Raw genomic sequence first — 250033 nt, forward strand, 5'->3', positions numbered from 1 at the left:
ATTGGGTTCAAAGAAGTTAATGAATACTTTGTTATATAAGAAATAATGAAATTTTGTCTTGATAATTAAATAGACAAATGGTTTCGGATTGAATTGAATTTTTGCAAAGATGATCTATGAATCGAGACTTACAAAACAGACGGTTTGGATCGTTAAAATTCGATGTAGAGTAAGCCCCACACCTAATCTCCATTTTTTGAAAAAAATGAGAATTCCTTTGCATAAAGGGCCTATATAATCCGTTGTCAATTCAATCCGGCGAAAAATTATGTTATCAACACTTACGTAATATTCCAATCATCTACAACCACATCATTTGGTTTCAAATTTTGTTTAAAAATTTGATCCTCATAACATTATCCTAAGCCATTTTCATTTGCTTTTTTGAGCATATATGAATGAGATATAAGAGAAATTTTTTTGAAATATCATATGAACTTGTTCATATTTTTCAATTTGTCATATAAACTAAAATTTTAAGCAATTTGTCATACCAATTTTACAAAATCTTTAATTTGTCATCTCACTCCAACTCCGTTAAGTTTTCCATTCAATATAAGTTATGTGCCTCGCACATGACTTGTGTTCAGGGTTTTTAGGTCATTTTAACATCTTTTCACAAGTTTTTTTTTACTTTTATATAGTACAAACCCTTGATATTTTTTACATTTTTTTAGCACATATGCATCTACAACTTCATTTATGGCACAAAACGTCAATTTGTTTCTCATTTATAGAGCCTGTATGAAATAATTCTTCGACATGCTAAAATGCAAAAACTCTCACTTGTGTATCATTACAGATTTGGAATAACTAGAAGAGAGTGCATTGCATAATCATTTAATTGCTGTCATATAGAAAATATTGTTCCATTGCATGAGAAGCCCACAGTTTTTTGTCGAATACAACTTAGTAAAAGGGAAGTAAGGTATTAAAATGATCGAAATAACCCTAAACACAAGTCATGTGCGAAGCATATGACTTATATTGGATGGAAAACTTAACGGGGTTAGGAAGAGATGACAAATTAATGATTTCAAAAGTTGGTATTACAAATTGCTTAAAATTTTAGTTTATATGACAAACTGAAAAATACTAACCAGTTCATATGACATTTCAAAAAATTTCCCAAGTTATAATATTAGACCATCTCCAACTCCTGTGGATAAACCTTAAAATTTTAAGCTATAACCCAAAAATTGCTTTTCTCCACCAACTGGCTTAAAATTTTAGTTCGAGATTATTAAATAATGATTTTTACCTAATTATTTTTCTCGGTAACTTTTTTGAGAATAAAATTTATGTAGATTATCCTAATTCATTTTTATGAACATTTTAATCTAAAAATATTTAAATTTTGATAAGTAATTAAAAATCATACAAATACATAGGTATTTATAAAGATTTAAGTGAAATTTGATTTAAATAATTTTTTTTTTAAATTATTTTAGACGTTAGATGTAATTTTGGGCCATCAAATCTTTTTTTTATCATTAGATTTGATCTCATTTGATCACAGCCGTTAGATTATAAGTAAAAAACAAAAATAGGTTTGAAATATGATAGTTTGGTAGGTCCAAAATAATTTAAGCCATGGTTAAATCCTTGAGGAAATCTAGCACAAAGATATATTTTTTCCTCAGGCTTATTTTAGCCCAATGGTTGGAGATGGTTTTTGGGGGGGGGGGGGGGTGTAAAAGCTTATATTTTAAGTTTTATCCCATGGGTTAGAGATGACCTTAGGGAGATCAAAATTTTAAACCATGAATGAGACATGATACATTCCACAGTAACAATTCAATCATAAAAAACCACGTCATTTGATTTGCAAATGTAATTCAAAATTTTGATCTCTCTATGATTATCGATGAATGAGACATTATACATCTAACAGTTATTGCTTGGGGCAAAGCAAAGGGACATACAAATTGGACGTAACATAATAATATTGAGTCATTGACATTCAAGGAAAGAGAAAATGCTAGCTAGTGTGTTTTCAAGACTCTTATTTTAGCTTCATGCTGATCTTCTCCCGGTCATTTTCGCTGATTTCCCAATAAATACAAACTTTTAGATTATATTCTCCTTAAACTCATCAATTTATATTTGTCTTAAGTAAATATTTGAGATTTTCTCTTTAGGTTTTGAGCAACACACTCGTTTGTTTTGTTCTCTTCCCTATAAATAAAATTTCACCTACTCTAAGATTTGGGCGACACATCAGCAACACCATTACATTCCAAATAGGAGTGCGATATCCACACACCTCTTTTTACTTCTCACGGACCCTTTTAATTTTCGGTCGTCGGATCGGATAAATTAAAGAAGATCAACGAACAAAAATTAACAAAGGGTGTGTGAGAAGTAAAAAACAATGTGTGGATAGTACACTCCTTCCAAATATTTTTGATTGGCTGAGTCTTGAGCTACACTAATTCAAAGATTCGATTAAAAACGACTTTTTCATATCTCCCAACACGTTGACTTTTGTAATTTTGTTTTAATTTTGGTCTTATTCTTCGACAGTTACTGCAATCTTCGTTCTTGCCCTTCCCAGTTAACCCACTTTAAAATGTTATTAAAAAACTATGTTATTAAAATTACTATTGAATTGGTCGTTGTCGACTCAATAAATTTTTTAAGTTAATTTGCATCCTTGTTTGGGACCCGATTCAAAACTCTCCTTCTCTCATTCTCTACTAATTACTTACCTAAGCCAAGGATAATTGTCTCTAGGTACAAAAAGGAATTTCTGGGATATCCAAATTTTGGTGTACATCTTCAAGCTAGTGTGGGACACATCTCATGTTTGCATCTCGACACTTCACTGCGACTATGAGTGGATCCTAGTGTTGGTTCACTTTTTATCCTCCACCAAATCTTATGAGCTTCTGTTCTCAATGATTTTAAGAAGCACCTGATCGCAGCGATCATACCTTCGAATGTGACGTACTTGGTCTTTTCATGCATGACTATTGTAATGATCCGTGAACTATATTAAAACGTAATCACTGTGATACTCGAACTAGGATCCGAGTTGTACCATTGGTTATTTTTGTCACCAATCTCTTTTCACTTCAGCATGTGTCTATAAAATTAGTGATACTTAGTTCCAACTAATTAAGTTGGTGTTGCGGATCAAGTCTAGGCCAGCGAAATTTTGTCTTCACTTTATATTAGAGGACGCGATGAATTCAAATCTTATAGAGAATAGTAGCTCAATAAAAGAGAAACGAGTGGATAGTGGCTGTAGAACAAGGACTTGAAAGTTGCAAGGAATGAACCTAGTAAGGAGATCTTCATGAGCTCCCTTATTTGGTTCATATGAGGAGACCTTATACTTTTACAGTGACAGGTTCGTTGTTCGAGTTCTGTTACAAATATAAAATGTATGCAATAGTATGTACACATCTGGTAGTCCGTCGACATAGGTCTATGGTCTTAGTTCGGTACAAAGGAATTAGGTCTACAGTTTGAAAGTAATTTACACATAATAATGCATTATTAAATCAAAACATCACCTGACGATGAATCTATTAGATGTAAGTCTCTTTTTATATTCTTGTTATAGAATTATAGAATATATTCGAATGAGATTAATGGTGCAATGTAACCAACTTAAGGCTCATCTTCTTTTTCTATCCCCTGGAAATTAAGGCTCCAAAGGTTGCTTAATTTCCTTTGGCCTTGAAGGCAGTGGCACTGACTTTTTTCACGGGAAAAACATAATTAATTAATACTTAATTAATTCAAAACATATTTATTTACCAAAGGCAAAAAACATTGCTTAGTTTACTTTTATTGGAGAACGATCTTTCTTGTAAAAGGGATGAGCAATGTTAGGTAGATCAACTTTTTAGACTAAATTTGTAAATCAAATAATATGTTACCAATAAAAAATAAGCATATTAATCAAAACTTAAGTAATAATCTAATCATCAACAATCATGTCTGATTTATAAAATTTGATCTAAAAAGTTAGTTTCTTTAGCATTACGGAAAAGTAAATTATGTTAAGAAATCAGTTAAAATTTACGAAATAAGCACATTAATTGTGAAACCATAACGAATTATAAAATTAAAGGGACTTGGTCATGGGTCTAAAAGGTGCACGTCAATTGTATAGCTTGTATTTGAAATTATGTTGTCAGTTTGCATTCATGTTCTTAAATTTTGTTTCTTTTTGGGTGAAATGTGGAACTTGTCATAATTTGCAGTTGTCATTTGCTTTTTGAAATATAAACTTTGACGTGCATATTCTAATTCTCCTCAAACTTATCAATTTTTTTAAATTTGTTTTTAAGTAAAATATTTGAGATTTGTTTTTAAGCTTTGATCATATCTTTCGTATACTACGTCAACACACTCGTTTGTTTGTTCTCTTCCCTAAAAACAAAATTTCACCTACTTTAAGATATGGGTGACAAATCAGCAACGGCATCAGATTCCAAGTATTTTTAGGTTAGCTGAGTCTTGAACTACAATAATTCACAGATTCGATCAAAACGACATTTTCATATCTTCGAACACATTGAATTTTGTAAATTTTGTTTTTTTTAGTCTCATTCTTCGACAGGTATTGCACTCTTTGTTCTTTTCATTCCGTTAACTCACTTAAAAATGTTATTAAAATTAGCATTTGAATTGGTCGTTGTTGCGACTGATCAATATATTTTCTTCGTTAATTTTCATGCTTGGTTGGGACCATTTCCAATTTAAATATAAAATTAGTTGATAATCGATGCTTAATTAATTTCAACTAACTAAATGAGTGTTGCAGATCAAGTTTAGGCCAGCGAAATTCACTCTCCACTTTATATTAGAGGACGTGATGAATTCAACTCATATAGAGGATATTAGTTGAATGAAAAAGAACCCGAGTGGATAGTGCCTGTAGAACAAGGACTTGAAAATTGCAAGGAATGAATCTAATGAGGAGATCTTCAACTCCCTTATGCGGTTCATATGAGGAGACCTTATAATTTTACAGTGACAGGTTCGTTGTTCGAGATTTTCAGTAGCACGTCTAAAATATATGCAATAATATGTCCACATCTGGTTTTCACTCAACTTAGGTTTTTGAAATATCTCACGTCGATCGTATCTTTAAGAAAAGAAGAGTTTTAACCTCACTGCAACTAATACCGATGTTTTTTGTGAAAAAACCTCATACCTGACGGATCGTGCAAGTGATAATTACTAAGTTAAGGACAATATCAGTGTTGTTGGTGGTGGATCTTCAATCCGTCTCTCCGATAATTCTACATGGTATTAGAGCAAGGGAGCGGGCCCGTACTGCCACGTGATGGGTGAGTCCCCTTGGCCTTTCACAATGATGGTGGGTCCCTTTACTCTACGTGGTTGTCGATGTGTGGATCTCCCACGTGTGTCCCACTAATTGGGTCTCAAGTGAGGGGGTGTGTTGAAATATCTCACATCTTTGTATCTCTAAAAAAAAAAAAAAATTTAAATATCCTAACCTCATTCCAACTAATACTGAGGCATTTTGTGATAAAATCTCACACCTGACGGATTGTACAGGTGGTAATTACCAAGTTGGGGACAATATCGGTGTTGTTGGTAGTGAGTCTTCGGCCCGTCTCTCTGATAATTCTACAGGTCTATAGTCTTTTTTCAGTACAGAGGAATGCATCATTAGATCATAACGTCAAGACGATGAATCTCTATTAGACGTAAGTCTCTCTCTACTAGTCTTGTTATAGAATTATAGAATATAGCTGAATGAGATTAATGGTGCAATATTATACACGTACCAGATGCTTAAGAAGAAAATGGTAACAAGATGGAGAAGTTTTCCTTTATGATTACCGTCAACAACCTCGCGTTGTATTATTAATCTAATTCGTTTATGATCCGTATATTTAAATTCATGAATTATTAATCTTATGGCTAATTCATACTATATATAACACATGCATTCCTACCTGGAGAGCTAACTTACTCTTTAGTGCATTGATGATATTTCATATCCGATCAACCCCATTGCCAATATTGGTAAACATTATTGCTTAATTATTAATGAAGTTTAACAATGGAGGCAACCGAGAGACTGGGACTCTCTTCTCGCTCGTTCAGCCGTTGATCAGTGAATCATGCATGCAAGTCAAACACAGCTACACACAATAACTACTATTATTGTTTGATTTATAGGTGCATATCTTTGACAAATTCTAATTAGCGTTTCATCATCGATAATTGACAAGCTTACTTACCTACGTAATCGTGAACTTGTCATAATAGTGAAGAACATTTTGTGGTTAACTGCATCGTCTTTGGGAAAATATTTCAAATAAGTGTTATTTTCTTACTTTAAGAAATTTTAAGAAATTTGCACAGCCGAAGAACTCACATGAGGAGGATTTCCTCAGTTGTAGCTGTTTGTTGTAAATACATGTAGACTTTACAAATATTAAACGATTAACAGTCGCACGTATAATTACATAATTTTTTTCCTACCCCACCCCTTTACCCTCCCTTTTCATCGAACCTAGGACCTATACTACCCCACCCCTTTACCCACACCCTCACCACTAGGCTAGCCCTAGTGGCTTGCACGTATACTTACATAGGTCAGCCATTTTTAACATTTGTCTTAACATTTTGGTGAGCAAGGAATCACTTTAGAAGCGTCCATTTGTGAGTCTTGTGAAGAATGACGACGTTAGAAGTAAACCCTAGTTTATCAAGTCAGTCATTAGTTTGGTTCTTGTTTGGAAGACCTGGAAACTGGAAAAACGGTTTTAACAATCAATCCCCACTCTTTCCGGGTTGCTTCCTGGAAAAATAGAGTTTTATTTGTTTTTATTTTAGTCTCATTCTTCGTCATTTTTTTCTTGTCATTCCGTTCACTCACTTAAAGATGTTATTAAAATATGTACTTCTGATTAGTATTTGAATTAGTCGTTGTTGCGACCCAGTAAATTTTGTGAGTTAATTTGCATGCTTGGTTGGAACCATGATCCAATTTAAAACTGTCTCATTCTCTCTCATTCTCTAATTACTTACCGTAATCAAGAATAATTAGGACCTACTTGGTCTTTTCATGTTTGAATGTAGTAATGATCCGTGAACTATATTAAAACTTAATCATTGTGATGCTCGAACTATAGAATCTGAGTTGCACCATTAGTTATTTTTGTCACCAATCACTTCAGCATGTGTCTATAAAATTAGTGAATAATTAATACTTACTTCCAACTAATTGGGTTTTGCGGATCAAATTTAGGCTAGCGAAATTCAGTTTCCACTTAATTATATTAGAGGACATGATGAATTCAAATCTTATAGAGGATAGTAGTTGAATAAAAGAGAAACGAGTGGATAGCTAGTGGTAGAACAAGGACATGGAAGTTGCAAGGAATGAATCTAACGAGGAGATCTTCATGAACTCCCTTATTTGGTTTATTTGAGAAGACACTATACTTGTATATAGTGACAGGTTCGTTATTCGAGATTTGCACATCTAAAATATATGCAATCTGCCTGCCTGCCTGGGAGTCAGTCCACGTAGGTCTATAGTCTTATTTCGGTACAAAGGAATTAGGTCTATAATTTGAAAAAAAACTTATACCTAATAATGCATCATTAGACCAAAACATTACATGACGGTAAACTCGTTAGATGTAAGTTTCTCTAATAGTCTTTTTATAGAATTATAGAATATAATTGAATGAGAGTAGTGGTGCAAATTAATACATGTGTCAGATGCTTAAGCAGAAAATGGTAACAAGAAGGAGAAGTTCTGTTATGATTATCGTCAATAACGTCACGTAATGTTATTAATCTAATTTGTGTCATAACACAGATACTTATATTTATTTAATTATATTTATCTAAATGTATGAAAAATCAATCTTATCGTTAATTCATACTATTACACATGCATTTGTACGTGGATAGCTAACTTGCTCTCCAATCCACGCTGATGATATCCTCTATCTTATCAACCCCATTGCCAGTTTTGGTAAACATTATTGTTTAATTATTAACGAAGTTTAATTAACAATGGTGGCAGCCCAGGGACTGGTTCTCTCTCATATATTCAGCCGTTGATCAGAGATCATGCGTGCAAGTCAAATATAGGTGCACATAATAATTATTATTTGATTTATGGGTGCATACCTTTGACAAATTCTAATTAGCCTCTCACCATCACCATCAATAATTGATAAGCTTACCTCTCTACGTAATGGAGAACTTGTCACAATAGCGAAGAACATTTTTTTGGTTAAGAAGACCGTCTTTGGGAATATATTTCAAATAAGTATTTTTTATTTTCTTATTTTAAGAATCCAATTCTATGGCAATTTAATATTACGATCTTGTAGTATTTCTTTTTATTTGTAATGAATAGGTTTTAGGTTCGATTCTCACCAAATGCGGGTTTGAACCATATTATTGCTAGCTTATTATGAGGCTAAACCCACCCCCTCCCCTTAGTATAGATAATATCGTTTATTAAAAAAAAAATTCACTTCTATGAGAGAGTGTTGGTTAACAGACTCTTAAACAAATGCGTGTGAAATTCACGTATATTAAGCAATTAACAGTCACACACGTGTGAAATTCACGTATATTAAACGATTAATAGTCACACCAATACCTACACAGATCATCCATTTTAACATTTATCTAAACATTTAGGTGAGCAAGGAATCTTTATAGAAGCGTCCATTTATGAGTCGTGTGAAGAATGATGGCATTAGAAGTAGACACTAGTTTATCAAGTCAGTCATTTGTTTGGTTCTTGTTTGGAAAACCTGGAAACTTGAAAAACGGTTTTAACTAATCAAACCCCGGTCTTTCCAGGTTGCTTCCCGGTTATTGTGGAACCAACCCTAGCTCTTTTGTCTTCCAAAAGGACCACAACTCCACGTTCATCTAAAATTAAAAATATTGATCAGTTGCATTTTGGAGCAAGCCAGTTACTAGTTCAAATTGCTTATCAGACGACCGCTCATATAAAATATCACTCAATCAACAATTCAAATTCACCGTTTGACGACTACTAAATCAGATTATTCGACGGAAAGCGAAATCTCTATATATTTGGATATAAACGAAGGGATTTAAATTTGACTAACTAGAAGAATGTAGCATCGCAATGCATGCATCTTGACCATATGATTCATTGAATATGATATATTTAAAAATAAAAATTAAAAATTAAAAATACGATGCAAAAATTGCTTGATTAATTATATTGAAAAATCAGATCCAGAGTCGGTCAAAGAGTAAGGTTCCAAGCAAATAAGCAAATCCACCTCCCTCAACTGGAAACCGAACGGCCCCACTCTATAAAACCCTTCCAGAACCAAAAACCACAACCATAAAATCAACTTCCTCTCTCTCTCTCTCTCTCTCTCTCTCTCTCTCTCTCTCTCTCTCCATTTTTAAGAGTTCGACGCCATTCCCGGCTCAATGATGCTCTCCGAGTACCTGAAGAGTGGTAATACTACATTCACACCAAGGAAAGGAAAGTCATGCCTCTTTTCCTTCTCGCATGTCAAAAACCATTCTTCTTCTTACACACCTTCAAGCACTTCCACCAGTCCAAAACCTTCCCCGACCTTGTCTCTTTCGATGATGGAAGAAAACATCGAAACAGCCGAATCCATCATCACGAAATGGGATCCAAACTCCTCCTCATACACCAAACTCACTTCCATCTTCCAGAGCAGCAGAAATGAGGCCAAACAGCTTCTCAAATCCGTAAAGGACTTGCGTAGTGCTATGCATGTTTTGGTTCATGAAAGCTCTCCATCCAGCAAGCTCGTGCTTGCTCAAAACCTAATGCAAACAGCTATGAAAAGGCTTGAAAGGGAGTTTTATGAGATATTGTCTGCAAACCGGCGTCACCTTGACCCCGAATCAGTTTCAAGTCGAACCTCAAGCAGATCATGGACATTTAATGGTGAAGACGAGGGTGGATCAGAAGAAGAGTTGGAAATTGTTGGTGAGTCGATCACTGAGGTGGAGAGGGTCTCGGCTCTCGCCATGGTGGATCTGAAGTCCATAGCTGATTGTATGATCAGTTCCGGCTATGGTCATGAGTGTGTGAAGATATACAAAGTTATCCGAAAGTCAATAGTAGATGAGGGATTGTATCGCCTTGGAATCCAACAGCTCAAGTCTTCTCAAATCCATAAAATGGATTCGGAAGGACTAGAAAACATAATCATGAATTGGATGGATGCTGCAAAGATTGCTGTGAAAGCACTATTTCATGGAGAAAAAGTTCTCTGTGATCATGTGTTTTCAGCATCTGAGACAATCGCAGACTCATGCTTCTATGAGATAACAAAAGAAGGAGCAACCACCCTATTCAGATTTCCGGAACTCATAGTGAAGAACAATAAGTGCCGGGAAAGAATTTTCTGGCAACTGGAACTCTACGAAGTATTCTCCGATCTTTGGCCAGAAATTGAATCATTATTTACCTCTGCATCAACCCAAGCAATAAAACTACAAGCTCTCGCATCATGGCTCAAACTTTCAGATTCTGTCCAGTCTAGTCTTTCTGTCTTTGAATCAACCATTCAAAAGGATTCATCAAAATTTCTAGCCTCTGGCGGCAGGATTCACCCGTTGACACAATCAGTGATGAATTTGGTATCTTCATTAGCAGACCACCATGGAGCTCTCTCTGATATCCTTGCTGACTATCCACCACCGAAGAATCAAGTATCTCACTTCAAGAGCCCAATGGCAGATGACGGTTCAACACCAGCAGTGACAGTCCACCTAGCTTGGCTCATTCTAGTCCTTATGTGCAAGCTCGACATGAAAGCTGAGATTTATAAAGATGCGTCTCTGTCATATCTCTTCCTTGCCAACAATCTTCAATTCATTGTTGAGAAGGTGCAGCAAACACCGAACCTGAAACTCCTCCTAGGTGAAGATTGGGTCGCTGAACACATGAAGAAGGTTAAACTATACGCTTCAAACTACGAATCCACAGCCTGGACAAAGGTGTTATCATCATTACCAGAGAAGTCATCAGAAACATCTCCGGAAATGGCAAAGGAATGCTTTAAAAGGTTCAACGCAGCGTTTGAAGAGGCATACAGGAAACAGACATCATGGATTGTAGAGGACAGGAAATTGAGGGATGACATAAAGGTGTCAATTGAGCAGAAACTAGTACCAAGATATCAAGAATTTTATGACACAAACTTGGTCATGCAGAGTGGGGAGAAAAATTTGGAGTTGTTGGTAAGATATTCACCAGATGACTTGGGGAATTACTTGTCGGATTTGTTCCACGGGGCATCCACCTCAGTTAGTTCCACAACTTCATCGTCACTGTTGGCTTCACAAAGATGCCTCAGCATCTAGATGCAATTCTATTACAAAACAAACTGTACCATTTTGATAACTAATACAGGTAACACAGAGAGAATAAGAACTGCCAGTTTTCTCAAGCTTCAAGTTATTTCTATAACCAAGATCTAGAGAACCATCTATTCAATTATGAAAGAAATGAATGACATCATTTGCATTTATATCCCTTCAGATTCATTATTTCCCACCACGCCCCTTCAGATCAATTTGGAAGTTTACGAAAATTTTAAATTCAAACCAAATGATCATATGTAAAGATGTATATGTTTGAATGCTTAACATTTCCAAATAGAAAATATAAAAATAAAACTGCTTAGGTCAAGTTAACACAAAGTCAAACAATTGCAAAATATAAAGGTGTTAAATCCCATATCAAATAAACTCAACTGCGTCTGAGCCGGCCGGCCAATCTAGTTGAATTCTTTTCTTTTCTCTATGCACATTTAACGTGAAATAATTATTCTGGAAATACATCTTTATATGAGAACAAGCATTGTAAACATGGCATGTGTCTTATGGAGTGCTTATCATAATTGATAGGTTCTGTCTGTAAACTCGTAAGTATTACAAGGGCAGATAGCAAATCTGATGGAGTTTATTAAAAAAAATAAAATTAAAGACTATTCTGTGATAGAACCTATAAAATCCTGTTACAGACGTAGTGATAAAATAAAATTATACAGTTACCGCCTGCTCCGCTGGCCGATGAATGGATTGCCAGCCAGTAAGAATTTGGAGAATGGCTTTAAGAGAATCTGAGGCTGCTTCCATAGTCCAATGTGGATAAAATTCACTTGGATGGAACAGGCATTCTTCACTGAACCCTGTCAATGTGCATGGTTGAGCTCCATTGAGGAATAGATCGCCCTCGGATATTATGAAGCCGGACTTTGCCATTTCTCTGTCTGCTGCCTATGGGAAGATTATATACATTTGAGAAAGAATGTCTTCACAGAAATGGGATGTAAATTGTACAAATAGCTTATATTCCTTTCAGTGTAAATAAATACCAGATGATAGGAAATTAAAAAGTTTCATACGACTTTTTTGTCACTGTACCCTGCCTCAGAATATAATGCTACTATGGATATAATGAAACTACGTTCTTCACGTTCACATCAAACTATCAAAAAATGAGCGAGAGATGGTCATGTACCTTTTCTGTATAATATTCGAAAGTCTTTTTCTTATTTCCTGCTTCATAAATGTTGCATTGAGAGTATATCTGATATAAACAACTTAATTAGATAATGCAGTTCAGAAAGATTCTAAAGATCAAGGAGATAGTTATAAGAAGTTTCATTAACCTGGGATTCTACGCTGGCGCAAACAGCATATATACCCCAGTTTCGAGTGTAATTGTTGTAAAGATGAACTTTCCCAAATCTAAGACGAGGTTGTCTTTGCCTTGTTCCATCAAAAAAACAATGATGGATTGTCACCCGAATGCATCTGTCACCAACATGCGAGGGGTCTGCTCCAATAAGCATCGTCTTGTCATGTTGTGCAAAGTAACATCTGGTTCCAAGGGAAGGAGAAACCATCAGATAGGTTATATCAGTATCCAAATTTATATCGTAATCTAGGGCATAAGTTTAAACCCACCTAGAGATAGTTATGTCTGTACTTTGTCTGGTGATATCTATGAGTCCATCATCATAATCACGAAGGCTGCATCGGTCTATCCATATGTGCCTAGAGTTCGGTTTAATCTGAATGCCATCAACATCATGTCCTCTACCACCTTCAAACTCGAGGTTGCATACAATTATATGCTCACATTCCTTCAGCCTAAGTCCCTTTCCTGTGAGCTTTATCCTCTGACCTCGTCCATCAATTGTCTTATAAGACGACACGCTCAAGTAAGATGAAAGGTGAATGGTGCCAGAAACCTCAAAGACAATCCAGAGTGGTTCTTGTTTTCGGCATCCTTCACGAAGTGAGCCTGGACCATCATCTAAACACCAAAACATACATTCCACTCATCGATGCAATATGGAAAACATTCCATGCAGTAAGGAAACAAAGCAAAAATGTCAAAAACTATCTTCTTTTTTTTCCACCATCAACCCGTTTCCTCAAAAATGTCATATTGATATTGTGCAATTCCACAGAGCCAATTCCAAATCTTATTTTTTCCATTAATCAAAATTCAAAATCCAAAATAAGCTGTTTATAAATGTACATTCCACTTTTTAGTTTTTGATAAGTATTCTGAAAGATTGAGGTATTTTTGAGACTGCTTTTTTAAGGGCTATAAGCATGTTCCAACAACCAAAAACACTTCCAACTGCATTTTACAAAAAATTGAAGTGTTTCTAGGTCATAGAAGCCCTTATGGAGAAGCGACTGTTAGATGTTTCTTCAAGAAGCACTTCCATAAAAATTCAAAATTTTAAAATAAAAATATACTTCTACAAAAGCGCTTATGAACATAATTGCTTCCTACATAAGCCGCCCCAAACGAAACCTAATAGTAAGAAGCAAAAAAACAGATGCATTACTTAGAAGTATGGAATCCAGCCTATCTGGTCCCTCATCCAGCCATATGCTACTTAATTACAGATCCTTGCACCAAATGGGCATCTAACTTGCAAAAATGGTTTCATTTTGTTCCATCTTCTTGAAGCAATAACAGCTAAAAAGTGCTAGTATTGCTCTCAAAATTTCAGTCCTTTCTTTTTCTTTTTTTTTTTTTTTTTTTTTTTTTTTTCCTTTTTATTACAAGAAAAATGAATATCCAAAACTAGTCCAATAGGCAAGGGCGATTCGAAATTCGTGCTCGGTGGGTGGACTGTCCTAACCAATTAGCCTAACTCATGTCTGCGGTCTGCAAATTCTCTCATTTCTTCTGACCCCGTATTCAATTTTGTTCAGAAACAAAACCCCACCATGATTCCCAAGCATCTAATTGACATAAATGATTAAAACAAAAATTGGGCAAAAATTAAAAACTGATAAGAATCATAAAAGAACCTGCCAACGTGGTGACGAAATAGACCGGCCCGTTGAGGCCTCCGATGGCGAACCGGCCAAAGCCCTCGGCCCGACCGGCCATTGATCTCAGGCTGAAATCCACGTCGGGGTACGGTAGCGAAGCCATATCCGTCTTTTCCTGTACCTGAAATTGGAATCTCTCGGCCGCCTGTATGTGACGACAAGTCGTTAAACAATGCCTCCAAACTTTGTTGCTTGTACCATTTTGCCCTTCAAACTTGAAATTTGAATTTTAGCCTCTAAAATTTTAATTTGTGCCAATATGACCCCATCTATATATCATGTCATAAGTTTCGTTTAATTCCATCACGTGCAATCAATGCCCACGAGCATTTTTTTTCTTTTTTCTTTTGAAAAAAATAGGGTAAAGTACAAAAAACTACCTTAACTATTGGGTTCACGACAGTTTCATACCTTATCTTTTAAAATTGACAATGTCATACCGCATCTTACGAATTTGTGACAATGTCATACCTCCGTCAATTTTTCTGTTAGTTTTTCTGTTAAATGCTAACGTGGCAAGAGACAGGGACCACTTTCTATTAAAAAATTAATAAAATATTATTAAAAACTAAAAAAAATATTTAATATTTTTTAAATATTAAAATAATAAATAAAAGTAAAATTAAAAAAAAGAGGTAAAGTACAAAAAACTACCTCAACTATTGAGGTCACGACAGTTTCATACCTCATCTTTTAAAATTGACAATGTCATACTGCATCTTACGAATTTGTGAAAATATCATACCTCCGTCATTTTTTCTGTTAAGTGCTAACGTGGCTTGATTCGGGATCTACTTTCTATTAAAAAATTATTAAAAACTAAAAAACAATTATTTAATATTTTTTAAATATTAAAATAATAATAAAAAGCAGAAGAAAAAAAACCCTCATTTCGTTCCTCCCCTCACCCCTCCTCCCTCCTCTCTCCTCTCCCCATCTTCATCTTCCTCCCCCACCTGCAAATCCCAACAAAAAAAAAAAAAAAAAAAAAAAATCCAATTTGTCTTCCCCCCCCCCCCCCACACCCACACTCTTCTCCCTCTTGCAACCCAGAAAAAAAAAAAAAACAAAAACAAAAAACAAAAACCCAGATCCCGTCGGCGAGAAGATGGGTGAGTAGAGAAGGTGGAGGATGGGTGCAGAAGAGGATGTGGAGAATGAATGAAAGTGGTGGATTTGGGATTTGATGGGTTTTCAAAAAAAACTTTTTTTTTTTCCTTCTTTTTTTCCTCTTCTTCTTCTTCTTCTTCCGCAGGGGAGTTGATGGTTTAAAAAAAAAAAAAAAAAAAAAATATTTCCTTCCTCCTCCTTCTCCTTCTCCTTCTTCCGCAGGGGGGTGTTGATGGGTTTTCAAATTTTTATTTTATTTTTTCTTCCTCTTCTTCTTCTTCCTCCTCCTTTTCTTCCTCTTCTTCTTCTTCCTCCTTCTCCTTCTCCCTTCTTCTTCTTCCGCGCCGACAGGGGGGAATTTTTTCTTTTTTTCCTTCCTCCTTTTTTTCCTCTTCTTCTTCTTCCTCCTCCTCCTCCTCCTCCTCCTTCTCCTTCTTGTTCTTCCGCAGGGGGTTGTTGGGTTTTCAAATTTTTTTTATTTTTTTAATGTTTTTGGGTTTGCAGGTGGGGGGGGGGAAGAAAATGAAGATGGGGAGAAAAGAGAGGGGGGAGGGGGAGGGGAGGGACGAACTGATGGTTTTTTTTTTTTCTCTACTTTTTATTATTATTTTAATATTTAAAAATATTAAATAATTATTTTTTAGTTTTTAATAATTTTTTAATAGAAAGTATGTCTCGAATCAAGCCACGTGAGCACTTAACAGAAAAACTAACAGAAAAATTGACGGAGGTATGACATTGTCACAAATTCGTAAGATGCGGTATGACATTGTCAATTTTAAAAGATGAGGTATGAAACTGTCGTGACCCCAATAGTTGAGGTAGTTTTTTGTACTTTACCCTTTTTTTTTTAATTTTACTTTTATTTATTATTTTAATATTTAAAAAATATTAAATATTGTTTTTAGTTTTTAATAATTTTTTATTAATTTTTTAATAGAAAGTGGTTCCTGTCTCTTGCCACGTCAGCATTTAACAGAAAAACTAACAGAAAAATTGACAGAGGTATGACATTGTCACAAATTTGTAAGATGCGGTATGACATTGTCAATTTTAAAAGATGAGGTATGAAATTTTCGTGACGCCAATAGTTGAGGTAGTTTTTTGTACTTTACCCAAAAAAATAATACACTCAATAAAGTGACCACAATCACAATCAGTTCTAATATAATCAAAATGGTAAGCCTTTTTCTCCATATGGGTTGAAGCCACAAAATAGGTCTATCATAACAATTTAGGGTTGAATTCGTCATAAGCGACAATTGAACTTAAAATCTCTCACTTATAAATAGGAAAAAAAAATCATTATAGCATAATACTAAGTGACAGGTTCACAGGAAAATGGATAATAGTTGAAATTACCATAATTAAGTTATGAGAAAAATGAAGAGGAGTTCAAACTCAAACATGGACTTTAAATTTTATGTTGTACACATATGTGGGTTAAGTTGTTTGGCTAGTTACAATTTAGTTTCTTTTGTGAAAAATGAACAAAAAAAACTTCTACGTTTGACAAAACAAAAGATCGAAAACATTGACACGAAGTAAAAGTTTAAGCAACTCAACATTTGAAAAATAAAAATAAAATAAAAAAACAAAAAAATAAAAACCAAAGGTCCAAAACAGAAGGGAAAATGCCTAAAAGGAGGCCAGCACTTTAGGGTAGGATGATATAAACGGAGGGGCTGGTCCATTGGTTCAGTGTGTGGTGTTTTCTTGGCTTACAGGCTTTTACTGCTACTACTACCACTGCGACTCATAAATTTCTTCCTTCACTCGTAATCATAGCCTGGATCTAATGGAGTCGTTAGTTTCCCAACTCTAGCTGAGAATTTCATAATTCAATTTAAGATCGAGTCAAGAAGAAATTACGGTTCTAGCTTTTAGCTCACAATAAAGCTATTCATCATAGGAAATTATTGCATGCAATACAATGTTGTTATAATATTTCTCTAACATGACATCATTTTACTGTATGAAAGTCACAATTAAAATCTTTCATATCCTTTATCATCTAAAAATATTTCCTAGATTTTATTTATTTATTTGTAGACCATTTACATTTAGTCATCCACATGTACCAAAGAAACTTATGGTTTACCATGATAATGTTATTTGTTATCATAAACATCAATATTTTCGACGCACCTAAACAGCTAATTGATCTCCAAGCTGAATGAATTTTTCTAAAAATGATCTTCAAAAAATGTTAAAGAAAATAAAACATAATGAAACGATTATAAACAAAACATGGTGAATGACGGATGTCGAATTTGATCACAATTAAGTTACAAAGCAATTATCATAATAATTGATCACGTAATCAACATGTAAAACTTGAACGAAACTATCATTAAAACCTTGTCTTAAAATGGCAACATATAAGAATTTATGTCATAACAAAAACAATTAGTTAACAGTTTTAGTATAAAATCTCCACAAAGCAGTGAGCATAAGTAGAACTACCAAACATTAGAAATCTCTCAAATTCTCTCTCTACGGCCTCCATGGAGCTTTTGTTAGCAATGTGTTTATTGCTTCTAGTCTGTGCTTTCATCTACCTCTGCGAGTTGGTTCTTCAATGGAGGCACCAACAATGCCACTTGTTGGCCTATGAGTGCTACAAGGCCACGGACGACCGGAAGCTGGACACCGAATCCTGCGTCAAGATTATCCGCCACAACACGAATCTGAGGCTAGAAGAATACAGGTTTCTCCTCAAAACCATCGTTAACTCAGGCCTCGGAGAGGAAACTTACGGTCCAACAAATGTCATCGCTGGCCGCGAGGACTGTCCTAGTTTGAAAGACTCACTGTGGGAGATGGACGACATAATGTTTGGCACGCTCGACAATCTATTCGACAAAGCAGGAATTTCAACTTCGAATATCGATATACTTGTTGTCAACGTGTCGTTGTTCTCTCCCGCGCCTTCTCTGACGGCTAGGATCATAAACCGTTACAAGATGAAGACGGACATCAAGGCGTTCAACCTCACGGGAATGGGGTGCAGTGGAAGCCTCGTGGCCATTGATCTTGTGCAGAACCTGTTCAAAACGTACAAGAATGTAAATGCCGTCGTTGTGAGCACAGAATCGCTTGCTCCAAATTGGTACCGAGGCAAAGTTCAGCCTATGATGCTTGCTAATTGCCTCTATCGCTCGGGAGGGTGTTCTATGATCCTCACAAACAAAAAGCATCTCGAGCATCGATCGCTTTTGAAATTGCAATGCATCGTGCGGACGCATCTTGGCTCGACGGATGAAGGATATGGCTGCTCGACGCAAGTAGAAGACAATAATGGTTTCCGCGGTTTTAATCTCAGCAAAAGCATAGCCAAAGTTGCAGCCAAAGCTCTTACCATGAACCTTCGAATCCTACTGCAAAAAGTGTTACCGCTTACAGAATTACTGCGCTATGTTATCGTGTCACGTCGTCAAAACAAAGTCGGAAATGCTGGCTTGAATCTCAAGGCAGGGCTTGATCACTTCTGCATACCCCCTACTGAAGCCGCAGTTGTCAATGGGGTTGGAAGGAGCTTAGGGCTCAACGACTATGATCTCGAGCCTGTGAGAATGGCGCTACACCGATTTGGAAACACATCTTCGGGAGGGCTTTGGTACGTTTTGGGGTACATGGAGGCTAAGAAGAGGCTTAAAAAGGGTGAGAAAATTCTTATGGTGAGCTTTGGAGCTGGCTATGAGTGCAACAATTGTGTGTGGGAGATTTGGAGGGACATGGAGAATGCCAATGAGTGGAAAGATTGCATAGAAAGTTACCCCCCAGAAACCCTAGTGAATCCTTTCATGGAGAAGTATAGCTGGATCAATGATGAACACTTGAGCTTTGTCAGATTCGAGGAGGTTGTGAATGCAATATGTGTGGATGGTCAACCCTCCAAAAACCCTGGTCAACGCTTTCGGGAGAGGTATAGTTAGATCAATGAGTACTTTTGAAAGTTTTATTTTTATTTTTATTTTTTATGTGTAATTTGTTGTTTTTTTAAGGAAAAATTAGAGCTCATTTGTGAATGTTTTTAAAATTACTAAAAACGTTTTTGATGAAAATGTTTTTAGAACTAATTTTTAGTAAAAACTCAAGTGAATCTTAGAAAAACACTTGAAGTACTTTGTGGAAGAACACATAACTGATGCTTCTTTCAAGAAGCATTTAAGTGCTTTCGGAACTCAAAAATGTTTTCACTAAAAGCATTTTTAGTAATTTTAAATGTATTTCCGAACAAACCATTTTATTGATGTATTTTATGAAATGAGAATTATACTGTATATTGTATTTGAGAACGTAAACGAGCATATAGTGTACAAGTATTCCAAAAAGGAGCTCATAGTGTATTTTTGGGAGATAACAACCAAGTCTGCAACTACCTGGAATTTTCTGGGGGGGCTAGAAGTTCTCTTGTGGCCAACTCCTCAAAGGTTTGTACCCTTTCACAAGTCATATTATGTTGCCCATTTAATTTTAGAACATAAATAAACCATACATAGTCTAGATATTTGGACCATATTTACTAATGTAACTAGTCAATATGCTCAATATTATTCATACATAAGTGGGTCTTGCATACATAGATGTGTCCACTTATATGGTGAGTTGCTCAATAATGTAATCAATAAATATGGTCCAACTTCATTATTTATGCATATATAGACAGCTTTAAAAGAAAGATTCTCAATTTTAGCAAAATATGGTAACTAGTTGTGAGTCTATTATGCATTTTTAGGTTGGAGTCCATAGATCATCTTTGAAAATTAATGATTTAGACATCTAATTGTGATTGAAGAAATCAAAAACAAAAATATGGATTTTTTTTATTTTTTTATTTTTTTGTAACAAAAAGTTTTGGGAGAGATTGGTACTCTTATCACCAGTGACAGGGCAAACCAATAATCTCAAAGCCGAAAGAACTTAAGCGTAGTATTTAACTGCCAGATGTCACTGGTATGAATTTATGTAGAAATTTACAGATCCCGCACCTACAAGAACTGTTGGCAGCAGGGATCGAACTTGGATTGGGAGTTCCACAAGCATGTCCTTACCAACTGAACAAACCCTCGTTGGCAAAAATACTGAAATTTAGTGATAAGAATAAAATAAGTTATAAATAGTATAATATTAAGGTGATTTGTTTTTTCAAAGTTAGGCTCAATTTGGTATTGCATTTTTTCACCAAAAGCTGCTTCACTTCAAACTTAAGTGCTAGATGTTACTGGTATGAATTTATATAGAAATTTACAGATCACGCACCGACAAGAACTGCTGGCAGCAGGAATCGAACTTGGATTGGGAGTTCCACAAGCACGTCCATACCAACTAAACCAACCCTCGTTGGCAAAAATACTAAAATTTAGTGATAAGAATAAAACAAGTTATAAATAGTATAATATTAAGGTGATTTTTTTTTTTTTCAAAGTTAGGCTCAATTTGGTATTGCATTTTTTCACCAAAAGCTGCTTCACTTTAAAGTTAAGTAATAAAAAATTGTTAAAAATAAATATACTACTTATTTTAAAAGCAATGATTTTCAGACAACAGCTTTTAAAAGCAGTCTGTAGCTTGCTTTTAAAAGCTACTTTAATAAAAAAACCGAGTGGAGTCTTTAATGAATATTTCAATTTTTGTAATACATTAACCTCTTACACCACCATTGCCATTACCACCACCATTGTTACCACGATGACACCACCATAACACCACAATCGCACAACCACCACCACAATCATACCCGCCACTACAACTGCCACTATCATCATTGCTGCACCACCGCAATCATCATAAACACAACTGCCACCACAACCACCACCAGCATTGTTGTCGCCTCCTCTACCACCATTGTTACATCTGCAGCCCAACCACCACACTTCTTTATTGGCACCATCACCACCACCATCACAACCACTGACCTCACCATCGGTGTTGTCGTCATCCTTCACACTATCATGTCCATTTTTTGTTATTATATACAATTAGATCACTTTTACATTAAAATTTATCACTCATTTACATTGTTTTTCAAACCCACAACACTTTTAAAATACAATTCATCAAACGCTCAATTGCTTTATTTTACAGCTAGTTATTCTTAAAGTACAGCAAAAACAGTTTTTACATAAAGCACAGCAATCCTTAAGGCCTTTAATTAGACATAAAAATAGATAATCAGGATGGCTATAAAACAATGTAGAGTGGGCCTCACGAATCAATCCCGGGTTAAAATCACACATTGCAAAAACCTATGAAAATTAGTACAAGCTGGGTGATTAAAATGTTCCCTTCCACATTTAGAATGGAGAGGACAAGAGGAAGATGGTTGGTTTGAAATTTACCTCTTCTAGGTCAACCCATGCTAAGTGGCTGCCACTTGAACCAATGCAACTAATATTTATTTTTATAATACATTATATTTACACTTAAGAAGCGAGGAGAATTAGTAAGTTACACAATAAGTCATTCATAATAATTTATTTTGAATTCATTTTCGACAAAAATCAATCTAACACTTCTTCTTTACAATTAAAGAAATTTATCATTAGATTATAATACTAAATGGCTGCTGAAAAATTATAATTAAAATAAATTTACATTTTTAAAACTTTTTAAAGTGAATTCTACCAGTCAAAAAGAGAAAAATAAATAAATTCACAAATTTACATATTTTCATTATAAAGTAATGGTATTACTCACTTTACGTCTCTGAAAAATATGTTTTTAGACAATTTCTAAAGAAGATGTCAAATTTTAAACCTGAAATTTAAATTTGACAGCTTATATGACACTTTGATATTGAAAAGCTACTCATATTTACTGCCTTTGCATTGGTCACGAAAGGTAATGAATTAAAAAGTATAAAAATATTTAAACATTGCATCAATCATAAAAAGAAATTAAAAGGCAATGCTTTAAACCATAAAAAGTTAATAAAAGTATTTAATAATTAATTAGAAAAATTGGAAGCTTGATAGCAAGGGAAAGAGATACCACTTCATGTCATGCCACATCAAATTTGGCTTCTTAGTTAATAAATATTGTTGTTGTCTTTTTTTATCATTTTGTTGATTTCGACATTTTGACATATCATTTAGAAATACTTTTAAGTCGAATTAAAATAGGATCATGAAAAGGAAATTAATCAAATTACTTTTCCACCACCGACAGTATCATTGTGTTTGTATATTTCTTCTTTCTCTTGTTCATTAATAACTTCAACCACTTGAAGGGTGCATTTATCATGATTCGTCAGAACACGTTATCTGCTTATAAATATTTTTTGCTCAACACCATTTAGTGTGACGTATTCTCACCATCATATTTATTATCATTAGATGAGTTTGAATTTCAAGATTCCTATAATGGATAAGCACAAATCTTAAAATTCAAACTCATATAATGGTAATAAATTAGATGATGAATATACAGCATACTAAATGATGATGAACAAAAATGCACTCAATAAATAACACAACTTGCCCTCTATCTCTTCTATTTCATAAGCCCAACTGAAAGTAGGTTAACCCATTAACGCAGATTGGAAGAGATAAAGTCTCCTAACCTAAATTTCATTAAGACAGAGAGAAAAATGATGGAAAGTTTCACACCAAATCCGAGCAAACTAAAATATAATATATAATGAATGATTTTACTACTAACTGTAAGAATGCCACAGAATCGATCAACATGATATGAAGGTTTCAATTAAAACGACTACACATCAAACATATCTCGACAAGCATCATGCAGTTAAAGAGCCTTACCTGTTGGCATGGCCATTCTGAATGTAAACTAAAGTAGACTTCTACTTCCAGTACCCTTGATAATCTCTACTAACGAAATAGGGTTGTAGTATTGGTGAGAATCGACTGGTATGGAAGCGGGGACTGCTATGTTTTAAGTTTTATAGCTAGGTTTCTATCCAATATGACCTATTATTGGAAAGGATATCAACCCACACTCTATTAAATCAATTAATTAGAGTCCCATCATGATTCTAAATCTTTGTATTTACTTGATAAGGGTCCTTATTGATTGCATATAATTAAGACTCCATAATTTTTGCTTTATTAGGGCACCAAGTATCCTTGAGAGTCCAATGACTTGTAAGCCGAGTCACTTAACCTTCCAAGTAATCTCGGTATACAACCGATTGTCTTTCATATTAGGATTTTCACTAACTGCATCGGGACATTTCATGTAAAACCCTACACATGTTGGCCTGTAAGGGCATCTCCAACCGAAGGGTCCAGATGGTCGAAAATAATCCTAAAACCGTCTCCAACCAAGGGCTAGGCCAGAGGGCTGTGGAATATGAGAGGGCCCCACAGAATCGAAGAGGGCTGGAGGGCTAAAGGGTACCAGCCAGCGGGGGGCTGCCCAGAAAAATCATTTTTTCTGTAGGTTATAACTGACATGAATACGTTTATATTATTTAATATAAATGTATTCTTGTCGGTTATAACCGATAGGAATACTTAAGAAAAAAAATTCAAATGCAACGGCTAGCTAACGTCAGCTAGCCGTTGCATTTGATTTTTTTTTTTTTTTTTACAAAATTTTTCCTATAACTTATATTTTTCATATTTTTTTTAATTCTATTTTTTTTCCTATAACTTTTATTTTACAAAATTTGTTTCATATATTTTTTTTAAATTCCAATTTTTCCTATAACTTCTATTTCACAAAATTTGTTTTATTTTATTTTAAATTCTATTTTTCTCCTATAACTTCTATTTCACAAAATTTGTTTCATATTTTTTTTTAAATTATATTTTTTTTCCTATAACTTTCTAAGCCATTATACAAAATTAAATTAAATTAAATTAAGTAAAATGAAACAACATTAAACAATATGAAACAAAATTAAATAACATTAACCAACGTACAAATTATACAACATAAAAAAAAAAAATTTAACAAAATGAAACTTAAACAACATTTTTAAAAACATTTAACAACATAAAACTTAAACGTCTACTCCATGCTTCTTTTGGCTCAAAGATGTGCAACAAGATCCTGTTGTACGTACTTGTTTGTGGCATGAAAACGTATCATTCTATAACACCTCATGTACTCATTTATAGAGATACTATCAGTTCTTGAATTGAAAGGTAAATTAGGTCCATCATATATTTTTGCACGAGCCTTTCTTGACCTATTTGGATCTTCTTGGTCATCATCGGACTCTTCATCAATATACCCATCTCATTCATCCTCCACTATCATATTGTTGTAGTTTTTAAATTCAAGTTAATGTTGTTTTTAAATTTTATTTGTAGTTTTTAAATTTAATTCGTCATTTTTAAATTTAAGTTGTAGTTTTTAAATTTAAATAATAAATTATGTTTGGCCATTTGGCACTCGGTTGGAGACGGTTTTTTGTGACAGGGCTAAAACGAGCCCCATGGCCCTTTGGCCATTGGTTTGAGACGGAGGCAAATACGACCATGTACTGTTCAATAAAATATTAATATCTTGGAGATGGCCTAAGTACCTCATGAAACTTAATGTCGTCTATCCAATTCATTGTTTTTTTTTTTTTTAATTTTATTTTTATGAGATCGTGAGTCATGACAGAAGACTGGAAACTTAACATTTTATATATTTCGGGAAAATGCGGCCTCAAGATTTGAGTGTGAACAACTCCAATTCCAAATCCCATATTATCTGCAGTTAATTTCTAACTAGCTCCATTTATCTTTCCCCATTATATTGTACAGTTTTTACTATATTACGGCCATCTCCAACTGAAAGGTTCAGAGGGCCGAAAATCATCTCCAACCGAGGGCTAGGCTAGAGGGCTCGTGGGCCCCATAAAATCTGAAAGGGCCAAAAGGCCAAAGGGCTAGCCACATGCAGCCAGCCCCGGGTTGGTTGGAAATTTTTGAAGTAGTGTCGGTTATAACCGACAAAAATAAGGGAAATGGTGTCGGTTATAACCGACACAAATAGCTAGAAAATTTTGAATATAAGGGCTAGCTGACGTCAGCTAGCCATTATTTTTGAATTTTTTTTTTTAAATTGTTTATTTATTTATTTTTAAATTCTATTTGTTTCCTATAACTTCCTAAGTCATTATACAACATTAAATTAAATTAAGTAACATGAAACAACATTAAATTTAAATAATAAATTATGTTTGGCCTTATGGCCCTTTGACCCTCAGTTGGAAACAGTTTTTTGTGACAGGGCTAAAACGAGCCCTATGGCCCTTTGGCCCTCAGTTGGAGATGGAAACAAATATGATCTTGTACTGTTCATTAAAATATTAATTTCTTGAAAGACCAGAGAACTAAAACGAATCTTCTGGCCCTCGGTTGAAGATGATCTCAGTTTCTGTTTTTATGCCTGGGAATGATTAAAGGACTCTTTGACGACTTCTGGGGAGTTGGGCCCCCACCAAAGAAAAAGGACTTTGTCGGCTGCCAAGTTACAAAACCAGGTACCAATTATAAAGAGATTACGATCACCTAGAATTTCAGATGCATTTTTAAATACATATATATGGATGAGAATAAATCCTACATTAATGAATGAGAGATATTATATTTGCTTATAAGGAGTTCCACTACTTTCCATATTGTCAATTGATTTTATGGTGGAATCTCAACTTTCTTTATGATATCAAAGTAGCTATACGAGACCTTGCATTTACGGTAGAACCTCAACTTTCTTCGGAATTAATCTATGTATAATTAGTAAAAGCCAGGTAGTAATTAATTAACCTCCCTTGCTTGTGGGTAGTTTGCATATATTATGTATGCATTACTTGAGCACTGAACATTATGTGCAAATTTCCAACCGATATATATATCTTCATTAATGGGTTCAAAAACACAGATTGCTTTGCTTTTGAACAATTAGGCGTGCGCCTAATTAACAACCGACGAGATGATGTGTGCATATACTGCACATGACTTGTGGTTTTAATCAAAGAATTTTGTATTGATCACACATAAGCCAACAAACTGTTGTGCACGTTTAAGCGGACTAAATCTGTGATTTCCTTTAAGATTCTATTCTTCAACAATCTGTTCCAGCACCATTTAGGTTCCAACACAGATTGCTAAGGCGCAATTTTAATTATGAAGTCTTATCTCATCAAAAGGTCCCGATACATTTTACAGTGTTGAACAACACAACTTACTCTTTATTTCATAAATAATTTGTTCTACCTTTCTAATTAAGGTGGGAAATTGAATTCATCCACTTCCATGGCTTGTATCGAGCCACAAAAACACCAATCATAACAAATACTTCAAAAACAAAAAATCAGAATAATGTTCTAGAAACTTACAAAGCAATATAATTGAAGACATAGTACCATAGATGGCCAGGTGTAGATATGAAGTATCATAACTCCCTCTAAAAAAAGTTGACTATTCTGGGAAACTTGGACCGTTCATGCAGCCTACTGACTATCTACATTTGTAGGTAAAAAGTAAATTCTTAACATTAATGTTCAAGAGTTTCAGTATTTCATCACCATCAATCTATACTAAAGGGATGGCTGCAAAGTTACGTGTATATTAAGAGAAATATTGTTCAAGTTCTGCATTCATTGAACAATTCACAATTCACAGTTCAAAACCCTAGGGCCATGGAGATCCTCATGACAATGTCTCTACTCGTTCTTTTCGGTTTCTTCTCCTTCTTGAAGTTGGTTTTCCGAAGGAGAGACCAGTGCTGTTTTCTGCTGGATTATGAGTGCTACAAGGCGAAAGAAGACATGAAGATCAACAGCGATTCCTGCGCGAAGATCGTCTTGCGGAACAAGAATCTAGGGTTGGAGGAGTTAAGGTTTCTCTTGAAAACCATTGTCAATTCCGGCATTGGAGAAGAAACTTCCTGCCCAAGAAACATAATTGAAGGCCGAGAAGAAAATCCAACCGGGGCAGACGAGCTTAATGAAATGGATGGCATCATTTTCGACACACTTGACAAGCTTTTCGCAAGGAATGCTGCAATTCCTCCTTCACAAATCGACATCCTTGTTGTCAATGTGTCGATGTTCTCCCCCGCACCCTCACTAACGTCGCGCATAATAAACCGGTACAAGATGAGGGAGGACATCAAAAGCTTCAACCTCTCGGGAATGGGCTGCAGCGCAAGCCTTGTTGCCATTGATGTTGTGCAGAACTTGTTCAAGTCGTATAAGAACGCAAATGCGGTCGTTGTCAGCACAGAATCCTTAGCTCCAAACTGGTATTGCGGCAAAGAAAAATCCATGATGCTTACGAACTGTCTGTTCCGCTCGGGAGGGTGTTCGATGCTGTTCACAAACAACAGAAACCTACAGCACCAAGCCAAGTTGAAGTTACAGCATTTGGTACGTACCCATATTGGCTCGAACACTGAAGCGTATGAATGCTGCATACAGCTAGAAGATGAGAGTGGATACCAAGGGTTTCGCCTCACCAAACACCTCACGAAAGCAGCAGCTATGGCTTTAACGATGAACCTCCAAGACCTAGTCCCAAAAGTGCTTCCACTGAGAGAATTATTTCTCTACCTGGTGGCCTCTAGGGTTCGGAATAGAACTGGTACTAAAAGCCAAAAGCTAGAAGCAGTTGGTATGGGGTTAAATCTCAAGGCAGGAATAGAGCATTTCTGCATTCACCCTGGTGGAAGAGCAATCATAGATGGGATTGGGAAGAGCTTAGGTCTAACTGATTATGATCTTGAGCCGTCTAGATTGACACTTCACCGGTTTGGCAACACGTCAACAGCCGGATTTTGGTACGCTTTGGGATACATGGAGGCAAAGAAGAGGCTTAAGAAGGGCAACAAAATTCTGATGAGTGGATTTGGAGCAGGTTTTAAGTGCAACAACACTGTGTGGGAAGTATTGAAGGACTTGGATGATGCCAATGTTTGGAAAGACTGCATAGAAAGTTACCCTCCTAATAATACTCTGGGCAATCCCTACATGGAGAAGTATAGTTGGCTCAATGACGAATATCTAAGCTTTGTTAGGCTCGATTTCTCCCAAATTTTCGCTTAAACTTGCTTTTTCCCAGTTAATTTTCGTCATTTTCTTTATTTGTATGCTGCATGGTGTGTGATTTTGGTTAATGTTTGTGAGCTGCTTGAAGGGTTTGTATAATTTCTTCAACATAATAGTACAATCATTGTGTTTGAAAACTTGTGCTATCTATATTGAAGCTTCAACATAATAGTACAAAGTGATTCGGGTAAGATTCATCTAATGAATGGTCAAGCTATATTCTGACCTCCATGTTTAATTCTATGAATCGTAGTCAGATCTTGGGTGATTTTGACTTGCCTAATAAATTCTGAAATTGAACTGCTAGTCTGCTACAAGTCTCTAAAGTAAAAGCCTGAAAAGCATGGGAAAATTTATCTGAATTTTTACTGTACACACGTCGCAAACAGAATTGTTAATGATTTTTAACATTGTTAAACATTTAAAGATTATTTTTTGCAAAAACATATCAAATCGTGTATGGTAAAAATTCGTTAATCGCAATCGAATAAACAATGAGGTATAAGTGCTGAAACGCTTAAACTGAGTATGGTTCTTAAACTTTTACATGTATGTGTGTGTATACCAAAAGAATGGCAAGAAAAAAGGTAACTTTTGAGGTGAAATTACATTTACTATATCTTTATTTAGGGGCACATTTCCATACCTTCTCAATGTCTCTTTTGTGTTACAGATCTGTGTAGCCTTGAAAGAATAGCTTCTGAGGTTCACATTCAATATCTATGCACCTCGTTTAGAAATGGAAATTGGCTGATATTTATGTGAAACATGTTACATTGCCATTACCTAAAAGAGAAAATTGAGGAAGTGGTCAAGAACTTGCAATTTAAATTTACAAATATCTTGCAGCACTTTTTCTGCATAACCATTGATCCAAGATAATTAAGGTTTTATTATAAAATTAATTAGTAATATTGAGAGTAGTTTAATTACTTATAAGAATGTGAGAAATCATTTTTCTTATTAATGTGTGATTTATTATCAACAAACTCTCTTACTTGTGGCGAATTTTTAAGCCTAACGCGTGAACAACACAAATTGGATGACGTTGAGCATGTATGACTGTTGAGCTTCACACATGAAACAACTTAATCTGATACCATGAAGTAAATTGAGATTCCATCATAAAACCAATGATTAGAAAATATTCCAACTACAAAGTCTATTTTCTTGTAAGCTAGAAATTCATTTTCAACGTAATAATAGAACTGACACATTTCAGAAACATAATAAATTTCTCCTGCCAATGGTGCTCTGCCATGCGTCGTCTAAGTCAAAAGTTGGTACTTTCCTTACCATCAAAGTAATAAATTGGAAAATAAAAGAGAGGCATGTTGTCTGTCCTTCATGTTCTTTCTATTTATTTTTATTTATGCGGTTATAGTTAAGTTACGTTAATATTTTATATTTTTATTATTTTTATTTTATTATTTTTATATAAAAAATAATATAAAATATTAACATAACTTAATCGTAATTGTATAAAATAAAAAGAAATGAAAAGAGCATCCAAACAGAAGATGGCAGACAATCTCCTTCCAAATAAGAGAGTCACAAAACCATAAATGCCAAGGCAGCATAGCCTGTGGCAGAACTCTGTGTTGCAGTAATGTCTACTTTTATCTTCATCAACCAAATTTTTAGAAAATAGTGATAAAATTAGGCGGTTAAACTTCCATTTTAACAGTTGAACTTTTGACCAAACAAACACTTAAAACTACTTCCACCGCATCTTCAATATAAGCATGGCAGAGACAATATCAAACTCTGGTTGCCAAATGCACATTGAACATCTTCCAAGCAAATGTCTCACCCAGGAAGCTTTAGAACTAGAAACAATGTGTAAAATCATTTGTAAAAGTCCACTTTTCAAAGAAAACTAATTGTATCTTCTTGGGTTCAAAATGAGAACTGATTTCATATTAGTTTTGAGATGACGATTTCGAATACGACACGTTACACGACTTGAAGCCTGTATGAATATAAAACTCGTTGTGTACACGATTAAAATTGTTAAAGTAATATTATATTTAGTAAAATGATGACTTTTCTCTCTTTTTATTTTTTTATGAATGTATTGACACAATCTTAGAGTTTTGGTCATTGGGTTGGGCTACAACATTTCCCATTATCTATTCTACAATTGAGAGTGAATTGACTGTAGCTTAGCTACCGTTACAGGTTTGACCCTTGATTTTGCTTTATTTACAGCACTACCGTCAAATTAAGGCCAGGTTGGGGTTTGGGCCGGTCACATTTTGTGTGGTGGGCTTAGTTCATTTCTTGATATAAGCCCAGCCCTTAGGGAGTGAAAATGATGAGGCTGCCCCATCAAGGATTAAAATCTGACGGTCAAGATGGTAAGTTGGTAAGGACAATTTTGTCCTATGGCTTTGGGACGGGTTGGGTGGTTGATGTGTTATTCGGGGGCGGCAGATTGTCTGCCCTCCTCCTGTTTGGGTATCTTTCTTATCCCTTTCTATTTTGTGCGGTCACGATTAAATCACGTCAACATTTTATATTAATTTTTTTTATAGAGATAATAAGATAAAATGTAATAGGAATATAAAATATTGACGCGACTTAACCGTGACCACACAAATGAGAGAGGATGGGAAGGGCGAACAGGAGGTAGACAATCTGGCTCCCATTCGGGGAGGGTTTGGGGGATGGGTGTTTGAAAGAGAGAGACCGAGAGAGGGAGGGAAATGGATGAGTGGGGGAGAGAGAGTTGATTGCGGGATTAACGGATTGAGGGATTTTTCTGCTTTTCGAAACTTTACAATTTGGGTAAAATACAAAAAACTACCTCAAGTGTCACGACACTTTCATACCTCATCTTTTAAAATTGATAGTGTCATACCTCATCTTACGAATTTGTGTCAATGTTATACCTTCCGTTAGCCTGCAGTTAATTTGTCAGTTAAATGCTGACGTGACTTGTTCCAGACCCCACTTTCTATTAAAAAATTAATTTTTTTTTAAAAAACTAAAAAAAAATCATTTAATATTTTTAAATATTAAAATAATAAAGAAAAGTTAAAAAACAAAACAAAAACAAAAATAAAAATCTTTCATCCCTTCTACCTCCGCCCTTCTCTCTCTCTCCTCATCTTCATCTTCTTCCCTACTTACTCTTCAACCAAAAAAAAAAAAAAAAAAAAAAAAAAAATTGAAAACCCATCAACCCCCCCCCCCCTCCCCCCCCGGGAAGAAGAAGAAGAAAAAAAAAAAACCCCAACCCAATTCGTCCCCCCTCCCCCCAAAACAAATCCAACCCCCTGCAACCCAGAAACAAAAAGAAGGAGTAAGAAGAAGAAGAAGAAAAAGAAGAAAAAAACCCAGATCCCGTTCGCCAAGCCGATTCCGCGAGGGGTGGGTGCGAGGTTGGGTGAGTGCAAGGGTGGGTGCAGAGGGTGGATGCGAGGGGAAGACGAATTGGGATTTTGTTTTTTTTTTTTTTTTGGGTTGCAGGTAGGGGCTCGGGTGGGGGGGGGAGAAGAGAGAAGGACGCGGGGGGGGGGGGAGGGGGAGGGCGGAAAGGATGAAGTTCTTCTTCTTCTTCTTCTTCTTTTGTTTTTTGGGTTGCAGCAAGTAGATGAGAGAGGGAGGGAGGGAGGCAGAAAGGGGGGAAAGGGACGGAAGGTTTGGTTTTGCTTTTTCTTTTTCCTTTTTTTTTTGTATTTTTGTATTTTTTACTTTTCTTTATCATTTTAATATTTAAAAAATATTAAATGATTTTTTTAATTTTTAATAATTTTTTAATAAAAAATGGGTACTGAATCAAACCACGTCAGCAGTTAATTGAGAAATTCACGCCAAGCTAACGGAAGGTAAAACATTGTCACAATTTTGTAAGATAAGGTATGACATTGTCAATTTTAAAAGATGAAGTATGAAAATGTCGTGACTCCAATAATTGCGATAATTTTTTACACTTTACCCTCACAATTTTTTATGTCAATCGATCCCGTCTTCTTCACTTTACCTTTTGGTTTTGTCCCTCACAAATCTCTGCTTCTGTCCGTCTTCATTCCGCTCTCTTCCTCTCAAATCATGTGTTCTTTTTTTCTTTTTTTTTTCCTAAAACAATAGTCACGAGCAAATCAGGTTTTGGTTTATTTAGAGATTCTGTTTCCAGTCTCCATTTGGTGCCTTGCTCAGATCGGCTCTGCACTCATCATCGACGCCTCCACCTTCACGAAGGACTCCGCAAATCCCAAGACCAATAAAGGTAAAGCACGTCCACCTCTCCCTTTCATTCGTTTTCATGGCCCAATGTCAAATGAAGCGACCCTGATTCATGCATGTGTGTATGGTGTATTTTGTAAAGGGGCTTCTCAATCTGTTATGTGTTTGAGTAATTAGTTGCCATTTGAAACTACTTTTCAGATGACTTTTAGCCTCCAAATTAAGTTTATACAATTGCGAGTGCGCAGCGCTTATTAAAGAAATTTACTAAATCCGGTATGAAACGTGAAAAGAGGTACATAGTCTCTGACTTCGTTTGTTGGTTTAAGTCGTTTACTGTGCATTCCATATTAGTTCCATTTAAATTATATCAATTACAGATCATATGGGCAGAGGTTTCCTAAGTTGGTAAATGGTTTTACCAAATCTCCTTACTTATAGGTAATAAGCCATTTATTATTGTTATTGGATTTGATTTCATTCCAATGAGTTGCACATGTACATTTTGGATTGGATTCCCTTGCTTTGTAGACATTATTAAGACCCATGAGGAATTTCATGGTCTTTTGGCTTTGCTGAAACTGCAACACTTCCTTCACAGTCATACATGTACAGTTTGGAATAGAGCACAATGCATCGCGCTCATCCCTGAGACCTTTCAACTTGGTATAGTAAGCACCAATATTCATATTGCCCTGAATGTTGTTGAATTGTAAGCCTATAGCTGATTAGGAAGTAAGTTGTGTATCAATTTATGTATTCACTTAAGTTTAAAGTACCAACTGTGCAACTCTAACGTCAGGTGTAATAATCCTAGCAACTAACTAGATGTAAGGCTGAGATTGTTTTGTGAAGAGAGAGAATCCACTTTGGATTCTAACGGTTATGTAAAGCACAGAGTGCGTGAGAATTGTATAGTGTGATGAAATGAATATGCTCTGCTAGATTTTGCAGAGAGTGAGAACCCTTCTGAAAATTCTTCCATTGTTATCCTTCTCATTTTTTGTTCTTCGATTGTTCATCCATAACCAGATTCTCTAGCAAATCACAGCAAATGCAACCATGAATCTCTTGTTCGATATGAAAGAGATGTACGATGTTCACATGTGAAAAGCATTCCTTCAAATCATTCCAAATCTCATGAGCAATGTCGTTGTAGGTCAAACTCGCCCTAATATCTTGGGAAGTCGAGTTAAGAAGCCATGATTTGACAAGATTGTTACAGCGAGTCCACCGTTGAAGTTCTGCGGCGGAAGTGCCCTTCGGCCTTTTGATGGTCCCGTCAATGAAACCTTTATTTTTAGCACTAAGAGCCATGGACATGGCACGACTCTAGGTAGAATAGTTTTCTTCATTTAGTTGTTGAGTAACCAGGATAGCTCCAAGCTGATCGGAGTGGTGAAGGTAGAGGGGATCATTGGGATCGTCATACTTGTTCATCTCAGGCTTGGCCGAGGATTTGGTTACGACGGAATCTTCGAGCGCCATGGATGTCGCCGAGAAGAGATGCAGTTGGTAGGGTTTATTGTTGTGTTGGAACGGCAAAAAGGTTTTGGTTATCAGAGGTCCAGTTGCTCTAGTACCATGTAAAGAATTCAATAATTGTGCATGAATTCATTGATCTCTAATAATTCAATACAGAGGTCTTCATACATATACAATGATCAATTAAGATCCTACAAAATATGCATATACAAGTTGTTCCTTATTTTACACGTCTATATGAAAGGATCAGTCTAGGTGATTGATATCAGATCAATATCATATCATGTTAAATAAGCCTTCATAGGCTTTACTTTCCTCAACGGAGACCATAAACCAGTACTCCGTATCATACCAGCAGCTTAACAAGCCAGATGTCATTTGATAGCTACATGCACCTCAAGCTGCTCTTGCAAATCTGTTTTGTACTTCAATCTGGTACTTGAGAGCCTCGGGCAATGGAAGTTTTTTGTTTTCAGCTGTATATTACCGTTAATTAGTATACAGGTGCTCGTATGAAGAGTAAGGTAGAATATTTATAAAACAAAGTCATTTTGTGAGAAAAGTGCAAAAATAAAAATAGGCCTAATGGTGAAACAATCCAGACTAAGAATGTGTGATCATTAACTAGCTTATGCATTTAACCACAATCTAGTGGCTCAATGGTAAAGAGCGGATTTCAAGGCTTCATTCAAACAAAAAACTGGAGGTCTTGGGTTCGAAATCCGTTGTTGGCGTGGAAGCCAAACTTGTGGTCAAGAGGAGGCTGAAATGCCTCTGTGAGTCTTTTCGACTCCCGGAATGGGTGGATAACTGTAGCTTGCCACCAATTGTCCATCTTTTAAAAGATAAAAAACTAGCTTGTGCATCTTTTGTGAAAGGTTGAACTTTAATCAAATAAAATGTAAAAGAACAAAGGACAATAGCAAGTAAAGTTTCAGGGTGATCTGAAAGACATGGATGGCAACAACAGTATCCAAAGCACCGCTAAAGGAGGGCTATATATACGAAATGCATAAACAGGAATGCAATTTTAATAGCAGTTAAGTACTGGTAAACCAAGCTGCAATTAAAGCAGCGCTGATAAGTACTGGTTTCACATGCCCTTGTTGTGGAAAAATTCTCACAACCAACAAGTGACTAATTTAGCGCTTGAACGTATCTTCGTGTACATACAGCATGGTCAATCCATGACTTCCACGTGTACAAAAATCAAAAGAGTTCATTTTCCATCTACTTCTTTCGGTTACCTGGCATTGTCCCCAATTAGTTAAAGCCCTGGAATGAGATAAGCTATCTGCCATCAGTCCAATGACTTCAGCTAATTAAACAACTCAGTTGTGAAAACGTTGCAAATACATATACCTCATAATGTTAAAATTAGTAATCTGAATCATACAACTACCCAAGGAAAACAAGAATCCATAGTATCCTGTACTTGAAATCTTTTTTATATAAAAAAAAAAAAAAAATGTGTAAAACAATTTTATGTAATTCTCTTTGATACGATAGATTTGGGTACATGTGAAAACTCAAATTCTCTTTGAATTAATCCACGTAAATATAAACAAGGCTTTAATCCAATCGATGTAGACAACCATTACAAGTCTCAATCCTAAACAACCTATGAGATAACAACACTAGGATAGGGACTCTTCTATAATAATTAAACACTTAGAACTAGTGCAATGTTAAATAAAAAATAAAAACACCTTATATACGAAACCATTAGTGTGAACACATAATGTGAATAGAGAAAAATGGTGTGCACTTATCCTTGATTATAAATAGGATAGCAGTTTTGAAGCTATGGAGCAAATAAAACACACGAGAAAGAGAGAAGAGGGAAGAGAGAAAAAAAGAAGAAGAGAGAAGTGACAGTGATCATACCATTTAACATGGCAGCACTACCAAACCAATCTAAGTTGACACCCAACAACAACAATAATGGCGGTAGCAGCAGCAACAACAACAACAACAGCAGCAGCAATGCGGCACAATAACAAGAACAACAAGAACATCAACATCGACAACAAATGGGTTGTCGATGGTTCGAAGGCAACCCTCTCCGAAGACAAGGCAAATCCTGACCCAAGAAGACAAGGCAAACCCTGGCCCTGAAGAAGACAAGGCAAACCTTGACCCTAAATAAGATAAGGCAAACCCTGATCCCGAACATGACAGGGCAAACCCTAACCTCGAAGAAGACAACGCAAAGTTGGACCCTGAAAAAAAAAAAGATCCTTCTACAACCACTGGGTAATGTCTCTGGAAACCCTCACGAGACTTCACTCATCCCATCAAGGTCACCTATGAGTTTAAAAGGCTTGTTGCATGTGCTCAATGCAATCGAGTTCCCTGCGAAAATGACATTAGTTTTCATCACTAGTTTTTCTTATTTTTAGTTTCTAAGTATTTCAATTTCACTGTATTGCGTGTGTGTTAAACCAATAAACACAATTCGTATCAACTCTGTGGTTATGTCCTTTATGTAGTAGCTAGTGTGTTCAATAAAAGTTGTGTTTCTTCAGAGTTCTTGCTTTTAATGACGTACGTATCACTTTAATTCCACATTTCAGTAGCTTTAAGTACTAATTAAACTAATTAAGAAACCAAGAATGACCTAGAAACTTGCTACTCTATTCTAAGTAAGTGAGAAGGGAAGATTGGTACCTTGCATCAACTTAGGATTAGTATTACAGTGCAATCTATTTTCATGCATCTTAAACTAAACAATATGACAGGCTTCAGAAAATTTTGTGAATATAAAAATATAAAACTTCCGGAAATGTGTTCCTAGTTTTCAATTTTCCATAAACTACGTTGTCCAAATTTTTTTTCTTTTCAAATCAAACTAAGGGGTCATAACTCATTAATAACTAACTTGATGAAAATCTTCCTAAGCCAATTTCAAGAACTACCAATAATTTTCAAACAACTTCTCTATTGGGAGATGTATGAGCATCAACAATGGAGAGATTAATTCTAATTTGAGATGCGAAAATCTTATTTACATCACAATATACATTTTTGGAAGATGTAAATATGAGTTGTATTTCGTATTTCCAATTAGAAATATGCAAGTTTGAGATCTCATTTAATTTTGGAAAAATTAGGTTCCCATCCCTATTTTTCCTACTCCATTGATTAAAATCTTATTCCTTTTCAATTTTTGATCAAGGTCCTTAGATTTTAATGAACATCACTAATTATTTCAATAAAAATATATTTTTTATTTCTAAATATATTCATTTAGGGTTAGAAGCATTACATTTGGTATATTTATATTTAGGGAAATTTTATTTGAACCCACCTAACCTCTTTTTACATCCAACTTAAATTTTAAATGTGAAGTTTCTTTTTTACCTTATTGCATAATTACCGTAAAGTACAAGTTAAAATTAACAATAAGACTAAAATTTATCAATAAACCCACACCCTATATTACTATCACATAATCTTTCCCCTACGCTCTATTTTGTCTAAAATCCTAGGATGCTTTCAGATAAATAAGCTATTTTCGATGATTTGTGCAAGTTTTTTTTTTCAATTAATTCTACATTAACTCCATTTGTAAGATTTGACTGTATAAACTCACTAGAGTCTAGACAAATAAAAGTGGAAGACTGGACGATCTTACGAACCCAAACCGCCCCCCCCGGCCCCCCGGTCGGGGTGGCCGTCCCCCTCTTCGTGTCTCTCTCAGCTAGCAAAGTTTATATGCTTTCTTTGGAGTTGTAATAATATTTTTCAGTTATGTCTTCATCCTTTTGAACAAAGCTGGGGATTATGTTGAGAGTGGGAATGTGATAGATTTAGTTTCCAAACCTTTTATATATTGTGATTTGGTCAGTTGTGTTGCTCTTCAATATCTGAACCTTTTATATATTGTGATTTGGTCAGTACTGGCTTCCTATTTTTGTTTGTTATTCTTCTCACTTCCAAAACTTGCCTGGCTGTTGTTTGAAATTTTGGCACGATTAATCCGCCATTCCAAAGGACTCATATAAATTGGATTGATAATGGCGTGTTGTTTCTCTTATATATCTAACTAGTCCAAATTCGGTTTTGGCTTCAAACGATTCAAAACCTAGTCCCCAAGATTGTTTATGCTTGTTATTGTCCACATGGACAGTTTGACGGCTTTAAATTTTGATAAATTTGTGTTTGATGCTAAGAGTGGTGTGTTCTTGCAAAGAGACGGAAGATTGAAGGAAAATATAACGGATATGTTGGAAGGTAAGAACTTCAGAGGAGAGAATGTATGCTTTGCGTTTGATTTTTTATTTTTTGAATGGGTATAAAGATAATTTTACATATTGATTGGGTTTGTGAGGGCAATTTAGGTAGTAAATTTAGGTTTAAAGAGATATTGAGAGTTTAATTAAAAATAATATGGGTGTAGAGAGTAAGTTGGGTGTAAAGAAAGGTTATGTGGGTTTAAATAAAATTTCTCTTATATTTATGGCTAAATTTTTTGTCATATGTTTTTATTTTTAGTTTCTACCCATTTTTAATTTGCAACCCCTTTTTTAGTTTGCAACATGGAAGGAGTACAACCAGACCATTTTGCGTGGAAATCTAACAACAACAACCGGTACGTGCTGTTACAAGATGAAAATATCAAAAAGCGAGAGGGGATTCTCGAATTCACCGCGAGAGGTTTCTGGCCTAATTTTCACATCGGAGAATAAAGACTCTGGATACGTGAATATCAAGCTCTCTGAAACCAACTTATACTTGACAGGGGCGCTGAAGGAAGGAGTGTGGTGGATCGTGGCCACCGCTCACACACCAAACGAAAACATGAATGATGAATATTGCACATTGTTCAAGCCAGAGAAGGTCGGACAAAGTACCTTCCGAATAAGCCATGCGTACACCCAAAGCTATTTAAGGCCATGCGATGTTGCAGGTTTGGAAGCAGTCCTCTGCGCAATCAACTCACGGGCGAACCCTCTAGTGGATCTCTTTACAATCACTAGGAGTTGATGATCATAACTAATAATGTTTGTGGGTAACGTCTCTAGAAAGCCTCACGAGACTTCACTTGTCCCATCAGGATCACCTATGGGTTTAAAAGGCTTGTTGCATGAGCTCAATGCAATGGAGTTCCGTGTGAAAGCAATATTAGTTTCATCACTAGTTTTTCTTAATTTTTTTGTTTATAAGTATTTTAGTTTACTGTATTGCATGTGCGTTAAACCAATAAACACATATCGTATCAGCTGTGTGGTTATGTCCTTTGTGTAGTAGTGTGTTCAATATAAGTTGTGTTTCTTGAGAATTAGTTCTTGTTTTTAATGACGTACATATGACTTTAATTTCATATTTCAGTAGCTTTATGTACTAAATTAACTAATTAAGAAACCAAGAAAGAACTAAAAACTTTTTACTCTATTCTGAATAAGTGAGAAGAGAAGATTGATATCTTACATCTCCTCCATTCGATTAGAATCCATATTAATTCACATCTCCTGGAGATGCAAAACGAGAATGTGCCTTTACGTCTCATATTTGCATCTTTCCACTAGAGATGTGGATATACTTTTACAATTCTACATTTCTTTCTTAATTTTCTCTAAAAGGCAAAGGCGAGAGGGGATTATTCAAACTCTTGGCACGGAGGAGGGGAATGCTCGAACTCTTGACTAAGTTCAAAACTCACTAAGCCAATTCCATGAATTCAAATAATTTTCAAGTGAATTTTTGGAAATTTTGATCGTTTCAGCAAATCTCTATTTTGTTTCTTTTCTTTAGAATGAGGGTCAAAATGGGAGGGGAATGTTCAAAACTCTTTACTCTAGTGTGGGATCAATGCTTAATACACTAAAACTAAACATTTCATTATCCGTTTTACCTAGTAGTGGAAAGATTTTCACAACCAATAAGTGACTAATTGAGTGCTTGAATGTGTCTTTGTGTATATACGACACTATTAATCCATGAATTCCATGTGTACAAAAATCAAAAGAGTTCGTTTTCCACATTGTTTCTTTCGATTACCTGCCATTGTCCCCACATTAGTCAAAGCCCTTCAATGAGATCATCTATTCAATCAAGGGATGTGCTATCCACACACCCCTTTTTACTTCTCACACACCCTTTGTTAATTTATGTCGGTTGATCTTCTTCAATTCATCCAATCCGACGGCCAAAAATTAGAAACGTGTGTGAGAAATAAAAAAGGATGTGTGGATATCACACCCCTTCAATCAAACCTGGCGTCAGTCCAATGACTTCAGCTAATTAATCAACTTAGTTGTTGAAAACATCGCAAATACATATACACCTAAAAAATATTTTATTTGTTATTTTGTGTAAGGAGAGAAAGATTAATTAAAGACAAAGAGAAGCTATTCTACTTGCATTGCATAGGATTTGTTTTCGCTATTTCAATTTTCATCCTACCAAGAAGTCTCACTTTTTAAACAATCTTCACTGTTTCATTTCTTAGAATCAATCTTCATTGTTCATTTTCCACACAAGTGGTCTTCTGAATGCGCCATGTGCAAAGGACCTACAATTTAAAGGCGATACTTTTTAGATGGTTTGGACGCAGTCCTCTGCACAATCAGCTCAGTCCCTGACAATCGTAGATTAGCGGATCTCCTTACATCCATTGGGCATCGAGGATCATAAGTTATGATTTTTGTAGGTAATGTCTTTGAAACCCTTACGAGACTTTATTCATTTTGTCAGATTCACTTATGAGTTTAAAAGGCTGATTGCATGCATTTAATGCAATCGAGTTCTCCACAAAAGTGACGTTTGTTTTGGTCACAAGCTTTTCTTATTTTTTTTTTTGTTTTAAAGTCTTTCAGTTTTACTGTATTGGATGTGTGTTAACCACATTTACAGTATTTTGTTTTTAAAACGCAAACTGCTTGTGTCAAAGATTGTAAGGTCTTCCACAGTGGGTCGGAGAATTGAGAGTTATACCCATAGTATAGGAATCAAACTTCTACAGTGGGCTGAAAATTTTGAATGCAATGAGTGTGTTTCTTATTTTTGAGTTCAACTCATGAGTGTAATACTAATACAATAAATGACGAGATAGAGAAAAGACGTGACCAATCATATAATAGGGAAAAAGAAAAAAAATAGATAGATCCCACATTTAATTACAGATAAAACTAACCTATATCAAACTTAAACAACTATGATAATAGTGTAATACGAATAAAATTCACGGTGTTTGATTCTTATATATACGTATTAAACTCACTTAAACCATTGTGGAAGGCCTAAGGGGTGGTTGAGTACTCATTAATAACCAACTCGGTGAAAAACTTTGTAAGCCAATTTCAAGAATTTCAAGTAGGGGTGTGATATCCACACACCACATTTTACTTCTCACACACTACTTATTAATTTCTGTCATTTGATATTCTTCAATTCATTCAATCCAACAGTCAAAAATTAAAAGGGTGTGTGCAAAGTAAAAGGAATTTGTGGATAGCACACCCCTTCAAGTAAAGTTTCTGTGTAAGGGAGGCCAAAATGGGAGAGGATTTATAATGTTCAAAATCATGGCTCAGCTGTGATAATTTTTTATAACCACTAAAATTGAACTTTTCATGATCCTTTCAGCCGTTTGAAGAAATACTTTCACAACCAACAAATGGATGTTTGAGTGCTTGAATGTGTGTCTTTGCATACATATTGCGTCATCAATCCATGCAGATGCATTCTACATGTACGAAAATCAAAAGGGAAAAAAATTCCTAGCATTGGCTAGCTGTAAGAACGATGACATCCAATTAGTCAAGGATAATGCACATTAGTTGATACATACAAATTAGTGTTAGTTAACCATTTCTTGAGAATGATTAGAGTACTGTCACAACTGAGAAGCTTTGTCAACTTGAAGCAGTTTGATCAGTCTTCATCAAGTGAAGTTCATCTCCTCAAGAATAGGAGGCAATAATAGAGTGCCCACGCAAAACGTCAATTATGTTAGAGAGTACTCCTGGGTTCTTCTCCTTCTTCCATAACCTGAGCTTGGAGAAGGAAGAGATAAGAGGGGGAAGTCCACAAATTGTAGTTAAATTATTCTTTCAAAGAGACCATAAATCAGTAATGCATATCATACCAGCTTAACAAGCCAAATGTCATTTGATAGCTACAACACCTGCTCCTTCTTTATGTGTACCAAACTTGCATTTGTTTAGATGAAATATAGATAGAGAAGTGAGTGAACTTAGGATATGGGATGTAAATAAATAAAACTCTGAATAATAAACGATGCATTTTGTCAAAGAAAAAAAATAAGTTAAATAAAAGTATACAAATAATTAAAGCCAGTTATTTTTTCGTTTTGCTAACATGTTAATATATTAGCATTTAGCAACTTCACTTGAGCTTCAATCCGTATCTGTAATTTCTTTGCAAATTATTTTAAAAAGTACCAACAATTATTAGAAGATGGGCCGTATGATTAATGTGGAGGCTTTATCCCAAGACCGGTTAGAAATAGGAAGTTGCCATCCTTAAAAGTCATTGCAAGGTTTCGATGTGGGACTTTGCCTTTCACATCCTCACAAAGTGAAAGAATATTATTTGGCCACTAAGTTCGAGTTTAGATACACGATAGCAAAGCAACACACCTCAAGCTGCTCTTGCAATCTGACACTTGAGACCCTCGGACGGTGGAAGTGTTTTGTTTTCAGTATATTACAGTTAATTAGTATCCAAGCGCTCGTATGAAGAGTAAGTAGAATAATCTTAAAACAAAGTCAATTTGTGAGAAAGGTGCAAAAATAAAAATAGGCCTAATGGTGAAACAATCCAAACAGAAAATGTGATCATTAACTTGCTTATTCATCTTTTGTGAATGGTTGAACTATAAACTGTAAAAGAACAGACAAGAGCAAGTAAATTTTTGGGGTGATCCGAAAGACATGGATGGCAACAACAGTATCCGAAGCACCACTAGAGGAGGGCTATATATACGAAATGCATAAACAGGAATGCAATTTTAATAGCAGTTAAGTACTGGTATACCAACTTGTAATCAAAGCCGTGCTGATATCGTTGTTGTGGAAGGATTCTCACAACCAACAAGTGATTGATTGAGCTCTTGAATGAGTCCATGTACACATATGGCACAATCAATCCTTGACTTCCACATTTACGAAAATCAAAAGAGTTCATTTTCCACATTGTTTCCTTCGGTTATCTAGAATTGTCCCTCCATTAGTTAAAGCCCTGCAGTGAGATCAAATATTCAATCAAATTTGGCGTCAGTCCTTTCGGTTACCTAGAATTGTCCCCACATTAGTTAAAGCCCAGCAGTGAGATCAAATATTCAATCAAATTTGGCGTCATTCCAATCACTTTAGCTAATTGAACAACTTGTTTGGATGTACTTTTAAAATAACTGAAAGCGTTTTTGGTGAAAATGTTTTTGGAACCAATCCTTAGTAAAAATGTTCCTTCTTGCAGAAAACACTTAAAGTGCTTTTGGAACCCAAAAACATTTTCTCTAAAGGTGATTTCAGCCATTTTAAAAGCACATTCAAATGAGTCAGCTGTTGAAAACATCGCAAATACATATATACCTCATAAAATATAAATTAGTAATCTGAATTATACAACTACGTACCCAACTAAAACATGAATCCGTAGTGTCCTATACTTCAAAGCTTTAAATAAGGGCTTTTTAGCCAAAATGGTTTTTGAGATTTGCATAACACATAACTTTGGTCCCTGAAATTGAAAATCAATAGAAATGGTCTCTGAGATTGTCCACCATCCATTATTTTGGTCATTTCGGTAAAAACTCCGTTAAGTGGTTCCGGAGCTCATACTGGAAACTGAGATTTTTGACCAAAAGTTTGAGCAATTTTCAAAGTTTCGTAACTCAATCGTTTCTTAACCAAATTCAACCCATAATATATCAAAATGAAGATAGGAAAGTGTTGAACAAGATTATTTGGAAGCCCAATGGTTTTCGGAGATGGCCGGAAAATAGTCTAAAAAGTGAATGGTCCGCGGGAAAACTGGAAAACTCGCTGAAAACTGGGTAAACTTTAAACGTTCATAACTTCTTCAATACTCAACGAAATCGAGTGATTCAAAAACAAAAATCATAGTTCTCGACGAGACAAAGAGAATGGTACCATTCTCGATGGATAAAACACCGTGGTTTGGCTAGAAAATGGCTCGAAAGTAGCCTCTTGGTCTCGTCGAGTTAGCCAATTTCGAGCTGTTTTTCAAACAAACCACGATGAGGTAGCCATCCAAAAAGATGTCATTCTCTTCGTCTCATCGAGGAGTATGATTTTATTTTTGAATCACTCGATTTTGTTGAGTATTGAAGAAGTTATGAACGTTTAAAGTTTACCTAATTTCCGGTGAGTTTTCCAGTTTTCCCATAGACCAGTCACCTTTCAGGCTATTTTTCGGTGGACTAGTCACCTTTCAGGCTATTTCCAGCTATCTTCGGCTATTTCCGGCTATCTCAAGGACCATTTCTATTGATTTTCAATCTCAGGGACCAACGTTATATGTTATGTAAATCTCATGGACCATTTTGACTCAAAAACCTTATATAAGAAATAAAGCAATTTTATGTAATATTTCTCTTTGAAACAATGGATTTTGGTACATGTGAAAACTCAATTTCTCTTTGAATTAATCAGACGTAATACAAGGCTTTAATCCAATCGATATTGACAACCAATACAAGTCTCAATCCTAAACAACATATGAGATAACAACACTAGGAGTAGGACTCTTCTATATTAATTAAAAGTGAAATATTAAATTAAAGGGTAAATTACATAAAACTACCTCACTATTGGATCAGTCATAGTTTCATACCCCATCTTTAAAAAATTTCAATGGAATACCTCATCTACAAACTTGTTACAATTTCATACATTCTGTCAGTTTGTCTGTTAATTCTTCCATTAAATAGTGACGTGGCTTGAGATGGACCCATTCTCTATTAAAAAGTTAATAAAATATTAAAACCTAAAAAAATAAAAATAAAATTTTTTATTTTTTATTTTTGCATGAGGGACCCACCCCTTATCCCCTCACCCTTTCTTCCCCATCCACCCGTACCCCCCCAACCTTCCTTCAACACCAAAATCAGAAACCCCTGCCCTTTCTTCCCACATCTCCACCTCCCTCCCATGGCGCTTCTCCCCTTCCCCCTCCTCCTACACACCCATCACCCTTACCAAATTAATCCATGTAACCAATTTCAAACAAAATACCCCAATTCCATCCAAACTCTAACCCTAAATTTCGAATTCGTAGAGGAAGAGGAAGAAAAAGGGTTTGTGGGTTTTGGCTCAGGGGACAGGAGGCAATGGTGCTTGGGTTCTAGGGTCGAATGAGAGTGGGTTCGATTGGGTTTTTCTAGATTTTGGTTTGGGTTTTTCAGAGAGATAAAGTAGAGGAAGAGAAAGAGTTCTGAAACTTGACGGAAAGAACGACGTGAATAAAAATATTGAAAAGGGTGATACGAAGTGAATAAAAATATTAAAAAGGTGATGGATGGAGGGGAGGCTGGAGAGAACCCGTGGGTTCTAGAGGGTTAGAGTGGCTTTTGTTGAATTTTGGCCAAATTTGTGGCCCTTGTTTTTTGGTTCCCTGTATTTGGCTAAAGGAAGAGAAAAGGCGAGAAGAGAAGAGTGGGGGAGTGGGATGAGTGGGCGGGGAGGGTGCGGGAAGGATCTAGGTTTGAGGGTTGGGGTGGTTCTGGTTTTCGGTTGGGGGAAGATAGGAGCGAGGAAGAAGAAGGGTGAGGGGGGATAAGGGGTGGGTCCCCATAAAATAATTTTATTTTTTTTAGTTTTTAATATTTAATTAACTTTTTAATAGAGAGTGGGCCCGTCTCAAGCCACGTCACTATTTAACGAAAGAATTAACAGACAAAGTGACAGAGGGTATGAAATTGTAATAAATTCGTAGATGAGGTATGACATTGAAATTTTTTAAAGATGGGGTATGAAACTATGACTGATCCAATAGTTGAGGTAATTTTATGTAATTTAAAATAAAAACACCTTATATATGAAACAATTAGTGTGAACACATAATGTGAATAGAGAAAAATTGTGTGGGCTTAAGAGCTGACAATTTCTTACACGACTTGTTAATACGATACGAAAATGACACGAAAATAACAGGTTTCGGGTCAACATCATAATCAATCAGGTCAATATCGGGTCACCCATCGTCAAGAACCCATTAATTAACGGGTTCTTAACAATACGCAGGTTACCCGTTCCAACCCATTAAGAAAAAAGTTATTTTGATAATTTTAAACTACTAAAAAATCCTTACTAGTTACTACAAACACTATTAAACTTAGGAGACGAAAAAGATTTGTCCCACAAAAACAATACTCGTCGCAAAATCTTTCACGCGACGAACGGCGTCTGGTATAAGTTGTCCGATGAATTTGCAACGAACCTCTGGAGGCTAAAAGTGAGTTGACCGTTGTTTGACCGACGATGACTTTTTGCTCAACGAAAGGATGGTCATCGTGTAAAACCTAATCTTAAATTTCAACAAATTTTGTAACTTACACAATGTCGTTAGCTAACGTTGTTTTCTACTCGTTTTTTTTATAAGTCAACATTGTACTTGACTAGACCACTTGGTAATTTTTAGTTGACAGAACATTCCGTTGGGTAATTTAAAATTACCTGACGAACGGTCTATTCGCCCCTTGAGACTCACTGAATTGCGTGCCAAATGTGTCGATGCAAATTTCCGCCGTCTTCAGTCTTGACGAAAATGCACTCGCAAAACAATCAACATCTTTGATCAAAGAACTAAGCCTCACTCGCCCATGAGGGTGGGGGAGGGGGTTAGGCCAATGGATCTCCGATGCCTAAGTTAGTTTCTCTGAGAGAGTAAAGTGTTTAAGGCTTTTTAGGGGTAGCTAAAGCTCTCTCAATTTTGTAGAATATGGGGTACTTATAGGGATAGGGCCGGCCACTATGTTAGGGTTTTACCCTACACGTGGCGGCGTCCTATTGGCCAAGTGTTTTATGGAAAAATATCTAAATATTCTCAAGATATTAAATAGGAAATAATATCTTGAGATAATTGTGTAATTATCCCTAATTTATTTGAATTGGGATTGCTCACTTGATTGGAGTCAATCTTCAATTGGGAATGTATTAAAGATAGGATTTAGGTAATTAATTCTTATCTTTAATTCCTCGCCAAGGGCAGGTGAGCTGTGGGCAGTCGTATTCAGCTGTTGAGACCTTTAGGGGTGTGAGCGCGTGGGAGTATCTGAGAAGCCTACCCATTTATTGAGGTCGATCTTGTCTTTCTTGAATAAAAGTTCGCGTGTCGCCTCTAGAATTTTTGGGATTATTTTAGGCTCCACAAAATGTTTTTTTTTTGGCGCCCAATTTTTGCCCAACAAATGTGATCACTTACCCTACAGCAGTATTATGTCTCATAAAGATTTTGAGTTAACCCGAAAATGCTGACTAAAGTCGCCTATGAACGTATTCTTTAGTTGGGTAAAGACGTCTTAGCCATTAGATTGTTTTTCGTCGGGCAAGAATTTTCTGGTAGTGAATGGCCATAGTACTTAATCTCTCATAAGTGAGATTAAAAAATTTCAAAGCATATTAAAAATACAAAGCAATTTACAAATACCAAGGCACATAAAAAATTCATAATAATTCATGTACAAGTGTGAAAAAATATGCAAACGCTCCTGATCACATCTTCTACGCTTTGGTGATGGGTACATTGTTGTTCGAACTTTTAGAACCCTACAAACCCTCATGAATAGTGCTTTTAAGGGTAATTCAAAATAAATAAAAAGTAATTAATGTACAAGTTGAAAAATGTGAAAGAATATATAAACGCTTGAGTGTAAAATTAAAAAAATTTCATAATAATTAATGTACAACTATAGAAAATGAAAAAAAAAAAAATGTAATCACTCATAGCAACAAGCTTTACAACTTTTGTAAATGACTCAGTTCCGAAATCCGCCACCATAATCTATAAACCCTAGATTTAATATTTAACTTCTCGATTGTCGTTTATGCTCTATTCTTCTTATCGGATTTTTTTTTTCTTTTCAAAAACATGATATTTTAGCAGCTAAAGAAAAACAAACGATTCGGATCGTTGATATCATGTTTCGAGAAATATATTCACTAACCGTAAAAATTTGAACATGATATCAACGATCCGAACCGTTCATCTTTATGCATCCGCTAAAAGATTATGATTTTAAAAAAAAAATTGAAACAACAAAATTCAGTGAGAAGAATGGAGTGTAAACGTAAATGACAATCAAAGGTTAAATTTAAATCTATGTTTTATGGAATTATAGTGGCAAATTTTGGAGTAAATCTCTTCACAAAAGTTGTAGAATTTATCATTACAAGCCGTTCTATATTTTCTTTTTATTTTTTTTCACACTTCTATATTAATTAAAAAATTATTTTGTAGTAATGTTCTTTTATCTGAACTCTTATTTTGTTCATTTTCAACATTGTTTCTTTCGGTTACCTGGCATTGTCCCCACATCAGTTAAAGCCCTGCAATGAGATCAGCCATCTGGCGTCAGTCCAATGACATCAGCTAATTAAACAACTCAGTCATTTAAACATCGCAAATACATACATATATACCTCATATTATATAAATTAAATAAATAATCTCCATCATACAACTACCCAAGGAAAACATGAATCCAAAAGTATCATTACTTGAAGTCTTTAAAAAAATGTAAGCAATTTTATGTAATTCTCTTTGATACGATGGATTTGGGTACATGTTAAAACTCAAATTCTCTTCGAATTAATCCGACATAATATATACAAGGCATTAATCCAATCGATGTTGACAACATTTACAAGTCTCATTCCTAAACAACATATGAGATAACAACACTAGGAGTAGGACTCTTCTATATTATTTAAACACTTTAGAACTAGTGAAATATTGAAATAAATAGAAAGGTAAAAGAATAAAAACACCTTAATTATATACGAAACTTTTTTTTTTTTTGTTGAAATTATATAGTCTGAACACATAATGTGAATAGAGAAAGATGATGTGGGCTTATCCTTGATTATAAATAGGGTAGCAATTTCAAAGCTAAGAAGCAAGTAAATCACATGACAAGAGAAAAGAGACAAGCGGGAAGAAAGATAAAAAAGAAGAGACAAGTGAGAGTGATCATCCAATTTAACATGGCAACAACACTATCAAGCCCTTTTAAGTGGAAATCTAACAACAACCGGTACTTGCGCTTACATGGTGGAGAAATCAGAAATCAAGACGGGATTCTCGAATTCACCCGAGAGGATGCTAGCCTAATTTTCACAAAGGAGGTTTCACAAAATTACACTGAATGCGTGAATCAAATAGAGTGGTTCCACAAGCACTCTGAAGCCAACTGTTATTTGAAAGTGGAGCAGAAGGAAGAAGGGTGGTTGATCGTGGCCACCGCTCACACACCAAACGACGACAAGGATGATGAAAATTGCACACTGTTCACGCCTGAGAAGCCTGATATTGTCAAACCAAATACCTTCCGAATACGCCATGCGCAAAACAATCTCTATTTAAGGCCACAAAAGCTTGAACAATATGGTTTGGACGCAGCCCTTTGCGCAGTCAGCTCAAAACCTGATGACACTGGAGAAGTGGATGTCTTTACAATCACTGGCAGTTGATGATCATAACTATCACATGATGCTTATGGGTAACATCTCTAGAAACCCTCCCGAGACTTCACTCATCCCATCAAGGTCACTTATGGGTTTAAAAGGCTTGTTGTATGTGCTCAATGCAATTGAGTTCCCTGCTTGCTAAACCCAAGTCCAGGTGTCGCGTAGCAGTTTAAACTCAAAGTCCGAGTTGTATTCCTCATAGAGCATTGAAAAAGAATGCAGAATTTGTCGAAACTGAAACAAAGAACAATATTGAATAAAATGTAATTTTTTAAAAGAAAATCCAATAATATAAGAGCACTAAGACGTAAGAGTTCCACCTTCAACATACATATGTAATTTCATTAATTTGATTCTTTTTGTAACTCAATCAAGATGCAACATACAGTGTACCCGATCGGAAGATATGGCAATATATAAAACACACACAAAAATATACAAACTCTAACTATGGTTATTCCCAATAACTCATTTGAATTTCTTATAGAATTCCAAGCATAACTTTACCTCTGGCACAAACTATCAAGAAATACTTCCATCGAAATTACTAGATATCTACTAATTTATCTCAATTCACAAAAGTATGAATGCTGAAACCGAATTATAGGAAAAACATGTTTGAACCTATGAATAGTAACGAACATTCACCAATCGACAAATAGAGAAAAAATAGCTATTAAGTTGAACAAACCAATAACAAGAGTTTATCGTTGATAACACAATTCAAATCAAACTAATAAGATCACATAGTAGTTGAAGGTTTTCCTCCTAGTCTTAGCTAGGGAGTTTAGTCCTCCATATAATAAAATAGAAAAATAAGAAACTCGAAAAATTATGAAAGAGCAAAAACTGATCAAAAACAAAAATGGGAGTGGTTATATTGAGCTGCTGCCGCCAACCTCCATATCCCTCTTGAATAATGATGATCAATGATAAGCCTTAATGCCACAATGAAATGGTAATGGCTGGCCGTTTCTTTTTCTTCTTCTTTGCCTTCTCTATTCTTCATTTCCTTTTTTTAACGGACATAGAGTTAATCACCAATTTATTGTCTTGTGCCTCATCCTTTAATTGCCTTGCATCAATCTCATAGTCTTGCACATTAAAATTAATATAATCTAAGTCAAAATTAAAACAAATTAGATATAAAACCTATTTGACCAGTTATACATGATAAAACACAAATTTGATAAATTATTAGAGAAAAACATGTAATGAGTATAATCAAAGCGCATTAGACATGCACTTTTGAGCAATTATCACAGCCCCGCCCCACCCCCAAAACTAGCTTATTGCTGGTCTCTAGAAATTCAAGCGACTAAAAAAATACTCTAGCACCAAACCAAAAACAAAAAGTCACATGGAAAAACCAGTTTCCCCCTTCAGAACCCTCAAAGCATTTTATTCAAGTGTACATAATAATCAAGAACCTTAATAAGCATAAAGCAAGTGAATCCACAATATTCTAGTATTAGTAATAACTTCTCAAATATCCTTGGAGTATAGTGTATGAAATAGCCATAACAATGTGATCCTAAGCTTCTTTAAATCGCAATATAAAAACAAGTGAGTCTCTCACAGGATTTACACTCATGCACACAATATTTATGCATTAATATGTCTCGCTCAAGTGATCTCATAAAAACATGCTACAATATATATGTTTGCTTGTCCACCTACTCGCTGTCAATATCATATGACTACTTGAATCAAAGGTCTTTATTAAGGTTGTAACGGGGCTTGTGGTTAAGGTTAGAAAGAAGAAAAAGGAATGGGAAAACAAAGAGCCAATGAAAATTACCAGAGCACATGATGAAAATAATTGACTGCAACGTCGCTTGAATCCTCTGTGGCTTCACCAATATCTTGAACATAAGACACTACTACGTTTAACATTTAGCGTGACGAACACAAATTGGTCGTGCAAAGCTTATTCCCGTTGCACAAACGTCAAAGCGACAAAAACTTTGTTGCGCAAAGATCATGAAGAAAGACTTTGTGCGACGAATAAACACATTGGTCGCAAAGAAGAAGGCGCGACGGTTCCTTCGTCACACCAAATTTTTAGGAACGAAGATCTTCGTCACACAAAATGCTAGGATACGAGTAGTAGTCGTCAGGATACATACATGGGATGACTAATCTACGTCTCTAAAAACTTTGTGCGATGACATGTTATTCTTTCACATTTACTAAAGAACACTGTGTGCTCGTCGCGTTAAGTGATATACGCCTATTTTTGAAGGGCGCACCTCTATTGGTGCACCTAAATCTCAGTATTTAAATTGTAAAAGTTCAGCTTGTATTTTCTTTAGCTGTTACCCTTTATGCCCTGGAACTAAACAGATATCTTGTCCTTGAAAATTTAGGGTAATCTCCACAGGTCATACAAGCCAAGTATCACTTGTTAAAGTGAAGGAAATACGAGGTGTGCTGCTGCTGAGGTTGGAATATGTAGTGTTTTCTTATTTTTATTACAAGTGATATTCTGGAGGAAAGAAACCGGTAGTCAATGGCTTGCTTTGCTGTGGAGCTGGGTGTATACCGCCACGTCAATGAACGCTGGCGGCATGCTTAACACATGCAAGTCGGACATGAAGTGGTGTTTCCAGTGGCGGTTTTCTCTAACTATGAGAGTAATGTACTACTTGTGGTAAATGTAGTACTAGCAAAGGGAATACAAATATATCAAAAAGAGAGTTTGCTAGCAAAGGAAATACTGATATAGATCATGGCCTCACATCTAGAAAATTAATGAACTCTTATTTTTATTAAAAAAAAAAACCTGGAACACCTGATCGATCAGGGTTTATTTATGAGATACATCCAGACTATAGGGCTTGAAAAACTTCATACAAACTTCAAACAACCACACTTTTCCACAAGGTAAAAGAAAAACGCAAACTTATTAAGTGCTGAAAAATCAAACAACTAACATAAATGCTATTCTTACCGCATTTTTCATACCAAATATTTTACCATTTTTCTAAAAGATATGAGATCCACATGAGTTGGTGGGTCCTACTTCGATTAGAGAAATGATACAAATGTAATATGAAAAATGTTGTAAGTGTAGCATTACTCAATAGCGAATTGGGACATGTCAAACCTAACAAAGCCTAGATAATCATCATTGATCCAGCCATACTTCTCCATGAACGGATTGACTTGGTTTAGATCCCTAGGGTAACTATCTATGCAGTCTTTCCACACATTGACATCATCCAAGTCCTTCATCACTTCCCACACAATATTGTTGCACTTAAAACCAGCTCCAAATCTACTCATCAGAATCCTGTTCCCCTTCTTAAGCCTCTTCTTTGCCTCCATGTATCCCAAAGCGTACCAAAATCCGGCCGCCGATGTGTTTCCGAACCGGTGAAGCGCCATTCTTGACGGCTCAACGTCATAATCACTTAGCCCTAAGCTCTTCCCAATCCCATCTATGATTGCTCTTCCACCAGGGTGAACACAGAAGTGCTCTATTCCTGTCTTGAGATTCAACCCTAGTCCCCCAGCTGCTTTTGGATTTTGGCTTGTAATACTAGTTCTAATATTGTTAAGCCTAGAGGCCACCAGATACCTAAGTATTTCTCTTAGTGGAAGCATTTTTGGTGCTAGAACTTGGAGGTTCTTTGTAAAACTCTGAGTTGCTGCTTTTACAAGGTATTTGGTAAGGCGGAAACCTCGATTTCCACTCTCATCTTCTACCTGTATGCAACAGTTATATGCTTCGTCATTCGAGCCGGTGTGCATTCGTACCAAATGGTTTAATTTCAGCTTGGCTTGGTGCTTTAGGCTTCGGTTGTTCGTGAGCAGCATCGCGCACCCTCCCGAGCGGAAGAGACAGTTTGTGAGCATCATGGATTTTTCTACGCCGCAATACCAATGAGGAGCCAACGATTCCGTGCTTACAACGATGGCATTCGCATTCTTGTGAGACTTGAACAAGTTTTGTACAACGTCAATGGCAATGAGGGTCGCACTGCAGCCCATTCCCGAGAGGTTGAAGCTCTTGATGTCGTCCCTCATCTTGTAACGACTCACTATACGTGACGATAGGGAGGGTGCAGGGGAGAACATCGACACATTGATGACAAGAATGTCGATTTGCGACGGAGAAATAGAGGTAGCCAGGGCGAAAAGCTTGTCTAGCGCGTCAAAGATGATGCCATCCATCTCCGCAAGTTCATCTTCTAGGGTTGCAGTTTCTTCTCGGCCTTGGATGATGTTTCTTGCGCAGTAAGTTTCCTCGCCAATGCCCGAATGGGTAATAGTTTTCAAGAGAAACCTGAATTCTTCCAGTCCCAGATTCCTGTTCCGCGAGACGATTTTCAAGCATGAATCAGCGCTGAGCTTCATGTCGTCTGGTGGCATGTGGCACTCGTAGGCCAGCAGATAGCATGCCTGGTCTCTCTTTCTGAGAAGTAACTTACAGAGGCAGGAGAAACCATAGAAAAGAGCCAGCAAACACGTTGCCATTAGGATCCCCATGTGAGAGAGACAGAGAGAGAGAGAGAGAGTTTAGAATTGGGAAGTGTCAAATGATCAGTTGGATGTATGCAGTTTCAACAATCTATTTCTCTTATAAATAGATGTTTAATAAAGAGCTAGAGTGTAATTTAGTAGGCCTCATTAAAGTGTATGGTTCGGTAGTAGTTACGCCAACCACTAATAATAATTAGTAGGGTAAGAAGGCTTTGACATTTAGCACCTTATATGCTTGGAGAAATTTTTTAATGTGCCAAAACACGACTTGGGACACTACATGTTATAATATAAGTGTTTAATTTTTTTTTTTCAAGTATCCAACCACTTATATTATAACACTTAATATACCGAACCATGTTCCGGCACTGAAAAATCTCTTATATACAAGTTGTCGTGTGTTAGCTTTCTCCACTCAAATATTGTGTGGACTAGTTTTTTTTTCATTGAATAAGGTATTTTTCTTATCATTTTTTTTAACAAATTAAGGGATTGAACAATGCATGGGAAATGTCTTCTTCACGAAAACTTGGCTCGGGACTTACAATTTTAACCGTGGAGCTATGTCGTTTGTTCTCTCGGGTTTGATTGGAGATCACTTATTAGACTCTATGTACGTTTTGCAAGAAATTTTAAAATTCTTGGGTTCAAAATGAGAACTGATTTCATGTTAGTTTGGGATGACAATTTCGGACATGCCACATTACACGACTTAAAACCTGCACGTATACGAAACTCGTTGTATACATAGTTAAAATTGTTAAAATAATTTATATTTAGTAAAATAACGACTTTTCCCATACTTCTCTTTCGCTTTTTACTAAAGAATACCGTGTGCTCATTGCTATAAGTGCCATAATTCTCTTTTTGTAGGGGCGCACTTTTGTGGGTGCCTCTATCAATTCAAGTAGCAAGATTTAATTTGTTTACATTTGTTATAAGATATCCAAAAGGGAATTGTTATTGGCACTTCAAATTTCTCATTCTACACTTCAAATTTTTTATATTTAGAAAGAAAAAAATACACTTGTGAGGAGTTACGAATGAGATTTTTGGAGTGCCAATAGCATTGCTCATCCGAAAATGGTATGATGAATTTGATGGTATTATTAGGTTGGATTGTGGTAAAAGAAATATATGAACGCTTGTACGAAAATTTGGTTATCAAAACTCAATAGGGAAATTGCCTTGACGGATAGGATATTCCTCAACTTACTAGCACTGCCATTAATGTTGAAACTCTCATGTAGCTTAGGATACTACAACAACAATAAAATCTTATCTCAATAAGTGAGATCGGCTATATAAATTCTAGGACGTCACTGTACTTGATTTTTTGCTAAGACTTCCATTAGCTTCAAGTATTCTATGTCTTTTCTTAAAATTTATTTCCAAGTACCAAGTGTAGCTTAGAATACTAATATAAAAAAACCAATATATGTGTATCTTTATTTGTTTTATAAACTAAATGCTCTTCTAATATTCTAGTCCACGTTCTATAATTGGTGACAATGAAATCCTTGATTCTTAATTTCTTTGAAAACAAATTGTTGTTATAATCAAGTGAACATGCCGCTTTTTGCTAAATACGAAAAAGGAAATGGAAATAGCTAAACGATGTTTCGTTTTCATCCGCTTATCATTTCTCTACTAAAACGAAATATCTTGGTCAGACCATAATATAAAATGACGTTACATTGCTATTTGTTTGCCATGTAAATTTGTATTGGCAAACATATCAAAACGACGTTGACAATTATGTAATTTTCGCGTTAATAATATAAATACTATGGAGGACATGTATGCTTGTAAATACTGACAACCAGCTTTTGAGATGATTTTATAGTAAATCTGCTCTTAGGTCCATAATTCTTGGAAGGTATGTAAGCTCATAGTGGGCCTTTTTCGTCCCACGACCATACGGCCTTGAGCCCAAAATTTGATGTGCATCATAAGCTACTAGTGACTGTTTTGCTATGATTTTTAACTTCAGGGTTCATGTTTCTTGCAGCAAATAATGACCGATGATGAAGATGAGTCATAGCTATATATTGCATCTTCTTCAGCAGGACAGCTCCCATGAAACTGATCTCCTTTATAGTCATTTTTACTCATAGGTTGGAAATCTAATTAGACATCGATCATCAAATCAAATACCAGTTTGAAACGAACATATGTATGCTGGGAAAAAAAAAAAAAAAAAACGAACACATATACTAGCTCTAGGAAATCTCCTTCCTTTGGAATCCAATCAATTGAAAAATTCAATTTTTGGATAACATATGTAGTGTCATAGTTCACATATATTGATAACTTATTTGGAAGTGCTTTTAAAATAACTAAAATGTTTTTAAATTACTAAAAACAGTTCAGACCATATTTGACAAAATAATTTGAAAGTGTTTTTGTGATAAAAAAAAGCACTTGCATTTCTATTAAATATTTCATACCATAAGTGCTTTATGAGGAAGCATCTTCAAATGGGCTATAAGTCTTCAACACAATTCTTGTCAACTAATTTCCACTTAGGTTCGCAATCAAGGCCTGATTTCATATAAGAATTGACGAAGGAACTTGCAAGCTCAGAGTTTTGGACTGGGGCTGATCTTTCAATGGGCAAAGAATTTTGGTGGGAATAGCTAAAAATAGACCAAAGGTTCTGTGGGATTTGAGCAAAAAAATTGGGAGTTAGCAAAGAAGTGGAAGCCGAACTATTTGTCCCACACCCGCCACAGGGGCAAAGAACTATCTACCTTCGCTCATATAAAATATTGTAGGCTGCGAAAGATTAACTTACGGAACCGTGCGTTGAGCACAAAGCAAACTATTCTTTCGTCTTTTACTAAAGAATACCGTTTTAAGTGGTATACGTCTATTTTTTAAGAAAGCACCACTGTCGGTGCACCTAAATCTCAGTATTTAAATTGTAAAAGTTCAGCTTGTATTTTCTTTAGCTTTTACCCTTTATGCCCTGGAACTAAACAGTTGTCTTGTCCTTGAAAATTTAGGGTAATCTCCACAGGTCATACAAGCCAAATATCACTTGTTAAAGTGAGGGAAATACGAGGTGTGCTGCTGCTAAGGTTGGTTTGCTGGAGTATAATGTAGTAGGCCTCATTAAGCTGTATAGTTAGGTAGTAGTTAGGCCAACCACTAATAATAATGAGTAGGATCAGAAGGCATTGACATTTAGCACCTTTTATGAACTTTTTCAGCGTGCCAGAACATGACTCGGGACACTAAATATTATAATATAAGTGTTTATTTTTATTTTTTTTTTCAAATATCCAACCACTTGTATTATAACTTAATATACCGAACCATGTTCCGGCACTGAAAAATCTCTTATATACAAGTTGTCGTGTGTTAGCTTTCTCCACTCAAATATTGTGTGGACTAGTCTTTTTTTTCATTGAATAAGGTATTTTTCTTATTATTTTTTTAATAAATTAAGGGATTGAACAATGCATGGGAAATGTCCTCTTCATGAAAACTTGGCTCGGGACTTACAATTTTAATCGTGGAGCTATGTCGTTTGTTCTCTCGGGTTTGATTGGAGATCACTCATTAGACTATGTACGTTTTGCAAGAAATTTTAAAATTCTTGGGTGCAAAATGAGAATTGATTTCATGTTAGTTTGGGGTGACAATTTCGGATACGTCACATTATACGACTTAAAACCTGCACATATATGAAACTCGTTGTATGCACAGTTAAAATTGTTAACATAATATTATATTTTGTAAAATGATGACTTTTCTCATACATTTTTTTTATGAATGTATTGACACAATCTAAGAGTTTTGGACATTGCGGGGGGCATAATTGCTGCATAAGTCCCACATCAACCAGAGGAGCCAGTATTAATCAAGGCAACATTTGACTAATTTAAGTACGGAGCTATGCGTTGAGCACAAAGTGAATTATTCTTTCGCTTTTTACTGAAGAATTGATAGGAGCATATTTATGCATCTTAGTTTAGCTTGTTTTTGTGCATTTTATAGTGTTTTTCCTTAGTAAAGTAGTCTTTTAAGCTAGTTCTATGTGTTTTCAGGTTTTAAGGGCAAAGTATGCAAAAGGATGCATTTTGGAGCCTTTTGGAGCAAATTAGAGCTTGGAATGGACATCATATGCTTGGAGCCAAGAGGATGGACGAAATTGAAGACTTGAAGATGATGATTCCTACTTGAGCAAGGTTTCCTAGTTGAAGTAGGAAAGTCCCTGATGGAAGATGGTTTCCTAGTTGAATTAGGATTCCTAGTTAAAATGGGTTTCCTAGTTGAATTAGGATTCCTAGAAGAATGAAGATTCCTACTCAAATAAGGTTTCCTACTTGATGAAGGAAAGTCAAAATCCAAATGGTCTCAAGTGAAGCAACAAAGAAGTTTTCCAAGTCCAAGAAGGAAAAGGAGTCCAAGATGAAGAAGGAATGACAAAGACAAGGTTTCCTAATCCTAATAGGCAAAGTTTCCATGTGCAATGAGGAGTCCTTATCCATTTAGGGCACTTTATCCATTTAGGAAACCTTATCCTTGTTCTAGAAACCTTATCCTTGTTCTAGAACCCCTATCCTATCTTTGCCGTGGGTTTTATCCAAATCCCCTTAGTTTTTAGGCTTTCTAGAAGCCCTAACATTATCCCTACAAAGGTGCCGCACCCTTATCCCTTTTTCCCTACAAATTTGGCCCTTAAAACATGTTTCTAGGAACCTTATCTTATCTCCTACAAAGGTGGCGCCCCAAATCCTTCTAGAAAGCTGATTTCCCTTGCCTTGCAAGGCATTCTAGAAGCCTTATCACCTTATCTCCTTACCTGCCGCACCTAGGAAGCATTATCCCTTTCTATTTCTGATTTCTAAGCCTATTTCCTTGTGGACTTGGGTTATTCAAGTCCATATCTGATTACCCTAGGGTTTTAAGTGCCTATATATACTCATATTAACCCCTAGATCAGATCACCACCCCTCATACACATTCATTAATTCCAGAAATTCGTCCAACCCTTTCCACACCCTTGCCGCAGCCACCAAACACCTTTCTCCTTAGTTTTAAGCCTTGTCGCACCATCCCCTTCCCCTAAACACTACTACATCCCTCCATAACCATGCATCCATACACCTAAGGCCCTAAACCTGTCCCTAGACCCTTGCCGCACCAAGGAGGAGGAGAAGGAAGCTCGGGAGTTCATGCAATTCGAGTTCGCGTCGCTGGAATTTCTAGGTGTTTCTTTTCCTTTGATTTCAATGTTTAATTTCAATTCTCTTTGTTTTGTGCGTATGAGGAACTAAACCCCCCCTTGGCTAGGGGGGATTCGAAATACATGTTTATGCTTGCGATATGATTTGATTACTTCTAATTGCGTTTCATAAGTTGTGAATTCAATTTACTTATCTATGTGAATTACATTGATTTGTGTGTGTTGGTTGAGAGTGCACGCTTAATTATCATGCATAAATTGGATGCTAGGATATAAGGAAATTTCACCTAATCGTTATGGAATTATATTCACAAGTAGTAAAGGTTGATGATCTCAATCGCGTTAAGTAAATTCTTGGCATAAATTTCATGCAATCATAGTAACAAGTGCTTCGTCAATGCTTATGGTTTTCATAGAACTTAATGATTCTTGCTTGTATCTCTATTATGCAATCATGTAGGGGACTTGTGGGGAATGTTTTGGGTTGTCTATGCAATCATCCAATTCAATAACGTTAGGAAAATCTGAAGGTTAATTTAAGCGAACCTAATTAACTTGGGGCGTTGAGAATTCATGGGTTATTGAAAAGCAATTGGAAATCGTTTTATATGCAAGTATAACATGTGTGGAGATGAACTCCTTAGCTAGCTTCCCATCCATTCAATTCCATCAAATTCGTTTTTACAATCTGTTCTAATTTAAAAAGTTTGTTTTGTTTTTAAATTCGTCCAAAACCAATCCCCCTTTACTTTGTTGAGTCATAGTAGTTAGAAATCACTTTAGTTTGTGTTCTTAAGTGTCTTAGGTCAAGTTAAAACCAATTTTCGTCCAAAGTTGTGTCTAGTGTTCAAAACTGTCCAGATTGTGTTTTTAAGGCAATTTTGAGTGTTTTGGTTTGTTTTGAGTCTTTTGGTTTGTTTTGGTGATTTAAAGTTTAGTTTTGCATTCCTTGAGTCTAGTATAGTGTTTTATATTGTGTTTTTACGTTTTTGAGTCAAATCCAAGTGATTAATAATCCCTCCTAATCCCCGGTCCAGAACGATCCCTACTTACATTCTTCACTACAATTGATAAAAAGAGGGTTTAATTTGTGTGCATATAATTCTCGCATCAAGAATACCGTGTGCTCGTTGCTATAAGTAGCATAATTCTATTTTTGTAAGGGCGCACTTTTGTGGGTGCCTCTATCAACTCAAGTAGCAAGATTTAATTTGTTATAATATATCCAAAAAGGGAATTGTTATTGGCACTTCAAATTTCTCATTCTACACTTTTAATTTTTTATATTTAGAAAGAAAAAAAACACTTGTGAGTTGTTAAGAATGAGATTTTTGGAGTGTCAATAACAATTCTCATCCGAAAATGGTATGATGAATTTGATGGTATTATTAGGTTGGATTGAGGTAAAAGAAATATATGAATGCTTGTACGAAAATTTGGTTATTAAAACTCAATAGGGAAATTGCCTGGACAGATAGGATATTCCTCAACTTACTAGCACTACCATTAATGTTGAAACTCTCATGTAGCTTAGGATACTACAACAACAATAAAATGTTATCGGCGGTATAAAATCTAGAACGCCACTGTGCTTCATTTTATGCCAAGACTTTCATTAGCTTCAAGTATTCTATATCTTTTCTTAAAGCTTATTTCCAAATCCTAAGTGTAGCTTAGAATACTAATTAAAAAAAACCAATATATGTGCATCCTTATTTGTTTTATAAACTAAATGCTCTTCTAATATTCTAGTCCACGTTCTGTAATTGGTGACAATGAAATCCTTGATTCCTAATTTCTTTGAAAAACAATTTGTTGTTATAATCAAGTGAACCATGCGCTTTTTGCTAAATACGAAAAAGGAAATGGAAATAGCTAAACGATGTTTTGTTTTCTACTAAAAGAAAATATATTGGTCAGACCATAATATAAAATGACGTTACATTGCTATTTGTTTGCCGTGTAAATTTGTATTGACAAACATATCAAAACGACGTTAACAATTATGTAATTTTCCTGTCAATAATATCAAATATTATGGAGGACATGTATACTTGTTAATACTGAATGGGTCAAACCAACGAGCTTTTGAGATGATTTTATATTAAATTTGCTCTTAGGTCCATAATTCTTGGAAGGTATGTAAGCTCATAGTGGGCCTTTTTCGTCCCACGACCATACGGCCTTGAGCCCAAAATTTGATGTGCATCATCAGCTACTAGTGACTGTTTTGCTGTGATTTTTAACTTCAGGTTTCATGTTTCTTGGAGCAAATAATGACCAATGATGAAATTGAGTCATAGCTTAGGTATACTGCATCTTCTTCAGCAGGACAATTCCCATGAAACTGATCTCCTTTATAGTCATTTTTACTCATAGGTTGGAAATGTAACTAGACATCGATTATCAAATCTAATACCAATTTGAAACGAACATATGTTGGAAAAAAGAACGAACACATGTACTAGCTCTAGGAAATCTCCTTCCTTTGGAATCCAATCAATTGAAAATTTCAATTTTTGGATAACATATGTAATGTCATATTTCTCACGTATTGATAACTTGTTTGGAAGTGCTTTTAAAATAATTAAAATGTTTTTAAATCACTAAAAACGTTTCAGACCATTTTTGACAAAAAATTTGAAAGTGTTTTTGTGATAAAAAAACCACTTGCATTTCTATTAAATATTTCATACCATAAGTGCTTTACAAGGAAGCATTTTCAAATGGGCTATAAGTCTTCAACACAATTCTTGTCAACTAATTTCCACTTAGGTTCGCAATCAAGGCCTGATTTCATATAAGAAATGACAAAGGAACTTGCAAGCTCAGAGTTTTGGACTGGAGCTGATCTTTCAATGGCCAAAGAGTTTTGGTGGGAATAGCTAAAAATAGACCGAAGGTTCTGAGGGATTTGAGCAAAAAAATTGGGAGTTAGCAAAGGAGTGGAAGCCAAACTATTTGTCCCACACCCGCCACAGGGGGAAAGAACTATCTACCTTCGCTCATATAAAATATTGTAGGCTGCGGAAGACTATTCTTTCGCCTTTTACTAAAGAATACCGTGTGCTCGTCACTTTAAGTGGTATACGTCAATTTTTGAAGGGCGCACCTCTATTGGTGCACCTAAATCTCAGTATTTAAATTGTAAAAGTTTAGCTTGTATTTTCTTTAACTGTTACCCTTTATGCCCTGGAAATAAACGGTTGTCTTGTCCTTGAAAATTTAGAGTAATCTCCATAGGTCAAGCCAAATATCACTTGTTAAAGGGGAGGAAAACGAGGTGTGCTGCTGCTGAGGTTGGAATATGTAGTGTTTTCTTATTTTTATTACAAGTGATATTCTGGAGGAAAGAAACCGGTAGTCAATGGCTTGCTTTGCTGTGGAGCTGGGTGTATACCGCCACGTCAATGAACGCTGGCGGCATGCTTAACACATGCAAGTCGGACATGAAGTGGTGATTCCAGTGGCGGTTTTCTCTAACTATGAGAGTAATGTACTACTTGTGGTAAATGTAGTACTAGCAAGGGGAATACAAATATATCAAAAAGATAGTTTGCTAGCAAAGGAAATACTGATATAGATCATGGCCTCACATCTAGAAAATTAATGAACTCTTATTTTTATTAAAAAAAAAAAAAAAAAAAAAAAAAAAAAAAAGAAGCCCTGGAACACCTGATCGATCAGGGTTTATTTATGAGATACATCCAGACTGCAGGGCTTCAAATACTTCATACAAACTTCAAACAACCACACTTCTCCACAAGGTAAAAGAAAAACGCAAACTTATTAAGTGCTGAAAAATCAAACAACTAACAAAAATGCTATTCTTACCGCATTTTTCACCAAATATTTTACCATTTTTCTAAAAGAAATGAGACCCATATGAGTTGGTGGGTCCTACTTCCATTAGAGAAATGATACAAATGTAATATGAAAAATGTTGTAAGTGTAGCATTACTCAATAACTAACATGGACATGTCAAACCTAACAAAGCCTAGATCATCATCATGTATCCAGCCATACTTCTCCATGAACGGATTGACTTGGTTTAGATCCCTAGGGTAACTATCTATGCAGTCTTTCCACACATTGACATCATCCAAGTCCTTCATCACTTCCCACACAATATTGTTGCACTTAAAACCAGCTCCAAATCCACTCATCAGAATCATGTTCCCCTTCTTAAGCCTCTTCTTTGCCTCCATGTATCCCAAAGCGTACCAAAATCCGGCCCCTGATGTGTTTCCGAACCGGTGAAGTGCCATTCTTGACGGCTCAACGTCATAATCACTTAGCCCTAAGCTCTTCCCAATCCCATCTATGATTGCTCTTCCACCAGGGTGAATACAGAAGTGCTCTATTCCTGTCTTGAGATTCAACCGTAGTCCCCCATCTGCTTTTGGCTTTTGGCTTATAATACTAGTTCTAATATTGTTAAGCCTAGAGGCCACCAGATACCTAAGTATTTCTCTTAGTGGAAGTATTTTTGGTGCTAGAACTTGGAGGTTCTTTGTAAAACCCTGAGTTGCAGCTTTTAGTAGGTTTTTGGTAAGGCGGAAACCTCGATTGCCACTCTCATCTTCTACCTGTATGCAACAGTTATATGCTTCATCGTTCGAGCCGGTGTGCATTCGTACCAAATGATTTAATTTCAGCTTGGCTTGGTGCTTTAGGCTTCGGTTGTTCGTGAGCAGCATCGCGCACCCTCCCGAGCGGAAGAGACAGTTTGTGAGCATCATGGATTTTTCTACGCCGCAATACCAATGAGGAGCCAACGATTCCGTGCTTACAACGATGGCATACGGCCTTGAGCCCAAAATTTGATGTGCATCATAAGCTACTAGTGACTGTTTTGCTATGATTTTTAACTTCAGGGTTCATGTTTCTTGCAGCAAATAATGACCGATGATGAAGATGAGTCATAGCTTAGGTATATTGCATCTTCTTCAGCAGGACAGTTCCCATGAAACTGATCTCCTTTATAGTCATTTTTACTCATAGTTTGAAACGAACATATATATGCTGGAAAAAAAAAAAAAACGAACACATGCAGCTAGGAAATCTCCTTCCTTTGGAATCCAATCAATTGAAAAATTCAATTTTTGGATAACATATGTAGTGTCATAGTTCACATATATTGATAACTTATTTGGAAGTGCTTTTAAAATAACTAAAATGTTTTTAAATCACTAAAAACATGTCAGACCATATTTGACAAAATAATTTGAAAATGTTTTTGTGATAAAAAAAAGCACTTGCATTTCTATTAAATATTTCATACCATAAGGGCTTTATAAGGAAGCATTTTCAAATGGGCTATAAGTCTTCAACACAATTCTTGTCAACTAATTTCGACTTAGGTTCGCAATCAAGGCCTGGTTTCATATAAGAATTGACAAAGGAACTTGCAAGCTCAGAGTTTTGGACTGGAGCTGATCTTTCAATGGGCAAAGAATTTTGGTGGGAATAGCTAAAAATAGACCAAAGGTTCTGTGGGATTTGAGCAAAAAAATTGGGAGTTAGCAAAGAAGTGGAAGCCGAACTATTTGTCCCACACCCGCCACAGGGGCAAAGAACTATCTACCTTCGCTCATATAAAATATTGTAGGCTGCGGAAGATTAACTTACGGAATCATGCGTTGAGCATAAAGCGAACTATTCTTTCGCCTTTTACTAAAGAATACCGTGTGCTCGTCGCTTTAAGTGGTATACACTTATTTTTTAAGGGAGCACCACTGTCGGTGCACCTAAATCTCAGTATTTAAATTGTAAAAGTTCAGCTTGTATTTTCTTTAGCTGTTACCCTTTAGGCCCGGGAACTAAACAGTTGTCTTGTTCTTGAAAATTTAGGGTAATCTCCACAGGTCATACAAGCCAAATATCACTTGTTAAAGTGAAGGAAATACGAGGTGTGCTGCTGCTGAGGTTGGAATATGTAGTGTTTTCTTATTTTTATTACAAGTGATATTCTGGGGGAAAGAAACCGGTAGTCAATGGCTTGCTTTGCTGTGGAGCTGGGTGTATACCACCACGTTAATGAACGCTGGCGGCATGCTTAACACATGCAAGTCGGACATGAAGTGGTGTTTCCAGTGGCGGTTTTCTCTAACTATTAGAGTAATGTACTACTTGTGGTAAATGTAGTACTAGCAAAGGGAATACAAATATATCAAAAAGAGAGTTTGCTAGCAAAGGAAATACTGATATAGATCTAGAAAATTAATGAACTCTTATTTTTATTAAAAAAAAAAAAAACCTGGAATACCTGATAGATCAGGGTTTATTTATGAGATACATCCAGACTACAGGGCTTGAAAAACTTCATACAAACTTCAAACAACCACACTTCTCCACAAGATAAAAGAAAAACGCAAACTTATTAAGTGCTGAAAAATCAAATAACTAATAAAAATGCTATTCTTACCGCATTTTTCATACCAAATATTTTACCATTTTTCTAAAAGATATGAAACCCACATGAGTTGGTGGGCCTACTTCTATTAGAGAAATGATATAAATGGAATATGAAAAATGTTATAAGTGTAGCATTACTCAATAGCGAATAGGGACATGTCAAACCTAACGAAGCCTAGATAATCATCATTGATCCAGCCATACTTCTCCATGAACGGATTGACTTGGTTTAGATCCCTAGGGTAACTATCTATGCAGTCTTTCCACACATTGACATCATCCAAGTCCTTCATCACTTCCCACACAATATTGTTGCACTTAAAACCAGCTCCAAATCCACTCATCAGAATCCTGTTCCCCTTCTTAAGCCTCTTCTTTGCCTCCATGTATCCCAAAGCGTACCAAAATCCAGCCGCCGATGTGTTTCCGAACCGGTGAAGCGCCATTCTTGACGGCTCAACGTCATAATCACTTAGCCCTAAGCTCTTCCCAATCCCATCTATGATTGCTCTTCCACCAGGGTGAACACAGAAGTGCTCTATTCCTGTCTTGAGATTCAACCCTAGTCCCCCAGCTGCTTTTGGCTTTTGGCTTGTAATACTAGTTCTAATATTGTTAAGCCTAGAGGCCACCAGATACCTAAGTATTTCTCTTAGTGGAAGCATTTTTGGTGCTAGAACTTGGAGGTTCTTTGTAAAACTCTGAGTTGCTGCTTTTACTAGGTATTTGGTAAGGCGGAAACCTCGATTTCCACTCTCATCTTCTACCTGTATGCAACAGTTATATGCTTCGTCGTTCGAGCCGGTGTGCATTCGTACCAAATGGTTTAATTTCAGCTTGGCTTGGTGCTTTAGGCTTCGGTTGTTCGTGAGCAGCATCGCGCACCCTCCCGAGCGGAAGAGACAGTTTGTGAGCATCATGGATTTTTCTACGCCGCAATACCAATGAGGAGCCAACGATTCCGTGCTTACAACGATGGCATTCGCATTCTTGTGAGACTTGAACAAGTTTTGTACAACGTCAATGGCAATGAGGCTCGCACTGCAGCCCATTCCCGAGAGGTTGAAGCTCTTGATGTCGTCCCTCATCTTGTAACGATTCACTATACGTGACGATAGGGAGGGTGCAGGGGAGAACATCGACACATTGACGACAAGAATGTCGATTTGCGACGGAGAAATTGAGGTAGCCCGAGCGAAAAGCTTGTCCAGCGCGTCAAAGATGATGCCATCCATCTCCACAAGTTCATCTTCTAGGGTTGCAGTTTCTTCTCGGCCTTGGATGATGTTTCTTGCGCAGTAAGTTTCCTCGCCAATGCCCGAATGGGTAATAGTTTTCAAGAGAAACCTGAATTCTTCCAGTGCCAAATTCCTGTTCCGCATGACGATTTTAACGCATGAATCAGTGCTGAGCTTCATGTCGTCTGGTGGCATGTGGCACTCGTAGGCCAGCAAATAGCATGCCTGGTCTCTCCTTCTGAGAAGTAACTTACAGAGGCAGGAGAAACCATAGAAAAGAGCCAGCAAACACGTTGCCATCAGGATCCCCATGTGAGAGAGAGAGAGAGAGAGAGAGAGAGAGAGAGAGTTTAGAATTGGGAAGTGTCAAATGATCTGTTGCATGTATGCAGCTTTCAACGATCTATTTCTCTTATAAATAGATGTTTAAAAAAGAGCTGGAGTATAATGTAGTAGGCCTCATTAAGCTGTATAGTTAGGTAGTAGTTCGGCCAACCACTAATAATAATTAGTAGGATAAGAAGGCATTGACATTTAGCACCTTTTATGCCTAGAGAAATTTTTCAGTGTGCCAGAACATGACTCGGGATACTAAATATTATAATATAAGTGTTTATTTATTTTTTATTTTTTTTTTAAGTATCCAACCATTTGTGTTATAACACTTAATATACCAAACCATGTTCCAACACTGAAAAATCTCTTATATACAAGTTGCCGTGTGTTAGCTTTCTCCACTCAAATATTGTGTGGACTAGTCTTTTTTTCATTGAATAAGGTATTTTTCTTATCATTTTTTTTAACAAATTAAGGGATTGAACAATGCATGGGAAATGTCTTATTCATGAAAACTTGGCTCGGGACTTACAATTTTAATCATGGAGCTAGGTCGTTTGTTCTCTCGGGTTTGATTGGAGATCACTCATTAGACTCTGTGTACGTTTTGCAAGAAATTTTTAAATTCTTGGGTTCAAAATGAGAATTGATTTAATGTTAATTTGGGGTGACAATTTCAGATACGTCACATTACACGACTTAAAACCTGCACATATATGAAACTCGTTGTATACACAGTTAAAATTGTTAAAATAATATTATATTTAGTGAAATGACGACTTTTCTCATACATTTTTTTATGAATGTATTGACACAATCTCTGAGTTTTGGACTTTGTGGTGGGCATAATTGCCGCATAAGTCCCACATCAACCAGAGGAGCCAGCTATCTAGTGGCACCAGTATAAATCAAGGCAGCATGTGACTAATTTAAGTACGGAGCTATGCATTGAGCACAAAGTGAATTATTCTTTCGCTTTTTACTAAAGAATAATGTATGCTCTTTGCTATAAGTGGCATAATTCTATTTTTGTAGGGGCGCATTTTTGTGGGTGCCTCTATCAATTCAAGTAGTAAGATTTAATTTTTTTACATTTGTTATAAGATATCCGAAAAGAGAATTGTTATTAGCACTTCAAATTTCTCATTCTACATTTTAAATTTGTTATATTTAGAAAGAAAAATACACTTGTGAGGAGTTGCGAATGAGATTTTTGGAGTGTCAATAACATTTCCCATCCGAAAATGGTATGATGAATTTGATGGTTTTATTAGGTTGGATTGAGGTAAAAGAAATATATGAACACTTGTACGAAAATTTGGTTATTAAAACTCAACAGGGAAATTGCCTTGACGGATAGGATATTCCTCAACTTACTAGCACTGCCATTAATGTTGAAACTCTCATGTAGCTTAGGATACTACAACAACAATAAAATCTTATCTCACTAAGTGAGATCGGCTGTATAAATCCTAGGACGCCACTGTACTTGATTTTGTGCCAAGACTTTCATTAGCTTCAAGTATTCTATGTCTTTTCTTCAAGCTTATTTCCAAGTACTAAGTTAGCTTAGAATACTAATAAATAAAAAAAACCAATATATGTGCATCCTTATTTGTTTTATAAACTAAATACTCTTCTAATATTCTAGTCCACGTTCTGTAATTGGTGACAATGAAATCCTTGATTCTTGATTTCTACGAAAAACAAATTGTTGTTATAATCAAGTGAACCATGCGGCTTTTTGCTAAATACGAAAAAGGAAATGGAAATAGCTAAACGATGTTTTGTTTTCATCCGCTTATCATTTCTCTACTAAAAGGAAATACCTTGGTCATACCACAATATAAAATAACGTTACGTTGCTATTTGTTTGCCATGTAAATTTGTATTGACAAACATATCAAAAGCACGTTGACAATTATGTAATTTTTATGTCAATAATATAAATATTATGGAGGACAGTGGCGAATCCAAGATTTTTCGGAGGAAGGGGCGAACTTAAAATAATGCAAGGTTAAAGAAAAATGGCAACAACTAAATCGTTTTATATAGTAATGTCTTCCATAATTAATCAATACAAACAAATTACAATTGTTGCCGGTGAGGTTTTATGTCATGAAATCGTCGCATAATAGGCTCATTATCAATAAAAGAAAATACATATTTCACAATGTAAACATCGATTGTCGCTAACCTTTCTTGGCATGATGAGGTCTCTAGGTTGACAAGGATCAATTTGAAGATAGTGTCTATGAATTGCTTCACTATAATTAGGTGGATAATCAAGCATTCGATGTCTATGTGCAGGGTCTGCAGGAAGATTAGCCAATATTTCATCAAACTCAGTGGCCTCACTTTGTTATGACCTACTTGGAATATTTGAAGGAGGACTTCTTGGAATATTTGAAGGAGGAGGAGGAGGACTACTCGGAATATTTAAAGGAGAAGGACTACCCAAAATGTTTGAAGGTGGATTTAAGCATTGTTTCTTATAGTATCGTTCCATCACGTAATTGTAAAATGGAAAGAAATAAAAATTCTTAGACTCTTAATCCTAAAGTAGACTATACTATAGTATGCATAATAACTAATCCAATCAACCAACAATTCAATTAATCAATACCAATAAACATACAAATTATTCAATAAATAAAAATTCAATTCAACTAATCATATTCATATGAATACAACTAATCAATTCAACTAATCATCAAGATTCAAGAATTCAAATTTTAATTTTCACCCTAAAAAATAATTTCATAATTTCATATCAATAATCATAGAAGATAACCATATTAGTGCATTACCATATGATTCTATACCAATTAAACGAAACTTGTATTAAATAATTAATTAGGGTTAGGGATTATACTGGTTGGCTTGGCTACTGGGGATTTTGGGGAGCAGCTTTGCTCTCTCTCTCTCTCTGTCTTGATTGGTGAACGGCACGGGACGGGAGGGATAGGAAGTAAAGGGGAACCCCGGGGGGGGGGGGGGGTGGGGGGCTTTATAATATTTTTTGTTTAATTCAAATATACAAAACGGTGCCGTTTTGTTTTAAAATTTTTAATTTTTTTACCAGACCCAAAACGACGTCGTTTTGGCCTGGATTTAAAAAAAAAAAAAAAAAAATTAACAACAATCTGCTGCTGCTGCGCGCAGCAGAACAGATTGCCCAGCAAAAATAGAGGAGAAGATGAACCAGGGTTTTCCGGCGAGGCGCAATGGGAGTGGCTAACCTAGCTCTCCAGTGGTGTTTCCTGGCGAGGGGAGTGACGGCCGCCACTCCTCGCCCTCACATGGCTTCGCCACTAATGGAGGACATGCATACTTGTTAATATTGAATGGTCAAACCAACTAGCTTTTGAGATGATTTTATAGTAAATTTGCTCTTAGGTCCATAATTCTTGGAAGATATGTAATCTCATAGTGGGCCTGTTTCGTCCCACGACCATACGGCCTTGAGCCCAAATTTTGATGTGCATCATAAGCTACTAGTGACTATTTTGCTGTGATTTTTAACTTCAGGGTTCATGTTTCTTGCAGCAAATAATGACCGATGATGAAGATGAACCATAGCTTAGGTATATTGCATCTTCTTCAGCAGGACAATTCCCATGAAACTGATATCCCTTATAGTCATTTTTACTTATACGTTAGAAATCTAACTAGACATCGATTATCAAATCTGTTGATGCACAAAACCAGCGAGGACTTTAGTACAACAGAAAGTGTCAAGTTTGTGACCTTCGCCAGATTGCTCCGGTCATTAATGTGGATAAGTATGTAAAGATATAGAGATAGGGAAGCAAACACAAGATGCACGTGGTTCAACTAGATTGGCTACGTCCACATAGTAGAGGAGTTCTTATTAATTGAGAAGGGTTTACACAAATACATAGGTTCAAGTTCTCATTTAGTGAGTTCTAGTGCATAGTTTAATACAAATGACATTAGGGATTATTGTGGGAGAATGATCCCCTTTTATAGAAGAGAGTTTCTAGTTTTGTTATGACATTGACACGTGTCGTACTATGATTGGCCTCTGATATCGACACGTGTTGCGCTGTGATTGGCCTCTGATATCGAAACGTGTCGCGTTGTGATTGGCCTCCTGGTTGGAGGGAAACTCTTGTGGGTCCTTGATGGTATACTGTTGACCGGTGCTCAATAGTTTTGAGATTGGTCAAGTATGGTACAAACAATGCTCCCTTAAGTTCCCGAGTGAGGGAAACTCCTCGGTTGGGGACTTACAAGATCCAAGCCATTGAGTAATCACAAAACTTCTAAGTTCTGAAGGGTGACATCATTTTCATTTGCCTTTGTCCCATAAGTAGATGTAGCCTCTTCTCTGGAAGTATTTTTCCTCCATCCAGGAATGGTATCTTTAGCTGATGTTGATGCACAAGGTAATGTATCATTTTCATTTGAAGCTTACTTGTAGTTTTAGGCTTTGTCAAGTGCGATATGAACCCTATAATACGGGTCTCCCAAGTCTCTGAGCGAGGAGATCTACCGAAAGAGGTTACAGACAAGGTAAGTAATCAGAGTTCCAAGCAATCAGCCTTAGATTGGAAGTTTGATCTCGGGTTCTAGCTTATTGTTCTCCTTCTCCTTGTCTTTCATTCAGTAACAGGGACAAAGAGAATGATAGGGAGAAGAGATGATATGAGATACTCTTATTTTCGAAGAAGTAACGGATGAATCGACGCGTGCTTTGTTGTACTTGTTGACTTTCCACAAGCTTATTCTTGAACTGGGCTGGAGGGTTTTCCAGTTTCCTCTAAAGTAGCGAGCAGACTCCAGAATTTGAGGGTTAAAACAAGTCCGTCAAATCTGGAGTATATTTGATCCTGATAATATGGATACTTCTGTTGTTGACAAAGTAATGGATGTTCTTCGGCGACGGTGCTAGCAAAAGGTTGTTGAAGCTTCTCGATCTCTTCAATTAAAGCAATGATGCTGAGCTTGGATTTGACTTAGACTCCTCCGTCTGGATTGTGCGATTTTACAGGAAGGGCATCGTGCTATAGTGATATGTTCCAGCTCATCGTTGAACCTTCTGCTTCAATCTTTTGTATAGCAGAAGTGGTGCATAACCTTTGCATTTAAATGGTCCTTCAAAGCTCTACTTCTCAGCGACTCATCCATGCTTGGCGACTTCAATGTAAAGAGCCAATATCATACCAACTATTCTAAGGTATTTGCCAAAGGAATTCGTGACCTTGACAACAATTGAAGATGAGTACTCGAGAGCAATGCTAGGCAATCAACCATGCAAAGGTTCCGGGCAATCAGTTCTGGATTGAAAGTTTGATTTCAGGTTCCGACTGATTGTTTCCTTTCTCCTTGTCTTGCATGTAAAAGCAAAGGCAAAGGAAAAGACAGGGGAAAAACATGATATGGGATACTCTTGCTTTTGACCCTGATGATATGAGATACTCTTGCTCTGGCGTGACTCGTTTGTGGAAGTATTATCCACCGGATGGGGGAAGGGATGCCTTTTTTATTCTTAAGCAAGCAATCTTGTTGGGGATCTGGTTCTCGAGATTCAGAGAGCAGTGCCTCTTCGATTTTTTAGCAAGCAATCTTGTGGGGAGTGCTTTCTCGGATGTGAGGAAAGGTTGGGCATTTTTGCAAGTCTACTTTGCCACGAAGCACAAGGGTTGACACACATACGGATTTTCCAGTTATCAAGCAGTGATGATGTTCCTTTACCTTTGTGGGTAATAGTAGGGTAGTTGGACCTTCAAATTTACGTGTCTTAACTTTTTCAGGGTTCTTTGGCAAAGTTATCCTTGGTATCCGAAGAACTGATGTCGCGTGTGAAGATTTAATAAATTTTACTCAGGAAAATCTGCTTCTCAAAATTCAGAGAGTGGTGCCTCTTCGATTTTTGAACAAACGGCCTTGTTGCCCTTTCTTTTATAAGGGCACCAATTGTGTTCAAAAAGTACGTTCAGAGAGTTAATGCTTGTAGGATTTCCTCCCTTATTTTCATACTTCAGGGATTTATTGGACCTATTTTTCCTTCATGATTTCTGAAAATGTCTGGCCCATCCGACCGTTGTTTTGACTTAAATGTTGGTGAAGAGGTGACTATGTCTTCTCAAGACAACATATGGCGCCCATCCTTTTTATCCCCTACTAGTCCTTTTACTGTTGAGGATTCTACGATGAAGAATGACATGACCGCTACGGTGGTAGCTAAGAATCTTCTCACTCCCAAAGATAACAGACTACTTTCCAGCTGGTCCAATGAGTTGGTTGTTAAGGATTCTCTGGCTTTCAGTGTTCAGTGTGCGGGTTCAGTGTCTAATATGGCTCAACGCCTATTTGCTCGAACCCGCCAAGTTGAATCATTGGAGACTGAAGTTATAAGTCTCAAACATGAGATTAGAGGGCTCAAGCACAAGAATAAACAGTTGCACAGGCTCGCATATAGCTATGCTACAAGTATGAAGAGAAAGCTTGACCAATTACAAGAATTCGAGGGTCAGATTTTAATTGATCATCAGAGGTTTGTGAGTTTGTTCGAAAGACATTTATTGCCTTCGTCCTCTAGGGCTATACCATGTACTGAAGCTCTAAATGATCAACTTCCAGTGCCTCATCTTTCTGGGGTTCTGCCCAGTACTGAGGCTCCAAGTGATCACCCTCTCGTGCCTCATATCTCTGGGGCTTTGCCGAGTGCTGAGACTTATCATAAGCAACCTTTGTGAAGGTCCCTTCTTGTTTGTTTGTTTTGATTCATGTGTATGCACATATTTGTAATTTATCGAATATATCAATAAATAAGATTTACTTCATTCAACGTGTTGTGTTAAATACACCAAGGCATCCTTCACTAAGTTCTTTAAATTTTTTTTTTGTTGAAGTTTGCATGTTGAAACTTCGTGGGTGGATCCTGTAGGTTGAAATAGTGCTCCCTTAATTTCCCGAATGAGGAAAACTTCTCAGTTAGGGACTTGAAAAATCCAAGTCACTGAGTAGTCGTGAAACTTTCGAGTACCGAGGTGTAGTAGTATATGGTAGGAGTCCCCCAAGTCTTTGGGCTAGGAGTTGACAAAGGAGGTGTCTTGTGAGTAGCCTAATTGTCAAAATAAGCACATGGCTCATCAATCTACAAATAAATAATTTGTTCAGTTATGTGGTAAGTCACATGTGGCATAGTTAAAGGCAATCACACGACACTAGGCAGCACGTTAAGGTTGCACAAATAAAATCCTAATTAAACATGTGTGATGTGACTAAGATTAGTGAAATTCGAGTTATGGATTTGGAAAGCATTCTTAGCATAATAATCTTAACATGATGAATGTAGGGATAATACACACATATATATACATGAATAAACTACACATATATATACTGCATAACCCTGTATTGTGTACCGTGCCCTAACATTCAAATAATGAAAATAAATGGTTTGATTAGAAGACATCATGTGTTGTGGCATAATCATGTGATAAAATCATTAATCAATATAAATGGTGTAGTGGGTGTAAAGAATGAAGAGGATTTCAGGCGAATGTGACCAGTAGTTGAACGTTACGATAATAGAAGTGTTATCCGAAAGTACCATGATGAGATGGATGAGTACCAACAAAGAGGTGAAACCTTCGTCCTTACAGTTGATGCTAGTAGTGAAGATGACTCTGATAATGAGGCTAGTGTCGGTGAGTAATCTCGGGAAAGTGAGGATGGTTCTTGAGATACCGAGGATGGTGGCGATGACGATGCAGTTGAAACGCAGAGTAATATTGTCAGGGGTTCGGCCTTAGATGAGGATGACTCATAGTGCCTTCTTTTTCTGCATGTATTCTGAATGTACTAGTTTGTTGTTTATGTGGCACGTGCCATGTTGTAAGCCTGAAGGTTGCTTATTTATGTATGTTTATGACTTTGTATTATGCACTTTGATGTTAATTGCCAAGTATTTGTACTATCATTGATGAATGTTTGGCTATGTTTGAATAAATCCCTTATTTGGATATAATTCATTACTTGGGTATGATTGAACGAATACCCCATGGAGCTGTTCGTTTATTTGTATAGTCTTGTTGACATATACTTAGACTTTATTTTATGTTGGAAGCATTCGTATTGAAGCTTCAAACCTGAGCGTTTCAGTGATACGGATGTAAGGGAGTTAGGACTAAGTTGTCTAAATCACCTCTTTATTGAATTGATGCCAAATAGCCTTTATTACATAGGATGCCGAATGGCTGTAGCTCAACACTTGTACAGTGTAAGTCTACTTGTAATAATACTTCAAGTGATCAGCGTTCCATGGATGGCCAATGGTCTTGCTATCAGAGCTTCTGAGCTTGTAAGAGCCAGGGCAACTGATGCCAATAACTTTAAACGATCCATCCAATTTGGGCTGAGCATACCTTCACTCGGGACTCTGTTGTAGAGTAGTATTTTCTTCAATACCCAGTCCCCCACTTTGAAAGAGCGGGGTTTAACCCTTGAGTCATAGAAGTTATAGATGCGCTGCTTGTAGGCAACATTCCTCAAGTAAGCCTGGTTTCTGTGTTCCTCGACTAGATCCAAGTTGAGGGTGAGTTGTTTGTCATTTTCACTTTGCATGTAGTTCTGGACTCGGAACGTTACTTGCTTAAGCTCAATTGGGACAACGGCCTATGTACCAAAGGCAAGTGAGAATGGAGTTTCTCCTATTGAAGTCCGATATAAAGTACAGTATGACCAAAAAACTTGGGGTACAAATTCTGGCCAACAGCCTTTAGCCTTATCCAAGCTGGTTTTCAAAGTGCGCTTGATTATTTTGTTGATGGCCTCGACTTGTCCATTAAATTGGGGATGAGCTGGGGAGGCAAAACATAAGTTGATGTTAAACTTAGAGCAGAACATCTTGAACTTCTTGTTGTCGAATTGTCGCCCATTGTCAGTGACTATCGTATTGGGAATGCCGAATTTGCAAAGGATGTTTTTCTTTACGAAATCTTCTATTTTTACCGTGTTAATGGTTGCCAATGGTTCTACTTCGGCCCACTTTGTGTAGTAGTCAACTGCAATGATTGCATAACGGACCTTGCCCTTCTCTGCAGGCATTGGGCCGATCAAATCAAGTCCCTATTAGGCGAAGGGCCAAGGGCTGATTATAGCAGTAAGAGGCTCAGAAGGGAATGATGAATATTTGCGTAGCGTTGACACTTATCACATGAGCGGGATATTTTGATGGCATCTTGGTAGAGTGTTGGCTAGTAATACCCTTGGCTAAAAACCTTGTGTACTAGGGATCGAGATCCAACATGATCTCCGCAGACTCCTTCATGTATTTCCCGACGGACAATTTTCGCTTCCGCATGTGTGAGGCACCGTAAGTATGGTAGGTTAAAACCTCGCTTGTAAAGTTGGTCATTAATGATCAAGTAGCGAGTAAACTTGTATCGAATCTGCTTAGCTTGGACTTTATCATTTGGGAAGGTGTTATGAACAAGGAATTTATAAATCGGGGTGATCCAATTATCCTCCTGTTGCAAGTTGCACACTTCTGCGACCATAGTGTTTGGTGCTGTCAACAATTCGACATGAATTTTTCTCCCAATCTTGTCTTCCATTATTGAGGCGAGGCGAGCCAAAGCATCAGCATGACTGTTTACCTCTCAAGGGACTTGGGTGATCTCGTAGTGGAAGTGCTTGAGCAAAAGCTGCATTTGCACAAAATACGCTGCCATAAAGTTATCCTTAGCGTCAAAGTTGTTCGTAACATGGTTAACCACCAATTGGGAGTCACTGAAGATATCAATTTGTTTAACTCTAAGGTGTTTAGCCAAACGTAAGCCTGCTAAAAGGGCCTCATACTCGGCCTCATTGTTTGATGCCTTGAATTTGAAGCGAAGAGCATACTCCATTACCACTTTGTCAGGGGTAGTCAGGACTAATCTTGCTCCACAACCTTGTTGGTTGGATGAGCCGGAGTCCATACTGAGAGTGTTGGTTCTACCTTCCAAGCTTTCAAGGGTAACGAAGCCACTGCCTCAGGTGCAGGAGAAATGTCAATAGGATAAGTGAATTCGGCAATGAAATCTGCAACTGTTTGGCCCTTCTCAGCTGGCTTTTGGTGGTAGGAAATGTCAAACTCACCCAGTACTATCGCCCATTTGATCATTCACCCCGAAGTGTTAGGACTCTGAAGTATTTCTCAAATAGGGTGATTGGTAAGCACGATGATGGAGTCTGCTTGGAAGTAGGGGCGAAGTTTCCGAGCAAACATGACTAATGCTATAGCTAATTTCTCAATGTTGAAGTATCGTGTATCCGCATCTTATAGAGCATTGCTAGCGTAGTAGACAGGTCGTTCGATACTACCATCCCTTCAAATGAGGACAGAACTAACTGCTGAAGCCGAGACAGACAAATAGACAATTAAGGTGTCACCAACTTCAGGTTTGAAGGGTAGAAGGGCTTTACTCATGTACTCTTTGAGGTTCTTAAATGTTTCGGCACATTCATCAGTCCACGTAATGTACTTCTTACTTCCCTTAAGTGCTTTGAAAAAAGGAGTGCATTTGTCTGTGGCCTTAGAGATGAACCTGGTCAAGGCTGCCACCTTGCCAGTAAGGCTCAGGATGTCTTTTGAAGTTACCGGTTCTTTCATGTCAATGATTGCTTTGATCTTCTCGGGGTTAGCTTCAATGCCTCGTTGGCTAATCATGAAGCCCAAGAATTTTCCAGAACCCACGCCGAAGGCGTATTTGTTGGGCTTTAACCTCATTTGATACTTCTTTAGGATAGAGAAGGTTTCAGACAGGTTAGTGATGTGTTGGTCAGCGTGTTTGCTTTTGACTAACATATCATCAACATAAACTTCCATGTTCTTCCCAATATGTTCAGCGAACATCGAGTTGACTAATCTCTGATAAGTCACCCCTGCATTCTTTAGGTCGAATAGCATGACTTTATAGCAATATAGTCATCTGTCAGTAGTGAATGCCGTGTGTTCTTGGTCCGAAAGGTTCATGAGGATTTGGTTGTACCCTGAGTAAGCATCCATGAAGCTCAAGAGTTCACACCCTGCTGTAGAGTCTATAAGTCTATCAATGAGAGAAAGGGGAAAGTTATCCTTCGGGCATCTTTTGCTTAAGTCGATGTAGTTAACACACATTCTCCACAAGATCTTTTGAAGTAAGAGACTTTCTTTGGTCGGATTTTTCTTAACAAGGACCACATTTGCTACCCACATTGGATAATTGACTTCACGGACGAAGCCTATGCTTTTGAGTTTTTCAATTTCTGCCTTTATTGCCTCGTATCGTTCAGCATCATAAGATCTTTGCTTCTGTCTCACCGGCTTGGTCTTGGGATCAATACTCAAATGATGATAAATGATATCAGGAGAGATGTCTGGCATGTCTTCGTATGACCAGGCGAAGACTTCAGTGTTCTTTTGCAAAAAAAAAAAAAATCAATGCCAACCGAAGGGGTGGTGACAAAGTGATGCCAATCTTCACTATGCGGTCCGGATAATCTTTTGTGATAGAGACTTTCTCCAACTCTTCAGCAGGTTGTGCTTGCTGGGTGAAAGAATCATCTCGAGGATCGTCGGGTTGACTGTTACCACCGTGAAGATCCAAGTTGGCTTTGTTCAAGCTGGTCTTTATAACTTGGTCATGTATAAAAAGTGTTTCTTTGGGCACAAGCAAGTGTTGTTGCTTGACTGAAGTGTTGTAACATGATCGTGCACTAAGTTGATATCCTTTGATGTAACCGTTGCCATAGAGGGTTGGAAATTTCATCAACAACATATGTGTGGATACCATGGCCTCGAGACCATTGATGTCTGTGCACCCAAAGATGACATTGTATGCTGTTAGGCAGTCAACCACCAGGAAGTTAGTGGTGATAGTGGATATGTAAGCGTTTGTACTGATGGTGAAGGGTAAATGCACGCTCCCTAAAAGTTGCACGACATCATCGGAATAGCTTATCAGAGGAGAAACTAAGTGATCAAGCATGTGTTCAGCTATATTAAATGCCCTGAAAGCTTCAGCAAACATGATATTGACCGAAGCCCCCGTGTCTACCAGGATTCATCGTACATCAAAGTTGGCTATGTGAGCCTCCACGATCAGTAGGTCGTTGTGAGGGTGGGTGATACCTCTTTCTTCCTAAGGGTAGAAACATATTAGGTCCCAGTTAGGCTTTTATTACTTGCCTTCCCTGATGTCTTCTAGGTGAAACACTTAGTGGCCAGGCCTCAAAGTTCGTTCACTGTTTTTCATGGCCCTGTTGGAAGATTCAGATACGGGTGTGCCGCCGCTTATGAAATATATCACATTCACTTAGCGTTGGTTTTGAGGGTGAATGAGGAATTGATCAATTTTTCCTTCACGTGCTAAAGCTTTAATATGATCATGGAGGGTGATACACTTCTCGCCATTATGGCCATTATATTCGTGGTAGCAGCAAAACACACTCTTGTTCTTCATGGACTTGTAATCATGCTGCCTCAGTTTTAGCTTTGGTATCAGGTGAGCTATACTGGGGTAAATGGTCGCGCATGTGGCGTTCAAAGGTGTATACTTCTCATACCTCGGGGTAGGGCATGTCTTAACACGTGTTTAGCCCACTGCGTTGACTGCCTGAGGGCGGGCATTATCATGGCGATACCCTTGGTTATCACGATAGTGCCCCTTACTCTTCTTACTAAAATAAGACTGGTGAGGATGGAAATCTTTCATCTTGCCCTGAGGTTGATATGTCTGTTATCTTGGCAAAGCATTAAGCAAGGCAGGAAGGGGCGTCACTGCCATTTGGAAGGTTGAGGTCTTCTCATTTAGTTAGATTTGGCTCCCACTCCCCACTTGCTGATAAGGGATGGCTGTGGGGGGTTTCCCTTGATATGTCTTTGCCTCGGCGGAGGTGTGGTTGTAAGCTTGTGCCATCACTTCAGAGTAAGTCTTCCAAGTGTTGGCATCGATCATGACCTTAAAGAAACAGTCACGTAGGCCTGTCGTGAAGGCCTTGAGGGCGGTCTTATCATCTGCCTCAGCATAGCGAGAATACTCGTAGCTGAAGCGTCCGGCATACTTTCGCAGTGACTCATTCAGCTTCTGTTGAATAGTGTACAAGTCATCTACAGAGTGCAAGCGATCGGTCTGGAAGATGTGTTGAGAGACAAACAGTTTCCTCAATTCTTCAAATAAGTCTATCGTCTCAGGTGAAAGACAACAATACCAGTTTAGAGCTCCACCAGAAAGGGTAAAGAGGAAGATGAGACATCGCTCTTCATTAGTATGCATCTGGTATACCATAGTGGACTCAAAGAGATTAAGGTGTTCAATCGGATCCTCCATTCCAGTGTAGAGTTGTAAGCCGAGTTTCTGTTTTGTCTTCACTTGAAGGAGGTGTTGAAGATCCTCCTTGTAAGAGGGCCAGGCCTTAGTTGGTTCCAGTCAGGTTTCTCAGCTTGACGTTTATCCTTTAACTTGTTTACTTCCTCAAAAAGTTGAAGGACAATGAGGTCCTGAGTGGAGTCTTGTACTATTAGAGTTTTCTTTTGTAAGTCTCCATTGCCACTTAAAAGTATGAAAGTTTGATCAAGAGCATGTGATTTTTCCTTGGACTCGCCGTATTGACTTCTTGAGCGAGTCTGTCGAAATACTTCCGAGTCTCATGTACCTTCATGTTCTTCTGGGACCTGTCGCTCATTCCTTAGATTGATAACTGGCCTGGGTCGTGGGAGGGGACCAAGTGTTTCAGAAACCCTTGGGTCATTGATCTTTAAGCTTATGTGGATGGGATTCTCTCGACGTTAACTCAGGAAGTCTCGACAGTCACGATAAACGACTTTCGATCCTTCCGTTCCCTCTGCAAGGAAATGCCTTCCTCCACTTCTCTTGCTTCGGGTCGAAGCAACTGGGTTGAGAGAAGTTTCACGTTGATCAACACATTGATGATTAGCTTGCTCCTCATTAAGAACAATTATGTTGAAGAACGGTGACCCTCTGTGTTGGAGGGCACCTTATTGATGGTTGACTTCCACGGGGGCGATGAGTTCGTGCGTTTGAGTATGTTTAGCCTCATGAAGCATCTCGAAGAGCTTCTCATACTATTCCTGGAGGACCTCATTCTTCATTGATATCCTGTTGTTCTGAGCCTCCATCTCTTCGACTTTAGCTTGAAGAGTAAATTTCTTTCGTTTCTTCTTTCGCTGCCTTACACTAAGCGCGAGGGGGTGTCGTTCTGTGTGTTGTGGCTTCCTTCGCTCCCCATGTTGGAGAGGAATGCCTGGTCAAAAGATAGTGTACGAATGGTAGAAATCAGCTTGACAAAGCTAAAGAGAGTAGGAATAAGTGTGTTTCCCACAAACGGCGCCAAATGTTGATGCACAAAATCAGCGAAGACTTTGGTACAACAGAAAGTGTCAAGTTTGTAACCTTCGCCAGATTGCTCTGGTCACTAATGTGGATAAGTATGTAAAGATATAAAGACAGGAAAGCAAACACAAGATGTATGTGGTTCACCCAGATTGGCTACGTCCACGAAGTAGAGGAGTTTGTATTAATTGTGAAGTGTTTACACAAATACATAAGTTCAAGCTCTCCTTTAGTGAGTTCTAGTGAATAGTTTAGTACAAATGACATTAGGCATTATTGTGGGAGAATGATCCCCTTTTATAGAAAAGAGTTTCTATTTTTGTTTTGACATTGACACGTGTCGTATTGTGATTGACCTCTAATATCGATACATATTGCGCTGTGATTGGCCTCTAATATCGACATGTGTCGAGTTGTGATTGGCCTCTTGGTTGGAGGGAAACTCTTGTGGCTCCTTGACGGTATACTGTTGATCGGTGTTCAGTAGTTTCGGGATTGGTCAAGTATGGTACAAACAAAATCAAATACCAGCTTGAAACGAACATATATATGTTGGAAAAAAGAACAAACACATATACTAGCTCTAGGAAATCTCCTTCCTTTGGAATCCAATCAATTGAAAAATTCAAATTTTGGATAACATATGTAGTGTCATATTTCACACATATTGATAACTTGTTTGGAAGTAATTTTAAAATAACTAAAATGTTTTTAAATCACTAAAAACGTTTCAGACCATTTTTGACAAAAATTTGAAAGTGTTTTTGTGATAAAAAAAACCACTTGCATTTCTATTAAATATTTCATACCATAAGTGCTTTACAAGGAAGCATTTTCAAATGGGCTATAAGTCTTCAACACAATTCTTGTCAACTAATTTCCACTTAGGTTCGCAATGAAGGCCTGATTTCATATAAGAAATGACAAAGGAACTTGCAAGCTCAGAGTTTTGGACTGGAGCTGATCTTTCAATGGCCAAAGAGTTTTGGTGGGAATAGCTAAAAATAGACCGAAGGTTCTGAGGGATTTGAGCAAAAAAATTGGGAGTTAGCAAAGGAGTGGAAGCCAAACTATTTGTCCCACACCCGCCACAGGGGCAAAGAATTATCTACCTTCGCTTATATAAAATATTGTAGGCTGCGGAAGACTAAAGTACGGAACCATGCATTGAGCACAAAATGAACTATTCTTTCGCCTTTTACTAAAGAATACCGTGTGCTCGTCACTTTAAATGGTATACGCCTATTTTTGAAGGACGCACCTCTGTGGGTGCACCTAAATCTCAGTATTTAAATTGTAAAACTTCAGCTTGTATTTTCTTTAGCTGTTACCCTTTATGCCCTGGAACTAAACAGTTGTCTTGTCCTTGAAAATTTAGAGTAATCTCCATAGGTCATACAAGCCAAATATTACTTGTTAAAGTGGAGGAAAACGAGGTGTGCTGCTGCTGAGGTTGGAATATGTAGTGTTTTCTTATTTTTATTACAAGTGATATTCTGGAGGAAAGAAACCGGTAGTCAATGGCTTGCTTTCCTGTGGAGCTGGGTGTATACCGCCACGTTAATGAACGCTGGCGGCATGCTTAACACATGCAAGTCGGACATGAAGTGGTGTTTCCAGTGTCGGTTTTCTCCAACTATGAGAGTAATGTACTACTTGTGGTAAATGTAGTACTAGCAAAGGGAATACAAATATATCAAAAAGAGAGTTTGCTAGCAAAGGAAATACTGATATAGATCATGGCCTCACACCTAGAAAATTAATGAACTCTTATTTTTATTTAAAAAAAAAAAAGAAAAAAAAAGAAAAAAAGCCCTGGAACACCTGATCGATCAGGGTTTATTTATGAGATACATCCATACTACAGGGCTTGAAATACTTCATACAAACTTCAAACAACCACACTTCTCCACAAGGTAAAAGAAAAACGCAAACTTATTAAGTGCTGAAAAATCAAACAACTAACAAAAATGCTATTCTTACCGCATTTTTCATACCAAATATTTTACCATTTTTCTAAAAGAGATGAGACCCATATGAGTTGGTGGGTCCTATTTCTATTAGAGAAATGATACAAATGTAATATGAAAAATGTTGTAAGTGTAGCATTACTCAATAACTAACAGGGACATGTCAAACCTAACAAAGCCTAGATCATCATCATGTATCCAGCCATACTTCTCCATGAACGGATTGACTTGGTTTAGATCCCTAGGGTAACTATCTATGCAGTCTTTCCACACATTGACATCATCCAAGTCCTTCATCACTTCCCACACAATATTGTTGCACTTAAAACCAGCTCCAAATCCACTCATCAGAATCATGTTCCCCTTCTTAAGCCTCTTCTTTGCCTCCATGTATCCCAAAGCGTACCAAAATCCGGCCCCCGATGTGTTTCCGAACCGGTGAAGTGCCATTCTTGACGGCTCAACGTCATAATCACTTAGCCCTAAGCTCTTCCCAATCCCATCTATGATTGCTCTTCCACCAGGGTGAATACAGAAGTGCTCTATTCCTGTCTTGAGATTCAACCGTAGTCCCCCATCTGCTTTTGGCTTTTGGCTTATAATACTAGTTCTAATATTGTTAAGCCTAGAGGCCACCACATACCTAAGTATTTCTCTTAGTGGAAGTATTTTTGGTGCTAGAACTTGGAGGTTCTTTGTAAAACCCTGAGTTGCTGCTTTTACTAGGTATTTGGTAAGGCGGAAACCTCGATTGCCACTCTCATCTTCTACCTGTATGCAACAGTTATATGCTTCGTCGTTCGAGCCGGTGTGCATTCGTACCAAATGATTTAATTTCAGCTTGGCTTGGTGCTTTAGGCTTCGGTTGTTCGTGAGCAGCATCGCGCACCCTCCCGAGCGGAAGAGACAGTTTGTGAGCATCATGGATTTTTCTACGCCGCAATACCAATGAGGAGCCAACGATTCCGTGCTTACAACGATGGCATTCGCATTCTTGTGTGACTTGAACAAGTTTTGTACAACGTCAATGGCAATGAGGCTCGCACTGCAGCCCATTCCCGAGAGGTTGAAGCTCTTGATGTCGTCCCTCATCTTGTAACGATTCACTATACGTGAAGATAGGGAGGGTGCAGGGGAGAACATCGACACATTGACGACAAGAATGTCGATTTGCGACGGAGAAATTGAGGTAGCCCGAGCGAAAAGCTTATCCAGTGCGTCAAAGATGATGCCATCCATCTCCGCAAGTTCATCTTCTCGGGTTGCAGTTTCTTCTCGGCCTTGGATGATGTTTCTTGCGCAGTAAGTTTCCTCGCCAATGCCCGAATGGGTAATAGTTTTCAAGAGAAACCTGAATTCTTCCAGTCCCAGATTCCTGTTCCGCGATACGATTTTCACGCATGAATCAGCGCTGAGCTTCATGTCGTCTGGTGGCATATGGCACTCGTAGGCCAGCAGATAGCATGCCTGGTCTCTCCTTCTGAGAAGTAACTTGCAGAGGCAGGAGAAACCATAGAAAAGAGCCAGCAAACACGTTGCCATCAAGATCCCCATGAGAGAGAGAGAGAGAGAGAGAGAGAGAGAGAGAGAGAGAGAGTTTAGAATTGGGAAGTGTCAAATGATCAGTTGCATGTATGCAGCTTTAACGATATCTTTCTCTTATAAATAGATGTTTAAGAGAGCTGGAGTATAATATAGTAGGCCTCATTAAGATGTATAGTTAGGTAGCAGTTTGGCCAACCACTAATAATAATTACCGAACCCTGTTCCGGCACTGAAAAATGTCTCATATACAAGTTGTCGTGTGGAAGCTTTCTCCACTCGAATATTGTGTGGACTAGTCGTCTTTTTTTCATTGAACAAGGTATTTTTCTTATCATTTTTTTTTAACAAATTAAGGGATTGAACAATGCATGGGATATGTCTTCTTCATGAAAACTTGGCTCGGGACTTGCAATTTTAATCATGGAGCTATGTCGTACTTTTGACAAAAAAAAAATGAAAATGAAAACTTAAATAAAATTAAGTAGTTGCATATAAGTTTTTTTTTTTTTTTTAATTTTATCATTATTAAGGTGAAGGGAAGAGTTCCAAATTATAATAGTAATTAATAGGAGACGAGAATTTTGAACCTGAGAGATATGAATTGAAACTCAACACTATCAAATTGAGATATTGTGCCACATGCAAATTTGTCGACACCGAATCGGAAAAGTTGGGAATTGTCTCTCAATATAAAGGGGTAACATAGAGAGTATATCTGAAAATCGGCTGAGGCTTTGTTTGGTACTAAAGTAGGAGCTGAACCTGGAAGTACAGTATGATTCTCATAAGTCTACAACAATATCAAATGGAGGTCCAAGTTTTTGTATGTTGACTGCTGGATTGGACTGAACCTATTAGTCATAAAAAAGTGCGGTAACGCTCGGCGTCCCACACCGACAGCAACAGCAGCTCTAGCCAGTGTAGCTAGTATACAACCAACGCAGCGTGCCTCTTCCAAACTCACAGAGCCATGCGTTGAGAACAAAGCGAACTATTCTTTCGCCTTTTACTAAAGAATACCGTGTGCTCATTGTTTTAAGTGGTATACGTTTATTTTTGGAGGGGTGTACCTCTGTGGATGCCCCTTACAATTTTAGTTTGAAATCATTATTTTTGTGACTTTAAAAGTCAATCAAAGCTGCCATTGCATCATCTTTTCTTTGCCGCTGCAAAGTCAACGAGTTTCATAATTTTAAGCGGCAACGCTCTTTAGGCCCAATTTGTCATTATATTCACATGCGGCTGTATTTTGCCCAATATGTCATAATTTTAACCAGCGAAGCTCTTTCGGCCGTATTTTGGCCCAATATGTCATTACTTTTGGCCCAATGTGTCATAATTTTTACCACCGAAGCTCTTTCAGCCTAATGTGTAGTCTAGCATGGGTCTAAAAATAAAAAATAAATAAATAAATTGCATCATCCATTGACCGATAAATGTTTGTCTTGTTGCACTAAAAAGTGGCATGAGAGTACTACTTTTTTGGGAATTGAGGATCTTCGTTGGAGGATTTTGAAGATTCTCAAATTACATTAATTTATCGTATATTATGCGGTCAGAAATCATTGTAAACTTTTTTATTTAAAATTAAATATAAATATTATCTGACAAAAACTAACCGTACGATGTAGGAGATCCACAGTATTCTCACAAATAGGATCCAGCGACGATGCTCTCTCTCTTTTTGGTGCCTTTAAAATTGTAGTATATATTCTTTTTATTCGATACTCCTAAATAATAATGTATGAGTATTTTGAATAGAGAGAAGCAAATCTGAAATGTAAAGAAACTTTTTACATTTTCCTAAGACGTATAAGTACACCAACTGGAGATGTAAACTCGGGATCCATTTAATTTTATCTTTTTGTTTGGAGGGGCTCACATCCAAAGATTAAAAATAAATGCGAAACTGCAACTTTGTTTATATTTTCCGGTCAAGATGAAATTTTATACATAGAACTATCTGGCTAACCTTAAATGTAAAATTTTCATTGTAAAGGATTTTGCGTCTCTCAGTAGAGATGCCCTAAAATGCATAGTGCCATGTGTGGCTAAGGTTAAAATTTGTTGATTGCCACTTCGTACTACGGTTTAGTAGTATTTCTCTTCAAGTGAGAGATTTTAGATTCGATTGTCGCCAAAAGCGAATTTGAACCACATTATTGCTAGCTCATTGTGAGGCTTAGCCCACTCTCCCATCCCTTAGTGTGGATAAGATCGTTTGTTAAAAAAAAAAAAATTTAAATCCCGTTAACTTTGATTGGCTCAGATGATATCCCTAGAAAGAATCAGTCACATAAATTACGTAAGTTGAAGAATAAATCATATAAGTTGAGGAAATTTTTTACTTTCGTAGATTGAAAAAAATAAATTATAGTCCCAAAAAGCTAAGAAAAGTTATAAACTAAATTCCGATGAGAGATATTGTAAGACACATAAAATTGAGAGAAATTGTAACAAGAAATAACCCAAGCATATTATGTAACTTTCCACACTATCGCTTGTATAAAAACAAAAATTTAATGCGACTTCATGTGTCGTAAAATTTTTGTACGAACATGTTATGGATTAAAAACAAAAAAAAATGTAAAAGCAATGAGCCACTATATGATTAACAAGGAGAACTGAGATCTGAAATTGATGACACCTACTAGTAGAACACACAGTTTGTGAACATCGGGGAATGACACTGTTCTCATAAGAAGCCAAAGGCTAATTTCATATAAGGTAAGACATTGACAAAGGTAACTACCAAGCTCAGAGTTATGGTCCTGGTCGGGAATTGGAAATGGTCGAAAATTCTACAGTACTTTGGAGTATTGTATATTCGATAGTTTTTAACCGTTTAGATTTTGTAGTTGTATCTTTAACTAAGGATTTAAGGATTCAAAACTCCAGAATATAGTAAAAAAATCTTGAAATTGGTTTCTTCAACCATTAAGAGTTTCGGTGGGGAATATGGGTTCTTCATGGTGGAATTGGAAATTTACTCATGGAGCTTTAGTTGCTTGAAAGATGTTGGAAATTGTTCAAAAGAGCCGAAATCTAAAGAATGTCATCGCACAAGTCATCTGCTCATGGAAGATGGTTTGGTGCCATTGGGCATCAAAGAGTGGGGGCTGAAACGCTGGTATGGGTTTTGGTAAGTCCCACACCGCCTAGTGGAAAAGAAACAGCCAGCCTGGGGGTATAAAAGACAGCAGCATCCGGATGTCAAAACCACGGAGCCATGCGTCGAGCACAAAGCGAACTATTCTTTCGCCTTTTACTAAAGAATACCGTGTGCATGTCGTCCTAAGTGGCATACGCTTATTTTTTAAGGGTTGCACCTCTGTGGGTGACCCTAAAATTTCAGTTAACAAATTGTGGAATTTTCTATTGTTTTATCTAATTGATTGAGATGTAAATTCTTGTTTTGCACGAGAGTGATGAAACTCCGTTACTTTAGCTGTCTCCACGACACTTGACTTACACTCAGCGGGCTGAATGTCTCACTTACTTGAGCCCCATACTCATCCCACCTCATCCGGTCTCTGAGGTTTAGGAAGCTCGATCAACCCTTCCTCTAATAAAGATTTGAAGAAATCTTCAACATCATCATTTCTAAATGAATATTCTTTTGGTTTGTGTTCTTTTAGGATTTTAAAGACACTTCAGACTTTGTGACTTACACCGTAATTTTGGTTTTGGGAAAGTTGCTCAAATAATGCCAAAACTCTTGAATTTAATATAAATAATTATCTGAAACATCATGTTATGTCACAAATTGGCACCACCAAAATTCACTAGCCCTTTTTATAATGTACTCTAGTCATCTATTGCGACTAGAGTACTAAAAAACAATTCTTCTATCGACATACACTATTACCAACAAAACTACATACATTTATGCAGCTTCTTGTTTATCTCAAAAAGCTCAACACTCTCATCCTAGTAGAGTAAAATGTCGAGAATTTTTGCTTGTCTAGCACCACATTTGACAAAAATCCATATGGAAGTAGAAATGCGTCCAATTGCAACACTATATTTCCCTTTGATTTTTTTTTTTTAAACCTAAAAATCATAGTATCATTTAACCCATTTCTACGTGAAATTTTTTCTTTCTCAATCTAATCTCAAGCGTCCATGGTTGATCGAACGGTGTTAAAACACAGCGCACCTAAGTAGTCAAGATTTCTAATTCTAGTATACTTTTGGATTCTTTATACATTGAGATTTTTAGTCGTCAAACTTTTTATTAATCTTTCTATGAATAAGTTATATTGTCAAAACTTCCAGTACATAAGATATACTTAAACATAATAAAATTTTCATAAAATATCATCGTTGAAGAACAACTTGCATAACACATGACCGCCACATAGTGTCATGGGCCAATGAAATAAGGACACATGGACAAAAATTTCATTGAAACATAACACTACCATAGTGGTGTACCAGTACATTGTAAAATTACCTCTTGAAGAGCTTTCACAAGCGGATAGGGTTTATCTTCAATAATCTAGTAGTTTGACTTTTTATATATTGGATTAATAAAAAAAAGAAAATAATATTTCCTCATTTTAATCATGGCTGCTCATTTTTCGTAAGAACATATAATTTGAAATATTGTAGAAAAATTAAAGTATGCATATAAGTTCGAGAAAGGAGCCTCTTGTACAAGCAATAGACAAGTGTGGAAATGAAAGACCCACAAACCAAAAATTCCATGGAAAAATGTCTAGCAAAAGCCAAAACTGATTGGACAAGGATTGTCTGCGCTCCTACTTCCGGTGACCTCTCGTGCCCTCATGTTTTGTGTGGTCACGGTTAAGCCACGTCAACATTTTATATTGTTTTTTTTTTATAGAGATAATAAGACAAAAATGAATAGCAATATAAAATATTGACGTGGTTTAATTGTGACCACACAAACAGAAAGGCACGGGAGGGCACCGAAAGTGAAAGGGCAGACAATCATTGTCCAAACTATTAATCAAACTCAACTATTACTAATGTCTGTGAAGCTTCCTTAGTCACTTCAAATATTAATATCCAAATATTCTAATTTGTTTTTAATAAATGATATTATCTACGTTAAGGGAGAATGAACTTCGCTTCATAATGGACTAGTAATAATATGGTTCAAATTTATCTTTGACGAAAATCGAACCTAAGACCTCTTACTTGCAAAGGAAGAGATATATTACTAAACCGTAGTACTAAGTGATAAATATTTTAACTTTTCGCTTTGTGTGAAATAAATTCACATATCCTCTTAAGTCATGGACTCATACACATTTGCCACTCTGCAAGTGCGTTAAGCATCTAAAGCCCTTTGCCATTCATAACCCATTATTAGCTTCAGATCAAACCATAGGTCCAGTTAGAGTAATGTTACACTTACAATATATTTGTATCATTATAAGGTAGAACTCACTAACACATGTGGCTCTCATCTCTATTAGAGATAATCGAAATGATGGTGCAAATATGTAGTAAAAGTAAAAAATTTGGTCTGATTATAGTGCTACATCTTAATCAATGATATGAGCTTCAAAAATGCTACTCTTATTATATATTTATATCATCCCTCTAATAGATATGAGATCATAATATGTTGGTGGATCCTACTTCTATTACATAGATGATACAAATATATAGTAAGCGTAACATTACTTTGAGTTTTATATAAGATTTAACTGTTGTAAAGATTCATTAAATTTTTATATAAATCTAGCTGTTGATTTTTTAGACTACTTAGTACAAAAATAAAATTACAAACTAGGATTTTTCATCTTAATATTTCGGTGTTCATGATTTATCATCACACTTTACTATTTGTTGCAATTCGTACACAATAATTTGTTAACTTTTCGAGACAAAACCGCACATGAGCGACTTGTATGAAAAAAGATTTAGACTTTTTCTTTTGGGGAAGAAAAGATTTAGACTTTCAAAAGTGCCTCACATGCTTGTTCTATGTAAAAAGTATTGAATTAAGTCAATCATTGACACAGTATCTTTGAATTGGTAACTAATAAGCTACTCTCTTTCTATATAAAGCCAAGGTCCAATGAACAGTGTTTTTTGGTGTCACAAACTTCATCAAAAAAATTAGACAAAAACACCTTTCAAACAAAAAACTTCAAAAGCAATCCAAAATAATGCATCAAATGTGGCAGAGGTATTTTCATCATTTTAATAGTGTTTTTTTAATAATTAATTTTTTTGTACATTTTTTTTTAATAATTAGTACCTCACAATAGACTAGAAATAATGTGAATCAATCAGTTATTCATTAAATATTATTTTCTCTATTTTTAAACACGTTCAAAACATCTTAAGAGGCGTGTAATGCCGGTTATAAAAAAAGTTTTTTGCATTCTGATAATAATGTGATTAAATTAGTTGTCAAATGATTGTTTTTTCTTTTCTTTTGAACAAACGATATTATCTACACTAAGGGGAATGAGGTAGGCTTAGCCTCACAATAAGCTAGAATAATGTGATTCAATCAGTTGTTTATTAAATATTATTTTCTTTATTCTTAATATAAATTCAATAGAGGTCGATTTTATTATGTGGATTCAACTGCTTTAATTGGTTTATGAGGGGTTTCTTCTTGTATGATCTAAGATTATTCATTTCCTTCAAATATTTGTCTTTCTTTTTGTCAATTTAAGCATATAAATACATTTAAAAAGTGTAAGTCACGTGTAGCATGCCATGATTCAAAAAAATATATTTTGCATGCACTCACATGCGTGCATGAAGGCTGGTAGTTACATCATGACAACTTGAATTACATGAATTATTGTACAACTTTACTCAAACTACATAGATAAAATTTAGGGTAAAAGACTGTTTACTACCCTCATATTTCGTGGTTTTCAACATTTAGTACATCAAGTTTTTTTCGTCCCAGAGTCATACCTAAAGTATTAATTTTGGGACAGTCTCATACATCCATTAGTCAAACTGTTAATTCTCCCGTTAAGTGATGACGTGGCACCACGTGGACAATGATTGGGCACCACGTGTCATTAAAAATATTAAAATAATTAATTAAATTAAAAAAAACCTTCCCTTCTCTCCCCGCCCCCAACCCACAGAAGATGAAGAAGAAGAAGGAGGAAGAATAAAAAATAAAAAATAAAAAAAACCAAAGAAGAAGGAAGAACATAAAAAAAAATAAAATAAAATAAAAAAACCCTAAGAAGAAGAAGGAGGAGGAAGAACCCAAAAAAAAAAAAAAAAAGGAAAAACTAAAGAGGAAGGAGGAAAAAAAAAAAACCGAAGAAGAAGAAGAAAAACCGAATCTGCAACCCAGAAGAAGAAGAAGAAGGAGGAAGAAGCCTTCCCCTCCCCCGGCGGTCCCCAACCCAGAAGAAGAAGAAAAAAAAAAAGAGAAAAACCGAATCTACAGAAGAAGAAGAAGAAGAATGAAGGAAGAAGAAGAAAAAAAAATAGCAGCCCAAACCCAGTTCGTCCCCTCCCCCACCCTGCTACCGCGAACGCAAACCCAGACCATGAACTCCATATTTTTGGGATTTTCAGTGTGGGTGAATTTCGAAAATACTTTGAGATGGGGAGTTTGAGTTTGAGATGATTTTTGGACTGATTCTGTGGTAGATCTCCATTAATCTAGAAATGACGAACTGGGTTTTTTTTTTTCCTTCTTCTTCTTCTAGGTTCTTGTTCTGGGTTGGGGGCACGGGGGGAGAAGGGTTGGGTGTGGGGGGAGGGTGGGTACGGGTTGCAGAGTAGAGAAGGGAGGGTGGTGGTGCAGGTGTAGAAGAAAGAAGGGAGGGAAGGAGTAGGGTTGCAGAATAGGGAAGGGAGGGAGAAGGTGCGGTGAAGACGAAGAGGTGGGTGATGGGAGGGTGGGCACGGGTGGGATTGGGTGGGATTTGGGGAAGATGAAGGTTTTTTATTTTATTTATTTTTAATTTTATTTTATTTTATTATATATATATTTTTTATTTTTAAATTTTATAAATAATTTATTTTTAATTTCCACGTGAATGACACATGGTGCCCATTCATTGTTCACATGGGCGTCACGTCACAGTTAACGAGAGACTTAACAGTTTGACTAACGGATGTATTAAGACTGTCCCAAATTTTACACTTTAGGTATGACTCTGGGACGAAAAAAAACTTGATGCACTAAATGTTGAAAACCATGAAACATGAGGGTAGTAAACAGTATTTTACCCTAAAATTTAAATATTAACATTCTTTTTGTTTGTAACAATGCAATATTATTTACTATTCTTATTCACGAGAAAGCAAATTTGAATTTTTGTGCATAAAGAGTTCGTTATCCTAACCAAGTGTCATGATAAAACCTCTCTTTAATCGGAGATACCAAGTGACTAGTGTTTCTTTAAAATTTAAACCAAAAGAAAATTCAATCTTTAAAAATAAATAAATAAATAAACTTGATTCTTTGTATGTAAGAAGTCATTGTTCTCGCAGACGATCGTTGTTTGATACGAGCATTAATTAAGTTATTTTTGTACATGTAGCTGACTATAATTTTGCAAGTAAAAAGTGAAAAAAAAATTGTAGCAATTGTCCCTCAATTTTAACCCAATTGAAATAATGGTCCCTAGACTAAAAATCTGTAACCATTGGTCCCTTAACTCGTCAAAACGTGCAACTATGATCTTTTTCCTCAACTCTATTAGAACGTCCATCAAAATGAGTCATGTGTCATGCATGTAAGGCTGAATCAATAGGCAAATATGAAAAACCAAATGGGAAAAATTGTAGCAATGGTCCCTCAATTTTAACCCAAATAAAGAAATGATCCTTCAATTTTAACCCAATAAGATCAAAGATCCCTCAACTTTAACCCAATTGTTGCAATAATCCTTCTAACATGACTCATTTTGATGAAATTTTGATGGGATTGACGAAAATGATTATAAATACATGTTTTGATGAGTTAAAGGACCAATGATTATGAATTTTTAGTTGAACGCTCATTGTTCCAATTGCGTTAAAGTTGAGAGACCATTTCTACGTTTTTTTTTTTTTTTTTCTTTTCATTTTCTCTCTGTTTGGTGAAAGTGTTTCTCTCATTGTGAGAGTCCTCCCTTCTTGTTTTTCTCCTCCTTGTTGCTGGCCCTAGCTATGGCTAGGGTTGGTGGCAATCCTCTTCTCTTGCTTTTTCTTTTTCCTTTTTCTTTTCTTCTCTTGTAGCTTCTTTTTCCCCTGTCTTTTGGTTTAATCGTCCCTTTCCTCCAACCTATTATGCATCTGCTTTTATTGTGCTTAGCCCCTACTTCCATTATCCACTTTCTTCCACCTCTAATCCACTCCCTTTCCTTAGCAATCGATTCCATCCTACATCGATCTCGCAATCTTGTTTGTTACCCGCTTTTCTTCATTGCGATTTCTTGTAGTTAAAAAGCGATTTTTCACGGTTCTTCAGGAAAGTGTGTAGAGCTTCAACTCAGGTGTTTACACTACCTCCTTCCCTGATTGGTTTCTTTCAATGTGCGATGGTAAATGATGTGGTGCTCATCGAAGGAGTTCGGAGTCTTCCTTTTAGCCTTTTTTGGGGCTCTGCATGTTTTGATTTCTATTGATTGCAGGAGACTCTGGTTTCAAATGGCTAGAAAGCAACGGTCCTGGCACTGGTTAAAAGCTGCTAGGTTCTTCCAATGTTTTTTCTGTGTTGGGCTCAAAAGTCTGTTTTTGGGCTTTTCTTTTTGTTTCCTTTGGTGGGCCATATTTTGACTATGCATATTGTTGTTGCGCCTCTTCTCTTGTAATTATCTTGTGTTGGTATGAAATTACCTTTCTCTCCAAAAAATATATATATATATATTAATGCGACTTCATGTGTCATAAAATTTTTGTACGAACATGTTATGGATTAAAAACAAAAAAAAAAACGTAAAAGCAAAGAGCCACTATATGATTAACAAGCTTTGGAGAACTGAGATCTAAAATTGATGACACCTACTAGTTAGTTTGTGAACATCGGGGAATGACACTGTTCTCATAAGAAGCCAAAGGCTAATTTCATATAAGGCAAGACATTGACAAAGGTAACTACCAAACTAAGAGTTATGGTCATGGTCGAGAATTGGAAATGGTCGAAAATTCTACAGTACTCTGGAGTATCATATATTCGATAGTTTTTAACCGTTTAGATCTTGTAGTTGTATCTTTAACTAAGGATTTAAGGATTCAAAACTCCATAATACAGTAAAAAAATCTTGAAATTGGTTTCTTCAACCATTAAGAGTTTCGGTGGGGAATATGGGTTCTTCATGGTGGAATTGGAAATTTACTCATGGAGCTTTAGTTGCTTGAAAGATGTAGGAAATTGTTCAAAAGAGTAGAAATCTAAAGTATGTCATCGCACAAGTCATCTGCTCATGGAAGATGGTTTGGTGCCATTGGGCATCAAAGAGTAGGGGCTAAAACGCTGGTATGGGTTTTGGTAAGTCCCACACCGCCTAGTGGAAAAGAAACAGCTAGCCCAGGGGTATAAAAGATAGCAGCATCCGGATGCCAAACCCACGGAGCCATGCGTCGAGTACAAAGCGAACTATTCTTTCGCCTTTTACTAAAGAATACCGTGTGCTTGTCGCCACAAGTGGCATACGCCTATTTTTTAAGGGTTGCACCTTTGTGGGTGACCCTAAAATTTCAGTTAACAAATTGTGGAATTTTCTGTTGTTTATCTAATTAATTGAGATGTAAATTCTTATTTTGCACGAGAGTGATGCAACTCCGTTACTTTAGCTGTTTCCACAACACTTGACTTGCACACAGCGAGATGAATGCTCTCACTTACTTGAGCCCCCTCATCCGGTCTCTGAGGTTTAGGAAGCTCGATCAACCAATCCTCTAATAAAGATGTAAAGAAATCTTCAACATCATCATTTCTAAATGAATATTCTTTTGGTTTGTGTTCTTTTAGGATTTTAAAGACACTTAAGACTTTGTGACTTACACCCTAATTTTGGTTTTGGGAAAATTGCTCAAATAATGCCAAAACTCTTGAATTTAATATAAATAACCCTCTGAAACATCATGTTATGTCGCAAATTGGCACCACCAAAATTCACTAGCCCTTTTTATAATGTACTCTAGTCATCTATTGCGACTAGAGTACTTAAAAACAATTATTCTATCAACATACACTATTACCAACAAAACTACATACGTTTGTGCAGCTTCTTGTTTATCTCAAAAAGCTCAACACTCTCATCCTAGTAGAGTAAAATGTCGAGAATTTTTGCTTGTCACGCACCACATTTGACAAAAATCCATATGGAAGTAGAAATGCATCAAATTGCAACACTATATTTCCCTTTGATTTTTTTTAAACCTAAAAGTCATAGTATCATTTAACCCGTTTCTACGTGAAATTTTTTCTCTCTCAATCTAATATCAAGCGTCCATGGTTGATCAAACGGTGTTAAAATGCAGCGCACCTAAGTAGTCAAGATTTCTAATTCTAGTATACTTTTGGATTCTTTATACATCGAAATTTTTAGTCATCAAACTTTTTATTAAGCTTTCTATGTATAAGTTATATTGTCAAAACTTCTAGTACATAAGATATACTTAAACATAATAAAATTTTCTTAAAATATCATTGTTGAAGAACAACTTACATAGCACATGACCGCCACATAGTATCATGTGCCAATGAAATAAGGACACATGGACAAAAATTTCATTGACACATAATACTATCATAATGGTGTACCAGTACATTGTAAAATGACCTCTTGAAGAGCTTTCACAAGCGGATGGGGTTTATCTTCAATAATCTAGTAGTTTGGCTTTTTATTTATTAGATTAATAAAAAAAAAATAAAATAAAATATCCTCGTTTTAATCATGACTGCTCATTTTTCGTCAGAATATATAATTTCAACTATTGCAGAAAAATTATAGTATGCATAAAAGTTCGAGAAAGGAGCCTCTCGTACAAGCAATAGACAAGTGTGGAAATGAAAGACCCACAAACCCAAAAATTCCATGGAAAAATGTCTAGCAAAAGCCAAAACTGATTAATCAAACTCAACTATTACTAATGCCTGTGAAGCTTCCTTAGTCACTTTAAATATGAACATCCAAATATTCTAATTTTTTTTAATAAACGATATTATCTACATTAAAAGAAAATAAATTTTGTCTCATAATAGATTAACAATAATGGGATTCAAATTTATCTTTAACGAAAATCGAACCTAAGACATCTCACTTACAAATGAAGAGGAATACTACTAAACCGTAGTATTAAGTGGTAAATATTTTAACTTTTTGCTTTGTGTGAAATAAATTCACTTATCCTCTTAAGTCATGGACTCATAGACATTCGCCACTCTGCAGGTGCGTTAAGCATCTATAGCCCTTGCCATTCATAACCCATTATTAGCTTCAGATCAAACCATAGGTCCAGTTAGAGTAATGTTACACTTACAACATATTTGTATCATCATTTTTACAATCATTATAAGGTAGAGTTTACTAACACATGTAGCTCCCATTTCTATTAGAGATAATTGAAATGATGATGCAAATATGTAGTAAAAGTAAAATTTTTGGTCCGGTTATAATGCTACATCTTAATCAGTGATATGAGCTTCAAAAATGCTACTCTTATTATATATTTATATTATCCCTCTAATAGATATGAGATCATAATGTGTTGGTGGATCTTACTTCTATTACATAGATGATACAAATATATAGTAAGCGTAACATTACTTTGAGTTTTATATAAGATTTAACTGTTGTAAAGATTCATTAAATTTTTATATGAATCTAGCTGTTGATTTTTCAGACTACTTAGTACAAAAATAAAATTACAAACTAGGATTTTTCATCTTAATATTTCGGTGTTCATGATTTATCATCACACTTTACTATTTGTTGCAATTCGTACACAAGAATTTGTTAACTTTTCGAGACAAAACCGCACATGAGCGACTTATATGAAAAAAGATTTAGACTTTTTCTTTTGGGGAAGAAAAGATTTAGACTTTCAAATGTGCCTCACATGCTTGTTCTATGCAAAAAGTATTGAATTAAGTCAATCATTGACACAGTATCTTTGAATTGGTAACTAATAAGCTACTATCTCTCTATATAAAGCCAAGGTCCAATGAACAGTGTTTTTGTGTCACAAGCTTCACCAAAAAAATTAAACAAAAATTCCTCTCAAACAAAAATCTTCAAAAGCAATCCAAAATAATGCATCAAATGTGGCAAGGGTATTTTCATCATTTTAATAGTTTTTTTAATAATTAATTTTTTTGTACAATTTGTTTTTTTTATAATAATTAGTACCTCACAATAGACTATAAAAAATGTGATTCAATCAGTTGTTCATTAAATATTATTTTCTCTATTTTTAAACACGTTCAAAACATCTTAAGAGGCGTGTAATGCTGGTTATAAAAAAGGTTTTTCGCAAGCGGATAATAATGTGATTAAATTAGTTGTCAAATAATTGTTTTTTTCTTTTTCTTTTGAACAAACGATATTATCTACACTAAGGGGGAGAGGGTGGGCTTAGCCTCACAATGAGCTAGAATAATGTGATTCAATCAGTTGTTTATTAAATATTATTTTCTTTATTTTTAATATATATTCAATAGAGGTCGATTTTATTATGTGGATTCAGCTGTTTTAATTGGTTTATGAGAGATTTCTTCTAGTATGATCTAAGATTATTCATTTCCTTCAAATATTTGCCTTTACTTTTTTCAATTTAAGCATATAAATACATTTAAAAAGTGTTAAGTCACGTGTAGCATGCCATGATTTTAAAAAAATGTCTTTTGCATGCGCTCACGCGCGTGCATGAAGGCTAGTAGTGTCACATCCCGACCCAGGGCGGATCACTTATCGGGCCTGCTCCACCACCGTAGCACGATATTGTCCGCTTTGGGCTTACCATTCCCTCACGGTTTTGTTTTTGGGAACTCACGAGCAACTTCCCAGTGGGTCACCCATCATGGGATTGCTCTAGCCCCCTTCTCGCTTAACTTCGGAGTTCCTACGGAACCCGAAGCCAGTGAGCTCCCAAAAGGCCTCGTGCTAGATAGAGATGGAAATATACATATAAGAATCACTCCCCTGGGCGATGTGGGATGTTACAAATAGTTACATCATGACAACTTGAATTACATGAATTATTGTACAACTTTACTCAAACTACATAGATAAAATTTAAATATTAACATTCTTTTTGTTTGTAACAATACAATATTATTTACTATTCTTATTCACGAGAAAGCAGATTTGAATTTTTGTGCATAAAGAGTTCGTTATCCTAACCATGTGTCATGATAAAACCTCTCTTTAGTCGGAGATACCAAGCGACTAGTGTTTCTTTAAAATTTAAACCAAAAGAAAATTCAATCTTGTAAAAAAAAAAAAAAAAAAAAAAAAAAAAGCTTTATTCTTTGTATGTAAGAAGTCATTATGCTCGCAGACGATCATTGTTTGATACGAGCGTTAATTAAGTTATTTTTGTACATGTAGCCGACTATAATTTTGCAAGTAAGTAAAAAATGAAAGACAATTGTCCCTCAATTTTAACCCAATTGAAATAATGGTCCCTAGACTAAAAATCTGTAACCATTGGTCCCTTAACTCATCAAAACGTGTAACTATAGTCTTTTTCCTCAACTCTATTAGAACGTCCATCAAAATAAGTCATGTGTCACGCATGTAAGGCTGAATCAAGAGGCAAATATAAAAAACCAAATGAGAAAAATTGTAGCAATGGTCCCTCAACTTTAACCCAAATTGAGAAATGGTCCCTCAATTTTAACCCAATATGATCAAAGATCCCTTAACTTTAACCCAATTGTTGCAATAATCCTTCTAACATGACTCATTTTGATAGAATTCTGATAGGGTTGACGAAAATGATCATAGATACACGTTTTGATGAGTTAAGGAACCAATAATCATGAATTTTTAGTTGAAAACTCATTGTTCCAATTGCGTTAAAGTTGAGAGAGACCATTTCTACGTTTTCATTTTCTCTCTGTTTGGTGAGAGTGTTTCTCTCGTTGTGAAAGTCTTCCCACCATTGTGTGAGTGCCCTCCCTTCTTGTCTTTCTCTTCCTTGTTGCCGGCCCTAGCTATGGCTAGGGTTGGTGGCAATCCTCTTCTTTTTCTTTTTCTTTTTCCTTTTTCTTTTCTTCTCTTGCAGCTTCTTTTTCCCCTGTCTTTTGGTTCAATCGTCCCTTTCCTCTAACCTCTTCTGCATCTGCTTTTACTATGCTTAGCCCCTACTTCCATTATCCACTTCCTTCCACCTCTAATCCACTCTCTTTCCTTAGCAATCGATTCCATCCTACATTGATCTCACAATCTTGTTTGTTACCCCCGCTTTTCTTCATTGCGATTTCTTGTAGTTAAAACGCGAATTTTCACGGTTCTTCAGGAAAGTGTGTAGAGCTTCAGCTCAGGTGTTTACACTACCTCCTTCCCTGACTGGTTTCTTTCAATGTGCGGTGGTAAACAATGTGGTGCTCGTTGAAGGAGTTCGGAGTCTTCCTTTCAGCCTTTTTTGGGGCTCTGCACGTTTTGATTTCTATTGATTGCAGGAGACTCTGGTTTCAAATGGCTAGAAAGCAACTGTCCGGAGGCGGTGCTGGTTAAAAGCTGCTAGGTTCTTCCAATGTTTTTTCTGTGTTGGGCTCAAAAGTCTGTTTTTGGGCTTTTCTTTTTGTTTCCTTTGGTGGGCCATATTTTGACTATGCATATTGTTGATGGGCCTCTTTTCTTGTAATTATCTTGTGCTGTTATGAAATTACTTTTCTCTCTTAAAAAAAATGTTGTTATGAAATTACCTTTCTCTCTTAAAAAAAAAAAAAAAATGGTGTCCAAAGATTAAAAGAAAAAGAGAAGTAATTGTTCGCGGCAAATGCAAGTCAGAGTGAAAGTTAGGTTAATTTCGTTTGTTCAGGCGATGACATGGAAAGTGAGAGAGAGAGAGAGTAGCAAACTGGGGGAAGCAAAATTCCAAAACAGCCACCACTAATCGCGACTCCCATTTCCTCCCTCCTTCCTCCCCAGTCCTCCTCATCTTTTTGTCTTCCTATCCTTTCCCCTTTCCGTCTTTTCACTCCCCCAATTTTCCTCCTCTGCAACCCAGCAGCCTCCACTTTCAGACTCTCTCTTTCTCTCTCTCATGGCGTCCCCAATTGAGCAAGGTACACTTTCTCTCTCTAAAATTTTTACTTTTGAATTCCTCTGATTTGATTATTTTCCGGGAAAATATACCTCAGAAAAATAAAACAAGATTCTCTGTAGCTACCAGCTCTGAAAATAATTGAATAAACAAAGAAATTAATATACTCCAGTAGAATAACATCATCAATCAACAACTTGTCAGTTGTTTCTTACCTTCGTCGCATGCTTAATTGATCTCATCATTTCTGATTAAACCCATCTTTTATTTTCCCGGAAAGTTGCCTCCTTCACTTTCCTCTGAACCAAACAGGTTTTGTTTCTGATTGTTTCTGATCATTTGTCTATTATTTGTGATTATGATTGAACTTGTAGGAGGTGATACGGATTTAGAGAAGGGTCTGATGACTGCACAGCCGAGCCAAAACCCTCTGGCGAAGCCATCGCCGTCTTCGTCTCCGTCTTCCACGGCATCAGCGCCGGCTTTGGTGCTTTCCAACTCGCCCTCGCCGTCTCCATCTTCCACGGCGTCGGCGCCGGCTTTGGTGCTTTCCAACTCAGGAAAGAGGATTGACCAGGCGGGGAAGAAGAAGTACGTGAAGCAGGTGACGGGGCGGCACAACGACACGGAGCTTCACTTGGCGGCTCAGCGCGCGGATCTAGCCGCCGTAAAGAAGATTCTCGGCGATATCGATTCGCAGATGGTGGGGACCGTAAGCGGTGCGGAGTTTGATACGGAGGTGGCTGAGGTCCGCGCGGCGGTGGTGAATGAGGTGAATGAGCTGGGAGAGACGGCTTTGTTCACGGCGGCGGATAAAGGGCACCTTGATGTGGTTAAGGAGCTGTTGAAGTATTCGAATAAGGAGACCGTTACGAAGAAGAACAGGTCCGGGTTCGACCCCTTGCATGCTGCTGCAAGTCAAGGACACCATGGTAATGATCTTCAGCATTTGTGCTAATTTGTGCTAATTTGGATTTTGAATCTCTTAGTCTAATTTTAATTTTAGTTGTGTGGTTTGTGAATTTGGTAAAAGATGGAAAGAGGATTTTAGGATAAAAGTTTGCATCTTTGAGATGTTGGGATCTGGCTATGTCATTTCTCTTGTTCTTTGAATTGTTAATAATGCGAACTAAGAAATAAAATGTATTCGATCTTCTTGATTTATGATTTGAGAGATGATTCATTTTGCTTGATTGTGTGTCCAATTATGTGCTGCATAAAAGTGTTGTCTGCTTTCGGTATTTTCTCGTTAACCAGAAGGCTGTCTGTTTTTTGAGATATTGATTCTTAGAGAGTGAAGCATTCGGGATTTTGATGGTATTAGTTAAGCTGCACTGGTAGTATTAAATGGATAGTTATGTGAGAGGAATTGCCTCATGTTGTGAAACAAATCATGAATAATTAGTTGTATTTTGAAGCTTTCTGCTTAATCAGGACTTGCATTTACTGCCATACCTTTTTTCTGTTGATCAAGGAATTTAATGCAGGGGATTTCCTAAAACGGCTGATGCCTCTACTAGTCACTTGTTTCCTGGTCCCTTGGCAATCCTCAAATAATGATTTCCGATTGTTATCTGAGTAAAATGAAAGTTACAGCTTACTCGTTTTGAATGCTTCTGTGCCATTGGACATTACATTCATACTCTACTTTTCTTGCAGCCATTGTCCAGGTACTCCTAGATCATGATCCTGGGCTAAGCAAAACAATTGGCCCGGCAAATTCAACCCCACTTATATCCGCAGCTCATAAGGGGCATGTAGCGGTAGTTGATGAACTGCTGTCGAAGGATTCTACCTTGTTGGAAATTTCTAGATCAAATGGGAAGAATGCATTGCATCTAGCTGCAAGACAGGGGCATGCGGAGATTGTAAGGGCATTGCTTACAAAGGATCCACAATTGGCACGAAGAACTGACAAGAAAGGGCAAACTGCATTGCATATGGCTGTAAAGGGGACAAACTGTGAGGTGGTGAAATTGCTTCTAGGGGCAGACCCCGCAATTGTAATGCTTCCAGACAAATTTGGGAACACAGCATTACATATTGCCACCAGGAAAAAGCGAGCAGAGGTATGTCTGGGTTCTCACTTTACCTTTGTCTTGACTGATGTTTGATATATGGCTGTGAATTCAAATTCTTTTGATATAGTAACGGCGGATTTAGTCCCTCAAATATCGTGAGTCAATGCCTTGAGTAATTTTCTTTTAGTATGTACTAGGTAATGAAAATTTATTTATCCTCCCAGAGTGTGTAATGTTATAGATTTATTCTTTTGCCATTTTAGAAATCCTTGCTCCGGACATCTGATCCGTGCACATGGTTGCTATGATACGAACTATTCTTCTTTAGCAATTTCCTTTTCTGATCTAAGTTAATTTGCACAGTAAAAAATAGTTGCAATGAACTATGAGTTCTTATTTTCTAGTGTGGTGTGAACAAAAAAAATCAAGTTGGCTAAAAACCCCCCATCAGTTTCTAGGGACCTTTGTTGCATTTTGCTGCACTAGTTTTATCTTTGGCTCGAGCTGAACTAGTGTAGCCATGATTCTTTATTTCATGATTGTATATCTCCGCTATAGATTTATATTACTGATTATTCTGTCTTTCTTTGCAGATAGTGAATGAGTTGTTACTCCTCCCAGACAGCAATGTTAATGCACTGAACAGAGACACAAAAACGGCTCTTGACATTGCTGATGCACTTCCACTTTCCGAAGAAGCCTCGGAAATAAGGGGTTGCCTTTATCGCTATGGTGCTGTCAAGGCTAATGAACTGAACCAACCAAGGGATGAACTGAGAAAGACTGTGACTCAGATCAAGAACGATGTCCATATCCAGCTTGAACAAACAAAGAAAACCAATAAAAACGTTCACAATATTTCCAAAGAACTTAGAAAGCTCCACAGGGAAGGAATCAACAACGCCACTAACTCAGTCACTGTGGTCGCTGTTCTATTCGCAACAGTTGCCTTTGCCGCTATCTTTACTGTGCCCGGCGGTGATCTTGATAACGGGACTGCCGTGGTAGTGAAGGGCCTTCCTTTCAAAATCTTCTTCATTTTCAACGCCATTGCCCTCTTTACGTCTTTGGCTGTTGTGGTAGTTCAAATTACCTTGGTCAGAGGCGAGACAAAGGCAGAGAAACGGGTGGTGGTGATAATCAACAAGTTGATGTGGCTGGCTTCAGTCTGCACTTCGGTGGCATTCATAGCCTCCTCTTACATAGTGGTTGGCCGGCACCACAGATGGGCCGCCATTCTTGTAACAGTGGTTGGGGGAATGATAATGGCGGCAGTTCTCGGCACCATGACATACTACGTGGTGAAGTCAAAGCGGACACGGTCCATGAGGAAGAGGGAGAAGCACACGAGGAGGAGCGGTTCCAACTCATGGATGCCCTCTGACTATTCCAATTCGGAAATCGACCGAATTTTTGCCCTTTGATCTGAATTTGCACAGAATTTGCACCATCGTAGAGGAATTGTAGAGACTAAAAACACTACGAAAATGGATGTTGAGTTGGTGCAGAGGTGTTTAGGTATATCCGTGACCTCCAGGAAAGATCCTGGAGTTGAATAACAGCAATATATTTATCTGCCCTCAGTTTATACTCTGCTTGGTTTTTACTTGGAAAAACTGCACTTGTCTTGTATGTATATTTGTCAAGACGAGTAACTTTTATGTTTTTTTTTCACTTTTCACGAGTAGCTAGTACTAGTTTTTGTTACGTAGCCCGTTTTTATTGTTGATACGTCATTCGTGATGTGTCGGTATTATTATTGCCAACGGAACATGTTATGCACTTTCAACAATATTGATGCATGTATTAAGAACACTTGTAACAGGTATAATTCTAAATTTCTTTTGCTGAAACAGGAAAATTCAGAAAAACTGACACGATTGCTATGAAGCATAACACGTTAAATATCTTCAATTTTTTGTATATCTGTCATGTTAAACGACACGATTGACAATTCGAATTTTGTAATTGGAGGAGGAAATTGAATTGAAGTTTGTCGATTGGATGAATTTTAAGTAATAAATATAGGACAGTCGAGACATTTGAAACATTTTACGTGTTATGCTCCGTACTATTATGATAATTTTTCTCCTATTTTAGTCAAATGAGTAACGAGTTTATAATTATCCTATAACAACCAATCTCTCAACTAAATAAAGAGAGAAAAAATTAACAGTCAAACGGAAATACAGATTTTTTACCTCAAGTTAACAGTGCAGTAAACGGAAGAAAGAGGCCAGCTTTACGGCGTCGTTTCAAGGTTGATCGCTCCTTCCCTCCAAACTCAGCCGGAAATGGTTCGAATCCACGCGAAGCACGGCGAGGCTGTGACCAGAAGGAGTTCGGCTATGAGTCATAGCCTATGACTGCGCTAGCATTTCTTCAATTGATCAAATTGCCCCCGAAATATCCCGAATTTCCCATCTCCAAACCATGGTCGACCGCCTGGTTCTCGAGCTCGAACCTCGTCTGGAACTCCTCCATGGCGACGCAAAAGGTTCAAACATCAAGCAAAACCCAAAAAACCCTAATATTTTGCTTAAAACGCATTAATTCAAATCTTAATTCTTAATCTCCTAATCACTCACTGGTTTTATTACTAATGCAGCTGCTTCTCTCCTCAGTGCTCTGTCCGAAGCCAAATCCTACGCTTCCAAGGTGAAAAACCGAATGATTTGAACTTAAAAACGAAAACGCACTGATAAATTCTGGGTTTTTGAAAACAGGACCAGCTTTGGAGTTGGAGAGGGAGCTCAGCTCGGATTCTGCGTTTCAGAAACTGTCGGCAGGTAACCCTGTTTTTGTTTTCTGCGTTTTTGAATTGTGTTTTGCGATTAGGAAGTTTTGAGTTTGATTGCAATGTGAGAATTTTCAGGCATTGAATTTGGCTGGGAGGATTCTAGTCGGCTTTGTTGGGCATTGGAAGCAATGAGAGAACTAAGGTGATTAATTTGATGCATTATTATTTGGAAGGTTTAACAACACTTCCGGGACTGTTCATTTTTAACGAAAAATCATATTTATACTTTTTCCTGGTACTATTCACTATACCTTTAAAAATAACTTTTCATTAAAAGAGAAGTTTTTTTTTAGACTTTTCGTTAGTTTTCTTTTATTTCTATGGTTAATTCTGAAAGCGAAGTAAGGTGATTATATTGCAATTGATTTCGACATGTTACTGAAAGCGAAATAAGGTGATTAATTTGATGCATTATTTGTATGGACTGCAATTGTTTCAACATGTTACTGAAAGCGAAGTTCTGAACTTTTTAGTTGTAGAGACGCATATAGGAGTAAGCTTTTGATGTTTTGTGGGAGAGATATAGCTTGGTAGTTGGAATATATTTTGTGGCAGATTGTTATCAAGCTGCAGTCAAGTGACTCGTGTCCTGCATAATTACCGGTAAGTGGCGAATGTGTCGACTTAATTCTTCCATACATAACGTATAGTCGTATATTGATATTTGTCTAGTACATGTTTGTGTACGCGTGTGTACGTGTTTTGATTGTGTGGACGAATATTTGTGTTCATGTCGATGATTGAATTTGTTCGTGTTCAGGAAATGGCAAGATCCATCTGGATGAACGCAGCTGCCCATAAAGATGGATGCCGATGAATCAAGGCACTAAGGCACTTGATTTTCGAACAAGTTACAGCTCTGCAGTACATGTAAATTCTTCCTCATCGGGTTTGTGTGTTATGTTTTGGTTTTCAGTAGGATGTGCATACCAGAAAGAATGATAAAAGATGTTTGTTTGTGATGCATTGACAAAATCATTGCCTTTAAGTACAGATTATAGTCAGCTGTAACGGTCATACATGGCGGGCTTAGTTTACCTTTGTTTCGTAGTGGAAGTTTTCTGTTGATTATACAGAGTTTTGGATTTATTACGATGTTTGTGTAGTTAGATGAAGAGTAGCAATTGTCTTATCTGCTTGTTTGCGGATATCATATGTTTATGGTATAATTGTTATGCTATCACAAGAAAAGATATGCAAGGATCGAAAAGAGAAAATGTCAAATATTAGCTTCTACGATGAGCTTAAGCTACATCCAAATCTTCCAGGTTATAGGGATAGCCTAGTGATAAATCCTAAAACTTCCAAAAGCCCGTTCTTAGATTAAGCCGAAAAAATAACAAACTAAATAACCAATAATTTTCCGCCTCAGTTGACCCTTAAACTATTTTAGCCAAGAACAAATGTAATCTTACGCAACCAAGGATAGAGTTTAGTTTATGCTATTGACATTGAATTCTGAATATGATATAAGCCCGTGTCCGTGGATACCTAACGGAAAATCAAAACTTCTACCTAAAGAGGAAGATAGTCGAGAATGAGGTATAACAAATGTTGTTACATACTGATCTCTGTTGGGCAAAAATGGTTGTGGATGCTATACCTCAGTTTTTATGCTAACTTTGTGGCTTTTGTGCTGATCTAACTAGCAATCCAGCTGGTCTGCAAGCCCTACCATTTCCTTCTTTTTCCCAGTTAACATTAAAATGTGGGTGGGGAAAAAGGTTTGTGGTTAGATGTGTATCTGCTAACCCATAGTGCTCAACAACATCAATTAGACCTTTAATTGTTCTTTTTTGCTCTAATCCTATCAAATCTTTAGCTGACATGCTCACTTAATTTAAGGTTTATATTTCCCACTAGGGAGTATCTGGGAAAAGAAAAGGGGAAGGAACAAAAGCCAAAGTAAAGGCTGTTTTCTTTTACTTGCACTTGAAGATTTCCTCTTGTATTAAATTATTGCACATTTACTTCCTTTTGTCAACTTAGTAATTTGTTTCACCTATACTGTGCCTTAGGATTACTTTGTTTGATGCAGTAAGAATGAGTGAATATGTTTTCATTGTTGATCCAAGAATCATTTTCTTCTGTTAATACATATAATGGACGCTGGTGTCTTCTGGCTACTCTTGAGGGGCAGAGAGGTGGGCTTTTCGAAATTTGGGGTTTGATGATTCGCTGGGACATAATGATGTTGATCTTTGCCTAATCGAAGGTACTTTGCACTTAAATATTCATCGGGGAATGGTGTCGGCTCATTGAATTGATGGGTGTTGAATAAAATTAGCTATCCATATATGATGATGAGAAGATTTATTTATTTATTTATGTTCATCGATTCATAGTCCATTGGGTGACTCCTTGAATAAAATCAGGGTTGATGAAGACTGTTGACGCGGATACTATCCCGAACTTTTCTTTCCCAATTCACTGGTTTATGACATCTTAAAAGATAGCTATTGTAGATTCAAAACTTAGCTAGTTGAAGTCTAGAGCTACGGAATTTGCTGGAAGTGAAACAGTTGTCAGGAATAGGGAAAAACATGACGTCCTGTCTAAGAAAATGTTTACTAGAAAGTATCAGGTGATTTAAAAGACATCAGTAAATCAAAATTGTTGAATGCTTGCTGATTTGAGGGTTCGAAATTTGTGTTGGTTAATCCTTATTTGTTTGTGCTCAATTTATCTTGCCATGACAGAGTTTCTGACAGCCTTGCACTGAATCAAAGCATATCCATTTATCAAATTTGTGAAAGAAGGAAAGAAAGAGCACATCACTAACACAAGTCAAAAGTTTGTACTTTGCCATCCCTCCCTCTCACTCACTGAGATCCCCTTCAGCCCCTGCAAAGCTCCGGTCTTTCTTGATTCTCGCAAGCTGCTATCCTGGAAGCTGACAAGGAGTAGAACCCAACTTCACTTACTGTCTTTCTTGAACGGAAACGTTGCTGCGACTGCTTGCAATGTGCAATTGCCCCCTGAATTGAACTCTCAATTTCTGAACTTGCACTGTTGCATCTCTTCAGAAACTGCAGCTCCTGAGTCCCACTTGAATGATTTGAAGATGATGAAGAAGAAGATGAAGAGCCCGAAGATGATGAAGAGGATGTCAAGATCTTTGTTGGATTCCGTTTGACGGCCAGTGAGAATGATCTCCTGTGGAGAGCAGCACCATCCTCAATGATCTTGTCTTTGCTGAAGCTCCTCGCACCAGAAGCAGACATTTGGTATTTCTCCCTCTGAGTGTGTCCAAATGGGCTCTTGGATGTCTTCATATATTTACTTAAATCCTCAGATTTGAAAGCCATTCCTCCATCTACATTCCTGGCAGCAGCTGCACTGGACTCATTGGAACAACTGTATTTGCCAAACAGAGACTTGAGGTAAGCCCGGGAAGACTTCAGCTTTGAACCAAGCAATGACTGCCTGAACTTTTTGGTCCAAGACTTTTTCGGGTTTTCATTTATGAAGCCGCTTGCTTCAGTTGAGTACTCCAAAATATACTCCTCGGGATTCAGCTCCCTACTAACCTGGCAAGACTCCGAAGGCGAAATATTGCAGGACTCAAATGGGGTGCTGGTTGTAGTTGGAGTTGGGGCAGTGGTGGCCAATGGAGTGCTATAGAATTCTTCGAACATATCTTTTTGGTGATCAAAACTAGAATAGGAGTTCTGTAGTAGTTTCTCGACCATTTGTAAGCGCGGGGGGAGGTGGAGGGGAAGGAGTTTCCCTTTGTAAAAGAGCTCATCAGCTGGAGAAGTTGTGGGGGGATCTCTCTCCAAAGAAGTGGATGACATTTGAAACTCAAACTCTCTGGCGTGTGGAGGAGAGCTCATGGAATGGTTGAGGAAGGCAGAGTATGAACCGACATCCATGTCGATGTAGTCGTCGTCTGCATGGTCACAGGATAGGTGGTCTACAGCCATGGCTTCTGTGGTGCTTGAAGACGAGCTTTGTGAGGTTTTTGAAAGTTGTTATGCAACCTTTAGAGATTGTCGATGGTGCTAACTTATAGTAAAAAATAAACTGTTTTTCGAATATTTTTTTAGTGCTGCCAAATTCCAAATATAAAATTAGATGTGGACCTTTTTCTGTTGGCTCATTTCTAAATGTTCTCTTTTTCTCTATCATTTATAAATCTGTGGTTGTCTATTTCTTTGTTTATGTTTCTCTCATTGTTTATATTTTGGAAAAAAGGAATATGTATGTGTGTGTGTGTGTGTGTGTGGGGACGGATTTGTTACACTGATTTTTTTACATAATTTTTGACACGTTTTGTGGAGACCACTTCATAATGTATTTCAACGATCTGCCTGTATACAAGACTCCTTGAAAAGTTTTGTAGTTAGCATCATTAAGTTTAAAACTTTAATTTGGGGCCATATGCATTTTCCAATCAACCTTAAGGTTCCTAAGTTGTGAAAAAAGACGAATATTGTGGTCCATAATATCTAAAAATGCTTAATTAAGCAAGAACCATGATTAAAGGATTAATATCTATTGATGATTTACTTTAACCCTTAATTACAATCATCAACTTGGCCTAGGCCGGCTATTGTTCAGTGACTTGGTCTTTGTTAGACACAAAATTGTTTGAATTTTTACTTGTTTGGATTTCAACATCTCAAACTTAAACAATGCTTGAATCGTTGAAAGTTACCATAACAAATACTTAAATAGTCTAGTCAAGAACTGATAATGTTAATAAGAAACATTTAAAAAATTGAACTTAAAAAAAAAGACGTTATAGTGCCCTAACAGTTGAATATTTTGATGTAGAATATGTAAATTAAAAATGCTACTTTCGATCGAAACTCGAAGGCATGAGGAATATATCCCTTGGGACGTCCCAATAATATTCCGAACCAAAAATACGATGTCACATTTTTAAAATTTTACATGACGTTACATGATTGGTTTGAGATACTACTATATTGGCATCTATGTTTAATGTAAATCTTTGTTTGAAAGCATATAAAATAATCGACATGGGCGACTGCGGTAGACTAGCAGTCAAGCAAACCAATGCCACCTATTCAATTAGTGAGTTTAATAACCCAAAAATTAGGCGCATGCACAAGAAAATAAGTATTTCTTTAAGTACTTCTCAAACTCACCATCTTTGTGGTAAAATTCAAATTCGAGACCAACCCCACGTCTCAAAACCTGGCTTTTTTCTGCAGTCGAAGAGTTTAAATAACTCTCTCTCTCTACGAAAACAAAACTTGAAAAGCTTTTCTAATCAGTGCTCTCTCTCTCTCTCTCTCTATGAAAACAAAACTTGAAAAGCTTTTCTAATCAGTGGAGTAATGCTTGGAGCTAAAGGTTGAAAAAGCTCTTGTAATCCAATAGAGTAGTAATTAGAACTAAATAATCACTTTATATTCTTCACCTGATCATCTGCTACTTTTACTGGATTCCTGGGTTTGTTCTTCACTTTTATTTCATATTTTTACGTGCATGCACGCATATCTTTGATGCTTATGCGTCATATTTCATTTCGCACACAAATTAAAGCTTGACATGCATGCACGAATTATCCTTTTGCAATTTTAACGAGTTATCTTTGCATATGTATATCGTACTAGAATTGACGGCACATGTTATATATGTGAGTCCTGTACAAGAGTAGAGAGACGAGGATTAAAAAGTTGAGTGTGCAGTGACGAATGATAAATCAAAATTGCTACATCACTCCTTAGTTATTAAAGTTATATTTAAACTGATTTAGAGTACTAAGACACAATACTAATTTTACATTCATTGGTCGACTAAGACAATTTTCTTAATACGTAGTATAAATAAGGGACCCTTTGGTGGGGATGTTTGACTAGTTCTTACCGGTTTATTCCAACGTGACGTTGATCTGGATCACAATACAATGAGTCTTACACTTTTATAACAAATATAATATGGATGATATGGTCGAACACTCACACATAAGTTTTCCTCGTATTAGATAATATTTCACGTATAAAAGAGCCAAACAATATTATTCTCGAAAAATTATCAAATTTCTGAAACAAGAGTTTCTTTTTAGTTTCTAGAAAATGAGAAAATTGTCAACCTCAAACATGGCCAAGACAGAAGCCGACAGACGACAGTTGGTGGTGGGAAAGGGATATTTCCGGAAGGAATGCCTTCCGTTTGTCTTCTCCCTCCCAACACACTCCCCATCTTTGCGTTCCATCTTTTTCTGTGTTTTATTTTCTTCTTCTCAAATTTTAACCACTAAAAAACAGTAATGGGATTCCCTCCTTTTTCAAAACCCAAACCAAATGGTTGGCCATGGCTCTTCTGATAGCCTATTCCGTTCCTCAGACTACCTGACCACTCACTAGCTACTAAAGTTGATCATATGTTTTGGTCAGCTGATTATGCTTATGTTGCATATCTGAATTCACTCAAATTATAACGCACGTACTAAGTTTCGAGTTTAGAATTCAGGGTTTAGGTATTGATAATAGTACGCATATTGTAGACTTGTAGTGGAGAAATTTTGCATATATGCATTAGTATGCGGCGCCTCACACAAAAAGTAACCCTAAATCGAATTTACATGTAGAGGTCTATCTTTCTGTGAAAGGGGTCGCATGCTGACGTCAGTATGCCATATCACACAAGGTTTATATCTGTGGCCTCTCCCACTTTCTAAAATATCCATATGTTGGCATCAAAGTTAGATTGTTTTGTTCTCTCTCTGATTTTCTTGAGACAAACGGCACTAAGTAGTAGGCACTATTGTCCTCTTACAGCAAGCATTCATAAATGTGTTTTCTTTAGCTTGGGTCCAGGCTCCAAACTGTACATTTAAATAGAATCCCAGCTTAGATTTTAAGGGCTTGAGTAGTCACAAGACACCCCACTTGGACATGACTTGCCCCAAACCCTACTCCACAATATCATCTCCTCCATCAAACTTTACCATGTCAATACCTTCTCGTGCTTTTAACTCTTGCATCCCCGAATAAGGAGAATTTCTTAGTTGCAGACGTCCAGATCACGAGGTTGTCCAACCACACATAAAATATCTCACTCTTTTGTATTTTGGTTTTGCCCACCTTTGTAGGTCTCACTCATTTGTGTCTGGTGCCTTATACAGACGTCTGGACACAAGAATTTCTCCTATATAATGAGGATCAAACAACCAATACGTATTACATTTACCTTTATGAAAATGTTACTAATAATCACTCACGCGTATGAGTAATTGTTAGTTGTTGATTAGATCAATTCCATAACGCATCAATGGTTGATAATCACTGCTCCCGTGATGACTATTCCTAGCACAACTCTAACGTTATATGCAATGACAAATATCGTAACCAAATTATATTAAAAAAATGACCCACAACCCTAAAATCCAGGATGCTTGAGCTATCTGATTGGTTCAAGGATTGACATGTAGAGCCTCTATGGATTGATTAATTGGGGCACCCTTTGCCGGGCATCCCACAAAAGAAAGAAATGAAACAATAGCTTGAAACTAACTTCTTTGGGAAGTCGTTTTAGAAGCTGCTTTTGTAGAAAGGACTTTTGGGTGGAGAAATGTTTAATGTCCAGGCCACTAGCTTCTGTTCCCTTTGTGCTAAAAACATAGGAGGCCCTGCGTAATTATGGTGCTCTTGAAACATAAAACAAAAATTATACTTCTATAACCGGAAACCTTTTCAAGTCCACATAAACAAAAGAGCTTGAAACCCCCACATTCTTCTCTGGATTCCTCCATTTGTGGGTCTGAAAGACCGGCATAAACATCCGGTGGACATCCTGCGTCCGCCACTCCAGGAAAAGAGGGACAATTGTAGCCACATTCTCATTGGCATCGAACGGTTCTACGAGACACGGTGTGGAGAAGCTAAATTGTCGAAAAGAGCGTTATGGTCACCGGCTACATCCAAATTACACCATTCATTCATTTGTAATTCCAGAATACAACATAATGGTTCGAGAATTCAAGGAAGAATTAACAAATTGATAATCCGTCACTTGTTACAATGAAGTTACAAATTGAAGTATGTGCAAGTTTTCGGAGGTCAGGTAGAGTCTTATATCATGCTTATAATACACAGGTAACGATCACCTAGCCAGCATAAGCATTGGGCTATTTGGCTGATGAATCACCAGAACGGAATTCCCTTTCAAGTTCATCGAATTCCCAGTCATTAATCTCCTCTGCTGAGTAGTCTTGACCAACCTTGCCAAACTCAGATTCCAGCTTAGCTAGTTCCGCTTCCGTGTCAAGCGTTTGCTCTGCCCTGACTGCACCTGACCCAGACTGCTTATTTGTCCCTGCTTTCTGTGCTCCTGTGCTTTCTGTTGGGATGTGAGATGGATCGCTCTGCAGCATTTCACTAGATGAAGTTTCTGCTTTTGGGGCTGGATTCTCCAGTTGTAGATTTGGTCTCTCAATAGCATCGAATTGCTCTCTTAATTTTTCAATATCAATAAACAGCTCCTTAACCCTCGGGTCATTTTTCCTGGAATACGCAAGCCAAGTACATCATATTCAGGGGCTTTGGTGAGTATCTCCAAACATAAGTGTACAAAGGAAAACAAAACAAGTTCATACACCCCCACAAGTTCATACCTTGAAACTTCGGCTCGTTGGCCATAAAACTGCTCTTTGATGTTATCTACTACACTGAAGGTGGTAATAATCTGAAACAAAAGGACAATATCAATGTTGTGTTTTTTAGTAGATAAATTTTGCACAACACATAGAATTAGGTAAATTATGGAACCGAGAAACCTTAGACACATTTGAAGCATTCCTAACGTGTTACTATAAAAGACTACTGGCAAGAGAAATTTGGGATGATAGATGATATAGACAAATAAGACTGACATAATTCCTGATACGATAATATAACAACATATTTTTACCTTGGTTTCGTGGTCCAAATATTCCTTCTCAAGATTATTTATTGGATTTAATACTTTGGAATCCTCATTCTCTGCACTAGATGCCATCTTTGATCTGTCTCATCAGGTCAATTTACATTAAAAACAGCTCAAACATAATGAAGGTGCAACCATCACAGTTTAAGAAACAATACCCCTCACTCAATTTCTTTAGGTTCTCTACAAATGTCCCAATATGGCTGATAGAAGGCCCCAACTCCTTCTGCAGAAGATAAAAGGTGCGCGTCAAGAACATTGAAAGAGATATCATGTATATAAATGTGTGTGAGAGAGAGAGAGAGAGTCAATACCTTGTAAGCAGAGAGATGGTCAATGGCCAAGTTCAAAAAATAGTCCTCATGTTTCTCCAATTCATCGCTTGAAAATGCAGAAAAACAAGAGTTATTTAAATAACCATGCATAGATTTGAAGAGAGAAAAGAATCCAAATGCATGGAGTTGAATAACATACTTGACCTGCTTCTCCTTCATATCTGCAAATGAGCGCTGGAGAACCCAAGTATCTTCGAGAAAATTAACCCATGTCTTTAGAATATCAGCCTCTACCTTACATGATGCAATAGATTTTGAGAGCTCATCTTCCTGTGAACAAAACAAAGATTTGAATGATGCAAACGGCCAAAAGGTGTAACACACTGAACCTGAAATATTCCAGAAGGTGAGCAGCATAGTAAAAAAGAACCCTGGCCCATTCCCATTGTGGGCAGAACAACTTTGAAAATAATCAAAACCTTTGTTTCGCAGTGAGAAACAATCTTATTGTTAGCTTCCTCAAATTGTTCTCTCTCTTCCCTGGTATTGCGAAGGCGAGCATTAGCTGCAGCCAAGGAGATATTAACCTACAGAAGGTTTGTGTTTAGAAATTCGCAATCAATGGAGAGCAAATTGATTTAATAGATAAGGGGAAAAATCAAAGCAGAAACACCTTTTTCAGTTTTGCCTCAAGATCATCCCTTTCTTTTTCAATCTCTGAAATCTCAGCTGTTATTTCCTGAAAATGGTCACAAGACAAACTCAAATTCCCTCTCCAAAACCTGTGGTATGCTTGTACAGAAGCATTTCATCTCTACCACATCTATAAACAGGCCTTAGCATAAACCAAAAATGAAGGTTTTACCCTTGGGAGAAAAAAACGAAGGGAATGGTTTATGAACTTCAAAATTAGCTTTTGAGACTCCACCATGCACTCACATATGGATTGCACGAAGCTTCTTTTGGAGTTCAAATAATACTTCCCACAAGAATAAAGATGCTAAAAATAAAATATCCACACGTTTTAAACTTGATAGGTAACAGTGCAATTGCCCGATAAAAACCTCTCTACATAAATGTGTCTAGATTTAGTACAAACTTCATGTTGTTATTAAGTACGGTTGAAGGACATTACCTTCTCTCTTTCAGTCACTTCACTTGCTCTGGCTACACGAACCTTTATTGCCTCCTCTTTTTGAAGTCTGTCATTTAGAAAGAACAAAGAAAGTGATTTTGTTTTCCCTATTCCGTGCATCTAATACAATAATAAAAGAAGCACAGACTTGCCATTACTGTTAATCAAATCAATAATTCTTCGCCGAATTACAGTTACAAACTCAAGGTTCACTAATCTCTATATGGATACAATACATCAAGCCAAGTCATATAAAGTTTTGACTTTTGAGTTAATGTTTATTAGTCGATAGCTTAACATTTGACTTGAAACCAAGACAACAGGGAGTATATAATGAACACACATGTATTATAAGAAAAAATAGCAATTGTAACAACATGATTCAACACTATAGAAGAGCAACATGAGCACAAATGGTTCCTAAAGTGTTGTTATACCTGTGATCTGAAATACGATTTTCAGCTTTTGAAGAGGAGCTAGCAAGAGATTCTGATAGTACCTTCAGTTTATCAACCTGAGTGTACAACCAAAACAATGTTGGTAATAGGAGTTTATAACCTTGAAAGAAAATTGGCAATTTCTTGGTGCAAAAGTAACAATCAAAGGATCGAGCTGCACTAAATTCATAAACTATAGAAATAAAGGCAAGATGCTGCCAACAAGTTTGAAACCATGCTTTCAGATATGTAACCAATAAATGATGAAGCAGGACGACAAAAGACATACTTTTTGAGCATGGATCTCTGGAGAATCTCCATTGTTGAACAATTTCTTCTTCAGTAAAATCCCTTCTAATCTGGAACATGCTCGAATTTGTGTAAGTGCTTCTTTTAATGCCTACAAGAAACATAGGGCGGTCATATCCATTATTTTCTTAATTTTCACTCAAAACTGGCCAATAAAAAGCTATCAGAAATCCATCAAATTGGACCTTATAAAGAAGGAACAAAAGCAGAACTTAGGCACGTACAGAATGCACCCCGTAGACATTGTAACAGTTCATTTGCACCTTCTGCATGATATTTTACTCAATCCCCAATAAGCAGCCAGTTGTCTTTTTTCCTAGACATGGAATTCTTAAATGGCTTCTTTTACTGTATGTTGTAAACTTTGAATTTTTATTTGTTACAGCTTCAATGGACACCTTTTACATGGAAGCCTCCCATATAAATAATATTATCATTATTATTATATTCAGAATGTCAGAAGTTTAAATTGCACACATGGTAGCAGCTATCTATTGGGTCGCCCATGACTAAAAATGCATCATTAAGCCACTAGTCTTCCACTTGATAATATTTGACATGTCTTTGTAACTTATGATTAATTACATAAAAGTAATGACACACTAGAACCACAAAAATAAATAATGGCAATTGTGCTCACCTCTATTGTTTCCAATTTTGTTTCTTCTGATGGTTTGTCATGACCTTCATTTGAGGGCTTCAGAGGTGGTTTTGTTGCATCAAGCTTCCTCTTTAGACTAGAGGCTTCTTCATCTATTCTGTAGCAGGACACATATATAAAAACACAGGTAAGAAAATGTTTATCAGCCGCATCTCACCCCTTTAGCCCATTGAGGTCTAGTCTCATCCTTTTAAGCTCTATCCAAACAGTATGATAATTAAATGCCCATGGTCACCATCCCAGACAACAAATCTGTAAAAGTTTCTAAAAAATAAAAATAAACAAATTTATTTGCATAACCATACATCTATTGAGTGGCAGGACTAGTCCATATCCATACAAGAACAAAATCCCACTGCCTATTCTCAAAAAAGAAAAAGCCAAAAGAGATTAATATGTATTAAGATCAGATCTGCTAATGATCAATCATCAACTTACAAGGTGATAATTCGTTCACAATCATGTTTTGGGTGTGAATGCGTGTGGTAAATAAAACTAGGGTTATGCAAACATAAGAAGTTACTCATGAAATTGCTATATCAAGTGAAGAGAGAGAGAGAGAGAGAGAGAGAGAGAGAGAGTTCTGTTATCTTGTGCACACCTTACGACATCAGCATTTATCTTTAACCCCGTAATTGCACCTTGTGCAAATTGGAGCAATTCCTCCCGTTTTACCTGAATGCAAGAGAATATGAGCCAGTATGCTTCACTTAAGCAAAAAGAAGTACAAGACTTGCGTGAGTTATATCTATATAAACTTTACAGAAAATATGCATATATCAAGCTTTTCCACAATTCATATTTGTTGATATAATCTTGAAGTGCACTCTTAGTTTTATATCTTTACCAATACTTCATCTTTGTAGCTTGAAAAAGCTGTTGCCAGGTCCTGTATACTGCTCACTACTGCATGATGAACTTCTGTTCCTCCAGTAAGACAGAGCCTGCAGTTTCATATATTCAGGCCTTATTTTTGCTAACCTGGATAAATAAAACTGGCACTTAACAAACCATGAACTGCATTACACACTAGTGGACAGTCCTGGTTCTCACCTAAACATCTCCATGAGCAGGGCAACCTCTTCATCGTTTGGAGCTTCAAGAATCTGAGACATAGAAAAGAGTTAACCATCAGTTAACTTCCAGAATCAGTCATTTCAAAAAAAATATAAGATCATTTAGGATAATTCCAGTTTTAGAGGTTTTAGGCATTTGATGAAAAAGATAAGTTTCCTAATCCCCCTTTTTTCCTTAGTTAAGAAAAAGCTACTGGTTCTGATTACAGAAGAAAACTCCATGTGCTTCACAAACCAAGAGCATATGTCGTAATGCTTGAGACAAAAACAAAGAGCAGCCTGTTCAACAAGACCATCCCGACTCAAACCATTTTCCCCCATGCCTCCATTAAGTTCTTCCCTTAACTAATGAAATAAGCAATCTCTTCATGTACCACATTCTTTCATCCATCATACCACTCACCAGTTTCGCTGAACTATTTCTGAAATCATTAGTTAAAAGAATAAAACAAAAAAGCACACTTCTTTCATAAAAATGTCTAAATACTTAAATGGCATTGATTATTGCAGCATTCCTTTCTCGAATTCATACCATGGACAGTGTTATGCCCTCCAAAGCCTGACTTTGAAGAAAAACTTCGCGGAAATTCATCGGTTCGCCACCAATATCAGAATCATAATACAAAACCTAATCACATGACCGAAAATCATAAGCTTCCACTATACTCCAACGAAACCACTAAAACCGAATGAAATGAAATAAAAGTTCAAAAACAAAATAAAATCGAACCAGAGAGATTCTTTTTCGAATCTCGTTTGGGTCATTGGCCACAGCAGGCTGCTCCGGCGCATTCTCCTTCTTTTCCGCAGAACCCTGAGAAAGCTTTAGCCTCTCAACCTCTTTCAGCAGCAGCACCCACCTCCTCAGTATCTCAAGTCTTTCGGGGCCCCTGCAGGACACAGCCGCTTCCTCCAATCGCTGTATACTCTTCTTCACACTCCTAAAGCTCCGACCTCCCTGTAAACAAATGCGAGTGTGAAAAAATGGAGGAAAATGTGCACAAAGAAAATTGACGGAAAATGTGAAATTACCATTCGGTCCTGGAACCGTTTGGTGCCCTCGGCGACGGCTTGGCCGGCGTGCTGGACGACGGAGTCGGCGTAGTTCTTGACGGTGCGGGTGAGGTTGTTCTTGTTCCCAACCTCCACCGCCTTGCTCACCGCCGATCTCAGCCACGACATTTTCTCCGAGTTTTTGCGCTCCAGCTGTTGAAATTATTCAGAAATTTTGACTAAAAAGCTAAATTTTTTTGGGATTTTGATGTTTTGGGAGAGGGATCGAGGAGGCGAGAGGTTTAGGGTTTGGGGTTTAGGGGAAATGGGGGAAGGATTTGGGGATTTTTTGGGGAACCATTGCCAGTTGAGACGGAGGGAAGGAAGAAGAGAGGATGAACAAGTCAGCGTTTTGTTTGTCACGTTTTTGGACTTAAGCGTCGTCGTTTTGGGGGGTTTTGGGTTGATGTGTCCTTGCTCTAGACAAACTACCAGTCCATTTCTAGTTTAACTGATGATTCTCCCTTTTTTTTTTTTGGTAAGAAAGCTACTTAGAGAAGGATCCTTTCCACCATGTCTATCAAGGCATACAATTTGAACCTTTGAAATTTGATTCAACAACTACAAATAGGAACATACTTTAAAATTTATAATAATTTTAATCATTAGGTCAAATTTCAAAGATCTGAATTATATACCTTAGTGGACTTGATGGAAAGGATCCGGAAAACATCATTTCCCCTTAAAGAGATATTCCCATTTGTTAAAAAATGGGGGTTAGTTGTGGGTCCACCCTCATTGAATTTTAATCACCTAAACTCATTTGAACTGTTTATTTTTCAAGTTACATCTTATAGATCATCTTTGCAAATATTAGCTAAATCGAAAATTTCTAAGGCATTTAATGCAATTCAAATAAATTGATAAACACTATGTTCTAATAAACATTAAAATTTCATCGGGACAATTAAATGAGCAAATAGTTTCTGATGAAATTGAATTTTTGCATAGATTATCTATGAATCAATACTTACAAAATAAAGATCTCTTCCCTTATAAATGTCACATCCTGGCCCGGGGGGACCATTTCCCGGCCCCGTTCTACCACCGTAGAACGATATTGTCCGCTTTGGGCCCTGACCACGCATTCACAATTTTGTTTCTGGGAACTCACACGAGAACTTCCCAATAGGTCACTCATCCTAGGAGTGCTCTCGTGCGCTACTTGCTTAACTTTGGAGTTCCCATGGAACCCGAAGCCAATGAGCTCCCAAAAGGCCTCGTGCTAGGTAGGGATGAGAATATACATATAAGGATCACTCCTCTAGACGATGTGGGATGTCACATAAAGCCTGTTTATATCAATTTAAACAAATATAAAATAAATAAATAAATCACTTGAAAAGACTACAGTACATATACAGTGTCATATGCAAGGTAAGGTCATCTTCAATCGAGCCGTCCAAAGGACTATAAGACAAAACATAGCCCTTTTTGATACATAACCCATCTCCAATGAAGGGCTGGGCCAAAAAAATTTGGGACCCACCAGGCCATAATATAGCCAAATGGCCAGAGGCTGGCCAAACATAGCCACCAATCTTGAAAGTTGTGCCTAGCTGTGCTGTTAGCTGATTTCATGTAGCTTTTTTTTTTTAATATTATTATTATTTTTTTATAAATACCTAAGTCATTTCTACAGCATTTCTCACATCATTTTTACCTTTCATATTATCTTACATCATTTTAATGTCTAAGTTGTTAACATGCAAATAAGATTAAAATATTTAATAACATGAAACTTAAACAACATTTAGCGACAAGTGGCCCTCAAAATATGTTTGAAAACCTTATTTTAATATGGTAGTTTAATTCATTTAACCAATAAAATTAAAGAACAAATTTAAAATAATAAATTATTGAGGGGAGTAAAAAAATAGCCCTCTTTGGTTGAAGATTGTACATAGATATAGTATGGTACTGTTCATTAAAAAATCATTTCTTACAAGACTGTAATCTAGACGGGGGCTAAACGTAACTCCTTCGGTTGAAAATTACCTAACTATATATTTCTTGGGGCTATTTTTCAGTGGATGCTGATAAATAATGCGCATGAAAAGGGTAGCAATATCCGCGGGCCTAAAAGTAGGATTGGATGCTGATACAAACATTTTACATACAGAATTATACTATGTGGTACATAGCAAAAGGCCCAAAAGTAGGATTGAAGTTGTCATATGCTTTGGACACCTAGCAACATACGTTGGACGCCCAAATCACCACAACACCGATATCAAATATAATTTCCAAACATTAATGTTATTTGTCATTTAGTATTACGGTCTAATAATATTTTTTTTTTTTAACTAATATGTGTGTTCTAGCTCCCCCCTTCTCTCCAAAAAAAAAAAAAAAACCCTAGAGGTGCTGCTCCCCTTTCCTAAACCTAGATCCTCCAAATCAAGCCTACCTTATGCTACCGGCCCTTCCTCTTGAGTGGAGTCAGTAGCAACCTCATCTCCTCCTTCCTTTTTCCCCTTTTCCTTCTTCCCTAAGCCCCATCTTCTTCCTTTTCTTTTTCTTTGGGCCCTGTTTTCTGGTTGTTTTGCTTTGCGCTTGTCTCATTTTCCTTAAGCTTTGTCACAATTTCTTTGAGTTTTGTCTCAATATTTGGCAATCTTGTTGCAGATCTGAGTTTCAGGCTTTTTCCTTCCCAAATTGTTGTTCCCAGTCGCGAGCTCCTGCCCACTTGGTTCAACTATTCAGCTCCTTATGCTCTTCCTTTATGGACTTCGGTTGGAGGCGTGCCTTGGCTTGCCCACCCCCATTTTTCGTTCTTTCTTTTAGTTCGTTGGTTCTTCTTACCAATAGTGGCAACTTGGCGATGGTGGTGCGGCTGTTTTGGTGGAAGCGGTTGTTTCTCGTTTCCAGATCTAGGGTTTTTAGTTTAGGCTTTGTCTTGGGCTCAACTTGTTTCCTTTACCTTTGTAATGGATTGCATTTTTACTCTGTTGTGGACTATGTTTGGACTATGTTTGGACTAATCTCACTTTGTATTAGTGTGTTTTATCTTTAATGAAATTTAGTTGTTTGACCAAAAAAAAAACTGATATGTGTGTTCTGACATGTTCTTTAATATAAGTGTTCCTCACAAACAATGGTAAAACTCACATTATTAAATAGTGCGCTAGAAAGAGTTACAGTTTTACGTGTTCACATGATTTTATCGTGTTTGATTTGAAATATCGAAACACTGTCATCTTGATAATTTAAGGTGGCCGTTAGATGTAGCTTCTGCTCAACACCTGTGACTCATGCACGAATTATGGAGCCAGTACACCTGCACACACCTCTCATGGTCGTCATGGAGTTTTAAATTCTAATTAATAATTAAGCTTAGCGTTATCGATGCAGTACAAACTGTAAAGGGCGGACTCACGTTAATCACGCCCTTCAGGCTCTATAAAAACACACACCTCGTTCCTACCGTTTAAACACTCACCATCGAAACGAAATTAAACATTTTAACGTTTGCCAAAAGAAGAAAACCAGTATTCAATGACCTCACTACCCTCAGTCACCCCAGTTCAAGTTGAAACGACGACGTTTTCGCCGACCACCAAGCCTCCCGGCTCCGCCAACATCCTCTTCCTCGGCGGTACAGGTTCTTAATTAACTGTTCAATTAATTTGATGATAAAGGAACTAATGATAGTTTATTGGGTTTGCATGCTTTTGAGTATACGTTAGAGGTACTGTACTTTGCATGTGCTAACGTGCGCAGGGGTGAGGGGTCTGCCGATCGAGGGCAAGTTTGTGAAGTTCACGGTGATCGGGGTGTACTTGGAGGATAACGCCGTGCCTGTCCTCGCCATCAAGTGGAAGGGCAAGACGGCCCAAGAGTTGGCGAACTCCGTCGAGTTCTTCAAGGACGTCGTCACAGGTAAATATATGACTAGCTAGTCTAGCTTAGAACAAAGGTTTAGCAGTACCCTACGGTGGCATAAATATGTAGGAAAATGCTATTGACACTTTTTCTATCTCTCACACTTCTTTTTAATTTTTACTATTGATCTTCTTCAATTCATTCGATTTAACGGTCGAAAATTGAGATGAGTGTGTGAGAAGTAAAAATAAGTACGTGAATAGAAATACCCAATATATGTTGTTACAAAAAAATTGTGGATTACTTTCTAACACTATGTTTGAATAAGAGAAATAAACTTAGACTTTTAATAAAAGTTAACATTTATAAATTGATATGCATCAATTCTCTTGTTTGGATTCATAAACATAGAAATTTAGAATTTCTGCGTGTAGAAGGAAAATAAAAAATAAAAAAAATAAAAACTTGAAATTTCAGACATTCACTTCCCAAGTTTAAATATTATGTAAATGCTTTTTATCCAAAATGGTCCCTGAGATTTGCATAACACATCATTTTGGTCCCTAAGATTGAAAATCAATAGAAATGGTCTCTGAGATTGTCCCCCATCCATTATTTTGGTCATTCCGTTAAAAACTCCGTTAAAGGTCCCAGAGCTTTTGGCCGGAAGTTTGGGTAATTTTCAAAACTTTGTAACTCAATCGTTTCTTAACCAAATTCGACTCGTAATATATCAAAATAAAGATAGGAAAGTGTAGAACAAGATTATACCTATTTGGAAGCACAATGGTTGCCGGATATGGCCGGAAAATAACCTGAAAGGTGATTGATCAGTGGGAAAATTGAAAAACTCGCCAGAAACTAGATAAACTTTAAACATTCATAACTTCTTCAATACTCAATGAAATCGAGTGATTCAAAAACAAAAATAATACTTCTCGACGAGACGAAGAGAATGGTACCTTTTTCAAAAGCTAAGTCACCATGGTTTGGCCGAAAAATGGCTCAAAAGTGGCTGCTTGGTTGTTGAGTTAGCCACTTTCGAGCCATTTTCCGGCTAAACCACGGCGAGTTAGCCATCAAAGAAAGGTACCATTCTCTTTGTCTCGTCAAGAAGTATGATTTTTGTTTTTGAATCACTCGATTTCGTTGAGGATTGAAGAAGTTATGAACGTTTAAAATTTACCCAGTTTCCGGCGAGTTTTCCAGTTTTCCCGTGGACTAATCACCGGCTATTTTCTAGCCATCTCCGGCAACCATTGGGCTTCCAAATAGGTATAATCTTGTTCTACACTTTTCTATCTTCATTTTGATATATTATGAGTCGAATTTGGTTAAGAAACGATTGAGTTACGAAGATTTAAAAATTGCCTAAATTTCCGGCCAAGAGCCCTGGGACACTTAACAGTTTTTAACGGAATAACCAAAATAATGGATGGTGCACAATTTCAGGGACAATTTATATTTATTTTCAATCTCGGGGACCAAAATGATTTGTTATGCAAATCTGAGGGACCATTTTGGCTAAAAAACTGTATGTAAATAGGTGTCAATTCCAAATTTCTGAGTAAGAGTTTAAAAATAACAAATTCCATATTCAAATTATATTGTTCTTTTATGTTAATCCAAACAAAAAAATTTATAAATTATAAAAAATAAAACTCCGTTATTTTAAAATTGTTATGATCTTAAAGTTTTTTTGTTCAAACAAGAATTCTTTTCTAGACGCTACGTTCGAATAATGTGTGTCAGAAAAATCTTTTATTTATTTATTTTTTAATTTCATTTATGGATATGATTTGTTTAATACTTTGGATGAGAACGCCAACAGATGAGATCAAAATTAAATATAAATAAGATTGATTTGAAGTGTCTGATCAGTCCCAAGTTTCACAGAGAATCTGCAATCTGACCCAAATTTCGGAAAAAAAAGAAATTGTCTGGTATTGGATTTGGAACTCCATAATGTAGTATAATTAATAGATAACATAAGGGTATTAAAATATCCATGTATTTGGCCTTGAGCATAATATATATTATCTAGTTGCAATTTAATATGTGACCTGCACCATCTTTTACGTAGGTCCATTTGAGAAATTCACACTGGTGACGTTCATACAGCACTTAACTGGCCGGCAGTACTCAGAGAAAGTTGCAGAGAATTGCATTGCCTCTTGGAAATCAGCCGGATTTTACAGCGGCGAAGAAGCCAAAGCCATTGAAACGTTCCTAGAGGTCTTCAAAGATCAAACCTTTCCTCCAGGCTCCTCTGTCTCTTTCGTTCAATCACCACCACATGGTTCATTAACGGTAACTAGAACTTACGTACGCATATATAATCTTTTTTTATCTTTATATATTTTATTATACAACAGAGGTGTGAGATCGAATTTGAAACCTCGAGTGCTGAAACGAATGCTCTTAACTAACCAAGCTAAGAATCCCTTAGTGCGCATATATAATCTTGATTAATTAAGGGAAGTGTTATTGGTACTCCAAAAATCTCATTCTACACTCCTCACAAGTGTATTTTTCTTTCCAAATATAGAAAGTTTGAAATATAGAACGAGATTTTTGGAGTGCTAATAACAATTCCTTTAATTAATTAGTAATAAGGGTTCATGTATAATAGTCTTCACTGTACGTACTGCTACAGATTAGCTTCTCGAAAGATGGATCCATCCCACAAGTGGGGAACAAGGTGATGGAGAATAAACTACATGGAGAGGCAATTCTGGAGTCGATCATCGGAAAGCACGGTGTTTCGCCAGCGGCAAGGCAAAGCTTGGCCGAGAGGTTATCGGATTTGTTGACTGAGAAGCCTGAACTGTTGGGGGTTGGAAAGGCCACAAACCAAGTTGAGGTTGGGGCAACTGATCAGAGAGAAGAGAAATGAAAAAATGGCTCTCGCTAGCTATGTTATGTCCCCTCAAAATCAGAAAAGTTGTTTCTTGTTTGTTATCATGTCATGGTTTGTTTTGTTTAATGTAATAAATAAATTTTTTATGGGTGTGTTAGCTAAATGCTTGCATTCTCCATTTGAGGATGAGTTAATTCTCCCATTTGTAATAATGTATCTTCACTGTAAAAAATTTATAATCAAATCATTCAGTCTTTTAATCTTCATTTGGAGATCATTCATGCAGAAAAATATTTGAATCGGTGATTGTTTAATCATCTAAATATACTTAATTATTAAATCAACGATTCGTCATAAATATGATATTTAGTACCTACATAGAGTACTAATAAGTAGATCAGCCTTAAAAGGAAGAAATTTTAATTATCCTATAAATTCATCACATCACATACAATCATATTGATTAAGACATCATGAAATGGACAATGTCATATGAACAAAGCAAACCATCACTGCATTTGCAACATCAAGCAAAATAGTGGTCAAACTTGCAGTCATACTTGAGAATTAGGAATCGAACTACTCCACAGCCACAACCATATGATTGTTTTAAGATCCTACATGAATTGCAATCATAGGAGATGGAGATTTTGAAGTCAAGCTCGAAGAATCAAGATGCAGACTGTGAAATCAAGCTCGAAGGATCGGGAATGCCGATTGCGGAATCAAGCTTGAAGAATCGGAGATGCAAATTGTGGGATGTATAACCAATTGGAGATGCAGATTGTGGTATGTGGAATCAAGGTCATATTATCGTCGATAAAGAATATTATGGAATCAAGACTCGAAGAATCTGCCATTTCATAGCTCGATAAGAGAGTGAGAGCCGGCCGCATATGTGATGATCGAATTCTACGCGAGGAGCTTTTGGTTTTTAATTGACTTTATTTTTTCCTTCTTATAAAAATATGATAGCTTTTGTTTTTTCAATTGACTTTATTTTTTTTTTCCTTGTTATATAAATATGATGTTTGTTTTAAACAAAATTGAACCAATTTCATTTATTAATGTAGCGCGTTTATTTCATTTATTCTCCCTTTTTAATAACGTTATATTCTTATGGTATTAATTGCTAGCCCATTTTTAGGTTTAGTCCAATTTTTCATCCTTTAGTGTAGATAATTTTGTTTGTCGAAAAAAAAAAATTATAGTATTAAATGTTATAAAGGAGTATTTCATAGCATTTTTAAGAAAATATGCTATTAACTACTGGGATTAATTAAAGATAGGTTTTCCAGTAGTGTATAAATGACCATATTTTATTTCAACAAATGTGAATCGTTATAGCTCGAACTATCAATCTATAGAGTCTTAATTCCAAATCATCCATAAAGAAGTTTAATTAGAAAATTATGTATCAGTCTCTTAACGAATGACCTTTAAAAGAAAATTAAAAAAACTTGTACTGTTCAGATCATTGAAAAACTTGTACTTATCATCTTATTTATTTGTTTTGGGCCTTGATCAAGACTCTGTCTGTTGGGGTTCTTTTGGGTTTGTTCAATCTTTCTATCTTCTTTTTATTAAATTAAACCCTAATGGGATTCCTTATTTTACAAGTATTGTAATTATACGTCATTCTCCGGAGAATTCGAACCCTTCAAGTCAAATACTTGCGATGCATATGTAAACGGGTTTATTTCTCCACTTTGTTAAATATTTTCTGGTCATATTTTGTCTTCTGTTGACTTTTTCCTCCTTTTTTTTTTTTTCGGGAAAAACAACCTAAGGGTAGTTGGTACCAGAATACCAGCTCGTCGACACTCCCCCGCCTTCCCTTGAGTGACCGGTGAAACACCCTCCACGTTTTTTAACACTCCCACCTGCCTCTTCTTACTCATCAAACCTCCTCCCATTACTGAGTGGACCGACCAATTACCACCTCTATTTAAACCCACCGTTCCCGACAGCTAACCCCATCTCTCTCTCTGCACAATATATGAATTGTCAAATGGCTCCACCACCATCGCTCGCTGGACTCCAGGTCGAGGCCACTGCGTTTCCACCGTCCGTCAAACCTCCGGGCTCCTCCAACACTTTGTTCCTCGGCGGCGCAGGTTTGTAAACTTGGCACTTCTGGCGCAATGCAAAATATACATCCGTGATTCTCATTGTTTGTTGCTTTTGGTTTTTATTTGTCTGTGTTTGCTTGTTAACGTACGTGCACAGGGGTGAGGGGGCTGGAGATTCAGGGCAACTTCGTGAAGTTCACGGCGATCGGAGTGTACTTGGAGGATAACGCCGTGCCTCTGCTAGCCGTTAAGTGGAAGGGTAAGACCGCCGAGGAGTTGTCGGAGTCCGTTGAGTTCTTCAGGGACATCGTTACAGGTAAACGGGTTTCTTCGCTGTTTGACTACTGTTCGAATTTGACAGTAAATTCTAGTTACCGTTGCAAAGTTTGTTACCTTCTCGTGTTATAATTAGCAAAGAAATTGAATTGCATGCTTTGGTGAACCCGAAAACTGAATTCTTTTTTTTTTTTTAAGAAATCGTTGACTCTTAAGGATGCGTGGGTCCCACTTTAGTTTTAGAGTCATACAAAGACACAAAGTCAAAACCTTTTGACTTTTGAATATATGCGATTAAATTTTTTTTCCGTGCGTTAGAGATGGAATAAGTAAAATTTAGAGTTTAATTTAACTTTTAACCCTAAACTTTTTCGGTCTATTGAAGATTTTAGATTAATTGAGAATATGACTTGAATCAAATAACACTCTTTGACTTTTTTGGAGCAAAATTCATTAATGTTCGACCTTATAGTTATGAGAGATTTTTTAGTATGTCGGTAACATAGTCCCGTATATCTTTTTTAGTCTATTGAGGGGGCGTTTGTTTCACCTTCTTAAGTGGGATTGGACTGGCTAGGATTATTGTCCCATGTTTGGTAAGCTTGGGGACTAACTTAAATGAGACTAGCCCGGACTCGTGTGGACTATCTCCCTCACTAGGTCGTCTTAGTGAAACCCCCCGAAAACCACGGGACTGCTAAGACCTGCTTCGTCTCCTTTGTGTAGCTTGGCGTCCTCCCTTTGCGAAGACTTTGCTTCGTCTGCGTTGCGCCCTCTCTCCAACGAGATCACAGCACCACACCAAGACGGGTACGCCGCGCAGGTGGAGACGTTTCCGACGGACTCGCAGGTCAAGAGCAAGCTCTGCCAGGTTATTCTGGTAGTGCAGAGGGCGCAGGGCGATCCATTTTCGAGAGACTAGTTGCAGGCGGAGGCACCCAGCAGGACTCGGAGGCGTTGGGTGGGGGGAGGAAGTTGCTGGTGCGGCGGAGGTACTCGAGGTCGACGAGGCGAAGGCCCTGGATGAAGTACTGCCATCTGGTGTTGAGATCGTAACGGCGGCGGTTATGGGAGACCATTCCCTCATCTCAAATCCGAGAGAACTACGACAATATTCTCGGCGGCCCAACCAAATTGCAGCTGCATAGAGCTCCAACAATGACTTTTGTGCTGCAAACCTTTGAGGAAGGTCCCGCTCTTGCCGTCGTCCGATTCCTCTGATATGTAATTGTAGGAAGTTGGTTTTGATTTGATCTCAAAGTATGGAACTGGGTTTCGAAGAAGAGGAAGAGCTTTCAGAAAAAAGAATTGGGTTTCGAAGAAGAGGAAGAGCTTTCAGAGCTTTCAGAAAAAAGAATTGGGTTTCGAAGAAGATGAAGAGCTTTCAGAAAAAAGAAGGAAAAAAATGAGAGAAGTAAGAATAAAATATTAAAAGAGATATAGATAAATTAATATAATATTAGAATTTATTAATTATCCTGCTTCTTAGTCCGACACTGCACCAAACGCTTCACTAAGTTAGTCTAGCTTAGTCTAGTCTAAGCCAATCCAACTTAGTCCCTGCAGCTAGTCCAGTCCGAGACAGTCCGGTGCAACAAACGCACCCTGAAAGTGTGAAAATCCTCTTTACTAGGCATGAAAATACATAGTACTCATGCCCTGCATCTTATGGCGGAGCCGTTTTAGAATAATCGGTATTCGGTAGTCATTCCAAACCTAGGCAATCCTATACCTCGCCGTTCTCTCAGATGCCAATATAAATTACATTCTAATTTCATAAATTTGTGTATGCCACTTAGAATAAATGAATCGCTGAAGGTTTAGTGCTATTTTCCGGATATTATGATACTGTAGATATATGACTAAAGTTTTATAGCACGGATTATGATCCTCGCTATCCCTTTGTAGGTCCGTTTGAGAAGTTCATTCAGGTGACAACGATACTGCCACTGACGGGCCAGCAATACTCTGAGAAAGTTTCGGAGAATTGCGTTGCCTTTTGGAAGTCAGTGGGAATTTACACTGATGCAGAAGGCAAAGCCATTGAAAAGTTCATTGAGGTCTTCAAAGATCAAAACTTCCCACCGGGCGCCTCTATTCTCTTCACACAATCTCCGAAAGGATCACTCACGGTTAGTAATCCTACTTCTCAATGGTTAACCGTGTACTTTACATCGGAGTTTTGACCTCTTTGCTTCTCTTTCACCACAGATTTGCTTCTCCAATGATGCATCCGTGCCACAAGCTGCAAATGCGGTGATAGAAAACAAACTACTTTCCGAGGCAGTTCTAGAGTCGATCGTGGGAAAGCACGGTGTTTCCCCTGCAGCAAAGCGAAGTTTGGCCGCGAGGTTACCCGAACTGTTGAACGGGTGTAAATGATACCGAAGCCGGAAATGAAAAATTGGAAACCAAGGTAAAGGAGGTTGCTGTGGAGGCATGAAAACTGAGAGAGGAGAAATAAAACTTGGGAGTGATTGCCGTTCTGTATTTAGTGAGTTATTTACATACAATCTATGAAGCTAGAGGAAAGTGCTATGTCTTGTTTTATTTAAAGAGAACGATCATGTTTTTATGAGAAATAACAGTGTTGTTTTGTTATATCTTTCTTATTGTCACACCAGTTCGCAGGTTCTAACCAAAAATTCAAAAAAAACGACTCGTAGTTTTACCTGCGTCTTCTCTTCCATGGCGTCCACTCTCTTCACGGTCCTCAAACTTCGCACTTCGTCAAACTCACTGAAACCAATTACCTTCCCCGGCTTCGCCAAAAAAACTCCTACCTTGTTCGCCATGCTCTCTGGAAATTTATTGATGGCTCTCACCCTTCCTTCTCCTCTTATTTCCGACCCTAACTACAAAGCCAAAGAAGGTGAACCTAGTCCTCAAATTCCAAATCTTGCCTATGCTAGCTACTTGGACTCAAATGGTTGTAAGTTGTATTACTAGTGAGATTTTGGAGCCTCTTCTTCCTCTCACCATTGGATTTGACACATGTCGAATTGCTTTCAATAACAGTTTGCTCAATCGTTCTTGGCTAGCGAAGCCAATATTCGTTTTCAACTTCTTAATCTCTCTAACGGTCGCTAAACTACTGAGCAATGTCTGCAACATGTTAATATCCACAATTTGCTCAAACGTCCTATGTCTGTTAACCATTTTTGTTCTTTGAATCTTTGTCACACAAAATAAGTGATTATTGATTTTCGTATGTTGCATTGTGTCAGATTGTAATAGAATGAACATAGACATAAGAGAGATAAGACGGATTGCATGCATTACAAATTGTTATTAGAATTTTACACAACTCAATAAAATTAAAATTCATATGAGTTTCAAAAAATTTATATGAGCTTAACCATGTAATAAAAATGAGCCTCACATAATCATTTCAGCAATCCGTGAAGCTTTGGAGTTTTGCATTGAACATGGAGTTGATAGCATGATTATCGAATCTGATGCAAAGGTGATTTTCAAATGATTATAAAGGAATTGGCTCATGACTACAGCCTTGAATGCATCCTTGGTGACATTGAGACTCTAGCGCGAAGTATGAGGTCAGTGATGTTTGACTTTGTGTCTAGAGAGGGTAATTGTGCTGCTCACTCGATGGCAAAGTTTGTGTTTAAAGAGGATCGTTCATTTGTATGAGATTCTATTGGCCCTGAGTTCCTATTTAATATTTTGGCGCAAGATGTAAACATTTTTATTCGATTATAATAAAATTTATCTTATGAAAAGAAAAAAAAAATCGTTGAGAGATAGGTCAAATAGTATATATAGGTCATGCAATAGTTGTTTATGCCCTTACCGTAATATATTCATTAAATTTTGACTAAGATATTAGATACAAAATCTCGTGTGTGTACGGTTAATTCATAGGAAATTTATAATGATCAACAATCAAAATTCGCTTATATTACGATGGTGTATACAATATATTTTAGCATCAGACAAATTCTTGTGAAGAGAAAATCGTGTCAAGTCACTTGTCCACCCAAGATAAATACAAAAAAAGCTCTATGTATTTGTGTCCTACATGAGCCAATTTTAATGGATATGAATGCAAATAATACGTTTTGAGCGTCTTTCGTGGACGAATGACGCTGTACAGGCCCACTCGCATACCCAAAGTCTGAGTGAGTTGGAAGTTTATGTTGGTACACAGAAGTATTGACCGAGGAAAGGTACAGACGAAAAGGGACACCCGAACAACCCCACCAAACCGCGTCCAAGTCCCTACCGTAGCAATCCCTCTCCCCCAAAAAAATCCTGCTAATCCGGTGCTACTCGGCTCCATTCAATGAGTGAGCCCTGCCAATCCAATCATCATGTCCGTCGATCTCCCCAAAACGACTCAACAATTGACTTACATTGTGCTTTACTTTACCAATAACATTGCATGGACCAAACTACACCAGGATCATCGACATCTATATCAATGGTCAAAAATAGTCTACAGTAACACCTAATTTCGGTAAATGCAAGGTGATTCTTGTGCCAACAGGATTCTCTCCAGATTCTTTGGGTGAGAATCCTGAGAATCTATGAATCGTACATCGTGCGGTTTGTTTCTATCAGGTATTGTTTGTGTTTAATTTTAAATAAAAATATTTAAAATAATTTTTGATCGCATGATGTATGATGAAATAACATGATTTATGAATCTTCAGGATCCTCACAAGAGGATCCAGCGAGAATCCAGATTCATTCATATGTTCCACGGACGTGTTCACAAGAGTTGAGGCCGATTCGAAAAGTTCTCCTCCCTCTTCCACTCCCTCATTTGACACACAAGGGAAGCTCTCTTATGCATACGTTAATTTGATTTCCTGTATTTTTTTGTTTCTTCTATTCGTAACTTGAAATATTGGAATAATGTCCGTGTAAAGGACTTTATTTTTAATCGTCTTCTACATTTACATCAGTCTTTTCATTTAATAAAAATTAAACACGAATGTCAATTGTTTATGTCTATATAAACAAATATCAACTGTTAATTTATATGAATTCTATAATAAAGTTTACATGTTCTAACAACTCAGAACATTGTTACAAACTCATATGGTACACGAAGAATATATAGTAAACAATGTTTATAAAGAACAATATATTTATTTTCCACATCTACATAGAGGATTATAATAAGAGCAACATGTCCTTTACCAAACTTTATATTGATTTTGGAATCAAGAAGTAGTTGTGAACACGTAACACTTAACGATGCAAAACTATTTAACAAATGCATGCCATTGTTTACTATGTAATATTCAAAGTATAACTCACAAAACGTCATACAACCTTGCCAAAACTTAATCGGATTTCGTTCAAGTTTTTGCCCTTTGGGGCTGTAGATGCATGACTCGTTGAGGTTTTTGCCAACTCTTTGAGAACAAACACTAGAAAACAAATTAAGTGTTATTGAGGAAAATCGCACATGTAAACGATTACTAACCAATGATATATACTGCATGTATTTAACAAGTTGCATGCATCAATGGTTGAGAATTACAGTATGTCCCATGTAAGTAGTGTTTTAAATATTTATGAAATTGTCGTTATTTTACGTGAAATATCCGAAAAATAAAAAATCGATATGGAAAATAAGAGGTGAAACACAAACTTCACCCTATAACAACGAGATAGAGGTGATTTTAATTATCACATACATAAAAAGGCCCCTTGGTTAGTTGCATGTATGTTGTTATAGTAATGCAAGTTTAATAAATTGTGGTTCACTATTCTTTTTTTTTTTTTTTCCTTCTTTGAGAGAAGTACGATAATTCATTGCAATCAAATCCAGAATACAAACAAAATGAGGATATTGTGCATACTGGGCCTCGATAAAACCTTGCTGGGAATTTCACTCCGGTTGAAGGGAAAATGGTGTCCCGCACAACATAAAAGACCTATCCTCAAATGTCAACCATGCGGCAAAATATGCAACTAGTGGTCTTCAACCCACTAAATTGATTGGTTACAAAAGCTTTCGACAATTTCATGTAGTGAGCGCCAACCGTGCGGCAAAGCTTTCGACCATTTCTTCCATAGTCATTTCCACACGCTGCAACTCAGTCTAAACCACTGACAGAAAATGTCTCCAACAAATTGGATTAGTTGGACCAACATCCACATAGTATCAGTAGGAGACCTATGCCCGCAAAACTACGAACACAGAATCAAGGTAACTTGGCGCCATCGCCGTAGACGAAGCAGTCGCTTCTCCTAGTGAAACCTAAGAAGACCTAGGAACCCTAGAGAGTAATTTTGTAAGAAGACCAGGACTAAACTAAAATAATTAAAACCAATCCATTGACCCATCACCACCTACAATTAATGCAAGTCCGCTACACCCACGTGCCAAGGCCGCCAGGGGAAGGTGGAGCCACCACTAAACAGTTGAGAACGACCACATAACATAGAAAATCAAGCTGGGGGGGGGGGGAGGGATCTGACTCCCCAACTACAAAAAAATCACCAGCTGTCCTATACGAATCAAACTCACAAGATTTTATGTTACACTCAACAATTAAACTCACTTACATTAATAAAAAAAAAAATTTCGACTCACTGTACGAGCTTGTTTAAATTTAGAAGAATCAAACTCAAGATTTTCAGCCTAATATTTACATTCGAAGTGTCATTCAACGCCCAGCGCCAAGTCCGAATCCCACCAAAATCCTGTATCAATCTCAAACAGTGATACAAAAGTGGTTGCGGAAAACGCGTAATTAACAAACAGCTGACAACGACAAGACCCCATCAATCTTCCCTTTTGAACAAACCCGACACTCAATATTCCCACTCAGAAGGAACCATCTCACGAAACTCCCCCGGCCGCCCCCCCCTCCTCTCTCTCTCTCTCTCTCTCTCTCTCTCTCTCATGGGACCAAAAGTATATAGTAATCCAACAACGTGAGCCACCCATAATAGCTGTCATCAAATTACGTTCTGTTCAGACATTCTTGACTTGTCTTTATCCACCATCTTGTTCTCCCACTCTGATTTCGTGGATCTTATTTCCGATCTCATGAATTTGTCAAACTCCACGTAGAACAAAAACGATAAAAAAAACACGACTGTGTTTGGCTGTTCCGGTCAATGGTGGTCGCATCACGTTTTTTGTTTTGGTCCACATTGTTGTTATCGTGTTCACACTTATTTTTACCAGCATAATTCAGCAGCTCATTGCAGTGAGGCAGCACTGAGCTCTTCTGATTTCTGATTCTCTCACTTGGGTTTTAATCAGATTCAAGAACCTTGATTTGCTTCTTCAAGTTTGATATTTTCAGGTGATTCAAGCTTACCCTTTCGGTGTTTTTGCTTAATTTGGTGGTTTAAAGCTTTACCCTTTTGATTATTGCTTACTTTATTGCTAATTTTGTTTTGTTTTGTTTTGTTTTTTTTGATAAATGATAGGATAATTACACTAAGTTCATCCAAACTACAGTGGGGGGATTCGAACTTGGATACAAAGGGTGGGTGGAGCGCACCGCTCTAGTTAACTTGGCTAAACTCAGGTCCACTTTGGCTAATTTGTTGGGTTCTTATTGTATTGGTGTTGTGATGAAATCATGAAAGAGATGGGAGAGGAGTTTTTATCAATTTCATATTATAATCTGAGCCCCTGTCACTTGTGAGAAGCTGTTTCCTTTCTGTAATCTGACTTTTCCACTTGCAAGTTGCAAATTTTGGTTTTATAATCTCAGTTTTCCAAATTTCTGCTTTTAAGACCCTCAGCTTTGTTTCCAAAGATCCCATATTTTTCTTTTACTTAAATCCTAGTTTTGATGGCTGGTGGGACTATCAGATTGTTCATAGGGGTTACTTCGATTTTGTTTTCGATTTGTGTTTCATTGGGGTTTAATCCTGAAGATAGTTATCTGATAAACTGTGGATCTTCGAGCAGTGTAACAGTCGGTGGTCGTGTATTTGTATCTGATGAGTCTGCATCAAATCTCCTTTCAGCTCCACAAACTATTTCAGCCAATGCAATTTCAAAATCCAACTCTTCCTCCTTTGATTCAGTTTTGTACCAAAGTGCACGAATATTTGACAAAACCTCCCTTTACACATTTCCGATTACAAAACAAGGGCGGCACTGGATTCGCCTCTATTTCTCTCCTTTTGTTCATGGGAGCTACAATTCGAGCACAGCGAAATTCTCTGTCTCTGCTCAAACTTTCACCCTTGTCAAGGAGTTACGAATGGAGAGCGATTCCTTTGTTATGGAATACTCTTTGAACGTAACTTCTGAAACTCTTGTTCTCACTTTTACTCCTGCCTCCAACTCCTTTGCTTTTGTGAATGCCTTAGAAGTTGTTTCGATACCGGATAAGATCATTCCTGAGGATGCTAGAACCATTGGTTCAAAGGAAAATCGCCAAAGTTTGAGGAGGCAAGCATTAGAGACAGTTGTGAGGGTGAACATGGGTAATCAAACAGTATCTCCTCCCAATGATACCTTGCGGAGACATTGGGTTTCTGATGATTTGTACTTGATGCACAATGGTCTTCCAGAATTTGTGTCAAATGAAAGCGCTGTCCATTACACGAGCTGGCCAACAGAAGATGTTGCTCCTTCTTCTGTCTATGGCACGGCAACTAAGTTGGATAATACTAAAACCGATGCTTTGTTTAATGCCAATTTAACATGGCATTTCGATGTTGATCCTGGTTTTGAGTATCTGGTTCGGTTTCACTTCTGTGACATAGTCAGTAACAATACTCAAAGTTCCATCCTCAAAGTTTATATCAATTCGTTGTCTGTTTCTGATAATCTTGATCTTAGAAGTCTGACATCGAATAACTTAGGCGCCCCATATTATATGGATGTCGTCATTAGGGCAACTGATAGCGAGAAGCTAAACGTTAGTGTTGGTCCCTCTAGGGCCGACATTGTGTATCCTATCGTCTTTCTCAACGGGCTGGAGATCATGAAAATAAGTAATCCTAAGAGCAGCCTCGATGTCTTGGATTCTTCTTCAAAAGCCGGCTCTAAGATGAAAGTTGCTGTTATAGCTGGCTTGGCTGTTGGACTATTTTCTGCCATCGTGTTGGCTGCAGTCTTGTTCTTGCTTTGCAGAAGAAGAAGAAGACTAGCGCACGCCATCCATTCGAATACAGAAGATGGAGTGGTGAATGAAACGGAAAGTAAAATCACCGACAGTACAGCAATGTTTTCTGTTTCAAAAATTGGGTATCGCTTCCCTTTTGTGGCAATTCGGGAGGCCACAGATAATTTCAGCGAGAACCTGGTTATTGGAGTTGGTGGTTTTGGGAAGGTTTACAAAGGAGTTTTAAGGGACAATACAAAAGTGGCAGTCAAGAGAGGAGCTCCTCAATCAAGGCAGGGTCTTGCCGAATTCAGGACAGAAATTGAAATGTTGTCTCAGTTCCGCCACCGTCATCTGGTGTCATTAATTGGATACTGTGACGAGCAGAATGAGATGATCATTATTTATGAGTACATGAGAAATGGGAGCCTGAAGGACTACCTTTACGGTTCAGACTTTCCGAGCTTGAGTTGGAGGCAAAGGCTTGGAATATGTGTTGGAGCTGCCAAAGGACTTCACTATCTTCATACTGGCTCTACAAAGGCGATCATTCACCGTGATGTTAAGACTGCAAATATACTACTAGATGAGAATCTTATGGCAAAGGTTGCTGATTTCGGGCTTTCAAAAACCGGCCCTGAGATTGATCAGACACATGTCAGTACCGTGGTTAAGGGAAGCTTTGGGTATCTTGATCCACAGTACTTAACAAGGCAACAACTTACGGAGAAGTCAGATGTGTACTCATTTGGGGTTGTGATGTTTGAAGTCCTTTGTGGGAGACCTGTCATTGATCCCTCCCTCCCGAGGGAAAAGGTGAATCTGGTTGAATGGGCAATGAAGTTGCATAATAAAGGGCAGTTGGAGGAGATTGTAGATCCTTGCCTTGCAGGTCAAGTAAAGCCGGAGTCATTGAGGAAGTTCGGAGAAATAATTGCAAAATGCTTGGCGGAACATGGTGTTGATCGACCTACAGTGGGAGATGTGCTATGGAACCTGGAATCTGTGCTTCAACTTGAAGGAAGTGAAGGAAGTAACGGCAGGCTATCTTCGCAAGCTGATCATGTCAACCCCCTGGAGACCAGTGTATCTGTTGCAGAATTTAGCATGGGAAGTGCAGGGGACCTTGCTGGCTTCTCGATGAGCAAGGTTTTCGCCCAAATGGTGAAAGAGGACATGAGGTAAACTGCTGAAGCTAAAAAATTTCGGTTTTATTTTTTCCTGTGTTTTTCTCATGTAATATTTGGATAGTGAAAATCCTGAATGAGTGAGTAATATACGGAACCATGTGAGATTCAAGTCAGTTCTCACAAGTCTATAAATATACACTATTTGTAAAATGTTTGATGTTGTTTCTAAGGCTTCGAACTCTAGCAATAAAGGTTTTTACGCTACACTCGTGTTATGAGTTTTTCCTTTCCTTTCCTCAGTCGGAGAAAGCAAACGAAAATGTCCTGATGGATGATTCCTTTGCAGAAAACGAATTAACATCTCATTTCTACTAGGATCGGTTGTGTCCTTTTTATGCAGAAATGCAAGAATGATAGTGCAAGTCTCAACTTTATACTCAATTTAACTTCAAGAGCAACAAGATTCCAGACTTATGCATTCAGTATCGATACAATCATAGGATGTAAGTAGTCTAGTACTGATGACCACACATACGCACATACTCCTAACAAGGTTACACCTTAAACTTTTCCGGCAAGCATAAAAGCCTTGTAGGTGACCGACCTGACCAATTTAGAGCCACCCCAAGCACCCGAAAACTCTTTAACCAGCTTTTCCGGTAACAAATCCACGCCTTGGTGTTTGGCTGTAACGACTGCAGACCATGACCCTACCATGTTCAAAAACCCTTGGAACGACAGCTTCTTTGGAATGTCCAGCGGCAATGGACTCCCCTCGCATCCGAAACCAACACTCTGAAAAGGAAATGGAAGCGTCTTGTAACCATCAAAGATGTACTGGATGTTACGGTCCCAAAAGGGCAGGGTTGTGTCATGAAATCGCTTCATAATAGGATCAAATTCCGGACAAACTTCAATGTTATTGTAGCACCAAACGGCCAACACACCTCCTGGCTTTCTCAGAAGCCGCGAAACAAGATTGTAAAACTTTGGCAGGTCGAACCAGTGCACAGCTTGAGCCACAGTCACCAGGTCGACTGAATTTTCGCCCCCGATCAATGGTATTAATTCGTCGTCTGTAATGGTTAACGATGTGTGGGCATATCGAACACGAGGATGTGGCATTGCACGCTGCAACTGTGATTCACTCGCATCGGTTCCAATTACTTGTTCATAGTGCTCAGCAACCTGTATAACAAAACAAACCACATATATATATATATATATATATATATATGTATGTATGTATGTATGAGAGTTATCAATGCTCTCTTGTCAGACTTAGACAGTCAAACAAACTTTGAAGCAACACCAAAGCAATAATCATCTTCATCAATAGTCCAAACATGCAACCATTGTACATGTGAAATACCAAATTTTCTTTTTCAAATCGAAGTTTTTCTTTTGTTTTGACAAAGCAATATTTTAATATGCTCTAATTTACGGAAAAGGTGAGGGATTTAAACTTAAATGCAGAGAAAGAAACATTCATCGAGTATTTTAAAAGCATAAATCTCACATTAGAAAGAAAAATGATGAATAATATTTTAAAGAATCAAGGGCTCTCTCTTCCAATTGACTATACTCAGAAATACGATCAAATAATATTCTAAATTACTCAAATTTACGGGGATTCCAACTCTAGTGTGAGGAAAAATTCAAGTCTAAGAAATGCCACAAATTGACAAATGGTGAGTGAGGGGAGAATTGTAATACTAACGCTGACAGCGGCTTGGCCGTTGCCGGTTCCGACATCCCAAGCGAGAGTGTGGTGAGGGGTGAGATCTGCTAGCTTGGAATACCATTCCGTCGGATAAGTTGGCCTGGAATCCAAGTACAGATCTGCTTGCTTGTCAAACAATCCTGCCATTTCACTGTTCGATTGATCTTCCTAATTTCTGCTGCCTGCCTGCTGTGCTGATGATTTATGGTGCTTGATATCTCCGTATTCTGTACGAAACGAAGAGACTCTCACCAAACACAAAGTGAAAGAGAAGCCTGATGGAGGCTAGTTCACTAACACCAATTCCAACTCTTGTACACGAACTTAAATATGTCGTTTAGCTCCACTAAAAGTCATAATTTGCGTGAACAATGAATGTCACTCAACCCTCAAGCCTTTAATTTCGTGACCTAAAATGTATTAACTATTGTGGAATAGTTTTAACTCTAATTTTTTTGGATAGTGCTAAGGAGATCAAATTTTCAAACTAAATTTGTAAACCAAATGATATGTTACCAATAGGAAATAATAAACACGTTAATCAACACTTAAGTAACAATCCAATCATCAACAACCAAATAATTTGATTTACAAAATTTAGTTTAAAATTTTGGTCTCCTTAACATTATCTGTTTTTTTTTTTTTTTTGTAACTTTGAGTTATGTTATATTAATTTGATTTTATGAATGTTTTAACCTGAAAAAAAAAATTACATTCCCAAAAAATTTTCAAAACCGTACAAATCACAACGACTAACCACTCAACTAACCAAACTTCAATACACACCAACTAAGCTTTAATATATAAACCAACCAACCAAACTTCAGTACTCATACCAACCAAATTATGTACTTTTCTTAATGTCGATATATTAAGTATGTGTGATTAATATAATCTGTTCTAAAAAATTTATTTTATTATTTTGATTGTTGGATTCAAATTTTAGCCTTTGGATTTTTTTTACCGTTGGGTTTGAGAAAAAAATATATATATGAACAGTTATCTCAAAATCTAATAAAGATTGCCAAAAAAGGGGTTTAATCTGGATCCTTGAACACCAACGTCCTAGAAATCGAATGGGTCACAATCCCCCAAAAAGTTATCGTTTTGCAGCTGCTGCCCTCACCAATTGGGGCCCAGCTGTTCGCCACTTATCAAATCCTCTGCCCGTTGCTTTAATCTTTCACGACTGATTATATATTATAATTGAATTCTGTGTCGCCACAACACTCAATTTAGGATTGTTAACTTACCGTTTATGTAGGTTTACGAACTAGATAGTTAAAAGGATAAGCGAGATGAGATTAAATTAGATATGAGGTTAGAAGTTTTATTTAATTTCAACTTGTTCACTTAGATTTGTTTAAAAAAAGGTTTTTAGCTTGCAGAGGCCTCAGATTCAACTCTCTTGTATAAAATGTTCGATACTAATTTCTTATGATTGGTCCATAATGTGAATTAGCTTAATTTTTTTAATTTGTACTGTAAATATATTACTGTGTATTTTAAAGAAGAAAAATGATTTCCCTTTTGTAAGAGAATATAAAATCTGAGAATATAAAATGATTTCCTTATTGTTTGAAGCTGAGAAACCACACGTTAGAACATTTAGAATTGCAGGTATATTGTTTCAATTTAACTACCTATTATTGAGTTGCATATTATTTTTATACTTCTCAACACTCTATATAAGTAATATTTTTTCTATTCTTTAAAAAATATTGTCCTGAGCTTATTTAACATTGAGTTGAGGAGAGGAGAGGAAGATAGTTATCTCAATCATCTGATTAATAAATTTTACCTGCGTAACTTTGCTGCTTAACAGGATATTTTTCTTAAGCAAGATATACATGGTCACTATCCCATCATTATCTCTCTCCTTCTTAGTCTCCCTCTCCATCCGAGAGAAAGCCATGACTCAATCCTTAGCCATGCATAATCCAACAGGATCCTCGTCGGATCCTTTTGGTGAGAATCTTGGAGATCCGTGAATCATGTCCGTTCATCGTACATTGTGCAGTCAGTTTTTGTCAAGTACTGTATGATTTTTGACCGCACGATGTACGATAAACAGACACAAATTACGAATTCTCCGGATCTTCACAAAGAGGATTCGGCGAGAATCCTGATTCATGCATAATTAACATTGAAAATATCCAACTCTGTAAAACGATTAATTAATGTATCAATGGTGATACGTGCTAGTGAAAAGTAAGTTTCTTTGAAGATTAGCTTGGAGTGGAGTGATTCCGGCCAAGACAATTTTAATTTGGTTGGCACCACTCAGTATTACGGTGTTATGGTATTTCTATTCATTTAGAAGTGAAAGACCTTAGGTACAAATATCGTAGATGATGAATTCGATATCCTAGTTATTGTGTGACTTGGCCAAACTCCCCCTCCCTTTGTGTAAAAATATCAATGTACTCAAAAAAAAAAAAAAAAAACTTTAATTTGGCCGGCTTGAACTAATATGTGTTTCAAATAAACCTTATGGTAAGACACTTTGTAGTATTTCTGTAGTTAAGTGGATTGAATTTCTCCAAACCTAACACAATCAGATGGGGTGGGGGGACGCAGCCTGGGAGAGGAGAGAGAGAGCATCTGTTTTTCAGTCAAAAGAAAAGGAGAAACCTAACCCCCTTTCAACTGTTTTTCAGTCTCTGCAGCGCCTAACTTTCTTTCTATGATCATCTCCTCTCCAATCTAATGGCAGCCCCTAACTTTCTTTCTATGTTTGTGCATTGTTCAAGACCTGTGATGGGTAAGTTCTTTATGATTGTTTTATTTTATTTGCTTGCTATTGGCTTTGATGGTGAGTAATTGTTTTGTCTCCTCTGTTTATAATTTGTATTGCCAGGATCCTTGGTGAACCCATTTCCAACTGTAACGTGAAGAATTTGTCTGCTGAGAAATGTTTATTTATTCTATTTTTATAAAAACTAAGGGTACATATATGATTAAAAATTTGAAAACCATTTTATAAAAACTAATGGGTAGAAACTTATTCTATTTTTTTTTATTTTGGAGATGTTTTGAATTGAAAATTAGTTAAGAGTTTAATAATTGTGTGAGTATTAAAATCCTAAATCAATTGTTAACCTTTATTTTAAAAATTATGTAACTGACAACTAATAAGGTTTCAGTCAATGAACATTAGTAACTGGAGACCGGATACTAATTTTTCCATGTTAAAATTGTATAATAAAGGTGATGTTATGTAGACTATGTGACAGCCTGTCTCGGATTTTTTGCACCGTAGGGGTAAAATGACGGTTTTGCCCCTAGTGGATAATTGTTGTTTGTGTGGTTGTTTTGGGTGCTTGGTTGGTTGCATCTCAGCCACACATCCATCTTCATTTCCATCACCCTCTCCTGTTGACTCTCTCTATCCCGAAGCCTCTCTCTCTCTCTCTTCTTCTACACTTGTGTACGGACAAGACCAAAACACTTGAAAACGTTGTAGATCGAGGAAGAAAATCATACCTTTGTGTTCATGAGCTTCATACGAGTTCAACCATACCCATTTCAGGTAAGGAATCCTACGTTTTCCCGTCGAACTCGAGATGTTCAATTCGGGGTACTGTTCATGCACAAGTAAAATCATGTGTTTTTGGGAATTTTAGGGTTGTAGGAAGCTTGGTGAGGTCCTTTGGAAGCTCGGGGTGGTTCGTTTGAAGGTTTTGGACGTCGGGATCGTGAGTTGCAGGTTTGGGCGGATTTGGTGAAGTTTTTCCTGCGATATTCCGTTGGTTTTAGTGCTTGAAAATGGTAAGGTTTTGTTCCTCTAGTTGTAAGCTTCATTTTGGTACCAATTTCGTGAAATTTAGGTGAAAAATGAGTGAGAAATTAAGTTTAGAAATTTTCCCGGCTTTCTGGCGATGGCGACGGCGCCGGAGGTTGACCGGAGAAGACGACAGAATATTCCTAACGGCGTTACGTTAACTTTAACGGAACTTGTTAGAGTTAACAAAATATTCCTGAGGGCGTTAACTGCTGCCGTAAGTGTGCCAGGCACGTGCTTGAGCGTGGGCGGCGCGTGGGGCGTCGAAAAATGATTTTAAAAATATGGGGATGTTTGTGAGATTGAGTAGATCACGTTGGTGTATTCACACACTCTATTTGAGCATTGTATGAGAAGTTATTACCTAGTTTGGGTTATGTGCATTAAATTAATGTTTTAATAGTTGTTTCGCATATAGGTGTGACCTATCCCGAGGGCGAGCGCAGTCACTCGAGGCAAAGGGGTTACGACCCTTTTACATACCAGTGAGTGGGCTTTTGGTTTTCCGTATATACCTATATACTTGTGATTTTCCCAGAAAATGAAATGAAACGTTTATATGTTTTAAATGTCATGTTTTGCGTTTGCCTATTTAATTATGCATTAGTAGTTGCATATATATATATATATGTTTGATGCTGCGGATGCACAAGTTATGGCTTATGTTGTGTTTAGTAGTGAGTTGAGATGCATAGTGAGCTCATAACCTGCACCCCCGATGTCAGTGCTCCCGCCCAGAGTAGGACATAGTCCTTCACGTGATGTTCACCTCCCGCACCACACGCTCATCTTGGATCCAAGTTAGGTGCATAGTCCTGTCGTACAGACCACTATAGGTGGTTTCGACTCGTAGGTGACCCGCGATTATTCACCCAGTCTTCACGTGATCGTAGCATTTGAGCGTATTTATTTACACCCAGTCTTGTCGTACAGACCACTTTAGGTGGTTCCGACTCGTGTGCAGGTATAGTTAGTGAGTTAGAGATTTGAGCTCTAGATTCAGCCGTACAGGTCACGTTAGGTGACTCTGGCTGACAGATTACATGGCATTGATTGACATTACCTGAGTACTTACATTTGATGTAGAGGATTTCGACATGGCATATTTCTAAGCATGTTTTCTATATATGGGTATATTCTATTTTCTGGGAACCTATATAGGTTTTACGGCGAGGGGTTAGAACTTTTGATAATGAAATGATTTTGAAAAGCTTTGTTTTTATCCACTCACACTTTCTGTTTTGCGCCCCTCCAGGTTTAAGTTTGGATAGCTCTTTTGGTGGCTCTTGAGGAATTCACGGCATATATGACAGATTATCACCAGTGTAGGATCACCTCTGGGTGTGTTTATTTAGTGTTTGTTCCTCTGGACTGCACTAGGTCTTTTGTGCTCTGAATATTGTTTTTCACACTTACGCTTGCACTTGTTTATTATCTACTTAGTGTATAACTTGGTTTTTATTTATTCGTACCTTTATTATTATTATTCTTAGCTTCCGCATTGTGCACATGGTTACGTCATTCTCACGTGATGGCCAGCATGTCTGACTTCGATTGGGGTGTGTCAGACTAAATTTTCAAATCAAAATTTTCAATCATGTGACATTTCTCTAATATAAAACAAACACGTTAATCAATGCTTAAGTTATAATCCAACTGTCAACAAACACGTTATATGATTTACAAAAGGGTAATGTTAGGGAAACTAAATTTGTAGACAAAATGTGCAAACTAAATGATATGCCACTAATAAGATTAAACACGTTTTTCAACGTTTAAGTACTAACCATTCATTAACTTACATGTCATTTAGTTTATACAATTTTGTAAACAAATTTAGTCTCCCTAACATTACCCTTTACAAAATTTAGTCTAAATAATTGATTTGCTTAGCATTACTCATATAATAAATAATTAGTATTTACAAAGACTATAATAAGTGTTAGCAGTTGCGAGCTAATTAAATATTTTGAGGTGCTAAATGTTTTTTTTTTTTTGGTTAAAATTAAATTGGTCAATTTCAAGTCAATTTAAAGCGTAATAAAAAATAAAGAATTAAGAAAAGTTTATTTTTCAATATCAAATTAATAAAAAATGCTAAAGATGATACTTTATACTATATACTAAAAATCACATAATATCACAATTGATAATTTTTTACATTTTTTAATGGGTAAATTACACTTTACCGCCTTAGGTTTGGGATCGATTTCAATTTCTTATAATATCTTTAAAACATTTCAATTTCTTACAATATCTTTAAAACATTTCAATTTCATACATCAAGTACTATTTTATTTCAATATAATACCTCCGTTACATTTTCCATCTATTGATCCGTTAAGTGCTGACGTGACCGCCACATTTATGCCATGTGGCAAAAAAAAAAATTTTAATTTTTTTTATAAAAACCTTAATCTTCTAAATAAAAAATAATAATTAAAAAAAAATAAAAAAACCAAAAACAAAAGCTGAACCCGCAATCCCTACCCATCCAACCTGTAACCCAGAAGAAGAAGAAGAGGAGAGGAAAAGAAAGAAAAAAAAAAAACACATCTTCATCTTCCCCGACTCCCCTTCCTTGCAACCTACCCATTTCTTCCCCCTCCCGTCATCCCCAAATCCACCGTGCACTCGTCTTCCACCTCCTCCTCCGCACCCACTACCTGTAACCCAGAAAACAAAAGAAAAAAAAAAACCCATCTCCCTTTCCTTGCAACCCAGATTCCGTCTTCCCCAATAAGGAGTGGGGTGTGTAGATGAGGGAAGAGGATGCGTGCGAGGGTGGGTGTGCTGGGTTTTTTTTTCTTTCTTCTTTCTGGGTTGCAGGTTGGGCTTGCGTTGGGGAGAGGGAAGATGGGTGTGCGGAGGAGGTGAAGGATGGGTGCGGAGGAGGTGGTGGAGGATGGGTGCGGACGAATGGAAGACGATGAGGCTTCGACCCGGGGGGGTGGGGTGATGGGATCTGGATTTTCTAACTTTTTTTTTTTTTTTAATTTAGAAGATTAAGGTTTTTTTTTTTTTTTTTAAAGTTAATTTTTTTTTGCCATATGGCAGACATTTGGTAGACACGTGGCATAAATGTGGCTGCCACGTCAGCATTTAACGGATCAATGGATGAAAAATGTAACGGATGTATTATATTGAAATAAAATAGTACTTAAGGTATGAAAGTGAAATGTTTTAAAGATGTTGTAAGGAATTGAAATCGACCCTAAATCTGAGGTGGTAAAGTGTAATTTACCCTTTTTTTAATTATCTACGCTAAGGAGAGGGAGGGGTGAGCTTAGCCTCACAATAGGTTACTAATAATTGGATTCAAATTCACATTTGATGAGAATCAAACTTAAACGCTTTTCACTTATATGAAGAGGAATACTATTAAAACTATTGTACTAAGTGTTATCGTTGATAATTAAATTACTCTTTTAATGATTTGAACAAATAATCCAACCATTAAAAGTATATTATCAGGTGGATTATAATAAAGTTTTTTTATTGCCAAAAAAAAATAATAATGAAAAAAAATTTGAAAACTTTGAATTTTAACGAAAATGACAAAATAAAATGTAAAACAAATAGTAACATAATTAAAAAAGTATAAAGATATAATTCTAATAATATCGAGTTTTTTTGTTAACATATAAATCGTATCCGTTGTATTCTGCCCAATTCATCCTCCTGAACCCGATCTGGAGGGAGAGATAAGAGTGAGAAACTTGGAAACCCTAGCTATGGAGAAAGACAAGTCGAGCAAACGCGACCGCAGAGATCGAGACAGAGACTACGACAAACATCGCAGCCGTGATGCCGACGAAAAGCGATCGTCAAAGGACTCCGAATACCACCGCCACCACCACCGATCGGACCGCGATTCCAGGCGCGAGCGCTCTCGCGAGCCCCGCGACCACAAATCTCGCCGCGAACGGTCGCGCGAGCCGAGCGACGACGGCCGGGATGTCTCGCGCGACCACCGTGAGCGGTCCTACGAGCCAAGGGATGAGAGGGAAGGGAGCAGAGAGAGGTCCAGGCATCGGGAAGCGAAGCGCGAGAGGTCAGAGGAGCGAGAAGAATCGAAGCGTAAGAGGAAAGAAAGGGAGAGGAGTGAGGGTCGAGATGGCGAGGGTGATGATTTAGAAGATAAGAAGAGGTCTAGGGTTTCGGAGGGGGAGAGGAAAGAGAGGAAGCGATTCGAGGAAGATGGTCACGAAGTGAATGGTGGTCAGAAAAAGAGTAGGAGGTTTGGTGACCGCCGAGTAAAGGAGGAAGAGGGCAGAGAGAATGGCGAAGTTGTTGAACGGAGAACTGAATTGAATGTGAATGCGAGCGAGGTTAATGTTAAGGAAGAAGAAGTTGGGGATGATCATATTGGCAATTTCCAGAGCGTCGCCGCCACCCCAAATGGGATTGGTCGGGTGGGTAATGTAAGTTTTATGTTAGCTTACTATTTGTTTTACTCTTAGTTGCTTTTGATAATTGTGTTACTTTGATGCTGAAATTGCGAAAACCTGTGAAAATATTCCACATTTAGGTTATAGTGTAGGTTATTCTCTTAATCACTAATGAAACTGCTATGAAGAATCTGAAGATTCAATTTTTGAAACTAGAATTTCCAACCCGGCTCGATATCATAGTTTTGAGTTATGGAATTGATGTTGTAGAAGGATTGTGCCTTCTTACGCCATTGCTTCATGTGATTGTATGTTATAGTGCTAGTATAGGTCTGTACAGTCTGTTTTTCTCCCTCGTACTTGAAGCCATACGGCTCTCTATAACAACTTAGGTTGAAGTAAACTATATTTTTCGAGTAAGAGATAAACAGAATATGTTGGTCAAACTACCTGCTGTTACTTTAATACTGTTAGAAAATAGCTCAGTTTCCTATATGCTTTATATCCTTTGTAGGTCATCTCCATTAGCTGAGGACTGAGGCCATCTGTGTGAAATGTATCCCTTCATTTTGTTTTGATTCTTCGTATTTGTGTTTTTCTCCACCATGAGCAAGATCTTTCAGGGTATGCATAGTAACTTCGTTTAATTTTAACCCTTACAGGGCGCTGCTATGGAACCTACTATGACATCTAGGATTGTGCCTGAGACCTCTTTCGCTCCCATTCATCCCCTTCCTACCAAGGTATCTTCAATTCCTACAACAAATGAAAATAAGGGAGTTAGTATTACCAGATCTCATGAGGTTCATGGAAAATCTAGTACAGATGGAACATCTTCAACTGCTGGGAAAAGTGCGAATCTGTCTCTTGGTGATGTTGAAAAAATCAAGAGAACTTTACAAAAGCAGAAGGAATTGACTGAGAAGCTGAAGAAGCTTAACCAGGTAATATATCCACATAATTTTTTTTAATGTATGATGCTTGTGTGCAACAAATTTCAGGGTTACATCTTAATTACGTATATTTCTTTGGACAAACGTACTACCACTACTCTTATCATACAGTTGAAGAAGGAAGGCAATTTAAGCAAAGATGCTAGCCAGAACTTGGAATTGAAGGAGGGACTGAAACCACCAGCTACTACTGCTGGGTTGCTACACGCACCGACCCCATCAACAGCTGTTACTACAGCTGCTTCTGTGGCAACATTTGACTCATCTGCCCTACCCATATCTGCAGCAGCCGTTCCCAACTTTGAAGCTGTAAAACGTGCACAAGCACTTGCTGCTCAGATGGGGTTCCGTCAGGACCCTGATTTTTCTCCTCTCATAAACTCATTTCCAGGACAGGTGGCTACTGATGTTGCTGCCCCGCAGAAGCCTACTAAGGCCCCTGTTCTTCGTCTTGATGCTCTTGGAAGGGAAATAGATGAACATGGAAACTTAGTGAATGTGACGAAACCAAACAACCTCAGTACCCTAAAGGTGTAGTAGCTATTACCTGTCACAGTTGCCTTATTTTATATGGACTTTTTTGTTAGATATTTAGTCTGATGTTTCTTACTTTTTCAGGTCAACATTAACAAACAGAAGAAAGAAGCATTCCAGATTCTAAAACCTGAATTGGATGTGGATCCTGAAAAGAATCCTCATTTTGATCCGGATGTGGGCATCAGTAAAAATTTTTTGAGGCCAAAGAGGATGGGTTTCGCGTTTGTAGAGGAAGGAAAATGGACAAGAGATGCTGAGCTTATAAAATTAAAGGTATTTATTGATGTCTCTTTAACCCATTGATCATTTTTTGAGTTATGTACCTGTCTTTTTGTAAAAAAAAGTTCCCACCTCTGTACAGAGTAAATTTGGAGAAGCACAAGCCAAAGAGCAAAGAGCAAAGCAGCAACAGTTTGCAAAGGCAAAGGCAGCGCCAGATATTAATCCAAATTTGATAGAAGTAGGGGAGAGAGTTATCACCAAAGAAAAACCAAAGGATCCAATTCCTGAAATTGAGTGGTGGTAAGTAGATTGCCTGTTCATTTGCTGTGGTTAGCTGAATGATTCTTTTTGTTCCCTAACTATGCTTGTTAATTTTGTCAGGGATGTGCCACTGTTGCACTCTGGTACTTATAAGGAAGTTGTTGATGCCACAGTAGCTGAAGATAAATTAAAGATGGAGAAAATCACAATCTATATTGAGCATCCTCAACCTATTGAGCCCCCTATTGAGCCAGCTCCTCCACCGCCTCAGCCACTGAAGCTGACCAAGAAGGAACAGAAAAAACTACGTACACAGAAACGTCTGGCCAGAGAGAAAGATAGGCAGGAGATGATTAGACAAGGCCTGCTTGAGCCCCCAAAGCCAAAAGTTAAAATGAGTAATTTGATGAAGGTTCTTGGCTCTGAAGCAACCCAAGATCCAACCAGGCTTGAAAAGGAGATCCGGAGTGCAGCTGCTGAACGTGAACAAGCTCATGTAGACAGGAATATAGCACGGAAGCTCACTCCTGCCGAGCGTCGTGAGAAGAAAGAAAGGAAGCTTTTTGATGACCCTAATAACGTGGAGACCATCGTCTCAGTTTACCGGATCAACGAGCTGTCACATCCAAAGGCCCGCTTCAAGATAGATGTTAATGCGCGAGAGAACCGGCTGACTGGATCTTGTGTGATATCAGATGGTATTAATGTTGTGGTTGTTGAAGGTGGAAGCAAGTCTATCAAGAGGTATGCAAAGGTTATGCTTAGGCGCATAAACTGGGCTGAGGCAGTAAAAGAAGAGGAAGAAGACGATGATGCTGACGATGACAAGCCTCCTAACAAGTGCGTGTTAGTATGGCAAGGAAGTGTTGCAAGACGGAGCTTCAATAGGTTTTCTGTTCATGAATGCATGACTGAAGCTGCTGCCCGGAAGGTTTATGCTGATGCTGGCGTTGCTCATTACTGGGATCTTGCGGTCAACTTTCAAGATGATAATTAGTATTTGGAGATGTTGCTTCGATGAAGTATTCCGTGTTCCTTGTCTTATATTTGCTCAACGTGGCCACTTCGCTACAACATTTTGGTAACTGAATAGTAGTTCTAAAATTTGCCCTTTGCGATTTCTTAATACGGCACCTTTTATGTTGCATATGCCTATCTTAAGTGAACCATTCTGTCCAATGGCTGGCACAAATTGATTGCTTAAATGAGAACACTTTGCATTTCAAGATGCTGTAATTAAGTTGAAACTCTGAGAGTTGGGTAATTCGTTTTGACTTTTACTTTTCATGACATCTCTTTTTTTGTGCGGACTTTTGCTGCAAGCAGGAAAACTACTGAAAAGGGTTTGAAAACTTTTAAGTTTTAATGATATGGACAAAATAAAGGGTAAAGTAAATAGTATCAGAGTTGACTTTCTAATGTAAAAATGTGGTTTTTCGTTAAAGTAAACAGTACCGTGAATTTTTCTTTAAAATTCTATTTTCTTTACTCTTCTTGGTAGATGACTAACGTAAATTGAATTAGCACGTATCCTCGAGGAGTCTGAAATCCCCCAACCAAGAATGGGAGCCCGAAAGCCCCCAACAAAGAATGGAAGCGGAAGCCTTTCGACTCACTTTCCATTCTCTCTGAAATAAACCTCTCCCTCGAGCCCTGGGCAGGCTGGTTGGGTCTTTACTTGTTGTTCTGTTCCCCCACGAGAATGACACAAAGAAGAGGTACGCCCAGCACGCGGAGGATCCGTTGAGAGAAATTAAGTAGATGGCCAACTGACATTGCGCTAAGTTAGAGCTGGACTCGTGCTTGGACTAATGTGTAGTATCTATAGGGAGTTGGTTATCCGTAGATGTTTTCGGAGGCCAAAAGTTTGATCCTTGGACCCATTTCATTAAAGCTACATAATGCATGATTGTTCAGTATCACAACCACCAAAATCAAACATAAATGGAGTCCTAGCTTTACATACATACATACATGCATACATGAAGCCTTTAAGGGAAGGGATCTTCATTTTTCAAAAAAAAATAGGGACATCCTCTTAACCATTAGATTTGACTTTAATGAAATATTGTGGTTGAGATTATGTGGCCTGTGATTTAATCTCAACCATAGAATTTCATTAAAGTCAAATCTAACGATCAAGAGGGTATCCCATTTTTTTTGAAAACTCCCTTAAAGGGCCTGCATACATACATACATACATACATACATACATACATACACACACATATACATATATATACATATACATATACATACATATATATATATATATATATTATAGATTGTACCATTTGTTACGATTGTTTTTGTATATATACATTATAGATTGTACCGTTTGGTATCATATGGGTACGTACATACATACATACACATATACATATACATATATATATATATATACACACACACAAGAGGGGTATCCCATTTGTTACGATTGTTTTTGTATATATACATTATAGATTGTACCGTTTGGTATCATATGGGTACGATTAATATTATACATATCGTAGATTGGTACATTTACTTTTGTTCTTCAACGTTGTTTACTAGTACGTTTATTTCCGGTTTTAGTAGGTTTGTTTTCATACATATTTTTTGTTGGTACGTTTGTATTATTCTCGATGTTATTTTGTTATATGAATTACTACAAAAATTTATATATGGATTACTACAAATATCTTAAATAGTATTTTATTTCTTCATTGAAAGGGAAAGAAAAAAAATCAAACGGCAGGGTATTTTATTCCTTTATAAATTGTAGATAATCATTTTTTTTTTTGTTTAATTATTTTTAGAGGGAATCAAAGGAGCTAGATTGTTGGAAATTTGTTTCAAAATCTTTGCACTTTTTTCCTGACGTGAAGAATTTAGGCAATGGTAAAATCTGTAATTTTGGCACAAATAAAGGATAGTTATGATAGATGAAACTCCAAATTTGTGGGAAAAATGTTTAATTAAATCTCAAAAACCAACAAATGTTTAGTCTATAGAGTTGAAAACTCAGACACTTACATCAAAATGCCCCATATATATATATATGCACACACACACCCGCCCACCAAAGCAACTTCTGTTTCATTGTTTTGTGCTATGCCTCTCAATTGTGGGGTTCTGGACCATGCTTTGTATAACTTGGGGTTCTTAAAAATGTCCGGCACGCATATAGCACCCATTTGGTGCTGCTTTGCCTTGGACATCATCGGATTACGCTCGTGGCTTCCTTGGGGAGGAGTACGCTTTGAGCACTGCAAACTCGGTTCAAAATTCGTGTTTCAGTCCAAAACGCATCTAAGTTCGCTAAGCACGGGTGAGACTCGTATCGCTCTCTTATCCCAACCTAACCCGACCCAACCATCCAAGATTGGCTCCACCGGATGTGTTTTCAACTGGACGGCCACGTGGTCCCGTCATCCGGAACCCAGAATTTCTCCCAAACAATAACACAGTTCCCCCCACGAAAAGTGGCATAACATGAGTGTAAAGTGGGAGTGAAGAACTACAAGAAATGCAAGACAAGTACAGCATGCAATAACAGCCAAAAGCTTTTGGAGGAGCACATGCTGATTCTGCATGCTAACTTTTTTTGTTGACTTTTGGGGGCTTAGCTTTTCACACGTAAGCCCCTCCCTCCCTTCTCATCTCTTCATTGGTTGTTTGAGTTAGCTTATGATTCGGTGAAGGATGGGGTAGCCTATCTATATTTAACTACCAACCTCTCCAAATTTTAATCTTTCCCTTGTTTTATTTATTTATTTTTAATTATTATTTTTTCCGACAAGTTACTTACATGTCTCGAGTATATTGTTACTATAGCAAATTTTTAATCTTTTCCTTGTTTCTTAACTTTTTTTTTTTTCCTGACAAGAGCAACTTACATGACACGAGTATATCATTACTGTAGCATTCCGTGTCAATGATGCAACGTCGTGTAAAGAGAAACTTCACATATCGATGTATTATTGATACGGATATAATAGGGTTGTGCTATTCACCCACTCTTTTTTATTTCTTACACATCCCTTGTTAATTTTTATCATTTGATCTTTTTCAATTCATCCAATTAAATGTGTGAATATCACATCCCTTTATAATGACGGTGTACTCCCGTTGTATAATTCATTCTTCTTTTTCAGAAGCTAATGGGTCAAAAGCTTGTCAAAGCTACCAAATTTGATTTTTCATTCTTCTTTTAGATTTTGTTCTGGATTTATGTGTATCATGCAGCTGTCATATACACCCATAATATAAATTGGGGTGTTATACAAGTATAACCTGAATTATTAGATGTTTTACATTTGCTATTGAAATTAAAAAGGTAGTATTATTCACACATCTATTTTAAACATTTACAGACTATTATTAATTTTTATCCATTAATTTTCTTCAATTCATTCCATCCAACAACTGGAAATTGAGAAGGGTGTATGAAAGGTAAAAATAGGTGTGTGAATAGCACCATCCAATAGAAACGTATATATCGAAGACAAAAAAAAAATTAAATCAAAGGCATGTGACTCCATGTTAGTTTCATGTAAAAAAAAAAAAAAAAAAAGACAACTAGAAAGTAAAGAGTCAAATGATTTAGCTGAGGCGTTATATATAATATCTCCTTTGAAGAACACCTTGAAGTCTTTTAGCCTTGATTGACGTATTTGACGTCTCGTTTATGGAGATGGTCTTACCAATAGACTTATCAATCCCAAAGCAAATGCCTCCAAGTGGAAACATATCTATACTTAGAAGTTATCACAATATAACCCCCATTAAAATCAATAACCCAAAAAAATTAAAATCAATAACCCAAAAAATTAAGGGAGTTTTAACAAAAATGTACACGGTACTGTTTATTTCAACGAAAAATTATATTTTTATACTAAAAAGTCAAACCTAGTGTTATTCATTTTACCCTTTATTTTATCCTTATCGTTAAAACTCAAAGTTTTCAAACCATTTTCATTAGTTTTCCAAAAAATTAAACCCGTCCCAGAAAATGTAAATCGATTAAGAAAGTAGGAAGATCTGAAAACTGGAAATTGAATTGTAACATTAAACATGTGCCCCCACAGTTAGCTAGTATTTCTGGTTTACACAGGAAAACTGACTGAAAACAGTAACCTTCCGCTTCCAGCTAACCACATGCATGCACCTCATAAATTGTAACCCTATCGCTTCATGACCAAGTTTGCGACTAATATTTTGGGGGTATCTAAGAATGTATTACAGTGTAATGATATTCCTTTTTATTTGTAAATAAAAGGTAAGATTCGATTCTTACCAAAGACAAATTTGAACCACATTATTGCTAGCTAATGACTTAGCCTATTCCCCCAACCCCATAATGTAGATAATATCGTTTGTTTAAAAAAAAAACAAAAAAAAAAAAAAAAGATCTTCACTTGGGAAAAATGAGGACTAGTGGTGGGGCTCACTCAACATCGAACTTCAATAATCCGAACCGTTTATTTTTCAAGTTGCAGTTTAGAAATCATACTTGCAAAATATTAACAAAATCGGAAATGTTTGAGACATCTAATTGAGTTCAAAGAAACTGATAAACATTATACTCTAATAAATATTGAAACTTCATCATGATAATTAAATGAGTAAAGGATTTCGGAGATGTTATATGAATAAAGAATTGACTGTTCAAATCGTTAAAATTCAATGTATAATGAATCTCACAACTAATCCTTATTCAAGTGGATAAAAGCTCTGCATAAGTCAAATTATAACATTGCGTTTGTTGTTTTAGTAAAAAATCATAGAAATGAAATGTATCAATCATGTCGTTGCTTACTTACTTCTCCAAATTTATATGGCTCGATAGCTTAACACCATGAAGTGGGCAGCGAAGTCACGGTGGCCCCTTAAGCCATCGATCCTCAATTATAGATTATGGACCAAGTGGATACAATTACATGCAGCCTTACTTTGCTTACGCACAATTTGATCAACACCCAACCTAATTTCCTCATGGACCCCAAAAACTTGTCAACCCTGCTAAAAATGAGAAATTTTTTATTGTAATTGAAACACAGGTGATAAATTACGTGTCAGTATATAAGTGGATGAAAGTTTTATTTTGTAAGTTGTTAATTTATTAACACAAGTATCTTGCTACTTGTATAGTGACATGTGGTGTACCACTCTGTGTTCTGAGCACATTGAAAAATCTTTTGCTAAAAAAACCATAATTCCACGTGTCAGCAGCCCATATACCCACGTGTCCTGCGATCCTTGCTCAAGAAACAGAACTAGAGGATCGGAGGAGAAGACGTACGGAGATGGGATTAGGCGTTGTAGGTTACCTTTCTCTCACCTCCCCCTTCAAATCAGTAGAAAATCATATTAATATAACAGAAAATAAAACAGAAAAAATAACAGATGAAAGTAAGTAAACCCTACAGCCACACCCAGACCTCACCCATTTTCCTGTTTGTTATCTTTCTATATATTGAAAAGCACTTCTCCATAACTCCATAAAGCAGAAGCCCAACACTCACGTACTTCTCTCACTTCTAGAGAGAGAGAGTTTTAGGGAGAGACAGAAACTATTGTTGAGTTGAAGAGGCCAGACGAAACAACATGCTCTGATTTAACGCACTTTTCTGAGAGATTCAGCCCATTCCAAACACACCGTTAACCGCTCTCTCTCTCCTCACTTGCATCACATTCTCCGCGACTATAAGTATCAGGAGACTTGGAGAGAAAGAAACCGATACGGATGTCGTCTCGCGTGGCGGACAATCAGATATCGCCGTTTTTCACTTCCATGGAGCTAGACGACTTCCCACGCGCCACCCACGGCGCTTCGCCCTCGCTCGGCCAGCTACTGAAGCATGTTGGTGATGTACGCAAGGAGGCCACCGGCGACGGCGGCGAGACTCCGGCACACCATGCACTCGGCATCTCCGACGCCAGCCTCGAGCCTCGCTCCTTGCCATTCGTCCTCTCCTTTAACAACCTGACCTACAGTGTCAAGGTCCGCCGTAAGTTCAGCTTGTCCGGGATGTTATCCGGCTGCAATAACCGACTCGGCGCCGCCACGGCTTCCGACCCCATCAGCGGCGGAGAGAGTGTTTTCTCCCAGACGAGGACGCTGCTCAATGACATCTCGGGAGAAGCGCGCGAGGGCGAGATTCTTGCTGTTCTCGGCGCGAGCGGGTCGGGTAAATCCACCTTGATCGACGCCTTGGCGAATCGGATAGCGAAGGGAAGCTTGAAAGGCGCCGTTAGCTTAAACGGCGAGGTTCTTGAATCTCGGCTCCTGAAGGTGATTTCCGCTTACGTCATGCAGGACGACCTCCTCTTCCCGATGCTCACAGTCGAAGAGACACTCATGTTCGCCGCCGAGTTCCGCCTCCCCCGCGCGCTGTCAAAATCTAAGAAGAAGTCCCGCGTCCAGGCGTTGATCGACCAGCTCGGCATCCGGAACGCCGCGAAGACGATCATCGGTGACGAAGGCCACCGCGGAGTCTCCGGCGGGGAGCGACGCCGCGTTTCGATCGGAATCGACATCATCCACGACCCAATCATCCTCTTCCTCGACGAGCCGACCTCCGGCCTCGACTCCACCAGCGCATTCATGGTGGTGAAAGTCCTCCAGCGAATCGCTCAGAGCGGGAGCATTGTCGTGATGTCCGTACACCAGCCGAGTTTCCGGATCCTCGGACTCCTGGACCGGTTACTCTTCCTGACCCGGGGTCAAACCGTTTACAGTGGTTCCCCCGCCAACTTACCTTCCTACTTTGCTGAGTTCGGGTACCCGATACCCGAGTCCGAGAACCGGACCGAGTTCGCCCTCGACGTAATCCGAGAACTCGAAGGCTCGCCCGGCGGGACCAAGAGCCTGGTGGAGTTCAACAGAACCTGGCAGAGCAAGAAGCACTCCAACCCTAACGACGCGTCGTACAGAGGAGCCTCCGACGCGCGACATGTCGTTCCTCTCCAGGAGGCGATAAGTGCGAGCATTTCTCGCGGGAAGTTGGTATCCGGAGCCACTAACAACAACCCGAGCCCGAACTCTATGGTTCCCACATTCGCGAACCCGATCTGGGTCGAGATGGCGGTGCTTGCCAACCGTTCAATGAAAAACGCCAGAAGAATGCCGGAGCTCTTCGGTATCCGGCTCGGCACCGTCATGGTCACCGGATTCATCCTCGCCACGATGTTCTGGAACCTCGACGACTCCCCGAAAGGCGTACAAGAACGCCTCGGATTCATCGCCTTCGCCATGTCCACAACCTTCTACACCTGCGCCGACGCCCTCCCCATCTTCCTCCAGGAACGCTACATCTTCATGCGCGAAACCGCCTACAACGCCTACCGCCGGTCCTCCTACGTGTTATCGAATTCTCTGGTGGTGCTGCCTTCGCTGGTTTTTCTCTCGATCGCGTTCTCAGTGACGACGTTTTGGGCGGTGGGACTCGACGGCGGACTGTCCGGGTTTCTGTTCTACTTTCTGATAATATTCGCGTCGTTTTGGGCGGGGAGTTCGTTCGTGACATTTCTCTCCGGGGTGGTCCCACAAGTGATGCTCGGGTACACAATCGTAGTGGCGATACTCGCCTACTTCCTCCTCTTCAGCGGCTTCTTCATCACGCGCAATAGAATCCCGGCGTACTGGATTTGGTTCCACTACTTGTCGTTGGTGAAGTATCCCTACGAGGGGGTGTTGCAGAACGAGTTTCAGAACACCGCGAAATGCTTCGTTCGCGGGATACAGATCTTCGACAACACGCCGCTGGGGACGGTGCCGGACGCGATGAAGCTGAAGCTGCTGGATAGCATGAGCGAGACGCTGGGGATGCGGATCACGCGGTCCACGTGTCTGACGACGGGGGCGGATATTTTGGAGCAGCAGGGAGTGACGGACTTGAGCAAGTGGAACTGCCTGTGGGTGACGGTGGCTTGGGGGTTTCTGTTCAGGATTCTGTTTTACTTTGCCTTGTTGCTTGGGAGCAAGAACAAGAGGCGGTAAAAAAAAAAAAAAAAAAAAAAAAAAAAAAAAGAAGATAAAAATAAGCCCTGGTTATTTGGCGGGAGAGAGGACGATGTGTCAAATGTTATTTTATTTTATTTTATTTACCTTTTTTATTTTACTTTAGGGTTTTCCAAATACTATATCGGAAATTTGAATTACGTTGATTTGGAAGGGCAAGTCTTCATTTTGTTGGTGTTTCATGCAGATTGTACAACTGTTACATATGATATATACTAATCGCGAGAATTAAAATCATGTTTCAGTCAGATATAACTCAAATGTTATATCTTATTGTTCTTAACGTTATATCATAAAAAATAAATTCGTCTTTTATCTATATTATATCAGTGTAAGTGTATTCTAGATTAATAAACATATATTTTGTAGGGTTAAGTAACTAAAATTCTCAAAATTTTTAGTATCAATTCAAATTGGTCTCAATTTTTATAAACATTACAAAAAAGTACCAAATCTATTAAAAATATCATATCCGTTAAGCCCCAATTAAACTTTTGTTAAATTAACTAGGGCCCACTTTGCCTCCAACATCAATAGAAGGTCATGGAAGCATGACTTCCACCAAGTAACAGTCTTCACTACCCCTTTCAAGCCATCACCTCCAAACCAAGCGCATAACCGCAAACTCCACCCTACAAGTCAAGCCACCAATATCGAGAAGGTCATGGTTGTTGCTAAAATGGTATGAACTCCCATGATGCGGCCACCATCATCTTCCACAAAGAAGAACTAGAAATTGTACTAGCCGAAAATTGGCAAATGAGAAAATCACATGAGCAGAAACAAGCTCCTTTAACCCTATCTGAATTCTTAACCTTCTTCTTTGTTAGGAGATTTTCCGATCTTCATTTTTGTTTGCCATTTTATTGTAAATTTGTTTTTTTATTTTTATTTTTTCATCTTCATCTCTTTTATGAAGTAATTTTTTTTTAATTATTTCAGTGTCCAAGTAAGCAAATAAGTGGGATCTATTGGTGTCACATGTACATTTAACGGAAAAATTATTTGGGGCCTAACAGATGTGATATTTTTAATAGATTGGGTACTTGTTTAGAATGTTTAAAAAGTTGAAACCAATTTGAAATGACAGTAAAAAGTTGGGAGGTTTTAGGTACTTAATCCTATTTTGTATAAGAAATTAAGGGTTTATATAATAAGTTTGTGTGTGACAGTATACATAACAAGTATTGGTTTTGTATAATTGATTTAGTTTTGGAGTGAAATGCGGGCATGCTTCATTCATGCATATGTTTTAGAATTCAAAGTCTAAAAACATGAAAATATAAGAACAAGACCCAAAAAAAACAAAACAAATTAACTTTTCCCCACTTTGCTCACCAACCCTATCTAAATTTAATCCCCACACACAGAGGACATGATTGACAACTAATTTTTGGAGGGGAACAAAATCAAATAGTATATATATTTAAGGGATTAATCGGTTCACCCACACTCAATCCACCACATAATTATTCTCCCCTTACAAATTAATCTATATATTCACACGCTTTCACCCTAATTTGAATTTGTTTAAGCTATATCATTTTGGTTCTAAATTAGCCCTAATTTTATTTTTATTTATAAGATTTTGGCTCTATGTAGCAGTTTCATGAGCCGGAAAAATTTACAAATGCATTTTAGCCTTCCCCTAGCAATCATCGTGTGATTTACCAGCGTCAAGAATCAAACCCAAAATGTATCGTGTGAAATTGAAGGCCTGGAAGTTGTAGGAGGTAATTAGTTAAGTTAATATAAACTCTAATTTCTTTTTTTTTTCCACCAGTTGTATGTGGCTGGTGAGGGTTGATTAATATGCATGTACCCGCGTACAAAAAATATCTGTGGGTATTTCATATGGGTATGGCCCTATGGCTGATTAATTGCTCTGCAGAATAATTAATTGCATATATAAATTGGTATTTACTACTCCATTCAATTATCGATATTTGATTGTTGGCGAGTTTAATTTCTTCAATATATTTGGAGCTGAGAGAGGCCATAGAAAAGGAGAGATTCTATCTTATACCTGGCGGATTGTGATACATGCATAATCTGATCACCTATATCTCTCAGAATCACGCACTAGTACAAAAAACACTTTGCGCGACGCAGGTCCTTCGTCGCGCAAAGTCAAAAACCGTCGCGCAAAACTTAGCTCAACGCACCTTCGTCGCGCACTAACCGTCGCGGCAAGGCAGTGACAGAAGGGGTTTGCGCCACGAAGATTCCCCCTACGTGGCGCAAAGTGGCTTTGCGCGACGTAGAAGGATGCGTCGCGCAAAGTGGCTTAGCGCGACGTAGGGGGATGCGTCGCGCAAAGTGGCTTCGCGCGACGTAGTAATACGTCGCTCAAAGTGTCTTTGCGCGACGCATCCTCTACGTCGCGCAAACACTTTGTGCGACGAAGATTCTACATACGTCGCGCCAACCTCTTTGCACGACGCACGCTTTTACGTTGCGCGAAGTGGCTTAGCGCGACGTAGGGGGATGCGTCTCGTAGAGTGGCTTCGCGCGACGTAGTAATACGTCGCTCAAAGTGTCTTTGAGCGACGCATCCCCTACGTCGCGCAAACACTTTGTGCGACGAAGATTCTACATACGTCGCGCCAACCTCTTTGCGCGACGCACGCTTTTACGTTGCGCGAAGTGGCTTTGCGCGACGTATGGTCGTGCGTCGCGCAAAGCCACTTTGGGTGACGTAGAGTCTTGTGTCGCGCAAAGAGGTTGGCGCGACGAAGATTCTACCTACGTCGCGCAAACCTCTTTTTTTGTTTTGGTCAAAAAAAATATTTTTTTAATTTTTAATAAATATCTTAATTAAACTCTAAACGATAATTAATTAACCAATGAAAAGTATTTAGTTATAAATATATGAAAATATACATACAAAATGTCCAAACAAAAAAATAAGAAAAAACTACAAGTAGTCTTTTAGGTTTGATACATCAAGCTACTAGGTATCGGTAGGGCAAAGTGGCTCAGAAGTCGAAGGTGTAGGAAGATCAGGTACTGGTAGTGAGATTTGGAGGCCGGACATCTGTATGGCTCGTACAAGGTCTCTCATGTGTCCGGCATAGGCCTTCACCTGCTCGCCCTGGGCCTTAATCTGCTCGCCCTGGGCCCTCATCTGCTTGTCCCGGGCCCTCATTTGCTCACTCTGGACCGCAAGTTGACCCTTTAGGGTTGTCACTTCCTCCTTCAATGCACTGACCTCTCCTGTGTTTGATTTGGAAGAAGAGGCACCCGTCTCACGAACTCGCGCTTTTCCCATACCCCGAACAACTTTGCCAGGACGACGACCGAAGTTTTGATCCATGACATTAGTCAGGATCTGAAAACCTGCATCCTCGGGTATCGTGGCGTCCTCGATCAAGGTCTCCGGGGGAAGTTGTGATGTTGCTTCTTGGAGAACAGTAGTGCGCTGTTCCACCATAGCATCCTGTAATAATAAAGGAAAAAACATATAATGTTTAATAACATAATATAAATAATATTTGAACGATTCATACATATAAGAATAATAACAATTACATATACTTACATGAAGCTGCTTAGCTATCTCATCACCAGGTCGAACGTAAACGTCCTCGAACATGTCGATCTCTGGGAACTTAGAACCCTCCTGAAGAAACAAACATTAAGAAAATTTTATTAATAAATAATAATAAATAAATTGTATAAAATTTCAAAATTAATATACTTTTACCTGACGTCGTGCCTCAATCCTATACGAAAAGGGCTTCGAACCAGAATGGTGGAGAAGTGTCTTTGAGTCCCGAGCTATCTTGCCAGCAATAGATTTCTTCTGTTAAACACACAATATACATGTTAGTGCGATTATTTAAAATAAATTAATAAAGGAAGCTTAAAAAAATAACTAAAACAATAATAAATTATTATTAAAATATTATGTACATACCACAAATTTTGGGTTCGTAAAATGTTTGCAGAGCCACTCCCAATCCTCCGGCCGATCCTGCAACTCGGTTGGGCAACCATGTAGGCGAGCAAACTCCGGATCATCCCATCGCTTAAAATGCGTGTGAAGATAGTTCTTCCAATGTTTGTACCGATTTGCTAAGGTATCCTCTAAGTAGGCCATGACCTCAGGGGATATGTCGTCAAGATCAAAATTGGCCTACGAATATGAAAAATAATAAAATAATAGTAAGAAATTTAATAATATTAAGATAATATATTTTGGTTTTAAATATTTGTAAACAAAATTAAAAAAATGATAAAGGCTAAAAATTAATATACTAACCGACAAGTTTTCTCGCACTAGTTTCTTCGTCTCCTCGGGAATTTCTGCCCAAGACTCCCACTGCATAGGACAATTTTGTTTAATAACAACACCACAACTACTAGCGACGCTGTTATGCTGCTGTGAGGTAGCCGCTCCACGATGTCGCGGGTCATACTCAATCTTGATCCTGGAGCCGGTCAAACGTACGCTCTGTGCCTCCTTCAACATTCGACTAGGCCCCCTGGTGTTTTTTTTAGCTGGCCAAAAATAATTAAATGGTGAAATCCCTAAGCTTAAATTTACAGAAAATTTGACATAACCTCCCCTAATAGTATAGCATTTCCCAAAACCTTAAAATAGTAATTCACAACCCCCATCACATTGTCACATTCCAGCAAATTTTCACCATCATAAAAATAATAATTTTAAAATGATAAAAGAAAAATACAACGTAGTGATCGAGAATTAGAAAAAACTACCTGGCTGGGAGGCCTCACCCTCGACTCTGGATGCCGAGGAAGTGTGATCAGAAGGCTCCAGCTCGCGGCGGCGTCGGTGAGGCCGTCGTGCACTAAGGGGTGTAGGCTCCCCAATCAATGGAGCACTCACGCCTGGAGCAGTAGATGTTGATAATGCAGGAGGCTCATTGGTCACACTCCGACGACAATTGATCAACCGCGACATCTATACACTTTTTGAACCATAAAATTATAACATTAGACACTAATCCTTTCTTGCATTTGAAACTAATCAATTAGCAGCCAAAGTAGTAAGTAAGTAGGCTACCAACATTCTTAATTTCAAAACATGAGGAAACTACTTATCCATTTTCATAGCCAACAAAAAAAAAGTGCATCAAGTACCGTACAAAAACAATTTACTTCATACAAGTCATTCAACTAGACACATGCCAACATTCTTAATTTCAAAAGCTTATTTGTTTTGCAATTAAAATGAGAATTTGATGATGTTAGAGAAAATTTAAACATTCATAGAGCAAATTCAACAGACCCCAAATCATATCCAAATCAAGAAAGCAAAATGATATCCAGATTTCTCTAAACAATCGCAACTTGTTCTTTCCAACAGACAAATTGGGTGCAGAGGCAAAATTTTCAAAGCATAGCATAGAAAAGTACCTCCTTTAGAATTAAAGAAATTTGAAAGGCAGCAGAAGTTGAGTTCAATTGTTGCCGGCTTTGGAAAAGTTAAATACAGAAAGCGCTTTCTGCAGAAGTTCGAATCCAGTCCATTGTTCAACCATGTTGCAACTGCAAAACATAGATAGGAATCCCACAGCAGATTGACATGGAAAGTTTTTTATTTTAATGTGATACAAAAGAAAGTTTAATGCTTCAAAAACAGTGAGCACAGGAAAATGCTTATAATTAAAGGGTAAGAACAATGATTATAATTAAAGGGTAAGAACAATGATTATAATGAGCAGGAGCCCTGCAAGGGAATCCAAAGCGCGCGTGTTCAAGAATAGCTAGGGTTTTTTCAAATGACAGATGCAGCTGCTACACCAGGTTATATTCTAGCTGTTGTTAGGTTTTGACACAAGTGTGTACATGTACGTGTTGGTCAGCGCGCCTTCACTAGTCCCAACTACCAGGTCCTGCTTTCGAATCCCCGAAGTGTCCAGTAGTGTTTTTGTTTTCTGTTTTATTGGGTTTTATTTTATTTTCTTTCTTATTTTATTTTCTTTCTTGTTTTCTTTTTCCTTTTCTTTTCTTTCTTGTTTTCTGTTTTATTTTATTTTATTTTCTTGTTTCTCTTTCCTATTTTGTTTGCTTAGGGTATCATTGTCAAAACAAATTAACCAAATATTACCCACTGTCTATTTCGCGAAATTACATGAACGAACATGAAGATATTACAGCTTTTGATAATATAATATAAAAAATTGTCTTACATGAACGAAATTACAAAGGTTGTTTATATGAAGCCCCACTACGAGGCGTCGAAGCGGAAGGCGTCGAAACGGAAGGCATAGAAGCGGGAGGCATAGAAGCGGGAGGCATCGGAGCGGAAGCCATCGGAGCGGAAGGCATCGGAGCTAGAGCATTCCAGGCCTCAATACTTGGCCAAGCGCTGGATGACCCAGGAAAAATATGCCTCTGGAAGAAAGCTGCAAGCCTTTGACGGTCACTTTGACGGTCACTTTGCATTCGACCATTGGATTCTTGCAGCTCATCAAGCTTCCTCTTCATGCCCGATGAATAGTTATTTGCAAGCACATGCAAACTTCTATTCTCGTATTTAAGCAGTTTGATCTCTTGCTTAAGACTTTCCACCTCCGCCATCAATGATTCCACCTGACGGGAGCGGGCAAGCAGGCGTTGGCCCATGTTGGACACAGAACTCGCACACTGAACACTAAGTGCGAGGGACTCTTGAACGGCCAACTCATCGGACCGTCCTGACAGCAGCCTACTATCTTTTGGAGTAAGGAGGTTCCTAGCTACTATTGTAGCTGTTGTGGCGTCCTGCATCACAGAGTCTTCACCTGAAAGAGGACCGTTAGAAGATAAGAAAGAAGGGCGCCATACGTTACCTTGACGCGGCGCGGCCGTATCACTGCTAAGGCTCAATTCTAAGCTAAGGTTCGATGAGTTTGCCATTTTTCAAAAGTGTTCAAAGAAAAGGAAAGGATGGAGTAAATTTCAAAGGGCCGGAGACGACTTTCAAGAATGGGAAATCTTCAGAGTGTGTTTGTTGTGGTGATCGATAGCTCTATAAGAAGCCAAGGCGACGCGTCCACCGATTCAAAAAAAAAGCCGGAATTTCCGGCGTAATTTTGGCGACGCTTTCTCTGCTTTTCAGAAAACGCGTGCAGCTTTTTCAAAAAGGAGCCGCATCCGCACGACTACGTGTCGTTCAGAAAGCGAAGGGGCTTCGTTCAGAAATCGAAGGGCCGCCTGCTCAGAAATCGAAGGGGCGTCGTTCAGAAATCGAAGAGGCGCCACTATCTCTATATATGTCGACCTTCGTCTCTTATGGCAAGGCAAACTTGAAGAAAATGCCCAACTCTTCCTCACCTCTGAGGGCGCACTCCCAGCGAAGCCTCTTGAAATACTCAATTTTTTCTCCCCCAAAGAAGATACCAGAAACCTGGAGTACAAATGAGGCAGAAGGAAACGGTCGATCGAAGCATGTGGAGACAACCACAACAAATACATGTGCTGCTTCATTCGCCGTTTCTTCAAAAGCAAAGGTATCTCATATCATCAAGGTCTAAAGCAAAAGTATCTCATATCATGCTCATTCCCTATCTTTTCCTTTGCCCTTGTTATTACTCGCATGGCAAAGTAAACGAAAGCAATCAGAGGCACTTGGAGTCAGTCTTCTGTTCTGGAACCGACTGCCTGGAATCCATTCCTGATTGCTTACCTAGAGTTGCTCTCGAGTAGTCATCTTCAACGGTTGACACACTTCTGCAAGGGGAGCAAGCAAGGCAAGTGAAAATGATACATTGAAGCATGTGGAGACAAACGTAGGCTGAGTTATCCTCCAACCCTTTTCAATACGAATTGGAAAGATTGAACAAAGAAACAGACCAAAGGAGTAAGCTCAGACCTTCGGGGGAGACCAAAAGAATCCTGCTGCCCAGTTCAAGAGTAGCACAAAGGAAAATCATCGATGGGCGGAAACCAGTTCAAGAGTAAGCCTGTGGAATCACAAAGATCAAAACCTCAATGCAATCACCAAGGAGAAGAGGGAATTTACACTCCATAACCAGATTTGCGTCCCTAAACTCTTCGATCGTTCTGAACAACGTCATATTGTAGTATGTATGTATGTAAGTATTTGTATGTATGAAAGTATAAATAAACTCTAAGTATTAGTGAATCTATCGTTTTGATAGGAAACTCATTGTACAAAACTAGTTTCAACGATCTAACCGTCAAACTGATTTTGATGATTTTTTACAGCTACACTCTTTAAATGAAAAAAAATAAAAAAAAATAAAATCAGAACCTCAAACCCTATCAACTGAACAAAATCAACAGACCTACATAACATCAAACCTTCACAAATCTGAAACCCTATCGAATCAGAACCAACCTCCAAAATCAGAAACCCTTACCTTGATTTTAGGGTTCACGGGAAAAAGAGAGGAAGATATGAGTGAGAGGGAGATTTGGGGTCTAAGGGGAAAGAAAGAGGGAGGGTTCAAGATTTAGAGGAGGAGCATCAGAAGTTCCTTGTAGCCTTGAAATTGTACGGCCAAGGTTGGCGTCGAATAGAAGGTATAAGCTCAGTGCCTCGTAACTTTGTCTAGATTCTGGGTTCATGGGAAAGAAAGAGGGAGGAGGGTTCAAGATTTTGTCCAAATTTGGAAAATTGAAAAAAACCGCCAATTTTTTACTATTGCACCGCCAAAATTATCACAACTGGCGCGACGTAGGTGTATAATTTGACGTCGCGCAAAGTTGTTTTGCGCGACGACCACATTAAGGCGTCGCGCAAAGTATTTTTTTTAAATTATTATAAAAATTACTAAAAATGTGACTTTCTTCTTTTCAAACAATAATATATTTTTCTAACAAAAACTCACAATAATTTTTTTTACATATATATCATTCAATTTCTTAAGTGCTATAAGTACAAAATAAATAAATTAAAATCCACTTAGTAAATATATATACCATTGAACACCAAAAATCGCAAAAAACAAACATGCAGAGATCAAGTAACGGGACAAAACTTTTCGACGGTTATAAACGAAAAAGCATGATTTAACGGTTATTTTAACTCCGATTTTGATGATTTTTTACAGCTACACTCTTTGATCCTATATGAATACAATAAACTAATTCGATTGCCAATTTAAAATATTTACACAAGTGGATACCACAAAATCTTATGTTATACTTAATGAAAGTATAAATAAACTCCAAGTGTTAGTGAATCTAATGTTTTGATGGGATACGCATTATACGAAACTAGTTTCAACGATCCAACCGTCAAACTTGTTTGTATATGGATCGAGATCGCATACACCAAAAATCACAAAAAACAAACATGCAGAGATCAAGTAACGGGACAAACCTTTTCGACGGCTATAAATGAAAAATCATGATTTAACGGTTATTTTAACTCCGATTTTGATGATTTTTTTACAGCTACACTCCTTGATCCTATATGAATACAATAAACTAATTCGATCGTCAATTTAAAATATTTACACAAGTGAATACTACAAAATCTTATGTTATACTTAATGAAAGTATAAATAAACTCCAAGTGTTAGTGAATATAATGTTTTGATCGGATACACATTGTACGAAACTAGTTTCAATGATCCAACCGTCAAACTTGTTTGCATATGCTTCAAGATCACATACGCCAAAAATTGCAAAAAACAAACATGCAGAGATCAAGTAACGGGACAAACCTTTTCGACGGCTATAAATGAAAAATCACGATTTAACGGTTATTTTAACTCCGAATTTGATGATTTTTTAAAGCTACACTCCTTGATCCTATATGAATACAATGAACTAATTCGATCGTCAATTTAAAATATTTACAAAAGTGGATACCACAAAATCTTGTGTTATACTTAATGAAAGTATAAATAAACTCCAATTGTTAGTGAATCTAATGTTTTGCTGAGATACGCATTGTACGAAACTTGTTTCAACAATCCAACCGTCAAACTTGTTTGTATATGCTTCGAGATCGTGTATGCCAAAAATCACAAAAAACAAACATGCAAAAATCAAGTAACGGGACAAACCTTTTCGACGGCTATAAATGAAAAATCACGATTTAACGGTTATTTTAACTCTGATTTTGATGATTTTTTACAGTTACACTCTTTAACCCTATATAAATACAATGAACTAATTCGATTATCAATTTAAAACATTTACATAAGTGGATACCACAAAAGAAAAAGGCAATGCAAGAAAAAACCCCAAAAAAAAAAAAAAAAAAAACTTTGCGCAACGAAGGTGCCTCTACGTCGCGCAAAACGCTTTGCGCAACGCAGTTGTACCTACGTCGCGCAAAGTTTTTTTTTTTTTTTTTTTTTTTTGCCCCTTTTGCTTAAGAGTACAAAATAAATAAATGAAAATGTACTTAGTAAATACATATACCATTGATTTTGATGGGAAACGCATTGTAAGAAATTAGTTTCAACGATCTAACTGTCAAACTTGTTTGTATATACAACGATCCAAGAACCCCCTCACCAAAAAAAAAAAAAAAAAAAAACTTTGCGCGACATAGTTATACCTACGTCGGTCAAACTTTGTTTTTCTTTCTTTTTTTTTAACCTTGTTGCGTATGAGTACAAAATAAATAAATGAAAATGTACTTAGTAAATACATATACTATTGATTTTGATGAGAAACGCATTGTACAAAATTAGTGTCAACGATCCAACCATCAAACTTGTTTGTTTATATTTTGAGATCACATACGCCAAAAATCGCAAAAAAACAAACATTCAGAGTTCAAGTAACGGGACAAAACTTTTCGACGGTTATAAATGAAAAATAACGATTTAATGGTTATTTTAACTCTAGTTTTGATGATTTTTTACAGTTACACTCTTTAACTCTATATGAATACAATGAACGAATTCCATCATCAATTTAAAACATTTACACAAGTGGGTACCACAAGAGAAAAAGGCAATGCAAGAAAAAACCCCCAAAAAAAAAAAAAAAAAAAAAAGACTATGCACGACGCAAGTGCACGTACGTCGCGCAAAGTTGGAAGAAAAATGGTAAAGTATTTTTTATTTGGCGCCAAGATCTTGCGCAACGTTTGTGTGTTGTGCAAAAGGCCTTTGCGCAACAATTCTTTGCGCGACGTTAGCTTTCGTCGCGCAAAGATGTTTTACGCGACGTAGAAACTTGTACGTCGCGCAAAGCTGTTTTGCGCGACGCAGTATAACGTCGCGCAAAGAATAGTCGCGCAAAGGCCTTTTGCGCGACGTTTTGTGTTTTGTGTCGCGCAAAACTACTTTGCGCGACGAAATTTGCTGCGTCGCGCAAGATTCCGTCGCGCAAACATGTTTTTCTACTAGTGACGTCACCAAAATCTATTCAAGAAAGACATGTCCCTTGAGTATAACCAAGGCCTCCCTTGAAATAAGGATTTTAAGCTAAAATAATCTCTGATATTGTCACAACTTTTCACTTTGGTCATTGTGGTTGAAAATCGATGGAAGTGGTCCCTGGGTTTGTTCACCGTTAATAATTTTGATCATTATGTGAAAATTTTCCGTTAAATTAAGGGTATTTGTGTCCAATCAACCTCTTCACTTCCTTTTCCATTCAATGAATATATTTTTCAGGGAATGACCAAAATGATTGGCCATAGACAAACTAATGGACTACTTTTATCTATTTTCAATCTCAAACACCAAAGTGAAAAGTTATGCCAATTTTAAACATCATTTGACTAAAAAGCTAATAAATAAGCCTAAAAATTCAAGGTGTATTGAAGGCAAAGGATATTGGTTTTTTTTTTTTTTTTTTTTGTTTGGGTGGGGGGGGGGGGGGCCTTTTAGATCCAGGTCCAAAAATATAGATGGTTTTTAGGAGTGAGTCCAATTACCTAATTATATGTATTTATTTTTTTAATGCTCATTTATATTTTCTAAAAATATTAAAAATCATTTAAAATCTTCTAATATTATGCATTTTCAACCCCAAAAAATATATTTAATATCATATAACAAAAAAATAATATATTGTCATAAATCTATCTGTAAGTCATTCTACCCTAACTCAAGTAACAAAAATATGAATGTATATCATACCTATTAGTAATTTATGAAACCTAACTAAAGGGTAGAAAAAAACATAATATATCTACAAGCAAGACACATGAATCTTACTTGATTATAAAAAAGAATATGTTATATAGGTAGATAAATATAATTAACTTGTGATATAGGTTGATTATAAAAATAAAAAATAAAATCTATAAATGGGGTTTAAAACGGGATAAAGAACAAGAAAGAACCAAAAAAAAAAAAAAAAATTAATCAAAGAGATAATTAGGAAGAAATTTGATTTTTTATAATAAATCTTATCAGTGAAGAGATAATTATTGATAATAAAATAATAAGATTTAAGGAATTGGACTTATTTTAATAAATTGGACTATTCCTACTATTGGCTCAAAAAATTGGACCTATATCAAGTTTCTCTTTTTTATATATATATATATATATATATATTTATTTTGACGCGATTAGATGGGAATTAGACATGAATGAAACTTCTCTCTTTCATTAATAATACTATTTTAGCTAGGGAGTGAAATATTGATAAGTTTTCTTAATGGGTCAGTAATCATCTTCTACATTCAACTTGAACACAAATGCATTCTGTCAGGCAAGATTTGTAGGGCAAGTGGTATTTTCTGGTAATGCTTCTACATCCAACTTGAACACAAATGTTTCGTTTCTTCCTTCAACTTACCTTGATAATAATGTCTTTTTAATTTTAATCCGACCCTCTATATCAAACAAGGCCGAAGAGTTTAACTTTGTTGTCTGGCCATTGTTTGCTAGATTATCTAGTAAATTCATTAAATTTGGGTCACTCGTTGCCGGTACTGATGAGTCCATATCATACTATATATTTTACCCTATTCTTAGTATTAATTTATTGGTTATTTTGGTAGAATTTTGATACTTTGTTATGTATTTTCAATGTAGGACATTCAATTTCCTCTGGAGAAAAAAGTGATCAAACAGATGAATTTTGGAGTGATTATATCAAAGTTTTAGATTTTTCTACTAAGCCATTTGACCGTGGCAATGAAATAAAGATCCAGTGCGCAGTGTTCCCAGATTGACATTTTTGGACATTTTCAGCATTTTGGAGGTCAAGATGGCATATTTTGAGGAAGATTCCTTCTAAAGATTTGTAGGGGACGTCTTCATCTTTCAAAAGAGATCTTTTGGGGACCAAATCAGAGTTGATTTGGTTAGTCAAAAATCTAATTTTCTGAGAAGTCCGAATTTCAGTTCAAATAGGAAACCTTTTATTTCCTATTTATTTACCTTTTCTAGGTAGGATTTTATTTTGTAGTAGTATAAATAAGGTTATTTAGCCATTAGAGAGAAAGAGGAGGAGAACGCATCACATTTTGCTAGGCTTAGAGAGCTTTTGATAATTCAAGTTTATTTTCAAGGTGTTTTCTATCCATATTCTTAATAATATTTTGTTTTATGATTATTCATAACTAATTTCCGTTTGCTAGGGCAAGGCCATGAGCCTTAGTAAGAATATGTAGTTTCTTTTCAATTTACTTATGATATTATGTATGCAATTTTTGAATTATTAATCACCAGTTTAAACTGTCTAATTGTCTTGATGATTGGCCACCATTAGGATATTTAGAAAAGTAATTTGATGCAATTTTGGCGGAGGGTTGTCCCTGAAATTGGCGCTGGCTTCTTGTGGTTAATATGTGTAACTTCTTAGGATGGACAACACGTCTTAAGGGTTATCTGATTTTTCAAAAAGGATTTCACAAAACTTAATGAGTCTTGCATGTTCACATTCGATCTGGACACCACAGACGGGTTACATATTAAATATACGTTTTATGTTGGAGGTTCCAAATAGGATATATACTAGGAAAACCTAACCTTCAAAACATGCATGTGTAAGCCATAAGTAATTGGAATAACTATGTATGATTGTTAAGGTGACGGCGGAACCATAGTGCTCAAATTTATTTTCAAAACTATTTTCTTTTGTTTTATTTACTTTCCCAATTTATTTAATTATTTTTAATTAAATTCGTTTTTAATATTTTAGGTAATAAAATCACCTTCTTCCAAACTTTGTTTTCAAATAAGTGATTTGATATTTACATAAATTATTCATTCAATCCCTATGGAGAACGACCTTGCTTGATCCGCTATACTACGACAACCTTGTTCTCTTGCCAGTATTTTGTGTGATTTTAACTTCTTTGCGCAGGTACCTAAAAATCCCTATCAGGTACCTTAATTAATTTTGCGATTGTTTGACACATGATATTAAGGAGAGTACTATTACTTTCCCCTTTCAGCATGGGTGGTCAATGAAGGAAGATTTGTGAAAAACATGTTCATTTAAGCAACATCAATAGCATGCAATTAACAATTAAAGGCGGAATCATGCTTGTATGCACTTAAAACAAAACATTTACCCATGAAATTCAAAGCCTAGTAGATAGGTGAACCAAGACTCAACTCAAAACAAAGTGAGTTGAGAAATCAATACCTTTGTAGATTCCTCTTTGCATAAGCAAAGGCTAATCACCCAAAGAGAGGGCCTTCATTCCTTGCATCTTAGATCCATGGATTTGGATGGATGAAAATGTTTCTCCAAGTTCCCAAAATTGAGAACCTCTAATGATTCATCACCAAGGCATAATGAAGAAGAAATGAGTGACCTTGGAGGAGTTTGATTGCTAGATGATCCCTCCAAGGTGGCCTAAATTTTAGAGAGAAAGGAGAGCTTGTGTTCTCATCCTTTCCCCAAAAATTACCATTAATGAATTTTGGCTATAAAGTCATACTTATTCCTTAATTCATTTGAGTGGCAAACTTGTAAATAAGTCCAAAACCACTCATTCTTTAACATGGGATTTATTGGGCTATTTGGGCCTTTGTGAATCATTATTCATTAAGTTGTCACACAACTTAAGTCAATGGACTTGACGTTCGAAGCCCATTGGGCCTTAAGGTCCAAAACTATCCCGAGGTCTTTTAACGAACTTATTCGTTTGATTAATAATCATATTAATTCATCCTTGCCATAAATAATTAAACCATTTAATTATTCTTACTCATCTCCGTTGAATCTTCAATCTCTACCTTACACGGTGTACGATCCATTAGGTTCCTTTTAGCGAGGCAGTGGGCGATTCAAACTCTTTCAAATCGATTGTGAATTGGAACTTACTTTCAATTCTCCCGTTAGTGATAATACACTTTTAGGGCTTCCACAAACCATGGTTGACGCCTAGCAGCATGTCATGGTTACCCAAGCTAATCAGAAGAGGTGGAGAACCTATTCAGTTTTAGGATTACAAATGCAATACGGTCTTTCTCTAATACAATACTCTTGACCACATTGTTTGGTTTGATAGTTTATTCATGTCTACTATCCAATGTGAGTCTTGTGCTTATATGATTACCTTGAATGTGATTTGGAACACATTCCTAAATCTCATTCATACTTTGGCCAAAGATTCTTAATCATATCATAGAGTATTCTCCCTCAAACAGTTTGAAGGTTAGAGATCCCTTGTTGCGCATTCACTTGCCTCCATGGCTAAGTGGCTTAACCCCAACGATGCCATGGACACCCTCCTGATGGAGTGACTTTGACATAATCAAAGATTAAGGACCTAACCACAAGACAACTGTGATGCCTCAGGTCAAAAGACTAATTTGCATTATCCCAACCATGAGTTCTCATGTGACATGAATATGAGAACTCTTCGTTAATCGTGTTCAGTGAACTCATTCTCTATTGAGCACCTACGTACTTGTCTTGATGTCACACACACCAATGACTCGAGACTAGTCACTCTCCCTGAGAGAAGACATAGCACGTACTGATCTTAACGGACTGTCAATGCCCAATTGACAATCCTATGATCAGGAACGTTTAGGATGTGTCAACGAAAGAATGGTCTCATGAATCTAACTTCTTTTAGATCGCATTCTTCCAATCACATATTCCTTGGACTTATCGTTTAAGCATATAACATTTATATGAGACGGCTCAAACAATAATATTTGCCCTTAATATTAAACTAGATTAGTTTAACATGTGAAATGTCCATAAAGTATCATCATATGATTGGTTTTAGGGCACATTTCCAACAATCTCCCACTTGCACTAGAGCCAATCAGCTTAGTCATCATATGATGATACCTCTTCTGTAGTCATTTCATAAATGGCTGAGTAGTAGGCCTAGACAATGGATATCTATATGTTATCCATAGAAGCAACCTTGAGAATAACGACGTCACCATTATACATGATTCTCAATCATGTGGTTCAGTCTCTCATTTGAGTTCGGACCTTGATGAGACCTTGATTCCCTGGCTTGAGCTATCGCCCCATTAGTGTCATACACTTTCTGGTTGGAACCGAATGGAGAGTTCATAAATGAACTTTCCCATCCAAACAACAATGTTGTAAGCTTCTATATGGCAATATATTTTGCATACATGATGGAACACATTAAAGTCATTACTTTTAACGTTTCCACCCAAATATCTCTTTAGTCATAATAAAGAGATATCTCATTATCACTTCATTCATAATGAAGAGATATTCTATGATGGATTAGATTCATAATCTAATACATTTACGCTTCCATTACGTTACTCTAATTCTTCCTCATTCTTGAGGAATCCATCCTTAGTATTTCTTAAATACCTAAGGATTCACTTGACAGTTGCCATGGTTCTGATCCTGGGCTTGCACTGATATCATCTTGTACCGTTCTAGGTACAACTTATATCAATGTTTTCATACAATATGAAATACATAAATCACCTTTCTGCGTATGCATAAAGGATTCTATTTACGCATTATTTCTTTGGGAGTCAAAGGGTACATTCCCTTTGAGAAGAACAACTTCCTAGTCTCACTAGAATTGTCATTCTAATTGAAGTTTATCATCATATGAGAAACTTCCTAGCATCTCTTGTCTATTTTAGGGATTGATATAATCCAATTATATCTTGAAATCTATCATTATATATTTCCATCCCATGTATATAGACTATGTCTCCCATATACATTCTATCATTATAGAATGTTTAAAGTCATAACTTTAACGATGAAGAATTCCTTTCACTTTCAAAATTAATATATATCATGTATATATATATTCAAATTTAGGAATATGATCAACTCCCACTAATCTTTTGTAAACCTAGTAAACAAAAGATTCATTTACATCTTTATGAGAAATCAAACAATTGATCTTTTCTCATAAGAAGCTTATAGCTCCCACTAGCTTGCTAAGATCCATGATGGATGGATCTCTACAACTAACATGTCTTAGAAGTATATATCATATATATATGGGTAATTGATAATGTCCAATGAACAAAATCTTATTTATGTTCATTCTTCTCCTAATGGAGAAATTCATTATCTTACGATGCTACTTTCTTTGATATTTTCAAGGAAATTAATCTAAAGTGTTACTTTTTCCTTGGATCAAATCTAAGGAGGTAAATACTTTAGACGTCTTACTCATCTACTTACATTTCTTGAATTCTTTGAAACCTTTTGCAAAGTATTCGGACTTGTGTTTATTCAAAATAAACTATAGTCCAACCGAGAGTGATCTTCGGTGAATGTCATACAACATGAGTAGTATTATGTTGTGGACAAGTGCCACTAACATCTAAGTGAATTAACCTCAACAACTTTGTGATTCTTTCTTCTTTCCAAAAGAATAAAGATTCGAACATTTCGCCTCTATACAATTTTAACAAGAAGGTATTGGATCCGGATCTAACGATCCAAAGCATCCATCTATGACCAACTCGTAACTTATGTTTTAGAGGTATCACAACTCAGTTGGGATTAGTCACTACCTTGCAACCTTTTGGGTTTTAAGCATCGTTATATTCTTAAACAGTTAACACTACCACATCATCTCTACTACAGAGACAATTAATTAGATTACCATAATCTAATCATTCATTAATAAAGAACAATGTTTTGTCAAACAAAACATTCATCCATCTCTACAACTGTGACGGAATTATGTTCCTTTAAAATTGGGACGTAAAGACAATCTTTGGTTTTTCCAATTTCTTTGGTAGTTCATATGAGGAAGTAAGTGCAATCCGCTTTCGCAGAGATCTATATTCGATTCACGTTTGGAATGTGAAGTACTTTCTCTTCTCTCATTAATCTTCTACTTTTTATTAGCACACTTTTACAACAATTGTAAAACATAGTTACTAATACGGAATCAAGCATTCAAGTAGAAGAACCAACTGTTTTGAACTATTTCAAGAACATATTACAACACCTTCGAAAGGTGTGTTCTTGACACTTGCAAGACATTTCTTGCAAATACCCCTTCCAATGTCCATCCTTTCATAAAGAAAGTTTGTTCCCTTGGAGTTATTTTGCCTTCTTCATTTGACTTCTCCTTTGACTACAATAGTCATGGTCCCTAAACTCCCACTATCTCTCTTGAAACTTATTTCAAATGTGTTATACACATCAAACGATTTGGAGAGCGTGCAGTTATTGTTCACTATATAGTTTACAATAAACTTAGTGAACCATTAGGATAGGGACACAAAGGTGAAGTCCTTGCCTAGTTTCCGTCTCGTTAAGTGGTTTAACACTTCAACACTCAATGATTCAAAATCATCATAAGTCCATATAAATGGACTATTTTTGTCAACCAACCATTATGTTCTAAACATAATAACAAACTTTCAAGAGTTGTTCAACGCAACTCTCATTTCTTCATACAACAATTTGTAAGTGAAGAATCATGGCACATAAAGCGTCCATGCCCTTGTGCTTACTTCAAAAGTTCCTTGTTTATGTAACAAAGAAACAAGCACTAAAGTTTGTGTTGATTAAGGGTTGTTCAAAGCAACTCTTATTTCTTCATACAACAATTTGTATTTGAAGAATTATGACATTAAAAGTGTTGTCCTTCTCATGTTAGACTTATCTAACATATTCTTCCAATGATACATTATTAATAGGAAGATTGTGAGGATGAGACTACTTAGTTACATCTACAAGCCATTAAAGACAATCTATGGGATTGTAGAACTAAGTCCGGAAATTAAAGCATTCGGCTTTTCTTTGTCAAGTTTTGGATAGCGTTTGCAAATATATTGGTAAACAAATACATAACGAATATAAATTGATTGATTTTAAGCCATTTGATTCGGGTCTTTAAATCAAATAGCACCACCCACTATTTTTGGCAAATTCCATATCCCTCATCGGAATTCGAGAGTTTAATTGAACTCTTAGCGGGGTATGGGAGACTCACCATTACCAAGCCCACCTCACGATGATACGATGTTGGTTAGCAAAAATAATGATGAGAGAATAACGCTTTACTCATTTACAACGTTTGTAATTACCCATCTTGTTTGGCCTCTAGAGAATGTTGCCTCACGATGATACGATGTTGGCACTATTGCACTTAGTTAAGTTATTCCCACCATGCTTAGTTCATGAAGGGGTTCAAGAATAGCCTCACAATGATATGATGTTGGCCATCCTCGTTGCCTACACTCACCTCATCATATGCGTATAGACTCCTCCTGAATGTAAGCATGCACTTTGTACTCCCCCATGATAGGGTGAAGCCGGTGTACAAGTCACAAACGATTGGAGCCTACCACGGTGGAAGGCCACGAAGAGATATTCAAAGCATCTCTCGCTTATCAACTTAATATTGATTTGGTTGAGGGTTTTTAGGTCTCATCACATATAAACATACATTTTAATCCAATTAAAACATTTTGGTCCTATTACAACTATTGGTCCATTTGATTGATTTAGTTGTATATAATACTCCCACTAAGCTTTTAAAACGTTTTTTAAAGCAAGAGTATATGATACTACTAACATAAGGTTTGCATTCATTGATGGACTATATAGTTGCCTTAGGGCCTTAGGATGACTATGAACCTTTGATTCGATTCAACACGAGCCTAGTGTTGAATCTCGGTCTAGGGATGGAGATTGATTTTAGTTACGCGTTTAATCACATTAAGGCGTGTTGTCTTAGGGCGTTGGACCCAACTACTCCAATTTCATGCATATCGAATAAAACAAAAAAGGAGTACTTCAAAGTAAATAAGAGCTTATGCTCTTTTACAACAATTGATCAAATCAAATTACTTTAAAGTAAAGAAGAGCTTATGCTCTTTTACAACAATTGATCATATCAAATTACAACCAAAATTTAATCTACACATTCCCATGGTTCAAACAAATTTGAAACGGCCTTTCACATAGCTCAATTATAGTAGGCTTAGGTTCATAATCACCCTTTCTTTAATTAATTAACGCTTTAACTAATTAAACTTGAATGCAACATTTTCATTTGGTTTTTGTATCCATAGAATTGATTTAAATGGAGCTAAATGAAATGAAAATCCAATTCTCATTTAAAGAGACAAAACAATTTTGTTCTCTACTTAATTTGGGCCAAAATGCTATGACCTCAACTTTTGGGCCATTTTGCAAAACTTAAACTTTTGGGGTCACTTTGTAAAAACACAAAAGTCCACTACTTCATGTAATTACAACTAGAACCCAAAAAATTTCCACAAAAGCTAAAACTTCATTAAAGGAGCAAAACAATTTGTCCTTTTAGTGATTTTGGACCTTTACGTAAAAACGTAAACTTTTGGGTCAAAGTACAAATACACAAAAGTATCAAAACTTTATGTAATTGCATGAAAGCCCCACAAAGACCCTAATTGAGTAGGGTTGCCGGCCATTTGAAACAAAGTATAAAAAAAATTTCAAAGTTTTGTAAGTGGGGTGTGTGAAATGGAATAAATCATTACACACCAACCCACTAAAATTTCTTTAATTTTTCAAAATAAATATCTAATATATTTAAACATAAGAAATATTTCAAAACAAAAACTTTATGAAATAAATCAAAACTTTGAATCAAAACACCAAACCTTTTGTTCTTGGCAAGAACATACCAAGAACAATGAAGAACATTCATGAAAACCCATAAGAGCTCCATGAACATTCTTCACCCAAAAACATACCAAAACCACTCAAACTTAAGGGAAATAACATACAACCATACTAGGGTACATAGGGGTTCCAAAAGTCACTTTAAAACACTTTTAACAAGTCAAACAAGAACCCAAAAATCCACCCTTTGGATTTGGCCGAATTTCCCAAAAAACATGGCACCAAATTTTAGCTCCAAAATTCATGCTCATATGAACTACATCTACAACATTTGAGATGGCAAATTTTCTAACAAAATTTACATTCAAAAAAGCAAGAATAAAGCTTGTAACAATTACAACATTCAAATCACAAACTATGAACTACAAAACCCAAAAGGATTCACCAACTATTAGACCTAGGCTCTTGATACCACTTGAAGGAAGATTTGTGAAAAACATGTTCATTTAAGCAACATCAATAGCATGCAATTAACAATTAAAGGCGGAATCATGCTTGTATGCACTTAAAACAAAACATTTACCCATGAAATTCAAAGCCTAGTAGATAGGTGAACCAAGACTCAACTCAAAACAAAGTGAGTTGAGAAATCAATACCTTTGTAGATTCCTCTTTGCATAAGCAAAGGCTAATCACCCAAAGAGAGGGCCTTCATTCCTTGCATCTTAGATCCATGGATTTGGATGGATGAAAATGTTTCTCCAAGTTCCCAAAATTGAGAACCTCTAATGATTCATCACCAAGGCATAATGAAGAAGAAATTAGTGACCTTGGAGGAGTTTGATTGCTAGATGATCCCTCCAAGGTGGCCTAAATTTTAGAGAGAAAGGAGAGCTTGTGTTCTCATCCTTTCCCCAAAAATTACCATTAATGAATTTTGGCTATAAAGTCATACTTATTCCTTAATTCATTTGAGTGGCAAACTTGTAAATAAGTCCAAAACCACTCATTCTTTAACATGGGATTTATTGGGCTATTTGGGCCTTTGTGAATCATTATTCATTAAGTTGTCACACAACTTAAGTCAATGGACTTGACGTTCGAAGCCCATTGGGCCTTAAGGTCCAAAACTATCCCGAGGTCTTTTAACGAACTTATTCGTTTGATTAATAATCATATTAATTCATCCTTGCCATAAATAATTAAACCATTTAATTATTCTTACTCATCTCCGTTGAATCTTCAATCTCTACCTTACACGGTGTACGATCCATTAGGTTCCTTTTAGCGAGGCAGTGGGCGATTCAAACTCTTTCAAATCGATTGTGAATTGGAACTTACTTTCAATTCTCCCGTTAGTGATAATACACTTTTAGGGCTTCCACAAACCATGGTTGACGCCTAGCAGCATGTCATGGTTACCCAAGCTAATCAGAAGAGGTGGAGAACCTATTCAGTTTTAGGATTACAAATGCAATACGGTCTTTCTCTAATACAATACTCTTGACCACATTGTTTGGTTTGATAGTTTATTCATGTCTACTATCCAATGTGAGTCTTGTGCTTATATGATTACCTTGAATGTGATTTGGAACACATTCCTAAATCTCATTCATACTTTGGCCAAAGATTCTTAATCATATCATAGAGTATTCTCCCTCAAACAGTTTGAAGGTTAGAGATCCCTTGTTGCGCATTCATTTGCCTCCATGGCTAAGTGGCTTAACCCCAACGATGCCATGGACACCCTCCTGATGGAGTGACTTTGACATAATCAAAGATTAAGGACCTAACCACAAGACAACTGTGATGCCTCAGGTCAAAAGACTAATTTGCATTATCCCAACCATGAGTTCTCATGTGACATGAATATGAGAACTCTTCGTTAATCGTGTTCAGTGAACTCATTCTCTATTGAGCACCTACGTACTTGTCTTGATGTCACACACACCAATGACTCGAGACTAGTCACTCTCCCTGAGAGAAGACATAGCACGTACTGATCTTAACGGACTGTCAATGCCCAATTGACAATCCTATGATCAGGAACGTTTAGGATGTGTCAACGAAAGAATGGTCTCATGAATCTAACTTCTTTTAGATCGCATTCTTCCAATCACATATTCCTTGGACTTATCGTTTAAGCATATAACATTTATATGAGACGGCTCAAACAATAATATTTGCCCTTAATATTAAACTAGATTAGTTTAACATGTGAAATGTCCATAAAGTATCATCATATGATTGGTTTTAGGGCACATTTCCAACAGTCAATGTAACATCTCACATCGCCCAGGGGAGTGATCCTTAAATGTATATTCACATCCTTACCTAGCACGAGGCCTTTTGGGAACTCACTGGCTTTGGGTTCCATAGGAACTCCGAAGTTAAGCGAGAAGGAGGCTAGAGCAATCCCATGATGGGTGACTCACAGGGAAGTTGCTCGTGAGTTCCCAAAAACAAAACCGTGAGGGAATGATAAGCCCAAAGCGGACAATATCGTGCTACGGTGGTGGAGCGGGCCCAGGAAGTGATCCGCCCCGGGCCAGGATGTGACAAATTTGGTATCAGAGCCTAACCCTGGCCGTGGTGTGCCGACGAGGACGTCGGACCCCTAAGGGGGGTGGATTGTAACATCCCACATCGCCCAGGGGAGTAATCCTTAAATGTATATTCCCATCCATACCTAGCACGAGGCCTTTTGGGAACTCACTGGCTTCGGGTTCCGTAGGAACTCCGAAGTTAAGCGAGAATGAGGCTAGAGCAATCCCATGATGGGTGACCTACTGGGAAGTTGCTCGTGAGTTCCCAAAAACAAAACCGTGAGGGAATGGTAAGTCCAAAGCGGACAATATTGTGCTACGGTGGTGGAGCGGGTCCGGAAAGTGATCCGCCCCGGGCCTGAATGTAACAGTCAAGATCGTTAGGTCTGAACTATGAAGACACCAGTTGTTACTTGTTAGGCACACAACTGCGAGGCTTATCCTAGGTTTAGCGGTAATATTAGTGGTTTGTCTTCGTTTGTTTAGAAAATTATTCAAGTTCAATTAACATTACCACACAACGGTATATATATTTATGATGAGTTGGATATATTGCGGCTAGCCTGTTCTGATCGCATATGCTTCAAAAGTTGGGGACTTCAGCTGAGCTAGTAGGTTTTAGGGGATTAATCAAAAGAAATAAATTTCTTGCCAACTTCTGTACATGTTACTTAATATTTCTGACTTCATTGACTTCTGTTTTCCCCATCACTTGAGTTCAAGAGATTTTTTTAGTGTGTTCAAAATACAGATACATACTATACCATTATATAAGTGGATGGACACCTAAAAAAAAAAAAAAAAATTCTTCCACTTATATACTGACATATAGTGTACTGTCTATGTTCGGACACATTACAAAATCTCTCTTGAGTTCAGCCTGTTAGCTAAGTTTGGGGTTTTTCTTTGATATCGAACTTGTTCTTTATGAAAGTCGAACTTAAGACCTACTAGCTAGTTAACGAACTTATTCTTTTATAAAGTCGAACTTAAGACTTCTAAATTACATGTAAAAATAAATATCACTTGATCCTCCTATTAGCGGCGTGCATGCTATTTCAGTTTCATTGATCATGTACCTATGATTTTGTTTCTCTATCCCTTCTCTCCATGGATTATACGAGACAGAAAATGTGCGAAATTAATGTGGAGAACTCTATGGGTAGGACTTAGGACTCACAAGAGAATTAATGGCATCCAAGATTAAGAGATTCAGAAAGCCTAATCACATGTTGATGCTGTATTGTCAAAATCTCTAGTCATTTTCTTTCATGCGATAAAATTAATTCAATCGAGAAAGCTAATTACTTAAAGATAAGATAAGAGAAAATCAATTAATGTAGTATGAACATGTAAACTGAAAATTTATAGATGTTTCAGTTAAAAGATGCGATTATGAAATAGAAACTTGGAGAAAAAAAGAGAGGAATATGTGCCCCTTAGTTAAGGAAATGGGCATTAGAGAGTGTGATAGTGATGAACAATCTTGCTTAGCTAGCCAATGGTACCTAAGTAAAACAAGGACCAAAACTTCAATGAGGGGTACTTGGTTAGGTATGCGAGTAAGTTCATTGAGTTAGCTAGTACTTGGGAAGGCTTGGCTTGAAAGGCCTCTATGGTCTTAATCAAACTCAAAATATCTAAAGGCTATAACTCTTGAGATTATATGACGTCGTGTTGTCAGATTGTAAATGAGAATGGTTGATCGATTTGATTGTTGTTTAATCGATTGTGTGGTTCAGATTGATCAGTTTGAGTCGTTCAATTTGATTTCTCCTCAGTCTAAGATTGCCCGTGTCAAAACCTTGTGAGTTGGTAATTGCCCACTAACATTTCATAAATACATTCACCTAACCCCAAAAGCTAGCAGCCCAAGTGGTTCCCGCCACCCCCCATCAGGCCCATACTAAAAATACCCAAAACAAATTTTAATAAAATCTATAAAATAAATAAAGTAATCAAAAGGTCAGAAATTAAAGCTTCAAGTATTTATTTATTTAATTAAATAAAAAGCAAAAAAATCCTAGAGACATATCCTTATCCAAAACAAGACAGCTCCACAAGCTGAAGCTTTGCAGCAGCAAAAAATGGCGACAATGCCACCATCCTCCCTGCAACTCCCCAACCAGTTCCCACTCACGTCCTCATCGACCAAACCCCATTCGCCCAAACCCTTCTTCTCCTTCGCAACCCGAGCCACTGACCCGGAAACGCCACCCTCCGAGCCATCGTCCGAATCCGGTTCCGGCCCGGATGACTTCGACAGCAAGCTGAGCCAGGTCCGACTCCGATACCGCAGCGGCACTGGAAAGAAAGCGGAAATCCGGAAGACCAAGAAGTCCAAAAGCGGGTCCGGATCCTCATCCGCGTCCAACTTGTACCTTCCACCGGTGCCGCTCAAGGAGCCGGTGTCTGGAGGGTTGAAGGTAAATTTCGGGTTCAGCCCGTACAGCGAGAGGTTAAACGGGCGAATCGCAATTCTGGGTCTAACGGCGTTGCTGCTGGTGGAGCTGGCGACTGGAAAGAGCGTGTTGAAGTATCATACGCCTCCGGTTGTGCTGGTGCAGGTTTACTTTGTGGCGGCGGTTGCGGCGGTGTATATTAAGTATGAGAAAGAGAAGGTGAGCGTGTGGCCTCAGTCCGCTCCGCCCAAAGAGTGAACAGAAATTTAAATTATACATGTGATTGTTCATTTGTTAAATTTTAATTAATTTGGATTTGTTTTTGTAATGCAAATTCCATCTTTGATTATAACATTAAACGTTGAGTGTGTCATTCAAAATTAGGATTATGTTTTTTGCGTGCGGCTTAAGAAATATGTTATAAACCATTTGGAAACAGTTTTACCATTTATCGCGTCATATAAACATTGTCCATTCTGCATTCCTCTTCATCCCGTTGTGTCCCGATTTTCAAGTGCGATAAAAATGCTAACGAAAATAGCTTAGCATGCATTGTAAATTTGTAATGAAAATGCAACACTTGAAGATGGTCTTGAATTCCCAAGTAGCATGCATCAAGTGCTCCTAACAATGATTTTTTACAAAACATGGAAATGTTTCTCAAACCCAACTCTCTAGGCGCTAATCCGAGAGCTGGGTTTGAGAAAATACACCAATGCTCCACGTTATAACATGTGCACCAGTAACACCTCGTGACGACGTTACAATAAAAATAATTCCCTCATGGAATCGTGTAACAACACTTTCTTATGTGTTATCCTTGCCCAAAACGAATCCACTGACACTAGGGATATGCCCACAACAGTAACACACTCAAAGAAATAATGGATTAAATCCAAGAAAACAACTTTCTAAAATTTCTTATTCTTTCTTCTCTGTATATTTACCATATTCTTTACCTGCCCAAAAAAGAAAGAATGGGTATTAGATATTAACTAATTCGGATTCTTTTCCACTAAATATTCCAATTACACATCAGCAATCTATCTTTCTTTTTCTTTCCTTTCTCTAATGTTACAGGGAACCCCGAATGCCCTATCAGTCTGGGAAGTTGCCCACTCCTTTCTTGTGCATTAGATTGCGAAGGCAGGATCATCTTCTGCTGCTCTCGACTCGAAATAAAATCGGGTACTAACAAATTCGCTATAAAGTTGTCCTCGTCAAAAAATCGTTAACAGCAAGAGTGGCGTCTCCATGGGACACCGCATCAGTCTCCGGCATGTAAAGACTCGAGGATGTAGGCTGCACTTCAAACATAACCATTTGGTCAAGCCACTGTCTACATACAAAATATTGAACAGCTAATGCACAATTCAATCGAAAAGACATTTGGAACTACGAATGTGTATATCCGTTGTGAACAGAAATGGTGTAATTGAAGCCTACCTTCGTATCAAGCTGCATTTCTCCATTGTTATCTACAACGAGGCACGCACCGTGTACTTTCAACCATTCAATGCATTCGTCCAATCCCTCCGAATCCTTCTCCTCACTTTCCTCATTTGTGGGTGTAATGGTGGTAAATCCCAAAATTTGTGCAACATAAGGAACAGGTATCGTAGGCCGATATGATCGACACATGCAGCTCACTGCCTTATACCGCATCTTTTCAACATATAAATCTGCAGAAGGAAAAATGTTATAAGATAATCCCTTTTTTATATATTTATATTTCAGAAAGTAAAAGATAATTTCATTTGAAAGAGATGCCCACCCATTAGGCAGGTGCTCAAGTTGGGAGCTGTCTTGTAGAGCCTGAAGAACATAACATAATTTCCTGAAGTAACAGCTGAACGAACCGCAAGAGCATGCTTAACAGCTTCATCTCTTTTTGCTTCAACTGACAAGCTACATTCAGCAAACATTTGACAATATATCTCACAGGGTTATCTTACATGGTTTGATAAACTGGAAGGGGAAAGTTGCAATAATCGTGCTATACATGCAACAAAGAGGCAAAGTTTTACGAAACAAGTAGTGAAATTCGAGAACCTTAGTCCATGCATGGTTTGACTCATTTCATCAAATATGATCTCTTTTTTTGACGAAAGAGTAGTAATTACTAACTTACATAAATCAGGTGACCAATCATTAATTTCTCAAATTTCATTCTGCACCAAAGGCAATATAGGACATGAAAAGTGTGACTTAACACTCTCTTGAGTGCTAGAGTGTGAACATGCACACATTTATTTCTACTTGGTATTTCAAATATAGAATAACATTGTTGGTAGTCAAGTAGAAGACAATAAAACATAATTTTGTAACTTTATAGTGTCCCCGTATCTGCCAAATGTGTATTTCTATAAACCAAAGTTCACTACCAATGGACCCACTCACGACTCCGAGTATTTCTGGAAGTTTAATCAACAAAAAAGAACAGTCATCTTTACTTGAGGGTTACTGACCTTGCCATTGATGATACTAGATCTCTGTTATTATTTGAGTGAAGGATAACACAAAGTAAGTTGTATGCAGAGAACTCCATATGACATCCCTCAATACCTTCAGCATAGAGAGATTTCAACTGTGACGCGCACTGAAAACCACATGAAATACTGTTATTCGACACCCGAGCTTTTGAGGAATAAATAACTTCAAACATAAAAATTGCTCTACAAGATTTGTTTATTTTTTTTCTTTCTAAAAAAGGTACATATATTTTTAACTGCACCGGATGAATTTGTATCTCCATAAATAAACAAAAAAAATGTTATAAACAATTATCAGTATTGAAGCCAAACTAATCAAATTTACTGATTCCCGTAGATAATTTACCACAACCTCCCTTGTCAAGGTATTATTCAAGTTCTTCCAATGTCATCTTCTTATTTGTGTCATGCCATAAAATATTTACAAAATTGTTTTCAACCCCACTAAGATCACAAACCTGATTATACTCGGGCAGGTCCCCAACTTCCACTGCTAAGCGAGCATGGGTTTCGTACACCTGGTCATGAAATTAGGCAGAATGAATGACAAACTGAGGTGAACATACCTCTTACAAAGATTCGGGTCAGCAGTTGAAAACAAAAGATAATATTACAGACAACGGAATTTGAAAAAAAAAAATAAAAAAAAATAAAAAAAAAACTTCCGCAAAAGTTTAGAGTTTAAATATTGTATTAGGATCTAAAGAAGCAAACGTAAAAAATTATAGGTGATCAAAGTGACTCTAATTAGCCAAAAAGACCTGGTTAAGTTGATTTAAATAGTCAGCAGTTGGTTTTGAAAGATATGGCAGTCAACCAGCAGAAAAGGGGTAAGTAAACTAGAGCCCATATGATAAAGGATTAATAAAAACCATAAGATATCAAATATACCTTTACTGTTAGGTGATTGCGAATTCGTTGCACAGTCAGATCCTGACGAATGGACTTCAACTGATCACATTTATATAGGTAATTCTTTTGGGAATCTTGCACCATAAGCAAAGCTTTTTCAAGAACATCCTCTGGCCTTACCTGTCATGTAGAACAGATTCTTTAGCAGATTAGTTACATCACACATCAAATCCACCAGTTCATTTGATTTATTTAACTAGGATGTTCATAGAAGAGAAAGATATGAGATATAGATTATTACAGTGGCAGGATCAGGAGCAGAAGTGAGGCGCAAATAACGTTTCTCAATCTCCTGGCAGGTCCCCTTAACAGTAAGAGAATCCCAGTCAATGTCCTCAACTGCCCTGCTGCCACCATCTTCAAAATTTTTGCTAAGCACCAAGGCATTAGCCCTTCTGGCATACAAGTTTCCGCCACCAGCTTTTTTTGGTTTGAAGTGATTATTTTGTGCCCTATGTCCTTGCACTCTTTCAAAACGCCTAGAGCGATTTTCACGTCTCTTTCTTTCCTCTGGTGAATCCGCAAGGTCCATTGCTCCAGTGTAATATGCTGATGAACTTTGTTCCTTGTCACTATCACTAGATGCATCACCGTTCTCAGCAGTACTTACATAAGAAAGGCGCTGCTTCTTAAATGGTTTCTGGGTTATCTTACTTCCATTTTTCTGCTCCTGTGAATTAAACTTTCCATTACTTGTATTGCCATCTTTGAACCCAGCACTCCCCATCCATGGCTGCATGTGTGAACACACATTATATAAGGCTAAGCTAAAAATGTTTCAAAACTATTATGCTTAGCTTATACCATGTATGATCCGGATATTGTAAGTAAAAATAAAATATGCATCTATACATAAACATATATGTACTTAAGATTAAGACAATTGGGTTTCCTTTCCAAGAATAAATAAAAGGGATACGTTGACAAAATAATTACCTTTCTTTGCTTATCATTGACATTCATCCAAGAAAACTTTAAACTGTCATTGTTGACAGATGCCGATTTCTCAACTGGCTTCTCCTCTGGTAGAGGTTCCCATCTACTCTTGGATCGTCTATTCGGACTTCTTTTGTACTTTGGCAATGATGAAACAAGGTTTGAAGAATGTAAACTACTGCACAACCAGAGCACTTAAAGGTCAATGGTCTATACATTGGGATACAATCATTTGTACCATTAAACTAACCATCTACTTAAACCATATTTTGTAGACCACATGATGTGGAGGTTGATGGTTGGATTCCTTCTTTAATGATTTAAAGATAGAATCCAACCATTAACCGCCACATCATATAGTCTATAAAATATGGTCTAAAAAGATGGTCTCCCTAGCATTTTCCTTAAACCAATCAACCCACATAGAGTAGGTTAGAAAATGTGACAAAATAAAAAACCAAATCGGGTTAATAGCAGATCACATTTCAATTTTCATACAGGGGTTACCAAAATATTCATAAACAAATGAGTTCAAGGTCCATAAATGCACTGTAAACATACAAGCCCACGGAAGGAGAGAGAAAGAGAGGGAGTGAGATAGTTACTCTTTCTTAACAGCATCTTCATTTGGCAGTGGGAAAAGAGGCTCAGTATCCCAGTCTTGCGTATAAAGTGTACCATCAGCTGTTGCCTTGGTGATAATCTGAAATGGAAATTAAGTATTTTTACATACCATATACATCCCATCTAAAAATACACACACACAAACACAAGAAGTATAGAGAAAAATAGAATTTGCATGCTTCAGGTCGATGGAATTAACAAAAAGTTTAGCAGCTTAGCGGCAACCCAGACCATGCATCAGCCCCAATTTGCAAACAGAAGTTCCAAGACATACAGACACTATGTTTCCTTGAAACATTGCCCTGAGAAGTATAGAGTTAAAAAAAGAGAAAAAATTGACTATTGGTTTTAAGTCACAGAAAATCATTGCATCATGCAGAGACCTCAAAAGACTTAACTCTTCACAACAATGTATATAGTGGTTTTACTATCATCACAACATACTAGATAACAGTTACTAAGGGAGATAACAGTTACTAAGGGAGGATACAATTGATAAAAAAGCCAAAAGTCATGCCGAAAAAGGGAATTTGCAAGAGGATCAACATGTACGATTTCACAGTTGGCCAAGAAAAACTTCTAACCAATTTGGCTTACCTCCTTCATGACAGACTGACACGCAGCCATTTGCGTATCATCTTTACAGCGAGCCAAAGCCCTTTCGACATAACCACGCAGTGACTTGGGAAACATACCAGGCTGAAAAAGAAAAACGATGCATAAATAAATAAATTCATTAGCTACAGCATAGATTATAGAGAGTCATGAACTACAGTGCCATTATGTGCATAATGTTATAATATACAAGGAGAGAACAAAGACATGCATAACACCCAGATCAGTAAAAACACATTATAGGAAACCATGTTGGTAGGATGCTACACTAATCTCCAAAAACACATTGATATATCAATTTAAACAATTAAGTATTCAAAACGAATTAAGATGCTAAAAACATGCAGTGCACCTATCAACCACAATCAGAGTTGAGCAGTTATAGCTTACGTATAACCGTCTGCTAGATTTTGTATCAATTCTTGAACTTAAGAGAGGAATGACATTTTATTTCATTACTATCACACCATATCATGAGGCAAGCCCTGGGAAATTGCAAAATGCTCTAGAGTTAATCATCCTTCAAATTTATATGTTAGGAATTAATGATTCAATTGAAAATTTTCAGAGGAAAGAGAATCCTTTTTCTATGAAGTTGCAGGAAAGAATTCCCCAATTCTTCTCCACTTATTATTCCAAAGATCCTACTAGAAAAACAAGTATAGAAACAAACGTTGAGGTGACAAAATCTTCCTTTTTTATTCCGAATTTTAAAGCCCACTGCCTCACTTTTCCCTTCATAAGAGCACGCTCATTCCTAAGCCATCTGCTTATTTAATTGCTTATTCATTGTAGAACTATATGCTGCCCCATCGCTATCAAATTTTTGTTTTCATATTAGTAGAATGTCAGTACACGCTTGCATTTAAAAAGGGTTAGTAACAAGAAAGGCAGTTTATGTTATGTTACAATTCAATAACCAAGCATAGTTAACATAGTAGAATAGCTCGCAACCTAAGAAGAGCATCTTAAGAGGCAACAAACTTCAAAGTATCCACTCCTAACATATTTCTGGAAGAAAAGATGGGAAGCAACGACCATCATATCTTTATATTAGTCTGGAAAGAAATAACTGGGTATTGATACTTAAAAAAATAAAAAAAGCAACAGTCATCAAAGAAGAAGACATACCTTAAGTAGAGAATCAGCTGTGGCACTGGATGTCACCTTGTCAACTGGCTTTGGCAGTGAAACACTGATATAAGCAGGTTTTGCTGCCGCAGTGGTTGTACAGCTATCCTTGTCAGTTTTTGGTAGACCAAAGGTTGGATTTGAAGTGATTCTAGGGTTTGTTGGAATCTGCAGTTTATTAACTCTTTGTGTACCTACAGGTGGAGCAGGTTGGGAGGGTGATTGGTAAGTATGAGACGCATGGGATGGAACAGGTTGTAAGGGTGATTGATAAGTATGAGACCCATATGGAACAGGTAGGGACGGCGATTGATAAGTATGAGATGCATGGGATGGAACAGGTTGTGAGGGTGATTGGTAAGTATGAGACGCATGGGATGTAACAGGTTGCGAGGGTGATTGGTAAGTATGAGATGCATGGGGCACCTGCTGAGAAGCAGGATACTGCATGTTGAGTGCTTGAGAAAATGCAGTTTTCTGGTGATCCTGAAAGCTATCATAAGAAGTCTTCTCATCCAAAGGCGTTTGGAAGTGTGGTTGCATAGAACTATTGTGGTGAACTTGAGATTGAGAAGTCGGAGCCCCATGATTCCAGTAACCATCATGAGCACCAAAAACCACAGCACCAGACTGAGAAACCAAAAAAATAACGACAATAATTTTACTAACCAAACATATTTCAACAGCATACTCATGACTATAGAGATATTTGAATTTAATATCAAATCAATATCATTAGATAAACCACCAATTGTAGTTGTCAGAAATATCATGGAACTCTATCTAATGGTTCGATTAAGAATGTAAAGATTAACTGTAACGTGAAACAAAACATAACACAAAAATAAAGGCTATATATGTGATGATGCACACTATAAAACCAAATCTGAGGCATAACTACCATGTACACTAGCAATACTCTTTAATGACTATATCACTCATTAATGACAGTTTCAATCTTATGAATTCTAAGACTTGGATCACTATTAGAATTGAACAAGGTAGCATATCAAGAAGAGCAGGCATAGGAGGGCATGAAACTTTTTAAAAAACCCTCCGCGAAAGGAAATTCAAACCTGTACTGAGGACAATTCAGATGGACTGGGTTCTGGCTTCCAAGAAGGAGCGTATGAAGGTAGTGGTGGTGGTGGTGGTAGCTGGCTGTCCGAGGTTTGATACCCGGTGGTAGCACCTGGAACCGGACATCCCACATTGGGTGTACTAGTAACAGAAATGTTCTCAGTACCAGGAGCACAGCTGACTTCTGTTTGACTGTAATAATCAGCCCATTGCTTATAGTGCTGCTCATAATTTTGTGAAGTTGAAGTTGCAGCACTAGAACTATATGCAGCAGTGGTATCTGGGGTGTACTGTGAGTACTGATGAGGCGTATAATTTGCATAATTTCCGCCACTCCAAGCAGTTGTCTGATTATTGTAACTGCTACTTGGGTAACCTCCAGCTGTCTGATAATCAGCAGGATTGTAGTAAGTGCTTGAATAACTTGCAGACCCAGCATTAGACCCTGTATTCTGAAATGAGGAAATAGGCTGATAAGGAGCACCTGTATTTTGATATGCTCCTACGGGCTGTGAGTAGGAAGGGTTGGATTGCTGCTGATAGTTGTTATAATAACCTGGGTACCCTGCACTTCCATAAACATATGGATCCGCAGAATTTTGGTACGAAGCATAGCTATTGTAATCTTGTGGTGCATTTACTGTTCCCAAATTTGATGTACTACTCCCAGGCGGCTGTGGATGCTGATCATATTGATAATTTGAATGGGAATGAACCCCATTATCTGTCGAGCTATTGTCTGTCCTATGAAGGTTCCAGGATGAAGCTTCTGAACCAGTTGTTGAAAGAGTATATGAAGGCGTCTGTCCTTGGTTTGCATTAACAATATACCGATTCTAAAACACACATAAATGCAAAAATGTGTTAATCAACATTTCCATTCAAAAGTCACTAAACAATTAGTATTAATATATATAAGAAAAATTAAACAGAGTCAACTAAAAAATGGCTACCATCAAAGTGGTATACGTGTCAAGTAAACTGAACGGGATAATACAAATGGAAAATCAGAGACAACTTAGCATCCACTGTAGGAAAGCAGTATAGGGCACCTGGTAAAATAATTTCTTCCCTAAGATAACAGCACCCAGATAACCGCTCGAGCTAAACTAAACACCTCAGTTTGTTTTACAACTAAACTACCAAATGCGGACAAGGCTATACTTAGAGAGTGGATATGAGAATAAATTTAACACAAATTCTATATGGCATCAAAATCTGCTTAAAATCAAATCTCCTACTATTAATTGGAATTTAATACAAAAATCGTAATAGAAGAGTTGACATAATAGTAATCACCTCAAGCGAATTCGGGTCCAGAGAAGCAATCGTCTCAGTATTACCTCCTTGATTCATCATATCTTTAGCATCCTGCTACAACAAAAACAAAACTCAAATTAACCAAACAAGCAAAATAATCAAACATGCTACTCAATCCAATGTAAAAATTCCAAAACAAAAATTTCAATAACAAGAATCCAAAACCCTAATTGATTGCTGATTAAAATCGGTACCTTCAGACAAAACGCAGGGTATCAACCTCGAAATGCAGTTTGACTTACGAGAACGCTGATGGATGGGATCGGAGGGTGGAGAAAAACCCAGAAAACAGATTGAGATCAACAACAAAAACGAGCAAGAAGAACCAGAAAAACAAGAATTTGTACTGAAAAAACCTAAATATTAAAACCAAATAGCATGAATGAAATTGAATAAAAAGCAGGAAAAATTAATAAAAATTATTAGGGACAGATTGGCGAGAACAGCGATAGTGATATGCGGAAGAAAATTGCAGAGAGAGAAAGAGAGAGAGGGAGAGAGGGAGAGAGATGAGAGAGAAAGGAGGTGGAAGGGAGGGAGGGTTTGAGGTTCAACGACCAGGGGTCTGGGTTGGGTCCTGGGTCGTGTTTGCTGGTTTAGTAGGACTTTGTGTTTGGCGGTAGACCAAGATAAAATTATTTGGCTTATTAACGGTAGGTGCTCTCGTGCCATAATAATGTAATTTAAATTTATCTTTGAAAACTTACCTTTTTTTTTTTATTAATGAAATTATCTACATTAAGAAAAATATAGTGAATTTAGCCTCATAATGAGCTAGCAATAATGTGGTTCAAACTCGTATTTGGCGAGAATCGAACCTAAAACCTCTCACTTACAAGTAAAGAGGAATATCACTAGACAGTAGTTTTAAGTGGCAAAACTTACCCTTTTAAAACGACAGTTTTCCACGGCTTTGTAGGTAAATAAAATTGAGGTTTTCTGTTTGCATTTGGTATGTGCTATTGAGTGGTTTAAAAAAATAACGGTTAGATTTTGCATATAAGTATTGATGAATTTTTACAATAATTAAATTTTATATCAAAATCGTATTACTTAGTTGTAAATACAATTGTAGTCGGAACCCAAATTTTATTTACAAATTTAATGTCAAGTTTACCCTTTTAAGGTCAACAAATATTTTTTTATTCTGAGCAATATTTTAATATATTTTAAATTCAAATTATGATGAAAGAAAAAGAAAATCAATTCAAACTTCAATATTAAGAAGGGGGTACATAGTCGGTTTAGTGGTATTCCTCTTCATTTGTAAGTGAGAGGTCTTAAGTTTGATTCTCGTTAAAGACAAATTTGAATCACATTATTACTAGACCATTGTAAAACTTAGCTCAATCTCTCACCACATAATGTAGATAATATCATTTATTAAAAAAAAATTAAAAAAAAGTAGTATATTGTTCACGCCAATTTAATTACGCATGTGTCTGCTCCCCCGACCTCCTGCAGCTCTCTTCTTCTCCTCTCACATTTTTGTCAACAACTGAAAGGTTAGTGATCTTGTTGGCCTCGCCTGTTGTTGGTGTTAGGGACAGTGGAGAGTTCATTACTAGGTTATGGGATATGGGAGTCACAGACGAAGGTCTAGTTTGATATTGTTGTGCTTTAAAAAATAAAACTATTTCTGCTATGTTGTGAGAATAAACAGCTGTAAAATAAAGTCGTTAAGTGTTTGGTAAACCTTTTTTTGTAAAAGTGCTTTTAATATATAAAAAAAAAAGCAGTATCTAAGTGTTAGGTAAATTTTTATATAAATTGCTTTGAATATGTTAAATGACTAAAAAAAAATGTGTAAATTACACAAAACTACCTCAACTATTGGTCTCATGACACTATCATACCTCATCTTTTAAAATTGACAATGTCATACCTCATCTTTAGAATTTGGTCCAATGTTATACATTCTATTAGCTTGGCCGTGAATTTCTCAGTTAAATGTTGACGTGGCTTGATCTAGGCCCACTTTCTATTAAAAAATTAATAAAATAATAATAATAATAATAATTTACCCTTAAAAAAAAAAACCCCCCAAACACTCATCTTCCCCGACCCTTTCCCCTTCCCTGCAACCCAAATCCCTTTCCCTGCACAACATGCCCATAAATGTTTGTCACTGTCTCCCACAAAACATCATCAACATACTTAGGAAGATTCACAGTCAAATTTACAAGACCATATTCCCCAAACGCGCCAAAAGTCTTGCTCTTCCACCCATCAGAAGCAATTTGAAAGAACATGGCGTCATGAATTTGGAGCCTTGAACTTGGCCTTCGTTTCCTCAAACTTGGCGTCGAGTCTCGACCCGGTGAACTCCCGCCGAGAAATCGCCTGCAGACCCACCTGGTTGAGAAAAGCTCTGAACTTTGGGTGCTTGAGGCTCGAAAACGACACCGACCCACAAGACTCAAACACCCAATCGCCTAGAAAATCAAGCGCAACGTCTACCTTCAGTGTCAGACAGGGTGAAGTTTTGGGGCTCTTAAGCTTCTTCATGCTGTCCTCCAGCATCACTAGAGCTCCTAAGTCCTCTTTCCCACCCGACAACACCAAATGCGGCTGGTAGATCACCGCCGTATGAGCCGTCGCGATCATCGGAGAGTAGGTGAGCTCGCCGCAGAACCAGGTCGGGTCCACTATTGCGAGCGCGGAACATGGTACGACGTTGAAGCCGAAACTGAAATGGAAGATGAGCTCCGTTTGATTTATTTCACCTGAGTTACTTATTCTTATTGAGATATTTGATACGATATAACTTGAGACTGTTACTTTGGTTAAACTTTAGAGTTATAGTCATGCCTGTTATTTTCTGGGAAATTATACAGGTATTATGACGAGGGGCTACTGCCTTTGATAATTGAAATTGGTTTGAAAAGTTTTATTTCACTCACTCACATTTTCTATTTTTGCACCCCTCAAGGTTCTAGCAACAGAGTTCCGTATTGACGAGAATTCATGGCACTTTTCAATATAGATGTCTTCTTATGATGGTATAATCATTATCTTACCTTACTGTACTATACCTATGCTCTGTATCACGCGTGAAATGGATGCAGACCTGCTCATCGCACACTCATGTACTTAGGCACTTTTAGATTTTAATTTATTCACATTTTATACATTATCACACTTTATGGCTTCATCACCTTTCAGGTGTCGGCCAGCATGGCTCGATTCGGAATCTTAGTGGACATTCTGGTTTCGGGTGTGCCAGTGGGGGTATACTTGCAATTTGAAAAGTTCATTAAATGAGCATTGAAAATTGTGTTTTGAAAAGAAAAAAAAACACTATTTTTAGCATGGTAGACTCTGCTTCTGTTTTTAATGCTTTTCTACTTTCATTAAAAGCAGTTTTTTTTAATTAATTGTTTTTTTGTTTTTTTTTTTTTGGTTTTGCCAAACATATTTAATGTTCCAGATTTTTTAATAAGCTATTTTTTTAAAGCACCACAATCACAAACCAACCCAAAGACACTAGCGATGGAAGGAGGTTGAAGGACTGAGGGTACACCGTAGTATTGGTGTACCAACATATACATTATTGTAGTGTATCTAGATATATTAATTTATAAGAAAAATTATTATTATTATTATTCATTAATTAGTTAAATATGTTGAAAAGATATGTATGATATGCATGTGACCCTTTACCACAATGTCGGAAAGGTGTTGAGCCATTACATAATGACATGGATTCAAACCCAAAAAAAGATATATATATATATATATATATGATATAACTGAACTGATACTCTACCTGGGAAGTTATAACTTCTTGTGAAGAGGCATAAAGAAGTCTATATATAACTAATGTCGTTGTCAGAGGAAATTCATTTCAACGCATAATCCACGTATATCATCGTGATCAACAGTCTAACAATGCATAATCCACGTATACCATCGTGACCAATAGTCTAACAATTTCAAACCAACCCTTAATATCTCGTTTTCCATCAGAACCTAATGAGGAGGAGAGTGGGAATTTTTTCATTTTTTTCACTCAACTTCTAGCCATTTGTCATGGTCATTTTTCACTAAGTTGGGAAAAACAGTAGCCAAATATTGTCAACTACAATAGGAGTAAGATTTCCCTAGGTATCGTTTGGTATGCAGACGAGACGGGACAGGACGGGATGGGACAGGACAGGACGGAACGGAACGGAACGGAGCGGGAGCAAAGATGCCCTCGGATGGAAACAAGGAGGAAGAAGAAGGAGACGGAGAGGTTATAATTTTGTGTTCCACGGATGTGGAACGAGTCGTTCTAGGGGGTGAGGTGGAACGAAAATTCACCCAAAACTCGTTCCGTGGAACAGCTCGTTCCACCCGTTTTAGGCACACCAAACGTGGGACAAAACGCATTGTCCCACTCTGTTCCGTCCCGTCCCACGTACCAAACGGTACCTTAGGGACACTTTGGATGTAGTCTTTAGTTATCAATATTTTTTTATTGAAACCTTGTCTGTTTTTAGTTTTTGATCAAAGTCTCTGACATTAATGTAATAATGTAAGTTACTATAGTTTGTAAATTAAAAATTAAAATTTGAAATTTGTATTTGTTTATATTAATGAGATTTTAAATAAAACCCATAATTTGTGGGATTAAAAATAATAAAATATAAAGTCTATTATATTGTGTGTATATATACATACATATATATAGGTACATTCATCAAAATTAACAGAAAAAAATTATTGTACCAAAACAAAACATGGGTACATTCTTGAAAACCATATAAAAAATATAATATAAAAAAAAGATATTAGGCTTAATAACATTAGTAAATTTCTTCGATTAAACTTGATATGGATATATTCTCAAAATCTACGAAAAAGAATGTACCCATATAAGTTTAAAAATTGATTAAAAAAATTGAATGGATTTTATATTGAAAAATCGGGTTCATTTTATATTAAAAAAATTGTACATTTTATGACACACGCCGACCGGAGTCGAGGCATGTTGGCCGTCACATGAGGGTGATGTAGCCACGTGCGCAACAGAAGTGATAATAATAGAAAAATGCGTCTAAATAAAAACGAAAACTAAACCTATTTAAGCTAGAGATAAAATATAACTGTGTGAAAGTGATCAAGTATAAGATATACACATATCAGAGCATAGGTAAACGAAAGTGAAGTCGAACCAACTAAGTACTAATTATACAAACAGGGAGAAGGTCCCTACTTATTTATGGAGACGTCAGAACCGCTGTGAATTCCTCATGAGCCACCAAGGATGATCAACTACCTAGAACCTGGAGGGGCGCAAAACAGAAGGGTGAATGGGAAAAAACAAAGCATTTGAAAACGTATTTATCTTTTCTGAAAATAATAACCCCTCTCCGTAAAACCGGTATAGTTTCCAAAAAATAATACTACATAGGTATGGAAACCAATACGCAAGAGCAGCGAAAAACTGAAGTATGTCATGTCATAATATCTTAGCAATAATAAATGTAAGCCAGGTGTGAAACCAATATAAAATAGTATGTTAGTCGGAGTCACCTAACGTGACCTGTACGACTGGATCTATAGCTTATCAATCTAGGCTAGCACACGAGCCAGAGTCACCTAACGTGACTTGTACGACAGGCTAGGTATAAATATGTATGCTCAAGTGTTACGATCACATGAAGGCTATGCGATAAATTAAGGGTCACCTACAAGTCGGAACCACCTATTGTGGTCTGTACGAAAGGCTGACACCAGACTTGGATCCAAGGTGAGCGTGCGGTGCATGAGGTGAACGATCACGTGAAGGCTAGCCCTAGCCCCGGGCAGGAGCACTAATACCGGGGTGCAGCCATGATGGGCTCTCAAACAATATAACTCTTATTTTATAACAATGCAATACTTAAAATGCAACTCATATACGACATGGCATTCAAAGCATAAATCATTTTAAAAGAAATGTTCTGGAAACCACTATATATATATATATAGAAAACAAATGCCCACTCACTGATAAGTAGCCTGATTGTAGCCCCCTAGTCTTGCTTGTCCACGTTCGTCCTCGGGATATGTCTCACCTGACGCCGTTAGAATATTCCGTTAAAGTTAACAGAACATGTTCATTCTTCTTCGGTGACTCATCGGAGTCCGCCGCTGACCGCCGTCTGGTTCGCCAGTTTCTATTAGAGGTCCAAAAACAAACGGAAAATGGTTGGAAAAACCTTCGAAACCTCCGGCTGAGTCTGCAACTCTGTGAATCCTCTTATCCCGACGTCAACTCCACCCTAAACCTACTCTAGTGTCTCTATGGAGTTTATTAGAGGCTTCCTTAAACCTTAAAACCCTGTGAAACGCCCACGATCGCGTCGGATGAAATCCGCTCCTCGCCGGAGCTCTGGTTCCTCATGTTTCCAACGTCCGTTCTATAAACTAAGGGTAGGGTTAGGTTTGTGAAGTCGAGATGAGTGTGATGGTAGCCTCAATAGAGTCAATCTGTGAAGTTTTGGTATAGTTTGACTGTGGGTATGCTCTCAGGTGTACAAAAGAAAGAGAATGATCGAGAAGAGGTGATAGGGTAAGGGTATGCGTATGTGTGTGTGTGTGTGCGTGCGTGTATACGAGATTGGCCAAAAAGAAAAATATCAAGGCCTTGATTGGGCTGCCATGAGAGAGGGAGAGAGAGTTATGTTAAGTGGCCCAAAGAAAAATGAAATCAAACCCAAAATCTGATTGGGCCCAATAAAGTAGGAATTAAGGTGATTGGTGGACAAGAATAGATATAATCCACCCTAAAATATAATTCTACCCATTCTCATTCTTTAATCGTCGTAACTTTCGTTAGAAAACCTACTCGACCCTAACTCGCGTCGACGCGCTTGTGACGCCGAGTATGATTTAATTATGATGTCGAGAAAATAATTTAAAACTAGATATGTACATCCACATCACTAAGCCAACGAGGGCATATTCGTCACTTTACATACTCGGGGAGAAAATGTATACATTAATTTGGGACAGGTCGTCACATTTTACATATAACAAATTGGTACATTTAAGAATGGGTACATTTAAGATTAAAAAAATTGAAAATTATACGAATAGGCACATTTAAGATTAAAAAATTGAGAATCTTTTTATAAAAAACTAATGGGTACAAACTTATTCTAATTTTATTTATTTTGGAAATGTTTGAATTGAAAATTAATTAGGAGTTTAATAGAGGTGTGAGTATTTAAACGCTAAACCAATTACTAGTTTTTATTTATGAAAAAAAAAACTATGTAATAAACATGTAAATTCATTATCACATTAATGTTAGGGACTTCAATCAAATTTTGAAAACTAATAAAGGTCTCAGTCAATGAAAAATAGTAACTAGGGACCGGATACTAATTTTTCCTTTCTCTTATTAATAACCATTATTAACTTTGTTTTATTAAGTAAAACATGGACCATAAAATGTATGATAGAAGGATTAAAAATGCTACACATGAGCATAATGAAGACATATGAGAAAGATTTACAAATTTCTTCTATATATCCTTGTAATACTTATATGATATATTCACATTTTGCGATCCATCTTTAATATCTTGACATCACTCCCTTCAGATTTGAAATCCTTGACTCAAACAATAGTCCAAGTGTTATTTATATAGCATAAAGTATAGGAAACTGTTACTAACACTAAAAAAATCTCATTCTGCACTCACAAATGTATTTTTCTTTCTAATTGTAGAAAGTTTGGAGTGCAAAATGATATTTTTAAAATGTCAGTAACAATTCTCTAAAATTTATAGATTAATTAATTTATGTGCATATATACTGATAAATTTCAAAAACTTTTGTAGATTTGCTATGATAAATATGATCTTCTTCTTCAACTTATTGGGTTTCGTGTTCAAAAACTCTATTTCATGTAGTTTAGATAAATTTAGTGTAGATTATTCTACCTATTTTCAACTTTTTCCATTTTAATCTAAAGTTTGGCTTATATGCCTTATTTTTTATAGTTTGGTGTTTTTATTGGTCGTTCTTAGTTTTTGTTTCGGAGTAGGATTATCTCTTCTCTAAATTCATTCTTCTTCCCTCCTCTCCCCTCTCTTTACTTCTTTTCTTTCTTTCTTTATAAAGAAGTCAACATAAAATATTAACGTGTCTTAATCCTAACCGTTCAAATAAGAGAGAATTCGAGAGAATCCTACTCTATTCATATCACTTCTTTGGATCAAAAATTAAAAAGATGTTGAGCCGACACATAGCAAGTGCAGAGGCAAAAGGCAATATCAATGGTCAATTGGATTGTACTTGTCTTTCTTGGTTGAAACTTGGACTGTACTTGAATTGGGATGCAAGAATCAGAATGGGCAGATCAATGGGTTGTATTAGTGAAAGTAAAAGCCCAAAGGTATTAACTAATACTTCAGGTATAAAAGTCGTCGCAAAAAATGTTTTTTTAGCTAAAAATAGCATTTGCCTACACACTTTATATATATGAACAAATTTTTTTTTATAAATGAGAAGGAGAGAGGGAAGTGGGGGAAGTGGGAGGTTTTTGTTTTTGGAATTTTTTTTTTAATATTGGAGGTATTTTAACATCACATGTAGACGAGGCTTTAATTAAAAAACAGTAAAATTTTGACATGTGAAATTACATTATTGCCCATCATTTTTTTATGTGATAGAAGATTAATTTGTCTTTTCACCTTCTTTTGGTTGACAAAGAGAGTTTCATTAATTAGTAGAGATGATGTCTGAGATTAGCATAACTCATCATTTTAGTCTCTGAGATCCTTGAGATTGTTCACCATCAATCATTTTGGTTATTCTATGAAAAATCTTCGTTAAATTGAAGAAATAACCAGTTCAAGTAAAGAAGCCGATTTGACAAAAATACTCTCAATTTAATGGAGATTTTTTACAAAATGATTGACAAAGGACAATCACAATGACTACTTCCAACAACTTTAAATCTCAATGATCAAAATAAGAAGTTGTGCCAATTTCAAAAACTATTTGAGCTATCAAGCCAAATAAAAATCGGGGATAGAATTCTATCGATATGTACTATTAGCACTACAGTAAGGTGACCGTACACTACTCTATAGTGAAAAATAAAAAATTATGTATGTGTGAATGATTTTTCCTTTTTGGTGCAAATAATAATTCTAATTTTTCTCTCAAGTTTTTTTGTCTTTTTGGAGGGCGAGAAAAAATATTTCTTTGAAAAAAAGTACTAAGAAAGGAAGAAGTGTTGGAAGTATTTTTTTTTTTTTTTTTTTGTCAAACGATAGATTTTGCTAAATTAGATGTTACATTAGCCATCGACGGAGTTCAAACCCACGCCGTCATGCAATGACTCAACACATTTCCACCCTTAATTTATAGCCTCTTTCACATTGGCTATAGGACCAAATGTAACCCATGAAATTTTCCACGTGTTTGCTTAGGTTTTCAAATTTGGTATTGTCTTTAATTTAACTAATTTTATTTTTGTAATAATGTGGGTGATTTTCATATAATTCCCGTTTGGAAGGGTAAAATCACTTAAAAAAGAAAGTGCATGAGAAGTGCCTCCATAAAATCACAAGAAAAATTACTTGATTTATGCATTTCTCCATAAAATCACCCCCTTTACGCAATTTTACAGTGAAACACCTCTCATACAATTCTTCGCAACATTGATAATGACTCTCCCAAAATTACTTCCAAAGAGACTTTTGAGAATCGAAGATGTGTGCACCAAATAAGCAAATTTTATCCTTTACATTAAGTCAAGTCAAAGGTCCCCTCAGCCCGTATTGCACTTGAATCATTCATCGTGTTAAACAATGCTTGTTCTTCACAATTTTAATAAAAGATTATAACCCTAAATTATTCTTAATCTCATCACATTCTCACTTCCTCAAATCCCTCATGACATCTCTCCACTTTACCACCTTATTCATCTCTGAAACTTTTACCTCTCATCAATATAGATTTTTATGGTTACATTTGGATGCAGGAGGCAGTTCCGACCGGCAAGTTTTGCCGGAAACTGGATCCAAACTTCAACCTCGCCGGTGATCAAATGAGGAAGGTAAGTAGCACATGAAACGCATACAAAGAAATTCTACCTCAGTACCTCCAATATCCCCACCGAAAACAAGATTTCGGTTCTTTCATCAATCACTAGTTCTAAGACTTCCCAACACCTTCATCAAAGTTTGACTCAAAAACTAACCACATTTTCATGTTTTGAGAAATCTCATTGCCCTAAATTCCAGGGGAGAACTGTCTTCATCACGTAACCGATTATGTACCCAACATTTCCCAATTTGTAGCTGATTCCGGTCAGGATATTCATCATTTATAATGTAAAACCAGCAACGCACCACACATTTAACTGCGCACAAGAAGCGCAAAAAGGCTTCTCATACGCATTGCATGATACCATTTCAAGAAAATAACAAACACATCAACAGATATTAATCTTCCAACACAGCATTATTCACCTGTCAACTTTAGTGCTAGTAAGCTAGGAAGCCGATCCAGAACTTGCAGGCATAGCCCGTGCCATTTTTCACATACAGGTAGTAGTGCCTCTCCTTCACATCAGTTTGCAGCATGTCTGCACATCATTATTCAACACAACCTCCAAACAATAAGATGCTCTATACTGAAAGCATCTACAAGATCAGCTTCTCTGGCAATTGCTCACTTAACCAGGATCGATGGAAATTTTCAGGACCGAAGAACAAACTGTATTGACAGTCTTCTCATTCTGCAACAGGAAGATGGACGTGAAGAAAGTAACAGGGCACACAGTTACAACTGGAGCTTCGTGGCCTATATACTAGTTTAAAGTGATGCCATTTCCTTGTAGGATACCTGCCCTCGGTCACCTCACCATGCATAAAAACCAATGCAGAAACATAACTCATAAACTAAGGAGAATCTTCGTATAAGCATTTCAATGGCTAACTCCATGAGAATGACTCTACGAGATATGATGTGCAACCAAGACCAATGACAAGTACAAAACTTGCCAATGAAATTCAGGCACTACATATAAAGCCCATAAGTACTGTAATACGAGCATCGTGAGGAACTAACCACCATAATACCAGATGCAAACTATTTACATAGGAGACAGTTAAGCAAGGTTGTACTGCATCCTGTTCAGAAACCATGGAATCGTAAGCAAAGCTTTGGAACTGGAGAAGGCCCTCAGAACATCACATGTAAACAACAGAATGGCCCCTTGCTTTGTGCTTTGAGCCAATAGAGTCATGCGCCAGACATGAACAACCAATCCCGAATTCAAGGTCAAGGTAGAAGCAAATTCAAAATCCTTTTCTCTTCACTTGTGACGTATCATCAAACCCACCATCATGCCAAGGCTGCTCAACGTGTTTGTAATTACCTTCTTGGTCCTCGAACCCTCTTATTCTTCTAGGTGCATTTCCTGGCCGATTCTTAATCCTTCTGTCAAAGTCCCTTCCCCTCAAATTGCCTCTTTCTTGAAACTCGGTACTATCATCTGGGAAGAACCTCAAAGGCCTAGGTCCATCCTCTCCATTAAGATGAAATGTCTCACCATCAGCACCATTATAAGGTCTGAATGAACGGATAGGTCCACGTCTCTCACCAAATCTTCTTCTCTCATCACCATTTCCATCACCACCAAGCTCATGCAAACGACCAGAATGCATGGGGCCACCAAAGTAATCGTCATTATTTAGCCTCTCTCGAGGATCTATGACGTCAAATCTCCTGTTTCTGACTAAATTCCGACCAGAAGGACTTCTATTAGGAATAGCAGATCTTGAAGGACCATGGTCTCTTCCAGAATCCATATTCCTCAAATCATTTGGCGGATTCCTCCTAATCACCATCTCTCCAGGAAAACATGGGCCATCAGGGGATCTAAACCTCCCCATCCTGTAAACTGGTGGAGACCTTCGATGAGTTAGTTCTCTAGGACCAGCAAACCCATCTGGGGATCTTCTTCTAGGAGACGGCCATGGCCCAGGAGAGCGAGTCCTGGACCTTATTGGCGATTTTGACCGAACTCTAGGAATCCCTCTCCTCTGTACAAAAGAAAAGTTCCGATTTCCTCGTCCAAATTGACCATCTAATCTGTCATATGAAGGTTGGGTACGAGTGAACATGGGGTTTGCAATATCATTAGGGAAACCCCTCATAAACTTCTCGTTATGCCTCATTCCAACCAAATTTGGAGCATCTTCACCCATGCATCTGGTTGGGCTAATATTTCTTGGATTTTGGCGAGGCATGTGTGCTCCAATAGGAGACCGCCTCCTTGAGGGTATATGGTAGTTAAGTGGTCCATCATTTGAAAGATTCCTTCCTCCACGACCTGTACCAGCAAATGCACTCTCTGAAGCCATATTGTAAGTATTATATTCAAGGTCAGCATCAGAAACATCAAGGGCATATTTATGCCTGGGGACACGATAGTTTGTTTGATTATTATAAAGCTCCGAAGCATAGTTACGATCAGAACCCCAATCACCGCGACTATTCATCCTCCCTCTACCACGTCTAGGAGCCAATCTATAATATCTCAGTGACTGATCTTGGTATCGCTCCCTTGAAAATCCAGGGTTTCTGTCAACATATGGTTCAACTCTGGGGGGGGGGGGAAAAAGTGGCAAAAAGGAAGAAGATTGAGATTAGAATACAACTATTAACCCTAAAAACCAAATAAAAGTGAAAATAGAAAACAAGGGAAAAATAATCACCTCCCTCGAGAATGTATATTATCTTCCTCCGTTGCTGTATCAGGTAATATTTCTTTTCCAACTCTTGATGGCAAAGGCTGTCCTGAAATAGATCTCGATTTACTCGGAGAAACAGTTGAAGATCGAGGCAAAGTTATTATCCGGCTCCGTTGTCCTCCATAACTGGTATCCTTCGCAGCATTATCACCACTACCAGATGTTTTGGGCAAATTTGAGTCACTCATTGGTGCCAGGTCAGTGTTATTTACTTTCAGCTTTACACACTGACCAATATCCACTACAGTTCCTTGGCTTCCATTAGTGACTTGCTCGGAGAACTCTGCATCCTGACATTTCTGGGCATCCATCTTCCCCGATTGGTCATCAGGTTCTGTGGACCCTTCAACACCAGCTCCGCTGGTTAGATTTTCAACAGCTAATGGTTCTTGCAAACACATATCTTCGTCAGAGCCCTTATCAGATTTATCATTAAGAACTACATCAAAAGATTCTGTATAATTATTATTACTTGTTTCAGCAAGATTATCTTTGTTGTCTTTTGCTTCATTATAGAATGAAGTAAGATGAATATTGTTAATAGGTCCCACAAACTCCGTCCTTTTATTATCTAAATCGTCATTATCGTCATGTTCCACTTCTCTTGCCTTACATATTGGTTCTTCTACGGCAGTAAGCTCAACTGACTCTTGGACCTCGCCATCTTCATAATCATTACCCTTACCATCTTGTTCAGTATCCATAGCTGTTTCTGAAGCACGAGCACCATCTGATTCACAATCAGAACCATAAGAATCTTCCAGCATATCTGCAGATATATTAATCTTTTCCTCATCACTGGCGCAACCCTCACCACTTCCCCGTGAACCAAGTAACAGATCATTCATACACTTCAATTTACAACTCTCACGGTCAATATTACCATCGTCTGTTCTCGTATTGTTTCCCTTGGTATCAAGACCCTGAGATACAGCAACCTGATCTTTGCTTTGACAAGCTTCCATAGGCGCATATGCATTAACGTTTCCTGAATGCTTTGTCACATCCCTGCTCATAGTCAAATCTGTCTTTCCATCACGGCAAGACATCTCTGAAGTCATAGGCAACATCATGTCACCAGAATGATTATCCGCACCTTGGATCAAATGTTTATCCAGTTGGACTGATGTTCCTTCAATTGACTTGATGGTTTCTCGAGTATCCACAAGAGTTGGTTCAGATTTTATGGGTCTAGGATCAACTGATTTTTGGGTGCTCGTATTTGAAGACTTAACAGCTCCAAGATTCCCCTGCTCAACGACTCCACACTTCACTGCTCTACTACAATCTACTAGTCCTGTGTTACTGGGTTTAGATACGTTAACATTCAGCTTGACACCCTCATCAAACGGTTCTGATTTCACAGTTTTACAATTACCCAAGTTCAAATTTCTAATAGGCCCAGACAATCTAGGTGAGTTTATAGCAGATATCACCCTATGTAAATCCAGTTTACTGGATGAACTAGAAGGGTTTTGACACTGGTTTGACTGCAAGAAAAGTGAACTAAGGCCCAAAAGAAGGGAGCCGTTGGACTTGTACTGGTTAGCAAGTGTGGATGAGTTGGTCTCATTAGCTCTGTTCTGGCTCTCAACAATGGACAGTTTTTCTTTGTTAACACCAGCTCCAACCAACCCAGTTTTGCAATCCAGCCCACCAGTTGCGTTACTCCCATCAATGGATATGGAAGAATCAATAACAGTATCTGTCCATGCATCCATTGGTGTATTCAAATCCCAGTTTGCTCGACATTCACTCATATCAGCACCAAGGGAACTCAAACCTTTACCACTTCTTTCACATTGGCTGCTGGTTTTTTCTTCACTTAAAGACAAATTCAGTGACATAGGCTCCAAGTTATCCTGATTCCGGTAACTCCTGTCACCACCAATAACCGGTCCTGTCAAAGCTGGAGAAAGATGTTCCTTTAAACCTAATGACAATTCAGTTCCCTCAGCAACAGCAGGCATTTCTTCTTTACACTTCACTTCTACTTTACTTCGGCTATGCAAAATCTCCTTCCCTACAGTAGCTGCAAGAGCTTCATTTGGTGCTAAAGTCAATTCACTTTTCCTTAAAGTCACCTCAGGTGCAGGATTATCAGACAAGACAAGCTTCCCTTTCCTCCGCATGTCATCCAAAGCACTTGAGTGAATTCCGGGGATAGGTTCTTCGAGTTTGACTCTAAACATATTATCATTTCCTTGGGCCACACTAACATTTGCAATGTCAGAGTTTCCTCTTCTATAATCTGATTCAGGAATCTTTTTGGCATCAGAAAGTCCAGAACTGGTGATACTAACAAATGAAGGAGTCGACCCCCGAGTTGGGCTAGATTGTTCCTTCAGTACTGAGTCAATTTTTTCTGGAAACAAAGATGGTTCTTCTATTGGAAACAAAATTGGTTCTTCAGGCGGTGGTGAAGGAGGACTCATGAAAAACCTTCTTTTCTTGATAGGAACACCTGCACTATAATCACTAGATTTCTGGGTGACGGGTTTAACCCCAGTCTGCCAACAAAAGATTTAATTGATCAATATTCATGAAAACAATAAATTTAAACAAGGCTCTAATCTCAGTTAGCAGTAATTTAGAAAGGAAATAAACACCTCTTCATTTCCCGATACCGGCATGATTCCAAGATTTTGCAATCTTATAATTAACCCTTCTCCTCTGTCTATAAATCAAAGTCTAGCAAATAGCAGGACGCCGTAATTGTTCTGAAGTCACCTTTAAGATCACCACTATGACAAATATGCAACTACAATCTATTTCTAAAAACCAAATTCAGTTAGCTGATAAGACCGTGCAGTGTCTTATCTTCTAGCTATCACACTCTACCAAATTCAATCTCCTGCACACAACCAAAACAAAAAATAATGCTACACATTAGCAAGAGAACTCGATTACAAATGTGAATAAATTCCAAAATAAAACACCAAACTCTCAGCCAACGACATGGACTAATTGGGAAAGTATGATATATGCATATCTGAAGACAAGTTAAGAACACATCATCGCTGATCGGTGAGTCGAAACAACAATCGGTGAATTTTAATTTTGTTATACTTTATTTTGCCATGACTTTTCCTAATTGAAATAGCAGAAGCAATTGTGCAATGTGAAAATACAAAATAATACTAACAAATATATACACACATAAATACATATATATAAAACATGAAAACTATATTCAACCAAATTTGCCAACTCTAAGATCATTTCTAGAATAATTAAGTAACCAAGCAAAAATCTAAACGCAAAATTAAATCCCTAATAGATCCCATAAAACAGAAGTACTTTTCCCAAAAGTATAAGCAGAAACAGAGACCCTTTATCCGTGCTATTTAAGCTGTAATAAATGAAACCCAAAAAACGAATTTCCCCAGTAGCATCTCAATTCGAAGCGTTACAATTCAAACGAAACAAGTTCAGACGATCCATTTAAAAGGAAAGAGTTCTGCTTCATAAATAAGCACTTCCACTTTGATCGAAAAAAAGTCAAAAACATTTTCACAAAAGCCAAAAGCCGCCGACGAAACCGGTGGCGACGAATCAACCAATCCGATCAACTAAATTCGACGGAAACGAAATCAAAATCTGCGAATTGAAATCAGTCAGAAACTTCCAGAAAATACCTGAAATCAAATCGCAAACGCGTTGACGAAAGAGGGAAACGAATTCCGAGCGGAATCGAAGACGTAGGATGAAGGAGGAGGAGGGATTACCTGCTGGGAGAGAGTCTGGAGGAGCTTTTGCTTGGTCAAAGTTACAAAAGGTTGCAGGAAATTGAGGAGGACGCGGCTTGAAGATTGAGAGAGAAGCAAAAGGAGGAAGACTGGGGGAGAGGGAAAGGAAGGAAGGGGAGAGAGAGAGAGAGGAGAATCTAATATAATCTATAATCTAATCCAAGGGGTGGGTCCCACCATGTTGTCCAAATTGTTTGTCGGCCTAGGGTTTGTGATTCTACTTTCTTTCTATAATTGCGGTCCTACCATATATAAATTCATTCAATTTTTGCACACACTATTTGGTCATACGTCACTATCTCTTCTACTCTCTTGTATATAGGTTCAGATCAGACCAGTTGGCCGAAGCAATGTGTATGTTTTACCGTATCGAGTTGATCTCAAATTGTTTGCCCTAATCCCACTCTCTCGTCCACTCTTTTTACACGCTTTGTGTAATTGGCTGGTTAGGTAAGATAATGTTGCTCGTTTTATTGTGTCGAGTTCATCTCGAACTATTTGGTCTAATCCCGCCCTCTCATCCACTTTTTTTTTTTTTACACGTATTGTGCAACAGTTGGGTAAGACAGTTTGATGCTGAATTGCAACGAATTGGATTCGACGCTCGTAAATTCAAGTTGCACATAGATGCATGTCCAACATGGCAATATCATAATTAGGTTAGCTGATTGAAAAAAGTATGACCAATTTAAAATTCGATTCCCTTTTATAAATTGGAATTGTTTAGAATATTACGACGAAGGAAAGTTTAATCTTACGAGTATCCGCACTCCCGCAAGCAACGGGCATTGTGTGGATGGGACCTTATACTGACGTGTTCGCAAATTGCCGCCCATGTTGTCATCTTTCGGTTTGGCCTTTCCTAGAAGGTTCGTTATGAATTTTCAGATGTACTTGAGTGTTTTGGCTTTTACTTTTCTTCTTGCTCTTACTCCTTTTGCACGCCAGAGAAAGCAATAAAGCATAACCCTTTTTGTTGGGTTCACATCGTGTAATGATTTTTTTTTAATAAACGATATTATCTATATTAAAATAAAATGGTTGGTTTAATCTCATAATAAGTTAATAATAATATGGTTCAAATTCATTTTTAACGAGAATCGAACTTAAGACATTTCACTTACAAATGAAAAGAAATACCACTTAACCGTAGTATTAAATGGTACATTTTCTAATAATTCTTACCTTCTAATTTTTATAAAAGCTTTTATTTACTCCACGATATTAGAGATGATAAAATGGCAAACACAAAACTTACGATGAATGTTGATAATATGTTTGGGAAAAAAAACTTATTGTGCCTAGAGTATCTATTATGGCGGTTACTATTTGTTTATTTTGCAATATTTTTCGGAGTTGACAGTGTTGTATTCAAAGAGTGTACCTTTACCGGTTTTATTGGCATTTTATGTACAAGGCCTCTCATGGAGGATTATGAAGTGATTGAATCTTTAGTTGTGCGGATTGAAGTTCATTTTGAAATGCTATTTGTGATCTTGTGCTTGTCACACTAAAAATATCCGCAAATACAGTGGCTATTAGATTGGGCAAGTGGCCTTATTCTTTGATTTGGAGTCATTTTTTATTTTAGTATTGTTTGGATTTAATTCAAGATGTCCTTTTAAAATTTATACATTTATTTTAAAATGATAATAAAACCACTATTATGTTGCCCAAATAAAATTTATTGTGCACATTATAGTGCATATATACTATCATTTACTTCTTGTTTAACGCTATTTTCTACTAATCTATATATATATATATATATATATATATATATTGTTTTATTAGTATCAAAATATTATTTATGAATATATGATAGTTGATATTTTATCAAAAGAAAACATTGGAAAGTGACATTGTACCAAACTTGGAAGAAAATACCACATAATAAAACAATCAAGTCATAGTCACTTTTAGTCATAGCGGATTAATTTACAGACCACAGTAAAGTATCTAATTAAATTAATTGAGTTTAATTAGTAAAGCCAATTAAGGAGAAACACTCTCTAAAAGCAAACATTAAATTAACTTCTTGGTATTAACACTCTTTAAAAAACAAAGATTAAATTAAGGAGAAACACTCTGTAAAACTAAGATTAAATTAATTGAGATTAATTAGTAAAACCATTTAAGGATAAACACCCTTTAAAACACAGGTTAAATTAACGATTAAAAAAACCTAGTGTGCACTTCAAACTATTTATATTTGCATTTAGTACTATGATTTTCACTAAAAGTGAATTTAAATCACATTATTATGGCTGACCTATTGGCCACTCCCTCACCTCCTTAGTGTAAATAATTCCATATGTTTAGGGGAAAAAAAAAACCTATCAATATCCAACAATAGAGATCTATAAATCTAAAAAAATGTTATTTTTATCATCTACTTGTACCATCATTTGTATTATCTTTCTAATATAGATAGAACATGCATGCGTTGAAGGGCTCATATCTATTAAAGAAAGGATTCAAGTGATAATACACGTAAATAATAAATATAGCATTATTTTGTAAATATTTGTGAATAGTGCTATTCTAGAGTGCAAATAAAAAATACCTTAAATTAACAAAAAAATTAAATACCAGCAATTGTATTTGACAACTGGGACCCATTACTTCAATTATTCATCGAACAAAAGCATTCGAATTTTAAATGCCCCGGAGCTGCAGGTGGCCAACACAATCATCGGTCACTTGTCACTGTTGCCAACTGCAACCATGTGCATAACAAACTGATTATAGCAAAAATAAAAATATAATTATAGGGAAAAGTATAAAAAATATTCTAAAAAACAAACTCACAAAAATATATTCTCAAGCGCTAGGCAATGTCTTACTTCTTACGAGCTTTGATTTTTTTTCCAATTTATTCGATTTGATGATTAAAATTAAAAAAAGTGTATGAGACTTAAAAATAGGTGGGGATAACATTACCTTTTTGTTTATTACACACATAATATCAACAAAGCCATATAATAATCATAAAAATCAATCCCAATCATACCAAAATATATAATTAAATCACAAAGATATAATTAGAATTACTTAGCTAGTAAAGCTTCATCACCGTTAAAGAATCCTCTCCTCAAGCTTAGAGGCACACTTCATGTTAATAACGTGTTGTAGTACATAATATTTAAAGAGAAAGGAGAGATGGACGATTAGAGAGATGGAAAAAGGGGTTTAGTTGCCTCAACTTGATTCTATTTTCTCTTATCCTTGTGCTTTTATTTATGGTTTTATTTGCTCTCCATGTAATATAAATCATACAAGGAAAAAAAAACTTCTAGATCTTATAATTTGTTGTGATTTTGTCATCTTGCTCTTTTTTTTTTTTTTAATTAAGTGAGATGCTTTATTAAACATAAAAAAATAATAACTATTTATTTAAAATTCAAATGTGAATATCAAAAATACATGACGGAGCATAAACAATTTTTTTTTTCTAACAAATATCAGTGCAAGTAACAAATAAGTCTTGCTCCTTGAAATCGTGAACATGATTGCAAAACTGTTAGACTTACGAGAGATTTTTCATTGTGATGTGAACACGAATCGTACACTACCAAGTGTAGTAATGAAATTAATTAAAAAAAAATTTCTCAAGTTTTTAATTAATTGTATTATTACATATGCGATAATGAGTTATGTTTTCAATACATTGAAAATTTTCTCTAGACTTACGGTACTTGCCTTTACGTGTTTTACTAGTGAACCAGTCAAACAATGATATTGTCCCAGATTTGGAACGACTAATTGTTTACTCCAAGTTGGCAGGGAAAAAACAACCCAACGGCATGGTTCTATTTCAAATTCAGAAAAGTGAAAATGAAGTGTGTAAATGTTGGATACAAGTTAACAATCTATGATAAAATTATATATGTTAATAAATAATAAATGCGAATAGGAAATTAATAGAGTATGAATAACGAAATAATATTGAACAGAAATATAGAAGATCGAAGCTTGCGTACCGCAATGTCATTGAAACAAAAATTTCGTCCCTACTTAGTGCTTGTAGTTCTACAGATGTCTGCTTCACCAGGATTCAACGATCAAGTCAGAATTCCAGCATCGGAAAAATTGACTTCTGGCGAATTTCTATGTGGTTCTCTCAGTAATGATGTTTTGGATTATAGAAGAAAAATTGTTTTTTCTGTATATTAAATGTCATGCAGATGGATGTATATATAATATGATTATGTATGTTCGCAACAGGTATGAGGAAGGGATACATCTGTTGGGAGACATCTTCTCAATGGGGTGTTTTCTTTCTACGTTTTTTCACACTTCAGACTTCGTCTGAAAAGATGAGTCTGTTGGTTAAAAAATAATTAATTAATTAAATTCGAAATTAGTTAAAAATAATTATTTAAATCCAAAAATTATTAATTAATTTAATTATTAGAGCCCAAGGCCCATCTTTTGATAATTAATTATATATTAATTAGTACATCCCAAAGCCCGACCCCAAGGGTGAGCCCAATTTTAGTCTCCAAGACCTATCACTCAAATCATTAGAAATAAAGGACAAAGCCTTATAAAGTGAGGAAACCTTTTGGGAATGACCAATGTGGGACAATGAAATTTCTACTCAAAATTTCCAACAATACCCCACATTTGAATGCAAATGTATGACTAGGCTGCCTAAAACTGAGAGAGAATATACATGATATGCATCGGGTGAAGTGTCTTTTGGACTTAAACTTACCCTAGTGAAAACATATCGGGTTTACTTGGCGGCGCAGTGGATGTGGAAGATCTTGAACTGTTCATCGCAATAGTAAACCGAGACAATATGCTACACACATATCATGTCTGCCACACATTAATTCATACAGTTGTGTTCATTTCGGCCCTGAACAGATCCCGGATTTCGTAGGAGCTTTAGAGAATTTAACTATTTCAATTCTCATAAATGCGGCCCTATTTACTCCCATATAGGTGACATTAATTAAGAATAGTCTGTCATATTACTCTTGATAACAAGATATTAATGTCATTAAATGTATAAAACATAACCCCTCAAACTCAACAGACAACACACATTTTATCATAAGAATGGGTAAGTTGTGTGTTCAACTTTTGAATCAAACTCAACTAGTTTGCCTATTGAACCTAGACCATTGGATCTCCAATCAGCTAGGTTAGGTTTCCGCCCAGTTTGATTCATTGAATTGGCTTGTGACCCATTCCCCTCGAGCTAAATAATATTTGCTCGCTTGGTAGGCCTTTTGTCAAATAATCAGCTATATTTTCCTTTGATTTACATAATCAATGGATATTATTCCATTGGAGAGCAACTTCTTAAGAGTATTATGTCGACGCCTGATGTGACATGACTTTCCATTGTATACATGATTTTTAGCCCTTGATTGCGCGACCATACTGTCACAATGTATACATATAGCAGTCACAGGCTTTGGGCACACTGGAATATTCTCCAAAAAATGTTTGAGCCACTCGGCTTCATCTCGAGCCAAGTCTAAAGATATATACTCTAACTCCATATTGGACCAAGCTATACATTTCTATGTAGAGGATTTCCAAGATATTGTTGCACCTCCCAAGGTAAAAACATATCCACTTGTCGACTTGGATTCTGTAGTGTCAGAAATTCAATTGGCATCACTAAAGCCTTCTACAACAGGTGGATACTTTGTGTAGTGTAATCCATAGTTAAGTGTATTTTTCAAATACCTTAACACTCTTACTAAAGCATCCCAACTTACTGCATAAGCTAAGTCAGGCCTAGTCGAATTCATCAAGTACATTAGACTTCCAATTACTTGAGAATATTCAAGTTGAGATATGGCATTGCCTTTATTTTTTTCCAACTTGCATCCAGCATCAAAAGGAGTTGCAGCAAGTTTGTAGTCAAATTGACCAAACCTTCGTAATATTTTTTCTGCATAATGGGATTGTATCAGGACATACCCTTCACTATTTCTCTTAATCTGAATTCCTAAAATGACATCCGTTTGACCTAAGTTTTTCATGTCAAAACTTGAATTCAACATTTTCTTCGTTTTGTTTATTACATCTTTATTGCTTCCCATTATGAGCATATCATCTACATACAAGCAGACAATAACGCAAGCTTTATCATTACTCTTAATGTAGACACATTTATCAGATTCATTTATTTTGAACCCATGTGTTAACAAAGCATGATCAAAATTCTCGTGCCATTGTTTTGGTGCTTGTTTAAGTCCATATAATTCTCGTGCCATTGTTTTGGTGCTTGTTTAAGTCCATATAATGACTTAACTAATTTGCACACTTTTCTTTCTTGTCCTTTAAGCACAAACCCGTCAGGTTGTTCCATGTATATTTCTTCATCAAGTTCTCCATTTAAAAATGTTGTTTTTACATCCATTTGATGTATATCAAAGTTGTATACAGCCGCAATCGCTATTAACGTCCTAATTGACGTTATGTGAGAAACTGGAGAATAGGTGTCAAAATAATCCAACCCTTCCTTTTGGCAATAACATTTGGCTACTAAACGTGCCTTGAACTTATCAATGGTTCCATCCGCCGTAAGTTTCTTCTTGAAAATCCATTTATGACCAATTGGTTTACTATCGGGAGGTAAATCAACCAATTCCCATGTGTTATTTTCCATAATGGATTCCATTTCACTTTTAATTGCTTCCTTCCATAAAGGAGCCTCGGAAGAAGACATTGCTTCTTTAAAAGTTCTAGGTTCATTCTCGGACAAGAAAGCAATGAAATCTGGTCCAAAGTTTTTAGAAACTTTGATTCTTTTTCCTCTTCTTGGTTCCACATCTTGGACACCAGAAGACGAGGCTTCATCATGACTATGATCATGAACCCTCTTTGTATTAGAACCAGATTCCTTTTCTTTGTAAGGAAATATATCCTCAAAGAATTCTGCATCCACAGATTCTAATATAGTGTTAACATGTATGTCAGAAATCGATGATTTTACAACAAGGAACCTATAAGCAGCATTATTATTTGCATATCCAATGAATACGCAATCAATAGTTTTAGGTCCTAGTTTCGTTCTTTTTGGTAACGGAACTTGCACCTTTGCTAAGCAACCCCACACCTTAAGGGTTTTATAAGTGGGTTTATGTCTTTTCCATAGTTCATAAGGTGACTCGTCAATCTTCTTTAGAGGAACCTTATTCAATATGGTATTTGCAATAAGTAAAGCTTCACCCCACAAACTGTGTGGAAGCCCTGAACTATTTAACATGGAATTAATCATATCTTTGAATATTCTATTTTTTCTTTCGGCTACACCATTTTGTTGTGGTGTGTATGGAGCCGTTGTTTGATGTATAATTCCATGTTGTGCACAAAAAACTGAGAAGGCAGTAGACTCATACTCTCATCCTCTATCGGATCTAAGTGCTTTGATTTTTCTCTCAAGTTGATTTTCAACTTTGGCTTTATATGTCTTAAACATATTCAAAGCTTCGTCCTTGCTATGAATCAAATAAACATAGCAACACTTACTGCAATCATCAATAAAAGTGACATAATAATTCTTTCCTCCACGAGTTGGTGTGGATTTAAAGTCACAAAGATCACTATGAATTAATCCAAGTAATTCATTTGATCTTTCCAGAAGGACCTTCTCGTTTGCCTAGCAAATTTCGATTCAATACATGTTTCGCACTTATGATTAAAATCAATTTCAAATTTAGGTAATAATTCTAAATTAACCTTTCTTTGCATGGAACGAAAATTAACATGTCCTAATCTAGCATGCCAAATATTAGAAGACTCAACAATATAAGTAGAAGCATTTATTTTATTAGCATCATCAATGGCAATTACATTGAGTTTAACGAGGCCATCAGCCATATAACTCTTTCCAACAAACATCTCACCCTTGGTAAGTACAAATTTGTTGGATTCCATTACAAGTTTAAAGCCCTTAGCAATCAGAATAGGTCCAGAAATCAAGTTCCTCCTCATTTCAGGAACATGCAGCACATTCAGCAAGGTGAGACTCTTTCCAAATGTGAATTTGAGTACCACTTTGCCTTTGCCCTCCACCGCAGATGAGGTAGAATTGCCCATATACAACTTTTCTCCATGGGCAGCAGGATAGTATTCAGTGAATAGATTTATGTCAGTGCAGATGTGCTTGGTAGCACCAGTATCCATCAACCATTCATTCCCATTTGAGACCATGTTGACCTCGGACACAACAACAACCAATTCTTCATTGGTGGTTGTCATGTTAGCATGGTTGTTGTTGTTTCCGTTGGCATGATTTCCTTCATTGCGATGATAACAATCTTGTGCCTTGTGACCATATTTGCCACACACATAACATGCGCCCTTAATCTTCTTCAGATTCTTGCCTTTTGGAGCAAGGGCAGATTATACAAACTGCTTGGTTTTGGGAGTCGTATTCTTCTTCGGCTTGGCCTTGGAGTTTCTTCCCTCAACATAATTTGCATTGGCTTCAATGGCAGCAAACCCTCCAAAACGGTATGCCTTTCTGTGGTCTTCTTCCACTCGTAGCCTCAGAATCAAATCCTCCATATTCATCTCACAACGCTTGTGCTTGAGATAAATTTTGAAGTCATTCTAGGAAGTTGGCAACTTTTCGATTATCGCCCCAACTTGGAAATGCTCATTGATCTCGCATCCCTTGGAGTGTAGTTCATAGATCAATTTCTGAATTTCTTCGACTTGAGAGACAATAGATTTTGAATCTACCATTGTATATTTGAGAAACTTACGGATAACAAATTTCTTTGAACCGGCATCAGCAATCATATACTTTTTCTCCAAGGATTCCCACAACTCCTTCGTTGTCTTGCACAGAGAATAAATATCGTAGAGATTGTCATCCAAACTATTCAGAATATAATTTCTGCAACAAAACTCAGAATGATTCCAAGCTTCAATTGCCATGACAATCTCTTTCGTCATTGGATTCTCATTAGACTTCGGAGCTTCTTCCTTGACAACATGAGCGAGATTCATGGTTGTCAGGAAAAACAACATCTTCTGTTGCCATCTCTTGAAGTCCAACCCTTTGAACTTCTTAGGCTTTTCAGAGTATTTTGGCACAGCGCCATTCACAGTCACAGATTGTTGATCCATTTTCTGTTTCAAGATTGTTAGATACAAGTCAACAATCTGTGATAAAATTATATATGCTAATAAATAATAAATGCGAATAGGAAATTAATAGAGTATGAATAACAAAATAATATTGAACAGAAATATATAAGATCGAGGCTTGCGTACCACAATGTCCTTGAAACAGAAATTTCGTCCCTATTCAGTGCTTGTAGTTCTACGGACATCTGCTTCACCAGGACTTAACGATCAAGTCAGAATTTCAGCACCGAAAAAATTGACTTCTGGCGAATTTCTATATGGTTCTCTCAGTAAGGATGTTTTGGATTATAAAAGAAGAATTGTTTTTCTCTGTATATTAAATGACATGCATATGGATGTATATATAATAAGATTATGCATGTTCGCAACAGGTATAAGGAAGAGATGCATCTGTTGGGAGACATCTTCTTAGAGGGGTGTTTTCTTTCTGCGTTTTTTCACACTTCAGACTTCATCTGAAAAGATGAGTCTGTTGGTAAAAAATTAATTAATTAATTAAATTCGAAATTAATTAAAAATAATTATTTAAATCCGAAAATTATTAATTAATTTAATTATTAGAGCCCAAGGTCCATCTTTTGATAATTAATTAGTACACCCCAAAGTCCAACCTCAAGGGTGAGCCTAATTTTAGTCTCCAATGCCTATCACTCCAATCACTTTTTATAAGGGACAAAACCTTATAAAGTGAGGAAACCTTTTAGGAATGATCAATGTAAGACAATGAAATTTCTACTCAAAATTTCCAACAGTAAGCACACGAGGCAAACAAGGAAGAAAAGGAAAATGTATCTTACACATACTTCATTATACACAAGTATTTGTGAGACCTCTATCCTCACACTCACAAGTCGTCACTTACACGACTCTAATTTCACCTTTTGGGAGACGACGTTAGTAAAGTCGAGGTTTGTTGGACATGTTCACCCCGTGTTTTAATTCAAGAAAGATTATTCACCTTGTTACTACACCTGTCATTCTCACTGTGCTTGTCTGCGGCCTTTTTCAACAGTACTGAGCCGGAGTGCCTTAACATGTTTTTGATGGCTTTCCAATTGGTCTTCGACTTCGTAGTAGTATATCCTGAAATGCAACGTGAATTTATGTAAGACACTGTCCAAGTCGGTAGCCATGAGAACTAGGGCTTCAACATCACCAACTGCAACTAGGGATTTGGTTGCCAAGAGCAGGTTGCCACGAGAGTATTTCCTTGACAGCCAAGGTGCGTATCAGTATTTGGCCATATAAATCTCCTCCAGTTAGTTGCGGATCACGAGTACATCTTCAATCTTTACAAGTCCATCCACGATCAACACCATCATTTCAAATGGTTTACCCGCTTCTCTAATAATATTGCCGTTTGTATACTTCCCGGGCTTAAATTGCTCAGAGTGCTTTCAACTCGAATTCATCCATGTTTTGAAGCATTCGAACCTGCAAAATAATTCAGAGATAAATTTAATTTAAAGAAAGGGTGAATTTGGACCATATGTAATGATTACGATGTTAATGGATTAAATAGTTAGTTGTTAGGGGGAGGGGAACTCGGAGGCATCATGGTACATAGGCATGATTGCTTTTTACCGCTATGGTAAAGCGTTATCTGACCATGTATGTGTATCTGTCTAGAGAAATAATTTCTTACACACTTATTTATTTATTTATGTGAATTGAACAAGTGTGTGAGAATAGAATTAATTAATTTAGAATCCTCTCCTTGATTAATTTCCAATTGTAATTAGTGTAAGAGGGATTAATATAACTTTATATATATTGTAATATTTTCACACATCAATACAATGAATCATAGTTCTATAATAAATCAACGGAGAATCAAGATAGAGAAATAATAGGGGCATACAAAATACAGATAGAAAAAAAAAGGTGTGTGTAGAAGTTATAAAAGTTACGTGAGTGGATTTGCAAGAACTTAATTACCTTCTTCATCGTATTCAACGGCATACAACTTTGGATAAAAGTTTGCTCATCCAATGAAAGAGTATAGAAGAGACCATCCAGGTTACCTGCTTCGTCGTCTTCAAGTTCTTGTTGCACCTTTTTAATGACATGCAACGTATTTGGCTAGGATATAAAAAAAGTTTAATGAGTTATTAATTAATTAGCAACTAATAATTTATCCTTCCCAGGGAGAAAAACCAACCAACAATATGCATACATATATACTACTCAAATCAGACACAAAGGACATAACAAATTTCCTTATAAGCTTAAAGAATGGGATTTTCTGTAAAGGTTTGCGATCCCAACCTGCAAATTTCCTGTAGCAAGCCAGTTATAGAAATAAAAGCTGCAAAAAGGTTTTCTCATCCGTCGATGCTGGGCTCAAGGTTTGAACCTACTGAACAACAAAAATGAAATGAAACAATATATTTGATACATATTTGCTGGCGCGACAAGGATGCACAAACCAAACTTTTTGAGATCCATTTCATCAATTCAAGTTGTGAATTGACAAAATCGACTTTGAAAATTTGGATCGTGCAAGTCATGCGACCTAAAAAATTGGGGTAGGTGACATATTTCCAAACAACGTTTAAGGTTTTAGTGGTTGACTGTAAATTTTTTTTAAGTGGTGAATGCTAAAAAATGTAAATAGTCAAGTGCCATTTCTGTAAAAAAAAAAAAAAAAAAAAATTTTTAACGAATCATGGCTCTATATATATTTTTTAACGATAAAAAAAGATTTCAAATGTACAAACCTCAAATTTCGCAGGCCCCACCAAAAACAGTTTGAGAACTTCTAAAAGTAATTTGTCGACATTTGTATACGAGATTGAAGGAGATTGGTATATATACCAAAGTCAAAGATCGTTGAATTTGGTGAATTTATAGGGCATAATTCATTTATAAATGTGATATTTCTCACTGTAATATGATCATGACAACCAAAGTTACTAGTGTCGCATCCATTTTCCTTCCGACATGCAGATAGCCACCAAATTGCCATTTGTTGAATAGAAAAAAGGTATCATAGAGCTCCAAGTACCTAGAGGATCAACAAGTTTAATTAATTAAGATTTCTTTTTCACAATATTGTCATAGCATATAAGTTTTCAAATTCCTAAAAATTTAAAATACAACCTAAATGTTATATTTGATCTAAATTGTTTTTGGATCATGGAGCAAAAGTACCTGGCTTAGCATGAGCTTAAATAAATGACAATAAAATCTAAGATTTACATTACTAGCAAGGATGTACATGAAGAAATTTAGTACTCCTTTAACCCATGTTGTAGTCTCTACAGACTCTCCAGTCAATATAAGTTCCTTAGATAATAGGTAGATGCGAAGAACTCATGGCACATATTGCAACAAAACCAAAAGGTTCATAGTTACTTTCCCCATCTTTGAAAAGAAAATGAGAATTACTACCTGAACATAAAAACAACAATAAAATCAAGAGTTAATTAATTAAATCTTAAACCCTAAACTCTAAAAAATAATGTACAATATTTTGTCACGTATACAAAAATAAAGTTATTGGAATTTAACTCTAACAACAAGGGCTTCTCTTACCTGTGAAAGGGGAAGGATAGCTAAAATTTCAATTAGAATATTATATGACCCCAAAATCGTCTTGATCATTGTTGGAAAAAAAAAATTCCCGTAAACATCGTAATATATCTGTACTTTGATTGCGAAGTTCATTCATTAAATCCCTAGTGTTCTCAAAATTGTAGAATTGATAAGCAATGTCCAATATGTAATAAACATCAGTGACTGATCGTAGAATAAGGGCTGTTATTTTCAAGTTTCTGTCCATCAGTATGCACTTCATATCATCGTTGATCATCGGAATGTAGAGGAACAATGGATCCAATAAAACAGAAAATAGACAAGATGCAAAAAACCCCAAAATTATAGTTGGCAACTTTCATAGTGACTCCAATGGTGGCAACTTTCTTTTACCTTCCCAGGCATGTATTAATTTTAAGGCATCAGTTATAGGGAATTATATATTGTTTATAATTAGATAGATGAACCAATTAATTAAAGGATCATACTCCCTAAAACAAGTCATAAGTAAGCTAATGCATTTCCTATCGCGCTCTATATTTTCAACTCAATTTTTCGGTCTAGTGTGGAAACCCTTATAGTTATATTTAGTAAGAACCGTTAGTCCAGTTTGTTACGTAAGGAAAAACTAGTTCCAAATCAAAAATAAGAAGATGTGCATAAAAATGCATAGAAAGTTAATTTAGTTAGGTTTAGGCTTGTTTCCAATTCCACACTTTCCGTGACAAGTACTTTGGCTTGCACGGGCCTGTAACCTAGCTCTGATATCATGTTGAAATTTTCAAGTCGACGGGTTGGGGCCTCACTTGAACAACATCGATACTGTCTTCAACTTGATAATTACCAACTGCTCAATCCGTCAAGTGTAGGGTTTTATCACAAAAGGTATTGGTATTAGTTAGAGTGGAGTAACTATATTTAAACTCTTTCTATCTTCTTTCCCTCGCCCGATGTGGGAGCCAACATAAACTACAGTCTAAAATTTTACAAAGGCAACCACTTTTATCTTGTATTTAGGTTATACGTAATTTGACACCAATTGGTTTAGAATAGGAAATAAAAAAAAAGAAAAAAAATTTAAAAAACTAACCTTGCAACTTTGTTGACACGATAAAAACATCCTGCAACTTTCGTCAGGGAAGGGGGAATTTCTATAACTACAGTTTTCTCTCCCAAGTTCATTACAGCTAAAGGTGCTTCGGAGCTTGCCATAACTCAAACAACGCTTTCAAGAGAGAGTGGGAGGAACAAAATCTTGCTTCTTGCCAATGGTCGATGCTGCAAAATCCCTTAAATTGGAAACCAAATCTGAGATCTCAAAATTTCTAAAACTGAAAGTGTGTGTGCGCTCGCTCGTGTAATATAGATATAGATATTTAGATGATGTAATTGTTCATATTTTATCAAGTAATAATTAATTATTCTGCATACACTATATAAATTCATTCAATTTTTGCATACGCTATTTGGTCATACTTACTATCTCATCTACTCTCTTTGAACGTACATCGATCGAGTCAGCTTGACTGCAGTATGTTTATTTTATTATATCGAGTTGAGTAAGACAATGAGATGTTGAATTGCAGCGAGTTAATTCATTTCAATGAACTAAATAGGCAAGTGAAGAGATGACCACAACGATTCACATGGCAACCTCAGTTTGGTCGGTTGTTTAGTCCCAAAAATATTCTCAATTTCTTAATGCAACTTCCATTAATTTAATTAAACCAAAGTCTCAAATGGCTTTGGATTGGCCTTCGTTTATTCCCATCGAGGACAAGATACGTTGCAACAATCTCTGCCACTTCGGAGTGAGAGTGATAACATGCAACCTTGTGGTAGATTCGAAGCCCCATAGCCATAGGTGCATTCACATGGAAGATTGCAAGTGAGAGCCTTTTTTAAATAATTGTTTCTTAATTAACTATATTTTCTTTCGGGTGGTCCATAGATCTTGGCGGGAATTGATTTTCTTATAAACGTGCACCACGGGTTTGTGATTAGGAATCCACAAAAAAAAAAAAAAAAAATCATTTGAAGAATTGCCAACCTTTATAAACCAACACATAAGGGGCTGTTTGGTATCCTACCAAAGTTTGTTTGTATTATTTGAAAAAAAAAATTCTTAAAACCGTATCCCAGGAACAATTATATATAAAATTCAAAAACTTGTTTGGTTTGAATTTAAATCTTTAACAATTAAAAAAAGACCTACCAACAATTCCAATTCCTTGATGGCCTGAGGAGAGAGGAAAGTGGTGATATCAGAAGAGAGACACGAGAGAGGAAGGAGAGATCAGAAGCGGGAGACAGAGAGATAGGAGAAATCTGGCGAGGTTGCAGAAATCCGGCGAGGCTTTTACCGGCGAACAACAAGAAAACATCGTGACCAACCGCTCTCATTTCCTACGTACGTCTCGAGCCCAGGAACCAACCCGACCTTTCATCGAAGACAGAAGCACATCAGGCAGAGAGAGAATCTCACGGGAGATATGAGAGTGGAGAGAGAGGAAGAGAACAGACAGAAATTAGAGAACTGAACAAAAAAACCCTAAAACCTGACTTTGGCAGTTCTCAAATAATACAGACTATTCTTAAAATTTTTATTTTTTATTTTAAATCCAATTTTACACAATGGGCTTACCAAACAGCTTTTTTCACCCTAAACATAAGAATTGTTTTTGAGTTAAACTATTTGGACTCAAATCAGATGCAAATACCAAACGGGTCCTTAGCTATTTAGAAAAGCTTGGAGGGTTAGACTTTGGGAAAATGGTTTCTCCAGCTAATTGCTTATATATAGAAGAATATGTACTTTAATGAACATGTCTTGCAGATTACAATAACCTATAGATATATACATGCAGGTTTACTGAAAACCTGATTGCAGGTTTAACAAACCTTGAACCTTTAGTTCCATTTGGCCTAATTGAGTATGCAAATGGATTAAATTATCTAATTATCTCATTTTAGTTTAACAAGTTATGGATTCAGTGTAATATGTTTCAACTTTAAATAATTATAGGGCCGTGAAGAAATTTAAGGTTTCGGCTAGCTTTGAGTTTATGAAATAAGAAGGAAATGGCTAAGTAGAGACTAGAGAGATCAAACTTTCTCTCATGCGGGCGCATGGGTTGCGCATGACCTGGTTCAATCTAATGAGCCGTAACAACACTTCAACAACGGTCTACAATGCCACAACGACGCTATAACAATACTTCAACAATTCAACGACATTGTAACGACATTGCCATGAGTTGCACATGAATGTGTTCTCTTAATAATGTAGATGTTCACTTCGATAACACTTGAACATAGATTAGTCGTTAAGATAAACATGTTATACTATTTTTAGCCTATATATATATGCACATTTGTTAAAAAAATAAAAAATAAAATAAAAAAAAAGGTTCTCTAGTCAAATAATGTGACGATATATATACTTACTAGATTCTCAATTTAAATCATTACTTAATCATGATGTGAAAATATTTGAACATATTGTCATGATTCACCATATAAAATGTGACAAACAACATTTAATGTGCCCACCAATAAATTGAATAACATTACTTGTTTGTTATTAAGCCTTAATTGAGATGATTGCTTTGTTCTACATACTTTTCTTTTTTTTAATATTGGAGTTATCCCAATACACATTAATGACAGACTAATACTCATTTTCTCATGCAGCCTTGGTACCATATGAGGCGGCAATGTACTTTTGGTTTTGAGTCAAATAGTAAATAGAGTCAGTAGCCCCAAATAATGCATCTCTGGGAGTTCAAACTCGAATTGAAAGTTCCAAAGCTTTGTTTTTTTTTTTTCACTAGGAGAAATGTACCACATATTTGAGGATCCCCTAAAAAATTTAGTAAAACCGAAGAATACCTTTGTCTTAACAGAAACCTTAATTAAGTCCGAATCGATCTCTCGGCCCACTCGCTAGCTCTTTGTCACTTCCTTGTGGCTCTGGTTATAACAATTTTTCCTCACAACCCTTTTAGAAAGTCAAAGTCACAACCCTTTTAACATGGAAATTTTTTAATGTGTCGGGAATACGTTTCAATACACTAAGTGTCATAATACAAATAGTTTGAATTTTTTTTTCCAAATATCCAATCACTTGTATTATGACACTTAACATACCAAGTCATATATCCAGCATGTCGAAAAATCTCTCGTTGGAAGGGTTAATTAGTTCCCTTGTTTTCAGGGAGAGAAATTGATAGCAATTAAGACATTAAACATGCACACCACTCACACGCACGTGCATAATTCGACCAAAAAACATGCACGTGCTTGTGAGTAATAGGACATTGATCTAACCTTTCTTATGCATTTTTTTGTGATCATTGATCGATTCCATTATTGCCAAAATTCATTTGCAAGTGTGTGTTAATCATTTAATTGACAAATCAGGGTTTAGACATTTTATTTTTATAAAAACTTACATATAGAACACATTGAACATTTGTACAAGACTGTTGATAATCATTTAGGTCATCTCCAACTGAAAGGTCTAAAGGGTCAGAGAACCAAAAATAGCCCGAAAACCGTCTCCAACCGAGGATTAGGCCAGAAGGCTGTGGAATCTGAGAGGGCCCCACTGAATCGGAGAGGGCTAGAGGGCTGGAGGGCTGGCTGACCAGAATAATCAGCTTTCCTGTCGGTTATAACCGACAGGAATACGTTTATAGTATTTAATATAAATGTATCCCTGTCGGTTATAACCAACAGGAATGCTTAAGAAAAAATTCAAATGCAACAGCTAGCCGTTGCATTAGAATTTTTTTTTTTATAGTTTTATTATTATTTTTTATTTACAAAATTTTTCCTATAACTTCTATTTTTAATATTTTTTTTAAATTCTATGTTTTTCCTATAACTTTTATTTTACAAAATTTGTTTCAATTTTTTTTTTAAATTCCATTTTTTCCTATAACTTTTATTTCACAAAATTTGCTTTATTTTATTTTAAATTCTATTTTTATCCTATAACTTCTATTTCACAAAATTTGTTTCATATTTTTTTTTAATTATATTTTTTCCTATAACTTCCTAAGCCATTATACAACATTAAATTAAATTAAGTAACATGAAACAACATTAAACAATATGAAATAACATTAGATAACATTAACCAACATACAAATTATACAATATAAAAAAAAATATTTAACAACATGGAACTTAAACAACATTTTTAAAAAATATTTAACAACATAAAACTTAAACGCCTACTCCATGCTTCTTTTGGCCCAAAGATGTGCAACAAGATCCTGTTGTAGGTACTTGTTTGTGGCACAAGAACGTATCATTCTAGAGCGCCTCATGTACTCATTTATAGAGATACTGCCAGTTCTTGGATTGAAGGGCAAATTAGGCCCATCATATATTTTTGCACGAGCCCTTCTTGACCTATTTGGATCTTCTTGGTCATCATCAGACTCTCCATCAATATACCCATCTCGCTCATCCTCCACTATCATATTGTGTAATATGATGCAAGACATCATGATGGAGTCCAAATTTTCTCGACTCCACCCTCTTGCCGGTTCGCTAATAATCTTCCACCGTGCTTGTAGAATACCGAAAACTCTCAACATCTTTCCGGTATGCCTCTTACTGTAAGGTAAACAAATTTTCTGCGTTATTCCTAAGGTTTGGAATTGCTTGGACAAGTGTCGCCCACTTTGGGTAGATGTCATCTGCCAAGTAATACCCCATATTGTATTGACGATTGTTGATGTAGTAGTGAAGTTGAGGTGCTTTACCTTCCATCAAGTTATTGAAGAGGGGTGAACGCCCAAGAACTGTAATGTCATTTTGGGATCCAGAGACTCCAATTAAAGCATGTCAAATCCATGTGTCATATGAGGCAACAGTCTCTAACACAACAGTTGGCTTTCTCAACCTTCCGCTAAAGCCTTCTTGCCATCATGTAGGACAGGTCTTCCAATCCAAATGCATGCAGTCTAATGACCCTATCATGCCCGCAAACCCAGGGTCTTCAGTTTTGCGAAGAAGCCGATTCAAATCTTCTTGATTTGGCTCGCGGAGGTATTCGTCTTTGTAAACCTGAACAATTGTGTCATAGAATTGTTCAAGAGTATCAAGGCATGTAGACTCAGACATACCATGGGTTTCATTCATCGAAGCAGCTGGGGAGCCATAAGCCATCATTCGGAGTGCAACAGTAACCTTTTGATAAGGTGAGAAACCAGGGCGGCCTGCTATGTCCCGTTTCTGTTGAAAGTATGGATTGACCTGCTGGACATCACAAAGTAAATGCTCGAAGACATGACGCCTCATCCGGAAGCGACGTCTGAAATCCTCTTCTGTGTAGACCGAGTTGGGGTTGAAGTAATTGTTCATCAAATTGGCATGCGACATCACTCTGTTTCGTGGTTTGTAAGAGCAACCAGCAATAGAGCCACCCCATTGAGGTTGTTCTTCAGTTGGCTGACACACCATGGTCGCATCCATAACTGCTGCTATGTTTTGTTTGTTGCGCCTTACTTGAACTTCTTCATCAAACTCCTCATCTTCTCATCTCATTTGCGCCCATTTTGCTTCCAATTTTGAATTGGATGAGGACCCCCAGTTAGAATCCAAAGAGGATCCAAAGTTGAAATTCATTGCAAACTTGAATTGAAAAAGATTGAATTGAAAGAGATTGAATTGAAATAAATTGAATTCAAAGTTGTGTGAATTATAGCCCAATATCCACCCTATTTATAGCAAAAGAAAAGTTCAAATCCAACGGCTAGCTGATGTCACTTAGTCGTTGGATTTGAATATAAGTTGTAGTTTTTAAATAATAAATTATGTTTGGCCCTCGGTTGGAGATGGTTTTTTTGTGACAGGGCTAAAACGAGCCCTCTGGCCCTCGGTTGGAGACGGAGGCAAATATGACCCTGTATTGTTCATTAAAATATTAATATCTTCGAGGATCTTAGAGGGCTCGTTTTAGCCCTCGGTTGGAGATGACCTTAAGGTAACAGTTCATTGAGGTTTTTCATCAATCAGCAGTCAATTGCCACTGCTGCTAGCTGTAACCATGTTCATAAAAAATTATGAGAAATGCTAAGGGGAATTTTCACCACCTTACAATTTAACGATAATTTATTTATCAACATTATAAAGCATTGTACAAAAAATATGAGATTGCAGCGAGTTCACTTAACATTTCTCAAAATTGAAAAGTACAATTATAGAGAAAAATATTACAAAAAAAGGTTGAAAAGGCCCATGTCCTGAAAACTTGAAACGAGGCCATACGGATGAAGCTGCTCCACCACCATTCCAACTACCAATTGACCAAAAGGCCCAAAACAAGCAATTGTTGACTACCAAACTTTGGCCCATAACAATAATAGAATTATAAAAAAAAAGTTCTAATTGGGTTATTAATTTCATTAGTGATATGATAGTCGGACGATATCCCTTGTGATAAAAAAATTTAGGATTTAAACCTATGTGATGAAATCTATTAGGATTTAATCCTAAAATTAAAAATTTCATAACTCTTAGTTCATATTAACAAGTGCGCCACAAATAAAATGAGACTAAAACAAAACCCTTGGTTAATTGTTAACAGGTAAAGCTTATATGCAAGGCTAACTTATCTTTTTAGTCTCACATGTGAGTAATGTGCTAACAATTAACGAGAATTAAATAGATTTTCAATCTTGAATATAAATCCTAACATACTTCAAACCAAAAATTAAATCCTAATTTTTTTTTACCACATGAACTATATTCAGGCCACCCTATCACCATAAATATTATTAAACCAATTAAGGCTAATGAAAAACCAATCCATTCTTTATCAAAAAATAAAAAAAATCAAAACACAAACAAATACACTATAACCTATGTCCTTATAAAATATTTCGAGCACATAAAAATTCTCTTTATTTTTTTTTATAGAAAAATATCCTAGATTAGAGAATACAAAACTTAGACGCTCCCTTCAATATTCAGCTACGTATTAATACTACATATATGATTAACTTTAATCTTTACAACAGAACTAATTTAAGTTTAATTATCTTCCAATATTTGCAAAATTGGATTGATAATTATATCTATCAAAACCAAACTTAAATAAATGAATAGATGCAATAAATTAAAAAAATAAAAGCATCGCAAACTCACAAAACAATTTTGGATCATACACCACCGTTTCATTCAACTTCATTCCAATTACAAACAAACATTGGAAACTTAGTCCGTAATCACTTTACACATAACAAGAACACTAACAATTGCTTAACCATCTAAACAAAGCAAAAACAACTAATCGATACGTAATTAACCACTAAACCAAACCCATTAACCCATTTCTTGACAGCAAGACTTGAAGAACCCCGAAAAACCCTAGCCACCGAACCCGTAGAGGGTCCTGCCCTGCCTTTTGAGCGCGTAGACCACATCCATGGCCGTCACGGTCTTCCGGCGAGCGTGCTCGGTGTAGGTCACGGCGTCTCTGATGACGTTCTCCAAAAAGATCTTGAGCACTCCACGTGTCTCCTCGTAGATCAGACCGCTAATACGCTTCACGCCGCCCCTGCGAGCCAAACGGCGGATGGCCGGCTTTGTGATTCCCTGGATGTTGTCGCGGAGGACCTTACGGTGACGTTTTGCTCCTCCCTTTCCCAGACCCTTGCCTCCCTTACCACGCCCAGTCATTTTGTTTCAAGCTTGGAAAATCTGTGGAAAAAAAAAAGGAAAAATTAAGCTCGTTGGGGATGAATGAAACCCTAATTTCACAATTTCAATTAGCAATACAGTTTAGAATCATGAATTAAAGAAAAGTTTTGGAAGATCTGAGCGGGTGAAGCGATGAGAAAGTTTTGTATGTTCAAAATTACAGAAGAAAACTACAGATTTTGAGACTTCGATTCTGGTCGCACATTTTCTCGGCGACCAAACAGACATTACAGATTCGGGTAGGAAAAATTACAGAGTGAAATAGACCAAATACTGTGAATTGAAAATAATCCTAACAAATAACCGAATTAAACAACCCGATTTTGAGAACCAATCTTTAATTTGATTAAAGGGTTCACAATTAACAATAAGAAATCACATCGAAAAACATAATTTGATTCCAATAAAGTCAATCGAAATCCCAAAAATTTCAAAAATTGAAACAAAAAAAAAGTAAAAAGCTCTAAGAAAACGAAACGCCTGAGAAATTGAGACGAACACGAACCTGAATCGGAAACTGTTCGACGAACTCGTGCTCGATTGAACAAGAAGATATACCGAGAGAGATTGGTTTGAAAGGAAAGGATCTGACGCTGGTACTTATATAGGATGCCTGATGAAGGCTACTCGGGGGCAAGGGGACAATCCGTGGCTTAGATCGTTGAGATTCAGGGATCGGATGGCTGATGTTTTAAGTTGGAGTTCACTCGGATTGGTGACGTGGCAGCGTAAACGAGCGGGACTTTTATGTTGGTTTGGGAACGAAAATTTTTGCGCCTTATTTTTTTGTTATTTGCCGCTTTGCCCAAAACTTCATTTGGTTCAAAAGTCGTGCCATTTATGAATTACCGGGCAAATATTTCTCAATCTTTTTTACCCCGCTGTGCTCGGTTTTTTTTATACAAACACCACACGTATTATTTGGAGTGTGCAGTAATACCCACGATTTATGGTAAATATATCATTAACTACGGCTTATCGTCAGAGAAGAAAATATATCTCACTTCTTGTCTTCATGTGGTAATTTAGTCATTCAACGTTAATGGTCTTTGTCGAAATAGTGGAACGTTATGGTCGAGAACGTGCGAGGTGGTTAAAATAAGTTATTGGCGAGAGTCCAGATTTTTTGCACTCAAATACTCTTATGGTCCCTCTAAATATGCAACACGTGTCCATCCACTCATTAATCTTAACTTTGTTATTTTTTCTGTTATCCTTAAATTTCTGTTATCTACTAAATTTTTGAAAAAAGAGATTGCAAAAGGCATACAATGTCTGGACTCTACCAAATATCTTTCTGTCGCACGACTCTCCTTCTTCCTTGTTGTGGCTTCCAAAGTTCTATGTTTCCATGTCCAAGCATTGAAACATGGAGTCAAAAATTCATATGTATAGAGTAGAGCACGACCCTGGAGAAGGAGCAACTATAAGTAAATTTTTTTTCTTATTTTATTTGTGAACGAGACGTGTAAAGGGGTTGAGATAGATTAGTCAGTGGAGATGGTTGTTTGTTTTTTTACCATTGTTGTCATTTGCCCAGATTTTGGTCTTTAATTCCATTTCAATTATGGTCTCGGAAGCATCACAATTAATTATGGACAATCTTTCTTTTTACTTGCAGAATATAGACATCACAAAGAACTTTATGGAGTATCAAACTGAAGCACATCGTAAGCTGGATTTCGAAGGTGATATTTCCATGAATATTTTTGTTGAAGGCAAGTGCAGTGACAAAAAGTTAGAAGATATAACGGATGGTGAAAATATTGTTTTGATTCACTCCAAAATACAAAAAGAATTCATTCCAACAGTTGACTTGGAGTTTGAAACAGAAGTTCAAGCGTATAATTTTTACAAGACTTATGCATATCATGTTGGTTATCGGCATTAGAAGAAGTAATAAACATAGAAGGGAAGACAACACGTTCAAAGACAGTTTTTTTGTTTGCTATGCTCAAGGTTACCATGGACCTGATAAACGTGATGCTAATGTTCAACATCATCATCCTAAGACTAGATTTGGGTGCCAAGCAAGGTTGCAAATAAATTCTCTCATACCTGGTAAGTATCTTGTGGTTGACTTTGTTGCCGAGCATACACATGGGACAACAAGTCCGTTTAAGATTAGTAAGTGGGTGGACACATGTTGCATATTTAGAAGGGCCACAGGGGTATTTGGGTGCAGAAAATCTGGACTCTATTGACAATTCCGTTATTTTGGCTAAATTCAAATAGTTTTGAGTAATTGGTGTAAAAGTTTTCAACCGTACGTTCCACAACCACATCAATTCATACAATTAGTCCAATATTACGGGGTTGGCATGCTAGGTTAATTCCCTTGTCCAATATTACGGGGTTGGCATGCTAGGTTAATCTCTTCTTTATCAATCCATAATAATCAGGACTAGTTACTTATAGTACTCAGAATCGTTATATGACTATCATATACACTTCTTGAATGTCATTACAACACATCTGGTTTCAGGACGTTCATGCGTAAAACTATGTTGTGTGTATGTTTAAAGTTTAGTATCATCATCTCCATTCAGAGTTTAATTACTGTTGGTTGCATGTAAATCATCATTATCTCCATTCAGAGTTTAATTACTGTTTGTTGCATGTAAATCAATGTCCCATTATCTTACTTAGACATGAGATGATTGTTAATCACATACCAATCAGTAATGATGTCAATGGGGTCAACTCTTCAAGGGATTCTTTCCCCATCAACCAAGTTGTAGAGGTGCATTGTTCTTATCTCTTTTATTTCATCTTCTCTTTCCCCCTAATTTTGTTCATTTGCCTACCTGATCATGCTTTATCCCCCGTCTCTAGTGGTATTTCTTTTGGTCGATTTCCAGTTCTGTTTAGGTTACATGTTTATCTACGTGATCTTGTGTTGAGAATGAGTTCCACATTGATGGGAGTGGGACCTTGCATGGGTTTATAAGAAGTTGGGCTACTCCCCATATGACCAATTGGTTTTATGGTGGAACCTCAACTTCTTCATGGTATCAGAGCAGGTTGTCCCACGTGTGAAGCCAAATGGCCACGTGTGCTTCATGTCACCCCGTTGTGTTGTCCATGTGTTAGACTCGAAAATTCGCCACACTTGAGGGGGTGTGTTGAGAATGAGTCCTACATTGATGGGAGGAGGGACCTTGCATGGACTTATAAGAGGTTAGGCTACTCTCCATATTGCCAATTGGTTTTATGGTGGAACCTCAACTTTCTTCATCTTGTGATGAAAATCTTTTACTGAATACAATAATCATATAATGACATAGAGAACTTAGGCCTGGTAGCTGGAAAGGGAAAGGATTTCCTCTATCACTACGTGCATTTGCTCGTGTTCGTGTTGCACTTCTCCTGAAGGTGCGTTACACGTTACCTTACATCTGCAAACAGTTTTTTGATCGTTTGTGAATATTCAGAACTTAATAACCTTGCCAAGGAAGCTGCACAACATGATGGTCGATTGGCTCGATCGCCATCCTTTAACAAACAGCAGCAGAGAGATTGAAGAACATCATCTCTGATTTACATATGTGCATCATGACTACACATGTAGTGACTTGTTTTTGTGCTTCTTGAATGCATGCATGGTCATTGGGGTGCAGTTATCCCGTTGCTTGCGAAAGGCTTTCTATCCGGAGGCAAATGGCTCCGAATCTCCTCAATGGTGAACTTCTGGTGCTCAAATCTGCTTCTGCGTGGTTAAAATGCTACTGCACAACCTTGACCGCAACAGTGAACATACTGTCATATATGATGATATTGTTTATGCAAAACCACCAAGGACTCAAGAGAGGTAACATAATTGGGGGCTATTTACGTGATCAAATACGAGTACAAGTTACGAATTTATATGAAATTGTACACGAGAAATCGAGATTCTGGAAGAGTACTGGGAGCAAATAAGATTACGCTAACATGAACGAACAACCACTAGCAAACGGCGTTGTAATGCAGTAGCGGATAACAATCATGCTTATGCACTCTGGTGCGAATTCAAATCTCACTGATAACTAATCATTAATTCACTAAAACTATGTTTGCCATAAAAAAAGGAACAACCACCAAACTGTTTCCCTTTCTCTAATAACTAATCATTAATTTACTAAAACTATCGTTTGCCATATAAAAAGGAACAACCACCAAACTGTCTCTTACCCTTTTGGAGCGGGCATGTGGGATTTCAGTGTACAAGTGAAACAAGAAAACACATTTTTGCTGGTTGAATTTGGATTTTCAATGTGAATGCTTTCTCAAGGGAATGGTGTTATATTAGTAAATTAATAATTTTTCATATTATCATCCACATTTTATGATAGTTACCGTTTGATATTAATATCAAATATAAATGTAATTCGAGCTCGCTTTTTTAGTTTTTTATTTTTTTATATGTATTTACTTTGATATTTCCCTATGTATATGTATTTTATTGTTTTTAGACTAATGAAACTATGTACTTGATAAAAAAATTGTAATATCCATTTTGTTCAAGGAGGTCCTGAGTTGAACTATTATATTGAAAACAAAAAAAACGTAATGTTAGGAAGACTAAATTTAGAAACAAAATTTACAAACTAAATGATATGTCATCAGTAGGAACGAACACGTTTAACAACGCTTAAACCAATTATCAAATTTTATCTACAAATTTAGTTAACCTAACATTATCCTATAACTTTTATTTTTGACAAAAGATAGCGTTAGTATGTTAAATTATTAAATATTATGGGAGAATGATCGATGAGATCAAACATGCATTAAGGTGCATAGGCATTATTATTTTTCGCCAATCTAGTAATGCGACATCTACAAGAACATTGTAACATAGGGTTGATTACTCTTTGATTAAATTGTCTTCACCAACAGAAATGAGTTTCCCTTTACACATTATGTTTTTTATTTTCCAACAAAAAAATGTTTTGCTTTTGGAAATCTTTCTCAAAATTATAAAAAAGAAAAAAAAAATCTGATATTCCGCAAACTAATTTTTATTTTATTTTCGTTTTCCTATATAAAAAAAAAAAAATTAATTCCAGCGTGAGCGGTCATTATCATATCGGCACTCAACACGGCGAGGGTGGCTGAGTCAGCAGGGCGGGACTCGTAAATTAAATGAAATGCAGGGCTGTTTTATATACGCCTCCTTCTTTTTTACATTATCCTGCGCTATAAATACAAAGAGAGAACTTCTAGTCCCATCCTCTTGTCGAAACAAATCTAGGGTTGGATACTACTACTGCTACCCCTCGCCTTCTCCAGGTGCGCCTCTCTCTCTCTCTCTCTATCTCTCTACATCTATCTATATATATATGTGTGTGTGTGTGTGTATATATATACACGTATATATATTCCGTGCAATAATTTAGGGATTTGTATTTCCAACCAATCCCAACCTTTTGTTTTTCAAATTGCTTTTGCTTATTGGGCTACAAAACAACCAATTTCTGATATATTTGTACGTATAGTTTTTGAATTGGGCATGAAAATTTATTTGTGTAAGCTTGAATTTTGCGTATAGATTGTTTGTTTAGGTTAATTTGGTGTGTGGAGCTGAAACTTTTTTCCCCTTGCTGCGATTTATCTGTTTCCATTGACCTTTCGGTTTAGCGAAAATGATAAATGACAGTATTCATTTTATTACCTGTATCTGAATTCTTTTATGTACAAATCTCTGCAATTGCTAGCGATTTGGTATTTTTATTTCCGAGACAATTTTTTTTATTTAGATGTATTTTCATACTATGATCTTCAAGGTGCGAGTTAATGGGTATGGTTGCGCTAAACGATGACTCACATATTTCTTGCAGGTACAATGCCTCGTCATGATGACCGCCATGGTGGTTCACGGCTCTATGTTGGCCGCTTGTCATCGCGGACAAGATCACGTGAACTTGAAGACGTATTCAGCAGATATGGAAGGTATGAGGAATGATTGTTATGAGTCATGGGATTCCAAGTGCTTTTTGGGTGGTTAGGTAAAACATTGCATAGGAAAATATTAGACATTTATTGATTGTTCTGTTTGGTTCAAGCTAGATGCTTATTTGACTGAGTTTTTACAGTTCAATAGAACATACGTGTTTCTGTCGTTTCATTATTCTGTTCCTGTTTGCAATTCCATACCAGTGTTAACTTCATGTGCAAATCATAAGGCTCATTGGGACTTCTGATTGCTTTAGATAAGGGAGAATCATTGAGAAAATTAGTTCGTGCATATATACCCATTAGTGCAAATCCCATATTTGTGTTCCAATTTTCTGCTATGGGTTTATGGTCTTTTACTTTCTGTTCTGGATTACTGGTCATTGGGGGCTGTCCATATTTAAGTATAAGGTTTTTGGGAGACAATGAACCCTTTGCCAAGCCATTATTTGTGCTTGAAAGTGTACATTTCTTCTATGTTTGTGAAAACGCTTCACCCCTCCATGTGTCCTTTTGGCTTAACTTCAATGATCTTGTTGAAGGTTCCTTGGCTTTTGCCAAACCTGGAGGTCTTGGTGAGAGGTCCAATTGGTGGATTTGGCGAGTCTTTCTATAATTTATTGCGTTTTTTTATGGAAATGGCAACAATCTCAAAGTGGTGTTTAGTTCATCTGTGAGGGGCGAAGTCTCATCTCTTTGATGCTTGTATCATGATGGCCTTACTGTTTATGGAACCCGTTTACGCAGAGTACGTGATGTGGATATGAAGCGCGACTTTGCCTTTGTTGTATGTTATTCTGTACCTTGCTCTCTCTCTCTCTCTCTCTAACACTTCTAACACGCACAATCACAAGCATGTGATCTTGCATTATTTCATTGATTATTATGGTGTTAACCTTTGTCTTGTCAATTTTTTTCCCTTGCAAATTTTATCTTCTCTTTGTTCTTCATTCTGTAACTAACAACAGGAGTTTAGTGACCCCCGGGATGCTGATGATGCAAGATATAGCCTGAACGGTCGTGATGTTGATGGGAGCCGGATAATTGTGGAATTTGCCAGGGGGGTAAGTATTATGGGTTATATTGTTTAGAATCCTTCTCATATTTCAGCAATATATGTTATTAGTATGTTGTTAAGAACTGAACAATGTTCTGTTTGAATTTTTGTTGTCACTTGTCATATGGATTGCAGAGTTAACCTCTGTAATTGTTTCTTGATTACATCACTTGGGATGTATCACTTAACAAAGAGGGTGCAGGGTTCACCCCCTGTATAGTTGTTTCTGGATTAAGTCATTTTGTTGTAGACTTTTTATGTCTTGCCTGATATCTATGTATCTCTATCTGTCTCTCCCCCACCCCCCCTTCCCTCCCTTGTTTCCCATGTTTTAAGCTCTCTCATTTTATTGGTCAATTGTCATGAAAATTTTGCTCAATGTCTGGCTTGCATTCAGGCACCACGTGGTCCTGGTGGATCTCGAGAGTATCTTGGGAGAGGCCCTCCTCCGGGATCAGGGCGCTGTTTTAATTGTGGGCTGGATGGACACTGGGCTCGAGATTGCAAAGCTGGAGACTGGAAGAATAAGTGTTATCGTTGTGGGGAACGAGGCCACATTGAAAGAAATTGTCAGAATAGTCCGAAGAAAACAACTAAGTATGCACTCTCTCTCTGTCGATCTCCCTCTGTGTTTTGGCATTATACGGCTCTGCGTATTGACTTTGCAAATTATTTCTTGTGTAGGCATGGGCGTAGTCTCTCACGTTCACCAACTCCAAGGCGGGGTAGAAGTCGAAGCCGTAGCTACAGCAGGGATCATAGTTACAGGTTTGTCATCATCTTTTCTCTTACAAGTTCTGCCTGAGTCTCATTTCTTGCCTCTACCTAATCGATGAAATTCATTTTAAGAGTGATTCCTTTGCGGGGAGCAGTGAATTTCCAAGTATTCATGTTACTTTTGATCTAGAAATGTGGTTATACTTCTCGGTAGATATGTTGTTGGAACTCGATTATTCTTTTCTGATGTGCAGTCGTTCCCGATCACCCGTGAGGGGAGAAAGGAGTTTGGAGAGAAGATCAAGGAGTCCTCATGACAGCCTGAGCCCTAAGCGTCGCAGGGCTTCACCACCACCCTCCAAGGGGAGGAAGCGTGATAGAACTCCCGAAGGGAGAAGCCCACAAGAGCGGGGTAGCCTCTCCCCGCAGGATCGCAGATCTGACGACAGTAGGAGTCCCAGGGCAAAGAGCAGAAGCCCTCTAAATGATGTTGAAGGGGACAGCAATGGAGATAGGAAGCATAGAAGCCCTGTTGAAGAAAACAGCCGCAGCCGCAGCCCAAGCCCTGTCCGTAGGAGTGACAGGAGCCCTGTTGAAGATGATGGAGACATCCCCGGTTCCCCGAGAGGCAGTGAATCACCAGCTTAAATGCACTGTTCTCCAAGGACATGCGGATTTTACATGAAAACTGTATCGCGACAATTTCTTTGCTTTAAATGGGTTTTGTTTATTGTTCTCTAGCTCCGAATTTTGAACTTCTCTTTTTTTTTCGGATTATGGATTTCTGTGGGCAATATATAAATTATGTTTGGGATCCACCAATTTTTAAGTTCTGACGCCAGTAGTTGATTATACGATCCGATTAGTGTATAGTTAACAGCATATAATATATTTCTGGGTCTGCCAATGCATAAGGATTTGAGGCTTGTTTAGGATTTGGCAGAAAAATTTGAAAGGTTTTTTACCGAAGCACTTGCCAAGTACTTTTTCTGGAAGCGCTTAAGTGTTTTTTCAAGAAGCATTAAGTTTATGTGTTTTTAGCAAGGGAATTGTTACTGGCACTTTAAATATCTTATTTTGCATTTAAAACTTTTTATAATTAAGAGAAAAATACATATGTGAGGAGTGTAGATTGAAATTTTTGGAATACTAATAACAATTTCTTTTAATAAAAGCATTGTTAGCTAAAAAGAAAAAATAAACAGAGAATTGAAAAAAGTAAAAGTCAGGCAAGTGGCCTTTACCAAATTGGTCATTTACTACAACAGTAGAAAGATGTTAAGTCTTTGTATTACAATGTTAGTTTAAATTTTGTTGATGTCTAATCTAACCAAATTTATCGTTTAACAAAAAAAAAAAAAAAAATTGTAATAAATCAGAAGTAGGCCTCACAAGTACTCCAATAAGCAACTCCACATATTACTAGCAAACACATAGGTCATGACTTTTTGATGGAAGTGACTCAAGCTCTGTGACTACTTGCATGGAAGGCCTTTCTTCTCCTTTTAACCTCATACATCTTTTTGTTAGATCAATCACTTTCTCCAACTTTTCTGTCTCTCCCTCTTAGTATATTTCAAAAGCAATCAATCCGTCCCATTGGCCGAGTCCTCTCCTTCCCTCCAAAGCAAGAAACATGCTTTTCGGGCAGGAATTTCGCTGGGAAGGGTCCCTGGCTCGAGCACACAGCTCCTCGAGGAGTTGACTGTCGGGCTGCAAGAAGATGACAGAATTAGTTTTGAAGGGTGTCTTTGTCGGGCCTTAGATGTAGGCCGTGAGTCTCGCAATCAAAACTAACTAAGTGCTGAGGCGTGCCACTGTCATCTCTGTATGGCAGATGTAGAATGAGTGTATTTAAGCTGATTACTTGCGTCCTAAGTTATTATGACTTCTCATCATCAAAGGATTGTCATGGATGTGTTAAGTCCACATTAAGTTCTTTTCTATGCCTTGAGATCAAGGATTTTTGTTTATCTTGTATGCTTTTAAAGGGGAGGGGTTCATATTTGATCAAGGCATCCTTTTCATTTACTTTTACGATAGTAAAAGTGCTAAGTGAACCAGATATGAGAGTTAATTGAACTTAGGATCATCCGGAGATCGAAAGGACTTGCATATATACGGAGGGATACATTATAACACCAGATCTATTAATGGAAAGGCAAAAACAAAGAGAGTCGGGCAAGATTTCACCTTGTCGGGTAAGGTTAAAGCATCTTGCAATCTCTTTTCTTTGCAGTTACAAAGGGTTGAGTAATAAAGAGGGATGAGGGGTAAACGATTTTGCACAAGAGAATCGATACTACAACATTTGGTGAAGGTAGCAAAGCTTTTACATAGACAAAAGATGTCTTTCTATGGGAACTCTATAGCTGAAAGGGTGCAAAATCTGGACAAAGCATAGCTTTCTGAGTATTTGCTTGACTGAGAGACAAGTTGTATGTTTGTTTGTTTGATTGGTTAAGTGTTCTTGTCTCTGGGCCTTTCTCCTTTTATAGACGAATTAACCTAACCGTGCTGTTTCTGTTCTTGGCCGAAAGTAACTAAAGGGTAATGAATTATCAGCATTTTTACATGTTAAGCCATCCAAAAGTAATTTTGGGCAAGAAGTAGGTGGGTTTCCATCGGTTGTCACTTCTCTTATAAGCACCTAGTCTTTGCATTTAATGGGGCCGTCATTTTGTCTTGAGATGGATGACCTAGGCTTGACTCTAGGCTTCGGGCAGACCTTCTTTATTGAGCTCATTTGGGCTTCCTTCCCTTTGAAGTCCAAAGTTTAAATATTAACCCAAACACATGCCCGGGAGGCCACTAAAAGAATATGGCACTTCGTTCGTGAGTAGCTCCAGGAGGACAACTCCAAAGCTATAGACGTTGCTCTTTCTGTTAGCTTCCTTGTTTCAAGATATTCAGGGTCCATGAATCCAGTTTTACATCGCACTAGCGTATATATTTGATCGGGATCTTCGTGAAGCAATCTAGTAGTTTCATAGTTTGACAATTTTGCCGTGTAATTCTCATCTAGCAAATGTTCATTGTCTTGACATCTTGGTGTACAATTGGCATGACATAATGGCAGTGTAAGTATGCTGGTGCTTCTGCAATTTCTGCTGCTACTTTAACCGTAACTTAAACGAAAGTGGTGGCCTTCCGGACCTCTGTAACAACGATCTTTGAATGTGATCATAAAGAGTGCCGTTGTGGATGAACTCGTAAACTAGTAGCGGCGTTTTTCCCTCCACACAACCACCCAATAGCCTCACCACATTTTTGTGGTTCATCTGAGAAAGAAGAGCTATCTTATTACTAAGAGCTTGAAAACTCTTGTACTTACCACCCATATTGTACTCCTTTATGCAAATCATTGTATTATCTCCTAATCTTCCTTTGTCAACTGTTCCATACGGTCCTTTACCAATGATTCCATCTGCACCGTAGTCGTTCATGGCCTTCTCAAGTTCCTTGGCGGTAAAGATTTTGGTAGTGAAATGACTCCTATTTTCATTCTTACTTCACCGCTATAATACCCCCTTGAAGGCTTGATGGGATCAAATGTGGGATCAAATGTGATACAATGTGACTAACTTTAAAGACTAGTTTCCTCATTGTTTTTGTCAGGCTGCTGCGCTGTCTGACCCGAAGAATAGGTCATTCTACTGCAGTCGCTTCATTGTAGGTTCCTTACTTCATCGGCGGTGCCACCATTGCTCACGAGTACAAGGAAGTATGTCTTTTATTTGTTCTTCAAGTTGTGTGCACCTTTTACTTTTGTTCTGCAAGTTCTGTATTACCTATTATCAATTAAATGGTCCCGAAATCTTTCTTGCAGAAATTAACAAGATGGAAAGTGGTCTACAATAGGCAGAATACAAACTTTCATACGTGCAAGGTTTGCCTCTTACCGGGAAGATTAAGTGGTTTTTTTTATGGCATTTGAAGTTACTGCTATTGCTGAATTAATTTTTTTCCCCTTTTCATCCTCAGAATCGTTGCCAATCTTCAGGGAGTGAGGCATTACCGGAAGGAATTATTGCCAAAACATCGGACTTGGAACAGCTGCCTCTATGGGGTTCATCTGTGAAAAATGTATGCAAGGCTATGGCGAATTTTACATGAATACTAGATCCATTCCATTTATGAAACTAAAGAGTTCTTTCTTGTTAATTGATTAATGATAATGCATACTCATCCTTTGTATGAGAAGCGAGTTTCATGTTGCTAAGTAGTGTTTTATCCCATCTTCCGTGTGTCTTTTATGTATCATTTAACTAAGTCGAGAGCATATTAGTATGCTGGAAGTCCTGAACATTGTTTCATTATAAGTTTCATCGTCAACGCAATGCAGGTTGTTTTGTACAAAATGGCAGTTTCAAATGTAAGGACATAGCTCTAAAACGAAATGAACTGATGCAAGGTCCCTTTTTTCTCTAGGGTATTGGCGGGTGTATACTATCAACGTAATTATTTCTCATTCATTTTGGTAACGTACCTTGGTTTTAGATGCAAACTCTCATCATACCTTGCTTAGCAACCTCGGATAAAAAGGTCCCGCTTTATAATTATTCATATTTTTAGTTTTAGTTCTCACTTTCTGTGATTGAGATATGAGGAACGGATATGGGGAAATTGAGGGATGAAGAAGAATGATGGGATGAGAGGGAAAGAAACAGCAAGGCCTTGACAGTTTCAGTTGCTTTGGGTAGTACAGGCGATGAGCTCCACGACATTGCCCATGCTAGCATATTCTCTCCGCACAAGTTTCCAGCAGACAGTTGCAATTTACTCCAACTGTTTCTCTTTTTCATCCAAGTACTTGAGCAGTGGCACCTACATTTCAGTTTTTAGACTTTCAGTTCTTAGTTTTCATAAAAAAAGTGCAACGAAATATTTATTAAACGCCTCTAACCTGCTCTAACTTGGTCAAGGGCATAAAACTTTTGATACGGCATAAATCAGTTAGTACCCAGATGAAGGGCGATCATCCTCTCAAGTAAATGCACATCCATTTTCTTTTCGACGTGCTGATTGCCAGCAAACTGTCATTCGTTTAACAGCGTAAAAATACCACCCAACTTCGAGTACCTAAATCACCATTTTGAAACTACTCATTATTATCCAAAACTTTTAAGTACTAAAAAGAAGAAAATATTACTGTCATCTAAACAAAAAGATTCTAAAATAGATAGAAATGGAATTTTTTTTAAAAAAATCATATATTCCCCTCTTTTAAGGAGTGTTGTTATTTCCATTTCAGTGTTTTATTTATCTACCCATTTTTTTAATGAAATTTATAATTATAAGTTTGTCCATTTGTAAAGTAACCGATAAAGACCTTAAAAGATATATAATAATAGTATGTTGGGCGGGGAATGGTAACAAGAGCCATAGACTTACACTTGGTTGTAAAATGAATAACAATATGTAAGCTAAATTCGCAAAAAAGAAACAAAGAATGAGGATAGAAGAAATTATGGACCATGGATGCCCTTTCCAATTAAACGTAAGAAGCTAGCAACTAATGATAATTGGATATTGATGATAGTTATTGAAGTGCATAATCACACATAGCAGAGCATTTGGAAGGTTATTCATTTGCTAGTAGATTATTGTCGGAGGAGGCTTCATTGTTGGGGAAATAGCATTTCAATTTTTAGGAATAATAGTAGGTGGGGAAGTAGCATATTAGAGATTATTTTAGGAATAATAGTGGGTGGGGAAGTAGCATGTTAGAGATCATTTTAGGAATAATAGTAGGCGGGGAAATAACATTTTGATTATTTTAATTTTTTATGGTGGTGAGATTACAAGGTGGATGGGAAAATAGGACAGTGAGATGGGTTTAGAAGTTCTCTTTTTAATTTGTCATATGAATTAAAATTTTAAACGATTTGCCATATTAAGTTTCGAAAATCATTCATTTGTCATCTCATCCTAACTCTGTTAAATTTTTTATCTAAAATAAGCCATGTGCAAGGCAAATAACTTATTTTCAAGGTTTTCGAATATTTCAACTCTCTACTCTGATCCTTCCAAGATTACTTGGGCATTTCAAGGTTATTTTGGACATTTTAACTCCCTTTTTGTTTAATGAATACGATTGACCACGTTGAACTCTCAAAACTTGTAATTAGTTAAACTCTATGGTTGTGGGCCTAATATAGTTAGTTCACCACAAGTTTATATATGAAATGAACATGACTTTTTTTCATACCAAAAGATCAGTAAAGAACCTCTAAAAAGAAAGTCAAAAGTTGAAAACCAATTTATTGCCTAATGCTAGTGTACATATATATCTTTGTATAAAAATAATAAATAAACGAATAAACTATTGAAAAAAGGTCAAAAATCTAAATGACCTTTTTTGGATGAAAAAATTAACAGAATTGGGGTGAAATGACAAATTAATAATTTCAAAAATGCTTGTTTTATTACACTCCGCATATTGTTGAATACACCCTACATATTTAATACACCCCACATTTGTTTTTTCAATTAAAATTTATCTTAACACACCACACATACTTTCTCATGATACCCTTATATCCCATACTCTCAACTTACGGCCCACACTCCGTCAACCCAAGTAAGACTTCCAAAATAGTAACCAGTGTTCTTCTGGTGGATTGCGAAGAATGTGATTGTGAAAGTGAGACTATGGAGTTGAATACCAGAGCAGTCGGATTCACACGAACAATTGTATCGAATGGAGGTTCAATGGTAGCTTTGTAAATGGACTCGGGCTCCAACATTTGTGACAGTTCATTTTATTGTGGTGGGATTTCTCAGACTACGTATGGTCACAGAAGGTACGTTAACGTCAAGAGTAAAAGGCTTATTCATTGGACATGTTGGCCTCATTTGGTATGCCGTTTAGCTCACCGAATAGGACTAATAATACAAAGCATGATGTTTGGTGTCTGTTTGTATTAAATAGTCACCGGATTAAAATATCCGGGCCCACCTATTTTATACGGTAAACACCTGCTTGCTTATACTCTCCAAAACCACGGTACAATTTAGTTGGGTGAAATCTCTTGCTTTCTCTTTCCTCTCTAGACGGTCTCTCGATCTTCTCCAGACAGTATTTCTGCCTTTTGCGCTTGCTTTCTCGTTTGAATCCCAGGTTTGTCTTTTCTTATGATTTCTTCTTCTTCGTCTGAATCCCAGTTCATCTTCTCATTCTTCTTCTTCTTCCCAAGTTTCGGCCCCTCCCTCTGCTCTTCCCTCCTCCTCCTACTTTTCTTGCAAGTTTCTTTCAATTGATTGTAGCTAGTTATTATTCTCTCAAATTATATAATTGATTATGTAATTTTGTGTTTTAATTAGAATTTTTGAATTTTGGGGCTTGTTGTTGGGGTTGCACCACACGTTTTCCAAGCCTTGCATCGGTGCACGCTTTGGCAATTGTTTGCTTCATTTCCAGATCCCTTTCTTCATCTTTTAGTTAGCCAATAACCATGTATACTTGTATTCTTATTGTATCATACTACTGCACATGTTTAATCTCGTTTGCATTTTTGCTTTAATTAGCCAATAATCATGTCTTCTTGTATCATTCCTTGTCAAAAATTTGTTTGGCTTTTTTCATTTTTTTTTTATCCGGTTCAGTACCAAACACAGTATAAATAATATGGTCATTAATCTGATACTACACCAAATGCTCAACTAATTTAGTCAGTATTATCCGATGATTATTTATCTTATCCAATTGAAATAGTTAATACAATCCGAGCTATCAAACAAGACCGTTGTGTTTTGGCCTAGAAGCCGAGAGATGGCAGAGTTGTTGTACCCCCTTGCACAAAGTTATTCCATGTAGTTGGCTGCGCCCATGTCGTCTGGGTCTGTCGCGCCATTGGGATTCACAAGACCACCTCCATTACTTTCTGTCCAGACTGCAACCCAGAATAAGCAGGATAATGTTTCGAAACTTGAAAGATGCATATGCAAAAGAAAGGGACAACCTTTCTGAGCTCCTCTTTGCTTAAGATTCACTGGAAATAGTGGTTTTGATAGTTAAAAAAAATAAATAATTTTGGGGTATACACCTTAAACCTGATTTGAAGTGTATTTAGATTTTTTTTTTTTTAACCTTATGAGGACGAAATTGTCATTGCATATAAAGCATATAAGTCATTTAATATTAGATTTTAATGTGGAGTATGTTCAATATTATATGAGCTGCTAATAAAAAAACCTTTAAAAAAATTCATATGACAAATTGCTTAAAATTGTGTAAATCCTAACATATCTAGGATATCCTTATGTGATTCTACCATATCCATATCTTTTAGACTATATATTATCTTATTAGAGTTGTAATCCTATTAGGGTAAGGAGTTTACCTTTCTTACTACTATAAATAAAAGGAAAACTAATGAAAAAGACTTGAAAACTTTGAGTTTTAATGAAAATGACAAAAATGTGTAAGTAAATAGTACCATGATTGACTTTTTAGAGTAAAAATGTGGTTTTTCGTTAAAGTGAATAGTACCAGGAGCTTTTCGTTAAAACTCCCATAAATAAAGGCATAATGAGGTGAGATAACACACCTCACAATTACACATCTCTCTCTTTCTCTCTACTATGCCGCACCCTCTCTCTATGTCTTAAATAATTGTTCAGTAAATTATACCTATAACATATTATCAACATGCTCTTGAGTCTTGACAGGGCGCTAAGGAGAGTTTGAACTTCAATCATGAAGTATTACGTTTTAATCATTTTTTTATAATTAATTTATTATTTTATTAAATTGATCTACATATTATTGATTCAATTTAATTTTTCTTTGTTGAACGTGATACAACGCATTGAAGATGCAATTCCGGCTTTCGAAGAAGGATCTTCTACAAATTCAAGGGCTCAATTATTTTCTGCTAATTAGGTTCTTTTAAAATAAATGAAGATATTTGAAACGACCATGAAACATGAAAACATTTCCTATTATGCATGAACTCCCTACATTTGCATTTATGTTCTGATATATATATATATATATTGTATATGTTTCATATATTTGTCAATATATATATATATGCATTACACAATTTTGCTATGTAGAATTTGTGAGTCAAAGAATCGAAAGAAATTAGAAGCCCCTACATTTGCATTTACGTTCTAATATATATATATATATATATATATATATATATATATAT

General features: G+C 36.9%; 25 protein-coding genes, 2 long non-coding RNA genes, 5 other non-coding genes and 4 pseudogenes across 36 annotated transcripts; 20 read left to right on the forward strand and 16 right to left on the reverse strand.

The window, feature by feature from the left end:
• The first annotated feature begins 9182 nt into the window (after positions 1 to 9182).
• Positions 9183 to 11525, forward strand: LOC103948358 (exocyst complex component EXO70H1-like). The gene has a single exon (XM_009359371.3). The coding sequence runs from the start codon at positions 9442 to 9444 to the stop codon at positions 11356 to 11358; it is 1917 nt and encodes a 638-aa protein (XP_009357646.2). The 5' UTR covers positions 9183 to 9441; the 3' UTR covers positions 11359 to 11525.
• Positions 11526 to 11821: 296 nt separating this feature from the next.
• Positions 11822 to 14572, reverse strand: LOC103948357 (probable pectate lyase 4). Its single transcript, XM_009359370.3, has 5 exons — positions 14341 to 14572; positions 12970 to 13321; positions 12672 to 12882; positions 12521 to 12589; positions 11822 to 12276 (listed from the first exon to the last, which is right to left on the reverse strand). The coding sequence occupies exons 1-5, from the start codon at positions 14465 to 14467 to the stop codon at positions 12040 to 12042; spliced, it is 996 nt and encodes a 331-aa protein (XP_009357645.1). The 5' UTR covers positions 14468 to 14572; the 3' UTR covers positions 11822 to 12039.
• Positions 14573 to 17848: 3276 nt separating this feature from the next.
• LOC103928600 (3-ketoacyl-CoA synthase 19-like) lies at positions 17849 to 20130 on the forward strand. Its single transcript, XM_048565686.1, has one exon. It carries the CDS (start codon positions 17982 to 17984, stop codon positions 19410 to 19412), a length of 1431 nt encoding a protein of 476 aa, XP_048421643.1. The 5' UTR covers positions 17849 to 17981; the 3' UTR covers positions 19413 to 20130.
• A 6779-nt stretch (positions 20131 to 26909) lies between these two features.
• LOC103948356 (3-ketoacyl-CoA synthase 19-like) lies at positions 26910 to 28626 on the forward strand. Its single transcript, XM_009359369.3, has one exon. It carries the CDS (start codon positions 27083 to 27085, stop codon positions 28484 to 28486), a length of 1404 nt encoding a protein of 467 aa, XP_009357644.2. The 5' UTR covers positions 26910 to 27082; the 3' UTR covers positions 28487 to 28626.
• Positions 28627 to 32193: 3567 nt separating this feature from the next.
• LOC125468908 lies at positions 32194 to 34320 on the forward strand. The gene is made up of 2 exons (XR_007251259.1): positions 32194 to 32723; positions 33713 to 34320. It is a non-coding gene; the product is annotated as an uncharacterized LOC125468908 (long non-coding RNA).
• An 18266-nt stretch (positions 34321 to 52586) lies between these two features.
• On the reverse strand, positions 52587 to 54409 carry LOC103928601 (3-ketoacyl-CoA synthase 19-like). Its single transcript, XM_048565048.1, has one exon. It carries the CDS (start codon positions 54334 to 54336, stop codon positions 52921 to 52923), a length of 1416 nt encoding a protein of 471 aa, XP_048421005.1. The 5' UTR covers positions 54337 to 54409; the 3' UTR covers positions 52587 to 52920.
• Positions 54410 to 57128: 2719 nt separating this feature from the next.
• On the forward strand, positions 57129 to 57235 carry LOC125469013 (annotated as a pseudogene).
• Positions 57236 to 62520: 5285 nt separating this feature from the next.
• LOC125469012 lies at positions 62521 to 62653 on the forward strand (annotated as a pseudogene).
• An 831-nt stretch (positions 62654 to 63484) lies between these two features.
• Positions 63485 to 64530, reverse strand: LOC125468770 (annotated as a pseudogene).
• Positions 64531 to 65161: 631 nt separating this feature from the next.
• Positions 65162 to 65278, forward strand: LOC125469004. Its single transcript, XR_007251332.1, has one exon. It is a non-coding gene; the product is annotated as a U5 spliceosomal RNA (small nuclear RNA).
• A 499-nt stretch (positions 65279 to 65777) lies between these two features.
• LOC108865656 (3-ketoacyl-CoA synthase 19) lies at positions 65778 to 67578 on the reverse strand. Its single transcript, XM_018642873.2, has one exon. The coding sequence runs from the start codon at positions 67493 to 67495 to the stop codon at positions 66080 to 66082; it is 1416 nt and encodes a 471-aa protein (XP_018498389.2). The 5' UTR covers positions 67496 to 67578; the 3' UTR covers positions 65778 to 66079.
• Positions 67579 to 68458: 880 nt separating this feature from the next.
• On the forward strand, positions 68459 to 68576 carry LOC125469011. The gene has a single exon (XR_007251337.1). It is a non-coding gene; the product is annotated as a U5 spliceosomal RNA (small nuclear RNA).
• A 9888-nt stretch (positions 68577 to 78464) lies between these two features.
• Positions 78465 to 79548, reverse strand: LOC125468771. Its single transcript, XM_048565227.1, has 2 exons — positions 79036 to 79548; positions 78465 to 78935 (listed from the first exon to the last, which is right to left on the reverse strand). Exons 1-2 carry the CDS (start codon positions 79546 to 79548, stop codon positions 78465 to 78467), a joined length of 984 nt encoding a protein of 327 aa, XP_048421184.1.
• A 3480-nt stretch (positions 79549 to 83028) lies between these two features.
• LOC125469005 lies at positions 83029 to 83145 on the forward strand. Its single transcript, XR_007251333.1, has one exon. It is a non-coding gene; the product is annotated as a U5 spliceosomal RNA (small nuclear RNA).
• Positions 83146 to 83688: 543 nt separating this feature from the next.
• Positions 83689 to 85467, reverse strand: LOC103928579 (3-ketoacyl-CoA synthase 19-like). The gene has a single exon (XM_009337646.3). The coding sequence runs from the start codon at positions 85392 to 85394 to the stop codon at positions 83979 to 83981; it is 1416 nt and encodes a 471-aa protein (XP_009335921.2). The 5' UTR covers positions 85395 to 85467; the 3' UTR covers positions 83689 to 83978.
• Positions 85468 to 86351: 884 nt separating this feature from the next.
• On the forward strand, positions 86352 to 86459 carry LOC125469008 (annotated as a pseudogene).
• Positions 86460 to 88610: 2151 nt separating this feature from the next.
• LOC125469009 lies at positions 88611 to 88728 on the forward strand. The gene has a single exon (XR_007251335.1). It is a non-coding gene; the product is annotated as a U5 spliceosomal RNA (small nuclear RNA).
• Positions 88729 to 95911: 7183 nt separating this feature from the next.
• Positions 95912 to 96030, forward strand: LOC125469006. The gene has a single exon (XR_007251334.1). It is a non-coding gene; the product is annotated as a U5 spliceosomal RNA (small nuclear RNA).
• Positions 96031 to 101417: 5387 nt separating this feature from the next.
• LOC103928580 (ankyrin repeat-containing protein ITN1-like) lies at positions 101418 to 105169 on the forward strand. Its single transcript, XM_009337648.3, has 4 exons — positions 101418 to 101580; positions 101933 to 102490; positions 103218 to 103627; positions 104173 to 105169. The coding sequence occupies exons 1-4, from the start codon at positions 101559 to 101561 to the stop codon at positions 105001 to 105003; spliced, it is 1821 nt and encodes a 606-aa protein (XP_009335923.2). The 5' UTR covers positions 101418 to 101558; the 3' UTR covers positions 105004 to 105169.
• A 3431-nt stretch (positions 105170 to 108600) lies between these two features.
• On the reverse strand, positions 108601 to 110509 carry LOC103948350 (probable membrane-associated kinase regulator 4). Its single transcript, XM_009359366.3, has one exon. The coding sequence runs from the start codon at positions 110303 to 110305 to the stop codon at positions 109217 to 109219; it is 1089 nt and encodes a 362-aa protein (XP_009357641.2). The 5' UTR covers positions 110306 to 110509; the 3' UTR covers positions 108601 to 109216.
• A 3762-nt stretch (positions 110510 to 114271) lies between these two features.
• Positions 114272 to 120597, reverse strand: LOC103948349 (rootletin). Its single transcript, XM_009359365.3, has 18 exons — positions 120206 to 120597; positions 119904 to 120131; positions 119706 to 119801; positions 119151 to 119203; positions 118945 to 119041; positions 118699 to 118772; positions 118077 to 118194; positions 117417 to 117527; positions 117128 to 117204; positions 116691 to 116757; positions 116229 to 116294; positions 116035 to 116142; positions 115755 to 115885; positions 115595 to 115661; positions 115439 to 115506; positions 115266 to 115359; positions 114970 to 115040; positions 114272 to 114859 (listed from the first exon to the last, which is right to left on the reverse strand). The coding sequence occupies exons 1-18, from the start codon at positions 120353 to 120355 to the stop codon at positions 114484 to 114486; spliced, it is 2052 nt and encodes a 683-aa protein (XP_009357640.2). The 5' UTR covers positions 120356 to 120597; the 3' UTR covers positions 114272 to 114483.
• Positions 120598 to 123724: 3127 nt separating this feature from the next.
• Positions 123725 to 126947, forward strand: LOC103928583 (chalcone--flavanone isomerase-like). The gene is made up of 4 exons (XM_048565228.1): positions 123725 to 123830; positions 123950 to 124108; positions 126135 to 126361; positions 126708 to 126947. Exons 1-4 carry the CDS (start codon positions 123725 to 123727, stop codon positions 126945 to 126947), a joined length of 732 nt encoding a protein of 243 aa, XP_048421185.1.
• Positions 126948 to 128685: 1738 nt separating this feature from the next.
• LOC103948348 (chalcone--flavanone isomerase-like) lies at positions 128686 to 131860 on the forward strand. Its single transcript, XM_048565082.1, is given in 5 exon segments — positions 128686 to 129028; positions 129141 to 129299; positions 131168 to 131391; positions 131471 to 131635; positions 131637 to 131860. Coding segments are annotated over 5 exon segments (732 nt in total). The 5' UTR covers positions 128686 to 128910; the 3' UTR covers positions 131703 to 131860.
• A 4279-nt stretch (positions 131861 to 136139) lies between these two features.
• LOC103928584 (probable receptor-like protein kinase At5g59700) lies at positions 136140 to 139711 on the forward strand. The gene is made up of 2 exons (XM_009337652.3): positions 136140 to 136551; positions 136679 to 139711. Exon 2 carries the CDS (start codon positions 137050 to 137052, stop codon positions 139498 to 139500), a length of 2451 nt encoding a protein of 816 aa, XP_009335927.2. The 5' UTR covers positions 136140 to 136551; positions 136679 to 137049; the 3' UTR covers positions 139501 to 139711.
• Positions 139712 to 139856: 145 nt separating this feature from the next.
• LOC103948346 (putative methyltransferase DDB_G0268948) lies at positions 139857 to 141465 on the reverse strand. The gene is made up of 2 exons (XM_009359363.3): positions 141166 to 141465; positions 139857 to 140633 (listed from the first exon to the last, which is right to left on the reverse strand). Exons 1-2 carry the CDS (start codon positions 141313 to 141315, stop codon positions 140007 to 140009), a joined length of 777 nt encoding a protein of 258 aa, XP_009357638.2. The 5' UTR covers positions 141316 to 141465; the 3' UTR covers positions 139857 to 140006.
• Positions 141466 to 148606: 7141 nt separating this feature from the next.
• On the forward strand, positions 148607 to 152580 carry LOC103928586 (protein RDM16-like). 2 transcript variants are annotated; one of them, XM_048565334.1, is made up of 6 exons: positions 148607 to 149367; positions 150006 to 150287; positions 150408 to 150827; positions 150915 to 151106; positions 151195 to 151355; positions 151437 to 152580. In XM_048565334.1, exons 1-6 carry the CDS (start codon positions 148687 to 148689, stop codon positions 152311 to 152313), a joined length of 2613 nt encoding a protein of 870 aa, XP_048421291.1. In that variant the 5' UTR covers positions 148607 to 148686; the 3' UTR covers positions 152314 to 152580. The 2 variants fall into 2 exon arrangements, with proteins under 2 accessions (XP_048421291.1, XP_048421290.1); XM_048565333.1 differs by having other exon boundaries at positions 148608 to 149376.
• Positions 152581 to 157703: 5123 nt separating this feature from the next.
• LOC103928588 (ABC transporter G family member 6-like) lies at positions 157704 to 160555 on the forward strand. Its single transcript, XM_009337656.3, has one exon. It carries the CDS (start codon positions 158044 to 158046, stop codon positions 160297 to 160299), a length of 2256 nt encoding a protein of 751 aa, XP_009335931.2. The 5' UTR covers positions 157704 to 158043; the 3' UTR covers positions 160300 to 160555.
• A 2649-nt stretch (positions 160556 to 163204) lies between these two features.
• On the reverse strand, positions 163205 to 164119 carry LOC125468706. Its single transcript, XM_048564944.1, has 3 exons — positions 164027 to 164119; positions 163862 to 163942; positions 163205 to 163759 (listed from the first exon to the last, which is right to left on the reverse strand). Exons 2-3 carry the CDS (start codon positions 163913 to 163915, stop codon positions 163274 to 163276), a joined length of 540 nt encoding a protein of 179 aa, XP_048420901.1. The 5' UTR covers positions 163916 to 163942; positions 164027 to 164119; the 3' UTR covers positions 163205 to 163273.
• A 1420-nt stretch (positions 164120 to 165539) lies between these two features.
• LOC125468992 lies at positions 165540 to 168902 on the reverse strand. The gene is made up of 2 exons (XR_007251328.1): positions 168657 to 168902; positions 165540 to 165837 (listed from the first exon to the last, which is right to left on the reverse strand). It is a non-coding gene; the product is annotated as an uncharacterized LOC125468992 (long non-coding RNA).
• Positions 168903 to 185854: 16952 nt separating this feature from the next.
• LOC103928589 lies at positions 185855 to 186559 on the forward strand. The gene has a single exon (XM_009337657.3). It carries the CDS (start codon positions 185855 to 185857, stop codon positions 186425 to 186427), a length of 573 nt encoding a protein of 190 aa, XP_009335932.2. The 3' UTR covers positions 186428 to 186559.
• A 499-nt stretch (positions 186560 to 187058) lies between these two features.
• On the reverse strand, positions 187059 to 195843 carry LOC103928590 (SAC3 family protein A). Of its 2 annotated transcripts, none has more exons than XM_009337661.3 (14): positions 195474 to 195843; positions 195259 to 195333; positions 193956 to 194795; positions 192880 to 193509; positions 191731 to 191832; positions 191115 to 191212; positions 190510 to 190687; positions 189815 to 190306; positions 189553 to 189693; positions 189120 to 189179; positions 188638 to 188768; positions 187944 to 188077; positions 187616 to 187851; positions 187059 to 187471 (listed from the first exon to the last, which is right to left on the reverse strand). In XM_009337661.3, the coding sequence occupies exons 2-14, from the start codon at positions 195316 to 195318 to the stop codon at positions 187373 to 187375; spliced, it is 3201 nt and encodes a 1066-aa protein (XP_009335936.2). In that variant the 5' UTR covers positions 195319 to 195333; positions 195474 to 195843; the 3' UTR covers positions 187059 to 187372. The 2 variants fall into 2 exon arrangements, with proteins under 2 accessions (XP_009335936.2, XP_009335933.2); XM_009337658.3 differs by having other exon boundaries at positions 195259 to 195330; positions 195474 to 195842.
• A 9330-nt stretch (positions 195844 to 205173) lies between these two features.
• On the reverse strand, positions 205174 to 211903 carry LOC103948342. 2 transcript variants are annotated; one of them, XM_018647754.2, is made up of 4 exons: positions 211757 to 211903; positions 210638 to 210882; positions 207993 to 210538; positions 205174 to 207879 (listed from the first exon to the last, which is right to left on the reverse strand). In XM_018647754.2, exons 2-4 carry the CDS (start codon positions 210659 to 210661, stop codon positions 206571 to 206573), a joined length of 3879 nt encoding a protein of 1292 aa, XP_018503270.2. In that variant the 5' UTR covers positions 210662 to 210882; positions 211757 to 211903; the 3' UTR covers positions 205174 to 206570. The 2 variants fall into 2 exon arrangements, with proteins under 2 accessions (XP_018503270.2, XP_009357630.2); XM_009359355.3 differs by having other exon boundaries at positions 211667 to 211821.
• An 18480-nt stretch (positions 211904 to 230383) lies between these two features.
• Positions 230384 to 230839, reverse strand: LOC125468772. Its single transcript, XM_048565229.1, has one exon. It carries the CDS (start codon positions 230837 to 230839, stop codon positions 230384 to 230386), a length of 456 nt encoding a protein of 151 aa, XP_048421186.1.
• A 1774-nt stretch (positions 230840 to 232613) lies between these two features.
• Positions 232614 to 233819, reverse strand: LOC103928593 (histone H4). The gene is made up of 2 exons (XM_009337664.3): positions 233667 to 233819; positions 232614 to 233161 (listed from the first exon to the last, which is right to left on the reverse strand). The coding sequence occupies exon 2, from the start codon at positions 233138 to 233140 to the stop codon at positions 232829 to 232831; it is 312 nt and encodes a 103-aa protein (XP_009335939.1). The 5' UTR covers positions 233141 to 233161; positions 233667 to 233819; the 3' UTR covers positions 232614 to 232828.
• Positions 233820 to 238343: 4524 nt separating this feature from the next.
• LOC103928594 (serine/arginine-rich splicing factor RS2Z32) lies at positions 238344 to 241690 on the forward strand. Of its 2 annotated transcripts, none has more exons than XM_009337665.2 (7): positions 238344 to 238435; positions 238984 to 239095; positions 239846 to 239885; positions 240067 to 240162; positions 240553 to 240752; positions 240840 to 240923; positions 241127 to 241690. In XM_009337665.2, the coding sequence occupies exons 2-7, from the start codon at positions 238989 to 238991 to the stop codon at positions 241518 to 241520; spliced, it is 921 nt and encodes a 306-aa protein (XP_009335940.2). In that variant the 5' UTR covers positions 238344 to 238435; positions 238984 to 238988; the 3' UTR covers positions 241521 to 241690. The 2 variants fall into 2 exon arrangements, with proteins under 2 accessions (XP_009335940.2, XP_009335941.2); XM_009337666.2 differs by having other exon boundaries at positions 238405 to 238435; positions 239641 to 239885.
• Positions 241691 to 243985: 2295 nt separating this feature from the next.
• Positions 243986 to 244318, reverse strand: LOC125468773 (putative wall-associated receptor kinase-like 16). The gene has a single exon (XM_048565230.1). The coding sequence runs from the start codon at positions 244316 to 244318 to the stop codon at positions 243986 to 243988; it is 333 nt and encodes a 110-aa protein (XP_048421187.1).
• Between the last annotated feature and the right edge of the window lie 5715 nt (positions 244319 to 250033).

Source organism: the organism of the source record quoted next, unplaced genomic scaffold, assembly GCF_019419815.1.
Source record: "Pyrus x bretschneideri cultivar Hongxiangsu unplaced genomic scaffold, Pyrus_bretschneideri_v1 Contig4, whole genome shotgun sequence".
Classification (NCBI taxonomy): Eukaryota; Viridiplantae; Streptophyta; class Magnoliopsida; order Rosales; family Rosaceae; genus Pyrus; species Pyrus x bretschneideri.

Excerpts from the sequence above, each read along its gene's own strand:
- LOC103948358 (XM_009359371.3), top strand. The coding sequence starts at position 9,442 with ATGATGCTCTCCGAGTACCTGAAGAGTGGTAATACTACATTCACACCA.
- LOC103948357 (XM_009359370.3), bottom strand. The coding sequence starts at position 14,467 with ATGGCTTCGCTACCGTACCCCGACGTGGATTTCAGCCTGAGATCAATG. Across the intron at positions 13,322-14,340 it reads TTTCGTCACCACGTTGGCAG|ATGATGGTCCAGGCTCACTT; the intron begins GTTCTTTTATGA and ends TTTGGTGTTTAG. Across the intron at positions 12,277-12,520 it reads TCGAATATTATACAGAAAAG|GCAGCAGACAGAGAAATGGC; the intron begins GTACATGACCAT and ends ATCTTCCCATAG.
- LOC103928600 (XM_048565686.1), top strand. The coding sequence starts at position 17,982 with ATGGAGCTTTTGTTAGCAATGTGTTTATTGCTTCTAGTCTGTGCTTTC.
- LOC103948356 (XM_009359369.3), top strand. The coding sequence starts at position 27,083 with ATGGAGATCCTCATGACAATGTCTCTACTCGTTCTTTTCGGTTTCTTC.
- LOC103928601 (XM_048565048.1), bottom strand. The coding sequence starts at position 54,336 with ATGGGGATCCTAATGGCAACGTGTTTGCTGGCTCTTTTCTATGGTTTC.
- LOC108865656 (XM_018642873.2), bottom strand. The coding sequence starts at position 67,495 with ATGGGGATCCTGATGGCAACGTGTTTGCTGGCTCTTTTCTATGGTTTC.
- LOC125468771 (XM_048565227.1), bottom strand. The coding sequence starts at position 79,548 with ATGTTTGCTGAAGCTTTCAGGGCATTTAATATAGCTGAACACATGCTT. Across the intron at positions 78,936-79,035 it reads CTGCTGAAGAGTTGGAGAAA|AACACTGAAGTCTTCGCCTG; the intron begins GTCTCTATCACA and ends TTTTTGCAAAAG.
- LOC103928579 (XM_009337646.3), bottom strand. The coding sequence starts at position 85,394 with ATGGGGATCTTGATGGCAACGTGTTTGCTGGCTCTTTTCTATGGTTTC.
- LOC103928580 (XM_009337648.3), top strand. The coding sequence starts at position 101,559 with ATGGCGTCCCCAATTGAGCAAG. Across the intron at positions 102,491-103,217 it reads TGCAAGTCAAGGACACCATG|CCATTGTCCAGGTACTCCTA; the intron begins GTAATGATCTTC and ends CTTTTCTTGCAG. Across the intron at positions 103,628-104,172 it reads CCAGGAAAAAGCGAGCAGAG|ATAGTGAATGAGTTGTTACT; the intron begins GTATGTCTGGGT and ends CTTTCTTTGCAG.
- LOC103948350 (XM_009359366.3), bottom strand. The coding sequence starts at position 110,305 with ATGGCTGTAGACCACCTATCCTGTGACCATGCAGACGACGACTACATC.
- LOC103948349 (XM_009359365.3), bottom strand. The coding sequence starts at position 120,355 with ATGTCGTGGCTGAGATCGGCGGTGAGCAAGGCGGTGGAGGTTGGGAAC. Across the intron at positions 120,132-120,205 it reads AACGGTTCCAGGACCGAATG|GGAGGTCGGAGCTTTAGGAG; the intron begins GTAATTTCACAT and ends ATTTGTTTACAG. Across the intron at positions 114,860-114,969 it reads CAACGAGCCGAAGTTTCAAG|GAAAAATGACCCGAGGGTTA; the intron begins GTATGAACTTGT and ends TGCGTATTCCAG.
- LOC103928583 (XM_048565228.1), top strand. The coding sequence starts at position 123,725 with ATGACCTCACTACCCTCAGTCACCCCAGTTCAAGTTGAAACGACGACG. Across the intron at positions 123,831-123,949 it reads CCTCTTCCTCGGCGGTACAG|GGGTGAGGGGTCTGCCGATC; the intron begins GTTCTTAATTAA and ends TAACGTGCGCAG. Across the intron at positions 124,109-126,134 it reads CTTCAAGGACGTCGTCACAG|GTCCATTTGAGAAATTCACA; the intron begins GTAAATATATGA and ends TCTTTTACGTAG.
- LOC103928584 (XM_009337652.3), top strand. The coding sequence starts at position 137,050 with ATGGCTGGTGGGACTATCAGATTGTTCATAGGGGTTACTTCGATTTTG.
- LOC103948346 (XM_009359363.3), bottom strand. The coding sequence starts at position 141,315 with ATGGCAGGATTGTTTGACAAGCAAGCAGATCTGTACTTGGATTCCAGG. Across the intron at positions 140,634-141,165 it reads ACGGCCAAGCCGCTGTCAGC|GTTGCTGAGCACTATGAACA; the intron begins GTTAGTATTACA and ends TTTGTTATACAG.
- LOC103928586 (XM_048565333.1), top strand. The coding sequence starts at position 148,687 with ATGGAGAAAGACAAGTCGAGCAAACGCGACCGCAGAGATCGAGACAGA. Across the intron at positions 149,377-150,005 it reads GGATTGGTCGGGTGGGTAAT|GGCGCTGCTATGGAACCTAC; the intron begins GTAAGTTTTATG and ends TAACCCTTACAG. Across the intron at positions 150,288-150,407 it reads AGCTGAAGAAGCTTAACCAG|TTGAAGAAGGAAGGCAATTT; the intron begins GTAATATATCCA and ends CTTATCATACAG.
- LOC103928588 (XM_009337656.3), top strand. The coding sequence starts at position 158,044 with ATGTCGTCTCGCGTGGCGGACAATCAGATATCGCCGTTTTTCACTTCC.
- LOC125468706 (XM_048564944.1), bottom strand. The coding sequence starts at position 163,915 with ATGTTCGAGGACGTTTACGTTCGACCTGGTGATGAGATAGCTAAGCAG. Across the intron at positions 163,760-163,861 it reads AGATAGCTAAGCAGCTTCAT|GATGCTATGGTGGAACAGCG; the intron begins GTAAGTATATGT and ends TTATTATTACAG.
- LOC103928589 (XM_009337657.3), top strand. The coding sequence starts at position 185,855 with ATGGCGACAATGCCACCATCCTCCCTGCAACTCCCCAACCAGTTCCCA.
- LOC103928590 (XM_009337661.3), bottom strand. The coding sequence starts at position 195,318 with ATGATGAATCAAGGAGGTAATACTGAGACGATTGCTTCTCTGGACCCG. Across the intron at positions 189,180-189,552 it reads GCAATCACCTAACAGTAAAG|GTGTACGAAACCCATGCTCG; the intron begins GTATATTTGATA and ends TTTCATGACCAG. Across the intron at positions 187,472-187,615 it reads AAATGCAGCTTGATACGAAG|CCTACATCCTCGAGTCTTTA; the intron begins GTAGGCTTCAAT and ends TTTGAAGTGCAG.
- LOC103948342 (XM_018647754.2), bottom strand. The coding sequence starts at position 210,661 with ATGCCGGTATCGGGAAATGAAGAG. Across the intron at positions 210,539-210,637 it reads CGGTATCGGGAAATGAAGAG|ACTGGGGTTAAACCCGTCAC; the intron begins GTGTTTATTTCC and ends TTTTGTTGGCAG. Across the intron at positions 207,880-207,992 it reads AATATACATTCTCGAGGGAG|AGTTGAACCATATGTTGACA; the intron begins GTGATTATTTTT and ends CCCCCCCCCCAG.
- LOC125468772 (XM_048565229.1), bottom strand. The coding sequence starts at position 230,839 with ATGTCGCATGCCAATTTGATGAACAATTACTTCAACCCCAACTCGGTC.
- LOC103928593 (XM_009337664.3), bottom strand. The coding sequence starts at position 233,140 with ATGACTGGGCGTGGTAAGGGAGGCAAGGGTCTGGGAAAGGGAGGAGCA.
- LOC103928594 (XM_009337665.2), top strand. The coding sequence starts at position 238,989 with ATGCCTCGTCATGATGACCGCCATGGTGGTTCACGGCTCTATGTTGGC. Across the intron at positions 240,163-240,552 it reads TTGTGGAATTTGCCAGGGGG|GCACCACGTGGTCCTGGTGG; the intron begins GTAAGTATTATG and ends GCTTGCATTCAG. Across the intron at positions 240,924-241,126 it reads AGCAGGGATCATAGTTACAG|TCGTTCCCGATCACCCGTGA; the intron begins GTTTGTCATCAT and ends TCTGATGTGCAG.
- LOC125468773 (XM_048565230.1), bottom strand. The coding sequence starts at position 244,318 with ATGAACGACTACGGTGCAGATGGAATCATTGGTAAAGGACCGTATGGA.